At 41.8% G+C, this 288,358-nt stretch overlaps 1 protein-coding gene across 1 annotated transcript; it reads left to right on the top strand.

The window, feature by feature from the left end:
* Window positions 1-77,993: 77,993 nt before the first annotated feature.
* On the top strand, window positions 77,994-259,288 carry LOC117515783 (beta-1,3-galactosyltransferase 1-like). The gene is made up of 2 exons (XM_034176512.1): window positions 77,994-78,055; window positions 256,933-259,288. Exon 2 carries the CDS (start codon window positions 257,188-257,190, stop codon window positions 258,172-258,174), a length of 987 nt encoding a protein of 328 aa, XP_034032403.1. The 5' UTR covers window positions 77,994-78,055; window positions 256,933-257,187; the 3' UTR covers window positions 258,175-259,288.
* The last annotated feature ends 29,070 nt before the right edge of the window (window positions 259,289-288,358 follow it).

Here is a 288,358-nt window from a genome sequence, read left to right as displayed (position 1 = left end):
ACAAATGTTACCCTGCTTAATATTCTAGAATCAGGTTAACCGGTTATAATGTTAGTTTTTTCATTGTCCTGAATTAATCTATTTTTATAATGTGCTGAAATGGTATGGAGAAAGGTTTGTATTCAAGAAAACTGAATACTCTAAACATTGCTTCAGCCTCCTATCTGAATTTTCTTATAAAGGACAAAAAAAAACCTTATTAATGCTACTTCACCAAGAATCTGCTTCAACAAGCAAAAGGTGCACAAAATACAGTTTCTCTAATCAAAGTCACAGAAGCCTATAACTCCTCCAGAGTTGGCATGGGTGGCTTGGTGGCTTCCCTCACTTGTCATTTGAATTTCATTCAGAACTGCCTATTCCGGACAGATTTACCACACTGTTTGTATTTATTAATGACTGGTGGAAAAGAAGTCCAAGACATATTCAGTGACTTGTAAATGTTCATGTATCCATCTCCTAATCAAGCAAACTGGCTGTAAAGGTAGTGATTTGTATTAACCCTCAGAGGTCTAGGGGCATTCTCTAGAATTTACCATACTTTCAGTAATTCCCATTTTAAGTTTTTTTTTTTTTTTTTTTTTTTAGTTTAGTGCATCCAGAAAGTATTCACAGCGCTTCACTTTTTCTATATTTAGCTATGTCATGGGCAGCACGGTGACTTAGTGGTCAGCACTGTTGCCTCACAGCAAGAAGGTCATGGGTTCACCTGTGTTCTTTCTGTGTGGAGTTTGCATGTTGTCCCCGTGTTTGTGTGTGGTTCCTCCGGGTGCTCTGGTTTCCTCCCACACTTAAAGACATGCAGGTTAGGTGAATTGGAAACTTGATAATTGTCCAGGTCTCCCTCACAAAAGAGATCTCAATCTCAATGGGACAAACCTGGTTAAATAAAGCTTAAATTAAATTAAAATGTTACAGCCTTATTCCAAAATAGAGTAAATTAATTTTTCCTTCACAATTCTACCCCATAATGACATGAAAACAATGTATTTCTTTTTTTTGTGCAAATTTATTAAAACTAATAAATAAAAAAAATAAAAAAAGAAATCACATGCATGTAAGTATTCACACCCTTTGCTCAATACTTTGTTGATGCACCTTTGGCAGCAATTACAGCCTCAAGTCTTCTTGAATATGATGCAATAAGCTTGGTGCACCTATTTTTGGGCAGTTCTGCCCATTCCTGCAGCACCTTTCAGGCTCCTTCAGGTTGGATGGGGAGTGTTGGTGCACAGATATTTTCAGATCTCTCCAGAGAATTGGATTCAGAAATGAATGAAGAAAATTGTCTATCAATACACATAAATGTAAAATAAAATCAATCACCATTTTCACATTCCTCATTGAGGCAGACCTCTCATTCACCGGCAAAAACTCTAAAATAACAGCATTTCGCCTGGGACTTCTGAGTATCCCCACATGCCCCCGGCACCTCTCACCTGGGAAGTTTGGTTCCAGAGCCTACGCTCTGCATTTCTAGTTGGTGTCCCTCAACCTCCTGCACAAGTTCAGGCTCCTTCCCCACCAGAGAGGTGGCGTGTCAGTCCGTATCAGCATGCGCCCCTGTCCACTGCCCAACTAATAGTGCATTAGACATGTTGCACTCTTGTGTCACCTCCATGTGGTGAGCCCACATGGAGGTGACACTGCGTTGTTTCTTTTGGCTAAGCTCTGAATATATATACGAGGGCTGTCAATAAAGTATAGGTCCTTTTTATTTTTTTCAAAAACTATATGGATTTCATTCATATGTTTTTATGTCAGACATGCTTGAACCCTCGTGCGCATGCGTGAGTTTTTCCACGCCTGTCGGTGACGTCATTCGCCTGTGAGCACTCCTTGTGGGAGGAGTCGTCCAGCCCCTCGTCAGAATTCCTTTGTCTGAGAAGTTGCTGAGAGACTGGCGCTTTGATCAAAATTTTTTCTAAACCTGTGAGGCACATCGAAGTGGACACGGTTTGAAAAATTAAGCTGGTTTTCGGTGAAAATTTTAACGGCTGATGAGAGATTTTGAGGTGATACTGTCGCTTTAAGGACTTCCCACGGAGCGAGACATCGTGCAGCGGTCCCAGGCGCCGTCGTCAGTCTGTTTCAAGCTGAAAACCTTCACATTTCAGGCTCTATTGATCCAGGACGTCGTGAGAGAACAGAGAAGTTTCAGAAGAAGTCTGTTTCAGCATTTTATCCGGATATTCCACTGTTAAAGGAGAAATATATATATATATATATATATATATATATATACACACACACACACATTTTTAATTAATTAATTAATTTGCTTTTTTGTCCAATGACCCGTGAGCTGTGAAAATTTAGGCACTGTGTAGACAATTAGCTGTAATTCTTGGATGGCTAATGCAGTGATTTTTTTGTTAAACCTCTTGAGTACGATCTGAAAGTCCAAGCTACAGCCACACCTTGATCGATTCATTTCAGCTACACTGTGATAGTGTGCAGATGCAAAATTACAAAAACGTATGTCTGTCCACTTACTTATGGTCCTGACTGCATGTTGGATCAGGATAGCACATCTCTTTATGCAATAGGCAATGGGATTCATAATTCTCATCTCATCATCTGTGGACCGCCTCTATGCTACATTAAACTGTAAAGCGTCAAATAATAATACATTAAAAAGTCTTTAAAAAAGAAGTGTGGCTTGGTTTCACTGTTAAATTGACAGGCAGAAAGCATCTGTCCCCGCATGCAAACAACATATTGGCATCTTTCCTTTGTTTTATTTTTCTGTGTGGAGCTGTGTGAGTTGAGCTCTAACTACATTAAATTAAAAAAATAAAATAAGGGAGTGACTGAAAGCCTGAAACAGTGTAGACTAGCTTGTAATTTACGTGCAGGCTGTAAATGAAAGAAACACCCTTGTTGGACATAATGGGCTGAAAGCAGTTCAAAGTGGTTTTGATGGTAGCTATTGATCAACCATGTGCCCTGAAAGTAGCCAATTTTCAAACCATTTGGAAAAGATGTGGCTTTCTGTCCATGTGGGTTTCAGTGTCTCTCTTAAGGTGGACAGAAAAAAAGAAAGACAGACCAATGTCTTGATTGATTTGGGCTTTGCAAAGAATCAGCAAAATCGACATTTGGTCCATGCGCAGTGAGACAAACAGTTGCTTCAGTGCTTTCATCGAGAGATTACCCGAGACAAGTTTTGTGGCCAAGTGCATCAATGTGGCCGCTAACACACAGTGGACTGATGCCAGCCAATGATATGACTGGTGTTCCAAATCATCACTGACTTTGGAAACTTCACACTGGACTTCAAGCAACATGGATTCTGTCCCTCTACACTCTCCTTCCAGACTCTGGGACTTTGATTACCCAATGAAATGTAAAATTTGATTTCATCTGAAAAGAAGACTTTGGACCACTGAGCCTTGGCCCAAATTGTTTTCTCCTTAGCCCACCTCTGGTATTATAAAACACCTCTGGCAATGTTGTGGGTTCAGGAGTGGTTTGACATGAGGAACACAACACTTGTCCATTTCCTGGACACGTTTGTGAGTGGTGAGTCTTGATACACTGACACCAGCCTTAGTTCACTCCTAGTGAAGCTTCCCTAAAGGCCCCCTGACACTTGCACGACTTTGATGCATGCACTTGCATGCACTGTGTCGTGCAGGAGAGTAAATTCATCGTTAACGGGTGTAGAGTGAACATGAGGGGGTGCCGGCACGTGCAACTGCACAAAGAGAATTTCAAAATGTTCAAAATAATCTTTCACGCATAAATGTCGTGTAACAAACGTGAAGTGATAGTGAACGTTGCACAATCTACTCAACAACACTACGTGCAGCTCATAAAGTCGAGTAAAGAAGTGAACAGTGTGAGTGGTTGCGTCAGTGCACCACATCACAGCGCAGCTCGTCTGAATGATTATAACGAGATGTTAAATCTATCACATACTTTTACAGCTGCACAGAAGGATAGAACATGCAACTGTTTTACTAAGCCATTACAATGTAAATATAACAAATAATTACCTTTTTACACGGCTCCAAATGCTTTCTCCACCTCATTCAGCGCGCATGAGAAAAGCAGAAGCTGGAGTCCTCCTCTGTGATTCCAGAAGTGATTGGAGGCATTTTCAACAGCTAACTCAGACAGAAAATGATTAATCCGCTACAAAATAATTATTTTATATACGCAGAGTCCAGTGAACAACACATGGCAGCCAGTGGAACAAAGCACGGCATCCAGCTGGGAACACAGCGGGTGGTATCATCATGACGATGTGTGTGCAAGTGCGCGGATCAAAGTCATGCAAGTGTCAGGTGACCTCAAATTCTTGAATAGGTTTTGCTTGATAATCCTCTTAACCCGCAAGCAACCGAGCTATTTTAGTGACTAATATGGCTGAGTGAGGTCATTTATGACCCCATTGACTTTATATTGGAATACATCTACACAGTAAATTTTGCTGAGTAAAAGTTACTCTGCTGGGATTATATTTGGTCCCAGTCCAAATAGAGTTAAATCTGCTCTATCACAGTACTAAATCAACGCTATCACAGTGTAAAAGCAGCTCTTATTGGAGTAGAAACATTTGATTTGACAAGACTGTAGAGCTGATTTCATTCTATAATAGAGTGTATTTTACTCTATTTAGACTGGGACCAAATGCTATCCCGGCAGAGTATATTTTACTCAGCAAAATTTTCTGTGTAAATAAATGCTTGTTTTAAGGTTCTTCATTTTAATACACTCCCTAATATAGTTGTCCATCATCTAATGTAGTAAGGTATGGAAATTGATATTTATTTAACCAAAAAGTAGGCCAAAAAACACACTGATCACCTTGTGTTACATCATGTAAAATGCTCATTTTCTTTATTTCTTCCTTGCATGTTATGTCTTTGCATCAAAAATGAAAACAATACATCAAAAAAGTAGTGTTTCATTCAATACAATATGTATTACAATGTGGTAGGATAGTTATTGCATCACAATATTCCATAATGACTCTATATCAGGGTGGTCTGACATCTCAGAGGTACGATCTTCACTGTCTGATGCTGACTTATCTTCATCAATGGAGCTATTTTCATCTTCACTCTGGGCATCAAGAATGAGTGTCAATGCTTGTGTAGCTGTAAATCTTGCTTTTCTAAGTTTGTTGGCCATGCTTCCCTGCTAAACAGTAAAATATAATCATTAGAGTTGGCAAATCTGAAGCTATAATGTTGAAAATCTCATAGATCTTCCTAGGGTCATAAGTGGCCCAGCACAAGTTTGGATTATTGTTGTCACACAGATCCATGCAAAATTCTATAAGCACATGCAGGACAAATAGATGGAAAAATTCATGGTACGAAACCTTTTTCCCATTTGAACTGGCGTAATGGTGCATAAACATATATGCCTGGGGTCTCGTAAATGACCCCACTCAGTCGCTTGAGGTATAGGGCTGCATTCATCCCTGTTGCTTGTGCATCTTTTCCAACCACACTGATATTTATACTGCAGGAATAGTGACTTGAAAATTAAATTTTCTAATATTCAGGATCCTTTGCATGCCCAGAGATTGTGACTTGGCTTGTTGGAGTGTTGGTTTGTGTTTGTGCCATGAGCCATTTGGTTTTTGTTTGCTTCTGAGTACAGATGGTTCCTGACAGACTGACTGTCCTCCTCCTGCTGCATCACAAAGTATTTAAAAGTGCCTACCCTGTTTTCTATGTAGGTTGATTCTTTCATCAGAGAGAGATGCAAACATAATCCCATTGATTCAGAAAACGGATCCCATCCCCTCACTAATCCTGTATCACAAAAGTTGGGCCCATGCAGCCGGCCGGCAGCAACACTTCCTAATCACCATCAGTATTCAACGAGAAAAAAGCTTCAGAGCTGGAGAATGTCCGGGATTGAACAGAAAAGAAAAAGGGAATGTTCTTTTAGAATGTAATATTTGTTTTTTCTGTGGAAGATGGCACATCTTTTGTGATTTGACCAGGAACAGAAAATGAAAGAGCAATTTCAGATGAGCTTCAGGGAACGAGTCGGCCAGATTTCCATCTCTCTGCTGTTTTCTTTTCCATCTTTCTCTGAGGATTCTCATGCTGCCTTTCTGAGGCTTTTCCTCCTGCCTGTCCTGTGACTTATCGTTTATATGGTGTTACGGCATATATTGTCACAGTGCATATACGAGGTCTATTAGACAATAAACCGACCCTTTTATTTTTTTTAACTATATGGATTTGAATGACGTGCGATTACACCAATCATGCTTAAACCGTTGTGCGCATGCGTCGGTGACGTCATTTCCCTGTGGGCAGGCCTTGAGTGAGATGTGGTCCCGCCCTCTCGGCTGAATTCCTTTGTTTCACACGCTTCTCGAGACGGCGCGCGTTGCTTTATCAACATTTATTCTGGACCTGTGAGGAATATCCGAGTGGACACTATTCGAGAAATTAAGCTGGTTTTCGGTGAAAAGTTTAACAGCTGATGAGAGATTAGGGGGTGTTTCTGTCGGTGTAAGGACTTCCCACGGACCGGGACGTCGTGCAGCGCTTCCAGGCGCCGTCTTTGGCCTGTTTCGACCTGAAAACATCCTAATTTAACGCTTAATTCACCCAGGATGTCGTGAGAGAACAGAGAAAATTCAGAAGAGGCCGGCATGAGGACTTTATGCGGACATTCCACTGTTTAAGGACATTTTTTAATGAAAGACGTGCGTGCAAATTCGCCGAGTCGTTTCAGTGACGACTCGGTGAATCTGTGTGCGCCGCGACAGGAAAAACACCTCCATGTTGAAAACCATTTGTAAAATTCAGGCGGCTTTTGAAGTGAGTAAATTGTTTAACAGCTTGGGCATGTTCCAACTTGCCGTTAAGGTTTCCAACGGAGGTGTTTTTCCTTTCGCGACCCCCCGTGGTCAGGTCCGGCCCGACATGCGACTCTGCCCGCACGTTCTTTCATTGCAAAATGTCCGTTAACAATGGAATGTCCGAATAAACTCCTCAGTCCGACTTCTTCTGAAAGTTCTCTGTTCTCTGACGACTTCCCCCGGTCAACAGAGCCTGAAATGTGGAAGTTTTCAACTTGAAACGGCGAGATGCTGCCGCCTCGAAGCGCAGATCGCCATCAGGCGCCATGGGCCGTCCTTACGGCGACACTACCAGACCAAAATCTCTCATCAGCCGTTAAAATTTTTTACCGAAAACCAGCTGAATTTATTGAATGGTGTCCACTCAGTTGTGCCTTACAATTTTTTAAAAAAAAAATTATCAAACAAAGCAGCAGTCTCTGAGCCATTCCTAAACAATGAAAAAACGACGAGAGGGTGGGCGACTCCTCACTCAAAGACTGCCCACAGGCGAATGACGTAACCGACAGGCGTGAAAAAACTCTCGCATGCCCACGAGGGTTCAAGCATGTCTGATGTAATACACGTGATTCAAATCCATATGGTTTTTGAAAAAAATAATAAGGTCGGATACTTTTCTGTCGCCATGATGATATGTCATGTTCAATGGCACCGGCACATATTGTCCTGAGTGACAATATCTACTCACAATCAAGGCACATATTGTCGCTGGTCATCAGAGCAAGAAGTAAAACTTGATGTTTAACTATGAATTGTTTTTTTTTTCTCTCTGTCTCTCTCTGTCTCTCTCTCTCTCACTCACACACACACACACACACACACTCGCTGTCATTATGTCCACCAAGAATGTTCTAAAATCATCGGCATTTATTTATTTATCTAATGTGCTGCTTAAATTCAGGTTGTGGTGTTATCTGATCTGAGGTCGTAGCCCAAAGGTGTTTTTTTTTGTTGTTGTTTTTTGTTTGTTTGTTTGTTTGTTTTTGTTGTTTTGTGAGTGGCTCCGGGGGGTGCTCAGGAGGGCATGTCGGCTTAGCCCACAGGAGGCTACATGCAACCCCATTGCCGGAGACCATCGTGCGTCGACCGCTAACCCGTGACACGGACAGGCTGCGCATGGAGGTCTAAAAAGGAGGCTTCCAGATGTTGGTGAATTATTCAAAGCGCTCAGGTGGTATTGGCTCAGTCATAGTAACAATGCCGACGCTGCTTCTGCATGATAGCGGTGACAGAAAAGGGCGCATGCTGGAGACCCTGAAACGTCACACTGTGCATAAGCACGGTGGCAATTTTGGATGACATATTCATCATGCATGCAGTTGGTGAGTCCTGTCGCGCACCTCCCTTCCTCACCATGGCCAAAACGCGCAGTTGAACAGAAAATGACTGTCGCGTGGTGATGTGATCCCCAAAGTGAGGCTTAAGGACATTTAAACAGGTGCACGATAATACTTTGTCATGTACGTGCAGATGAGGATGATTCAGGCTGCTTCCGGTGGAACAATCACACAGGGATTTACGTTGCACTGACAGTTCTTGCGCTGATCCACATATTGATGCGCAGATCCAACCAGCTTTTATGCACGTGGTGCACCGATCTAATTTAAGCAAGTCTCTCTTTCTCTCTTTGATTGATTGATTGATTTGGGAAAATACATGATATGAAATAACAATGACAATATACATACATATACTTGCCGAGGATGGCACGAAAAAGGAGACTTATTTCCATTGTGGTCCCCATGACAACACAGAAAAACAAACAACATAGACAAACAAAAAACAAATACTTTTTAAAAATGGCTGCAAAGCCATCTATATACACAAATGAATAAAATACAAAATTATTATGACCTGTGTCTCTGTCTCTGTCACACACACACACACAACTGTTGCGGCTTATCATGAGAATATGTACCAATGTGCCGCTGTCGCAGTGGACTGTATGTAGTAACACACCTGGGACATATCGTCACTCCCTCTCTGTCCTCTGTCTCTCTGTGTCGCTCCCTCCTTGTCCTTTGTCTCCCTGTCTCACTCCCTCTCTGTCTCCCTGTCTCACTCCCTCTTTGTCCTCTGTCTCTCTGTCGCTCCCTCCTTGTCCTTTGTCTCCCTCCCTCTTTGCCCTCTGTCTCTCTGTGTCGCTCCCTCCTTGTCCTTTGTCTCCCTGTCTCACTCCCTCTCTGTCTCCCTGTCTCACTCCCTCTTTGTCCTCTGTCTCTCTGTCGCTCCCTCCTTGTCCTTTGTCTCCTTGTCTTACTCCCTCTTTGTCCTCTGTCTCTCTGTGTCGCTCCCTCCTTGTCCTTCGTCTCCATCTCACTCCCTCTCTGTCCTCTGTCTCTCTGTGTCACTCCCTCATTGTCCTTTGTCTCCCTGTCTCACTCCATCTCTATCCTCCGTGTCACTCCATCCCTGTCCTCTGTCTCTCTGTGTCACTCCCCCCTTGTCTTGGACTCCCTGTCTCACTCCCTCTCTGTCTCCATGTGTCATTCCCTCTTTGTCCTCCTTGTTGTCCTCCTCTTTTCCTTGTTTCCCACGGGACAGGGCCATGCCACGGCCAACGATCACCCTTGCCAGTAAATGACACTTAAAGACATCCCACGATGCATCTGACCGTGGTTGCCGGGGTGAGTGCGGGCTGAATCAGCATTAAAATGTCCATGTTGGCGTGGTTCCCGGTGAAAGTTACAGTGGAGGTGACATCAGCGGCTCTGGGTGACACGGTTCTGGCAGCCTCTGCCTCCCACTGTCACTGTCATTGATTTTCACAGCGTTTGGCTGCGTGGTGTCACAGATAGAGAGGATCAGGACGTTTAGGAGATAAACCAGTTATTCTCGTGGCACAGTCACAGTCATTATTCATGTCGGTTTGTTTTTGTTATGTTTTTTAATGCATGGAAGTTACTTTTTTGTCTGGAAATGTCAAATCACAGCAACAGCAGCATGCTTGGCCAAATTTCAATGGTCATCTCGTCATCACTTTTCATAAAATAATTTGTACAAAGAACTTAGTGATTTCAGCATCCTTGGCCTTCGTGATGACCAGGACCCTGTTATTAGGAACAAGTCTTCCAAACAGCTCAGTAGTCCTGTATGAATCTTATGTTGAGATCATTGTACGTGTTAAAAGATGCCAACATGGCTCAAAATAGAAGGTTCACGGGGTCCTCATGTGTATCTATAACAGCCAAAAATGTCAGAACTGAGTACGCAGTCATTTGTCACGGAGTTACTTACCGAATCTTTGTGGATCCATTAACTGATTCCCTTCATCTAAATCTTTGCCATGCACACTGCAGGGTATATTAATCTTACGCTCGTCAATGTTTAATTTATTTCTAAATTACTCTATCAAAGTGCAAAAGAAACTTGTCAAATGCACTAATGCACTTTTATTTAATAAATTTGTTTTGCACTTAAGATTGGTGGAGCAGGAAGCTCAGTGGGATTAGGAGATGAACTAATAATCTGCTGACCGCTGTTCAATTCCTGGTCACACTATCCAGTCTATGTTCTTGGAAAAGACACTTGAACTGCATTGTCCCAGTCCAGCCGGCTGTATGACAGAAACAGACCCACAGAAAGTTGACGCCAACCTGTGATTAACAGCGCAAACCCAGTATGCTTCGATATTGATGAAATGCTTGGACACTATAATAAGCTCAGGTTTATTTTGACTTCTTTTTTTTTACTGGAGTTACTGGAGGTAGCACGGTGGAGTAGTGGTTAGCACTGTTGCCTCGCAGCAAGAAGGTCAAGGGATCGATTCCCTCCTGTCGTCTTTTTGTGTGGCGTTTGCATATTCTCCCTGTATTTGCGTGGGCTCCCACCGGGTGCTCCAGCTTCCTCCCACATCCAACGACATGCGTGTTTGGGGGATTGTAAACTTCAACTTATCTGTCAGTGTGTGTGTGGGTGTGAATGTGTTTGTTTGTCTGTATGTGGCCCTGCGACAGACTGGCGTCCTGTCCAGGGTGTACTCTCCCTCATGCCCTATGACTACTGGGAGTAATGGGACTTAAAGTGTAGGTGACACCAAAAAATAATGTGCACAAATAATCACTAAAAATGATGAAATGTTGATATTTAAAAAAAATCCTGAACAATAAAAGTGAATAAGTGCGCAGGTGAAGGACAGCTGTCTGAAGCCTGCACTCTAATTCACCCCTCAGTCGCAGCCATATTGTTGCTACGTCATAACCGGAACGGGACCTGCTAATTTGAGCCCAGATCAATTGTAAACAAGCTGTTGAGCTGTTTTCGGATGATTTTTTTTTTTTCTAGTGTGGTGCATTTTTTTTTTTTTTTTTTAAGTCCAGTTTGAAGGTTTTTCTGAAGCAGCTGTGGAGGACACAGCCTTATGGGGTTGAGCCTTATTTAGGCCACAATGAGGGAGACAAAACCTTCGAGGAAAACCTTCAGTCTGACAACAGAGATGATATTTATTGGCAGAGTTCAGAACACAGAATGGTGATTATAAAATGAATAAATAATGCAGGCGATTTTGGCTTTTTTCCCAGCTGTGTGTTCATAGTCAACTGATAAAATTTTTTATAAAGTTTGTTTTACTCTCCTTGACATCAGAAAAAGGTGATGAGGAAGTGTGGATTTTTTTATTCAGGTTTTTTTTCTTAGAAAAAGGTACATACATTTCAAATCTGAAAAAATGACACAAGGTACTGAAAATATCAGTTATTTTTAAAATAAATATTGTTTCCTTTTTGAATACAGTTAGCGCACTGTATGTTAGTAGCGTAACACGTTATTATTAAATATTAAAACCATTCACAGAGGGAGTAAATAATATAGTCTTACCTGTCTGTTTCAGTGAGATCATCTTTAAACTTAGCCACCTTTACAAAACGACATCTGAAAATAATTTAATTCCTTCTGTCATGGCTGAAGAAAAGTCCATTTGTCACACGGGAGTTTGGTGCCAGGTTACAGCACCGGCTGTAATCCGTTATTGCGGCTGATGGATAGAGTCTTTGCTCTGAAGGAGCCGCTTTGCACTGCAAGTTAAGACTCCCAGAGTTCCTCATCTGCTCATAACGTCTCACACAACAACATTATGCCATGATCTACAAAAAAATAAAACAAAAAAAAAATCTGAAAATACTCAGTTATGCCTCCGTGTCGAGTGGAGAAGTCACGGACACCATGCAAGTGCACGCTTGTCACTATAAGTGTCTCCACCTGCCAAACAAAAGGTTTCTGCAGGCGAGAACAGCTGTTCTCACACCAAAAACATGGTGCAGGTCCAACCTGAACCACTCGGTGGAAACGGGGCTGTCAGTAGCCCGTAAAAATCCATAAATTAATGGGGCTATGAAGACAATGGTTCTTGTTCTGATGTCACTTCCTCCTTCTTGTCCAATGTTGTGACAAGAACAGAGTTCCTGGTTTTTAGTGGCACGCGGTTCAAAATCCAAATATTTATCTTTTCAGAAAATGCGCACCAGGAAAGGATAAATTTCAAACTGTTGTTTAATTTTGTCTCAAATATTCAATAAAACATGGCATAACATGTCACCTACACTTTAATGGGAGCAAGTGGTTGAACATGTGTGTGTGTGTGTGTGGAGTTACTACCATAGGGAATCAGCACCAAAACGCCCCTACCCTCACTTGCTACCTGAATTGTGTGGTGCCAAACCCTGACCTGCAACCATGTAAGTCGTGCATCCTCATGGAACGCCATGCTTGGCCAGGCCCTTTACAAGAAGGCCAATTCACCATGGGCTCACACACAAACACACCTCCCAGGCCTGCATCCAGGAAAGGGCCCTAGATTACCTTGTCTGGCTCGGGTGACTAAATTACATTTTTGGCTCCTCTCTTCAAACCAGTTTGTCTTGGCAGGATCAAATAGCTGTCATGACATTGTTTATAGGTTCACAGGGGTGTGCAAACCCCTTCACCACCTTAAGTTGCCAATTTTTGGAAGGGTCCTTGATGGGGGGTTCTGGGAAAAAAGGGAAGTTGTTCCCCATTATGGGTCTCTATATAAATTTTGTGAGAGCTGCTTCTGCATCCTCAAAATGAAGGCAAATGTTTAGGTTTAGGTAGAGTTTCATGTGTTTAGTATTGTGTCCTCAAGATTCAATAACTCCTATGATCAGCTAAGTGGGAATCAGACAAGATAAAATTCAGCACAAACAAATTTGAGGCTGTTGTATTTTTTCCAGAAACTAGTGGATTACTCCCTCCAGATTTGGAGTGAGTTTCTGCCCCAAGTAAAGGAGTCTCTTGGGACATTGTTGTAAAATCAGCAGCACTTCTTGTAGCCTTTGTTGATTTTTGCAGAGTTTAACTTGATTGACTGGGACAGCTATGTGGGATCTCCAATAAGTTGTTGGACATCAGAGCTGGCCTATACACACTTATTCTGAGTGTAGATCTCACTTCTACCCACTGAATTCTGGCATTCATCTGGGATGTGTTCTATTGTATTCAGTTCTTGCATGGCCTGTGTGTTCAATATGACCCAACACCTTTGCTTGTGTTTCCACCACAGTGAGCACCCCTGATAGGTGATATTTTGGGGGGGAGGTGGGGGAAGGTGGGAGACAAGTCCCTGCTTTATGGCAAGTACTTCTGAGTGGCCGTGAAAATCTTTGGGCAGGGCTCAACATTGATTTGGTCATTAACTCACTCAGGAGAAGACGACAACAACAAGCACAAAGTGAAACAGGTGAAACGAGAATAAACCAACGAAAGGTACAAGCATTGTTGTTTTTCTTCTCAATGGATGAGGTCCAGTGAGGTTTTGAATCCTCAAGAATGAATGAGAAAGTCTACAATGTGGCCAAAACTGTTGGTCCTCTACAGCTGAGACGGCAAATAATGGGGCAGTTCCTGTAAACGTTCATGACATCTAGGAAGCAGGTCAAGTTCTGGCAGTGGAAGTGGACCTTGTGCTTTGGTTGATGGATGATGCTGTGACCTCTGTAGCATTAGATGATGCCCTGATTGGAGCACTAGAAGTGTCAAGTGAACGGTCAGTGTCTGAGTCTGACTTTCCTGGATCAAGACTAAAATTGAGACATTCAATGACTTCTTGGACTCAACCATCAGAAGGGTACCTGGATGTGGTGAAAGTGTCAGACTTTTAGAGAGACTGCCTTCTCTTGGAAGTGGTATTCACCATCCTGTTTCAGGGTAGATGGACTCTCCTTTAGAGATGGAGTGAGCAGTTCTGACATATGGAGGGAGCTCAAAGTAAAACAGTTTTGTAGAAAAGAGCCAGATTTGGTGGTTTGGGTATCTGAATAGAATGGCTCACATTCGTCCTTTTCCATGAGACCCCTTTCCAGAACTAGAATAGACTGGTGGAATGATTTTCCACTGAAATCACTAAAGCACTGAAAATGGACCATGCACCTTCAAACCTAGTGCCTAGAATCACTGTTTCAATCAGTGGTATTCATCTTCATCCGGTATATAGCAGGAACAGGCTTTTTCATTCATATAAAAATTAATTTGCTTTTTCATGTGGAAAATGCTAATTTTTTCCACAGGAGCTCACATTTTCATCAAATTCTCCATTCAGTCTAAAGGAATATTCTACTTTATCCTTACTGTGGAAATGCTATATTTCAATGCAGACTTCCATTTATTATTAGATCCGCACTTAATTTATCACTAGTCTGGGGAAAAGCAATTTAAGCTCGCTGGCAGGAGTTTATTAGCCACAACTTTTAGCTTTTATACATCAGTTCAGGAGAACTCGTAATGACTTTGCTGGAAATGAATCGATAAGTTTGGTACAGGAGAGAACAAATCCCTTTCAAGTAGAGTGCAGGCTGTTCTCGCTGCTCCGAGTGTTCCTACGGCAACCGTTTGCTGTCTCCTTTTGTTTAGCGAGGTGTGTGTCATGGGCGGTCAGCTATTTCGACATTATTCAGGGAATAAATAAATTATAGTGGGATAGATGGCTTTTCATGAAAAGAATGGTCTTTTTCCTTAATGCTCTTATTTGACATCTCATGACCAAATCTCATTTATTTTGGCTGTACGATTGTTTTTGAGATGTTTCACATGGAATCTGTAATAAAATATGTAGTAGAGCGGTTGGTTACACACTTAATCTGTGGGTATTCGTGGTTTGGTTTTAGACAACAACCACATATGGTGAAGCACTTCAATGACAGGACTTGTGATGGCCTTGTATCTATAAAGCTGTGTGTGTGTGTGTGTGTGTGTGTGTGTGTGTGTGTGTGTGTGTGTGTGTTTCATTCCCTTCAATCCCTGATTGTTCTTTGGTTCTGCAGATTCAGAGGTGACATGATAGAAACATATAAACTATAACTGTACGGCAACACTGGGCAAATTCTTCATCGCTCAACTTTGCCTTCCACCACAGGCCATACTTTTAAATTGGCCAAGCCTCAGGCCAGAATCAACCAGCGATTATACAGCTTCAGCTATAGAGAGATCACCCCATGGAATAGCCTCCTGGACGATGTAGTAATTGCACAAACACTTAATAGTTTCAAGGCTTGACTAGATAAGCATGGGAAAACTCACCCCTCGTAGCATGCATGGACTCCTGACCCCACAAACCTCCAGTCCCATTGCAAACATGAGTATTTGTAAAATCTAGGATTGGCTCATGGAGACTCTTTGTGCTTGCAACCAATATCATCACAGTATATCTACTTAAGTTGCAGTATTCTTAGGTGAGTTATGCTACCTCAACTGCTCAACCCTGGAGCATGTATGCTGTGTCTGTAAACTGATGGTCAGGGTATGAGTTTGTTTGGTGATCTGTTTTTATTTTTCTCTGGTCTATTTGTTATTTTTGTTATTCATTGGTTTTTGTATGTTTATTCTCTTGCTGGGTTTTTCTGCTTGGGTCTGTCTGTCTCTATCTCTCTTGTCTGTCGCTTGGTTCTTGGTGGTGGGTGTTTCCCTCTCCCTGGCCACGCTCTTGTTGTGGTGCTTTCCATGCACACCCGTTGCTGATTTGCTGTTCATCATCTGGGGTTATATAAGCTCATGGGGTGTGTTAGTCCTTTGCCAGATGTCCTTTGTTGCGATTGTGCCACATTCCAGCTCTATACCTGCGTTCCATAGTCCGGCCTGCCTCCTTGTGGGTTCCTGACCTCCAGCCTGTTGCAATGACCACGCCTTTAGACTGATGATTTTTGTACTGCTGCTTTTTCTGGACTGCCTACTTGTGTACCGACCTCTGCTATCCACCTGAGTAAAGCCTTTTTACAACCAGAGTTGTTTGTTTGAACCGTGCATTTGTGTCCAACCATTCCTGACCATCCAGCCTGATACTAATCTGAATGAGGTTGAGGGGTTGAGTGTCAGAGAACAAGACCTCACTCAGCAATCAACCTGTTTGCACTTCGTATGAGAGCCACAAATGAGGAGGGACAGCTAGGCTAAGGTAAGGCCGACTGTATAATTGGCTGTTTAAAAAAAAAAATCATTTAGTGAGGTAAACGTGCACATTTAGCTCCACACTGAAGCAGTCCAGGCATCCAAGTTATTTGTGCCTATGACAGTTACATTAATTAGCCCATTAGCATCTGCTTCCTAATGCAGCATTTGCATTATAAATAATGTGTCAATTAAATTCATTTTTGCCATGAAAGATGAGATGACCTCCAAAACATGACAAAATAGAGCCCAGGTTGCAATAAGATGGAATTCTCCTTTATTAACAGTGCAGTTATCTCTCTATGCCCAGGTCATTGCCAAGGTGATGAACATGAATAATTTTGCTGACAGACACTGTTGCATGAAGCACTCGTACCATAAGTTTCCAAAATAAACGTGGCTTATAGACCAAGAGAACTGATGCTTATTTTCCATTCAAGGTGCACTGTTTGACAGATGCGACAAATACTCCAGTGCGACATAGCCCTGAAAATATGGTACATATTGGGCAAAATTAGAAACTAATCCAAGGATTTAGCTCATTGTGTTCCTGAAATAACTACTTGAAATGTATAAATTGAAATAAAATCCTCCTCTAACCAAAAGATTTTTATCATCAATGTTGACCATTAGAACATCTGAAAGTAAAGGTCGCTAATTTTCATAGTTTGAAAGGTTTTTGGGGGGCAGGTGGTGTCAGTTGGCACAAAGTAAATGACTCCTTTCATTCACAATTGTAATAGTACCGCTGGGCATGACGAGGGCTCTAATTGCTATGGTAATCTGACACTGGACCCCAAATGGCCTTGACCTTCACCCAAATGATTGACCTCTGGCTGACCCTGCCATGTAAACTATGTAATTCACCTAAGTGCGTGCCACATTTGGTTGAAATCATGTTGAAAATAAAACACCTTGAACTTCACTAAAATCAATTCTTTAAGGGTAATTTTGGGGTCAGCCTTCACTGACATACCAAATTTATAGAAATCAGCAAAAGGATGTGGGAGGAGTAAACCAACACACGGACAAGTAGACCTGGCCATAACCCCCAGTGACTGACCTTTGGATAATGTGATATTCCTGGGAAATTCTATAACCCACCTGAGTGTAGCACTTTTGACCTTTGACCTAATGATCTTAATACCAATGACCTTTGACCTTTGGCAAATTTGACCTCATTTGGGAAAGCTTGTTACCCCCCCGCCAATTTGTGTGTCACATTTGGTGCAAATCAAAGTGAAAAAAAATGTAAATTCTGACTTTTGACCCCAATGTTTGACCTTTGGTAAATAAAATCTTGCCTGGGCAACTCCAGAGGCCACCTAAATACAGTATGTGTGCCACGTTTGGCACAAGCTGGGGAGAGAATCAGCATTTTGATTATTGAAACCAATGACCTTGACCTCTGCTGAATCCAACCCTGTGGATGGCACATCTGGGGTTAACCTTCATCTTTTCTGCCAGTCCCTTCAGAAAGTGGTTTCTCATTCTTAATTTTCTGCCCATACTTGGAAACAGTACAATCTTCATGCCTGCCTCCTCCTTTGCTTCGTTTAATCAATCAAAGCATATTTGCTGTGTTGTTTCTTAAATTGGCTGGTGTCTTCTGGTATACGTGTCCAAAGGGACGTTTCTTGGAAAGCATCATTTCTTTGTCTGTACATTGCCTCTTTCATTTGGCGCGGCAATGCACTCAGACAGGTGGACTAAATTACATCTCATTCACAACACTTTGTCCTTGTGTGCAACATTAACCTCCACCAGTCTGCCCTGCAGTGACGAGGATTCCAATCAACTTGGAAGCTTTGTCAAACCCCAACATCTTTTTGTTTAAACTGTGACACACAGAAATTAACGGCCTGCATATTCATCATGATTACACTGAGGAGACCGCAAATTAAATTGAAGATGTAATAGCACCAGGGAATCAAGCGACGCTTGGCTCATTGCGTTGTTGAGGCATTGGCCAATCACTGTGTCTTTTCATGGGAAGATAACAAATGCCAGGCTGGAGAGATGACACACGCAAATCCCACATGGGGAGTTTCCCGTCAAAGTGTTCCGCTGCAGCAAAACATAGCTTTTCGGTCTGTGTAGTGTTGATAATCAAGGAGCTTGGAGCACATAGAGTGCAAATAAAATTAAATCAAAGACTGAACCCGAAGGAAAACACTCTAGTCCAGTAATATTAGGTAATTTTTTTGGCCAAGGTCTGGAAAAAATAGTAGAAAGCTGAAAATTGCTGGATGCAACCTTTAATACCCCCGCCACACTACAGGCCGAATACCGGCCTACGTTCGGGAGGTGTCGAGGTGTATTAGCAGCTGTCAGACAGTATTCTGAGCACAGTCCAAACAGTCACAGTCAGGCGGCCGCCCCGAAGGTTTTGCTCATGTTCAAAACATTCAGGGCGCAATTGGAGTGGAAAAGTATCAAACAGCAGTCGAAGTGTCGTCTGATGATAGTCTCACTGCCAGACATTTGACACAAAGCAGAAATTTTGACCACACTACACCCATTTTGGCATCTCTTCACTGGCTTCCTGTCCCTGTGAGATCAGATTTTAAGGTTCTTCTGCTAGCTAGCCTATAAAATTGTTCACGGACTGGCACCTCCCTACCTAGCTGATCTAATTTAACCCTACGTACCGGCCTGGGCTGTGTGTCCTCTGGGTGCACTACTTTGTGTCTCTAGGGTGAATAAAAAGTCTGTGGGTCATAGAGCTTTCTCTTATTGTGCCCCTGTTCTGTGGAATGATCTCCCTGCGTCAATAAAAGTCAGATTCTGTAGAGACTTTCAAGTCCAGACTTAAGACACAATTTTTCCCTTTCAAATGACTAGCATACTTGGATAGTATGTTTCTATGCTTTTTACTCTTTTAATTAATTTTTATTAGGAAACGGAGCATGCCATTGCCTCAGCTTTATCTAAATTCTTGGTCTTTTAGTGAAGCTTAAGGCTAGTGGCCGGCGATCACCTTAGTATTTCTTTTGGTCTTGTTTTTGCTTAATGCTGACAAATTATACTGTATTTGTTGTCTTTCTGATGCCTGATTGTTTTTATTCTCTCTGTTTGAGGTGAGGCTCCATCCAGAGATGGGTGTGGTGTCTGTTGCTGTAACCCTCCTGTCCTACGCACGGACAAAATTTCCTGTATATTCGTTTTTTGAATCGTTTTGTAATTTGTGTCTGTAGCATAGCCCAAGCAGAGGGTCACCCTTTTGAGTCTGGTCTGCTTGAGGTTTCTTCCTCAGAGGGAGTTTTTCCTTACCACTGTTGCCTGTGTGCTTGCTTTGGGGGTTGGTAAGGTTAGATCTTACTTGTGTGAAGCGCCTTGAGGCAACCTTCTTGTGATTTGGCACGATATAAATGATATAAATAAATTGAAATTGAAATTTCTGCCACGTCAAACCCTGGCTGAATGTCTCGAATGTGCCTGAACACAGCACAAGTGCACCTCGAGTGCTGTTGGATTATATTCTGCAGAACCGCAATTGGACCACAATCGTACAGCTTGTAAGTGCATTCTTATTGTTCTTACTGCATTCTGACAACTGTCCTGGTACTCCTACAGTGTTCCAACCACATTTGTACTGCATTCGGGGGCTCATGCACACGGCATGTGCATGAATCAGTCAGGGCGGGACAGAGCGCAGTTTGAGTCTTCGGACGGCTGTCCTCTGCAATTTTTATTTTATTTTTTACATTCCGCCTGATTCGGCCTGGCTCGTGCTCATTAGTACTAAGTGTCATGGGAACCTTAACCATCCTAAACATGTATCCTCCTTGAGCTTTTTCTGGTATGATGTCATGATGCCATAAGTGTCATGGATGTTGAAAAATAGTGGTACACACATGCTCATCATTTAATTATTTCCAGTGGTATATGTATCTTCATTGTTTGATAGACAAGATTGCTTCAAAAGGAAACAGATACTATATTATGATTGATCCTGCAGTTGCAAAAGTGGTTGTGAATCATTGTGCGGCTGCAAGAAGTTCTGTACAATTGTGGCCATTTCCATGGAAACATTCACAGGAAAACTAGTCGAGCAATCCTGATACTCACACTGTTTGAGCACGTTAGATTGTGTATGAGAGGCTGTCCGTCTACTCCGTCTGCTCACTTTCACTTTCCCTGTGCGTAATGGCACTGGGTACATTGGAGCAGCCAGGGGGCATTTCAAACGGGCCAACTAGTAACACATCACTCCTAAAAACAATCTTTGGTGTGTCACGTGAGGTGAATCTGCCTTACGATTGGATTTTGGAAAACCATGTGACGGTGAACCAATTCCGATTGGACACTCACATTGCTCACGTCATCACACAGCTTCTATGATGAGTACAAAGATGGTGGATGGTGGCTTGAACGTCCGCGGAGTTAACTTTTCAGCAAAAAAAAGTAAGTTTCTATCTCATATCCTTAAAAAGTTATTTATAATTTAGTAAAGCTTCGTCTCGGCATCGGCCCCAGAGGGTTAACTTTACAGCAGACATAGCATGTTTACAACCTGGTCCGAAAACACAGTTTTGTTCTCTGTGGCAAGTTTCCACATTTGTAGCAACTATTTAGAAACCTGATCAGTTTAAATTTTGTCAAGCTATAGAGTTACACATAATTAGGGGTGTGGTTAATTTAAGTGACAACTAGGTGTGTGTGTGCTTTCCTAGCCACCTGTTAGCAGGTCACCACCAGGCCATGAGCAGGCTGCTAAATTGCTGGTGAGCATTTTATGACAAATTACTGAGATAGTTCCAGTTTCTTGAGACCTTGGAATCACACGACCCCGGGACCAGCGATCTCAGAACCACTACAGTCGCACAACCAGTACGATCTCAGTAGCACATTTATTAATCAACAACGACCCTGGAACTGCTACAGTCCTGGTACCACGTACATTTTCGTCCTATAAATAGTCCTGAAATTTTATTTTACTCTCCCTTAATATTTATTCAAGGGATACTCTTAAATTTTATTTAGAGGGTAAATAGTCCTGAAATGTTGTATTAAGTTTTCGTCCATATTTCCCGTAATATTTGTCCTGTCGTGCTAATTTTTTAATGTGTTCCTCACGTAATTCTCTTCAAGAAGAATATATTTAATTTTATTGTCAGCAAACCAAAGGTAACTGAAGAACTCACGATCCACCACATTGGGGAAACGGATAAATGCTCAATTTACGTCAGTGTCGCAGCTCTGTGAGCCTGAGGGAGCTTCATGAGGCGCAGTCACCACGGGAGACCAAAGGTCACCCCCGGTACAGAGTCAGTGCCACAAAACTGGTTGGGCTTCAATTTGTAAAAAATGAATAAAATTAAACAAATAATAATTATAAAAAGCAACCACTTAAAGTCCACTGCAAAAAGCACACAGTGCTTTGCTGGAGGGCACTACGGCAGACACAAAACATGAAAAATTGCCTGGATTTTTTTTTTTTTCTTTTTAATGTCATTTAATGTCATTTTGAATTCATGGAGACTAACACTGAATGGTTTCTACATGAGGAACACGACATTAATAAATACATTTAGCATAATAGGACAAATATTAAGCGTGATGAACGTGTACGAAATGCATATGAAATGACTTAAAGCCCCGGTCACACGGCACTAATGAAGGACACTGAAGCCAAAACGAAACAAGAACTCTAGACTCACGTTGACCTTCAGAGACATCGTTTTACCGTCATCCAGCTTTGTTTCTGTAGCTGGCACTTCATCAGAATTTTTAAACTGTTGAAAAATGTGAACAAATCCTGACCCAAACCTCAATTCTTCTGTATTCTGTTTTGCTTTCTGTCTTGACGGTTCCTCATCATTTGCATAGTTTGTGTACCGACAGCGTTCCAATTGATTGTCATTCAACTTTTTCCAACCTCCCAAATCTGACATCTTGCACGAACATTGACGATATCTGAACAACCATTACTCGTCCATGTGTGGGATGAAAAGCAATGTTTTCATACAGAAACAATAGCGGCAAGAACGTTTGATCAACTACTTTAACTATTTACGCACGTCGCATCCGTCTCTGGCTGCAACGTGCATGTGCGTGCACATGTTGTTATAGTGAGCCAGACCTGTTGTCAAGACAATTAGCTCTTGCAGCTGCAAAGCTTCAAGGTCGCTTTGTTTTTCTTTTTTAGTTTCGGTTTTAGTTTTCGGTCTGTAATGCGCTCTGCACTCGCAGGCTTTTCAATGATGGGAGAAGTGCCAGCTCATTCGTCCACTCTTCCTCGATGATTTGTGACTTTGTGACTTTTTTCCTTCATTCAGCCAACACCGCGTGCCATTTGACCGGGCCATAATGTGTTAGAGACCTCTGAACCACATGACCCCGGGACAGCAGCAGTTCCCAAGATAGTACTGTTTCCGAGATCGTAGTCGTTCCAAGATTGTAGTGGTTCTGACAATGTAGTGGCTCCAAGATTGTATCGGTACTGCTGTTACCGAGGTCGTTTGGTTCCAATGTCTCCAGCTACCATATGTGAGGTTAGTTGTAGTAATGGACCATCTAACAAGTCTGTACTCCAATATTTTTGGTGAGTGAAATTTTAGAATGATTCAATTTGTATGCCAGTACTATTAACAGTAATTAGCAGTTATGGATAGCTAGATAATGAAAACTACACTGATAGTGCCATGGTTATTGAGGCTATAAGCAGTTACAGTTTTCAACATCCCTACCCAAGCCAACTGTTATTACAGTCACCACCTAGTAAGTCCCTTTGACTGCTCCCTTGTTTGCACTCGGGGTCGCCACAGCACATGGAATTAGCCCATTAGCCTGCCATGGTGTCTGTGTTGTAAATCAATAATGTGCTGATTAAATTAATTTTTGTGCAGTGTGAGAAGACCATCCCAAAACATCTAGAAAAAGCACCCAGGTTGAAAAATGAACGCAGGTTATCTCACTTGTTAGCCTTAGCTAGCTTAGCTAATGTTGAGATAGGTGGGCATTTTTGGGCTTTATTCACCCTTCCCAGGTTCTGTCGGTTCTGCCTATGTTCCACCTCTTCATTTATTTAAGGGTTTGCAGGGATTTAGGCAGAATTGTTCACTGACAGGATGGTGATAACCACAGCAACCCCCACCTGAATTTCAAACCTTCTCTTCAGAAAACCAAAATATTCTCACAACTCATTTCATATGATAGAATAAAAAAGTCAAGCACAAAATTTTTTGCATACTCCTCTGAATTTATGCACATATGCTGTATGTGTGTTTGGGATTTAATGCACATAAATGCGCATTTGTGTTTTGGTTAAGGTTAAGTTTAGATTAACAATAATAATAAGCAAAAGATGATTTATTGCTTCTTTTTTTTTTTTATTTGATTGCATGGATGATTTGTCGTCTTGTTGTCAGTGACATCATCACCACCTCCCAGAGGAGAAATATGTGAGAATTCCCCAAAAAAGTCCAAACTTTTGTGCATTAGTTTATTTTTTCCCTGTTTTATAATACATTTTTCTCAAGAATAGGCTGCAGAAAACCTACAGGTGAAGCCATGGATTTTTTTTCAATTATTTTTACACTCTGTGGTTAGAACAGATTGCTCCTCTCAGTGGTGACAGCTTTGTAAATAAGCTTAAAAGGAGATAAATGGCATATTTACCATTGGTAATGCACGTGTGATGTGTTAACGTGATCAATTTGTATGTTCGGGGAAGCTGTAAAAGTGAGCATAGCTCCAACCTGACTGGGATACTCTTATTTTAATTAAGTGTTTGCAACAATTATCTGCAGCAGAGAGAAACAAGCTCTCGGCGCCGACTGGCTTTGAAAGAAAAAGCCAACTCTGATTAAGTAAAGAGCCGAGGGGAGGGGAGGCTTTGTTTTGGCAGGGTCCTTCTTGAATTGGAGCTGCCTTCTCGACGCATTGGGTGTGAAGGTTAAAATTGCACGCCGACGTTGTGAGTCATGGTTGGATGAGGAGCAGAGGGGACGGACCGAGCCTTCAGAACCTTCACAGCTCCCCAGCAGAGAGGAGACAGAGGAAAATGGGAGGGAGATGACAAGCCGAGGCACCTCGTGGAGATCAAACGTACTCATCAAGGGCCGACTCGCCTTCCCTTTGACTGGGGCGCGCCGCACGGGAAAAGGAGCATTTAAATGAAAGCCTGTGACACAGAGGACGTCGTTGAGGCGTAACCTACGGAGCCCCTTGTATGACATTCACAACTTAAAAAATTAGGTTTTGTTACCTTATCTTGTATTCATTTCTGCATTTTAAAGGTCGTACGATATTTTCCCAGTGGGGACAGCTGTTAACAACACTGTTGATAAAACTGACAAAAATCACAAATTCAAGTCACCAGCGGAGCAGCACCGCACATCCTTTAACCTTCATCCTTCAAGATAACATGGGCAGGAAGGAAGGACGTGAGCAGCACAGCGTTTTCAAAATGGTCCTGGATTTGATTCCCTACTAAAACATGAAGCCCCATTAGTCTCTGTCCACACCAGCAGAGGCAGTGCGCGTGTGTGTGTGTGTTTGCGCGCGTATGTGTGTGTGGGGGGGCATCACACTGAGTGAATAAATGGGCAAAATGTTTTCATGTTTTAACTCAAACAGTGGAATAAATAACAAAAATATACTGATGTGAATGCAATGGGAAAGCAAAAGCAAAATGTGCCCAGGTATTAATTGAAGTGTGGGAGTAGGAACTCATTAATACAACAGTGACATCATAAGAACACTTTGCTTTTGTCCTGGCGATCAGCGGTAAATTTGGTCCAATATTTGTGTTGATTTTTAAGAGTTGCAGCTTAGTCCATGGTAAATAAACTGTTAGGTCACAGTGATGAGGGTAAACAAACTGTTAGGTCAGGGTAAACAAACTGTTAGGTCGCAGTGATGAGGGTAAACAAACTGTTAGGTCGCAGTGATGGGGGTAAACAAACTGTTAGGTCGCAGTGATGGGGGTAAACAAACTGTTAGGTCGCAGTGATGAGGGTAAATAAACTGTTAGGTCACAGTGATGGGGGTAAACAAACTGTTAGGTCGCAGTGATGAGGGTAAATAAACTGTTAGGTCACAGTGATGAGGGTAAACAAACTGTTAGGTCACAGTGATGAGGGTAAACAAACTGTTAGGTCACAGTGATGAGGGTAAACAAACTGTTAGGTCACAGTGATGGGGGTAAACAAACTGTTAGGTCACAGTGATGAGGGTAAACAAACTGTTAGGTCACAGTGATGAGGGTAAACAAACTGTTAGGTCACAGTGATGGGGGTAAACAAACTGTTAGGTCACAGTGATGAGGGTAAACAAACTCTTAGGTCACAGTGATGGGGTAAATAAACTGTTAGGTCACAGTGATGACGGTAAATAAACTGTTAGGTCACAGTGATGGGGTAAATAAACTGTTAGGTCACAGTGATGACGGTAAACAAACTGTTAGGTCACAGTGATGAGGGTAAACAAACTGTTAGGTCGCAGTGATGGGGGTAAACAAACTGTTAGGTCGCAGTGATGGGGGTAAACAAACTGTTAGGTCGCAGTAATGACGGTAAACAAACTGTTAGGTCGCAGTGATGGGCGTAAACACACTGTTAGGTCGCAGTAATGACGGTAAACACACTGTTAGGTCGCAGTGATGAGGGTAAACAAACTGTTAGGTCGCAGTGATGACGGTAAACACACTGTTAGGTCGCAGTAATGACGGTAAACAAACTGTTAGGTCGCAGTGATGACGGTAAACACACTGTTAGGTCGCAGTGATGAGGGTAAACAAACTGTTAGGTCGCAGTAATGACGGTAAACAAACTGTTAGGTCGCAGTAATGACGGTAAACAAACTGTTAGGTCGCAGTGATGACGGTAAACACACTGTTAGGTCGCAGTGATGACGGTAAACAAACTGTTAGGTCACAGTGATGACGGTAAACACACTGTTAGGTCGCAGTGATGAGGGTAAACAAACTGTTAGGTCGCAGTGATGACGGTAAACACACTGTTAGGTCGCAGTGATGAGGGTAAACAAACTGTTAGGTCACAGTGATGACGGTAAACAAACTGTTAGGTCACAGTGATGGGCGTAAACAAACTGTTAGGTCACAGTGATGACGGTAAACAAACTGTTAGGTCACAGTGATGAGGGTAAACAAACTGTTAGGTCACAGTGATGAGGGTAAATAAACTGTTAGGTCACAGTGATGACGGTAAACAAACTGTTAGGTCACAGTGATGAGGGTAAACAAACTGTTAGGTCACAGTGATGACGGTAAACAAACTGTTAGGTCACAGTGATGACGGTAAACACACTGTTAGGTCGCAGTGATGAGGGTAAACAAACTGTTAGGTCACAGTGATGAGGGTAAACAAACTGTTAGGTCACAGTGATGGGCGTAAACAAACTGTTAGGTCACAGTGATGACGGTAAACAAACTGTTAGGTCACAGTGATGAGGGTAAACAAACTGTTAGGTCACAGTGATGAGGGTAAATAAACTGTTAGGTCACACTGATGGGGGTCTCTTTTAAAGATGGACAGTGTCACATTTCTGTCTGATTCCTCCCACTCCATCAGTTCCTTAAGCCCCGGTCACATGGCACACGACGATAGCTGAACAAAGGGAAAAAAGTCACAAATCGCAGAGAAAAGGTGCACGACTGATCCTGCACCTTTCCCATCACCAAAAAGCCTGCGAATCAAGAGCACAAAATGGAACATAACATAACCGAAACTAATGAAAAAAAAAGAAAAACGATGTGAATGGCAACCTTGACATTTGAAACAAAATCAAAATGAAACATTCACGATGATGTGACTGACAACGTGTGTGCACATGCAGGCCAGCCACAGAGGGCTGGAACGTGCAAAAACAGTTAAAGGAGTTGATAAAATGTTCTTGCCGCTATTGTTTCTGTATGAAAACATTGCATTTTCGTCCCACACATGGACCAGTCATCAGCGATACAAGATTGTTACGTGCATCTTGTCTGAGCTTTAGTTATTGATCCGTTCAGATATCGTCAATGTTCGTGCAAGACCTCGGACTTGGGAGGTTGGACGAAGTTGGACGACAGTCAAATGCAACACTGACGTTACAGGAACTACGCAAATGACAAGGAACCGTCAAGACAGAAAGCAAAATGAAATACAGATGAATTGAGGTTGTCGTTGGGATTCATTCATATTTTTAACAGTTTAAAAATTCTGATGAAGTGCCAGCTACAGGAATGAAGCTGGACGATGATTAAACGGAACACTGACATTACGGGAACCACGCAAATGACGAGGAACCATCAAGACAGAAAGCAAAGCGAAATACAGAATGAAGCTGGATGATGGTTAAATGATGTCAATGTAAGTCCAGATTTCTTGTTTAATTTTGGCTTCAGTGTCCTTTGTTAGTGCCGTGTGACCGGGGCTTTAGTTGTGATCCTGAGGAAATGATGAAAGATCTACATTCTCCTTGACAGTGGTGAGAAAGTTCAAGTCTTTAGGGTTCTGTGATATTTGGGCAATACTCAAAAACCAAAGTGATGACTGGCTTCTTTGGAACAAGGGGACTCAGCGGATAAGGAGCTAGCCTGCTAATATGTAGACCTGCATTTCAAACCCACTATCTTCATTGTTTCAGTCCACTCAGTTGTAAAATAAGTCCTGGCCTTGGCCGGGACGTAACCTGTGATGGACTGGCATGCTGTCCAAGTGGAGCCTTGGACTCTCATTTCAGGGCCTATAGGGACTTACTGCTCTTTGAATAATCCTTGGGAACTGCTGAAATGACTTTATGTCAAATGCGCGGATACTTAGGGAGACTCATATGAGGAGTATTACCTGCTTATTGGCTGTGGCAGATAGATGGCTACTTTCCAGAGGTGGAGTTGGACCAGTTGTCTGCCTGGGTAGTTGCCTTTCAGGACCTAAATAGCAAAAACTGCACTGCAAGAACACATGCTCCTGTGCATGATCCAGAGGCTCTGGTTACGATTGTAACCAGAGCCATTGTTCTTGTACACCCCCCCCCCCCCCCCAACCAGCAACACACACACACACACACACACACACACACACACACACACACACACACACACACACACACACACACACCACCACCACCACCACCACCAGGAAGAAGGCACTGGTTCTTCTGCTAAATCCTTAAATAAAGGCAAACGTCACACAATTTAACCCACATTATCAATCAATCAATCAATCAATTTTTTTTATATAGCGCCAAATCACAACAAACAGTTGCCCCAAGGCGCTTTATATTGTAAGGCAAGGCCATACAATAATTATGTAAAACCCCAACGGTCAAAACGACCCCCTGTGAGCAAGCACTTGGCTACAGTGGGAAGGAAAAACTCCCTTTTAACAGGAAGAAACCTCCAGCAGAACCAGGCTCAGGGAGGGGCAGTCTTCTGCTGGGACTGGTTGGGGCTGAGGGAGAGAACCAGGAAAAAGACATGCTGTGGAGGGGAGCAGAGATCGATCACTAATGATTAAATGCAGAGTGGTGCATACAGAGCAAAAAGAGAAAGAAACAGTGCATCATGGGAACCCCCCAGCAGTCTACGTCTATAGCAGCATAACTAAGGGATGGTTCAGGGTCACCTGATCCAGCCCTAACTATAAGCTTTAGCAAAAAGGAAAGTTTTAAGCCTAATCTTAAAAGTAGAGAGGGTGTCTGTCTCCCTGATCTGAATTGGGAGCTGGTTCCACAGGAGAGGAGCCTGAAAGCTGAAGGCTCTGCCTCCCATTCTACTCTTACAAACCCTAGGAACTACAAGTAAGCCTGCAGTCTGAGAGCGAAGCGCTCTATTGGGGTGATATGGTACTACGAGGTCCCTAAGATAAGATGGGACCTGATTATTCAAAACCTTATAAGTAAGAAGAAGAATTTTAAATTCTATTCTAGAATTAACAGGAAGCCAATGAAGAGAGGCCAATATAGGTGAGATATGCTCTCTCCTTCTAGTCCCCGTCAGTACTCTAGCTGCAGCATTTTGAATTAACTGAAGGCTTTTTAGGGAACTTTTAGGACAACCTGATAATAATGAATTACAATAGTCCAGCCTAGAGGAAATAAATGCATGAATTAGTTTTTCAGCATCACTCTGAGACAAGACCTTTCTGATTTTAGAGATATTGCGTAAATGCAAAAAAGCAGTCCTACATATTTGTTTAATATGCGCTTTGAATGACATATCCTGATCAAAATGACTCCAAGATTTCTCACAGTATTACTAGAGGTCAGGGTAATGCCATCCAGAGTAAGGATCTGGTTAGACACCATGTTTCTAAGATTTGTGGGGCCAAGTACAATAACTTCAGTTTTATCTGAGTTTAAAAGCAGGAAATTAGAGGTCATCCATGTCTTTATGTCTGTAAGACAATCCTGCAGTTTAGCTAATTGGTGTGTGTCCTCTGGCTTCATGGATAGATAAAGCTGGGTATCATCTGCGTAACAATGAAAATTTAAGCAATACCGTCTAATAATACTGCCTAAGGGAAGCATATATAAAGTGAATAAAATTGGTCCTAGCACAGAACCTTGTGGAACTCCATAATTAACTTTAGTCTGTGAAGAAGATTCCCCATTTACATGAACAAATTGTAATCTATTAGACAAATATGATTCAAACCACCGCAGCGCAGTGCCTTTAATACCTATGGCATGCTCTAATCTCTGTAATAAAATTTTATGGTCAACAGTATCAAAAGCAGCACTGAGGTCTAACAGAACAAGCACAGAGATGAGTCCACTGTCCAAGGCCATAAGAAGATCATTTGTAACCTTCACTAATGCTGTTTCTGTACTATGATGAATTCTAAAACCTGACTGAAACTCTTCAAATAGACCATTCCTCTGCAGATGATCAGTTAGCTGTTTTACAACTACCCTTTCAAGAATTTTTGAGAGAAAAGGAAGGTTGGAGATTGGCCTATAATTAGCTAAGATAGCTGGGTCAAGTGATGGCTTTTTAAGTAATGGTTTAATTACTGCCACCTTAAAAGCCTGTGGTACATAGCCAACTAACAAAGATAGATTGATCATATTTAAGATCGAAGCATTAAATAATGGTAGGGCTTCCTTGAGCAGCCTGGTAGGAATGGGGTCTAATAAACATGTTGATGGTTTGGATGAAGTAACTAATGAAAATAACTCAGACAGAACAATCGGAGAGAAAGAGTCTAACCAAATACCGGCATCACTGAAAGCAGCCAAAGATAACGATACGTCTTTGGGATGGTTATGAGTAATTTTTTCTCTAATAGTTAAAATTTTGTTAGCAAAGAAAGTCATGAAGTCATTACTAGTTAAAGTTAATGGAATACTCAGCTCAATAGAGCTCTGACTCTTTGTCAGCCTGGCTACAGTGCTGAAAAGAAACCTGGGGTTGTTCTTATTTTCTTCAATTAGTGATGAGTAGAAAGATGTCCTAGCTTTACGGAGGGCTTTTTTATAGAGCAACAGACTCTTTTTCCAGGCTAAGTGAAGATCTTCTAAATTAGTGAGACGCCATTTCCTCTCCAACTTACGGGTTATCTGCTTTAAGCTACGAGTTTGTGAGTTATACCACGGAGTCAGACACTTCTGATTTAAAGCTCTCTTTTTCAGAGGAGCTACAGCATCCAAAGTTGTCTTCAATGAGGATGTAAAACTATTGACGAGATACTCTATCTCCCTTACAGAGTTTAGGTAGCTATTATGGCAGTTATCCCTTCAGAAGCTTGCAAAAGCAATTCCATTAATTTATGGAATGTTTTAGAATTTTCCAGGCTGTTTATGGAGCCATTCATCCTGGTCTTTGTAAATTAGTGAATTGCATTTTTCTTGTAATTTCTATGGAAATAAAGTACTCTTCTTCTTCTTTTTGTCTATAAAATGGAATATTGGTAGTCTGGGAAAATGTACGAGGTCTGTCAATAAAGTATAGGTCCTTTTTATTTTTTTCAAAAACTATATGGATTTCATTCATATGTTTTTATGTCAGACATGCTGGAACCCTCGTGCGCATGCGTGAGTTTTTCCAGTTCCAATGCTTTTAACCAAATGTATGTACATTTATTCCCATATCTGTAGCGTGGCCAGCCATCATGTTCACTAAGCTATGCTAAAGCAGTTTATGCCAAGATAATTCAATTAAATCTTACTAAATACATTTATCGTGTCCTTGTGAGTGCAAACTACACCGAGTTTTTAGTCACGTCGAAAGTGATGAAACTGAATGAATGAATGATTGAATGAACGAATGAATTTATTCAGCACACAGAGACCCAAAATAACAAAGTAAACTCACAAAGAAAATAATCCGACAACACACGCATGTGCCCGAAAGGGTGTAGGCAGAAGCAAAAGCTTATAAACGCCCACCTTTTTAACCAAAAAAGTACAAATGTCTACATTTCTATATAAAAATATACATATTCCCATAATTACTAATACAAAATATAAATTAATCACTGAACTAAAATTCCAAAACACAAACATGCAAACAGCAGTGCATCGAAAAACAAAACAAAATAAATAAACCTATTTCATCACGCCATAACAAATAATTAAATTTTTGTAGAGCATTTCCAGGCAAATATTCCAAATATTAACACCTTTAACAGAAACACAATAACCTTTTACAGTAGTTCGAATTTTTTATTTTTGAAATAATAATGTTCCTCGCAAAAAACCTGAATTTTAAGAGAGAACCATATCAGCAAGAGTTTACGTCTGTTGTATCAATCATCAACAGGACCCACATTGTTACTTTGTGTCGATGATAATTTGCATGTTAAAGTGAAAACGCCAACATTTTGGCAAAGCCACAGATCACGGCTGATCACACTAAACTTGAATTCACTTAGAGAGTTTGCAGCTGGATGCAGTTTTTGATGACAGATCCTGTTTCCCTTTCAGGAGAACTTTCATGAATGTAATAAAACCTTATCCTAACCTCGATTTCCACCTGAGGATTAGTACACAGGGGATCCTTCCATCAGCGTGTTCTCAACCAGCCCAATCAGTATCCACTAAAGAGAAACCGAAGGCTGTCCACATGCAGCATTCAGGCTGTGTGCCAGCAACACTGCGTGGAATATTTTAATGTACCACAGTACATTAAAAGATGACCGTGCGATTACATCCATCTATGATCTTATTTTTGACAACACGTTTGTGAATTGAAGCATGTGATAGCTCAATCTGGACTTGTGGTGGGAAATTTAGCTAATTGGTCACAGGTGCCTGCTTCATAATTTGTGTTTTGTTGGAGTTTGCTGAATCCCTGGAGATGGTGTCACCGCTGCATTTCTGTACGTTATTTTTGTAATTTACACTGATTGCACTCTTTTGCGGGTACATAATTTGTTTGCTCATCCAAGCGTAACATGCAATACGTTAGACTCCACTGATTCCATATCAGCAAGATCTGGGGAAATTGAGCATTTCACAGCTGCAACCAACCTTTAAAATTACATTACAGGAAAAAAAAACAATTACGCTCAGAACTCAAATGTAGGTGTTGTTAATTCATATAAATTGGAATACAGGGTGGCAGCTTTATTTTTGCACTTACTGGCTGCAAGTTGAAATGCAGTACGTCAGAGATGAAACACTTCCATGTTGTGGAATGCCTGGTAGTTGGCAGTCATTCTGAATCATGAGGGGCTCTAATCAGGCAGTGAGACCTTCTTCTGTCTCCTGAGTGCAGAGGCTCCCTCTGTGCTGAAAGGCAAGAACAACAGTCCCGACAGCTCTCGATCCCTGAGCCGCACCAAACTGTTATGCGCCATCATGCCCTCCAAATTTAATGATAGTGTCTGGGTTTGCCATGTTCAGTGCCTTTCTAGACTCAGACATCAGAAGTGTTGAACTTGTAGAAACATTCACTTGTCTCTGCAGTGACATTCATGTCTCCTCTGGGTTCCCTGGATTGGGCATTGAGAGATGCCTGGGTAGAACATATGGACTCATGAGATTGCTGGATAGAGGTGTTTGGTGTTTCCAATATCTTATCAGGAGAACATAATTTTGAAGTCCTAAGGGTCCTGGTGCTTCTTGTCTTACAGTATGGTTGTGAGACTGGGACAGTAATCACTGACCGAATGCAAGTACCAAGACTAGATGTCTTTTGTACTAGTTCTCTTTGAAGGATCTTTTAGTATCACTGGAGCATCACTTACATTGTGAGGGAACATCAGTGAGGGATGGGTATTGACAAGATTTTATTGATATTGATACCATTATCAATCTGATTCCTTATCGATTCCCTTATCAATACCTCGTGATTTTTTTTTTGTTGTTGTTGTTGTTGTTCTGTACTAAAAGTAGACTTCACAGGTTTTCTATGTCAACAGCATTTTATTGAGTCTTAAAGCAAATAAATGTGAAATTGGTCACTGGATCCTTAAACTCTGGACATAATAAACTCTACATGGTGGATCCTTGATTTTTTTTGACATAAATAGAAATAAACAAAATCTGTAGTTTTTGTCAAAAGCATTTCCTTTCAGGCATTACTGGCATGAATGTCTTTACATACATCTGAGCTGAGCTCAGCTGGCTGTGGTGCATGTCAGGATGTAATTCATAAAGAATGCAGAACGTCTCATTTTGGGAGGAAAAAACATTTTAGTCAATTGTAATTTATTGTCTGTATTACAGTGTTTGGAAAGAGGTGTAGTTTTAATTTAAAGGGGCAATTCACTTTGAAGTTATTAATTCTGAGCAGACTCTGTCTCGGCAGAGAGCCGCGCAGCATTTGGAGCTGTTCCAACGGAACAGAGGATGATTCTTATTTCTTGACTGCAACAACACAGGAGTCGCAGTTAGTGACTTTAATCCACACAAAAGTGACTCACGGTTGACATATTTTAATGGCTTTAAGAGGGGTTAAGAAGCGAACTTGCCACTTCTGAAGAGCAGCGAATCAAAGAACCAATGAGCCAGTGGATTGAAGCATTGCTTCAATGGTTCAAGCTGCAAAGTGGAGTCGCGCTGCAGAAACAGTTGATTACAGACCTGCTGCAGGGTCTGTAATCAACGTACAGAAATGATCATTTTCCCAACAAACACCCTCAAAAACAACAGCTGCTCTGAAGGACCGATAAGGGAATCATTAAGCAAAAAGTCTATTGATATCGGTGGATCGAATCAATTCTTAACGATACCCGAAAAGAACCGGTTCTCGATACCCAACCCTAGTGATGAGTGATGACATTTTGGCTGTTTGATGTGTTTTTCTCCATTTCTTAGCCAAGTCCAAGCCACATTTCTCTAGGATTGATCTTGAGAATGTTATCCATGCCTTTGGTACAAGTAGACTAAGTTAGTCTAACTCCCTGTATGTTGGCTTGGATCAGACCTCTTTAAACTGCCTTCAGCTTATTCAGAATGCTGCTGCTCATCTTCTTTTGGGAAAGAAAAAGTATGACCACATTACACTTAGCTACTCTTCACTGGCTTCCGGCCCGATACTGTGTTGATTTTAAACTTCTTTTGTTTTTAAAGCCCTCAATGGCCTGGCCCCAGTGTACCTTCCGGAGCTTCTTTTTCGTTACACCCCAACCAGAGCCTTAAGGTCTTCTGACCAACTGTTGCTGGAGGTGCCTAAAACCAGATTAAAGATGAGAGGTGACAGAGCCTTTGCAGTGCCCGCATCCCTTCAATACCAGTTCATCCCTGTCCCTAGGCACTTGTAAATCCTCTTTAAAAACCTACTTCTTTTTTTTCTGGCATTTCCTTAATGAGTGATTGTATCTCTATTTTTTTATGATTTTTTTTTTTTTATTCTTTAGTTTACTTTGTCTTTTACAACCCCAATTCCAATGAAGTTGGGACGTTGTGTGAAATGTAAATAATGAGTCTTCAACCTATATCAATATCCTATATTACGTCCGTTCGTGTCCTCAGTTCCCAACCGCTTATTGAGTGTTGTTAGAAGGAAAGGTGATATGGTAAACATATGTGTTGCAAGCATCCATTTCAAAATGAGCAAATATCTGCACCAAAACAATAAATTTTATCAGTTTGAACATTAAATATCTTGTCTTTGTGTTGTATTCAATTTAATATATAAGTTGAAGAGGATTTGCAAATCATTGTATTCTGTTGTTATCAACTTCATTGGAATTGGGGTTGTATTTGTTTGATTGCCTGTTGCAACTGTATTATTATTTTTAATTTATTTATTTATGATTTGCTGTAACATGGTGCCCATTTTTCTATTATGTACAGCACTTTGGTCGACTGCTGTCATTTTTAACGTGCTTTAGAAATAAAGTTCGAGTTGAGTTTCTCTGCGTGTGATCCAGCACATAGGTGCCTCAGTGTTGAGAATCACAACAACTAAAGAAGGCCCACATTTCACCTGGCTGCTGCAGGTAGGTGGTTACTTTTGAGAAGTGGGGATGGATCGGTTGTCCTCCGGGCTCGTTGCCATCCAGGACCCAGGGCAGTTATGTGGTGCAATGGAATCAGGGAAGTTTGGGTCAGGTCACCTGAGAGCATTTGATTCTTCATTAACAAATGTCAAAGAAAATTCATCTTAGGTGTCCATTCAGATTAACAATTACTTTCTTTTACAAACATTTTCACAAACGTTAGTATTTCAGCTAGCACCTCCACAGTGGAGGCAAAACGACAAATAAAGAATGAGGTGCTTGCCTTGTTTACATGCACAGTCTCCTTTTGAATTACCATGCGCCAACAGCTTGAGAAATTGGCGGAGGCTAAAGAAAACAGTTGTTACACTCCACTGGATAGAGGCGTCAGTGTGAGCGTACAGTGGATCTTTCATGAAAAATGTGTATGAATGTTGAGTAAATTGTATTTTGTTTTTCTGTCTTGTAAATCTGTGTTCCGCATATTTACTCAGTCAAGGATGTACTGTACAAGTACTACTACAGAGCTGTTTTCAACATCTGAATACAGAACTCAGGTGATTCAATATGAGTTTGGTGTTTTTTTATGTTATTTAATATCAGTCATTATTAGATATTTTGTGGATACATTTAGGCAAAGTGTTCATTGTCACTCAAATTCTAAGTCTTAATCTTGTATATCAAACCCGTTATTTTGATGTTTGTGGTGAAATTCTAAAATCAGAATTGTCTGTGTGAAATAAACTGAAAAGGAGAAGTTAAAAATCACTTATGTCTTGGGTGCATTTGGTTTCAGCACAGTGCTGCTGTAAAGCAGATAATTGATTGGTGCCTCCATCCAGTTTGTCTTTTTTTTTTTTTTTTTTTGTCAGCAGGATTACACAAAACCCCTGAGCTGTTATCTAATGGAGGGGTGGGGTATGGGCCAAGAAGAAAACCGAAAAACGTGAGAAGCAGATCCAATTAGGAAGAAGGAACCACGATTCCCCCCCCCCCCCCCCCCCCCCCCATGTGATAGGCCATTTTTCCAACATTTTCATTAATTTCACAAGTGATAATTCACAGATCTTTTGTTTTTTCAGGGGGGAAACCATATGAATTGCAGTGAATTATAGATACTGTATGTAGCATTTAGAGATAAGGTGAGAAGCTTGGTCATCGATGAAGGACTTGGAGTAGACCCGCCGCTCCATCACGTTGAAAGGAGCCAGCTAAGGTGCTTCAGGCATCTGGTAAGGATGCCTCCTGTGTGCATCCTTAGGGAGGTGTTCCAGGCATGTCCATCTGGGAAGAGACCCCATGGAAGGTGGAGAGATTATATCTCCACACTGGCCTGGGAACGCCTCTGGATCCTGCAGTCAGAGGTGGTTAATGTGGCCCAGGAAAGGGAAGTTTGGGGTCCCCTGCTGGAGCTGTTGCCTGGATAATCGGTTGAAGATGAGTGAGATGAAGGTGAGGGAGTATGTAGATTTTGCGGATTTTGGTCTTAACAGTATGGATTGCTATCTAGATCTACACCAAGATCCCAATACTTTCCTTTCGCCATACCACTTGGTCCGTCCCTTCATCTTGGACATGAATGTCCAAGATGAAGGCAAAGGGAAAGTACTGGGATTGGGTCCAAGTCTCACCTGACATCAGTTTTTACTTTCAATAAGCTCTGTAGCTGGCTAGGATGGACCCACTCACTCACTCACTCGTCTGCATTTTTTGTTGTCCAAGCCCCACTGTCACTGTGCTGCCAGTACAGGCAGGGGCGGTCCTGGAGGCGGGCCGACCGGGCGGCATCGCGGGGGGGGGCAAGACCGTGCAGAAAAAAAAACGGGGTGGGGGGTTGTCCTGACGGGGGGTTCGTGGTTACGTTACGACAGAGCGGCGTCTCCACCTTCCTGTCCCATGGCAGCTTTCCTCTCACTCATTCCCGCAGCTTCACAGTGCTATAAACAGTAGCGAAGCAAAGACTGCAGCGAAAAGAGACAAGTCATTGGATAAATGCTGGGCTTTGTCCTGCCCATCGGACGCTCAGCGTGTCTGGGGGTCTATGGGGCAGTGGGCTGGCCTCGGCCGGCCCGGACGCTCAGCTTCTGCATGATGATTGGATGATCTGTCTGAGGCTGAATCCCTTTTTGATTGACAGCAAAATGAGCGAATCAGCGACCTTTTGGTGTAAACATCCGTGGGAGCATTTTTTAATTTTCATTCTGTTCTGAGTTGAACCGGAGACTTTCCTAATCCTCTTAGCAGCATTTTCTTTGTTAAAAACGACTAGCGACAAATCGAGCTTCTATTTCTGGTGGGTTTTTTTTTGTAGCTGCTTGTGTTTGGAGACTGACTTCTATCACTCTTTCTGACTTCTATCGCAGTTTCTGTCCCTACCGAGCAGCGGGTGCTGCTGAGCCCCTCCACCGTCACAAAGCACTCACAGGCGGACAAACTTCACACTAGCCTCGCGTCAGTCCCAGCTAGCGAGCTAGCTAGGTAGCAAGCTGCACATAATGGCAGACAATTTGAATGTTGTAGACCGGATTTTGGCGAAGCCATTTGATAGTCTTCCTTACGAAGAAGCCATGGCTGCTGTCATGGCTTCAGCTCTCAATGGTTTGCAGGCCAAAGTTAAAGCAACAGCCCCCAGTGCAATGTTTGTGCACTGCTATGCACACAGACTGAATCTGCTTCTGTCTCAGGGGGCTAAATGCTTATCTGAGTGCAGAATATTTTTTGCATCACTCTCTGGGTTTGCCACATTTTTCTCAAAATCCACAAAGAGGATGTCTTTTCTTGAGTCTGCAGGCTGCTCAAGGTTGCCCAGAAATGCTCCTACTCGATGGAATTTCACATCACAGATAGTGAGCACTGGGGCAAACAATTATGATGCCCTCCTGCAAACTTTTGAGATGATCATTGCAGATAAGTCCATGGATGATGACACATTACACTGTGCCAATTTCTTTGTGTTTGTTATTGCAGTAGTCATTAAAACTGGAAATTTGTTCTTGAAAATAGCTGTTGTGAGTTAATTTGTGGGATTGTGGGTGTTCTGCACGAAGTTAGTGTTTTCATGGGTGGTGGGGCGGAGGTGGTGGCCACGTTAGTGTGCGCGGGGGGGGGCGCACGCAGGGGGTTTCGCCCGGGGAGTAAATCACTCTAGGACCGCCACTGAGTACAGGGAGCAAAGTTGTACTGACTTGACTTGAACAGTAGCCGTGGCAGAAGCCTGTACAGACAAGCAGACATGGGTAACCCCAGCTTCAGTGAGCAAAAGCCCGACCACGTACTGCTTCTACCTGTGCACCTGAAACAGGTGATTTCACTGATTCACTCATCAGCTTGAAGAGTTGAAGTAATTAGAATCAGCTGGTTTAGTGGGTGGATGGAACAAATACAGTTGTATGCAAAATTTTTTATGCATTTTATTTGTGGTGTGCTTATTAATGGTTGAATGTGGGGAAAGATGTTTAATGAAAGCCTAATTAATACCAGTTATCTGCTTTGTATTTTTTCTATAACATGAATATTAAATGGAATTGCTAAGCCCAGGAATAAAGCATGTATTTATTTCAAGTTGGCAATACATAGTAAGACTCTTTCTTTGCTATGTCAAACCCATGTGATGTGGATTTGTGCTTCAATTTAAATTTTAACTGGAGTGGGGACGGGGGTTGTTATCTGAGGAAAATGTGACCTTGAATTTTCCATCCCACTGATTACTCTGAGGGTCAGTGTAAATGGAGCTCAGAGTGCCTGTAGTGAAAAGCACCTGTGAAAATGCCTGGATTACGCAACAGAATAAAGCAAATGTACTCTCCACACATACTGTGCCGTGCGTCATCTGGGACTTTGCCGACTACACTAACTGCGACTGACAGCGTGTCTTAGGGAGGCCATCAAGCTGAAAGTTAATTATCTCACAAGTCCTGGTGGATTTAGCAAGATTGGATTGTTTCTGTTTCAAAGTGTCAAACTCGCTTTGAATTGTGATCAACCCGCTGGTTACTTTGATCAGTAATCAGGATTTCTGGAGTGTCAAACAGAACACGGAGACAAACGTGTCGAGCTGACAAATGTGTCTGTTTCATCATAACAGAAAGGAAGTGGGTGAAAACATGACATCTCAGAAGTAATAGTTCCTTTTATTCGTATTTTTACTTTATTTGCTTTTGAGTGGCAGCAGTTTATAACTCTGAGTTATTATTATCGCCGTTTCTTCATCGAGATGTATTTGGCATCTCTGAAAAGATTCCAGGGCCCTCATTTATCAAACAGTGCATAGAAAAGGTTAATAATTACCACAAACATTAATAAATGCCACTTTTGGCTTATTCAAATATAGAATGGAAAAAATTTATGTTAAAGAACTGTATCAGAATGCACCAAATCGAACTGTATTAAATGAAATTGTACCATAACAAAAAATATCGATCCTGGATCGTATCGTAGGCTATGTATCTTGATACATATTGTATCTATGGAAGAAATGTAAACGTTAAATCTGAGATAAAAAGGATTGATAAGCTGGTCTTACATCTGGCCAAGTTTGGCACTATTTTGTTGCAGGCAGAGCTTCAACTCAGTGTACCTTGGTTGATGTCTCCAAGGAGTTCTTGCCTGACTGCACTGGCTGCCGAGTCCTCCCAAGTAGACACACCACCCAGCAAATGCTGGAACAAGTTGATTTTCCAGAGGTCTGTGTATTCCCAACCACCTCAGCCCTGCCTACCCTCAGCTCTGGGTTGCCTGGGGAAGGCCCAGCTAAATGACTGCTGCTAGAGTCTTGAGTAAAACCTGGACATTTGATCACGTTATACCTGTTCCAGCTTCCCTTCACTGGCTTCCTGTGACTGGAAGAGCCAATTTTAAAGTTTTTCTGCTGGCATATAAGGCTCTAAGTGGACATGCACCTAACTATCTTGCAGTACTCCTGAAGCCTTATATACCCTGCAGTTGCAGGATGCAGGCATGTGTGTCAATCAGTCCCAAAATAAGTCAGCATACTTCAGAGCCTTTGTCTACTTTGTGAAACAGTTTGCCTACTGACATTAGAAAGTCCACTTCAGTTGAATCTTCTAAGGTAAATCTTAAAACCTACTTATCTGTTTAATTTCTAATTAGTTCCATGGTTTTATCTTATTTAGTTACGTTTGTTTTATTTCCACCTTATGTTCAATTTTAATTGCGTTCTGTATGCAAAATTTAGTTTTATTGTTGTTTTGATGTTTTATTATGTAGAGCACCTTGTAAGCACTTTTCCACTGAGAAGTGCTACCTAACGTTGTTGTTGTTATTATTATTATTATTATTATTAGGGGTGGTGGTTAATGCACTTGGTTTCAGTGCATAAGGTTCCCACTTCAAACTCCACCCCTGCCACATTTCTCCATGTAATGTGGAGTTGCGTCAGGAAGGGCACCCGACATAAAACTTGTGCCAAGTCAACATGCAGATCCACCTTGGATTTGCTGTGGCAACCCCAAGTGAAAACAAGGGAGCAGCTGAAGGGATTTACTTTTCAAAGGATTCAAAGGATTCAAAAGACTTTTGTCGTATGCACAAAAGAACATGTTCCCTGCACAATGAAATGTGTCTACTGCATTTAACCCACCCTAATTGCCAATTAGGAGCAGAAGTCGCCATTAGGCACCCGGGGACCAGCTCCAGATGTACATCCCTGCCTTGGTCAACAGCAGGGCTGAGCAAACCAAGACCAACCCATAACAAACAACACACACATAACACACAACACACATAGGCCGGCCCGGTACATAAACACATATAAAAAAGCACACACGAGGGAAGAAAGAGAAAAAAACCCTCATAGCCGCTGTGTTACACAGCAGCAATGAGGAAAAAAAAACCCCATCAGCACAGAAAAACAATAATCACACAGACAAACAAAGACGCAGGACGACAACCGAGATTTGAAGGTCCAGTTTATCAGAACACTCTGGAGGCAGCCTATTAGGCGCCGTCAACGGCCTTGTCCGACAATCCTGGAAGGGGGAGGGACTCAGCCCTGAGCAGTCCACTGTCCACAGTCAACGTCAGAGCTGGAGAAGCTGAGGGGAGGGGGATGACCAGGGAGCGAGGCTTAAGTGTTGATCTTCTTGAGGAGGTTTTTTATCACAGCGGCCTTGAAGTGCAGCTGTGTTTGGGGAAGCCAAATGAATATCCAGATTAGCAGACGCCTGAAAGATTCCACAGTTCTGAGAACAGAGTGGCTCTCAATACATCTGAATGTAGGATGTGGTCTTTACTGACGGTCAAAGCGAGTTTCCAGAGCTGCAATCCTGCCCGAGATGTTTTCCAGCGTGCGGTTAACACCCGCCGACTGCGCAGCCACTGCCTTCCCAATCGAATCAATCATGTAGGGCACCCTAGACGGCCCAATTAATGCTGCCTCCGCTTTCTTAATTTTCCGGTAAACCAGCGCCATGCCCGCTCCACACAGCAGAAAGCTGGTCACCACCAAGCCAAATATATACACATCTTCGACGTCCTCCACAGAAAGCGTGTAAAGGCACATGACCTGCCATCTCCTCCACGAGTCCATCACGTAACCCATCACATGCGTCCCAGCAGGACAGGTCGGGTCCTCCGCCCCCGAATGTCTTGTGGAAAAAATAGTGTAAATTGCATTCAGAGACCACTTTAACAGATCCATTTTTGTCGTTTTCCAGAAGAGCAAAGCTGCAGCCTCACAGACAACATGCCACAGAAGCAGGAAAGATAAGGAGGGAGGGAGAAGAGAAAAATGCATCCATCTCAGCCAAGTGCAAGCTGGCAAAAAAAAAAGTTATTTTATTTTAATTAATAATTAATTATTTATTTTACTGTTATTATGTAGAATCCAGTGAAATCTTGCAGTTGTTTTCATTCCTTTTAGTTCCTGCACCTTGCACTTTCTGCATTTTCCAATAATCTGTCACATTGTGGAATAAATGTAATAAATGATGGCACGGTGGCGTAGTGGTTAGCACTAGTGCCTCACAGCAAGAAGGTCATGCGATCGCTTCCCATTCTTTCGTGTGGAGTTTGCATATTCTTCCCGTGTCTGCATGGGTTTCCTCTGGACATTTGGGTTTCCTCCCACAATCAAAAACATGCATATTTAGGTTCTGCTCCTTTCTCTACCCCTGACCAAGGCTGCATCTCAGCATCTGGAGTTGGTCCAAGGGCGCCAGACTGTGGCTGCTCACTGCTCCTAGTGGTTGGATTGTGTCTAACTGTAATTAGGATGGGTGGGAAACATACTGGCATAGTATGTTTCTATGCTTTTTACTCTTTTAATTCATTTTATTAGGAAACGGATTGTGCCGCGGCCTCAACTTTATCTAAATTCTGGGTCTGTTAGTGAAGCTAGTGGCAGCGATCACCTTAGTATTTCTTCTGTTTTTCTTGTTCCTTAATGCTGACAAATTACACTGTATTTGTTGTCTTTCTGATGCTTGATTCTGTTTTTTCTCTTTTCTCTCTGTTTAAGGTGCAACTCCATCCAGAGGTGGGCGTGGTATCTGTTCCGGAAACCATCCTGTGCAGCGGCAACATTTCCTGTATGTTCGTTTTGTGAATTGTTTTATAATTTGTGTTGGTAACATGGCCCAAGCAGAGGGTCACCCCTTTGAGTCTGGTCTGCTTGAGGTTTCTTCCTCGGAGGGAGTTTTTCCTTACCACTGTTGCTCTGGGGGTTGGTAAGGTTAGCCCTTACTCGTGTGAAGCACCTTGAGGCAACCTTTTTGTGATTTGACACTGTATAAATGAAAATAAATTTAAATTAAATTGAAATTTGTGCTCTGACATGCTCTGTCAACTGTGAGACCTTATATGTAGACAGGTGTATGCCTTTCCAAATCATGTCCAATCAACTGAATTTAATCTAGGTGGAGTCTAATTAAGCTGTAGAAACATCTCAAGGATGATCAGTGGAAACAGGATGCACCTGAGCTTAATTTTGAGCTTCATGGCAAGACTGTGAATACTTATGTACCTGTGATTTCTCAGTTATATATGTTTGCAAAAAAGTCACATTGTCATTATGGGGTATTGTGTGTAGAATCTTGAGGGAAAAAAATATTTCATTAATTTTGAAATAAAGCTGTAACATATCAAAATGTGGAAAAAATGAAGTGCTGCGAAAACTTGTGTACCTATATAGTCATTCCTTTATGATTACAAGCCAAATCATGACTTGTTTTGTGTTTGTACATCAGTGAATATGCTCAGAATGTGCCCAAATAACATAATCTCCTCACTCTTTTGACACCAGAGTGAAATGTGAAAAGCATATGCATGTCCCTTTTGGACCACTTTATCCACATGGCAGTGCAACATGGTGGCTTCTAATGAAGGGGGGGATTCCCATATGAAGGGCTCATTCTAAGATGATGAAAACACACTGATTCCTTGTTGCAGGTAATTATAAACTAATGAAGAGATTATTCTGAATGCGACATTCTATTTTGGCTAAGAAACCTCTAAATTCTTCACACTGTAGCTTTCATGACGATTCCAGCACATTCACACAAAATTACCATTGCAGAAATATTCAGTAACTAGTATACAACACCCTGATATATTAAGTGGCAAAATAATGCTTTCATTGTGATCGTGTGTCTAAACAAATGTTATAACCTACAATAACATAAAAAATGAATAAAGTGGAACCTCTGTTTAAAAAAAGAGACTTTCAATCTTCACTTTAATGAAAGACTCCTATATTTACACGATTTTGATTGAGAATGTGTCAATAACATTTTATTTGGACACATTTTGATCCAGTCATGAATCCTTTTTTTTCCCAGTGCACATAAGATTGCATAATTTGCTCGCAGATAAATGATACAAAGAGTGAAAAAACAAAGCTCTTCACTCAGTGTAACCTTAAAAATAATTTTCATATCAGAAACAAAGACCTAGATTTCCCCAAAGGAGAGAAAGACACAGACTCTAATGGCTGTTGGCAGCAGAAACTAAAGGTGCATTTTCTTAGCCTTTATTATTCCTCGTTGTTGAATAATTAAGACGTGTTGTTCTTTCACGGCCACCCACTGTAATGGCAGCAATAATTCATATTATGCTGATTAGCATAGTGACAGGCGGTGTGTGTGTGTGTGTGTGGGGGGGGGGGTAATGCATTCCAATCGGACAGAAATGTCTTTTTTCTTTCAGCTTTGGGAGAATATTTAATGGTGTAAAGATCCACGAGGAAAAAAAATGTGAATTAAGTTCTAGAGTAAAGCAGATTTCAGCGTGTGCTGCCACAGAGCGTTTGTAACGCTGTGATCACGGGTGTAGTACAGCCAGCTGATCACTCATCAGCCGCCTCCTGACAGCGTGATGTCAAACATACACATTGGCGTTCGTTGAGACGTACATGACGCCGCTCACAGCCATGTCAGTGCGTGAGCGCTATGCTAATTAAGGTGCTAATTACCGTGGAGCTACGCTGACGACTCTCGTATCTGAGCTCCGACCAGGTAACTGATTTCACTCCAGAGATGAGACGCACCAGTGAAGTCAGAAGGGCAGGACGTTCTTCCTAATTGCCCACATTGCACTGCACTCGCCACCTGTTAGCCGACGTGGTGTTTGGCAGCGTCCCAACTTTGACTCGATGTTTCTACTTCTTCTTTCTCTACATCTTCTTCCTGAAGGAAACATGACCACCACACACTTCATTTTTACATGTTCTTTTCTGACCCATAGAGTGAGACCGTCTGTGCGCCACTCGCACCAGTTCACTGTGTTTTTACATTTAATACAGTGAAGACTTTCAGTCAAAACTAGTGTTGGGACAACTAATGAAAAGCATTAATCAACTAATCAGGTGCCATTAGTCATCAATGACTAATTGCACCCTACTAATAAATATCATTAGCCAACTAGTCGAGTATCATTAGTCATTGACTAGTTGGAGACTAATGGTACCCAGCTAGTCAACTAAGAAATATGATTAGTCAACTAGTTGGGTACCATTCGTCATTGACTAGTTGATAACTAATGGTACCAGGCTAGTCAACTAATAAATATCGTTAGTCAACTAGTCGAGTATCATTGGTCATTGCCTAGTTGGCGACTAATGGTACCCAGCTAGTCAACTAAGAAATATGATTAGTCAACTAGTTGGGTTTCATTCGTCATTGACTAGTTGATAACTAATTGTACCTGGGTAGTCAACTAATATCATTAGTCAACTAGTGTGGTATCATTAGTCATCGACTAGTTGGCGACTAAATTTGACATTAAATAAATTAAGCAAATTTCGACTCTTCATGGTGAAACTTGAATGTGACATTTAAGAAATATGAACACAAAATTATAAAACAGCATTTATTTTTAACCTTTATTTAACCAGGTTAGTCCCACTGAGATCAAGGGAGACCTGGACAATTATAAAGTTTCTAATTCACCTAACCTGCATGTCTTTAAATGTGAGAGGAAACCCACGCAAACACAAGGAGAACATGCAAACTCCACACAGAAAGGCCACAAGTGGGAATCAAACCCATGACCTTCTTGCTGTGAGGCAACAGTGCTAACCGCAAATCCACCGTGCTGCCATTAGCATGAAGACAATACCTGCATTCAATTACTAGGCATAGACTACCCATTTGAGCTGACTAACTCACCTGCCGAGGTTCACACACTTTCTTCACTGAGTGAAGGGAGCGGCAGCAGCCCCAGCAGGTCTGTCCTCTTCAGGGTTAAATGAACTTAATAAATAGCTTTTGACCACTCCACTAATAAAAAATAATTATAATAATAATAATTTCTAATAATAATCTGATTCATGCTTTTATTCTGGCTTATCCTCGTGCTCCTCCATCTGCTCAAGGTGATGCTTCTTACCTTCTTGCCGTGTGTTGATTTCACACATTGGACTCGTTTACAACATGTATGACCAACATGTATGAGTTTTAGGGCTGATGAACATGTTTGATCATGAAGCTTTATTCCAAAAAATGTTAGCTGACTTAATGGGAGCAGCACGGTGGCTCAGTGGGGAGCTTTCTTACCTCACAGCAACAAAGCCTGGGGTTCGATTCCACCTGTGCCCAGTTCCTTTCTGTGTGGAGTTTTCATGATTTCCCCGTGTCTGTGGGGGTTTCCTCTGGGCTTTCCAGTTTCCTCCCACTATCCAAAAACATGCTCATCAGGGTCTGCTCCTTTCTCTGCCATTGAGCAAGGCAGCACCTCCACATCTGGAAGTGGCTGCCCACTGCTCCGAGTGGTTGGTTTGTGTCTAACTGTAATTAGGATGGGTTCAATTTTGCTGCATGAAGCTAATTGGTCCACTCATGGGTTTTAAAGTTATTCTGCTCACAATGAAGACTGCTGTTTATCTGTTGGCTGATTAACTGAACTTTCTTAACTGTTTTATTTAGTTTTGTTGTAGATTTGTTTACCAAAAATAAGACGGTCTTCTATGATGACCATAAATGGATCTGTACCCTTTTGCACTTGTAATTTACTTGGTGCATCATTGTAAATCATCTGTCTAAATGGAAAATCGACTGTATTTATATCGCACTTTCATGGTCAAAGTGCTTTACAGTGATGCCTCACATTCACACACCCGTGTCAGGGTGCTATCATGCAAGGAGTTCCCTACACAACTTGCCCACTTGCCCTGAGTCATTTTCTGATGTGACAAGGATTTGAACAGAGGAACCTCTGGTAACAAGCCCATCGTTTTAACCACTTGACTTTACACTGAAAGAGTGAAGCTGGACAATGCTGGCTTTGACAGGCCTGTGTCGCGGCTCGTCTTTAGTCTTCTCAGGATGTCGTCTTTTAGATAACACAAACTAATTGCAAGTGATATGCTAGAAAATGACACAACACTTTAGAATAATTCAGCCTTAAGCAAGATAAAATGCACAGAGTTTTTAAGTTTATTTAAGCCTTCGACACAAAGCTTAGACAAACTGAGTCCTCTAGAGAGACTGAATATGACAACCGCGCTCGTCTATTTATTGGAGACCCGCGGGCATCGCTCCTCCTTCGACTTTTTTATTTATTTCATTCCCAAGACATGGTTTTCTATTGGAAGCGTCCTCTAGTGAACCCTAAGCAGGTGTTAGGCCATTATTTCAATGTGACAAACGCTCCCATTAAAACATGAAGGATTTACAACTGATTTTTTTAAAAGACCTTCAGCCACAGGTGCAGCTGGCCTGAGGCCCCCTCCGCACGTGGCCTCAGCCACACGTGCAGCTGGCCTGAGGCCCCTGCACGCGGCCTGCGGGAAAGCACCTAAAAGGCCTTGGAAAGCCCCTGACAGACTAAATGACTAATAGAGCCCTTTTTTTGGGTTGAACACCTGCTAGTTCAACCAGAGGACATACAGTTCGGATCAGGACACTTGATAGTTCATCACAGTTCAAATATGGACCTAAAAATTCTTCTACAGTCCCTCCTCTGGGACTCGAAAGAGTCCCATTACATCAACTGTACTCTTGGGTTGTTTACTGACAAGACATCCTCATTTGTGCATTGCAATAAAAAAGAAAAACACATCACTCGACTTACTGATAACTCTGGTGCGGATATGAATATCAGTGATACTTCACACGGTAAATATATTGCAGTGCAGGTGAACCTACATACTAAGGCACAAGGTGAGCAATTAGCTGGATTATATCAACGCAAGGTGACATTCAAACATTGAGTTTTGGTGTAATTCAAGGCACTTAAAATGGCCACATAAAACAAGTTACAGCAACCTCTTAATCATGGCAAAGTAAAGGCTTTACATTGACATCAGTGCAACCAATCATCTTCTGGCATCTATTGTCTCACTCGACCAGAGGCTCCAACCCATTATACTTGGTTCTACATATTATTTTGTTAAAGCATCACTCATTTATTATTTAAATGCATCAAATAACCCCTACGTTACCACTATTTAGTCAACCAATCAAGAAACTATTCTAAGGTTAGCGCAGCTATGTCTAGTTAAATGATAAACACAATAAATGGTTTCCCTTCATGTCCGTCCTTAAGTCATTTGCCTTAGTCAATCATATAATGGTTTTCATTATAGGCCATTTCTCAACATTCTCCACTTTGTTTTTCTTCTTTTTCAGCTTGTTTTCTAATGCCCTTTTTGGCCAGACGCCAAATTTAGGCGATGCATGTCTCTTGAGGCATGCTATAATTTAAGAAAAAGGGGTCCCTATGGTGCATCTTTACTACTAAATCTACAAACACGCCGTGTAAGGGTCCCCTTTTTATAACTTTGCAATGTGATATCTATGTGTATGCATTTAGCTTTATCTGTGTTACGCAGATGATGGTAAGGACAGACATTTACCCAACCTTCGTTACTAACATATATCCTTCTTTGTTTTTATTTACACTCAGATTTCTGAAACCAGTCCGCAATTCAAACTCAAGAACCAAGATCATAGTCCGTGTTCAGTGCCATTACGTCAGTCCGCGCTCCTCAGCATTTACTCAGTATCTGAAGTTTTGGGAGAAGTTGGGGAACATGGGGAGGTTGGCCTTTCAGGGGTAGTGGGGGGAGGATCAGGAATTCTGGCTTTCAGACAGTCGTGCAGTTCTCTGATGGATCTTTCCAGCTCCTTGTGCTGCTTGGCCAGGTTGTACAGGGCCCCCAGAGAATTCTTGCCCACATTCAGGGTGGTGGTGGCCAGCCCTAGCTGTTCCCTTTCCATATGCTCCATCATGCAGGCTAGCATGTCCATACTAGACTGAAGACCACACAGTTGAGTATGGAGGCCCTCCTGAGCACAAGAGATGTTGGCATTGTCACGGTGTATCCTGAACAGGTATGCAGCTGTCTGACTTAGTTGTGGCATGATTTCCTCAAATAGCTCATGGGGAATGTGATTTGTGAGGGGCAGGAGCTGTTCCAAGGTTTTTGGAACAGACTCTTGTGGAAGACGAAGCTCTCGAACCAAGATTGCCATGTCCTGTGGGGTGACCATGACCAGATTAAGGTTGTGCAGTCCAGGGGACAGGAAGTACAAGGGGGAAGGCATTTCGTGTGTGGGGGGAGTATTGTTGATGTCGCACAGGCAAGTGGGTGGGACACTCTGGGCATTTAGCAGCCTGTACAAAGCTCCCCTCTGTCCTGGTGGGTGAGTTTGGCTAAGGTCTACCCCTGCTGATCCTCCTCCAGAGGCACTGGGCTGATCAGAATATCTCTCCTGCCTTGGGGGTGGAAAGCTGGGGACAGGTCCTAGCAGTGAATTGGGTCTAGGATGCACTCGGGCGGTTGCTGCATATGGCCGACCTTGGCTGCCTCCCCTGGAGGGTATCGTTGCCACTGGCACATGTGACTGTCTCCATGGCATCTGCGGAAGGGGTGTGTTCCTGAGTCCAAAGGGTCCTTCAGGTGATGGTGGAGTCCTCGGGCCGACTCTTGCTGCAGGCAGATTCTGTGAAGCCGTCATCGCCAGGTGCTGGAACGATGAAGATCCTTCTGTTGCCAACTGGTGTAGCTGCTGGATGGAAGGCGGCTGTGGCGACCAATCATGTCTCGACCATCCCTCCTGTATATCCTCTCCTCCAAACAGTTCTGAGAGTCCAATCAGACTTGATAGAAGCAGATCAGGCATAGGTCCCTGATCAGGGGAGTCTGGTCTCTCAGCCATACTCCTGTGTCCTAGTAATATACATATACGTTCATTATTACAGCTCCATGTCATTCTTTCAGATATTGTCTATCCTATCCCTCATTTTTGTGGGTGCATGTGTGTGAATGTAAATGTGCGTGCATGTCTTCTTCCTCGTCTACAATATCACCAAGCACGGTCCATCCCAGTCCTCCCTATCTGGGGTATACGCCACAATATTAGGGAGCTGGGGGCTGTCGGGGAGGATAATTGGTATTTCATCCATTTCCATATATTCTGGTTCTCTGTCTGTTTCGTTTGTGCTTTCTTCTAGGGCTCGGATGGCTAACAGTGGGAGCTGTCCTACTGTGGATGAAATCAATTTATTGACCAGAAATTTTATCAAGGGAATACCACAACATATTACCAGCAAGACCGCCACCCCTGTTAGTGCCAAGATTACACCTATCTGGTATAACCAGTCTTTCCATGATATCCACCCTCTCCTTAGAGACCCAAACAGTGAAAACAGTGGGCCAATATTCATTCCATTCCCTACAATGTATCCAGAATCGTCAGTTTCATTTCTCCCTCCTATGGAGTTACTTAATAGTTCCTGTTGCATCTCTTCAAGTGTGATTAAGAGCTCTGTCAAATTTCCGTCTTCCCCTGTACGCATGGGAATAGCTGTGCAACATTCGGTGGCTTTGATCATAATACAAACTCCTTGTTCATCAGCCATCATCATCTCAATAGCTAATCTATTTTGCATTGTCATTAGCGAGGTGGCGTGCAGTTGTTCGGTTAAGGCTCCTACAGCTGCCAATGTCCAATTCAAATATCTTTGTTGATTATACCACAAGTAATTAATCCACTGCACCTCCTGGAACCTAGAACGGATTTTTGGAGTAACCCCAAACAGAGCCAATGCCCATCCCCATTTATCCGCATCTTCATCTGCTTTAACTCTGCTACTGTCTATGGCTTCTAACTGTCGGGGTATCCCTTCTGGTATCCCGTTTCTTACTGTGATGTTGTAGTCTGTTTTAAACGTCATTATTCCTCTTTTCTTACGAAGTTTCTGTGGCATGGGTTGTATTGAATTTGGCATTTCAATTACTGTTATTGCTCCTGTGAGCATCACAGGAGCACAAAGGCCTTTCCAATTCGGGGACAGCGATGACAGGAGTTTCCTTTTTTGTCCGCATATCCAAAAGATGTCAGCTAAGGGTACCGTTCCCTTAGCTAAATTTGGAGTAGATACCCATGAAGCATGGGTGAGATTCAGTCCAATTACAGACCCCCCTGTGGCCGGTACTATTTGTTCACACTGTATGCCTGCTGCTGGCAGGGTGTGACAGACGGTAATGTTCCATGCTGTTTTGGCCGGTTTGTATTCTTGCTGCTTTTGCATACACTGTATGTGGTGTTTTGGCTGGGTCGTCCCTACCTGTCAATCGCTTATGTATTGTGCTACTAAGCCTTTAGCTATACAGAATGGGTGTATCATCCCTTTCTCTATTTTAATCATAGGTGGAACGGTTCCTTCTGTACTTAGGGGCACTGGACAAAGTTTACTGTCGACAGCATATTTTTCATCACCTACTGCCATTTTCATAACACATTGTGTATAGCATTCTGCTTGGTCTGAGTTATGTTGGGGACTCCTATAACAGTTGTTGATATCAGGTAGGGGTTTAGCCTGAGGTATCACACCTTTCCGGTGACAGGCTATGCAAGGCTTTTCACTGATCTGCCTAGCCGAAAATTTCAACCATTGGTAAAATAAATTGGTCTTCAACCCTTGTGTGCGGACTAGGTCTGTACTGGGATCCCATCTCCCTAAGTGACTGCTTGTTTCTAGGCTTCTAATTGTCCTCTTTTTCCTTGGTTTGATTTTTACCCATTTTGTGGCTTCATGTACTGTAACAGTTACGTCTTGCTTGGTTTCCCTGCATCCTCTTTTATCACAAATTACCTCTATGTTGAGTGTTCCCTCCTCTTCACATTTGATGCTAATGGCTTCGCCTAATATGTAATCCCCCAGCTTTCCCTGTATTCCTATGTTCTTGTAGGCTTTTGATTTAATGTATACCAAATTATATGTTTTTCCTGTGTTTAGAATGCCTTGTTTAGCTGCTATTGCGGCCATGGCCACGGCACAGTCCGTTGTATGTTTTGGATGTCTATTTTCTCCCATACTGACCACCAGTAGTATTGTCAATCCCTTGAATAATTCCTTAATCATTGCTCTGATGACTGTTGAGATGTGCTACTAGATGTGCTACTAAGTGAGCCGTCACTAGATGAGCTGTCACTAGGGATGTGTGGTGTATCTGTGCTTTGTCTGGGTTGTACTTCCTGCGGTTCTTCTGTCGGTAAATCTACTGAGTTGCTGTCCGAGTCTGATGTCTCCTGTGGCCTGTCTATCTGTCGGTCTGTATTTCTGTCTGTCTGTTGGCCTGCGTCTCCAGTTGTCTCTGAGTCTGCATCTGAGTCTGTCGCTGCTCTATCTGGCAGGGATCCACTACTCTCTGAAGCTGTGCGTCGTCTTTGTTCAATCAGTCTCTGTGAGCGCCTTGGCCAGTGTTCGCCTGGCTGCAGGGAGGCGTGGCCTTCCCTCGGTGCTTCTTCTGGCTGCAGGGAGGCGTGGCCGTCCCTCGGTGCTGCTGTAGGGTCTCTGGCTTCTCCTGCTTCCCCCCTTGGCCCGGCGGCTCTGCCAAGACGAGCTTGCCGAGGCCGCAGGGGCGCTGGGCCACCAACCCTACAGCAGTGGTTTAAATGAAACCAAGTGTCCTTACCGTCTACTTTGACTGCTGTACGTGAGGCAAGAATAACTTTAAAAGGACCTTCTCGGCGGGGCCTGTCCCACTTCTTTTTGAACACCTTGACGTAAACCAGATCACCAGGCTAGATGCTCTGATTTTCGAGTGGAATCTCTGCTTCTCTGTCTTCTGTAGCACCTTTGACCTGCAAAAAAATAGTTTTGTGTATTTGGGTTAACTGTCTCAGATAATTATGCCATTCGTCTTGTAGCTGCTCCAGCGATGGTCCTTCGTAGGGTCCTCTCAGGTATGGAATAGGCATCGGCCGACCTGTAAGAGCTTCAAATGGGTTAGTCGGTTAGTTTGTGAGCGCATTGACAATAAAGCAAGCGGCAACGCATCCAGCCAGGTTAGTTTGCCATTGCTGTCTGCTATGATTTTTGCTAGTTTGTTCTTTAAAATGCCATTAGCCCGTTCCACTGCCCCATTTGATTGAGGGTGATAAACACACCCAAACTTCTGTTTGATACCCAATTGTTTGAATGTTTCTTGTGTAACCTTGGCTACAAAAGCCCTACCGTTGTCAGATGAGATAGTATCTGGAATGCCAAATCTTGGAAAGACATCTCGGCACAAGAATTTGGCTACCGTTTTATGGTCTTGATTTGCAGAGGCTACTGCCTCAATCCATCGGCTGAATCTGCATATCACTACCAAAACATATCTCATTCGTTTAACTCGATTTTCAGCTCCCATGTCTATGAAATCCATCATAAGATGTCTGAATGGCCCATCAGGGACCGGAATGTGGGCTAAAGGGGCTGTGAATGATTTCCGGACATTGTACTGTGCACATACCTCACACTCATTCAACAAACGGTCCACTGTTGCTGCCATATATGGTGACCACCAGACAGCTTTTAGTTTGTTCATAATTTGGACTCGCGAACAATGATCGGGTCCGTGGGCCCAAATGATTGCATGTCGTAATAAATTGGTGGGTAACACAAAATGTCCATGACTACTGCGCCACAGCTTGTCCGCTGGCCCCTGACTGCGTGTCTCAATAGCGCCTCGTTTAACCCACATTCGTTTTTCTTCTCCACTGGCCCTACTTTGAGCCACTATCAGTGCGTCAAGTGAAACCAGTGGGGCACAATCTTGGATGGTTAGCAGGGGAAACATATTTTCTCCTTGTGCTCCTTTGCGCGCTGCGTCATCTGCTAGATTGTTACCTTGAGCTATGATGTTATTATTCTTTTGATGACCTGCACATTTAATGATGGCTACCTCAGACGGTAATTGGAGAGCTTGTAACAGTTGGGAAATCGCTTCTCCATGAGTGACAGGGGTGCCATCTGCTCTCAGGAATCCCCTTTGTTTCCAAATGTTTGCATGTACATGACATACGCCATAAGCGTAGGCTGAGTCTGTGTAGATATTAACACGTTGATCTTTAGCTATCTGGCAAGCCATAGTTAAGGCTTTGATTTCTGCCAGTTGGGCTGAACAAGGCTGATCAATTCCTTGGGACTCCAGTAATTCAAAGGTCTCGCCATCCGTGTTTAGTTTAACAATCCCCATACCCGCATGCAATCCCGCGGCATCCCGAAAGCATGAGCCATCCACGAACAGGGTTAGATCTGCATCTATGGCGTGATTATACAAATGTTCTCTGGCTCTCAAAAATTTCTCTATCTCTGCCACACAGTTATGTGGAGTACCATCTAACGGTGTGGTCAATTTGGTGGCGGGATTCACCGTGTGACAACGTTGTATTGTTATTTCTGGAGCGGACAACACAACTTCATATCCAGTGCGTCTAGCTTGTGTTAAGACAAAACGTTGACTGGTTAGCAGGGCATGTAACTGATGCGACGTGTACAACGTTACTGCATGTCCCATGATTATGGATGATGCTTTTTGAAATGCAAAAGCAGCTGCTGCTAGACCCTGATAGCATGGTGGCAATCCTGTTTCAATGTTGTCAAGCTTTGTACTATAATAGGCCAATGGTTGTTTTCCTTCATTTGTTTCCTGCATTAGTACAGCACAAGCATATCCAGTTTTTTTCAGTAACATACAAATGGAAAGGTTTCCCATAATCTGGGTTACCTAACGCGGGAGCAGATTGCATGTCTGTTTTTAGGGCCTCAAAAGCTCCCGTTGCCTGATCTGTCCAGACGAGGAGAGCTGCATTGCTTGTTTGCCCCACTGCTCTAATCATGGCACGCAAAGGTGCAGTTTTTATAGCATAATCACAAATCCAAGGCCGACTGTACCCTGCCATCCCAAGGAATGAAAGCATCTGTCCCACTGTTTGGGGTTTGGGAGCCTTGATTATAGCCTCCACTTGGCTTGGGGCTATACATCGCGTGGTCCCACACAACTGTCTTCCCAAGTATTCTACTTGTTGTTTGCAGAACTGCAATTTGTCCTTACTTACTTTATGACCTCCATCTGCCAATGCATGCAATACAATTAATGAATCTTTTTCACACTGTTCTTGAGTCTCTGATGCAATAAGGAGATCATCCATATATTGCACCAATGTAGTGGGTATGTCAAGGTGTTGTAAATCTTCAGCCAGGACTTTGTTAAAGATGGCTGGGGACAGGTTCAGTCCCTGAGGTAGCCGTGTATACGTTAGCTGTTGTCCCAGAAATGTGAATGCAAACAAATGTTGTGAGTCTGGGTGCACAGGCACACTGAAATAGGCTGAACACAGATCAATTACTGTGTACCATTTTGCTCCAGCAGGGATGCTTGATAGTATAGTATGCGGATCAGGTACTATAGGTGCATCCATTTCTATTATTGCATTGATAGGACGCAGATCATGTACCAGCCGATACTCTTTGGTATTGTTTTTAGGGATAGGATAGATAGGAGTATTGCATGGGCTTGCAGTTTTTATTAGAACTCCAGCTGCCATTAGTCCCTTAATTACTGGTTTTATGCCTTCAATAGCCTGAGGTTTTAATGGATACTGCCTTTGGTGAGGCAGTTTTGCTCCCGGTTTTACTTTTATTTTTACTGGTAAGGCTGTTTTTACTAGTCCTACATCCGTTTTGCTTTTGGACCACACCACTGGTGGTATTTGCTCTAACAATTTCTCTTGTTGGGCCGATAACACCATCTGTCCCTCTGGTCTAGGATTGAGCTCCACTTTTTGAGCTATAGCCTCATCATTTACTTTTAAATTAATTCGTACAAACTGCTGGTCTTTTGACAGATGTACTTGTGGACTTTCCATGTTTTGCCATTCTTCAACTTCTGAGGCTGTCTTTACCATTGGACCTAGGTCATGGGATTCGTACTTTTCAGAGACTAAAAGGGTCACATGAGGTGTGGCATTCGGCACTTGATACCATTGTTGTTCAGCTGAAGTTAGCTTGACAGAAGCTGCGGCCCCTTGGGGGCCTAAATAAATTTCTGTGGTGGTTATGTGAAACAGCCGTTGATTCATCAATGCATCCCAGCAGCATGCATAGTCAGTTTGTTCTTGTTTGGCATCGAACATCAGGGTGACATGTAAAGGTAAACTAGGTGTATATACTGCTTCATAGTGTTGTTCGGCCCAGGGCTTCCATTTTTCCCATTGCAGTTGAAGATTTGAATTTTCTGGTTGTAACTTCAGCCAGTATACCATGGGTTGCACAGGTCGGACCTTGTTTTCCATGTCCATAAGCACCATAATGTTGGCGAGTGCTTCGTCGGGAAAGTGTATTTGCAGTCCTTGATGGGTACACACTATCTGGGTTTGTGGCTTACATAAAATGTCTCTTCCCAGCAAATTCACAGGTGTATTTTGTGAGTATAACAGGGGTGCTTCAATTGTTTTTCCTGCAATCGTTACAGGAAGTGGGCGTGTAAACGGTATTATTTGAGTCTTCCCAGAGAAGCCGATGGTCTTAATTACAGACCCAGAGAGGGGGAGATGAGCGCCCATTTTCCCTATGCAAGAGTATGTTGCCCCTGTATCCACCATGAAAGGGAAATCTCTGTTTTGTATATTAACAGTGACGGTTGGCTCTTCCTTAGGTATCATCGAAATAGCCAATGCCACCGTTTCCCCCTCTGTCTTCTCTAGGCCCCCCTATTGCCAATAGGCAGAGGGTCCAACCCAAGGTCGGGCCGGACAATTTCTCATTCGATGTCCAGGTTGTCCACAGCTCCAACACTCATTAGAGGGTTGATCCCCTATTGGGGGTGTTGGTCCCATAGGCGGTCCCGCTTGACTGTTCCTGGGAGCTGAGTTTTGGAATCTGTTTCCAAATGAAGGTTGGCGAGATCCTCTTCGCCACCCTCCTCTTTGACCTTGAAAGTTCCGTGACTCTCCTCTCCACCCATGACTGTAGGTGGGTCCATTTCCGGGTGTGCCAGTGCTATGGTAGTGATAGTGATGCTCCACTGGTGCTGAGACTTCTCCTGCAGCAGTGCTCCCTGCTGCTCCTTGGGGGCTCTGTGTGGCTGTTACCACAGGTGCCTGTATGGTGGCAGCAGTGTTTGCCGTAGGGCCTAGGCTTGCCGACTCAGAAGGAACAGGGGTCATCATTGGTGCCTGGGTCTTTGTTTTTTCTTTCTTGACTTTGGTTAGCTCTCCCAACTGCTTCTGCACCAATTTTTTCATCAGGGATTTTGCTGCATCTTCTTCTTTTTGTTTTTCTTTCTTGTAGATTTCAAGATGGTGACAAATATGCTCAGAGTATAAAGCCCAATTCATTTTTGATAGTCCCACAACTCCATCTAGGGCTTTCTGAACCTCATCTGGTAGAGCCTTTTTTACAGTTATTTTAAACAGGATTTCAGTTGCTGGAGAATGGTTCCATGCATTTCCTGTTTCCTCCGCCCATCTCTTCTGGAATCGGTGCAGGAACTTCTTTGGGCACTCTTGAGGTGTCCACTCCTCATCATCCAATTTAGAGGGATCCAAGACCTCAGGGTACTTTCTTCTCAGTCCTTCCCACATGGAGTTTCTATAGCGATTAAAGGGGACTTCATCATGTTGATTTGTGCCCATCATCTGTGTTAGTCCAACCTTTCCTGCTAATTCTTCAGTGTCATGTTTTCCCATGACATGCATTAGCAAGGCTTTTATGTCACCTAAAGACAAGGTTACCCCTGCAGTGCCTTCTTCTAAGGCAGTTATCTATCTCCCAGCTCCTTGGGTGATGTCTGGCAGCCTGTTGGCCAGCCCCACCATGTCTGTCCAGCTCCATGGGGTATACACATGATGACCATTTCTAACCACCAATGGGCATATTAGGTCTTCGTCCTCCTCTTCTTCTGTGCGGGCTCCATACTGTCTTCCAGATCGAGTGCGACTGACTGGTTCCAGGCAGTCCATCCAGTCGGTTATATTCTGTTCTAAAGCCGCTATGTCTTTGGCTACACATTGTTGTCTTTGCCTGAGTCGGGCCTCTTTTGCAGTCTCAATGATGATCTCACCAGAAATTTTTCGGGTGGGTGGCTCTATAATGTGATTCCCTTGATTGGGCGTCGATTGTTGTAATATTCTTCTTTCCTCGGCGTCCCTATGTCTTTGTATTCTTTCCTTCGCTAGCCGAAGTTGCTCAGCTAGTTCTTCATTATCTCTTCTGGCCAGATCCAGTGTGTCACAGAAGCTCTTGTGCCACTCTTTGGAGCCTCTATAGCCTGTGAAGGTCCAGTCGGCTGACTTATGGTGGGAGGGGACGGTTTTCAGTGGACCTCGATGTGCAGGCGGAGCCTTCAGGTCTCTCTCTTTATCCTCGTCTGCCTCCGTGTCACTGTTATTTGTGGCCCCCCCTGCTGGTCGTGGTGAGTGACCACTTACTTTCGGACTTGGAGACCTTGTATGATCCATTTGACAGACTGAGGACCTGTCTCCTTGTGGCTCTCGAGCTTTTAGTGTCAGTGTGAATTTGCCCTCCACATCCATGCCTTGGTCCTCTTCACGAGTTCCTAATACAAATTGTCCAGCTGTCTTCCCCATATCATGACGTTTATATGGGGGTGGCTCTGCTTCCCAGCTCGGTGCACTGGCTTTAGTCTCTTTGGATCTTTCCTCTGTCATTTTTTCTCTTTTCTGCTGTAGCCTCTGTGCTTCCTGCTTGAACAAGGCCAAAACTTCTTTTTCTTCAGTGCGTTTTTTGTTGTTATTTACGTTCTTCTGCTGATCTTTAATTTCTTTTTTCTGTATTTCTACCGCAACTGCTTCACACATCACCGGATCAAATGATCCCTCCAAAGGCCATTGCCTGCCCCCATGTGACCTTTTGTGCCACTTTCTCATACATTGGTTGGCCTTAGTGCGTTTTCCTGGATATTTTCTTAGTACTAAGTCTAGCGGGGTACTTTCCCGACCTTGACCTTGAGAGTTACCCATGTAACCCTGACAAACGCTATGTGAGGTGTTTCTATGGTGTTCTGGTAGTCCCTCAGGGGCTGTCCTGATCCAGACCAATAACTTGCTGGCTGTAACACCTGTTTTGTACTTTAAACCCTTAAAAGGATTAAATTTCCAACTGCTATGCCCGTCTTCTTTTTCTTTAACTAAATATGAAAATTTACCTGTTTCCCACCGAACCTTCCTTGGGACCACAGTCAGAGTCAACCTAGGAAACAGTTCTTCACCTGGATCGGTTGGTAGTGTTACTAAATGATTTAATGGTATGCTAAGTTCTTTATTAGGGTCAGCACAAAGCAGCTCCAGCCACGGGGTTAAACCCTGATGCCACAGACGTCTTATCAGCAGCTCCCAATTAATTAGAGGGAATTGTTCTTTCTTTTGCTTCAGATTGATTACCTTAGTAATCTGCCATAATTTCTGATTGATCTCTTGTTCGTCCTGCCAATGTTCTGCTCCTACCCTGTCAAAATAGGTCCTTTCCAGCCAAAAATGTGTCCTGATTCCCTGGGTTTCGATGTCTCCGTCAGTCAAGTAATGTTCTGGGAGTATTATTTCATCATCACTTAAGTCTCCCATCAATGACTGTCCCAAGCAGTGATCAGTCTGTCAGCTTTTTCACTATAATCTAAGCTTTATCTCTTTTGATTTATAACCAATTTTATTTATTTAATCCTCTTACAACCCTAACACTTCCTAATGTCTTTGCTCCCGACTTTCTATTTTCCTTCTAATTTTTTTTTTTTTAACTTTCTGCTTCTCGTCTTTTTCTGCTATGTTTGTTTATTAGTTTTCTCTCTTTGAAATAATATATTACATAGCACTCTTCTCCTGTCTTTTTCTTCACTGTCTCTGTTTCACACTTTCCTCTCTGCCTGTCATGCACCTCCCAAGTCCTCCTGTTGGGTCTAAATACCTCCCCCTCGTACTCTTTCACATTAATCTTGTATGTCAGCCAGCCTGCAAATTCTCACAGCTTTACACAGATTACTCTCCACTCTCCCACACACCAATCTTCAAAAGCTTTATACACAAAATTATTAAAAACAACTTTCTATATATCTCTATCTAGACTTCTGCCACTTTTCACTCCGCGGCTTTAAACAACCTTTTTATTCACTTAACACCAATGTGTTCTGTTTAAGCATGTATCTCTTCTTCACGTTAGACAGCTTCTCCGGCGCTGTCAGCAACTTCATATATTACTTTTTTACAAGCCCTCTTTGAGCGTACAATATTTCATTTACTTCTACGCCTTACCGCGCCTCGCGTGCGTATCCTGTGCTTAATATATTATTTTTCACCAGCTCCTTTCTGAGCATACAATATTTCATTTATTTCTACGCCTTACCGCGCCTCGCGTGCGTATCCTGTGCTTACTATATTATTTTCACAAGCTCCTTTCTGAGCATACAATATTTCATTTATTTCTACGCCTTACCGCGCCTCGCGTGCGTATCCTGTGCTTACTATATTATTTTCACAAGCTCCTTTCTGAGCATACAATATTTCATTTATTTCTATGCCTTACCGCGCCTCGCGTGCGTATCCTGTGCCTTTCTGCACTTTCTTCTACCTTTTTTTCTTCACTTACTGAGCTCCTCGTGAGCTTAATGTGCCTTTGCACTGAAAATATTCTCTTTTTCTTTTCTTATAAAAAACTCATATTACTGTGTACTTAATTACTTATTCTTCTCCCACGCCCCACAAGCGTGTATCTGGTGCCTTACTGCACTATTTTCTGCTTCATTAATTCTCATGTATTCTGCACTAACTCTTCATTCATTTTATCTTTTTTTATAGTTTTTCTCTTTTCTTAAAAAATGACTTCCTTTATTGAGCTCTTTTACTTACTGTCAGCTGTGCCACTTTGCACTTTTAAATCTCTTTATCACGTACGGTATTTCTACTGCGCCCCCTCAGGCGCTTATCTTGTGCTTCCTCTGCACGTATTCTCTGTTAAACTCTTTTTTCTCACTTATTTCACTTCAGTCTCTGTTAAATTCTTTAAATAACCTTGTATTACCTTGTATCTATTTGTCAGTATACTCCCCTAAATTAACCCCTACAGCGCATGCTATCAGCCGGCACGTTAGTAACGAATTTCAACACCAATTATTCTCCAAGCATTCAGGTTAGTTCTTCACACACTCTTTTTCCGCACCAGAGTTCATGAACATTCCTGACCTTTCACTCACACAGACATTCTTTTTCCCGGGAACACACACACCTTCTGAGCATTTTATCTACAAGGCCTGATAATTTTCAATCTTATCTTTTTTTAGTCTCTTATCAATTTTCTTAGTCCAGGTTCTTTTGGGTAAGAGGCAATTAAAAAATATCACCTGTCAACTTGGGCGGAAATCCCGACTCACTCCTCCAGATCGTGCAGAAGTTATAAAAGGTTTCTGCTTACCTTTTAGTCGTGATCACTGTTATTTACGGTCTGGAGGGATGAGCTGGACTGCCCCAGGCTGCCGGAATGCCCCTGGACCCTCCTGAAGCTGGCTCGCCAAGTTCTGTCGCGGCTCGTCTTTAGTCTTCTCAGGATGTCGTCTTTTAGATAACACAAACTAATTGCAAGTGATATGCTAGAAAATGACACAACACTTTAGAATAATTCAGCCTTAAGCAAGATAAAATGCACAGAGTTTTTAAGTTTATTTAAGCCTTCGACACAAAGCTTAGACAAACTGAGTCCTCTAGAGAGACTGAATATGACAACCGCGCTCGTCTATTTATTGGAGACCCGCGGGCATCGCTCCTCCTTCGACTTTTTTATTTATTTCATTCCCAAGACATGGTTTTCTATTGGAAGCGTCCTCTAGTGAACCCTAAGCAGGTGTTAGGCCATTATTTCAATGTGACAAACGCTCCCATTAAACATGAAGGATTTACAACTGATTTTTTTAAAAGACCTTCAGCCACAGGTGCAGCTGGCCTGAGGCCCCCTCCGCACGTGGCCTCAGCCACACGTGCAGCTGGCCTGAGGCCCCTGCACGCGGCCTGCGGGAAAGCACCTAAAAGGCCTTGGAAAGCCCCTGACAGACTAAATGACTAATAGAGCCCTTTTTTTTGGGTTGAACACCTGCTAGTTCAACCAGAGGACATACAGTTCGGATCAGGACACTTGATAGTTCATCACAGTTCAAATATGGACCTAAAAATTCTTCTACACCTGGAAGATTGTGTTTCTTTTGCTTTGGCTGTGCACAATGTGAGTATTGCTCTTGCAGGTTAGCCTTACACCAGCATGGGCTGAGACTTTGATATGTAGAATTGTCTGAGCCCACTGTAGTCATGATACGGTTTGCTTGGACATATTTATACTACGGGCGCAATAAAATATGTACGGTTTCAAGTACAGTGGTGCCTCTCTGATATTTTGAGACAGTATTTGTCCAATATTTGGTGAAATGACTAGATACCTAAAAAGAGGAATCTGATGTGATCCAAGTCTTCGGTTGCACAACTGAGTCATGTTGTGCACTAACTATGGTTTCCTTTTGGGAAATAGAAGAGTTGTTAGACAGCTTGAGTTGATATTTTTTAAATGGCTACTTTTGCAAAGTACGTCTGGGGCAAATTTGTTTCTTTGTGGATTAATGTTTTAAGACATGGGCTAAAGACATGAGATTGGTATCATATGGTCAGATACTGAAGGTTCCAGCAGTGGTAATGAAGCGGACAGGAACATGTCATCCCTAGTTTCAAGGTGCAAGAACAAAAGCACTGATAGTCATGACCAGTGATGCCGGTAACGCGTTAGTTAGTAACGCGTTACTCTAATCTGACCACTTTTTTTTAGTAACGAGTAATCTAACGCGTTAATCTTTCCAAATCAGTAATCAGATTAAAGTTACTTCTCCATGTCACTGTGCGTTACTATTATTTTTCATTGTGGGTCGATAGCAGCATTAAACTTGGTCTATGGGCAGGAGGTCGGGGTTCGACTGAACTGCCCACTTTAAGTGAGCTGTGAGCTTTTCATCCGCGGTTTTTTGCAGCTGCTCGACTCGTCGTCTCCTCTTAAAGCGCGGTGATCAGCACACCTGCACTGAGCTTTACAAAGACATTTTTATGCTTTTTTTCCCTCCTTTATTTAGAGCTGAGCTGAGCCGCTCCGTATCTGCACGTTAAAACAGCTGATCCTCCGACGCGTCAACAACTAACACTATTTTCCACTCAAATGCACCTAAACTCTCTTTCTGAGGACCACATGATGTGAAAACACAATAAAACTTTCTTACCTGTAAATCTGGTCACGTTTTCTGCATAAATAAATGTTATCCATTCTTTGTGCTCAAACGCCAAAGTAGGGGCGAATCCAGATGGAATGGGGGCGTGGGGGAGGGATGTGCCCCCCTCACAACACCCCTAGATTAAAGGTCTAGTTTTGAAGCCTTTTTTTTACTACAACTACTAATACTACTTAAAATAATATTAATTTCGACAAGTAAAATATTTAGAGAGAATTTAAATGTTAGAAAAATGCTAGAATGAATTTAATAGTTACATTTATAAACAATGTAGGTGCGAAATTGCAAGTTTTACTGTTACAGTGCTGTCAACAGTTAAATATGAGGTCAAGAAAGAGGTCTTTATTTTACTTTTATAAACAAGTATTTATTTTCATTGAAGTCAAGAAAGGGTGACTATAAAGTGAGTTTTGGCAAAACAGGTATCATTGTCATGTTGAGGAGGGTTGTTGTTGGCAGCTGGGAAAAGTAACTAAAAAATAACTAGTAATCTAACTTAGTTACTTTTACAATTGAGTAATCAGTAAAGTAACTAAGTTACTTTTTCAAGGAGTAATCAGTAATCAGTAATTGGATTACTTTTTCAAAGTAACTGTGGCAACACTGGTCATGACTGATGAGATTTGTTTAACTTTTATTTTCTTGCATTTTGATGTCAACATTATTTTACAATACCAAAACAAATCAGACAAAGTGTCAACGATATATATAAAAAAAAACACTTTAGGTTGATCTTAACCCTTTAATGCCTGAATTTATATAGCTGTATATAAAAAAATGTTTTGTGTGTGTTTTTGCCTTTAAGTAGCTGATAAATAATGTTGAGATTATTCATTTCACTTTTGCACAAAAACTAAATAGTAATTTTGGTATTTTGGTAATGACTTTATGTTATAATGTTATAATAATGGTATGTTGCAAATTTGCGACAACAGGCATACTAGTCAATTTGGTATGTTGCATATTTGAGTCAAATATTGTAGCATATATGCGACGATAGGCATTAAGGGGTTAAATTCATGAATTTAACAGACACTGTGTTGTGCGGTCTTGGTGTGTGCTCTGCTCTGCTCCCCCTCTCCTCCTGTTTCTCCAGTTACCGCACCATGGAGTTGATCACCACATCACCACACCTGCTTCCAATCACCTGTAGCTACTTGTAAACCCTGGGCCCGGTTTCATAAAGCAACCTAATCTTTCAGTCTACTAAACTTTCTTAGAGGACTACAGTTAGTCACCCAACATTATCCGTCTAATCACCGTTTCACATCGATGGCTAAACTTGCAGATTAGCTGTCTTACCTTAGTTGACTGTTTTCATGGGCATAACGGCCTTAACGGCCGTTACTCAGAGACGACTCCATGCACGACAGTTTTGTTTACTTCTGGGTTGATCGTTGTCATGAACTATCCAGCCTTTGTTTCGTTAACTGGCTTTATTAACATTTACAGACCCATACCAACAGCAGAATGACATGCTTAGCACTTAGCCTAGCAGTTTCACTCTTCAGTTTCTTCTTCTACACTTTTGTCAACCTTTTTCTGTGCACACAACACTGCTCAGCGTAACAGTGACACCCGGTGGCTCGTGTGAGAACTGTCACAAACACATTATGAAACATGGTTTCAAACAAACAATAGGGATACCTATGGGAACTGATTGTGCTCCACTTTTAGCTAACCTTTTCTTTTTTTATTATGAATATAAATTTATTAAAGATAAACTTAAACAAATAGCCAGTCAGCAAAAACCTTTTATAATACCTTCAGTTACATTGATGACCTACTTACTTTAAATAACCGTAATTTTGAGAATGAAATTAAAAATATTTATCCATCAGAATTGGTCAAATCTGTGATAATTACCAAAGTTTTTCCACTAGACACCATAAACTGACGAATAGATTAGTTAAACAGGGGTTTCTGTATGACAAATTGGTTCTTCAGTTTAAAATATTTTTAATAGATATCAAGAGATAATATCTAAGTTTGGGGTTCCCATTAAAAAGCATGTAGAAGATGGAATTTTTTTCTGCCTATATAGCTAGCCATAACCTAACAATTAGAATAACTTTAGATTTCTTGTATATGTTGTTTATTACCCTTATTGTGTAAATTATCACATATACATGATGTCCATTTTCTTGAGCCGCTTGGGTGGGTAGGGAGAGTTCCCATGGGATAAAAAAGCTTTTCAACCTACCATCCCTGGTTCTCAAGACCAGGCACCTAAGCGGCTCTACTCTACTCAGTTCTACTCTTCTATTCTACTCTTCTTTTTTTAGATATTTAGATATACCTTAGTATACACTAGTAGAGTTCTACCTTAGAATCGGAATGTATTATAGAAGACATACCTTACTGAATTTTCATGACAGTCATCTGCTGCAACCATGGCCAAAAGCAGAGGAAGCACCTCTTTTGAAGGAATACGAGCGATGTAGGGGTGCTTTTGAGTGTTCCATCACGTGGTGGTACATGGTAGCTGCCATTTTTTGAGGTAAGTCATTGAAGTTTTATGGACTAAAATAAGATTGGCCTCCTCTGTACCAGGTTAAAACGTTTAGTCGGGTAATTTGAAACTTCAGCTGACTAAGTGCTTTGTGCAACAACTAACGTCAAAAACTAGTCAACCAAGTGAGTTTATTCAACTGAACAACATTAGACTGCTTTATGAAACTGGGCCCTGGTTCAGCCTTTCCACCTTCACCAGTAACTCAGTAGTCACTACGTGGTACCTGCCCCCTCTACCTTGTTTTGTAGAGCTCTATCTGTGAATGATCAGTTTCCCGACCTTGTCCATTATCTTCCAGTGATCTTGTCTCCAGTCAGCTCCGTGGGCGGGCACCTGGTTCCATTCTCTCGTCATTGCACTTGTTCTGGTCCAGTCTGTGTCTCCTGTCTCCAGGGTCTCTGGCAGATTCTAAACTCTGTAACAGCATTCAAACCAATAAATTGTACTTTGCTTTTCATCCCAGCTTCCCACATTTTGTGTCCTATTTTGGTTCAGTTGGTTCGATCGTAACACGCTGTTTTCTTTTCAGTGCAACATTTTGTTTCCTTTTACAAATCATTATCGACAGAGTGTGTTTTGTACATTTGTAGTCAGTCTTAATGACTTTTTATGCTGGTGTTTTGGCGTGATCACTGTTGGTATTGATGATGGCGGCTTACTGACTCCATATCTGGACAAATGCCTTGAGGTGACATGATACCCCCAAACCACTTCACCCACAATGTCGGGGCCCACTGGACCTGTATTCTGGAACTTTTTCCAGGAGATTTTGGTATAGATTTAAACTAAACCTAGCAACACTTTTCAAAGTGCACAAAATTGTCAAGACTGACACATTCTTTTGGATGTGTTTATGTGTTTCCACAAGTGTGACGCTCATCAGTCATTTGTATCGGGGTAGTGATTAGAAGGTGCAAAGATCTGCAATGTCTGATTGCTTTGGCTGTTTACATCTGCTTTGCTTTGGTGGATTCTGAGACAAAAAAAAAAAAAACACCATTACATTCATCCATCATTCATACATCCACTTAGCAATGAGGATGTTTTGAGTCTTGGCTGAGGTATACCTTCAAATCTGATTCATTCTACTTTGTGTGTGTGCCTGAAAACTGGAGAGGACTGAAATCCATTTCACATAGGCACGGCATCTACCGCGGAAGCTTATTAATCAAGTGAAATACTCAATTTGATATGAGAATTTCATTTGACCTTTTCTGAGCGTAAGTGGGTCTTGAATGATAAGTTCTCATGAAAGAGCATACATCAATAGATCCCTCTGCCTCCTCCAACTGTTTGTTGCCATAGTTGGGCGGGAGCTGTGGCAACCGTGGAATACTGATGAGGCTCAGGCTGATTACACTTAAATTGTTTCTCATGGCCTGTGTCAAGTCAAATTTGCATTGAGCCGAGGATTATTTGCTACGAGAAAATTGTAGCATCGTGTGCAATGCCGCTTGATGTTGAGGATTCTTCTTTTGGAAAAAACTTTCAGCAGGTAGGATTTATCACACCTTTGTGTTAAAGGCACTTTTATGGGTTACCAGTGAATTCAGCCTCTGTAAAATGTGCTTTTTTGTACACCTTTGCCAGAAATAGTGGTCTTGAAAACTGCGTGGCTACATTTTTCCAACTAACTCTTCTTCTCATCATAGATCAAAGAAGAAAATAATCAACTGGCTGATAGTTTCAGAAAAATGTTGCTCATTGTTTTCCAGAGCACAAGATGCCTTCAGTATCTTATTTCATTCACAGCCTAAAGATATTGAGGTTACTGCCAGAAATAAGTAAACAAGCTAGTAAAATGAACTAGAAAATCTTCAGATTTAAGCATCTGAAACCAGGTGTCATTTAATAGTTGACTAATGTTCGATCAAGAATCACTTAATTGTAGCAGTTCCACAGTACACTGTACAGTCTTGTACATAACTAATTGGACAGCGACAGTTTTTGTAAGTTTGCCTTACAATGGATTTTAAATGAAACAAGATGTTCTTCTTCTGTCAGCAAGGGACACTGGAAATCAGAATTGGGGGTGCTGGGAGAAAATCTAGGCTAAATAATGATGTTATATAATATGTCCACTGTAAAATAAATTCTTTTTGAATTTAGAGTAAATTACTGGGAGCTAAACTTACCAGTATTGTAGTGTCATTCTACAGTGTTACTGTACTGTTATTTTATAGTGTGCCAACTGTAACAGCTTATTACTGGGAAATGATTACAGTACTCTCATACTGTTAAATTACAGTAGGCAGCTGTAATATTAACAAAGAGTTTTGAAAACTCATATGTCTGTTTAGAATAGCGTAGGCTGAGAATACGTAAGATGACGTATATTAGCACAGTGCCTTGCATGGCACATACCGTGGTGGGCACAGTTTCACTAACTGCTAATTAGCAAAGCTAACTTTTTTGTTAGCTGATTAGCTGTTCAGCTAACTTTGAAAACCTTGAGCGGACCAATTAACTTACGCTAAATTCAGTTCCCATTACTTTTAGACCGCTAACATCTTTTTGCGGGCATAGTGAATAAAGCTTAACAGTTAAAAATATTTGTAAAGCCTGAAATCATACATTTTAGATCTTGTCTGTTATGTGTTTTGTAGCAGACAGCTATGAGAGGTGGAGCTCAATCATCTTCCAGCAGGGGAGACCTAGCTACCAAACAGAAATGAAGAGCAAAAGAAAAAAAAAGGATCATTTATTTTCACACCATACAGTTCTGCAGATGTCTTGCAGGAGACATGCACAGCAAGGCAGTTTTAACTTAAGGTTAAATTTTTAAACAAACTAATTCTGGACAAGTTATCAAAATTAACTTCACCTCTGTCATTTTTACAAAGTGAAAATATCAGCTGTATGTTTTAGTTTTAAAGTAATGCATTCATTTTGAAGGTTTGATTGTTTACAGACACACATGCCAAAAGTGGTTGGTCGGTTTATTTACATGTAAAAACCAACACACAAGTTACTGTAACGTGTGTGTGTGTGTGTTTTTACAAATCTGTATTTATAAATGTCTTTTAAATTTCTAAAAAAAAAAACACAATTTGAAAACTGAAAATTCTGTTCGTTAAGTGTGATTTCATTCAGCACGTAGCGAATGTGTGGCAATTGGTAGTCACACTCCCATCCAGTAGATGGCAGTGTTCATGGCAGTATTTTCTCACTGGTCAGCAGGTATCTTTTTCTGAGAGAAGGCTGATCTTGGACAAAAGTGCTGGCTTGTTGTTGTTTGTGATTGCCTTTGAATTTACTCAGAAGTATCAGTAGATGCCAGTGTACTGGAGTCAGTATAAAAGTTACCGGTTTAGCTTTTAGCTGTAACTTCTGATAAATTTTTTAGGGGTTAATCGGTTTAGCTTTGGAAAAGTTAATCTTTCATTTAGCGGATTAATGGTTATTGAAGTTAACTTTTTGATTAGCTGTGCCCATCACTGTGAATAAAGTTAGTGCTCTTGGCTCCAAAACAGAATATCCCAGGTTCAAAGTCAACCACGTCGTATTCTCCATGTGCAGCAGGAGCCGTGTTACATGAGTCAAATCCACATGTGGATCCCAAACCGAACCGCCTGTGGTGACCTTAAGGAAAATGGAAGACCTTCTATATATGCCCAGTAGCCTTGGTACCAGTGCTTATCTTCAAATCGTGTCAAACAGATAAGAATCTATGATTCCACTGGACGGGACACCGGTCCAGGGGAAATCATAGGACGCACAGAGATTTAATTCTTGTTATAGCCATGGTATTTTAGCAAACTGCTGACTATATGCATGTGTTGTGCCGGTGGACCACACAGAGAACTGTACACACAGATGTGTGTGTGTGTTAAACAAGCAGAATGCATTATAATTATTTACCAGTTAGCTAAAACACCAAGGATAATGTCTGAAATAGGAGATTGTTTTCTGTTTCATTTTATTTTTTAATGGACACCACATGAAGAAACTCTATTTTGACAGAGTTCATGCATAACAAAGCACAAGGTGCATGGCGCAAGTGAATGTACTCATGATCAACAGATATCAGAAAACAACACAAGCGGTCATAGCAAGAAATTATTTATGAGGTCCCATCAGGCGAGAGGCCACAAGCACTTTAAAATCTCGTTCTTTGAATGATCTTGTGTGTAATCTTCCAAAAACGTGGCACGTAAACAAGATGGTTCTGTGGATCAATTAAGAATAGGGAGTTTAAGCGGCAATGATTTTAAGCTCCGCTATGGTAGATCATCAGTGGTTGGCTCTCACTGCGGTATTGTATCACTTCCTGTTCCGGAGCACAGCAGTGTTTTGCTGTATCTGTTAGCTGTTTAATCTGCGCAGTTAGACTGATCTAGTTACCTAGATAACGATTTGTTTCACAGTGTAACCTTCACGTGCCTTAAACTAAAGCACTCCCTCTGCTGAATCACCTCTAAATTATTTATTATTTATTTAGTTATTCCTCGGCCTCCTTTAGCAGTAATGGTACTTGTAATAAGTGTAGCTTATTCGTAGCTTTGGAGGCCAGGCTGGGCAAACTGGAGACTCGGCTCCGCACCGTGGAAAATTCTACAGCTAGCCAGGCCCCTGTAGTCGGTGCGGACCAAGGTAGCTTAGCCGCCGTTAGTTTCCCTCTGGCAGATCCCGAGCAGCCGGGAAAGCAGGCCGACTGGGTGACTGTGAGGAGGAAGCATAGCCCTAAACAGAAGCCCCTTGTACACCGCCAACCCGTTCACATTTCTAACCGTTTTTCCCCACTCGACGACACACCCGCCGAGGATCAAACTCTGGTTATTGGCGACTCTGTTTTGAGAAATGTGAAGTTAGCGACACCAGCAACCATAGTCAATTGTCTTCCGGGGGCCAGAGCAGGCGACATTGAAGGAAATTTGAAACTGCTGGCTAAGGCTAAGCGTAAATTTGGCAAGATTGTAATTCACGTCGGCAGTAATGACACCCGGTTACGCCAATCGGAGGTCACTAAAATTAACATTGAATCGGTGTGTAACTTTGCAAAAACAATGTCGGACTCTGTAGTTTTCTCTGGGCCCCTCCCCAATCGAACCGGGAGTGACATGTTTAGCCGCATGTTCTCCTTGAATTGCTGGCTGTCTGAGTGGTGTCCAAAAAATGAGGTGGGCTTCATAGATAATTGGCAAAGCTTCTGGGGAAAACCTGGTCTTGTTAGGAGAGACGGCATCCATCCCACTTTGGATGGAGCAGCTCTCATTTCTAGAAATCTGGCCAATTTTCTTAAATCCTCCAAACCGTGACTATCCAGGGTTGGGACCAGGAAGCAGAGTTGTAGTCTTACACACCTCTCTGCAGCTTCTCTCCCCCTGCCATCCCCTCATTACCCCATCCCCGTAGAGACGGTGCCTGCTCCCAGACCACCGATAACCAGCAAAAATCTATTTAAGCATAAAAATTCAAAAAGAAAAAATAATATAGCACCTTCAACTGCACCACAGACTAAAACAGTTAAATGTGGTCTATTAACATTAGGTCTCTCTCTTCTAAGTCCCTGTTAGTAAATGATATAATAATTGATCAACATATTGATTTATTCTGCCTTACAGAAACCTGGTTACAGCAGGATGAATATGTTAGTTTAAATGAGTCAACACCCCCGAGTCACACTAACTGCCAGAATGCTCGTAGCACGGGCCGAGGCGGAGGATTAGCAGCAATCTTCCATTCCAGCTTATTAATTAATCAAAAACCCAGACAGAGCTTTAATTAATTTTAAAGCTTGACTCTTAGTCTTGCCCATCCAAATTGGAAGTCCCAAAAACCAGTTTTATTTGTTATTATCTATCCTCCACCTGGTCGTTACTGTGAGTTTCTCTGTGAATTTTCAGACCTTTTGTCTGACTTAGTGCTTAGCTCAGATAAGATAATTATAGTGGGCAATTTTAACATCCACACAGATGCTGAGAATAACAGCCTCAACACTGCATTTAATCTATTATTAGACTCAATTGGCTTTGCTCAAAATGTAAATGAGTCCACCCACCACTTTAATCATATCTTAGATCTTGTTCTGACTTATGGTATGGAAATTGAAGACTTAATAGTATTCCCTGAAAACTCCCTTCTGTCTGATCATTTCTTAATAACATTTACATTTACTCTGATGGACTACCCAGCAGTGGGGAATAAGTTTCATTACACTAGAGGTCTTTCAGAAAGTGCTGTAACTAGGTTTAAGGATATGATTCCTTCTTTGTGTTCTCTAATACCATATACCAACACAGTGCAGAGTAGCTACCTAAACTCTGTAAGTGAGATAGAGTATCTCGTCAATAGTTTCACATCCTCATTGAAGACAACTTTGGATGCTGTAGCTCCTCTGAAAAAGAGAGCTTTAAATCAGAAGTGCCTGACTCCGTGGTATAACTCACAAACTCGCAGCTTAAAGCAGATAACCCGTAAGTTGGAGAGGAAATGGCGTCTCACTAATTTAGAAGATCTTCACTTAGCCTGGAAAAAGAGTCTGTTGCTCTATAAAAAGCCCTCCGTAAAGCTAGGACATCTTACTACTCATCACTAATTGAAGAAAATAAGAACAACCCCAGGTTTCTTTTCAGCACTGTAGCCAGGCTGACAAAGAGTCAGAGCTCTATTGAGCCGAGTATTCCTTTAACTTTAACTAGTAATGACTTCATGACTTTCTTTGCTAATAAAATTTTAACTATTAGAGAAAAAATTACTCATAACCATCCCAAAGACGTATCGTTATCTTTGGCTGCTTTCAGTGATGCCGGTATTTGGTTAGCCTCTTTCTCTCAGATTGTTCTGTCTGAGTTATTTTCATTAGTTACTTCATCCAAACCATCAACATGTCTATTAGACCCCATTCCTACCAGGCTGCTCAAGGAAGCCCTACCATTATTTAATGCTTTGATCTTAAATATGATCAATCTATCTTTATTAGTTGGCTATGTACCACAGGCTTTTAAGGTGGCAGTAATTAAACCATTACTTAAAAAGCCATCACTTGACCCAGCTATCTTAGCTAATTATAGACCAATCTCCAACCTTCCTTTTCTCTCAAAAATTCTTGAAAGGGTAGTTGTAAAACAGCTTTTGATACTGTTGATCATACAATTTTATTACAGAGATTAGAGCATGCCATAGGTATTAAAGGCACTGCGCTGCGGTGGTTTGAATCATATTTATCTAATAGATTACAATTTGTTCATGTAAATGGGGAATCTTCTTCACAGACTAAGGTTAATTATGGAGTTCCACAAGGTTCTGTGCTAGGACCAATTTTATTCACTTTTTACATGCTTCCCTTAGGCAGTATTATTAGACGGCATTGCTTAAATTTTCATTGTTATGCAGATGATACCCAGCTTTATCTATCCATGAAGCCAGAGGACACACACCAATTAGCTAAACTGCAGGATTGTCTTACAGACATAAAGACATGGATGACCTCTAATTTCCTGTTTTTAAACTCAGATAAAACTGAAGTTATTGTACTTGGCCCCACAAATCTTAGAAACATGGTGTCTAACCAGATCCTTACTCTGGATGGCATTACCCTGACCTCTAGCAATACTGTGAGAAATCTTGGAGTCATTTTTGATCAGGATATGTCATTCAAAGCGCATATTAAACAAATATGTAAGACTGCTTTTTTGCATTTACGCAATATCTCTAAAATTAGAAAGGTCTTGTCTCAGAGTGATGCTGAAAAACTAATTCATGCATTTATTTCCTCTAGGCTGGACTATTGTAATTCATTATTATCAGGTTGTCCTAAAAGTTCCCTGAAAAGCCTTCAGTTAATTCAAAATGCTGCAGCTAGAGTACTAACGGGGACTAGAAGGAGAGAGCATATCTCACCCATATTGGCCTCTCTTCATTGGCTTCCTGTTAATTCTAGAATAGAATTTAAAATTCTTCTTCTTACTTATAAGGTTTTGAATAATCAGGTCCCATCTTATCTTAGGGTCCTCATAGTACCATATCACCCCAATAGAGCGCTTCGCTCTCAGACTGCAGGCTTACTTGTAGTTCCTAGGGTTTGTAAGAGTAGAATGGGAGGCAGAGCCTTCAGCTTTCAGGCTCCTCTCCTGTGGAACCAGCTCCCAATTCAGATCAGGGAGACAGACACCTTCTCTACTTTTAAGATTAGGCTTAAAACTTTCCTTTTTGCTAAAGCTTATAGTTAGGGCTGGATCAGGTGACCCTGAACCATCCCTTAGTTATGCTGCTATAGACTTAGACTGCTGGGGGGTTCCCATGATGCACTGAGTGTTTCTTTCTCTTTTTGCTCTGTATGCACCACTCTGCATTTAATTATTAGTGACTGATCTCTGCTCCCCTCCACAGCATGTCTTTTTCCTGGTTCTCTCCCTCAGCCCCAACCAGTCCCAGCAGAAGACTGCCCCTCCCTGAGCCTGGTTCTGCTGGAGGTTTCTTCCTGTTAAAAGGGAGTTTTTCCTTCCCACTGTCGCCAAGTGCTTGCTCACAGGGGGTTGTTTTGACCGTTGGGGTTTTTACGTAATTATTGTATGGCCTTGCCTTACAATATAAGGCGCCTTGGGGCAACTGTTTGTTGTGATTTGGCGCTCTATAAATAAAATTGATTGAATGATTGATTGATGGTGACTGGAAGTCGTCTCTATTCTTGGTGCATTAGCGTGACTACTTGCTGTAGCTAGCAACTCTACAATACCAAATGCAGGAGTTTGCCATACTCGCTATTACATGAGGTAAAGGTAGGCAGATTTTCCCATTTAAATAGGAACTTGTGTATTTTCAGTCAGTTTGCTATTTGGAATTATGTTTTTAATCACTAAGTCAGCTATAGTAGAGAAGCTTGAATCTTCGACTGGACTGGGTTGCTTGACGTGAGGACATTTCGCTTCAAATCGCAGAAGCTTCCTCAGCTAAAATTCTTGCTCTGGTGGTCTGATTTCTGTCTTGACTCTTGTAGAGAAGAATAATCAAGAAGTCACAAAAGCTGGAGTTTTAAACCTAACCAGACCCCTCCTACCGAGAGGCAGACTGCTATAGGCTAGTGACTAAACAATAGCTCTAAAAAAATGACATATGTTACAAATGCACATTTATTTGTAAAATCCAACACACGTTACAGTAATTTGTGTGTTGGTTTTTACATACAATAAATCTGCCAATCAGTCATGAGCGGAAGCTCATTTTCCCATAATACCTTTTGGCATCTGTGTGTGTGATGTCCAAACCTTCAGAATTAGTGCATTATTTTAAAATTAAAAGATATGTATTATATTTTCACTTTGTAAGAATGACAGAGTTGACATTAATCTACAACCCCTGGCAAAAATTATGGAATCACCGGCCTCGGAGGATGTTCATCCAGTTGTTTAATTTTGTAGAAAAAAAGCAGATCACAGACATGACACAAAACTAAAGTCATTTCAAATGGCAACTTTCTGGCTTTAAGCAACACTATAAGAAATCAAGAAAAAAAGATTGTGGCAGTCAGTAACGGTTACTTTTTTAGACCAAGCAGAGGAAAAAAATATGGAATCACTCAATTCTCAGGAAAAAATTATGGAATCACCCTGTAAATTTTCATCCCCAAAACTAACACCTGCATCATATCAGCTCTGCTCGTTAGTCTGCATCTAAAAAGGAGTGAACACACCTTGGAGAGCTATTGCACCAAGTGGACTAACATGAATCATGGCTCCAACACGAGAGATGTCAATTGAAACAAAGGAGAGGATTATCAAACTCTTAAAAGAGAGTAAATCATCACGCAATGTTGCAAAAGATGTTGGTTGTTCACAGTCAGCTGTGTCTAAACTCTGGACCAAATACAAACAACATGGGAAGGTTGTTAAAGGCAAACATACTGGTAGACCAAGGAAGACATAAAAGCGTCAAGACAGAAAACGTAAAGCAATATGTCTCAAAAATCGAAAAATGTACAACAAAACAAATGAGGAACGAATGGGAGGAAACTGGAGTCAATGTCTGTGACCGAACTGTAAGAAACCGCCTAAAGGAAATGGGATTTACATACAGATAAGCTAAACGAAAGGCATCATTAACACCTAAACAGAAAAAACAAGGTTACAATGGGCTAAGGAAAAGCAATTGTGGACTGTGGATGACTGGATGAAAGTCATATTCAGTGATGAATCTCGAATCTGCATTGGGCAAGGTGATGATGCTGGAACTTTTGTTTGGTGCCTTTCCAATGAGATTCATAAAGATGACTGCCTGAAGAGAACATGTAAATTTCCACACTCATTGATGATATGGGGCTGCATGTCAGGTAAAGGCACTGGGGAGATGGCTGTCATTACATCATCAATAAATGCACAAGTTTATGTTGATATTTTGGACAATTGAAAGGATGTTTGGGGATGATGAAATCATTTTTCAAGATGATAATGCATCTTGCCATAGAGCAAAAACTGCAAAAACATTCCTTGCAAAAAGACACATAGGGTCAATGTCATGGCATAGGGTCAATGTCAATGAGCAGATCTGATTTGATGCAGGTGTTTATTTGAGGGATGAAAATTTACAGGGTGATTCCATAATTTTTTCCTCAGAATTGACTGATTCCATATTTTTTTCCTCTGCTTGGTCTAAAAAAGTAACCGTTACTGACTGCCACAATCTTTTTTCTTGATTTCTTATAGTGTTTCTTAACGCCAGAAAGTTGCCATTTGAAATGACTTTAGTTTTGTGTCATGTCTGTGATCTGCTTTTTTTCTACAAAATTAAACAACTGAATGAACATCATCCGAGGCCGGTGAGTCCATAATTTTTGCCAGGGGTTGTAGATAAACTATCCAGATAAATGTGGATGATAACCCAAAACCACAAATCAAAATTACTTTGCTTCTCATGACTTCTACCTCACATTTAGACCACTGTATGTTCAATATAAATGACTCTTCACTACAGCAGTGAGTAAGGCGCACAAAGACAGAGACAGTGACAAAGACAGTGTTTAAACTCAAAACTGGCTTGTCAGTAGCTGAGAGTGCACTGGAGACTGGTTAGCAGTTAGCTTTTGCTTCCACTAATTTTTTTTTGTGGTTTATCGGGTTACCATAAAAACGTTAATTTTTCAGTTAGCAGATTAGCGGTTATTGAAGCTAAATTTTTGGTTAGCTGTGCCCACCACTGTTCAGTACTGCAGTAGTTAACACGTTTGAAAGACCAAATACTGGACACTAGGTAGAGTTGTGGAAACCAGCAAGATTATAGCAGTAAACTGCCTTGAAATTTTGAGTTTCACAAACTTTTTTGTTTGTAAAGATGGAATTATTGTTTCTTTAAATTCCACATTAAGTGCAAAGCTGCTGTTGTCCTTCTTTATGCTTCCAACAGAGACACAAACAGTTAGCATACATGTGTCAGATGCTCCTGAAATTCACATTTACAGTGTAGCAGCACCTCCTTTGTGCCACAGGCAGAGACTCTGGAAAGGTCATATCTCACACTGAGTAAATTAATGAATGAAGGATATATATATGTATATATACATATATATATATATATATATATATACATATATATATATATATATATGGGCCTGGTGGCTGGGCCATGAGAGGTCATTAAAAAATAAATGTATATTTTATTTGATTTTCAAAATTGAAAATCAAAAACAAAATTTGTGTGTATGTATATGTGTGTGTGTGTGTGTGTGTGTGTGTGTATATATATATATATATATATATATATATATATATACACACACACACACAAAAGAAATTGATTTTCAATTTTGAAAATCAAATAAAAATTTTCCCCATTTATTTTTAATGACCTCTCATGGCCCAGCCACAGTACTTTCATATCCCACCAGCAGGCCCACACTTTGGGAATCACTGGCCAACACAATGCAAGCACATCTTGAATGTTTCTTTTCAGCTCCACTGAGGTTTTCTTTTTCATTCCATAGAGGCGGTACGAAGATTGGAGACAGAGGCCTTATTGCAGGAGACAAGAGCCAGCTGTGTCAGGTACTGTACGCTGCACTGACCACAGTGTCTTATCTGTTCCTCATATTGCTGCTCAGCCAAGGATGTAGTCTGTTTCTGGATTTAAAAGCCCTTCATACGAGGTAGAGGCAGCAGTTTGGTGCTTGGTTGTAATCGCTGTGCTGGAATCTAGCCAGGTGAGATTGGAAGTACCGAATAAAGGTTATTGTTGCGTCTGAGGTCCACTGTTTCAATCTTGCAGTTTAATGAAACTGAGGTTTTAATACCGTGGCATCTGATTCACCCTGTTTGCCATCAAAATCACTTCCGAAATTAACTGCTGCATAGAACTATAATATCTGGTGCACCAACTTGGGTAAGCCCCTTTCTTTCTCAAGACTATTTAGCCAAGCAATAATGTAAAGTAACCTATTTTACACAGAGTTTAACACACTGTGAAATTTATGGCAGATGATTCAAAATGAAAAGACAGAGAGAGTGAGAGAACACACGTCTGGAACACAAAACATAGAGTATAGAGTAGTCTGTAAAGCTATAGTGTTTATGATTTACTGTCTTCTAGTGGTGAGTTTGCAGATTGCATTATGTCGCCACAGGTCACAGTTTTGTTTCTCTTTTCCGTTTTCTCTTCTTTGGTGAAGGGGATTTACAGTACGCTCCCTTCCTTTCTCTTGTGATAAGTATGATCCCACATTTCACAAAACTGAGGGTTCTCAAACTTGTAAGTCTGAACTATCAACATTGTATTTGGGAGCAACCGCTGATTCCTCTTAATTTTTTCTTAAGTCTTTTTGCCACGTTGCAAAATACGAAAGATGAAGTATTTCTCTTTTTGGGCTGCTGGATCAACATGGTAGTGGGGAATGGTGGTGTCCAAATAGCTATGAAGAGCTCATTTAAACACAATAAAATGTTCTATTTTTAATAAACACCTCTACATCCAACACACTGTAGCTTTAACCCGTTTATGCCCAGATTTTGTTTTTTTTTTATATATGAGTAGAAAAAGTTGCATGAGTACCTTTGAGATTTTTTTTTTATTTATTGTGAGAAGAAAATGACAGTGATACTCTTCGGCAACAATTGTTGCCAGTGGGGCAAAACGGGTTAACGTTGTGCTGTCTTTTGAAATTCTTATCTTTTGTCAACACTTTGTATTACTTCTTAATTTTGGTTATTGTTGTTACCTTATCAGCTGTTTACATTTTTTAATGTACTTTGATTTTGCAAGCAGATCAACACCCCCCCCCCCCCCCCACCCCCATTTAAAACCATATTTGAACTGTGTTGTTGCCTGTTTTTATGATGTGGCTTTGCCAATTTGGTTCTTTTAGAGGTGTTTCTTTGGATGTTTATTGATATTAATTTTTTTTTATCTATTTGCCATTGAAAGCTAGTGGTTAGCACTGTTGCTTCCCATATTGGTCTTTCTGGGTGGAGTTTGCCTGTTCTCCCCATGTTTGCATGGACTCCCTCCAGGTTCTCCGGCTTCCACCAAAGACATTCAGCTTAGATGAATTGGTAACGTTAAACTGAGTGTGTGTGTGTGTGTGTGTGGCAGTATTTCTCTGTCTATATGTGGCCCTGCAACAGACTGACATCCTGTCCAAGGTGTACACCAACTCTTGCCCTATGCCTGCTGGAATACGTAACCCTTGATTAGAGCAAGCAGGTATAGGAAATTAATGAGTACCATTGAAAATGGATGGTCATCCTGTCAAAGATAAAAGATCTTTCAGACGCCATTGTGCAGTGGACAATCCCTCAGTGGTGGGCACAGTTCCATGAATCCGATAACCGCTAATTAGCTGAGCTAACTTTTTTGGTAGCAAATTAGCTTTTCAGCTAACGTCAAAAACCATCAACAGACCAATTAACTTCCGGTAAATTTAGTTATGCTAACTTCGTCTGCTAACTTAGTCTGCTAACTTTGTCTGCTAACATTTTTTGCTGGCATAGCTCATAACCCTAAAATCATACATGTTGGTTCCTGTCTGCTACGTATTTTGCAGTACATGGCAGTGTTCTATGCATTTTGACCCATCTACTGGATGACAGTGTGAATAGCGCCTGCCCAAACATACAGCCATTGAGCTGAATCACACTTAATAAATACTGTAGAATTTTCAGTTTTGCAAATGCCTTTTTTTACAAATGAAAAAAATGACATATGTTACAAATGCACATTTATTTGTAAAAACCAACACACGTTACAGTAATTTGTGTGTTGGTTTTTACATACAATAAATCTGCCAATCAGTCATGAGCGGAAGCTCATTTTCCCATAATACCTTTTGGCATCTGTGTGTGTGATGTCCAAACCTTCAGAATTAGTGCATTATTTTAAAATTAAAAGATGTGTTATATTTTCACTTTGTAAGAATGACAGAGTTGACATTAATCTAGATAAACTATCCAGATAAATGTGGATGATAACCCAAAACCACAAATCAAAATTACTTTGCTTCTCATGACTTCTACCTCACATTTAGACCACTGTATGTTCAATATAAATGACTCTTCACTACAGCAGTGAGTAAGGCGCACAAAGACAGAGACAGTGACAAAGACAGTGTTTAAACTCAAAACTGGCTTGTCAGTAGCTGAGAGTGCACTGGAGACTGGTTAGCAGTTAGCTGTAGCGTCCGCTAATTTTTTTTTGTGGTTTATCGGGTTACCATAAAAACGTTAACTTTTCAGTTAGCGGATTAGCGGTTATCGAAGCTAAATTTTTGGTTAGCTGTGCCCACCACTGTTCAGTACTGCAGTAGTTAACACCTTTGAAAGACCAAATACTGGACACTAGGTAGAGTTGTGGAAACCATCAAGATTATAGCAGTAAACTGCCTTGAAATTTTGAGTTTTACAAACGTTTTTGCTTGTAAAGATGGAATTATTGTTTCTTTAAATTCCACATTAAGTGCAAAGCTGCTGTTGTCCTTCTTTATGCTTCCAACAGAGACACAAACAGTTAGCATACATGTGTCAGATGCTCCTGAAATTCACATTTACAGTGTAGCAGCACCTCCTTCGCGCCACAGGCAGAGACTCTGGAAAGGTCATATCTCACACTGAGTAAATGAAGGAAATTACAGACTTTCATTTCACCTCACCAACCTGTTCAGCGCTGAGCAATAGTGGTTCGCTCCCACTCACCTAATCACCACTCAGCATGCCACATTAATGCATGATTTACGTTTCCAAACTGCATAACTTTTTCCATTTGTTCTCTAAAATATATTTTAACATGATTTAACATAAGAGCAGCAGTTCTGCAGAGGAAGACATCCTTCCAGCTGCACACAGCCGCTTTAGATGTGGCAGAGTTTCATTTATTTCAATTGGTTTAAAAGTTCTGCACACTTTTGTGCAACAAACATCCTGAACACCAGTGGCCTCATTTATAAATAATGTGCACACACACAAAAAAACAACACAAAACATGTATTTCTCACAAATAAACTGGTATTTTTAAATTAAGCATTGGCAAAACTCTTGACTCTTGCAAGTCAAGCCAGGTCTGGTAGCATTTGCTTGTTTCACCACATCCGTGACACAGTGGATATGCTTTGGTTCCTGGATGCCAACTGCCCGTGTAGGCACCCAGACGTCCCCGCTTCTCAAAAGTAACCATAGCCAAGTGATGTGTAGGCACCTCCTTGGTCTTCTCCAGCCATTGGAGTCCTCAACACTGAGGCACCTACAGTAGTGTTCAGAATAATAGTAGTGCTATGTGACTAAAAAAATTAATCCAGGTTTTGAGTATATTTCTTATTGTTACATGGGAAACAAGGTACCAGTAGATTCAGTAGATTCTCACAAATCCAACAAGACAGCATTCATGATATGCACACTCTTAAGGCTATGAAATTGGGCTATTAGTAAAAAAAAGTAGAAAAGGCGGTGTTCACAATAATAGTAGTGTGGCATTCAGTCAGTGAGTTCATCAATTTTGTGAACAAACAGGTGTGAATCAGGTGTCCCTTATTTATATTAAGGATGAAGCCAGCACCTGTTGAACATGCTTTTCTCTTTGAAAGCCTGAGGAAAATGGGACGTTCAAGACATTGTTCAGAAGAACAGCGTAGTTTGATTAAAAAGTTGATTGGAGAGGGGGAAACTTATACGCAGGTGCAAAAAATTATAGGCTGTTCATCTACAATGATCTCCAATGCTTTAAAATTGGCACAAAAAAAAACCAAAAACAAAACAGAGATGCGTGGAAGAAAACGGAAAACAACCATCAAAATGCATAGAAGAATAACCAGAATGGCAAAGGCTCACCCATTGATCAGCTCCAGGATGATCAAAGACAGTCTGGAGTTACCTGTAAGTGCTGTGACAGTTAGAAGACGACTGTGTGAAGCTAATTTATTTGCAAGAATCCCCCGCAAAGTCCCTCTGTTAAATAAAAGACATGTGCAGAAGAGGTTACAATTTGCCAAAGAACACATCAACTGTCCTAAAGAGAAATGGAGGAATATTTTGTGGACTGATGAGAGTAAAATTGTTCTTTTTGGGTCCAAGGGCCGCAGACAGTTTGTGAGACGACCCCCAAACTCTGAATTCAAGCCACAGTTCACAGTGAAGACAATGAAGCATGGTGGTGCAAGCATCATGATATGGGCATGTTTCTCCTACTATGGTGTTTGGCCTATATATCGCATACCAGGTATCATGGATCAGTTTGGATATGTCAAAATACTTGAAGAGGTCATGTTGCCTTATGCTGAAGAGGACATGCCCTTGAAATGGGTGTTTCAACAAGACAATGACCCCAAGCACACTAGTAAATGGGCAAAATCTTGGTTCCAAACCAACAAAATTAATGCCTCACAGATGTGAAGAAATCATGAAAAACTGTGGTTATACAACTAAATACTAGTTTAGTGATTCATAGGATTGCTAAAAAAGCAGTTTGAACATAATAGTTTTGAGCTTGTAGCGTCAACAGCAGATGCTACTATTATTGTGAACACCCCCTTTTCTACTTTTTTTTTACTAATAGCCCAATTTCATAGCCTTAAGAGTGTGCATATCATGAATGCTTGGTCTTGTTGGATTTGTGAGAATCTACTGAATCTACTGGTACCTTGTTTCCCATGTAACAATAAGAAATATACTCAAAACCTGGATTAATCTTTTTAGTCACATAACACTACTATTATTCTAAACACTACTGTAAATGTCACAAATGAGATAAGTGAAAGTTTCTGCAGGTTAAACACTTTTGACACACATGCACTTCTGAGGGCTGAGTCCAGAAAGTCATTGAAAACTTGGATCTTAGTCTTGATCCAGGTCAAGTGCAAACCTAGACATTCAGAGTCTGTGTTCAGCTTCTCAACTGCTGCAGTCAGACTATCTGTTGCATCAACAAAGATCGTAGCATCATCCATGAAGTCTAGGTCAGTAAACCATTCCTCGCTAACAAAGGCACATGAGCCACTGATTTCCACAACCCTGTCCAACAACCAGACCATGCAAGCATTGAGCATCGTGTGAGCACTTGCCAATAGACCATAGCTGCCCAAATCTGTTCCTGGAGGACACCTGCCCTGCATGTTTTTTTCACTCTCCCTGCTCCATCCACAGCTAATTAACTCTGACAGCTGTGTTCATTGAATGAAGAGCTGGGAAACATCAGGGTTAAATCATCAAGTGGAGGCCAGCTGACCTCCAGGAGCACATTTACGCAGCCCTACAACTAGACCTTACACTTGAGCCACAACTGTTACGATCAAACCATCTGAACCAAATTAGGACCCAACAATGCTGGGAGGTGTGGTGAAAAACAGGATAACAATTAATTGTCCAAATGGGTTTACAGGGTTTGGAAATGTGCAATGGGACACCGGATGCAGGAGACACTGACTGGACCAAAATGACGGAGGTGGCAGGGAATCGGGACCAGGGAGCCATACACGGAGCTGACAGAGGCAGGAGTGCTGAGGAATACAGAAAAACAAGATGAGTCAGAACTGAGTACAAAAGACAGGAGTGCAAATAACAAAGCTATCACTGCAGATAGGGAGGCCAGGTACCACGGAATGAACACTGATTTTGCGGCGAAGGCAGAGTGACTGAACCAGAGCTTATAAGAAGGCGGGTTGATTGATGACAGGTGATCAGCTCTGTGATGCAGCACCTGGAGGAAACAGAAAGGGAGGGGAAGGAGGGTAGAGCAAAACCCCAAGGCAGCAGCAACAACAACAACAACAATTGTTTGATAGATTAATTGATTGCTATGCAGATGATACTCAGTTATATATGCCGATAACTGCTGGTAATCTCGTTCACATAAAATCCTTAGAAGGTTGCCTTGCAGCAGGGTTAAGTTGGATGTATAGAAACTTCCTACTTTTAAACTCTGATAAGACTGAAATGATGGTTTTTGGTCCAGTGAGATATCGGCATCAATTTGAACAGTTAACGCTCAGCCTCGGCTCGTGTGTCATACATCACACTGACAAAGTGAGGAACCTTGGGGTAATTTTTGATCCTTCATTGTCCTTTGGCCTCCACATTAGAAATATTACTAGGACTGCTTTCTTCCACCTGTGAAATCTAGCGAAGATTTGTCCCATCCTGTCTATGGCTGATGCTGAGACCCTGATCCATGTGTTTATCTCTTCTAGATTGGACTACTGCAATGTTCTATTTTCTGGTTTACCGCAGTCAAGCATTAGGGGTCTCCAATTGGTTCAAAATGCTGCTGCCAGACTTTTGACACGAAGCAGAAAGTTCAACCACATTACACCTATTTTGGCATCCCTTCACTGGCTTCCTGTCCCAGTGAGATCAGATTTTAAGGTTTTGCTACTAACCTATAAAATTATTCATGGACTGGCACCTCCCTACCTAGCTGACCTAATTAAACCTTACGTACCAGCCCGGGCTTTACGTTCTCAGGGTGCAGGACTACTTTGTGTCCCTAGGGTGAATAAGAAGTCTGCGGGTCACAGAGCTTTCTCTTATCGTGCCCCTGTTCTGTGGAATGATCTCCCTGCATCAATAAAACAGTCAGATTCTGTAGAGACTTTCAAGTCCAGACTTAAGACGCACTTATTGTACAAAACTGGTACCGTTTTGTTTTACGCTTTTTACTCTTTTAATTAATTTATTAGTAATTGGAGCAGGCTGCAGCCTCAACTTTACCTAAATTCTGGTTTTTTTAGTGAAGTTTAGGACTAGTGGTTGGTGATCAACTTAGTATTTCTCTGTTTTTCTTGTTGTTTAATGCTGACAAATTATACAGTATTTTTTGTCTTTCTGATGCCTGATTCTGTTTTTTCTCTCTGTTTAAGGTGCAGCTCCATCCAGAGATGGGAGTTGTGTTCGTGTTGGCGACCCTCCTGTCCTGTGTGCCAACAGCATTTCTTGTATATTCGTCCGTGAATTGTTCTGTGACTTGTTCTGTAATTTATGTTGGTAGCATGGCCCAAGCAGAGGGTCACCCCTTTGTCTGGTCTGCTTGAGGTTTCTTCCTCAGAGGGAGTTTTTCCTTACCACTGTTGCTCTGGGGGTTGGTAAGGTTTGACCTTACCTGTGTGAAGCGCTTTTTAGGCAACTCTGTTGTGATTTGGTGCTATATAAGAAAAAAAGAAGAAAAAGAAAATTGCTCAACCAATCACGCACTAACAGACACCTGAATGAGCTAATCAGCATGTCATCCCTGAGGACCAGGACTGAGAATAGTTGACTGATCTAATTCAAAGGGCATATGGCTAGACTTTTCTAAATCTTAGAGGAAAAAAGAAATTTTCTTTTGAGGATTATTCAGAAATTGGTGAAACATTTGCATCTTAAAAGTTTTTTTTTTTCCTTTTTTCACTCCTATCTGTAAGTAAACTGACTTTCTTTGGGTTGTGCACAAAGCAGACACTTGAAGGCATCATTATAGTCTCTAGAAAATGTTTATTGCCATTTTTCACCTTTTTTTTGACATTTTGTGAACATTAGCTCATTGATTAATTGGGAAAATTAATCGATTAATTGACTGATCAAATCTGTTGTTGCAGCCTGAATTTGAACTTGTGCAAAGTCAGAAAACATGAACTCTGCACTCTGCTGAAGCATCTTTAACATTTAATCTATGCATTTTTACTGTAGAACACTTCCATACAAATTATACAACCCCTGGCAATAATTATGGAATCACCGGCTTCGGAGGATGTTCATTCAGTTGTTTAATTTTGTAGAAAATAAGCAGATCACAGACATGACACAAAAATAGTCATTTCAAATGGCAACCTTCTGGCTTTAAGAAACACTATAAGAAATCAGGAAAAATAATTGTGGCAGTCAGTAACGGTTACTTTTTTAGACCAAGCAGAGGGAAAAAAATATGGACTCACTCAATTCTGAGGAATAAATTATGGAATCACCCTGTAAATTTTCATCCCCAAAACTAACACCTGCATCAAATCAGATCTGCTCATTAGTCTGCATCTAAAAAGGAGTGAACACACCTTGGAGAGCTGTTGCACCAAGTGGACTGACATGCACAAGTTTTTTGCCGGATGCCCTTCCTGACGCAACTCCACATCACATGGAGAAATGTGGCAGGGGTGGGATTTTAAGTAATTTAGAGGCATTTAAACACGTCTGACGTGATTACAAGAGCAGCTTGAAATCAGTTTGTCTTTGGTGTACAGTTGTTGCAAACCTTTACTGCTAAATAATCAGATATTCCGTAGATAACTGAAAACCCATCTGGATCCAGTGTATAATCAGAATATTTTAGCTTCGATTTATCTCACTTGAAAACTAAATTGCATCAAAGCTCCATCTAATCACACAGTCTAAAAGCACCACACACATAGCAATGGGAATGTAAAATTACATTTCTGACTAAAAAAAACAAAAAAACATAAAAGGACAGAATCAGTTGAAGACCCTTGGGGAGGAATTGTCTGTATCTTAGAGGCAATCTAGCCTTCTTTGAACTGCTTCTCTTCCATCCCACATCAGGATTTTGGTTTTTTTTGTGAATTTGCTCTAAATATGTACCAACGCTAAAAAGGAAGTCCATTCTCCATACTGATTCTGGCACTTTCATTTAGAATTCCCACTTCGAGCCAGACCGTCCCTCTGAATATTTAATCAACCCTTGAGATAATTTTTCTGACAAGCCAAGGGGTTTGGTCAGTGAAAGTGAAGCAACACAAAGGTGCTATGATGAAATAATACACTTTAATATATCGCTGACGAAGCCTTCGGCGCTGACTAAGATATAATGTCTTAACACAACTGAACTTTTCTTATGAGTCACTCATAACAACAAGCCTGTTGACTTATGAGTCACTGGGACAGTCTTATGACTTACTCACTGGGTGAAAAAGACAAGTGCCTTGTTAATTTGACACTTAACTGGATTCTTGTGCATAAATCATACAATTTGCACAAAGAGTGCTGGTTTTTAAGACAAGCAGATGATTTTAGCATAAAAACAAACACTTCTCGTTAAAACCAAACTATAAAAAAAAATAAGGCAGCATTTTATTTCAGCCCGGTGCTGAATATCATTAATTAATGGATTCATTCCTCACGCCGTTCAAGAATTAGTCTACCACGATGGTGATGGGCTAACTGAACCGTACACATCAGAGATACAGCTGCAGGGCATATTTGCATAGCTTCATCATAATTTAACAAAGACACCTCAGCAGGCTCTTTATCATGGCTCAATACCAATTTCTCCATCTTTTTTTTCCCCATGAATACATTACACAACCGGCTCATACATCTTCCCCCGGCTGTCTTATTGCTGAGCGTTCACTCTGAACTGTAAGCGCCAACCACAGTTTGTCACAGACGGTTTCCCCGTGCTGTGTGTTCAGCATAAATGACGGCCAGCCGCAGTTAGGTACTGGCTGCTTTGATGACACAGTGAGATATCACGCTGTACAATGCTAAATACAGAAGCCTCTGTAATTAATGTCTTTGTACTGGGACTGAAACTGATGAATTGATTTTGCTGATCAACCAGAGCTGGATTGTTGCAGGTCATTAGGAACAAAACTTTGAAGGTGTAGTAGGATGGTTTTGATGTTCGGATGTCCCTGACAAAGTTACTTGTCAGTTAAGAAACACTGTTCAGTCAATGTCTAGATGGTCTACAGTAGGTTTGGGGTAGGGCTGTGGAAAACAGCAACTTACGTGCCGTTGTTGGGGAGGAAAACCTTGACTTTGTGAAATGGATGGATTCCCTGATTGTAACACTGGAGAGGATGAATGAAGAATTGGAGTGTTATGGTTTGGAATTGTCTTGGATCAAGACTAAGAGCTTATTGAGTCGTGAGGTTGCTGAACAGAAGTATTTGCTGATCTCTTTGTGTCATTAGTTGGAGTAAGCGGGTGTAGAAAATGGATGGATGATATCTTTGCAGGAGAATGAAAGTCCAACTCTTTAGGGTCCTGGTGCTTCCTGCCTGACTGTGTGGTTGTGAGACTTCAATGCCAAACAGTGATCTGAAGCAACGAATAAATGTCTGGGTCTAGGTCTCTTCTGGGCATCCTTGAGTACCTCTGGATTGGAACTAGGGAGATTACGATGAGGCGTTTCACTTGTTGCATCAGGGAACGTCAACTACAACATTGTGGCCATGTTTCACAGGATTGGATTGTGATTGGATCTGGTGTCGCAGACCGAACGATCCAACCTAAAAATCGGTCCACACTGCCTTCGCTGCGCATGCATAATTTCTGTGCGTCAGGCGCGGTTCACCAATTATCACCTCGTTTCTGCTTAAAACTGCACTTCAGTCATCATCTGTCTCAGCAACAGATATCTGAAGCTTTTGTACAACAATCATTTCCACATAAATTCAGCATTATTTCATCATAAAAGACAGAGGACACGATCAGAGTGCACAGCAGCTGCTGCGTTCACTGCGCCTCCGTCATTTCAAAGTGTCAGTAGCGGCTCACTGATAATCGCCACATTTCTGTTCAAAACTGCCTCATTTCTGCTTAAAACTGACTTTAGAATGATTTAAGAGGTTTTACCTTGTCATCTGATGGTTAATAATCATCCTTTGATCGCTTTGGGTGTAGAGACTCAGTCTCAGACGTGCTGCTGTGGTCCCAAATGACGCATGTGCAGTGGAGGCAGGGCGGACCAATTTGTAATGGTGACCGTTCGGTCTGCGACACCGGCATTCATTTACAACAGAATGCCATTTCCTCGTTGTCCATTTAATACACTTCATACAGCACATATTCCAGCAAGCACATGGTTACCCATAATTCTGAATTTTATGTATATACTTCTCCCCACAACACACACACACACACACACACACACTGCTCTGACTGCTCTCCTTCCGTGTTTGTAGCACTTTGCTGAGATAGAGTTAGACAGCCAGCCATGACACATCGTCACCGTTACCGTTGGTAATAAAAGTGAAAGCTAGCCAAGAAAATAAGTCACAGAACCATTTAGTATCAAAGCCTAGACTTCCAGGACTTAATAATGCTGCCTTCAAGATTACTTGGAAGTTGCATTCACTTCATGAAGTCTGAAAACAGCATGGATGCACGCAGTAACATATTGAAGGTCTTTTGTCTTTACAAGGAACAAATAAACAAGTTAATAACTTTTGGTTTTTTTTATTATTATTATTTTTGTGCTACCTACAGTTGTGGTCAGACTTACTGCCATCCTTGTTTTTTAAGTACCGTAATTTCCGGACTGTAGAGAGCACCTGAATATGAGCCACACCCACCAATTTTAAAAATAAAAATGAAACTGTACATAAATAGTCCGCACTTGTCTGTAAGCCGCAGGTCTCGATGTTGTAACAGGAGATATTTACACAGAAAGTTGTTAGACAGAAAGATTTTTTAACTTTTACGTAAATACGTAACATAATGTTTTTTTTCCCCCTGATGAGCACATCATCCAGCGCATGCACGGTGTCACGGTTCCGCTCCACACGTAGAACTGAGTAATTTTAACTTTTTTTTTCTTTGTGGGAGATAATTCCATCACGTGCAGTCAGGATCGCCTGGTGTCTGTGGTAAATGAGACGTTAATGAAACACTGTGACTTTTTCAACTTGTGGCTCAAAGACGGACATCCAGTGGGGGGGGGAGAAGGCTCTGCTGGCTGATCTGACGGAGGCACAACTGTGGCGCAAAGTGCACGGGACTTTTTTTTCAGACACGAGAAGGATTTAAAGTAATTTCAGACATCGTTTTCTTCAGGACGTGTTGATGAATCCACTAAAACTAACAGGTAAGACTTTATATTTATTGTGTGTGAATTTACACCACATGAGGACCGCAGCTTTCAGCCAATAAATGGACAGCATCAGTTGACATATTTCGACTCTAAAAATCCATAAATTAGCTGCATCATTGTTTAAAGGCCCTGTCACATCTTGACGATTTAGCCTGTATATGCCAGCCGTATTAAAAATTAATGCAGCTGTCACACCTTGACAATTAACCGGCATATGCTGACAGCCCCGTTTCCACCCAGTGCAACAGTGTTCAAAGCGTGTGAAAAAGTAGCACCTTACAGTCCGCAAATTACGGTACACATTTGAAAAGTATGTTCAGAAATAAATGCAAAACCAATTTTGTGCCATGAAAATATATTTTTTTTTAATTCCAAACATTACATTAACATTTCCAGATTACTCTGTGTGTGTGTGTGTGTGTGTGTGTGTGTGTGTGTGTGTGTGTGTGTGTGTGTGTGTGTGTGTGTGTGTGTGTGTGTGTGTGTGTGTGTGTGTGTGTGTGTGTGTGGAGGACATTCTTAAAAATAAAACATGAAATTTCAGTTGGTGATTGTTTTGGATTTTGTTTCTGATTTGGGGTTATACTCATATGGATGCATATTTTGATTTATACAATATCATGATTTTTTTAATTTGTTTTAATATAAAAGAAAAATGATCATATATAAAAGCCCAAGTATTCCCAAAAAATGTCATACCATTGTATGACTTTCATCTCTTAATGATCCTGAATTTACTTTTAGAAAGGAAATGCTCACTACTTCTCCTCCTCCTGCTTATAGGCAACTGACATTCAAATGAAATGTGCACTAATGCTTCCTAGAAGGAAATCTCAAGGAGGCACCAAATGCCATTAGTCGAAAGTTGTGTGGGCTGGACTCTGTTGCCTTAGTAACAGGCAACGAATTGATAACTTGAGTTATTGTTGCACACATTTGTTACAGTGAAATCAGCACCAAAAAGTACAAATCAATTAATTTGGATGTCAGAGAAACAAATAACTCCACATTAATGACTGCACAATAATGTGAGACAAATTTAAAGTCTACACCATGTGGTGATGTCTGTCTTAGTGGTTGCCATCCATGATCCAGGGCAGGTCTGTTGTGTGGCGTATGCAGTGACTCCAAACCAGATCCCTTCTACACTGAATGCTAGGTTTGTCCAAGAGGACAGCTCTCGGTAGTTTTGTGTTTGGTCCAAGCTGCTTCTGTCCAGCAGTGATGGAGGGCTGTGCTCTTGGGACTCGTCTTTGCTAAAAGGAACAAAATGACATAATACATTTGGATCCTTTCTCAGGTTTCTGCCTCGACACCAACTTGTATCTAAATTCTGAAATCTTTGGTCTCCAAGTTAAGTTCTGATAAACTGTAGCATTTTTCAAACCTGAATGTAATAAACACATTCATGATTTTCCAGCCTGGATTCACTTTCATGGTTCGACCCTCTAATCCCCAGTTTCAACAATATGCGCCTCAGGTTTTTTTTTTCCTCTTTTGTTATAGCCAGTGGCGCGAGACTTCTTTTCAACATCTTACAGTGAGGAAAATAAGTATTTAAAGACCCTGCAGTTTTGCAAGTTCTCCCACTTAGAAATCATGGAGGGGTCTGAAATTTTCATCTTCGGTGCATGTCCACTGTAAGAGACATAATCTAAAAAATAAATTCGGAAATCACAATGTATGAGTTTTTAAATAATTTATTTGTATGTTACTGCTGCAAATAAGTATTTGAACACCTGTGAAAATCAATGTTAATATTTTGTACAGTAGCCTTTGTTTGCAATTAGAGAAGTCAAACATTTCCTGTAGTTTTTCACCAGGTTATCACACACTGCAGCAGGAACTTTGGTTCACTCCTCCATATAGAGCTTCTCCAAATCTTTCAGGTTTGGAGTTTCACCTCCCTCCAAAGATTTTCTATTGAGTTCAGGTCTGGAGACTGGCCAGGCCACTCCAGGACCTTGAAATGCTTCTCACGGAGCCCCTCCTTAGTTGCCCTGGCTGTGTGTTTGGGGTCATTGTCATGCTGGAAGACCCAGCCATGACCCATCTTCAATGTTCTTACTGAGGGAAGGAGGTTGTTTGCTAAAATCTCACAATACATGACCCCATCCATCCTCCCTTCAATACGGTGCAGTCGCCCTGTTTCCTTTGCAGAAGAGCACCCCCAGAGTACGATGTTTCCACCCCCATGCTTCACGGTTGGGGTGGTTTTCTTGGGGTTGTTCTCATCCTCTAAACATGGTACGTGGAGTTGATTCCAAAAAGCTCTGTTCTGGTCTCATCTGACCACATGACCTTCTCCCATGCCTCCTCTGGATCATCCAGATGGTCACTGGTGAACTTCAAACGGGCCTGGACAGGCCTGGGCCCGTCTGGCCTGGACAGACCAGACAGGCCTGGCTTGAGCAGGGGGACCTTGCTGCCCTGCAAGATTTTAAACCATGACAGCATCATGTGTTACTAATGTAATCTTTGTGACTGTGGTCCCAGCTCTCTTCAGGTCATTGACCAGGTCCTCCTGTGTAGTTCTGAGCTTTCTCAGAATCATCCTTACCACACAAAGTGAGATCTTGCATGGAATCCCAGACCGAGGGAGATTGACAGTCAGCTTGTGTTTCTTCCACTTTCTAATAAATAATCATAACAGTTGTTGTCTTCTACAAGCTGCTTGCCTGTTGTCCTGTAGTCCATCCCAGCCTTGTGCAAGTCTACAGTTTTGTCCCTGGAGTCCTTAGACAGCTCTTTGGTTTTAGCTATGTGGACAGGTTGGAATGTGATTGATTGAGTGTGTGAACAGGTGTCTTTTATACAGATAACAAGTTCAAACAGGTGCAATTAATACAGGGAAAGACAGCAGAATAAGAGGGCTTCTTAAAGAAAAATTAACAGGTCTGTGTGAACCAGAATTCTTGCTGGTTGGAAGGGGATCAAATACTTATTTGCATCAGTAACATACAAATAAATTATTAAAAAATCATACATTGTGATTTCCGGATTTTTTCAAATACTTATTTTCCTCACTGTATATATATATATATATATATATATTTTTTTTTTTTATTTTTTTTTTTTTTTTCAAAATGAGCAAATATTTGCACAAAAACAATAAAGTTTATCAGTTTGAACATTAATATCTTGTCTTTGTGGTGTATTCAATTGAATATAGGTTGAAGAGGATTTGTAAATCATTGTATTCTGTTTTTATTTACATTTTACTCAACGTCCCAACTTCATTGGAATTGGGGTTGTATGTTACATTATTAGAAACAAAATTATTTGACAAAAAAAGCTGCATCATAACGAAACAGAACAGCGACAGAGTCTTATTTGTCTGTATTTCCATTTTGCAAAGGCTTTTTGTTGTGGTCTCTTTGACTAAATGAACTGGGCATGCTTCACAACCTAAACACTCTCAGTAATGCTTTTGACTGTCCATGAATCATTATTGCATTTTCCAAATAAAACATTTTGTATTTCATTAAACAATCTGCACTGCTCTGTAGTAGTTTTATTGGTTACATTAAACAAGCTGGAACTACTGCAGGCTGAGAGGACAGCAACACAGACACAGATGGACTGCTCAATTTCCAAACATGATGAAACTATTAAGTCTTTATTGCATGGGTGACTCGCTTGCTGACTGGCATTGTTTGGCATTACTCCATTTGAAAGAGCCTATTTGTGATTGTGGCACAGAAACAACAATAGAGCTCCCACGGTGTCTGCAGATCAATGAAGGGAGTCTGTTATAAGCTTTCCAAACATCACAGCAGGAAAGGGCAATCTCAGAAGATTATACATGTCAGATTAAATTAAACTCGTGTTGCGTGGTGTCAGTTGGCGACCAGCAATTGGCTCCCCATTTGAAAATGAACATCTCAGTGTTTTCGTAGCCACAGTGATGATTGTAGAAAGAAAAATCCCATATTTTTATTGGTAACATTTGGTATTAGGCATACAGCACAAGATGGCTCTATGGTTTTAGGACTGAAATATAGTAACCTCCGGACGTTCTGGAGCAATGTGAAATTGTTGTTTTTGCTACACACTGAAAATCTTTGAGTCTGAGATCTAGACTACATATATATATATATATATATATATATATATATATATATATATATATATATAATATTTGCTGGTAGTTGCATCTAAATAGATAGAGCTCTTTATTGGCCTTATGCTTACACAAAACGAAATTTCTTTCAGAAGCTCTCAGCAGTCACTGTCAAAAAAAAAAAGAAAAGCAGATAAACTAATATGTACAGAAGATGGAAATATAAAAATATATATAAAATTAGCATTGGGTGCTGGCAAAAAAGTAGTGTAAAGTGTAGCACCACGCTTCTGCGGGCAGGGGTGGGGGGTGTGTGAGCGACTGTAGGAAAACGTGTGTGTGCATGTGTGTAGAGGGGCAGGGAGCTTAACTGACTACAGAAAATGACATGTGTGGGTGTATGCAGGAGTATAGGGGTGCTTTGGTGACTGCAGGAGAATGATGTGTGGAAATGCATGTGACTGTGCACAGAGGGGAAATGGATTTTACAGAAAAAGCTGTCTCTGTCTTGTGGTCCGTGTTCTTGCGTTCCTGTACCATTTCCCCGATTGACGCGGTACAAACAGTCTATTGCCTGGATGAGTGGGATCCGTTGCAATACGCCTGGCCCTCCTCTGGATCCGGCCAGCGTATTTTGAATCCACATCCGGGAGAGGACCTCCCACAATCCCCTGAGCTGTCCTCACCACCACCACAAGGATGTTCTCTATTATAGCCTGATAAACGTTTGTGAGCAGCAGAGAGGAAAGTCCAGCCCATTTTAGTTTCCTGAGGAAAAAAGTCTTTGCTGGGCTTTCTTCACCAGGCAGGATATGTGCAGAGACCAGGTCAGGTCAGACGTGATGTGGATGCCCAGGAATCTAATGCTGTCCACCTGCTCTACTGCCTTCCCATGGCTAAAGAGAGGAGGATGTTCTGTCTTTCTGGACCTCCTGTAGTCCACAGTGACCTCCTTGGTCTTACAGATGTTCAGATTCAGGTTATTGGCTGCACATTATCCTGATCCTGATGCTGGATCTCCTTTCAGCAGTGATCCTCATCATTGTTCGATATGAAGCCCACCACTGTGGTATCATCCGCAAACTTGAGGACCAAGTTAGAGGAATGGATGGATGAGCAGTCATGGGTAAAGAGGGTGAAACGAGCTGGGCTGAGTACAAAGCCCTGTGGTGTGCCAGTGTTCAGAACCAGTGTGGATGAGAGACAATCCCCTGTTCTCACCACCTGAGGCCTGTTGGCGTGAAAGTCCCTGATCCAGTTAGCACAGCGACTCAGACAGACCCGGGTCGTGAAGCTTCAGCACCAGCTTTTCTGGACTAACTGTATTAAATGCTAAGCTGAAATCCACAAATAGCATCCTAACATAAGTATTCGGATGCTCAAGGTGAGTCAGGGCTGTGTGAAGTTCAAGTTCAAGTTTATTATTATAGCCATTTCAACAATATAATAAAATGCAGTTGATAGGAATGTGCTTTGGTATGCTCACATATCTCACACCACAATGACAACACAACATGTACAAGACAAGAAGCCAAAAAAGGCACATAAATAACAAAAAATACAACATTAATACACATAGAAAAGTACATGGTTACAGAGAATAGCAGCAGTAAGGTTCAGTGGTGCAAAAAGTGCAGAGAAAGGTAGACCATGGTTGTGACAGAGGAAGTGTAGTCTCTGATGAGCTTTGGAAATAATAAGACTGGTGTTCAGATTCCATGATAAAGACTGATGGCTGGTGGTACCTCAGAAACAGAAGGAGGGGACCCACTCCACTTCTTGGTCATTAATGGAGATGGGTATGTACTGGCCTGGCTTTTTCCTATAGTCATGAGTTCTTTGGTTTTGGTTGCATTAAGGATTAGGTTATTGTTTTCACACCACTGCACTATCTGATCGACCTTACTCCGATAGGTAGATTTGTCCCCAACGGATATGAGGCCTATAACTGTGGTGTCATCTGCAAACTTCAGTAGTTTGACACATGTGTAATTTGATGTAAAGTTGTTGGTATAAAGGGAAGTGCTAATGAGACTACATCCTCCGTCGAACGATTCCCCCTATAAGCATATTGGTGACAGTCCAGGCCAGCAGGGATTGCGTGCCCTCTGCTTTTAAATTCTCTCTTAAAACACATTTCTTCTCTTTGGCTTTTAACTCAGCTTGAAATGTTGGTTCTTATTATTTATGTTTTAACCCTCTGGGGCCGACGCCGTCCTATACGATGGCTGGGACCAAGCTTTACTAAATTATAAATAACTTTTTAATGATATGAAATAGAAACCTACTTTTTTTTGCTGAAAGTTAACTCCACGGACTTTCAATCCACCATCGGCCATCTTTGTACTCCTCATAGAAGCTGTGTGATGACGTGCGCAATGTGAGTGTCCAGTCGGAATTGGTTCACCATCACAAGGTTTTCCAAAATCCAATCGTAGGGCGGATTTACCTCACGTGATAAACCAAAGATTGTTTTCAGGCGTGATATCTTACTAGTTTGCCTGTTTGAATAGCCCTCTAACTCCTCCAATGCACCCTGCGCTATTACGCACAGCGAAAGGGAAAGCAGATGGAGAGCCTCGCATGACAATCTCACGTGGTCAAACAAAGAGTGTGTAACTATCAGGATTGCTTCACTAGTTTGCATTTGAATGTTACTGGATTACTCTGTGGCTCTCTCCCTCTGGCGTAAAGCACTGTTTAACATATCAATGGGGTGAGGGAGGGGGCCACTCCTCAGACTGGAGCATAAACGCATAGATCATTTTGTATATATTGTACAAAATGTGCATTTGTGTTTATTGTTTAAACTTTTTTGTTGTATAGTCTTTCACACAAGACCTCAAATTACCTTTATAAAGTGTCAAATCAGTTGTTTATTATAGTTTGCTGTGTGTTTTGAATAAATGTGTGTGGAAAATTATTTTTCGCTTTATTTTTTCCTTGCCTATTTTTGATTGTAAACCTTTATTACACTTATAAAACACAACAAAAACATATATTATGAAAGAACAGGTTGTCCTGAAAAAAAGAGACATAAAACGTGATTGTGGGATGCAGGGAGAGCTGTTAACAGTAATAATAAAACATTTATGCTAGGCGAGAGAACTGTCCAAAAAATGCCCTCGGACCCCAGAGGGTTAACTGTGTATATATGTGCATATATATACACATATATATATGTGTCTGTGTGTGTATTTTAACTTCCTTGTTCTTATGCCGCATTCACACCGGGCGCGACGCGAGCGACTGCAGCCACAGGTTGCCATGTAATCACTATGTAAGGACGTGTTTTGGTGCCAAACTGCGCAGCGCGACGTGATGGAGGCGAGTGAAGCGACGTGAGTGAAGCGATTTTGAGCATTTTGCGCGTTTGTGGTGCGATATTGCGTCGCCTCACGTCGTGCTGCCCTCCTCCCCAAGTTCAAAAACCTGAACTTTTTCGTCTCATCGCGCCGCAATGACAAATCAGGGACTGAATATGTAGTGACGTGGAGATGTCTGGAGTTTGAAGATGTGAACATGTCCTGTATCTGGTAGCAGCCTGTGAGCAGGACTTATGTCTCTTTTGTCCTTTATTTCACAATCATGACAGAGTTTTTGGAGTGAACAGCAGCACCACAGCAGCGGGGAGCAGAGTTTCTTTTTATTTTTATTTTACGTGCGCGCGCGAATCGTCCTGGAGATTATTTTACTTATTAACTACACACCTGTATAAAGCAAATGGTGACTGGTTTCTAAACACAATTATGACAGAGTTTTTGGAGCGAGCAGCAGCCATACTTGCAGCAGCGGGGAGCGGAGCTTTTTCCTTTTCTTCTTTCTTACGTGCGCGCGCGAGCGAATCGTCTGTAGAGAATATTTTATTAATTAACTACACAGATGTATAATAAAACAAATGGTGACTGGTTTCTAAACACAATTATGACCGAGTTTTCTGGGGGGAAGAGCCAGCTGCAGCAAGCAGCGGAGTTTTTTTTTTTTTTAATTGTTTACATGTGCGCGCGCGAACGGGACAGTTGATCCTCAAACTGGGTCCCGCAGAGGTGGAAGGACCGCTGAAAGCGGCCGTCACCCAGACACAACTCCTGCAGCAAATAATGATACTCTCTGTATTGGGAGCTTTTCACAACAACTCGCTCCATGTGATCAAGGTCCGTCATGTTAACTTGACTGACAACCGGAGCCGGCGAGCGGAATGGAAGCTCAGCCTATTTGATGACGTACCGGGGCGAATTTTCGCAGCGAAAGTCCACCCAAGCAGAGCGACACACCGGGCGAAGGAGGCGCGTCCGTCGCCTGGCGACCCACGCGAATTTGTAGTGTCTGATCGCGCCCGGTGTGAACGCGGCATTAGGGTTAGGGCTGGGGCACTTTGGTCATTGGCATTGCTTTTTAAAGCGCTTTATAAATAAACTGAGATTGAGAGATTGAGATTGAGATGTACTTTAGGATCCTCTCAAAACACTTCATAACTACCGGAGTCAGGGCGACAGGATGGTAGTCATTAAGGCAGGTGTGTTAAATGTGTTAAATATTAAATATTAAACCCCATAGAACATAGATTTTGAATCAGAATCCCCAATTTTGGGGCAAGTAAATATACTGGAACTGGTGATGATGCATGTTTGTCCTGTCAGATTGATTTAAACCAAAGGAAGAATAACTAAATATTTCTAAAAGTCCACTGTTGCTCTTAGTCTTGAATTTCTGCCATGATGATGAGATTGCCGGTGTTGTATAAAATGATAAAAATTCTGGTGTGACCTTTAACCAGTCTGTCCTTTGATGTACATACCAGAGACGTAAGTAGAAGTACCCTTTTTACGCTTGCATACCTTTGCTATGATTGTAACTATTCTGATGCTGAGGCTTTGATTCATGCCTTTGTTTCTTCTTGACTTAATTACTGCAATGAATTATTTTCTGATTTTCATTCAAATAGTTTAAGAACTGTTGAAAATATTCAGAATTTAGCTGCTAGAATATTGACCAGATGTCAAGTCAAGTAGTTTTATTTGTCATTTCAACCATTCACAGCGGTGTACAGTACACAGTGAAGACCAACAATGTTTCTCCAGGACCAAGGTGCTACATAGAACAATAAACTAAGCAGTTCAAGAAAGTCCACATTTGCAGTAGCATGTGCAATGACACAAACTGACTTACAATAAGTACGATAAGTACACTCAACAAAAATATAAACGCAACACTTTTGGTTTTGCTCCCATTTTGTATGAGATGAACTCAAAGATCTAAAACTTTTTCCACATACACAATATCACCATTTCCCTCAAATATTGTTCACATTTATTGTGGACAGTCTAAGGCACACCTGTGCACTAATCATGGTGTCTAATCAGCATCTTGATATGGCACACCTGTGAGGTGGGATGGATTATCTCAGCAAAGGAGAAGTGCTCACTATCACAGATTTAGACTGGTTTGTGAACAATATTTGAGGGAAATAGTGATATTGTGTATTTGGAAAAAGTTTTAGATCTTTGAGTTCATCTCATACAAAATGGGAGCAAAACCAAAAGTGTTGCATTTATATTTTTGTTGAGTGTACTTGTACAATGCGCTAAATACACAAGGACAACATGAACGATAAATACATGACAGCTGCAAACAATAAATTGCAGGGTGGGAGTAATTGCTTTGCAGATGCAACGTGTAGTGTAAATGTCTGTGATGGTGGGGAGAGAGACACTGATGATCTTCTCAGACGTCCTCACTACTCGCTGTAGGGACTTTCAATTCAATACGGTGCAGTTCCCAAACCAGGCAGTGATGCAGCTTCTCAGGATGCTGTCGATAGTTCCTCTGTAGAATGTGGTAAGGATGGGAGGTGGGAGATGTGCCTTCCTCAGCCATCGTAGGAAGTAGAGACGCTGGGCTTTCTTGGTTATGGTGCTGGTGTTGAGGGACCAGGTGAGATCCTCTGCCGGGTGAACTCCGAGGAACTTGGTGCTCTTGACGATCTCCACAGTGGAGCCATCAGTGTGCAGTGGAGAGTGATCATTCACTTCATGATGATAGGTGTGAGTGCAACAGGATGGTAGTCGTTGAGGCAAGACACTGAAGACTTGGTATGATGGTACTATGATGGACAGTGGCACTGCTCAGGGAGATGAAGATGATGTGAGTGAAGACATCTGTCAGCTTGTCTGCACATTCCCTGAGCACTCTACCAGGAATGTTGTCTTGCTTTCCGTGGGTCAACCCTGCATAGATTTTTCCTCACATCATCTGCTTTAAGGCGCAAGCTGTGGTCTTCCTCACTGCCACACTGTTCTGTGTCTCGAACCGAGTGTAGAAGTGTAGAAGGGAAGCATGACTGTCACAGGCAGGTGATGTTGGCCTGTAGTTGGTGATAGCCTGGATGCTCTGTCATATGCATTTCGTGTCACCACTGTCCCTCAAGTGACCGTGGATGCTCTGACCATGTAGAAAATTCAGTCAGGTTACTCTGGTGTTGGACTACATCATATTAAGACATTGTCTCTCTGTTACCGTGAGAACACTGTAGATTTCAAGGTTTTGTTGTTGACTGAATGGTTGTGCACTGCTTTAAAGGGGGGGGGGGGGGGGGGGGGGGTAAATTCATTAACATATTTGAACATTTAAAAAAGTAAGTTGTCCCACAGCAACATTAAAATAGCGTGATTAGTGTACAGTGTGTTTGGTTAATAAATAATTCTATTAAGTGCCCATTTAATTCATTAGACATAATTCGTATTCAGATTTATTTTAAATAATTGAACATGTAGTTAAATTTAAAGTTCCATTAAAGGGGGGGGGGGGGGGGAGATCCAAATTCATTGACATATTTCAACATTTAAATAAAGTAAGTTGTCCCACAGCAACATTAAAATCCCATAGATTACTGTACAATGTGTTTGGTTAATATTTTTTTCTGTCAAGTGTCCATTTAAAAGAACTGCTTAAAGAACAAGAAAAAAACGGGATGAAAGAAACAGGAAGCTGTGGATTCTATAAAGCAGAGTGAACAGGAGAAAAAGCGGTTTGTAGAACAACAAAGGCAAACCCTTTTGAAAGAAAGAGAAGATCAACTGTCCATGAAAAAGAAAATAAGAGAAGGAAGAGAAGAGAGGAAAGACAGAAGCTGGAGGACAGTAAAATCAAAATTGTTCAGAAAGCGTATGCAGAGAAAGATGCCCAACATAAATCTGAACCAGCTGAGAAGTTTGCAAAACTCCACGTCCCGAAGCACATGGCCAGGGAGAAACTGGCAGACATGAAGAAGAAGCAGAGCACTGACAAGGCCCTGAAAGAGGAGAGGCATCTGAAAGCCGTGGCAGACAAAACTGCCAAATACCAACAAGAGATCAAAATGAAGGAGAAGAAGAAGGCAGCAGAGCTTCAGTCCATCGCCATTCACAGAGAAACTGTAATAAAAGAACAGCAGCTGAAGAAAATGGTGGCCAAAGAGGAAAGCCTAGTGCATCTGAAAGAACTGAAGGGACCTAAACAGGTTGTTTCAGGAGAAGGAACAGCTGGAGGATCAGAGGACCAGAGAAAAGTGCATCAAGGTCAAAGAGGAAAATAAACTTCTCATAGATGAGAAACGTGCCCAAAAGCAGAACTTGGAGCAGGAGGACAAGGCATTTGAGAAGAAGCAGACAGAAACCTTCGCTGAGAAGGAGCAAGATTTCCAATGATACGTCAAGGAGGAATTAGCCAAAGCTTTAGGGGGAGGACAGACTTCTGGTCCTCTTCTTTTAGGTTTGTGGGCAAGTCATGTGAAGAAAAGCTTTGTTTCAGTTCAAGGCAATGTGTTGCCCATATATTCCACAGCTGAAACCCAGAAGATGAGGGAACAGCAGTATCACAAGAAGCTACAGCTCGGCACTGAAGGTCTACTGCAGGTGACCAACAAGTTTAATCAGCAGGAGACCGGGAGGCTGATGACAAAGAGAGCCGGCCTGCCTGCCACCATGCTGAAGACCTCAAAGACAAGCGGCACTGAGGTTGTACCACAGGTGACCAACGAGGTCAATCAGCAGGAGACCGGGAGGCTGATGACAAAGAGAGCCGGCCTGCCTCCCACTATGCTGAAGACCCCAAAGACAAGCGGCACTGAGGTTCTACCATAGGTGACCAACGAGGTCAATCAGCAGGAGACCAGGCAGCTGCTGACAAAGAGAGTCTGACTATCTCCCACCATGCTGAAGACCTCAAAGACAAGCGGCACTGAGGTTCTACCGCAGGTGACCAATGAGGTCAATCAGCAGGAGACCGGGAGGCTAATGACAAAGAGACCGCCTGCCTCCCACTATGCTGAAGACCTCAAAGATAAGCGGCACTGAGGTTGTACCACAGGTGACCAACGAGGTCAATCAGCAGGAGACTGGGAGACTGCTGACAAAGAGAGTCCACGTGCCTCCCACTATGCTGAAGACCCCAAAGACAAGCGGCACTGAGGTTCTACCGCAGGTGACCAATGAGGTCAATCAGCAGGAGACCAGGCGGCTGCTGACAAAGACAGTCTGCGTGTCTCCCACCATGCTGAAGACCTCAAAGGCGACTCGGCAAACCCCAAAAGACACAGGGTTAAGCTTCCACCTCCCACCAATCATGTCTCGTGCTATGAGGTGCTGACCTGATAAATATTAAAGTAGTGAAACAAATGCATCAAAAATAAATAAATAATATTGCCTTTTGAGCTGCTGACATACCGTGTCCACAGTGGAACTTCATGTCTTCTTACCGCCGCTTGTGTGCGTTGTCCTGTGAACTGGAAATGTAAGCTAGCTCTCTGCGTTCATAAACAGGAACTAATATGTATGATTTTAGGGTTTACAAATGTTTTTTGACCCCAAACTCACTTTACCAGCAAAAAAAATTGTTAGCGGACTGAAACTTAGCGGAATTAAATTTACAGGATGCTAACTAGTCCGCTGATGGTTTTCAAAGTTAGCTGAAAAGATCATCCATGAATGAAAACGTTAGCTTTGCTAATTAGTGGTTAGTGGATTAGTAGAACTGTGCCCATCACTGATATAAAAGATTTCTTGTGAGGTCACTATTCATAGCTGAGGTACCTAAATGTAACTTTGTGGTGTATTTAGGTGCACAAACAAGCCAGAAAAAATCCAGTTATCTTTTCAGTAATTAAGAATCAAGGGATTAGACTAAGGAATTGACCAAGAAAAGGAGAAATGGCTAGCTAACATCTCTCATGCTAACCCCCCCCCCCCCCTTCAAAAAAGCATGGTATTCATTTCATAGACTGTTACGTTTATTGTAATATTTATAAACTCTACAACTATATCATAAAAAAATGTTCAGTCTGGAGTGCTATGAAGTAAAATGTGTAAATCATGTCCTTTGTCATTCAACAGATCACCAAAAATCAAAACTCAATTGAAATAAAGGCTTAAAACAGTTTAAAAATGTTTGATGCATGACGGTTTTCATGCAGGTTGTAATGATCAATGGACAGATATAAAAATGAAATGGTCTTGGATCCAGTAAGATGGTCATGGTGTGCCAAATTGTCACATTTTGTTTTTGATATTTAATGTCCAACATCTCCAAAGTCCCACAATTTTATGAGTTTTCACAGATATTCTCCTGATTTAAGCTCAGATTGTCACATCCTAACATCTGTATGTAACAGAAATAGCCCAGATCCTCTAATTTGACTGGATTATTAAATGCCCCCCACCCCAAACACACACACACACACACACACACACACACACATGCGCACATTCAGCCTAGGATTCCAGCTGTATTCCAAAAACCACAAAAAAGGTAAGATCACTAAGGTGAGGTATGTGTGAGATGTAAGTGGTGCAGTAAATCATGCTCTTTATTGTTCACGATACACCAGCTTTGCAAAGCTGATAGACCAGTTAATTTTTAGATATTTCTGTAATTGTTTTAAGTGTGATTTTGTTTTCTTCATTGTTTTTGTGTTTCTGAGAACCAGTGTATTTTGGGATATGAAGGGTGATATTTTCCAAAAAACAAATTATACATGCAGTTCATTTAGATTAATCTCAAACCTTGTAAAGAGATTTTTTTAATCGCCTGACAGCACTAATAGATGGATAGATAGAGATAGAGATAAATTGCTACACTGCCACTCATATTGTGTGTGTGTGTGTGTGTGTGTGTGTGTGTGTGTGTGTGTGTGTGTGTGTGTGTGTGTGTGTGTGTGTGTGTGTGTGTGTGTGTGTGTTACAGTCACACCAAAGGCTCAGTATATTAACTTGTGCTGTTTCCTCATAGTCTTATGGTATTGTGTTCATTTTGATTTTTACCCGAAGCCAAAATATGGCCATCGGGTATTGTGAAGGCTGTCTGTCCATCCGTCCGTCCGTCCGTCTGTCTGTCTGTGCTCAGCATAAGTCCGGTCCTATTAGTGGCAGAGTGTTGAAATTCACAGGGAATATTCTTGGGACACAGACCTTGGATGAGTTCAAAGATGGCTAACCTTGATGTATTTTAAGAGGATTAAAAAGTAGCATTCTGTTATAATCTGATCCATTTTGTGTGTGTGTGATGCGTGTGACAGCCAATCAGAATACAGCTGCACCATGACTTCAGTCGCTGGTCTCTTCAAAACCACTTCGTTTATTCTCAAGGTAGGCCATCTGGGCATTTAACCACAAGGTGCAGGTTTTGTGAGTGAAAACATCGCCGAACTCAATACAAATACATCCAATTTGGTCAATTTTCTTAGGGGTCAGACTCGTCAACCAAGTCAATTTAATGTACAATGGTTCGTGTCTGGTCAGCTTGGTGTATAAATCTTATTGTTCCAGACAATGATAGCTGTCAGCTGGCCGTTGGAAGCAAGTTATAGACAATAAAAAAACGGCTGATTTCAATAGAACAGCATACAGACTGAGCGTGTTTTCACTGAGTGGCCAGTCACGTAAGTACAAATTCTCACCTTCGGATCAGCCACTTTGCCAAAGTGACATAGCGCTGACCTTGAGAATATACGTTTCTCATATATTGTGTAAAATCTAGTGAGAAATAAGCGCTTCTAAAACTGAAAATGTTGTTTTTGGAACCTATTAACACCGCGGAACCTATTTATACATAAACATATTTTTATACATATATATTTATACATTTTAGGGAGGTTAGCATGGTGACATCACTTACTGGTTCAGCAGCTTGCTAACCGCTTCATTTCTGGTATATTATGTAAAAGCTAGGGAGAAATAAATACTTAAAAAACTGAAAATGCTGTTCTTGTAACCTAATAACACCTCTTGTGTCATTTGCAAGACATTTTGTGGACGTTAGCTTGTATGCTAATTTTCGCTAACTCAAAGCTAACTTCTTGTGGACTTAAATCTGTCTCACTAATAACTGCAAATGCACAGAGGGTGATCTAGAAATATTCCTTGATTTGCACACCATGAACAATGATTATTTGATTTGAACATGTACAAATATTATGTAAAACAATAGGATCTTAATAATTAATTAAACAACATCAAATTGTAAAGAACACAATGTTCATATGGCCAAGGGTATTTGAGCATTACATTATTTTTTATTTTATTGTATCACTTTCTGTATTGTATCAACTTGGAATCATTATTTCCAAGATTCCACACAGTCCAATACAGTATGTATCAATGTACGTCTGTAAAGGCCAATTCACACATAGTGCGATGTTTGGTTGAATACCGCGAAAAAGCGCAAAATAGTTCAAATTAGCACACCATGAAACATCTCACCAACAGGCAGGCATGCACAATCCCAGTGCAAGGGTTTCCTGAAATCAACAAAGAGATGGACATATTTAAAAAAAAATAAAACCATACACCATAAAAAACACAGCATTTTATATTGAATCCCATTTATCAAGCGGGCAATTCAAATATGATCTGTCTGTTCCTGTGTAGATGACCCATGGTCACAGACATACAGTCATGAAATGACATGAATGAGAAGCAGTTCGCTCTTCTCATGTCCACATCTGCTGGGGCATGTCCAGCCGGCCTGCGGCGTGTCCTACCCGACGCTCATGTGGGTCCTGTGAAAGTCAGATCACCCACTGCCTGTTCTGATCTGATGGTCCATTTCAACCTGCAGGCAGCCTTTCAATGGGCTGCAGCGAGGGAGCACACACCCTACAGCATATATCGCCACAGCGATAAATGTTTTTATTTATGTCCACGTGATGACAGCAAACAGACACATGTGCATCACAGTGGGCAGTTGTTAGTCCATGTTTGTCCAAACACAATACGTGTTATCCAGCTGGGATGTCCAGAATGACAGATCTCCACAGGCGCTTCAGTGCACAGACACACCTCCTGTCAGTTCAGCGCATACACCAATGCCACACTCATGGGGAACTTAGACAAATTTCACTGCCGGCACAACAGTGATCGTCTGCTGACTGTTGTCGTGCCAAGAATGCAAATGGCCACACATTTACTAAGTGCCAAATGAGCGGTGTTAGATGTTCGTGCGTGTCAGCTAGAATTTGGCCGACACCTGCCGCGAGAGGGATCGATGGGTTCCAACAGCACACTCTGTCTTTCAGCCGCTGGTGTGCACAAATAGTTTTATATGTTTTGCACACGATTCCTGCTTCGTGCACACTTAATGCGCATTTCAACCAAACTTCATACTATGTGTGAAGGGGCCCTAAAGCTGGTTTCTTCAGAGGATTCTTGGATAGCACTGGAATAACTTAAACTCAAATGAGCTGTTACATAGAGAAAGTCACATGCAGAATATCACTTGCATTTTGACGGAACATCAGGGACAATATTTTGGCCAGGTTGCACTTTTCTGTGTGCCTGATCCGGCACACAGGTGCCTCAGTGTTGAAGACACTAATGGTTAAAGCATGCCAAGGTACACCCACATTTTACCTGACTCTAGCAGACTGATGGTCACCTTTGAGATGTGGGGGTGGATCGATTGTCTTGGAATAGTTCTGTGATGTGGAGGATACAGTGATGCATGGCACCAAAATATGCTGCCAGACTAGGCTTGACGTGGAGTTGTAAAATGCAGATGAAGTGTCTTGTGCAAGGACACAGATAGGTAACATAATAGGGAACATGTGACAGGGTATGGAATGCAGCAGTGAATGGAATTTACTCAATCAGTAATTAATAGAGCTTTTTCCTTTGCACAGAAATCACAAAGTGCTGTGAACATCTTTCAAGGCCATCAAGCCTCTGTGTCCTTCACTTAACCATAATTCACATCTCTGCATCAGTCCTACGCGCACATGCACAGAGGCATAAAACACCCTTTAGGTGATGTATATTTTATATGGATTGGAATAAGTGCTCTGTAGGATGAAAGTGATTAATTCAACCTGCAGTTATTTGTCCTGGCTGGCATGTGAATCACTGCAGCTTCCCCACTGGACTTCACCTGCCGCCCTCCCTCTGCTGATGTACAACATCTCAAATCATATCTGTAATCGACCAAGCTGAGGATCACTCCGGGGTCAAGCCGTAAATGTAAATGAGGCCATTCAAGTTGTTTCAGCGGGTGAGATCTGAGTGTTAGCTCAAGTGCTAGACATGCAGTGAAGAATGTAACAAACACAACGCAAACAGCTGTGCAAATTCACATACTTATCTCAGATGTTGTCAACAGTGTAAAGCTGCTATACTCTATGCTATACTGCTATAGTGTGATGCCATTTCGGGCTGTAACAGGCCAAGCCACAACTTGGAACATCTCATGTCATTGTCCCAGAGCACCTGCATTTGGTGCAGAGTCCTCCTAAAGCCGTGGTCACAACCCGCCGTACTTGCACGTGCTTGCAGTCTACTTGCAAAACATGGACTAAATTTGGAGATCCGTATGTCGTAAGTACTGCCTCAGTACGAATTTAGGAGCACACAGACACACGCAGACACGCCGTAGAGGTTTTAGTGCATGCAGAACTTTCGTTGCAGTCAGGCTGCAGATTCACCAGCAGTACAGATGACGCACATTGTGAGTACTGCCTCAGTACAGATTCAAAGCAGCACATTTTCTTTCAATTACTATTGAATTAACCAAATCCGTACGTAGGCAGCACGGATTACGGCACTCACCACATACTATGGAGGCCAACAGACTTGCATGCACAACGCAGCTTCTTACTTGAACTTGGACTTTAGTTTCAAACGTTAGCAACACAGACTCTCCACAGCTTCAGTCTGATAACTAGCTGTAACTTTTCGAGGCAAGTAAATACTTGTACAACTGACCGCTGCATGCTGGACATGCTCATGCATCGCCGACGCCGAAAAACACCTGCCGCTCCGTTCCGCTCATAAAAAAGAAAAGCGACCACAAACACACACACACACTGCTTTATTGTCAACTCTCTTTATCGTTACACTCCTAGAAACGTGCGTTGAACGTACTCCCTCCCTCCTCTTGCTACTGCCTCCGTACATTTTCACAAAAACGTAGTGGCCGTGGCATCCGCAGAAAACATACGGCGAAAAAAAAAGCATGGTGGGTTGTGACCAGGGCTTAAGTGGGCACACCACTAGGACAAAGTCAAGAAAAGTCTTTTTTTCCCACATCTTAGTGGACTCCCTTTCACCTCGCTAATGCGCTGAGTGATTTTTTTTTGTTTGTTTTTTTTGTGCTCTGCTTGAAAATTGGATACCAACATTTGTCAAGCCTGTATAGAGGCAATGCAGATGCAGCCGGGAGTCCAAATGAGCTCAAGAAATTTTCTCTTCAGGTTGTTAACCAAATCACTATATCTGGCAACCAATGATGGAAGGTGGATTATAACTTTTAAACTTTTCTCAGAGGTTCATGAATGAATTATGGCTGCATCACCTAAACTGATCCTACTATAGTCCTTTGGTGCTCTGGTGCCCGTGCTCATCCCAGGAATCCGTAGTATGAAGCGAATAAAAGTTTATGACTCCCCTTGGACAGGACACCAGTCCAATGTAGGTTACCCCCCAGCCAAGTATCACCATGGGGGGTACAGCAGCAGTCACCACTTTCCTTTGCACACTATTCCAAGCAGCTTTTGTCATTCACCAACAGAGTAAAGTGTAAAAAACTGAAAGTTAAACAAGGTAAAAACTAAATGTTTGACCATGGATTTCTTGACTTGTTGTGAACACCTTAATAATACAGTCAACCCTCAACAACACAATGTTTGTTCAGATGCTCAATATGTATCAATGAACTCAAATATATGAAGAAAAAACATTATTCACATCATTTCTGTTCATAATGTCTTATCATGAAAACTCAGTTGAACTCAATTTGGTTGAAAAATTCTAAATAATATATTCTTATAATTTCTGCAACTTTCCACCTGCTCCTTTCTGTGTGGTGTTTGTATGTTCTCCCCATATTTGCACGGGTCCCCTCCGGGTGCGCCGGCTTTGTCCCCCTTCCAAAGATATGCAGATTAGGTGAACTGGTGACTTTGAATTGATTGGAGGTGTGAGTGCACGTGTGAATGAGTTTGTCTTTCAAAATGTTCAATAGACTGGCGTCCTGTCCAGGGTGTCCCCGTCTCACACTCTATGACTGCTAGGATAGGCTCTAGCCCCACCCCCACCGTGACCCTTGCTTGGAGTAAGCAGGTATACAAAATGAATGAATGAATACTGTCCGCAACTAAAGTAGGAAAGAATTATTTGTTACTGACATATTTTTTAATATGGACCTTTGCCATAAAACATTGTATTTCTAATGACTGTAAAATTATATGTTTTGATATATAAGAAGTATTTCACTTTTTTATTTATGTATTTCCTCCGAGCTGGCTTGGGAACACTCTGGAATTCCCCAGGAAGTGTTAGAGGACTTGGCTGTGGATAGGGAAGCATGGGATGAGCTGCTTGGTCTACTGCCACATTGACCCGCACCTGAAAAATTAGTAGAAAATTAATAAATTTCGATTATTAATATTGTTGTTGTTGTTATTGGACCTACGATAGATTTCAATCACATTATTTAGAGATTTTCCTTGGGCCAGCGAGAGGAGGGATTTTTCAAATAAAATGTATGAGTTGTTTTCTCTCTCTCTCTCTCTCTCTCTCTCTCTCTCTCTCTCTCTCTCTCTCTCCCTCTCTCACACACAGAGCATGAATGAATGGATCCACTTTATGACATCACAGAGTCACAGACACCTTGCTGACAAGGAAACATATTGTTGACATACACAACTGTACCCCGAACGTTATTTTCCCAGCTCAGAATTAGTTGTTTCTGGATTATCATGCAGACACTGAAAATGTACCACGGTCGAGGCCTGCAAAATGCAATCATTGATCATTGAACCCTTTTGAGGTCAAACCATGTTTGCTCCTTATTTGAAAGGTTAATACCTCTGAGAGAAGGACTATAAAGCCTTCACAGTGGCCTTTGAAGCTCCTACAGGGCACTGATGTGGAGAACAGTCAAGCGTTGGATCGTTTTCTTTTTTGGTCTAGTGGTGGTACACATCCACTTGAGGAGAACGCTTCGTCAGCCACAGTATCTCTTGACAAATGAAGGCTTCACTTAAAGTGAAGGTCACAGGCTGCTTTTGTTTTGAAATCAGCCAAGTGAATCCCTCTTTCCAGACTCTATTTAACATTGTAGCTAATTTAAAGTTTTTGGCCTTGTGAAGAGTTCATAAACAATCAATCAGAAACAACCCTTCTACAATTTCAACTGCTTATGATTTGCTGATGTGTGATCCACTTGAAGGACTTCTCTTTGCACTCTGAATGAAATTCAGAAAATGTTTGAAACTACTAGGGAGCAGCTGAAGGAACGTACTTGTTTTTCTAAAATTGTTAAAGTATGGGGAACAAACTGTGATGGAAGATTTCTGACCAGAGATTTCTGACGTCCACCAATCTGGATCCAGAGCACCTCCAAAATTTAATGGTGTCTTCCATGCCATAATATCTATCTGTGGTGCAAATTTGGTGAGAATCTGTGAAGTAGTTTTGAAGAAATCCTTCAAAGCGTATATAAATTGAAATCTTGATCCAGAATCTGGATCTGGATCACCTCCAACATTTAATGGATTCTTCCATGGCCTAATATCTCTCTGTTGTGCAAATTTGGTGAGAATCTGTGAAGTAGTTTTGAAGAAATCCTTCAAAGCCTATACAAAGGGAAATCTTGATCCAGAATCCGGATATGGCTCTGGATCCCCTCCAGAATTCAGTGGAGTCTTCCATGCCTTATAATATCAATCTGTAGTGCAAATTTGGTGAGAATCCGTGAAGTAGTTTTGATGTAATCCTTCAACGCATATATAAATTGAAATCTTAATCCAGAATCTGGCTCTGGATCCCCTCCAGAATTCAGTGGAGTCTTCCATGCCCTATAATATCAATCCGTAGTGCAAATTTGGTGGGAATCTGTGAAGTAGTTTTGACGTAATCCTTCAAAGCGTATATAAATTTAAATCTTGATCCAGAATCTGAATCTGGATCACCTCCAGAATTCAGTAGAGTTGTCCATGCCCTATAATATCAATCTGTAGTGCAAATTTGGTGAGAATCTGTGAAGTAGTTTTGACGTAATCCTTCAAAGCATATAGAAATTGAAATCTTAATCCAGAATCTGGATCCGGATCCAGAACACCTCCAACATTTAATGGATTCTTCCATGACCTAATATGTATCAGTGATGAATATATGGTCAAAATCTGTGCAGTTGTTTTGGCATAATCCTGCTAATAGTAATCCTTCAAAGCCTACATAAAGTGAATCTTGTTCCAGAATCTGGATCCAGATCATCTCCAAAATGGAATGGGTTCTTCTATGGCCTAATATCTATCTGTGGTGAAACGTTCGTCAAAATCTGTGCAGTAGTTTTGATGTAATCCTGTTAACAGACAAATAAAAAAACAATGATTTAATGACATCCTTGGCGGACGTAACAAGCTTTAAGAAGAGCAGATAGATCAGTGGAATATCGAGTTGGGCTACTAATACATGGACTTGGGTTTCAATCGAGAAAAAGCAGGATGGCAACCTACTTGTGACTCGGAAAATGCTGGTCGCTTGGTGGTTGCAGTGAGTCGTGCTGCTGCTGCTGCCAACCGATTGGAGGCAGTTGCAGTGGCCAATTGCTCGTGCAGTGGCTGAGTGTGCATTAACATTAAACTCCATGCAGCCATGTGTGATTGCAGTGTGATTGCACTGGCTGCTTCTGCACCCTATCCCCAAACAGATGTGGTCCGACTCTGACTGAACGCGCTCCCTCTCAGACAGACTGGAGAAGGTTGCAAACAACCGGTGTCTAATCACGCATCGTCCACATGTTGCAATTAACTGGAGTCATCTTGTGGCTGCTACAAACTGTACATATATGATCAATGTGCAGATCAGCTCTAATGTCATCTGATCCTGCAACTACGTATAAAACATCCTCCTGCCACCCACCGATTAGTATTACAATCATTCTAATTGTCAGTGAGTGATTATTGGACAGCATGTCTGTCCATGGTGCAAAAACCTGGCAACAAAAGAAAAAAAAAAAATTCTCCACACCTCCTCATACAAATGTGAAATGTTTTTAAATGTAAATTGGTGTTTTTGGCTCAAGAGCTGTTTTTCCTGACTGTAGGTTATTGCTGTACCTACACGTCACACTTAGTAAATTAGTATTGACACATTATTGATTAGGACAGGATGGATGCAGCCTGAATGTGATAATTCATTAGGTGTAATTTAGAACTGGATGTGATACGTGTGTGATCATATGTGTATTAACACAAATATATATATATATATATATATATATAAAATAATATAATAATAAAATATTTTGCTTCTCCATGATTTATTTCATCCACCTGTGCCCACCCTTAATTAATCATGATATATATGTTGTTGTTTTTTTTTTTGCTTGTTTGTTTGTTGGTTTTAATCTACATGGCCTGCCTGACACACATTATTCTCATTCTGGAGAGCAATGATGTGATATGATGTGATATGATGTGATGCTGTCACCTCCACAGCTGCAAGGGGACTGGCATCGGGATTCAGAATTGGCCACAATAAGTACCCTCAACAGATGGCAACAGATTTGCATGATTCTCCTATTTGTCACAGTCATTTCCTGTATTATTGGACGCAGATTGCATGTAATTACTAACTTAGTCCCATTCACTTGCAGGCCCACAGCAGGCAACTCACCATCGTACTCCATCTTATGGCTGCGTCCTCACGGTCTGACTGCGGGTGGTCACAGACCTGGTCACCGTCTTTGACACGGGCATTTCAAGGATTCATGGTTGCAACATGATAGCATGGCCACTGACTGCAAACGACTGTGCTAATTTGGGTCACACTGTAAATGGACTGCATTTATATAGCACTTTTCTATCTGCATGAAACGCTTAAAGTGCTTTACAATAATGCCTCACATTCACCCCCGATGTCAGGGTGCAATCTGTAAACTCACCACTAAGTGACACGCCGTGATCTCCAACCACTCTTTGTTCCTGCTGTGACTGAGGCATGAGTCAACTGCTTGTGTCCTTGGGTGTCTTGGTTCACGCCACACTAAATGGCATCCCGTCCCATCTAGGGGGAGTCATAGATTCATCCACTTCACACTACAGAATTTGGGGACCAACACCAGCACCAATACCTCACACCCCGTCACACATAGCTGAAATCATGCAGAATGGCGTCAAATTATGATTTGGTGCATATCCAAAAAGTGTCGGATTTCAGTTCCAGAATGTTCTGACAGCCATCTGCAGAAGTCGACACAATTGGTCAAAATTGGCCAGCTGCCCCAAGTGTGATGGACATGTTCAAAACCCTCCGGGTCCATGGGTAAACTGAGGACCATCTGACTGCAATTTACATATTCTGATGGCAACAAAACGGGATCCGAAAACAAATTGAGTGCACACAAGGGATCTGGCACGGCAAAGCTTGCCGATATGACCTGCATGTGCCACGTATAATAATGTGCGCCACACACACATGCATGCTGCACACTTGCACACATGTGTGTGTGAGGAACACAGTGCTCCAGTCCCGTGTTTGCCATCCAGATGTTTGGACATAGGATAGTCTGCAGCACCTTTTATGGCCGTCTGACAGCAGTCTGGATCATCCACCTGTTGTCTACATGTGCTTTGGATGCCATCGTGCAGGTCTGGACAAGGTACTCCGGATACATTCTGACAGGGCTGACCACGCCTGTTTTCCTCCCGACTGTGTCGGATTATGGCAATATTTGCCATGTGGGGCATACTTCCTGCACATTCCTGCTATGTGTGATGGGGGCTTCAAGGTCTGGGGGACTTAAAGAATTTTCAGTTAAATTCAGTTCAAATTATTTTCATTTATATAGCCACAAATCACAACAAGGTTGCCTCAAGGTGCTTCACACAAGTATGGTCTAGCCTTACCAACCCCCAGAGCAACAGTGGTAAGGAAAAAAACTCAATTTGAGGAAGAAACCTCAAGCAGACCAGACTCAAAGGGGTGACCCTCTGTTTGGCTCATGCTACAGACACAAATTACAAAACAATTCACAAAACAAACATATAGAAAATGTTGCACAGGACGGTTTCCAGTTTGACAGAAGAATGGATAAAGGTTTTATGTGAGAAGGGTGCTGCACCAAAGAGATTGAGGTCATTTTTCAAACTACCAAAATCGAACCAGACCTGAGCATTTAGTTTGGTACCTGCAATGCTGGATTCTTGGAGGAGTCACAGAGGTTGTATAAATGGGGTTCCACGGATACTGGACTGAACAGGTTTGACTTACTTTTTCTTCTGCAGTTTTGGATCACAGTGCCACAGAATGTTCTGGCACTGAATTGCCTTTTTCATCAAAGATTGGGTGGTTGCCATCCAGGACCTGGGGCAGTTCCGTGGTGAGGTGGATGCGGTGACACGTGGCACCAGCACATGCTCCCAGAGTCCTTGACTGACTTATATGGTCGTCATGAAAGACCGCATGAAGTTGCCAGAGTAGACAAATCTGCTTGTGTATAAAGTAAAAATCAGCACTAAGCTGGTTCTTTCTGATGACTTATTCATAGGAAAGCGGCGCCAATAAGCAACTTATACTATAGAGTGTAGCTGTCTTAGCTGTATCAAGGCCCTCACTACTTGTTCTTTTTGCAGTCTTCAGTGAAGAAAATCTTCACAGTGTTGATCATTTGGTTCATCGCTGTTGTACTGTGGGTTTAAATGAACCCCCCCGAGACCAATGGAAGACCTTTAGAATGGTTGTGTTGTTGAGTTCTAAAACGCTGGCCTTTACTTAATGCACTTTCAAGGATAAACTGATACTTGAGGTTAAATGTTGATGGCAATGTATGAAGGTGAAAGCGTTTCAACATGAAAATGTTTTTCCAAAGAGAGACGGGGGCATAGCAGCGCACGGTGAATACCTGATGCATTTTTCATTCTCGGCCCATCCTGTGTGGTGAATCTCCTTTGACCGCTTTTGCTTGATGTCCTGTTTCTCACTTACTACAACACTTTCAATTTGCTTGTGGAGATTTCACACACACAAACACCCACTGGACCTCACTGAAAAGTAGCGTTTGATGTTGAGAAGTGTGGACTGTGGTTTTCTTTTTGCCCAGAATCCTCCAGTCTTTTGTGTATTCAGTGACTGATTGCATACTGTTAAGCACGCGTGGCTTTGATAAAGCTAAAGCATGTAGATGAATAGACCCTCCCTCTTCATACTGGCAGCTCACTTCATAAGGGGCTTTTACACACTGCAGTGCTTTTTGTTCAGTGTCAGGGGCTCAGAATTTGGCACAATAGTGTTTTGATGCTGCATAAAATTAGAACTAAGTTCAAAAGGCAGATTTTTCATGACCATTTCTCACTTCTCACATCTGCCTTTATCAATGAGGTCATTTTTCAATTTTTAGCTACTTTTTTTATCGAGTGAAACAGATTGTAAAAAAATGTCAAAGCAAGAGAATGCAGCAGAGAGAATGCAAGAAATACTGGATGCAAAGTGTGCAAGCTTCTGAACTTTTTCATGATTTTCTTCTTTTCTTCAAAAAGACAACTTAAACTCTGCAAGTTGTACTGAAAACTATTCCTGTGGACATTTGCTCTACTACACCACAGCTACGCCACTCCTACCTGTGGGAGTGAAGGCTTTGTAGCTGTCTCTAGTGGCTCAAAGTGGGCTGGATAGCACACTATTTTTTGTGTTGGTGTGATGTTATGTAAAAGTAATTCAAAGACTAATTTAATTTTAAAGGGCCAATGCTGTGGGCTGCACTTGGCTTGAATGCTTTTAGTTGAAGTGACAGGTTTTACTGGTGGTAATGCAAATTCAAATTGGTCCAAAATGAACACGAGGAAGGAAGGTAAAACAGAAATCGTCCTGTTTCACACATGTAGATTATGTTAATTGTTGGATCTAAACTGTTAGAGCCAACAATGTTATTGTTAATGGTTGTGATTTTGTGAGCAAATGGTCTCTCTGTGTATTTTATAATTGACTGCAGAGCCACCGTGCACCCCTGCTGGGATTTAGGTTTCAGCATCCCTACAACCTGAGAAAAGGCATAAAATGGGTGTATATAAAGAATACATTTTGTAAATTACCAATAAGACTTAGCGGTCCAATATGTGTTGCGGATATCTTGCTAAGCTGTCCCTATTTAAATTTTTGTTCTCCACAATGGAAAACCAACGAATCAACCCCTCTTACATAACTCTTGTGTATATCCTCTACAGTGGTGCTATACCTACTCTGAAAGTCCACAAGATCAAGCTGGAGAGAGAGAAGCAAATCAAGGAGAAGCTATTCATCCTTAAAGACTCGTGACTTTTCCTCAAATGAGAACCAGGTCCACCTGCATGACACCAAAAACTTTTCATAGCATTCCTCCAAGATACCATCATCAGCAAAATCAAGTGGGAGAAAGGAATCAACATAGACAGCAAACTCTGTTTGTTGTTGATAGAATCTTGAAACCGCAGTCACTACATGAGGTTTAATTATGTTAATACATCCTTATTTAATTAATTCTTACTGTATCCTGATTCGACCACGTCCTCACTGTGTGTTTTTTGAACATATCCAAAGTTCAACTACATCCTCCACATCCATGGTTGTGGAGGATGTGGTTCTACTGGTTCTTGCTGTGTCCTCACTAGGGACTGGTATTGATAAGATTTTATCGATATCAATGCCATTATCGATTCTGCTTATCGATCCGATCCCTTATCGATTCCCTTATCGATAGCTCGTGAATTTTGTACTAAAAGTAGCCTTTACAGGTTTTCTATGTATTTCATTGAGTCTTAAAGTAAATAAATATGAAATTGGTCACTGTATCCTTGATCTCTGGACATAAATAAAAATAAACAAAACAGTGTTTCGCTTTGAAGTTATTAATTCAGACTGGATTCTATCGTTCTAACTTGACTTGTCAGAGAGCCGCGCAACGTTTGGAGCTGTGTGAACAGATCGGAGGACGATTCTTGTTTCTTTCTCGCAACAAGACAGGAGTCCCAGTTAGTAACTTTAATCCGCACAAAAGTGACTCACGATTGACATATTCAGGGATGAAAGTGGTGAAAAACAAAAAAAGCTGAAAGCCAAAATTACCCCCCAACACCACCTGCACGAAAATGTTTGAATTCTAGAAGCTCTGAAATGCAATATGGGACTATTCCAGACGATAAACTGGAGTGAGTGCAGCATCCATTTAGGTGAGAAAAAAAAACAACTTTCCTTATTCAAATTCATTCCAGTAGTATTCTGCTCTTACTAGGATGCAGCAGTTTTCTAGTTTGGCAGAAAGTTCTGGAAGAAATCACTGAAGAAATTAACACATTGAAAATATGGTTTGACCTAAACAAACTGTCATTAAACGTAAATAAGACAGGGATGAAATGGAGGTGTAAGAGTCACTAGGTGTTCACAGGAAACATTTATTTATGTATGTATGTATTTATTTATTTATGTATGTTCGTTGTTAGTTGGTTTTATATTTTCTGTTGTGTTTTTATTCAGGTTCTTTTTGTCTCTTTCTCTAAAATTGTATATAATCATTAGATTAGTTATTATTACTATTATTGTTGTGCTTGCTATTATTATTAATATAGCAACAAAAATAAATTTAAAAATTTTTTATAATTTGTAATACATTTGACTCTTTTACGACAACAAACGCTTGACAGCTGCAACTGCTTAATGCTAACATTAACATTGAAAATGCCATAGACATGCTAACGTGTTAGCATCTGTCCCATTTTTAAGTTATAAAATACATCTATCAACTGTTTCAGAAGACCATAACAGGTCGGTTTAACATAAAAAGGTAAATAATACTCACAGCCATATGCTCTTTAGGGTTTTAGCGGGGGAAAGCGAAAGAAAAAAATTAATCAGCCAAGCAATGATCGAAGCACTGCTTCGATTGGTTCAAAGTTCAAAGCAAAGCCGCGCTGCAGAAAAGTCGATTACAGACCCGCTGCAGGGTCTGTAATCAATGTAGAGAAATGATAATTTTCCTGACAAACACCCCCAAAAACAACGGCCACTCTGAAGGGCCGATAAGGGAATCATTAAGTAAAAAGGTTATTGATGTCGGTGGATCAAATCATTTTTTAACGATACCCGAAAGGAACCGGTTCTCGATACCCATCCCTAGGTAACTGACATTATCAAAGTCCTTGAAATCAAAATATCAATGGGCGACTACATTGCCCATTGATATTTTTGAGCAAAAGCCCATTGAGCAAAAGCCCCACCGTGTTGAAGCCTCACAGGACATGTTGTGACATGTCCAGCTCTTTCACCATTTCTCGGATAGTCACATGACTGAAAAGCCACCGAAAGCCTTCTGAATCTTCCGAATGGTGGAAGGGCTGGGCATGTCACAACATGTCCTGTGAAACTTCAACACAGTGGGGCTTTTGCTCCGTCAGCTTCGTGCTGAAGCCATCGGCATGAATTTCGCTGCAACTCTTTTCATGGCCAAATCTTCTGTCACAGTGGAATGTGCTGAAAAAGTGCTGATGTCCACCTCTTCCACAATTTCTCGGCTAGACACACGATGGTCCCACATCACCACAGCGTTCACTTTGGAAATGATCTGGTAATTTCAGCATGTTGATGGCCGACCGGAGCGTGGCGCGCTCTCAGTTGTACCGCTCCTTAATGTGTGTGATGCCCATAGCATCGTCACCGAAAGCCATCTGAATAATCCGAATGGTTTCCCCCTGGCTGTCGCCCAGTTTCTGGCAAAATTTGCTGCTCCAGTTGTTCCGCCATTTTCCTTGCAAAGAAAAAACGATGAGAGACTCCACCCATCCTCACACAAAGGCTGCTTACCAGCAAATGACGCAATCGACAGGCGTAAAAAAATTCACGCATGCGCACGAAGGTTCAAGGTTGGCTCATGCAAGCACATGATTCAAATCCAAAGGTCAGATACTTTTCTAACAGACCTCGTGTATATTCAGCATAGACACTCTAAAACATTGCAGCATGTTTACTTATGTCCACTTGCTACCTCTCTTTAACATAAAGAGCTCTTACAAGTTTTGGATGTTGAACTCAACTTTACAAGTTGAGCTGAGTTGTAAAGTTGAGTTCAACATCCAAAACTTGTAAGAGCTCTTTATGTTAAAGAGAGGTAGCAAGTGGACATAACAAAATGTGCTGCAGTAGTTCAGAGTGCATGATATCAATTAAAAGAAAACTCCACATTCTCCTGTCGTGGTAATAATGAAAAATAATAAAGCACAACAACTTTTCCAACACTTTATCCTCAAAATAAGTAGGCCATGAGATATTACCAAATTCACCTGTTGAAAGGCCCAGGGCCGAGGATCAGCCCACCCCCTTTTTTGAAGGAAGTTGGTTAAATGCCCACCTGAAATGAAAATAAATTACAAGGAACACATTTATCAAATGAGAAAAGGACAAAAAAACATAAACAAGTGAGTTATTTGTGATTTATTTTTTATTTGTGATGAAATCAGATATTTTATTGAAGTGAGCATTCTGGTGAACATGAGATTGGTCATGTTTGTGCATCGGCCCTCCCCCCTCTTCAGGTAGAATTTCACATAAAAGCCCTGGACGCTCTGACGCGTGAAAACAATGCATAACATTCACAGAATCATGCGCATATGGGTAGACAGGCAGTGTGGCATATAGTAGTAATTTTTGGGATGGTAAAGTGCCCAGATTTTAGCACTCAAGTGGAATAAGCCACCAGAAATTTGGCCCTGTATCAACACCTACTAAGCCAAAGTTCTGATGTTTATGGGCTTGATTGTCATACAGAGATTGTATTACGTTGTAGAACAGCAGTTGGGATCACTTGCATTGTGAGGGCGTGTCGGCGATGTGCACATTTCTGTGTGAATAACCAATAGGAGGTGCTTCAGTGTTCAGATAGAGGGACACTTTTGACAGGTGTGGATGGACTGGTGTTCTGACGGGTGGTTGCTATCTAGCACTCGGGGCGGTTATGATGATTAGGTAGTACAACCACCATGACAGCTCATTCAGATAGCTGTGTAGATACATGAACCATAATAAAATGTTGTGTGGGCCGCCCGAAGAGGAGGTACTGCTGGCCAACGCCAGAGGGTGCCCTGCCTGTAGTCGGGTTTCAGGCACCAGAGGGCACAGTCACTACCCAGGAGCCAGGACTGACAGCTGTCAGCAATCACCATCATCACCACTATAAAAGCTTGGAGGAGACACCACATGTCTGCCGAGATATCAGTTTACCACTCAGGTAATTCTCTCAGCCATTGTTTCTGTGCCGAACGCACATACCTTGTTTGTTCTGAACTTTTTGCAGGAGTACCTGGAACTCTACTTGCAGCTGGAGCTGGGTTTGTGGATGGTGGGGGAGTGACGATCTTCACTCCTCATTCCACTTACGATAAGTAGTAGTTCAGGCTCTGCCGTTAACTGGTTCCAGAGTTGGAGGTGGAGGTGTTCCCTCCAAGTGGATAAACATTGTGAGTTGCTGACTGCTTACTGGGTGTCCACACACCCACCATTAACCTGTTTTTGTTCCTGCCAGTAGTACCGGATCTGACAGCTGAAGCAGAGTCCACCTGGGGACTCAGGACTTGGCGGCTTCAGTGTACTGTAGGTCTTCGTTGGCGCCAGAACCTTGTGGGCCCCGGCTCTTCTCTGGATAGGCATCTCCTACCCTCGGGCCTGCCCACACGTCACCTGTTGTATTTTGTAATTGACTGTCTAAAAGCAGTATTCGACCTGTTGTGCACATTTGCCACAATAAATTGTATTTATTGGACTATCTATTGACCGTTCATTTGCGCCCCCTGTTGTGGGTCCGTGCATCACACTTTCCCCAACAGGATATCTCGGCCAACGTCATGGATCCCGAGGGGCACAACCCACCCGTTGAACGGTCAATGGAGACGCAAGGTGCACAGGCTTCTGCAGGAGGAATAATGGGTGAGTTGCAGCAATTTTTGGCCGCCTTCACTGCTCGGTTGGATTTGGTAACCGAGCAGAATGTACTACTCAATCGTAGGATGGACGCTCTCACCGCACAGGTGGAAGTGCGTGCACAGGACGCGGCTGCCGCTCCTCCTCCTGCCGACCTGTTGCAGAACAGGGACCCTCCAGTGGTTGTTCAACGGACACCCCCCCCCCCCATCCCCTGAAGCATACTTAAGTCCCCCGGAGCTGTACGGAGGCTGTGTTGAGACATGCGAGGAATTCTTAATGCAGTGCTCGCTCGTCTTCACTCAGCATCCAGTAATGTACGCGTTAGACTCCAGCAAGGTGGCTTATGTTGTCAGTTTGCTTCGAGGTGAGGCACACACCTGGGGTACGGCGCTTTGGGAGCAGAATTCGCGGCTCCTAACAACTTACACTGGGTTCGTACGGGAATTCAGACAAGTGTTTGATCACCCTAATCGAGGCGAATCTGCTTCCACGCTGCTGCTGTCCATTCGACAGGGGCGACGGAGCGCTGCAGAGTATGCAGTCGACTTTTGTGTCACGGCCGCGAGGGCCGGCTGGAATACGGTAGCGTTCCGCGTCGCCTTCGTAAATAGACTGTCTTCGGTCCTGAAGGAGCACCTGGTGGGTAGAGATGAGCTGCGGGATTTAGATGGGCTTATTGATTTAGTCATACGTTTAGACAACCGATTGGAAGAACGTCGACGGGAGCGAGATGAAGGACGTGGCCGGGCACGCACCGCCCCTCTCCCTTCCCGGTCCGAAGCAGCCCCGCTTTCCCCACGCTCCAGAGCCAGAGTGCTCTGTGTGACGACAGCTCCCCCTGCTGACGAAGCTATGGACTCGAGCAGGGCCAAAATAAAATTAGAAAACAGACAGAGGATGCTGGCCCGCGGAGAGTGCTTTTTCTGCGGCTCTGACGAGCATCTGCAGAAACAATGCCCCAAGCGGTTAAACACCAATGCTCGCCCTTAGAGATTGGGCTCTGGGTGGGCCATAACACACACGCGGGTAATGCACGAAAATCTGCACGAATCCCAGTTGTGATCCACTGTGGGGATTTAACCCTTCAAGCCCCAGCACTAATCGACACGGGGTCAGAAGGGAATCTGCTAGATAGCAGATGGGCTAAAGAAGTAGGGCTCCCTCTAGTGGCTCTTCCTTCACCAGTGAGGGTATGGGCACTAGATGTCACCCTTCTTCCATTAATCACACACCAGACACAGCCCTTAACACTGGTTGTGTCTGGGAATCAATTGTGTTTTTTGTGACACCTTCTACCTCCAGAGTTATTTTGGGCTATCCATGGATTAGTAAGAACAATCCCCGGATCGATTGGCCGTCTGGGGTTGTGGCTCAATGGAGCAAAACCTGCCACCGGGAGTGTTTACGATCCTCGGTTCCACCCGGTGTGACTGCTAAAGATGAGGTTCGAGTCCCCCCCAATCTCACGGCGGTGCCAGTTGAGTACCACAATCTTGCTGACATTTTCAGCAAAGATCTGGCACTCACGCTTCCCCCGCATCGACCATACAATTGTGCCATTGATTTAATCCCGGGCGCTGAGTATCCGTCCAGTAAACTGTACAACCTCTCATGCCCCGAGCGAGAATCGATGGAGACCTACATCCGGGACTCTTTAGCTGCCGGGTTGATCCGGAACTCGTCCTCCCCGTTAGGTGCTGGTTTCTTTTTTGTGGGCAAGAAGGACGGCGGACTCCGTCCATGCATTGATTTTAGAGGGCTGAACGAGATCACGGTTCGCAACCGATACCCGTTGCCCCTATTGGATTCAGTGTGAACGCCCCTGCATGGAGCCAAAATATTCACTAAATTGGATCTTAGGAACGCATATCACCTGGTTCGGATCCGGAAGGGAGACGAATGGAAGACGGCATTTAACACCCCGTTAGGTCACTTTGAGTACCTGGTCATGCCGTTCGGCCTCACTAACGCCCCCGCGACGTTCCAAGCATTAGTAAATGACATCTTGCGGGACTTCCTGCATCGGTTCGTCTTTGTATACCTAGAAAATATCCTCATCTTCTCCCGGATCCTGAGACCCATGTTAAGCATGTACGTCAGGTCCTGTAGCAGTTGTTGGAGAACCGGCTGTTTGTGAAGGGCAAGAAGTGCAAGTTCCACCGTACTTCTTTGTCCTTCCTGGGGTTCATAATCTCCTCCAACTCCATCGCCCCTGATCCGGCCAAGGTAGCAGCGGTGAGAGATTGGCCCCAACCGGCAAGCCGTAGGAAGCTGCAACAGTTCCTCAGCTTCGCTAATTTCTATCGGAGGTTTATCAAGGGCTATAGTCAGGTTGTTGGTCCCCTTACAGCCCTGACCTCCCCAAAAGTTCCCCTTTTTTTTTTTTTTTTTTTTTTTTTAATATTTATTTCATTCATTTAAAAGAAAAACAGAAAAGCAAAAAAACAAAAGCACCACAATACCAGAATGAAAAGGAGCAGAAAGAAGAACAAGTCTTATGATTTCTGCCCCTTTTAACAATACAATCTTTCAATATACAGCATCATAGTCAACATTATTTAACAGATTGCATTTCTTTAACTTGTCACATACCACTGACCCATTTCATAATTATGACCATTAATTAATAGATTACATCACTGATAGGTTACATTTAAACTTAAGACACTCCAAACATTATTAAGTTTACTTTTTTTTTTTACTTTCTTGCAGCCCACTGACTTACTTCATAGTTTCATACTTACTTAATACATCTAATTTAATATGTTTTTTAAATAATTTAAGCGACCTTAATTCTTTAATTTCTTTATTAAGATTGTTCCATAATTTGACACCATTTACTGCAATACTCCTTTCCTTTACTTTGGTTCTAAATCTTGGTTTTTTAAAGACTTCTATTCCTTTCAATTTATAACTACTTACTCTTTTTTCAAACATATTTTGAATGTTTGTTGGTAAAGTATTTTTATTAACTTGGTACATCGTTTGTAATATTTTCAAATCGACTAAATCATGAAATTTAAGTACCCTATACTTAATAAACAATGGATTAGATGGATCTCTAAAACCACTGTTACTAATCACTTTTAAAGCTCTTTTCTGCAAAATAAATAAAGGTTGTATATAGGTTGTATATGTTGATCCCCAGATTTCTACACAGTAAGTTAAATATGGGACAATCAATGAATTGTACAATGTTAATAAACCATAACTATTTAATGAATATTTTACTTTATGCAAAACAGCAATGGCTTTCGCTATTTTTCCTTTTATGTAATTTATGTGTGACTTCCATGTAAGATCTTCATCAATCATGACTCCTAAAAATTTCATTTCTTTTACCCTTTGTATATCCATTCCATCTATTTGTAATGACACATTATTTTTTTTTTGCTCTATCATTAAACAATATGAAATTTGTCTTATTAATATTTAGTGACAATCTGTTTATATCAAACCAATGTTTAACTTTTTCCAACTCTGTATTTATCACTTGTGCTACTTCCTGTATATCTGATCCAGAGTAAAACAGCGTTGTATCATCAGCAAATAAAATGCTGCCAGGCACATTGGATACATTCACAAAATCATTGATATACAAAATAAACAGTTTGGGTCCAAGTACCGATCCTTGTGGTACTCCATAAATAATGTTACACAATTCTGATTTGGTATTATTTATCTGAACAAACTGTTTTCTATTTTCTAAGTAGCTTTTTACCCACTGATGTGCAACACCTCTTATTCCATATTGTTGTAACTTGTGGAGCAATCTTGAGTGGTCTATAACATCAAAAGCCTTTTTCAGGTCAATAAAAATACTTACAAAATAATCCTTATTATCTATTGTTGTTGATATTTTCTCTATTAGTTCCATAATTGAATGAATGAATGAATGAAAAACTGTTTATTTCGAACATTTGATACAACAACAATTACAAGATAGATCAGTAAAGACAACAACAAAAAAGTTCCTACTGTGTACCCAACATGTCCGAAAAGGGGTAGGGTGAAGCATCAGCTTATTTATCCCTACCCCTTCTTCCCCACAACCAGTAATACCCTTTGCCACATATACACATAGATTCCTACACACCTAAACCGATATCAATATATATATATATACATATATATACACACATACATATATACATACACACATCAACATACATATACATACACATATATACACATATACATATATACACATATATATACACAAACATAAATATACACCTACACATACCTACTTACATACAAAATACTATATATTTACAAGCCGAAGCAAAAAACAAAAACACCCTAACCCTCACCATTGCCATAGCTGTCGAATGTTTTGTTCTGAATCCATACTGAGCATTATTTAAAATATGATGTTTCTCAATAAATTTATCCAATCTTGTTACAAAACCTTTTTCCATAATTTTAGAAAACTGTGGAAGCAATGATACTGGCCTGTAATTAGAAAAATTATGTTTGTCTCCATTTTTATATAATGGGACTACCTTAGCAATTTTCATTTCATCTGGAAAAACCCCAGTTGACAGAGACAGATTACAAATATAAGTAAATGGTTCAATAACAATTTATATTATACTTTTTACAGTCACCATGTCTAAATCTTCATGGTCAGTTGATCTTTTGCTTACACAGTTTTTTACAATATTTCTTATTTCATCTTTTTCCACATTGTCCAGGAAAATACTATTGACTGTATTTACCAATGTACATAATTTATCTTCTATTATTGGTTTATTTCCCACCAGACTTGACCCTACATTTGAAAAATAATCATTAAACCCATTTGCAACTTCTTTTATATCATATATCTCTTTATTTTCCTTAACAAAGTAATTTGGAATAGTTTCTTTCGTTCCATCACTATCAATCACACTTTTTATAATTCCCCATGTTACCCTCATATTATCTTTACTCTTATTTAGTTTTTCACTGTAATAATCTTTTTTTTGTTTCCTAATTATTGTTAATAGTTTATTTTTATATTTTTTGTATTTATGTTCTGATTCCTTTGTTTGCAATTTTAAAAAGCACCTGTATAAACAGTTTTTCTTTGCACAAGCATTTTTTATTCCCTTTGTCAGCCATGGTTTATTTACTCTTTTCTTACTAATTTCAATTAATTTACAATTTTTATTGTATGATTTCATCAATATTTTCATAAATGAGTTATATGCTACATTAACATCACTGACATAAACTTCTTCCCAGTTTTGATTTTTAAGGTCATATTTTAATGCCTCTAAGGCTTTTACTGACTTATCTCTTTTAAAGTTTATATCAGTTTTTTTGTTGTACCTATTTTTAGATTTAAATATTGAAAAAAATTGGTAAATGGTCGCTAATATCTGTCATGAAGATCCCATTCTTGATAATTTCATCTGTTCTGTTTGTAAATATATTATCAATTACCGTTGCACTTTGCGATGTAATTCTGGTTGGTTTTGTTATCAAGGGGAATAACCCCAAACTATACATTGAAGTCACAAAATCACTTAATCTTTGGCAGCTGGAGCTTTCTATGTTAATATTAAAGTCCCCACACATAAAAAGCGTTTTGTTTTTAATTTGATGGAATAATTCAATTATTTTATCTGTAAATTTCACAACACAAGAATCTGGTGCTCTGTATACACAACTGATTAAAATATTCTTAGATGTTTCATGTACAAGTTCCACTGTTACAATTTCTATGACATCATTCATAATTGTCATTTCTTCAACAATTGTACACATCAGATCTGTTTTTGTATACAGAGCAATACCACCGCCTTTTTTATATCTTCTGTTTACAAAATACAGCTCATATCCCTCCATTTGAACTTCATCCATGAGATCATCTTTAAGCCAAGATTCAGTGATTGCAACAATACTAAATCTATTTTTAAACTGATTTAAATCATCTTTTATTTGTGACATTTTACAATACAAGCCTCGACTGTTTATATGTATGAGTGACAGGGTATCTTCTGCAATTTTTTCACTATTCAGCTGTTCTACTGTATAATACTCACAACCAATCGTTTTTAAGTCAAATATACTTTCATCAATATTAGTGTCTATGTCATATATTTTATCCTCTGTTTCCATGTTTGATCACCTGGTCGGATCGGTGCGAAGCCGCGTTTAGGGAGTTGAAACGCCGGTTCTCTACTGCGCCAGTTCTGGTGCAGCCTGATCCTAGCCGCCAGTTTGTGTGGAAGTAGATGCCTCTGACTCAGGGATAGGAGCCGTGCTGTCCCAGAGCGGGGAGTCCGATAAGGTTCTCCACCCCGTTGACCCCAGCAGAGCGGAATTATGACGTCGGCAATCGGGAGCTCCTGGCGGTGAAGGAGGCCCTGGAGGAGTGGAGACACTTGTTGGAGGGAGTTGTGGTTCCATTCACGGTTTTCACCGACCATCGGAACCTGGAGTATATCCGGACCGCTAAGCTTCTGAACCCCAGGCAAGCCCGTTGGTCTCTTTTTTTTGGCCGTTTTGACTTCAGGATCACCTATCGCCCCGGGACTAAGAACCAGCGGTCAGACGCACTGTCCTGGGTGCATGAAGAAGAAGTCAAAGCGGAGTTGTCGGATCCACCAGAAAACATCATCCCAGAGTCCACTATCGTCGCCACACTGACGTGGAGAACATCGTCAGGGAGGCCCTGACACGTCACCCGGACCCCGGCGGTGGACCACCTAACCGTTTGTACATCCCACCAGACGCTAGGACTGCAGTTTTGGACTTCTGTCACGGTTCTAAGCTCAACTGCCATCCAGGGGTGTGAAGGACCGTGGCAGTCGTTTGGCAGCGGTTCTGGTGGGCGTCTTTGGAAGCTGACGTCCGGGAGTATGTCCGGGCCTGTACCACCTGTGCCAGGGGCAAGGCAGTCCACCAACCGGAGAAGGGACTCCTCCAGCCACTGCCAGTGCCTCATCGCCCCTGGTCCCACATCGGCCTGGACTTCGTCATGGGTCTCCCTGCGTCCCAGGGAATGACAACCATCCTGACGATAGTGGACCAATTCTCCAAGGCGGCCCACTTCGTGGCCCTCCCAAAGCTCCCAACGGCCCAGGAGACTGCAGACCTCCTGGTCCACCACGTCATACATCTGCATGGTATCCCTGCGAACATTGTCTCAGATCGTGGTCCCCAGTTCTCCTCACAAGTCTGGAGGAGTTTGTGTAGGGAGCTGGGGGCCACCGTGAGCCTTTCATTTGGGTACCACCCCCAGACCAACGGACAAGCAGAGCGGGCTAATCAAGAGCTAGAACAGGCCCTACGGTGTTTGACCTCCGCGCACCCGACGGCCTGGAGTTAACATCTGGTCTGGATCGAGTACGCTCATAACAGTCAGGTTTCGTCAGCAACCGGCCTCTCCCCATTTGAAGCATGTTTTGGGTACCAGCCCCCACTGTTTCCGGCTGTGGAGGGAGAGGTCGGGGTTCCCTCGGTCCAGGCCCACCTCAGGAGGTGCCGTCTGGTGTGGCGTACAGCCCGCGCTGCCCTGCTGAAAGCCCGGACGAGGGCGAAGAGCCATGCAGACCGCCGACGCGCCCCGGCCCCAGACTATCAGCCCGGGCAGGAGGTCTGGCTTTCAACCAAGAACATTCCTCTCAACACGGAGTCACCAAAACTCACGGACAGATACATCAGACCCTTCAAGATCACTAAAGTCATCAGTCCAGCTGCAGTGAAGCTGAAACTCCCAGCTTCACTGCGGATTCACCCCGTGTTTCATGTCTCAAAATTGAAGCCGTACCACACCTCGGACCTCTGCACCCACGGACCGGCGCCGCCTCCTGCCTGCATCATCGACGGGGAGCCTGCGTGGACAGTCCGCAGGCTCTTGGATGTTCGCCGGAGGGGTCGGGGTCTCCAGTATCTGGTGGACTGGGAAGGTTACGGACCTGAGGAACGCTCCTGGGTGAAATGGAGCTTCATCCTGGATCCGGCCCTCTTGGCCGAGTTCTACCGGCGGCACCCCGACAAGCCTGGTCGGGCGCCAGGAGGCGCCCGTTGAGGGGGGGGTCCTGTTGTGTGGGTCGCCCGAAGAGGAGGTACTGCTGGCCAGTGCCAGAGGGCGCTCTGCCTGTAGTCGGGTTTCAGGCATCAGAGGGCGCAGTCACTACCCAGGAGCCAGGACTGACAGCTGTCAGCAATCACCATCATCACCACTATAAAAGCCTGGAGGAGACACCACATCTCTGCCGAGATATCAGTTTACCACTCAGGTAATTCTCTCAGCCATTGTTTCTATGCCAAACGCACATACCTTGTTTGTTCTGAACTTTTTGCAGGAGTACCTGGAACTCTACTTGCAGCTGGAGCTGGGTTTGTTGACGGTGGGGGAGTGACGATCTTCACTCCTCATTCCACTTACGATAAGTAGTAGTTCAGGCTCTGCCGTTAACTGGTTCCAGAGTTGGAGGTGGAGGTGTTCCCTCCAAGTGGATAAACATTGTGAGTTGCTGACTGCTTACTGGGTGTCCACACACCCACCATTAACCTGTTTTTGTTCCTGCCAGCAGTACTGGATCTGACAGCTGAAGCAGAGCCCACCTGGGGACTCGGGAGTTGGCGGCTTCAGTGTACTGCAGGTCTTCGTTGGCGGCAGAACCTTGTGGGCCCCGGCTCTTCTCTGGATAGGCGTCTCCTACCCTCGGGCCTGCCCACACGTCACCTGTTGTATTTTGTAATTGACTGTCTAAAAGCAGTATTCGACCTGTTGTGCACATTTGCCACAATAAATTGTATTTATTGGACTATCTATTGACCGTTCATTTGCGCCCCCTGTTGTGGGTCCGTGCATCACACTTTCCCCAACAAAAAATGCCTATATGGATCACAGTAAAGCCATCAAGAAACCAAATCTGGTGTAAGTAGGATTAAAACTGCAGATTTGTGTGAGCAACACACACACACACATATATATATATATATATATAGAGAGAGAGAGAGAGAGAGAGAGAGAGAGAGAGAGATGCTCATTCTTCCTGCTTCCCACTCAACCTCTGTACATCAATAAATCTGTGTTGTGCTTCTCATGAATACCACATTGAGTTTGTTGGTGTTTGGATATGAAATAAATAAATAAACAGGTGTTCAAGGGCTCAGCAAGGGCTGAGCTCCTTTGCAGCCCCCCACAGAGATGATAATGACGCCTGCTCTCATCTCTTTCCTGTCCTCAATTTTGACAGTTAGCAGTTGTGCCCATTGTGACCTTGCTACAACTCTTCAACACACAACTTACCTCATATTTTCACAGCTAGAAGGGGGGAGTGCCCGCAGGCTGGCGGGCAAACATGCACGGCTCGCATGCATTCAAGTGCATCTGCAGTTTCTAAGCACCTTGTTTCCTTGCACCAGCTTCCTGCCATCACGAGGTGCAGCAGTGGAAGTAACTGGTAGACGGAGCTGGCTTTTTGGGCTCCCTCGCTCTCCTCCTCACCTGTTCCATCTTCAGCATAATAGGTTTGTGCAACAGTCCCTCCGTTGCTGAGTGACCCTCTCAATCACAGGAGGCGTGACCCCACCCCTGGGGCAAGACCAATTTACAATCTGCCCGCCTTCACGTTTCCTTCCAGCCATCAACGCTGCCATTTGGTGCACTGTTTATTTACGACCCCTGGCCCTCCATTGAAGGGCATTATGAAAAGGATTACACAGCCAACCGATTTGGCTCAGAACCTCGCGCTCATTACTCACAGCGTGTCAAGACAGATAGGGGACAGACGGAGGGCTATCGAGGTGTTTAGCAGTTTGATCACCAGAGCATGCGTCTGTAGGCTGGATATGTTCGTGTGTCCAGCTGGGTGAGGACACTTGAGTTTCAAGGGACAAGTAAAAATGCGCAGTGCGGACGGGCTCCCTGCTGCGGTGTCAGCTGTAATTGAAGTGAAAATGACAAAAGGGACTCTGGAACCCCCAGCTGCCAGGAGAAGTTTGAGGAGCGCTTTCTTACCTGGTGAGAAAAGGAGAGCCAGCTTCTCTGATGCAACCGTTTACCTTGGCATCTGCCTCGGCATTTTACACCGAAAGCGAATGAAAGGCAGCAAAGCTGATTCTCAGAGAGACGTGAGAGTAAATATATCCTTCTGTTGAGGAGCATCAAACAAAACAAAAAAAGCAACATTCCTGCTTGTACCGTTGCCTGTCACTCAGATTTTGTCTGTAACCTCAGCTCACTGGTTACATGATGTTCTTGGTGGAGAAACGTATGCAGTCCTTGGTCTTTTGAAACTATTTCAAAACCCACTTGCTCATTTGAAAAGAGTACAAGTGTACTTCTCTGCAAAGAATTTCTGCAGCTACACACGAAGTTTCCATCTGGCAGCGTTCACAGAAAACACCTTCCCATGCGCACGTCAGCAAGAGTGACTCCAGTTCAGCTGATTTCCACGCACATACTTGCCATCTAAATCTTTAATCCTCAAGCGACTGATTTTAGCGACTAATATTACCGATTGGGGTCATTTATGATCCCTTTGATCCCGTCTGGGGTTCTTCATTTTAATACACTCCCTAATATAGCTGTCATCATCTAATGTAGTAAGATATGGAATTTAATATTTATTTTGCCAAAAAGTAGGCAAAAAACACACACCGGTTACCTTGTGTGTTACATCATGCAAAATGCACATTATCTTTATTTCTTTGCATTTTATTTCATTCAAAAATGAAAACGATACATCATAAAAACTAAAGCTTCATTAAGTATAATATATATTACAATGTGGTAAAATAGTTATTGCACCACAATAGTCCATAATGGTTCTATATCAGGGTGGTCTGACATCTCAGAGGTGCGATATTCACTGTCTGATGATGACTCATCTCTATCAATGGAGCTATTTTCATCTTCACTCTGGGCATCAACAATCAGTTTCAATGCTTGTGCAGCTGTAAGGTCATGCTTCTCTACAAAATAGCAACATATAATGATTAGAGTTGGCAAATAACAATGCCATCTGAAGTTATAATGTCAAAGATCGCATAGATCTTCCCCGGGGTCATAAGTGACCCCACACAAGTTTGGATTATACGAGTAGTTGCCACATGGAACGCCAATCCATGCAAAATTCTCTGAGCACATGCAGGACAAATAGATTGACAAATTCATGGTAGAAAACCTTTTTCCCATTTGATATGGAGGAATGGAGCATAAGCACATAAGCCTGTGGTCATAAATGACCCCACTCAGTTGCTTGCGGGTTAATGGACGTTGTTCAAATCTGAGCAATTTGTTTGAAGAGAAACCTTCACACGTTTCAAGAAATGGTTGGATTTGACTTGCAGGCAGCATGTTGATACTTTGTGTAGAGGACAGTGAGTCAAAATCTGTTAAAATGATTTTTGAGCTGCATTCAGAAAGCACGGACACAAAATAGAATTGTTGGATTTGAATATTTAACGCTGACGTGAGATCCTTTTGTGTATTTTACGATTTTTCAGGAATTTGCTGCCTTGGCTAAAGAGATGTTTTTGTTTGTTTTGGCATTGAGCCTTGTATACCTGTGTGTTTGTTTGGTAGCTGGATTTTTATTATTATTATTATTTAAATGTTTTTTAATGAATTTTTGCAGATATCTGATGATTGTCCTTGGACAAGGACATCTGCATTGTCTCAGTCAAACCTGTGTAAATGTAAATGGGTACCAGCCTTGGCTGGGAAAATAACCTGGGTAGGACTGGTGTCTCATCGACAGGGAGTTGTAGGTCCTCATCTTTTTCACTCTACAGAACTTGGAGATTAGCACCAGCACCAAAGGGCGTCGGGGCCTATATAGGACTTGCTTCTTGTTCCTTGTGATTGAAAATAAATCATAAGATTTTGGGAGAGATAAGAACCTCATCCTAATGGGGGAACACCGTTGAGAGAAAAGTCAAACATGATATTAGTGGAGCAGATAACTGAAACAATCATGCAAATGGTGATAAAAGCATCAAATTTGGTCAGAAATACTCCTTAGACACTCCTCTTTTGGAAAAAAACGATTGGCCACTTGACTTTTCAATCGGTGGTCAGGTCGGGGTCAATTGAAGAATTACACAGAGGTCAAAATTAAAAGATGCTCCAATCATATTGAAAAATATTCCACATTATTTGACTGATCATAAAGATTCCAAAAAGGTATCGTTTGGACTATCTGTGACTGAATTCTATGGAGTTATGGAATTAAACACAGCAAGAATGGTGACAAAGGTCAGTTTCATTTTGTACAGGGGTCAAAAGTTAAAGTTGCTCCAATTTTGGTAAAAAGTGATGTGAATTATTGGTTGAACTAATAGGATTAATAAATGGAATAGTGTTGACAGTGTTGAATGCTTGGTCTCCAAAGTAAAAGGTCAAACAAGGTCTACATCTATTGGATTCTACGTATGACATGTGACATATGTTACCCCATAACGTGATAAGTAAGGATGATACATGGTCCAAACTATTCCTTTTTAAAACCGTAAACTAGTAATTTGCATCACTTTTTACCAAAATTGGAGCAACTTTAACTTTTGACTCCTGTACAAACCGACACTGACCTTTGTCACCATTCTTGCTGTTTTTATCCCATAACTCCATAGAATTCAGTTACAGATTGTCCAAACCATACCTTTTTGGAATCTTTATGATCAGGCAAGTAATGTGGCATAGGTTTCAATATGATTGGAGCATCTTTTAATTTTGACTCCTGTGTAATTCTTCAGTTGACCTCTTTACCTGGATGCCAACTGAAAATTCAAGTGGTCAATCAGTTTTTTCAAAAGAGGATTGTCTGAGGAGTATTTCTGCTGAATTTGATGCTTTTATCGCCATTTGCAGGATTCCCCTATAAATATTCTCTTATCTGCTGCACTATATTGCACAACCTGAATAGACTGTCCTGTATAACATCACAGGCAGAGTGTGGCCATCTTGGATTACATTAATCAAGAGAGCACATTCAAAGCCATCAACTGTTGTTTTATTTCATGTTTGCACAATTTCAAATTGTTGAGCATCACCATAGCAACTGTTATTGGGTTCTGTGGCTGTGATTGGGGAAAGTGTGCACTGTAGCTGCTACTAGGGATTACATTTATTATTTTTAGCTCTATTGTGCAAAGTGCAGGTTTTGTCTGTTGCATCCCGAGTTATACAGCTTGACTACCCAGAATTACAGTATTTTCTCTGAACTGAACATAAGTGATGCAGTTGTGCAGCCATGCCTAATGAAATGGCCCATGCCCACGCAGTAACCACTGATGTTACACAGCAGATTTTAGTCTGAGACCCCAAGTTTCAGTTTGAACCAGTTGAATATATTTCCCCCGAGGTATCTGTAAGCACTGACATTACAGACCAGATTTTAATCTTGCATCACTTTGAGAAATTTCTGAAAATGCCCTGAAACACTTGATTTTTAACCTCAGTGACAATCACTCCCCACTGTGTTTCATGAAGCGGGGTTCATACCACAAATGTTTTGACATGCCATTGTTTTCTCTGTCACAGTTTGTGTCATTCAGAAAACTCGCCTCAGTGGCAACAGACAAACACACATAAGATAGGTCATCTTTTCTTCTTTCATCTGCTCCTGTCAGGGGTCGCCAGGGCAGATTATCCATCTGGAGTTCACCCTGCTCTCTGCATCCTCCTCTGCCATCCTCTCCCTGTATACCCTGGGTCCCTCCTCTGTACATGTCCAAACCATCTCAACCTCTCCTCTGAGTTTGTCTCTAAACCATTCTACCTGTGCCATCGCTCTGATGTGTTCTGATATGTATTACTTATCCTGTCCATCCTCGTCATTCCAAAAGGAAATTGCAGAATCTTCAGCTCTGCCTCCTGTTGTTTTGTTAGGCCACCATCTCAAAGCCGTACAACACACTACAGTCTTGTAAATTTTCCCTTTGGCTCATGAAGATATCCTTCTGTCACAATCAGTCCTGCCACCTTTCTCCACCTACTCCACCCTGCCTGCACTCTTTTCTTCACCTCTCTACTAAACTCTCCATTACTTTGGATAATGACCTCAAGTATTTAAACTAGTCTCCGTTCACCACTTCTACTCATTGTACCCTGACTATTCCACTGGGCTCCCTCTTATTCAAACAGATGTACTCTGTCTTGCTCTTATTGACTTTCATTCCCCATCTCTCTAGAGTGTATGTCCACCTTTTCAGACTAGTCAAAGCCAAGGTTAGGGTTAGGTTTGGGTTAGCCATGGGCCCACTTTGCACTGCACAGAGATCTCTTGTATCCATCTGAACCTGCTCTCTTCTCTCACTACAGATCAGCATGTTATCTGTAAACATCCTAGTCCATGGAGACTCCCATCTGATCTCTTCTATCAGCCTGTCCATCACCACTGCAAACAATAAAAAGCAGACAGCCAATCCTTGATGTAATCCCACCTACACCATGAATGCATGTCATTGCTAACGCATACATCACTGCTGCCACCCTCATATACTTCTCTGCCACTCCAGACTTCCTCATACAATACCGCAACTCTTCTCTTTGGTTTTCTCTAAATCCACAAAAAGAATACAGCTCCTTCTGGCCTTCTCTGTACTTCTACTTCAGCATTCTAAGAGCAAAAATTGCATCTGTAGTGCTTTTTTTCTGCATGAAAATGAACATGATGGCCTAACAGTAATTGGCCTTATTACAGGGTGATTTGGATCACTGCAGCGCCTTTTGTTCAAACACATTACTTTCCAATGACACACTATTTATGTTCTAACAGACTGTAAAACTTTCTTACTTTAGAATTCTATTGAAAAATAAAAATGCTGCATCAGATAGAAAAGTGCTATAGAAAAGCTTTAGATTATACTTTTGAAAATACCAAGCTGTATGTCTTCCAAGTTGTACAGTTTCAACAAAGTCATTATTTTATATGATTAGAGTGAGTTTCAGAAATGTGCTGCGAATACAACCCCTGGCAAAAATTATGGAATCACCGGCCTCAGAGGATGTTCATTCAGTTGTTTAATTTTGTAGAAAAAAAGCAGATCACAGACATGACACAAAACTAAAGTCATTTCAAATGCTCTATGGCAAGATGCATTATCATCTTGAAAAATGATTTCATCATCCCCAAACATCCTTTCAATTGTCCAAAATATCAACATAAACTTGTGCATTTATTGATGATGTAATGACAGCCATCTCCCCAGTGCCTTTACCTGACATGCAGCCCCATATCATCAATGACTGTGGAAATTTACATGTTCTCTTCAGGCAGTCATCTTTATAAATCTCATTGGAAAGGCACCAAACAAAAGTTCCAGCATTATCACCTTGCCCAATGCAGATTCGAGATTCATCACTGAATATGACTTTCATCCAGTCATCCACAGTCCACAATTGCTTTTCCTTAGCCCATTGTAACCTTGTTTTTTCTGTTTAGGTGTTAATGATGCCTTTCGTTTAGCTTTTCTGTATGTAAATCCCATTTCCTTTAGGCGGTTTCTTACAGTTCGGTCACAGACGTTGACTCCAGTTTCCTCCCATTCGTTCCTCATTTGTTTTGTTGTACATTTTACGATTTTTGAGACATATTGCTTTAAGTTTTCTGTCTTGACGCTTTGTCTTCCTAGGTCTACCAGTATGTTTGCCTTTAACAACCTTCCCATGTTGTTGGTATTTGGTCCAGAGTTTAGACACAGCTGACTGTGAACAACCAACATCTTTTGCAACATTGCGTGATGATTTACCCTCTTTTAAGAGTTTGATAATCCTCTCCTTTGTTTCAATTGACATCTCTCGTGTTGGAGCCATGATTCATGTCAGTCCACTTGGTCCGTTGTATATGACGGCTGAGACCAAGCTTTACTACATTATAAATAACTTTTTAATGATATGAGATAGAAACTTACTCTTTTTTTTCTGAAAAGTTAACACCACAGACTTTCAAGCCACCATCCACCATCTTTGTACTCCTCATAGAAGCTGTGTGATGATGTGAGCAATGTGAGTGTCCAGTCGGAATGGGTTCACCATCACACGGTTTTCCAAAATCCAATCGTAGGGCAGATTCACCTCACGTGACACACAAAAGATTGTTTTTAGGAGTGATGTGTTACTAGTTTATTATAGTTTGCTGTGTGTGTGCTGTTTTGAATAAATTTATGAAACATTTTTAAAACATTTATGCCAGGCGAGTGAACTGTCCAAAAAATGCCCTCGGACCACAGAGGGTTAACCACTGAACTTGAAACATGATGGTAGATGCATGAAACGATGTGGAATAAGCCTTTTTGCCAAAGGGTATTCCATGTGACGTCAGTGACACTATGGCCTTGGCGGAGGTTTGCGCTCTCCGAGTGCTTCTAGTTTTTAATAACTTTATATTTGGGGTGTGCATCCCTCCCTCATAAAACAACACATATCTATACTCAACAAAAATATAATCGCAACACTTTTGGTTTTGCTCCCATTTTGTATGAGATGAACTCAAAGATCTAAAACTTTTTCCACATACACAATATCACCATTTCCCTCAAATATTGTTCACAAACCAGTCTAAATCTGTGATAGTGAGCACTTCCCCTTTGGTGAGATAATCCATCCCACCTCACAGGTGTGCCATATCAAGATGCTGATTAGACACCATGATTAGTGCACAGGTGTGCCTTAGACTGCCAATTGCACGCTCCCTCAAATCTTGCGACATCTGTGGCATTGTGCTGTGTGATAAAACTGCACCTTTCAGAGTGGCCTTTTATTGTGGGCAGTCTAAGGCACACCTGTGCACTAATTATTGTGTCTAATCAGCATCTTGGTATGGCACACCTGTGAGGTGGGATGGATTATCTCAGCAAAGGAGAAGTGCTCACTATCACAGATTTAGACTGGTTTGTGAGCAATATTTGAGGGAAATGGTGATATTGTGTATGTGGAAAAAGTTTTAGATCTTTGAGTCCATCTCATACAAAATGGGAGCAAAACCAAAAGTGTTGCGTTTATATTTTTGCTGAGTGTAGATACATGGGCTGTGATATGATTCAAGAATGACACTTTTTTATTGGAACAATTCAACTTAATGCAGTCCAATGCAATTATAGTCACCGGCCACTTTATTACGTACACCTTGCTAGTACCGAGTTGAACTCCATATGCCTTTAAACCTTCATTAATTCTTCGTGGCATAGATTCAACAAGGTGTCGAAAACAGTCCTCAGAGATGCTGGTCCATATTGACATGATTGCATCACACAATCGCCCATTCAACCAATCTGTCCATTCTCTTCGGACCTCTGACATCAACCTGGCATTGCCATCCACACAGTTGCCGCTCACTGGATATCTTCTCTTTTTTGGAACATTCTCTGTAAACCCTAGAGGTGGTTGTGCTTGAAAATCCCAGTAAACCAGCAATTTCTGAAATACTTAGACCAGCTCATCTGGCACCACATTCAAAGTCAATTAAATTCAATTTCTTCCCCATTGTGATGCTCAGTTTGAACTTCAGCAAGTCGTCTTCACCACATCCAGATGCCTAAATGCGCTGAGTTGTTTCCATGTGCTGAAATTCTTCTCTTTTTTATGTTTGAACCCTTCTATTTTGGCTTTCATTTAGTTAAAATTCATCCATCTTGTGCAGCACAGATGACTCAGTTATGAGGCAGCGGGCATCAGCCAGAAGCGACAGTAGTGCGGGCATCTACTGCACTCTTGTGCAGTAGACGCTGTCTCATGAGACCCTTGTAATGATGTCGAAAATTGACCATAGTTTAAAGATGCAAAAGTAGCAGCATAAAGGCCTAGTACATCCGAAAGAAGATGACATTATGTTGCACTGTGCTCAGCGTGCAGCTCTCATTGGAGTTACAACACACATACACAGTTACACTTCCCAGATAGATCTCTAGCTTCTTGTTCTGACTTTAACACAAAGTTAACACCCAAGTCTTTCATCGCCAACTGTAAATGGTCATCAAACCATTCCAATCATATCTTTCTGAACTTATCTGCATCAAACTCCATCGTGTCAATGTTTACAATGTGCTTGAGCAGGTGAAGCTGCTCATAAACTTTAAATTTCTTAAATATTTATTATGGCCACTCTTTATAATTTTATTACTGGTAGATTTTAGAATTGATTTAGATGAGATATACTCATTATCTCACAGGAATATGTCACAATTATCTGGAAACTACTTTTTGTGCAGGAAATCATCAAGCATGTTGGCCGCGGGTGCGTACTAACCTAGAATACCAAGAAACTGGCTAGAAGTTTGGCAAAAATTAAAGCGTCCACTTTTAGCTTGCCATAAGATAAGCTAGTGAGATTATGTTGTTCAAGGGCCATTTCAAGCAATCCAGTGGTCTGCACATCAATATCGTGAAATTGATTTCCAGTTCATATTATTGAACTGTTTCATTCCTACATTGTATTGTAAAGACACATACACACACACACACACACACACACACACACACACACACACACATATATATATATATATATATATATATATATATATATATATATATATAATAGTAGTGCAATGTGACTAAAAAGATTAATCCAGGTTTTGAGTATATTTCTTATTGTAACATGGGAAACAAGGTACCAGTAGATTCAGTAGATTCTCACAAATCCAACAAAACCAAGCATTCATGATATGCACACTCTTAAGGCTATGAAATTGGGCTATTAGTAAAAAAAAAAAGTAGAAAAGGGGGTGTTCACAATAATAGTAGCATGTGCTATTGACGCTACAAACTCAAAACTACTCGTATTATGTTCAAACTGCTTTTTTTAGCAATCCTGTGAATCACTAAACTAGTATTTAGTTGTATAACCACAGTTTTTCATGATTTCTTCACATCTACGAGGCATTAATTTTGTTGGTTTGGAACCAATATTTTGCTGGTTTACTAGTGTGCTTGGGGTCAATGTCTTGTTGAAACACCCATTTCAAGGGCATGTCCTCTTCAGCATAAGGCAACATGACCTCTTCAAGTATTTTGACATATCCAAACTGATCCATAATACCTGGAATGCGATATATAGGCCCAACACCATAGTAGGAGAAACATGCCCATATCATGATGCTTGCACCACCATGCTTCACTGCCTTCACTGTGAACTGTGGCTTGAATTCAGAGTTTGGGGGTCATCTTACAAACTGCGGCCCTTGGACCCAAAAAGAACAATTTTACTCTCATCAGTCCACAAAATATTCCTCCGTTTCTCTTTAGGCCAGTTGATATGTTCTTTGGCAAATTGTAACCTCTTCTGCACGTCTTTTATTTAACAGAGGGACTTTGTGGGGGATTCTTGCAAATAAATTAGCTTGACACAGGTGTCTTCTAACTGTCACAGCACTTACAGGTAACTCCAGACTGTCTTTGATCATCCTGGAGCTGATCAATGGGTGAGCCTTTGCCATTCTGGTTATTCTTCTATCCATTTTGATGGTTGTTTTCCGTTTTTTGTTTTTTGTTTTCTGTTTTTTTTTTTTTTGTCCATTTTAAAGCATTGGAGATCATTGTAGATGAACAGCCTATAATGTTTTGCACCTGCATATAAGTTTCCCCCTCTCCAATCAACTTTTCAAACTGCGCTGTTCTTCTGAACAATGTCTTGAACATCCTATTTTCTTCAGGCTTTCAAAGAGAAAAGCATGTTCAACAGGTGCTGGCTTCATCCTTAAATAGGGCACACCTGATTCACACCTGTTTGTTCCACAAAATTGACGAACTCACTGACTGAATGCCACACTACTATTATTGTGAACACCCCCTTTTCTACTTTTTTTTACTAATAGCCCAATTTCATAGCCTTAAGAGTGTGCATATCATGAATGCTTGGTCTTGTTGGATTTGTGAGAATCTACTGAATCTACTGGTACCTTGTTTCCCATGTAACAATAAGAAATATACTCAAAACCTGGATTAATCTTTTTAGTCACATAGCACTACTATTATTCTGAATACTACTGTAGATATGTGTGTGTGTGTGTGTGTGTGTGTGTGTGTGTGTGTGTGTGTGTGTGTGTGTGTGTGTGTGTGTGTGTGTGTGTGTGTGTGTGTGTGTGTGTGTGTGTGTGTATATATAAACAAGTTGAAAAATCTGACAGGTTATGACATAGTAAATGGTCTGCACTTCTATAGCACTCTTCCATGAAGCAGATGCTACAATGATGCCACACATTCACCATTGTCAGCTTGTCAACTGCACACCGATAGCAACTTGGAGATTAAGCCCCTCGTGATTTTCCAGTCTGACATGCATTCAACAAGGATCCTCAGGTTTCAAGTCCACTGTATTGACTTTTGGATGATCACCTCCTCGACAAACAGTGGCTAAATTTGTCTGGTTTGCCATAACATAACTGCCATAACATACATATGGTTTGATTAAATGGAATATTTGCAATAGGAAAACACTGAGCTTGAGGGATTTTATCCAAGGTGCATGTAAACATCTGTCCACAACTGTATTCTGGTTTGTCCTCACTATCAAATATACTTTTTAAAAGAGTATTAAGTCAATCAATCTTTGGCAAAATACCAAAAAAAAGATTTTTGACCTTGGCTTTGCTTCCACATAATGATCGCGTCCAATAATGTTTTCTGTAAATAAGTTTGATCTTTCCCCCTTTTCCCCCTGATATGAAGCAGCTCTTTTTTTAAAGAGCATCTCTATGTGAGCTGTCCATGGTGCTGAACACTCACTGGACTTTTCTTCGGCGGTCAATTGTGTTACATAAACTGCGTGAAATGCTTCAAATGCAATGCATTCAGAAGTAATTTGTCTCTAATTAAAAACTATAACTGTATCTCTGATCAGTCTTAATTAAAGGCTCGAGCCCAGCAGTGGTGCAGTTAGACTTTAAAGTAAGGTAGAGGTCTGCACTCTGTGATGCCTTCTCATATTATTTTTATGATTCTGTCTTTGATTTAAATCCACCAGGAGAAAGAGTGATGTTATACATGTAGAGATTAGAGAGATCATAGTGGTGGTGCATGTGTGTGGGAGGCTGTGATGTGCGCTGGCAGCATGACTTGCAGCAGGTGGGTGTGTGCAGTACAGTAACAGCACATTTAAGGATGTGACGAGCACTGTTTCTACCTTCAGTTCAGGGTTATTCTCCTACTGTGTGGCTGGCCGCTGCTTTCTTTGCGCCAGTAGGTTTCCACTGGACCCACTGCTGGCGGCAAGCTCAAGGACATATATCAGTATCAAAGCACAGAGGAAGGCTGCAGGATCCCCAACCATTGTCCCATCTGTCTTCTCTTCAAGTTTTTTTCTTGCCGTCTCCCTCTGTTCTTCTCTCTGCTCAGTTCAATTCAAAGTGTATTACCGGCGCGGTTCAGCATAAGCTGACACAGCCAGTAAATCAAGACGAGTCTCTCTCTCTCTCTGTCACAGCATCGCTCGCTCTCACTGTGTGATCAATACATGTGTGCGTGACCTTCAACTCTGAGCCATTACTCAGCCGCCTCCATATCATGCACCGCTGTATATCTCAATAAAACAAAGCGGTGCCTTTCCGCATCTCTTCTGCCTCTCACTTGTTTTTCTTACATCGTAACCCTAATTGGATGAACTTGATGGTAAAGATGCACTATTTCATGAGAAAATAAATGGCCTCCAAACAAATGGCTGCATCATTCCAGAGCAAATTACTGCCAAGCCCAACCTGATAAAGTTTATGAAATGCGCACGGCGGGCGAGGGAGAAGAATTGATTCCCTAGTGGAAGTAAACTGTGGTACAGCGTGCACAATGTGTATCTGGAGAGCGTGCATCTGGGAGAGATGCTGATATTGCCAGCAGTGGTCTGGAGATGTAATATTTGTAGAGATGTGTGCGGAAGTGTGATAACAATCAGAAGGCATGGGCAGGTCTGTGAGCACAGTGTGATACACAGGTGTGATAAAAAAAAAATAGATCAGCTTTCTTGGATGAGGAAATTACATTTGTTTTTTTTCTTAAACGTTCTTGGAGCTCAAAATGAAAATTAGAGCCAGAGAAAATCACAGACTGCACATATTGCAAACAACAGTAATCAATTCTTCATTCAGTTTTGTCAGGTTTTATTTAATTAGTTGGATTTCATTTTAATTTTGGGGCAATTTACGCTCATCTTACATATTACAGGTAAGTTAAACACTGCTGTTGCTCTTCTGGTTCCGTCATCAAAAGCTCTCATGCTAAGCTTGTTTTTAAGGGGTTGTCCCCGTCGTATATGACGGCTGAATACAAGTTTTATTTAATTATACATAACTTTTAATGATATTAGATAGAAACATACTTTTTTGCAGAAAAGTACACTCCGTGGACTTTCGAACGAGCCCCCCGCCATGCTTGTAGTCCTCATAGAAGCTGTGTAATGACATGCACAATGTGAGTGTCCAGTCAGGAATTGGTTCACCGTCACATGGTTTTCCATGTAGGGCAGAGCAATCTCACATGGTGCACCAAAAGAGTGTCAGTAGAAGAGATGCTTTACTACTTGGCCCATGAATGGTGTTAAATAGGCCTCTCTCGCTTCAACATGTAAAGCACCGTTTACGCATATGAATGGAAGTGATCAGAGTAGGAGGGCCTCATAGTGTGAGGAGAGGTTGTTTTCAGTGCAGGAACACACTCCAAAAAGAACAGTCAACTCCATGGAAGTGCAAAGTTTGTGATGTGGTGCTTTGTGTAATAGCAGACAGAAATTGCTTTGAGATGTGGCATGAAGACCAACACATAGACCATTCTGTATATATTGTTCAAAATGTGCATTTGTGTTTATTGGTAAGATCCCAAACTACCTTTATAAAGTGTCAAAATAGTTGTTTATTATCATTTGCTGTGTTTTCAATAAATGTGTGTGAACATTATTTACCGCTTTATTTTTCCTTTCTTATTTCTGATTGTAAACCTTTATTACACTTATAAAACACCACTATAGCATATATATTCTGAAAGTATAGGTTGTCCTAAAAAAAAGAGACATACTACTTGATTGTGGGATGCAGAGTGAGCTTTTAACAACAATAATAAAACATTTATACCAGGTGAGAGGATACCCAAGAAAATGCCCTCGGACCCCAGGGTGTTAAATCATCTACAGTCCAAATACATCTCGTCTCTAATTTTGTAAAATCACACTGTGGAACAGTCAAAAAGGTTGATGGCCTGATTGTAAAATGAATCGTTTTAAGTTGAGCTGTAATGCTACAACTTCAGCGTTTTCAAATTCTCATAAAGGTTCAAATGTCAGTGTGGGGCTCTTGCGAGACTGGTCACACTAACAATAGTGTTGCCTGCCAATTTTTTTCATGCTTTCATACAAGTTCAGAAAGGGAAAGTTCTGTTAAGTGCTTATTAAATACCCATTTTTTACTTCAGCGTTAATGCACATTTATGTCACTTGTGGTTCAGGCACCACTACTTCATAACAGGGCATCACCTCTCTGCTTCAATACTAACAAAATAAAGTTTATAGATATTTTCCAGAATGGAAATTAGGCCACACTAACAGGCTAAAACAGGCTCTTCTTGGCTTCCTTTAGGCTGAACTTTCTGCAGTGGTGGGCCCAGCTAACCAAAAAGTTAGCTTTGATAACCATTAATCCGGTAACTGAAAAGTTATCATTTAAGATGATAAACCGACAAACTGCTAAAAAAAATTATCGTAAGTCACAGATAACCGATAACTTTTAGTATTGATTCGCATGTCACCACATCAGATTACACTGTCAGCTTCTGATAAACCAGTTTCACTTTAAGCGCCGCAGGGGCTGTTGTGTAAATTCAAGGATCACAAACACAAAAAGAATGCAAGAAAAATAAATGAATAAAAAATAAAACTCCAAACACTGCCATCATCTTTCAAAAGCAGTAAAACACAGTATTAGAAGTCACAGTTTATCTCGGTATTAGATACACCGTCATTTACGAACTAAAAGCTGCTGCTTTTTTCACGCTTTGAATTCTGCGGCTTAAACAACTGTAAAAGTCCACTAATGCATTGATTGTCAGAGTAAAAGACACTTAGTTAATATAAATTTGTACCTCTTAGTTTCAGTGGGATTCATTAAATTCTGAACAAATAATAAACCACATAAAGTATCCTGATTATCCAAAATGGTGTCTAAACAGTGAAGAAAAGTCCCTCTGTAACACAGCTGCGTTGTGAGCTCTCCACTCTCCCACTGAGTCTTGGCAATTAAATTATTCTATCAGCCACAAAGAAATAAAATAAAATCATGTTAAAATTAGTCCATTTTGTTTCTGTGTCGAGTGTACGGTAACACTGTCACGTCCAAAGTGAACCTGAACTACACTACCCACAATGCTCCCTGCGTCGACCGGCCAATTACGTTTTGCGCTTAATGATGACACCATCAGCAAGCGACAGCCAGTCTGCCACAAACACATGACAGGGACTACTAAAATGTTTGATTTTAGGGTTTACAAATGTTTTTGACCGTTAAACTTTGCTCACTTTACCAACAAAACAAAACAAAAAAATGTTAGTAGACTGAAAGTTATCTGAACTAAATTTATCAGAAGATAATTGGTCTACTGATGGTTTTAAAAGTTAAATGAAAAGCTAATCCGCCAACAAAAAACATTAGCTTCGATAATTATTGGTTAGCAGACAAACAAAAGGCATGCAGAGGCAGTGTGAATGTGCTGCAGCACAGTTGTAAAAACCTGAAGAATGTCCTTCGTCTTTTATGAAATATGTATTTGAAGGTAATAATTGCACTTTTGCCCTGTTCTAATTCATGCTGTAAAATGGATGTCTACATTAAACAAGGAATTGCACCAAATGGCATCATATGATACTGAATGAAATAACAAAAATTATCTTGTCTCTCATTCATATGTTCGACATGTATCAGATTACGTATAAGGGGGTGATGTGCACCTGTAATAATAATAATAATAAAACCTGAAGTGCATGATTGCACTGTTTTTGAATTGCATGTATAAAGGCTGCAGTTAGCATGTCTTGCATCGGAAGCAAGACATGGAAAGGAAAGATAAAACATCAAACATACAATTTCTTGTTGCCACAGTGTGAAGCTAATAAAATATGCTGTTATTGAAGTTTAGTTGTAATCATTCTTGTGTCATCCTTATGTGATTTAGATGTCACACTGTACAAGCCAGACAAACAAATCAGCAAAGTAACACAAATCCTTGGTGAGCTTCATCCACATGTGTACAAAATAACAAAAATCCTGTGAAATACAAGTACATCAATACAATATCAGCTTTTTAGAATCGTGGAAGTGATATTTTTAACATTGAAGCTCAGATTGTAACAGAGAAAACACGTCGGGCACCTGTTTTATGCATTATTTCTCCACACCACTGAAAATCCACAAGCACATTGCACCGTGCAGGAAGATGCGAGCTGTGTAAATTCATTTTTAATTCTGCCGCATCAAAAACCTGCAGAAAGCCTTTGAATAAATATATCTGCACAAAAATAACTTGAGTAAATTAAATATGCTGGTCATATTAGAACCTTATGTAAACGGTTTAAAGGAATCTGGAAATATCAACCAATTTAAAATGTAATTAAAAATTTAATATGGCAATGCTATGAAAAATTCAGTAATAGTTGGTGCATTCCATCGTTCTGGCCATAAGCCCCCCTCAAATAAGAAGGTTATTGTGTATGAAATGAGGGGAAGGAGTAAAACAAGCCTTGGTGAGTAAAACTGAGGATTATCTGCCATGCCCGGTAATGACCTGCTCCACCCAAAGCCGTGTCATTTAATGCTGCCGCTGCAGGACACACTTCAAACTCATGTAACGTGCAGTCCTGCACATGCAGGGTGATATAAGTCTTTAATTAGATGACTGATGAAGACTGTTGAAGGAACTAATTATCTTCTTTCATTGGCCACCGTCAGTGTCACAGCTTTGTGACACAAACACATTTTAAAGGACGTGTTCGCAGGTGTTTGCTCTGACTTTGACTTCCTCTGCATGCCGAGTCTGCACACAGCAACTGATTAATGCCAACTTCACTCATCCACTAATGCTGTGTTTGTTTGCACAGTTTGCCCACCTTCAAAGTCAAAATTGGTCTGGACTAGCATCATCGCCATTTGTACTGAATGTGTCTTTTTAATGTCCAGTCAGGTCCAAAAGTATTGCACAGGGACCCAATTTTTGTAATTTTTCCTTAATTCAACAACATGATAGATTTAAAATTAAACCATCAGGATGTTCTTGTGGTGTAGACTGACAGCTTTAACTTACAGATTTAATAAAGAAATACTGTAGTATTGCATTGCAGCTCTTTCATTTTCCGAAACCATAAGTAATTGGGCAGGCTAAATATAGGGGATAGTGTTCATATAAATCATCACTTTTATAGCCAGTTTTCCTCTGCAATCCAGGATGTGGATAAATGAACATTTCCAAGCCACTGATCATTTCTTGGCCTTCATTTAAATTAAACATTAAGAAATACAAACACTATGATACTGTATGGTAAATCTGAAAAAAAAACTGAGCAATTGTGCACGAAGAGGACTAGACAGGAAAACCACTGGATTTCATTTATGTATTGTGTTTCGATCTGATCCCTGATTTACCTGGTCTCTCTCTCTCTCTCTCTCTCTCTCTCTCTCTCTCTCTCTCTCTCTCTCTCTCTCTCTCTCGCATGCACGCACACACACACACACACATTGATATTAATATTATGATGCCATGATGTGCCACAGCTCACCTGCAAGTGATTTTTCCCGTATGATGGATATTCACCTTCCCACTCACGAGGGAAGCCACCAAGGCACCTGTGACAACTCTGGAGGCATCATAGACTTCTGTGGCTCTGTTTGGAGAATTTATGCATGGTGCAACTTTTGTCTGTTGCATCACCAGTTCTACAGCTTCGGATGAGCGGAAAAAAGGATTTCCGTAAAAGAAAGATGGGAAATTTTAGCTGCAGTTTCCCACAAGGCACATGGGAGATTCAAGCCTAGATTTGATGTTTTCTTTTCTTGTGTGAAAGTATGTGACTGCTGAGAGGTGAAAATTGCATATCCTGTAGTTTCTGCAGTCACAGCCACAGAAGCCCATAACTCCTTCAGCATTGTCGTGAATATCTGTGAGGCTTCCCTCATGAATGTTTCGCATGTAGCCATGATGACTAACACAGAAATCCTTAGAGACAACTGAAAACATGTTAAATGACAGCTGAAGAATTTCACTGAGAACCGCAGACTGGAGAATAATGTTACAGGAGCTGACATATTGTCACAAGGGTGAAAAGAAATTAAGGGCTGAAAATATGACCCAGGACGGCAACAGCAGTTTAAAGTTTACACTTTCTGTTGATCACGTGTGAATTTTAAATATGCGTAAATATTTTTTCCTACTTACAAGATGCTTTTTGGTTGGATTGATTCAGGTGTATTTTGTATTGTGGCCTCTCTTGGCCACCATAATTATGCTACAAATACACTTAAAAAATTAACAATAATAACCAAGTGGGAAATCTGTCTTTGTTTGCACATATAAAGACGTGCTTAAGTCCATTTTCAAATGAGTGTGGACGCAAATAGAGGTTTTGTTTTGGTTACGTTATCACATAGGAGGCCAAAAGGTCCATACTTACTCTGCCTTTCACTTTACAGCATAGTCAGAAGATTGAAGAACAAAATAGATGGTTCAGTTGTTGCTTCTCTATACACTGTCTACTGGTGTCGAGTACATGCTAACAAGTTTGAGAACCCTCATTTTTGTGACATGAGACTTATCACAAGATCTCCAAATACCCATCGCCAAAAAAAAAACAAAAATGCGAACATGTGAAGGTAAACCAGATTGTGACAGGCGACGCATAATGTAGTCTGCAAACTCACCACTAGAGGACATTAAATCACACACACTGTAGCGTTAAAATTTTGTTCAATTAATTCCACAAAGTGATCTAAAGTTTCTAATTGCAAGAAAACCTAGTTATTATTACACTTTAGAAAAGGAAAGGATTTTCTATTTGAAACTGCAAACAAAATAACAGATTGAACAAAAGGTCATCACTCAGGTAAGGGTTTTTTTTTTTTTTCAAACTATGAGTATGATAGTCCAGCACTCGCTGGGTCAGTTCACAGCTGAGTGTGAAGTGGCTGGGATGAGGATCAGCAACTCTAAATCTGAGGCTATGGTTCTCAGCAGAAAACCGATGGATTGCCTGGGTAGGGAATGAGGTCTTGCACCAAGTGAAGCAGCTGAAGTACCTCGGGGTCCATGAGAGACGTGACGGATTCGGAGAATCGGCGCAGCAGGGACGGTGTTGCATTCGCTCTATCGTGCTGTTTGATGAAAAGGGACCTGAGCCAAAAGGTGATCCACTGGTCAGTCTATGTTCGTATTCTCACCTATGGTCATGAGGGTTGGGTCATGACTGAAAGAACTAGATCATGGGCATAAGCAGCCGAAATGGCCTTCCTTAGGAGGGTGGCTGGTGTCTCCCTTAGAGATGGGATGAGAAGGTCAGTCATCAATGAGGGACTCAGAGTAGAGCCGCTGCTCCTTCACGTTGAAAGGAGCCAGCTGAGGTGGTTTGGGCATCTGGTAAGGATGCAACCTGGGTGCCTCCTTAGGGAGGTGTTCCAGGCACGTCCATCTAGGAGGAGACCCTGGGGAAGACCCAGGACTAGGTGGAGAGATTATAATTCCACACTGGCCTGGGACAACCCAGTCTCACTGATCGTCGTGATTCAGCAGCATGAAATATACATTAATCTATTGCTTGATCATATTGTCACAAAAAGTGCAAAATTTCATCATGGCAGCAGGAATTCATTCTAATTCATTCCGTGATGGCTGTATGTAATTAAAAGTGCAGCGGGGGGTCAGGGTGGTTATGGTTAGGGTTAGGGGAAGGAGTATGGTTAGGTTATGGTTAAGATTAGGGGTGGGGGTAGGAGTAGGGTTAGTAATAGTGAGTTAAAAAAAAAAACATCATGGAAATGGTGGTCAATGTGGCCCAGGAAAGGGAAGTCTGGGGTCCCCTGCTGGAGCTGCTGGTTGAAGATAAGTGAGTGAGTGCATATGATAGTATATGTTCAGGTGGCTTTTCGACGTAAGAAGATGTCGAAATAGCTTGTGGCATATAATTACAGCGGCACAACGTGCATATTTAGAAATAACACAAAAAAAAGACCTGCTTGATTTACTGGAAACTGATGTTTGTGCTGCTGGAACATCATGTGGGAGTCTACATATTATCTGGACTCTGTCTTTAACATTTACCTGGAAAATGTGGAGATGAAATTAGATTTTCAAAGCCCTATTGTCACTGAGGGTGTAGGTAGGTAGATATTTTAAGGGCACTTAGCATAGATGGTGAGTCTCAAAGATAATTAAGCCTTTTTCTTGTGCAAGCACTTTTCAGTTTAAATTTAATGTTACCCCTTTATTTAAAAAAGATAGAAAGAATGAAAGAAACTGGAGAGAAGCCAGTCTGCAAGGCAGCCATTTTATGTGGGTAAAAACATGTTCGGCTGCAGCTAAATAGCAACCGACGCTCCATCTTGACCTTGTGAATGTGAGACATTATAAAGTGCTTTGCGCATCTGAGTCGGATGGAAGAGTGCTATAGCAACACAGGCCTTGGACCATTTAGTACACAAGTTTATTTGAAGGGTAAGTGTTGAATCTGACACGATGCTTCTTTGTTCTAAGCCAGTTTTGGAGTTTGGCTTAATTGGTGAGACATTTTCTCGCACATGCTGACACACTGTTGCTGCAACAGTTGGAAGCACAGAGTGTGCCGACACTCACACGCCCACACCACCGCGCTACCTGTTTGAATTTTCATACTTGTGATTTGCAGCCTGCTGTCAGTCAGAGGATGAACCAGCCGCACCCGTGTGCATTCTTTACATGCATCCACCCACTTCCTGACATTACATCGACATGCGTCTGTGATGCATTTTGTCTGAGTGAAACTCCAGAGTGCAGGCATTGCTAACCTGGAGTTAGATCTTATTGTATTGTGTTTCTTTTCCTCTTCAAACTCAGCGGTGACATTCAGGAGGTGTGAGTCCCACTGCAGTGCAACAGGAGATCAAAAAACCCGACCGCGAGTGTCACCAGGGATTGTTTTTCTGGCAAAGAAAGTTTTATAGGCCGAGGTTGCAAACTTGTTTACTCCCCATCCCTCTGCTGCCAGTCCCCCATCGCAGCTGCAGAAAGAAATCTGGAATTGTTTTCTTCTGAACTCACCACACTTAACTCCACCCGCATAAGGTGTCTTCTTCCTAACGCCCACTCATCTTGCTCTCTGGCTTCTTTTTCAATTCTCTCATGCTGTTTTTATTCTCTCTGTAATTTTCATCACATATTTTGTTTGTCTTCATTCTCATCTGACATTTTCTGTTCAGTGTTGTCTTTGTGCTTTACCTCACCATTGGACTTCCATATTTTTGCTAAAGGTCAAACATTCGTGATTTGGGTCATGATCGTCTGGAACATCATGACTGGATGTTGTGGAAACCAGCAGCTTAGGTTTCTTTGTTGATGAAGAAAGGTATACTGACCTTACCTGTGCAGATGATGCCATGATCTTTGCAGAATCAATGGAAACCCTGATTGCAGCACTTGAAAAGCTTTGCAAGGATTTGTACAACCCCTGGCAAAAATTATGGAATCACCGGCCTCGGAGGATGTTCATTCAGTTGTTTAATTTTGTAGAAAAAAAGCAGATCACACATGGCACAAAACTAAAGTCATTTCAAATGGCAACTTTCTGGCTTTAAGAAACACTATAAGAAATCAAGAAAAAAAGATTGTGGCAGTCAGTAACGGTTACTTTTTTAGACCAAGCAGAGGAAAAAAATATGGAATCACTCAATTCTGAGGAAAAAATTATGGAATCACCCTGTAAATTTTCATTCCCAAAACTAACACCTGCATCATATCAGATCTGCTCATTAGTCTGCATCTAAAAAGGAGTGATCACACCTTGGAGAGCTGTTGCACCAAGTGGACTGACATGAATCATGGCTCCAACACGAGAGATGTCAGTTGAAACAAAGGAGAGGATTATCAAACTCTTAAAAGAGAGTAAATCATCATGCAATGTTGCAAAAGATGTTGGTTGATCACAGTCAGCTGTGTCTAAACTCAGGACCAAATACAAAAAACATGGGAAGGTTGTTAAAGGCAAACATACTGGTAGACCAAGGAAGACATCAAAGTGTCAAGACAGAAAACTTAAAGCAATATGTCTCAAAAATCCAAAAATGCACAACAAAACAAATGAGGAACGAATGGGAGGAAACTGGAGTCAACGTCTATGACTGAACTGTAAGAAACCGCCTAAAGGAAATGGGATTTACATACAGAAAAGCTAAACGAAAGCCATCATTAACACCTAAACAGAATAAACAAGGTTACAATGGGCTAAGGAAAAGCAATCGTGGACTGTGGATGACTGGATGAAAGTCATATTCAGTGATGAATCTCAAATCTGCATTGGGCAAGGTGATGATGCTGGAACTTTTGTTTGGTGCCTTTCCAATGAGATTTATAAAGATGATTGCCTGAAGAGAACATCTAAATTTCCACAGTCATTGATGATATGGGGCTGCATGTCAGGTAAAGGCACTGGGGAGATGGCTGTCATTACATCATCAATAAATGCACAAGTTTATGTTGATATTTTGGACAATTGAAAGGATGTTTGGGGATGATGAAATCATTTTTCAAGATGATAATGCATCTTGCCATAGAGCAAAAACTGTGAAAACGTTCCTTGCAAAAAGACACATAAGATCAATGTCATGGCATAGGGTCAATGTCAACGAGCAGATCTGATTTGATGCAGGTTTTATTTTGGGGGATGGAAATTTACAGGGTGATTCCATAATTTATTCCTCAGAATTGAGTGATTCCATATTTTTTTCCTCTGCTTGGTCTAAAAAAGTAACCGTTAGTGACTGTCACAATCTTTTTTTCTTGATTTCTTATAGTGTTTCTTAAAGCCAGAAAGTTGCCATTTGAAATGACTTTAGTTTTGTGTCATGTCTGTGATCTGCTTTTTTTTCCACAAAATTAAACAACTGAATGAACATCCTCTGAGGCCGGTGATTCCATAATTTTTGCCAGGGGTTGTAGTGCCTGGTTTTGTGACTGTCTTGGAACAAGACCAAATCTACAAATCTGTGCTAGTCTGATACTATAAGGAACAGGTTCGGTGTTGTGTCCCACAGCAGCCTGTACTCAAGGTTCTTGAAATGGAGCAATATCTCCACCTGGTGGACATTTACTATTAATGCACGTACAACAGAATTTTGCCAAGCACTCGAGTACACTATATATTTTGAGGGTGTCCAAATACTTATTTATTAGCAATCAAACATAACCTGGTGGATCCACTACCTCCACAGTGTGCAAATGGACCACGATGCAGCTGCTACTGGTAGTATGCTACTGGAAGTATTCACAGAGGAAGAACTTCCAAAGAAAATTAAAAGATAACAATGGTAGTAGCATCCAAGGGCCAGTAGAATTGCAGAAATATATGTCAGGAACCATGTAAAAATTTGGCCACTGCAAAACAGAATTTTTTACTGCGTACATGGGTATGCAACTATGCTTCATCTGTACGAGGTCTATTAGAAAAGTATCCGACCTTATTATTTTTTTCAAAAACCATATGGATTTGAATCATGTGTGATTGCGTCAGACAAGCTTGAACCCTCGTGCGCATGCGTGAGTTTTTCCACGCCTGTCAGTTGCGTCATTCGCCTGTGAGCAGGCTTTGAGTGAGGAGTGGTCCAGCCCCCTTGGCGGATTTTCATTGTCAGGAAATGGTGGAATGATTTGGGCTTTTTTTCCATCAGAATTTTTTCAGAAACTGTTAGAGACTGGCAGCTGGAAACCATTCAAAAAATTTATCTGGCTTTCGGTGAAAATTTTACAGGCTTCACAGAGAATAAGGACTGTTACTACAGCTTTAAGGACGGCTTTAAGGACGGCTTTAAGGACGCTCGGCGCACCGTGCTCCGTGCCGCCATCGACTTCACAAACCACCGGATCATTTCTAAACGGATGGCTCTGTGGAGCCGGGACCGTCGTGTGCACTTTCTCTGGTTACCACAACAGCTGGACATCAACCATTTTCCAGCAGATTTCACTTTTAACAAGAGATTTTGTCATGGAAAGCCGAGCAGAGGCTTCGCGTGTCACGACCGATTTGCTGATGGAGCGAGACAAAGGAACACCTCTGTTTTGGTCTCACAGGACGGCTTTGAGATGGTGTTCAGACAGCTGTCGGTGGTTTTTCTATCGAGTGATTATCCGAGAAATTGTGGATGTGCCTGGACATGCCAGAACATGTCCCGTGAGGCTTCATCACAGCGTTGCTGTGCGCCATGCGGCACCGCCGCGGCGCGCCGAGCGTCCTTAAAGCCGTCCTTAAAGCTGTAGTAACAGTCCTTATTCTCTGTGAAGCCCGTAAAATTTTCACCGAAAGCCAGATAAATTTTTCGAATGGTTTCCAGCTGCCAGTCTCTAACAGTTTCTGAAAAAATTCTGATGGAAAAAAAGCCCAACTCATTCCGCCATTTCCTGACAATGAAAATCCGCCGAGGGGGTGGACCACTCCTCACTCAAAGCCTGCTCACAGACAAATGACGCAACTGACAGGCGTGGAAAAACTCACGCATGCGCACGAGGGTTCAAGCTTGTCTGACGCAATCACACGTGATTCAAATCCATATGGTTTTTGAAAAAAATAATAAGGTCGGATACTTTTCTAATAGACCTCGTAAACATCCAAGTCAATGGACAGGTTAGATGACACTATTTAAAAAAAATATATATTAATAATAATTTCACGTAGTACACCTGAATTAGTTCATTATGTTGCAGGGAAAGATTCAGGTTTTTACTGACTTCATGGATAAAAGTGTTGAACTTGTAGACAGTCGTTTATCTCAGCAGTGACATTCATGTCTCTGGATCCTCTGCCTTTTTTGTTATGAGGTGGACAGAGGTGGGCATGAGCCAGATAAAGGTGCTTGATGTTGACGATAACTTAGCAGGAGAATGACGGTCTAAGTCTTTTGGGTCCTGATGCATATTGTCTTACTGTACGGTTGTTAGATTTGGACATCAGCCAGTCCAAAAGCTTATGAATAGATGTTAGTAGTTTCATCCTTGTCCCATAACCTCAACCTTCCACCGAATTTCAAGAAAATTGGTTTTGTAGATTTGTCTGATGCTGTGAGTAACAATCAGTGTAGATATACGCACATCACCAGGTGCAAGGCTACTGCAGTGAACATGAAACAATAAAAAAAAAAACCTGCACACTTACTCCTTTGTTGTCATCATGACCAGAGGAAGATCCAGTGGGATCGAAACGTTGTCACATTAAAGATCCAGTGGGATCGAAACGTTGTCACATTAAAGGCAGTAACAAAGGAGTAAGTGTGCAGGCTTTTTGTTGTTTTATGCTGTGAGTAACAATCAAACAAACAGACACAGACAAGGGTGAAAACGCAACCTCTTTGGCAAATATAAATTAAAATACAACCCCAATTCCAATGAAGTTGGGACGTTGTGTAAAATGTAAATAAAAACAGAATACAATGATTTGCAAATCCTCTTCAACCTATATTCAATTGAATACACCAACACTCACTAAGCATTTGGGAACTGAGGACACTAATTGTGAGTGCCATGATTGGGTATAAAAGGAGGATCCCCAAAAGTCTCAGCTGTTCACAAGCAAAGATGGGGTGAGGATCACCACTTTGTGAACAACTGTGTGAAAAAAATAGTCCAACAGTTTAAGAACAATGTTTCTCAACATTCAATTGCAAGGAATTTAGGGATTCCATCATCTACAGTCCATAATATAATCAGAAGATTCAGAAAATCTGGAGAACTTTCTACACATAAGTGGCAAGGCTGAAAACCAACACTGAATGCCCGTGACCGTCGATCCTTCAAGCGTCACTGCATTAACAACCGACATCATTGTGTAAAGGATCTTACTGCGTGGGCTCAGGAGCACTTCAGAAATCCATTGTCAGCTAACACAGCTTGTCACTACATCTACAAGTGCAAGTTAAAACTCTACCATGCAATGCGAAAGCCACACATCAACAACATCCAACTTCATTGGAATTGGGGTTGTACAAAAAACAGGAAAATAGGTATATGTAGAGAGCTATAAGAACAGGTGAAAGCTGGTTTGTTGGCAGAGGTAAATTACCGGGGTGTGAGTGTCTGAGGAGGGGGGCACAGTGGCTTAGCTAGCACTGATTTCTCACAGCAAGAAGGTCCTGGGGTCACTTCCCTCCTGGGCCTTTCTGTGTGGAGTTTGAATGGGTTCCCTCTGGCTGCTCTCCCTTCCTCCCATTTCCAACGACAGGAAGGTTGGGTGAAATGGTGACTTTAAATTGGCTGTAGATGTGAGTGAATAAGTTTGTCTACCTATATGTGTCAGCCCTGTGATGCGGTGGCCTCTCCTGTGCCCTTGACTGGAATAAGCAGGTTTAAAAGAAGGATGGAGTCTCTGACAACAGATGGAACTCTGTTTTGCATACTATTGATTATTATTTATAATTACTAAATGATAAATGCACTTAATCTGCTTCAGAAGAGCTACACAAACCAAAAGTATTGAATGTAGTGGTGCATTTTAATGCTGTGTATTAGTTCAGTCTGTCTACTGCTCAAACAAATATCTGGGGGGAAACAGTTCTATGGACAATGTGAAAAGTCAGAGCAAAGTTTTATAGTTTTGTATCTTATTAGGACCAACAAATTTGAGCTCTGCTGAGAAGCATCGACTGTTTTAGACAAACCAACAATTCTTAGTCGCATACACAAAGTCTTCATGAAGCAAAAGAGTTCACATGACATGATCTCCTGGGCATTTGTTCCTAAAAATCTGCTGTAAAATATCAGAAATAATTGGCCATTAGTGTATTTTGGGGCAAAAAGCATAAAAATACCATAATAGAACCTGTTTTTTAAGGTTGTGTCTTTGCACATGTGTGTGCATCTGTCCACATCTATAACTGTAAGCAGTATTATAGAGAGTGATGTGCATAGTCATTATTACACAGCAGGTTACTGACAGGGCATTAGGCACTCCTGCAGCGGTGCCTGCAAAATCGTGCTCATTACCGTGTCTCAGTTCAGATCCAGGTCTGACTTTTCCTCATCTTTGCTTCTGGTTATCGCTGTCTGTAGCAGGCGAGGAATCAACCGAACAAATCTCATTAAGGGAATAGACAGACTTGCTGCAGGAGTTAAGATCAAAGTGCGTTGGCTAATGCAGAAATGTGAAATTAAACCCAGCAACACTGCAGGGATGTCCATTTATGCATAGGAGTTTGTTTTAAATTTATTCGTATTTGAATTGGAGAACCGCACCAAATAGTAAACCCACATACGCCCAGAGAATGCCCTGAAGTCAACAACCATCTTCACTGTCTTGAGGGTGTTGAGCTCCACATTGTTTTGTTTGCACCAGGACACCAGGTGATCGATCTCTGTAGGCAGACTCATTCCCATCAGAGATGAGTCTGATGAGGGTTGTATCATCTGTGAACTTCAGGAGCTTTACAGACTGGTGACTGGAGGTGCAGCTGTTGGTGTGCAGGGAGAAGAGTAGAGGGGGAAGAACACCGTCTTTGGGGGAGCCGGTGTCACAGACCAAACGGCCCCCGCCTAAAAATCGGTCCACCCTGCCTTCACTGCTCATGCGTCATTAGCCGCGGTTCACTGATTATCACCTAGTTTCTGCTTCATCATCTATCTCAGCGACAGATATCTGAAGCTTTTGTACAACAATCATTTCCACATCCATTCAGAATGATTTCATCATAAAAGATGGGAGGGAATAATCAGAGCGCCACAGCAACACTGCTAGCTGTTGCAATCACTGCGTGCCCATCATTTCAAAGCGTCACCGAATATCGCCTTGTTCCTGCTTAAAGCTGACTTTAGCATGATTTAAGAGGTTTTACCTTCATCATCTGATGGTTAATCATCCCATTAATCCATTTGATCGCTTTGGGTGAAGAGAGTCAGTCTCAGACAAGCTGTTGAGCTCAGAAATGACGCATACGCAGTGGAGTCAGGGCGGACCAATTTTTAGGGGCAACTGTTACACCGGTACTGATAGACCGTGTGTTCGAGATGGGCTCCCCAGCTTCACATGCTGCCTTCTGTTGTACAGGAAGACAGTGATCCACCTGCAGGTGGAGTTGGGCACACCAAGCTGAGAGAGCTTGTCCTGCAGCAGGGCCGGGATGATCGTATTGAAAGCACAGCTGAAGTTCATAAACAAAATCCTGGCCTAGGTTCCTGAGGAGTCCAGATGCTGGAGGATGAGGTGGAGGGCCGTGCTGACAGCGCTGGCTACTGATCTCTTTGCTCTGTAGGCGAACTGCAGGGGATTTATCTTGGGGTCAAAGATGGCCTTGAGGTGTGTGAGGACAAGGCGCTTGAAGGTCTTCATCACCACAGAGTTTAGGGCGACATGTCTGTTCAGAAATTCAGAAACTAGAGCATCGCGCTCGCAGACCACAAACCTCTACCAACACTCGTTTCCAATTCCACACATTTTTACCTTGAAAAAATTTTTCAAGGTCAAAGTCCTGTTAGAAGTGACTTTTCATAAGCTAAAATATAACACAAAATATAGATCAAAAGGGCTTTTCAATATTAAAATCAAATATCCGCTAAATCCACAATATGGATTAGATGCGGATCAAACTTGGTCTACATTGAGAGTGTCAGTTTGCACCTCATTGTTACAAATGAGAGTGATTGAGGCACGTTTGATTGAGATATAATGTAAAATAAACACCAAATGGGCTTTTCAATATTAAATTCAAACATCCACAAAATCCACAGTCCGGCTCAGATCCTGATCAAACTTTGTCAGGTGATAAAGGATACCATCCTACATAACACTTTCAAATGGGTGATTCTTAGACTACGGGCACTTATTATGTCCTTTGATCATATTGTATGAAAAACAAGGGGAAAAAAGGGGAAATTTCACACTTTTATAGTTATCTTTACAATGAAAGTGTGTTAAGAAATTTGTTCTAGTAGTCTATGATGACTTTTTCACCTTTTTTCAGCATCATTATATGCAAATATTGCCATTTTGTGCTTGTCCCACACCCAGACTTTTGATCTTCAATGATAAAAATGAATGGTAAAGAAACGTTTTTTCTAATGTTTTAAAATATCTCTGAATAAAATATCAGTAAAATAATCAAAACATAATTGGGGTATTCAATGTCATACAACTGTTGTGGTTTTTTTAAACAAAATGTAGTTGTCCCTCACTATTGCCGTAATTTTCACCACAACACTGTAATGTCCCTTTAAACAGTTTGTATGAAAGATTGTTTGGGTAATTTCTATGGAGATAAACAGTGACATCAGAGCACATGTATATAGCGCCAAATCACAACAAACAGTTGCCCCAAGGCGCTTTATATTGTAAGGCAATGGTGTGGTGGAAATTACATTTACAAGGCCAATAGTGCCCGTAGTTAAAGAATCACCCATAAATGAAAGGAATTTGATCTTTTTTGATGGAGTTATAAATTTTTGAAAATTCATTCAATGTTAAAGATAGGGATTTTTTCCAAATTTCCAAGATTTTTCCTGACCTTGACCTCTAACCTTAAAAATAGAAACAGTTATTGCCTATCAGGACATGAATCTTCAGTGAAATTTCATAATATATGAAAAATTGTGGGCTCCAGGCTGTTCAAAAACAGACAAACAAAGAAACAAACAGGAGTGAAAACAGAACCTCTTCCAACTTCATTGACGGAGGTAACTAACTTGTGATATTTTATACTTTACACCTTGATGTGAATCCACCCCAAAATATAACCCTTTCTGTTCCAGTTTAGTTCACTTCAGTTCAGCCAACAAGCAGACATAGAAGAAAACGTCACTATGAACATGTGAGCCAGCAGCAGCTGTTTGAAAGACAAAAAACAAAAAGCCAGCAGAAGGAGCAAAGTGATAGTGGTTGAGTGGTGGCAGCTCACCTGTTTCATTTCCTTCTGTATTACCGTGGGCTGTCACAGCAATAAAGCGCCGCTGACAGCTCTCACTAACTGAGTAGTCAAAGGAGAGCTGAGCTCTGACCTCGGGGCTGTGTCTCGCACAGATCGGCAGCAGTTTCCAGCAGAACAGCTGACTTTGTGAAGATGACTTTCCTTCAACTGTGGTACATTTTCCAGCAGCGTAGACCAGAAACATAACTAGAACTGCACTGGGATGGCAGATACTTTCACCAGGGTTGAACACTGCCAGAGGTTGGCAACAAAATCATGAGCATCATGATTGATACGATGATGTGGATCCTTTCTTGAAATGACCACCTGACTGACATACATATTTCTTTTTCTTTCAACTGCTGTTGTCCAGAGTTTCAGTGAGGGAAACATCCATCTCCAACACTCACAAATTCATTCCAGAAGTCTGATAGCCTCTTTATGTTGTGCATATTGTGGAGGGTGGACCTATAACATGACAACAACTGGGTGTGTCACTAATACAGGTCTGTTATCAAATGCTAATGTATAATGTGCATGGGTTTTCTGACCTATGTGTGTGCACCTACCCCTCCCATGTGCACCTTTATGGCCATATCTAACATATATAACCATGCAATTTGCATCACAATGAAATATGGCATGGAAAACATCACAGAAATGTCAAGCATGGTGGAACTACTGCACTGCAGCCTATCTTGCCAAAAACACGTTTAACCTATGTCAGTTAACATACACACTGCAATATGGTATGCATTACTGTACGATCTCTGCTGTAACATGGATTTTTATCATATCATCGTCTCGTACACAGCCAGCTTTCAACAAAGGATTTCTCACAATAGACGCAATCGTCAGGGTTGAGTACAAACTGAAATACTTAGAAATGTCAATTGTATGTATGTATGTCTGCCCGCCTATGGGTGGCATTGTTTAGCAGCAGTAATTCCCCCCCCCACACACACACACAACTCCCACTTCTTCTGTGGAAGTCACCCGTCCTTTCTTCCTTCCTCGCTTCCTTCATTCTTTATCTGCTAGCTCCAAATATGAAGTCCATAAAAGTATTGATGAGTCAAGATCAAAGTTCATTGAGAAATGTTAAAGTGTAGGTGACACGTAATGCCATGGTTTCATGAATATTTAAAACTAAAATTAAACAACACTTTGAAATTTATCCTTTCCTGGTGCACAGTTCTTGAAGAGATAAATATTCGGATTTTGAAATGCGTGCCACTAAAAACCAGGAACTTCCCGGCGTGCCAGCACTGGACGAAGAAGGAAGTGGCGTCAGCTCCAGAACCATTATCTTAATTGTCCCATTAATTTATGGATTAATTTTACAGGCTACTGACATCCTCGTGGTTCAGGTCAGAGCTGCACTGTGTTTTCGGTGTCAGAACGGTTATTCTCGCCGGCAGAATCTTTTTCGATTGCCAGGTGGAAACACTTATATTGATGAATGCGCACACAAACTGTAATGCGGATGTTCCTCTCTTGACTTGACCAGAACTTGCTATTTTCACTTTATTTTATTGTTTTTGGATCATGGGAATTTCGTCACATGTAGACTGAAATGTCAGGAGCAGAAGAGGAACTGTGAGGCTTTTAACTTGAAGTGTAAAGCGGCCCGCTGTGGAACAAGAGGATCCATTTACAGGAGAGACTTGAACAATCACACGCAGACACAATGACCAGATTACACCTGCTGCAGCGACTGCGCCGGTCACGGATCAGAACAACAGGGTGAGATGTGGAGATGTCCATATATTTATGGGCCCATGTGTATATCAAAGCAGAGTGTTGGGGAGAATGGGATGGGCACTGTCCACATACTTATAAACCAGAGTGTATATGGGTGATTCTTTAACTACGGGTACTATTGGCCTTGTAAATGTAATTTCCACCACACCATTGCCTTACAATATAAAGCGCCTTGGGGTAACTGTTTGTTGTGATTTGGCGCTATATACATGTGCTCTGATGTCACTGTTTATCTCCATAGAAAGTACCCAAACAATCTTTCATACAAACTGTTTTTAAGGGACATTACAGTGTTGTGGTGGAAATTATGGCAATAGTGTGGGACAACTACATTTTGTTTAAAAAAAATCACAACAGTTGTATGACATTGAATACCCCAATTATGTTTTGATTATTTTACTGATATTTTATTCAGAGATATTTTAAAACATTAGAAAAAACGTTTCTTTACCATTCATTTTTATCATTGAAGATCAAAAGTCTGGGTGTGGGACAAGCACAAAACGGCAATATTTGCATATAATGATGCTGAAAAAAGGTGAAAAAGTCATCATAGACTACTAGAACAAATTTCTTAACACACTTTCATTGTAAAGATAACTATAAAAGTGTGAAATTTCCCCTTTTTTCCCCTTGTTTTTCATACAGTATGATCAAAGGACATAATAAGTGCCCATAGTCTAAGAATCACCCATATCAGAGCAGAGTGAGATGCCTAGAACCAGACTGTCAAAGACGAAACAGTCCAAGCGGGCATCACCCAGATACCCGGGTAGTGTTTTAATAAACAGGGGTTTATAAAATATATGAATTCCTACATGCAGAGTTTTGGCACTTTCGGGAAGTTCATGTTTAAACCATCTGGATCCTGATCAACACCAGAACTGAAAGGCTGTTCTTACGATTACTGATCATTCTAGAGCTTTTCATGGAGACCAGATGAAACCTTTCTGATTAATCGTGTTAACAACCAGTCAAACTCCAGCGATTGCTGAACCTTGGCAGAGGTAAAATGCTAAAGTGTACGTGTGCCTTAAATGTTTTCCCTCTGTGCACTTACTAACATTGTTGAGTTGGTTTTAAAGTTTGTGCTCATTTGTTCAATTTGTAATTTACTGCAATAACAAAAAACGCAGTGCTGCCGTGTGCAATAAAACACATTCCAGACACTGTGACTGTCAGTAAAATACAAATTAATTCAAATCTGAAACATTCTCAAAAGCTTTTTGAACTGCTGTTGAATAAAAGCTGCATGTAAATAACAATTAGACTTGCCAGCCGGAGCTGCAGCGCTCACAGCCAAATGAGACTTTCCATTTTAGTCTTAAATCTCTGCTCTTCCTGCGCAAACATGCCAAATTTGGCTGCATTTGAAGTGTGCTGGCTTCAAGTGCTTTTGCTAATTTTAAGCAACTCATTGATTTTTAGAGGTTCCCTCAGAGAACGTTATGACAAAGGAAGAGATGGTGCCTGGCTTTTTTTTTAAAGATAAATATGTTGTTTTGTTCCATCATCTTTTATCATTTCCTCTGTCGCATAATCAAATGTAGCTCCACATTAAAAAAGAGGAAAACAGCTTTCACACTCTTCCAAATTGGTCTCAGATTAGAAATCATAATTACCTCTATAGCTTCAGGGTAACCTGGTTAACGTTACCTTACCTTACCTAACGTTACTTTTAGCACAAACAGACATCTCAGATCAACACATTTTACATTCTGATAAGATACTTTACTGATTATAAAGTCAGATAATAAGTTTGTGTAAATTAAAACAACACAGTGTATTTACAATTCCATCACCTAATTGCTTACGTATAGTATTTTTTTTACAAAAAAAGATTTTTTTGTCACTTATATTTTATTAAGCTTTGTAGAAATTTTGTACAGAACAAACAGAAACACAAGTACTGTGTGGAGCAAATGTGTTATGAACGTGTGTCTTTCTGAGATGAAACCAAACTGACTGAGCAATGTTAATGATGCAATTCTGTGGGACAGTATGAAGGCGGTAATCCGTGGCCACATCATATCCTTTACTTCAGCTAGTCGTAGATCTCAGGAATTGGCTTTGAAGGAACTGGAACTGAATTTACAGCGGTTAGAACAAAACTATCAATCATCCCCCACAATTGAATTACTGGGCAAAATCACAAAAACAAAATGTGAATATAATTCTCTTCTGGGCAAACAAGTCAGCCTTCAAACTGCTAAATGTAAACAAATTTTTTTTGAATTGGGTGATAAGCCTCATAAATTACTTGCAAGATTACTCAGAAAATCTCAAGCATCAAAAACAATACTTTCAATTAGAGACAAAAGTGGGCAGATAGTTAGGGATCCTAAACGAATAAATGAATGCTTTGAAGAGTTTTATTATAAACTTTATAGCTGTAAAAGCACAGCCAGTCAGTCAGAAATCGAGGATTTCCTAGAAAACTGTAATCTTCCCAAACTAGATGATGATGCAGTTGCAGACTTGGAAGCAGAATTTATCTTAGAAGAGGTCAAAGCTGCTATACAACAGCTTCCAAACAATAAGACTCCAGAACCAGATGGCTTTGGTGCGGAGTTTTATAAAACTTACACCTCACTGCAAGGGCGTAGGTTTGGTCTCAGCTTTGGTAGGGACAATACCCCCCCCCCGGCCCCCCTGCCCACCACCACCACCTCCTAACCCACTCATACCATTAGACGCACAAGTACAGCATAATACATAACATATGACGACATAATGCTGAATAATTTAACACTTTATTTGCATTATTAAGTGTGTAGGCAAACAAACAAATAGCTTAAATAACAAAATTGCACCCAAAATCACTAATCTATTCTATAGGCCTACACCTGAGAGAACAAGACAACAAAAAAATACTTGTGGAGCTAACAAAAAAAAAAAAAAAAGTTTTTGCAACCAAGATGTATAATCTATTCTCTTCATCAATAATGCAGTTGTAGGTATCTGGCAACCTAATTTGCCAAAAAAAAAAAAAAAAAAAAAAAAGATTTCCAATGATATATATGGTGTATTACGGTAAACGTAAGCCTGTGATGTCATAACGCAAAGGAAAAACACAGAAGTTTCACACTAGTGTGCTGCTGAAAAAAAAACAAACAAAAAAAAAAACTAGTGCGCCGCTGATTCTCATTACCGTAAGTTCTCATATAAGCCCTCACTCTGAAAAATTTGACAGCAAGCCAAGAACCCGTTCTTTCCAACAGTGCGTTCGGTGACTTTTGAAACAAGGGAAAGTATGAAAAAGAGCGCAAAAGTGACAGACAGCAAACATAAATGTAGTAATTTTTGAGGAAAAGGCAGGATGTTAGTGTAATTTGTGAAGGTGTGCGTGCGTGTTTGTGTGGGTGTGTAGTTTATTGTAAGTGTGGCGCACAGCATTGTTCGCAAGCCCTCCACCCCGCCCTTCTTGTTTTTCTGCACCGGAGCAGTGTTGCCAGATATGAAATATGAAACTATCGTACCAAAACCTCAAAATGATCGTATTTTGGAGAAATTATCGTACACAAACAAAACGCATACAACGTAGCTATTTTAGCGTTTTTTTTTTTTAATTTACAAAGAATTTTATGTCACATTTTTAAACAGTAATTATAGTAATGGGGAAACTATGGCACAAAAACAATGCAAATGCACTACCAGACTAGAAACATTTTTTTTCTGTGAAGGGACACAAACGTGTTAATTACCAGACTAGAAAGAGTCAAATTCAACCTCGAGGTCGCTGTCGTCATCCGATGCCATGGACACTTGTGCAGATTTTGTTGAACACAGAAAAAATGTTGACACCTCCATAAGGAACTTGGAACTTTTTTTTATTTTTCTTGTATATCTCTTTGCTCTTGTGTTTTGTTCGTTTGTTATTGCATTTGTTGAAATAAAGTTTCGAAAAAAAAGATGGTTGGGGAATCTTCCTGTCACGGCAGAGATTGGATGGAACTCATTACTCTGTATGAGAGGGGGCGGGCTTTCAAATGACGGTCGCCGAAAGCCAGCAGCAGCCCTGTGTGTGGTGTGTCTTTGATGCCGACTGAGTGCAACGCCTGCAAAATGATTCTTGGGTGTCAGAGAGAGATGCGTGTTTGGCCAACTGAAATTATCGTACATATTGGATTTTTTCCCATTATTGATCGTACATTGTACAGAGGGCACAACTATCGTACAAATATGATAATTATCGTACATTTGGCAACACTGCACCGGAGCCACCCATCCTCTCTGCTCCGGGACCTCCCACTTTACAAATGAAGCACTGCCTGCCACGAGATGCACTTTGTTTACATCCATGTGAGAAGAACGTGAGCTAATGAAATTGCAACATGGGTAACCCTGTCACTCTGGCACGTCGAAAACACAAAATAGTGAATGATTTTGTTATATAAACAAAAATGCTAAATATTGGTAGGGACTATTTTGCCATCCCAAAATATTGGTTGTGACTTGTCCCTATGGTCCATATGCAAACCTACGCCCCTGCCTCACTGTTAGCCCCCTTGATTCTACGTATGCTGAATTACTCGAAATTGTCTGGCTCTCTGCTAAAAACATTATATTATGGTGTAATATCATTGATCCTCAAAAAAGATCGCGACCCCTTATCTGTCTCATCTTATCCTATTTCTCTTCTTTCTGTAGAGACCAAGATATTGACAAAGATTTTATCAAATCGTCTTAAAGAGCACATCTCTAAAATTGTACACCCTGACCAAACAGGGTTTATCCCCACTCGCCACATCTATTTTAATTACGTAGATTGTTTAATCTCATATATAGTCCGGCTAGGTGCTCAGATGACTCCATAGTGGTGGCGTTGGATGCTGAGAAGGCCTTCGACCAGGTTGAGTGGCCATATATGTTTACTGTATTATCTAAATTTGGATTTGGTGATTCTTTTATTAATTGGATAAAAATCTTATATAAAGAAACAACTGCCTCAGTAATAACTAATAATATATCAAAATCGTTTAGATTACATAGAGGCACACGACAAGGAGATCCCATCTCTCCTTTTCTGTTCGCATTGGTTTTGGAACCTCTAGCAGCTCGTGTCCGCTTAAATCAAGACATATTACTGATTATACATCAAGGTTTACCTCACAAATTCTCTGCCTACGCTGATGATGTGGTTCTATTCATATCTAAACCTGAGTCCTTTATTGGCCCTTTACTACAGCTTATTGATGAATTTGGTTCCTTCTCAGGATATAAAATAAACTGGACAAAAAGTAAACTTATGCCTTTGTCCGGAGGGGTAAATATGGCTTATTTGCGAAGTACCCCGTTTGACTAGCTCTAGATAAGTTTGAGTGCCTTGGTGTTGTAGTTACACGCAATATATCACAACTATTGAAGCTGAACTGGGATAGCAAGGTTAATCAATTAGAGAAAAATATTGAGTTTGGTCTACACCGCCTATCTCATTAGTGGGGCGAATTAATGCCATTAAAATGGTGTCACTACCTAGATTCTTATATATCTTTCAGTCCATCCCAATATGCATTCCTCTGGTGTACTTTAAAAAGCTTGATTCTATTATATCATCTTTTATTTGGGCAGGAAAGGTCCCTAGGATTTCTAGCAAACATCTGATTAAACATAAGACTTGTGGAGGCTTCGGTCTCCCAAACTTTAGATTATATTATTTGGCTGCACACCTAAACATTTTTTCTTTTTGGTGCAAATGCGTACCAGGAGCTGATTTAGAAGAGCAGCCTTCAGGGTTGATTATGGAACACACATCTTGTCGGCAAACTTGTCTCCCTGCCCTACTTAACAGCCCGACAAAGGTAAAAGATACACGTTATAGTAGAAATCCTATAATTTCAAATTCTAGGAAGGTTTGGAATCAGGTTTTGAGCACAGTGAAGGGTCCTAAAATGTATCTAGATGCCCCAATATGTGATAATCATGCGTTTAAGCCAGGGATGGAAGATGTTGCATTTGCGACATGGAGACAAAAGGGGATATGCTCCCTAAAAGATGTGTATAGTGACGGACATTTAGCATCTTTTCAACAATTAAGTCTGAAATTTAATCTCCCCAAATCGCATTTTTTCAGATTCTTACAGTTGCGACATTTCATCAAAGCCTCTACTCTACAATATGAGACTGTCCCACAGCATTCTGCCTGTTATGTGTCGGACGCAGCCCGGAGAACCGACCAGCGTTTGAAGGACCCAGTATAAAATAAGCAGAGCACGGTACAAAGGATAACTGAATTTAATTACATAACAGTGAGGTGGAAAATACAACAAATGAGTGCACGGTCTGGCGTGGTGGAATTGCGGTGTGCTCCCAGCAGCACTAACGGTCCGGAGCCAGAAACTGTTCGGACCCAAGGACCCCGCCGACACCCCCCAGGTGGCCGCGACAAACCGAGTCTGTGAAAGAAGAAACCATCATGTGAGTCCACACTCCACACACAGAGAGACCACTCAAAGGTGTACATAAACAGCAAACACTTCCTGGCTTAATTACTAATCAGCTTCCCACCCTGCAGGCATGGAACACCCTGTTCACAAACTTAACTGCAGTGGAAGCTGATTAAACGACTAACATAACAGCTCAATATAATAAGGTGTGAGGGACACCACATTTACTGACTGTACAAATGTTAGTCACAAAAACCTAACGTACCTCAGGAAGTGTGCTGACGAGCGTGAGACCTCACCCCCTCCTCTTTCACAGACCATGCATCAAACCTGGACGTTCTCTGCATCCACTGATGATGAGATGGCTCTCGAGACGACGATCTCACCCGTCTGGTCACAAGGTCGAGTCTCTGGCAAATACACACTGTGTACTCCAGACTTACATTCCACCATGCTCCAATCCGTGTAGATGCACCACAGTTGACGAGCTGCACTTGATCAGCCTCAGGTGATCAGGGTGAGGTCCTGAAAACTCAGCCACACAGCCACTCAGTCCTAAACGCGTACCACCTGGAAGGAAAAACAAAAGACAGCACAGAAGACAGAAACAAAAGGCAGCCAGGCCCCCCCAGCCACAACAGCACCCCACCCTCACGGGAAGCCTCCCGGCGACCACACAAACCTGGCCCAGGAGAAACACCCCCCTCCAGGGACCATGGCTGGAAACCGTATCTGCATTCATCTTCCAACAGAATCTTCATCTAACAGAACGGTTGATGTCTTCTCCTCTGGCTGCATCTTTGCCTTTGTTTCTGTCAGTCAATTAGCACAGGTGTGGCCAGGAGTTCTTAAACCTGTGCGGTCAGCCTTTGTCCAACCATGTGTAAAGTCTGATTAGTCATACACAAACAACCAAACCACCACCCCCCCTCCCCAGAGGACCGTTCCATCAAACCCCGGGAAGGGGAGAAAAGAAAACAACCCAAACTTAAGCTTGCAAATAAAAACGCTAACACCCCCCCCCCTCCCTCCCCAGAGGACCGTTCCATCAAACCCCGGGAAGGGGAGAAAAGAAAAACAACCCAAACTTAAGCTTGCAAATAAAAACGCTAACACCCCCCCTCCCTCCCCAGAGGACCGTTCCATCAAACCCCGGGAAGGGGAGAAAAGAAAAACAACCCAAACTCAAGCTTGCAAATAAAAACGCTAACACCCCCCCCCCCCCCCCAGAGGACCGTCCCATCAAACCCCGGGAAGAGGAGAAAAGAAAAATAACCCAAACTTAAGCTAGCAAATAAAAACGCTAACACCCCCCCCCCCCCCCGACGACATGTAGGGACCAACACCCCCCAGAGGACATCCTGCCAGCTCCAGGAGCAATAACCACAGCCGAGGTCCCTCTGGGATCCAAAGTCACCCACGGGGACTCCCAGCGCCTCCCAGAGGACCGTTCCATCAACCCCAGGAGACGCCCCCCCTCATGACCAATGGACCCAGCCCCGGCCGTCTATGGCTAGATGGACCCACAGCCCTTTCCCCCCCAGAGGACACCACAGTCACACCCTGAGGGCGAAAACTGGGGGGAAAAACAAAAGGAGAGTTAAAAACAAACAAACAAACAAAACAACCCCAGTCCCACCCCCTCGGCGCAGTGGAAACTGGAAGCACGTCCAGCGTCACCAACCATGACTATACCCCAGAAGTCCACCGGGAGGAGTGGAACAGCGGTTATGGCAGACGGCACAAAATGGCGCCACCCCTCCGACTCCCAAACCAGCCACCAGCTGCGGGTATATTCCACTGCCCCAAACCTCAGCCACGCCGATGGCAGACGGCTCAAAGGCGCGCTGAAGCCGGAGGTGGAACAGGGAATCAACAAAAAAAAACAACACCCCGAACCCCCCCCCCTCCCAGGTGCAGAGGTTACCTGGGAAACGCCCAGCATAACCAAACTGCACCACTCCAGCAACGCCGACAACCTACGGCTCACACGGCTGGAGCCAGAGGAGAAGAGAGGGAATAAAAAAAAATACCCCAAACCCCCCCCCCCCCCCCCCCCCCCGGGTGCAGAGGTTACCTGGGAAACGCTTAGCATAACCAAATTGCACCACTCCAGCAACGCCAACACGTACGGCTCACACGGCTGGAGCCAGAGGAGAAGAGAGGGCATAACAGAAACAAAAAAAAAGAAAAAACAACCCAATTACCCCCCCCATCACCCCCAGAGGACCGTCCCATCAAACCCTGGGAGGTGAAACCAAAAGAAATAAAAAGAAAGACTAACAGACTAACATAAAGGTACTTGGGTCTTTTTTTTTGTATGCTCCAGACAGACTGCAGGGTCGCGACCCCAGACACTAATAGTGTAAAAAATCCCACACAAAAACCAACTCAAAAAACACCCACAAAAAACGAACCAACACAAAACTAATCAGTGACTCATACCGTTAAGCTCAAACAAATGGAACACACCTGTTCCATCTTAAGAGCATTAACGGTACTGTGACTCAGTCACCAACAGAGGGAGCCAGAGTGCTGAAAATGAAAAACCCCCTTTGGTAACAGAGAAACCAAACTCGTGCTGCTTTTCTGTGCATAGCTGTGTGCAAACACACAACCAAAAATGTGATTCAACTAAATTACGCCGGAGCTGAACAACAGACGCAGTAGCTATCTTTACCCGGGGAAACGGGGCTACAACTGTAACACAGGAAGCACAGCGACCCGTGCCACAGAGCTCCGCCGTGCGGGTTCACCCATTACAGACCCACTCATGCAGCTCCCGTTTAAACCTCTTATCCGGTCGAAGTGTGACGCGAAGCCGTCGCCAGTCACACTCCACCAGGACCCACGGATAAGGCACAACACAGGAACACGGCTGCAAGAGCGCTCAAATCAGTATTCAGTAATGGGTTCTCAAACACGCACCATCCAGGCGGAGAGCACCCGCAACTGATCCGGATAACTTCTGAACGTCTGCTGCCGCCTTCCCGGCGCGTTACCGCCTCTGCTACCGCTGGGTCCGTGATGTTTGGCCAGAGACTACTGTTATGTGTCGGATGCAGCCCGGAGAACCGACCAGCGTTTGAAGGACCCAGTATAAAATAAGCAGAGCACGGTACAAAGGATAACTGAATTTAATTACATAACAGTGAGGTGGAAAATACAACAAATGAGTGCGCGGTCTGGCGTGGTGGAATTGCGGTGTGCTCCCAGCAGCACTAACGGTCCGGAGCCAGAAACTGTTCGGACCCAAGGACCCCGCCGACACCCCCCAGGTGGCCGCGACAAACCGAGTCTGTGAAAGAAGAAACCATCATGTGAGTCCACACTCCACACACAGAGAGACCACTCAAAGGTGTACATAAACAGCAAACACTTCCTGGCTTAATTACTAATCAGCTTCCCACCCTGCAGGCATGGAACACCCTGTTCACAAACTTAAAGGTGTGAGGGACACCACATTTACTGACTGTATAAATGTTAGTTACAAAATCTAATGTACCTCAGGAAGTGTGCTGACGAGCGTGAGACCTCACCCCCTCCTCTTTCACAGACCATGCATCAAACCTGGACGTTCTCTGCATCCACTGATGATGAGATGGCTCTCGAGATGACGATCTCACCCGTCTGGTCACAAGGTCGAGTCTCTGGCAAATACACACTGTGTACTCCAGACTTAAATGCCACCATGCTCCAATCCGTGTAGATGCACCACAGCTGTGAGTCCTGACGAGCTGCACTTGATCAGCCTCAGGTGATCAGGGTGAGGTCCTGAAAACTCAGCCACACAGCCACTCAGTCCTAAACGCGTACCACCTGGAAGGAAAAACAAAAGACAGCACAGAAGACAGAAACAAAAGGCAGCCAGGCCCCCCCAGCCACAACACTGCCCTTGATAACATTATGTCTGTTAAATCATACTCTAGAGGTGCTGTGTCTCGCCTTTATAATATTTTAGTAAATACGAGGTGTATTAGATAAGAAACCGACACTTTTTTTTTTTAACTATATGGATTTGATATCCGAGTGGACACTATTCGAGTGGACACTATTCGAGAAATTAAGCTGGTTTACGGTGAAAAGTTTAACGGCTGATGAGAGATTCTGGGGTGTTTCTGTCGCTGTAAGGACTTCCCACGGAGCGGGACATCGCGCAGCGCTTCCAGGCGCTGTCGTCGGCCTGTTTCGAGCTGAAAACATCCTAATTTAAGGCTTAATTCACCCAGGACGTCGTGAGAGAACAGAGAAGATTCAGAAGAGGCCGGCATGAGGACGTGCGGACATTCCACTGTTTAAGGACATTTTGTAATGAAAGACGTGCGGGCAAGTTCGCCGAGTCATTTCCGTGACGACTCAACGAATCTGTGTGCGCCGTGACAGGAAAAACACCTCCATGTTGAAAACCATTTGTAAAATTCAGGCGGCTTTTGATGGCTTTCAACAAGTGAGTAACTGAGAAATTGTTTAACAGCTTTGGCATGTTCCAACTTGCCCGTTAAGGTTTCCAACGGAGGTGTTTTTCCTGTCGCGACCCCCCGTGGTCGGGTCCGGCCCGACATGCGACTCTGCCCGCACGTTCTTTCATTACAAAATGTCCGTTAACAATGGAATGTCCGAATAAACTCCTCATGCCAACTTCTTCTGAAAGTTCTCTGTTCTCTGACGACTTCCTGGGTCAACAGAGCCTGAAATGTGGAAGTTTTCAACTTGAAACGGCGAGACGCTGCCGCCTCGAAGCACAGATCGCCGTCAGGCGCCGTGGGCCGTCCTTAAAGCGACACTACCAGACCAAAATCTCTCATCAGCCGTTAAAATTTTTACCGAAAACCAGCTGAATTTATCGAATGGTGTCCACTCAGTTGTGCCTTACAGCTTTTGAAAAAATTTTTTTCAAAGAAAGCAGCAGTGTCTGAGCCATTCCTAAACAATGAAAAAATCAACGAGAGGGTGGGCGACTCCTCACTCAAAGACTGCCCACAGGCGAATGACGTAACCGACAGGCGTGAAAAAACTCTTGCATGCCCACGAGGGTTCAAGCATGTCTGATGTAATCACACGTGATTCAAATCCATAGGGTTTTTGAAAAAAATAATAAGGTTGGATACTTTTCTAACAGACCTCATATTCCCACATCCGACTCTTTTAGGACACAATGGCAAAATGACATAGGGATAGAAATTACTGAAGAAATATGGCAGAAGTGTATTAAGAATATATACTGTAGTTCTATAAATACCAGACATACTCTGATTCAATTCAAGGTTTTGCATAGGCTGCACTTCTGTCCCACTAAACTTGGAAAAATATACAAGGATATTTCACCTCTCTGTGCTAAGTGCTTAAAGGACCAGGGTACGTTGACTTATCTCTTTTTTCAATGCCAAAAGCTACAGCCCCTATGGAATAAACTGTCTGATCTTCTAACTAAAGCGGTTGGCAGAGTGGTCCTCTATACACCCCTCACAGCATTGTTTGGGGTGACTGACCCGGGCTGGGTGAGGGATAAAAATGAGGCACAGATTATTTCTCTTATTACGCTTTTGGCCAGAAAGGTGATACTTCTTTGTTGGAAATCTGATAAACCTCCTGCTTTTGAGATGTTGCTGAGGGAATTGGGAAATGTTCTCCACCTGGAGAAAATTAGATATACATTGTCTGGTTGGGAAGGAGTTTTTGATAAGCTATGGCAGCCAATAATCAGTTTGATAGGTAAACTTAAATGATATGCACTTGTTTTGTTTTTTTTGTTTTTTTTTATGCATTCCCTATTGTTTAACTTTCCTTTTTCAGTACAATTGCTTGTAAAGTGTCACCACCTTTCGTTGTTCTGATGTGTCCACCTTCCACTGTTTGTTTGTGTTCTGGAGGTATGTTTTTGTTTGATTTTTTTGTATGTGTGTGCTTATTATATGTGAAAATAAATAAAAATAATAATAAAAAAAAAACTGACTGAGCAGAGCAGGGCTTTGAAATTATGCTGGTGGGCAGCATGATTTCCACCTATTGTGGCCATGTGCACTGGCTACTTTCAGATTGTTAAAAAATAAAAATAAAAAGTATGGTCACCACAATGCACACTCTTTAGCAAAGGGGTGTCTAAAAACAAGATAAAAACAGTAAACCTGAGGGAAACGATCTTGCTGCATGGACAGATAATTTCACTTGACAAGATGTCTTGAATTAAGATTGTTAAATCTGGAAATCAGCATGTTGAACACTTAAAATAAGACATTAACCCATAAAACAAGATAAATCAACTAACACTTCTAAATCTAAAGTTTTTTTTTTTTTGGCTTGGTAAGAATCAAAGTGTACCAAGATAAAACTAGAGCACCACGCTCATAGAGCACAAAAACTCCACCAACACTAACGACACTACAGCACTTCGTAGATTCCAATTCCACAAATGTTTACCTCTGAAAAAAATTTTCAAGGTCAAAGTCCTGTTAGAAGTGGCTTTTCATTAGTTAAAATATAATAAAAAAAAAATATATATATATATATAGATCAAAAGGGCTTTTCAATGTTAACTATCAAATATCTGCTAAATCCACAATGTGGATCAAACTTAGTCTGTTCATTGAGAGTGTCAGTTTGCGCCATATTGTAACAAATGAGAGTGAATGAGGCCCTTTTGATTGAAATATAATGCAAAATGTGTGCCAAATGGGCTTTTTGGTGTTAAATTCAAATGTCAGCAAACTCCACAATCCAGATCAGATCCGGATCAAACTTTGTCAGGTGATAGTGAGTGTCAGTCTGCACTTCACTTTAAAATATGAGTGATTGGGGCATGTTTGATTAAGATATAATGTAAAATATACATTAAATGGGGTTTTCAATGTTCAATTTAAATGACCACAAAATCTATAATCTGGATCAGATCTGGATCAAACTTTGTCGGGCGATAAAGTTTACCATCCTAGATAACGCTTTCATATATGAAAAAAAAATTGTTTGACAGAGTTATGAATTTTTGAAAACTCATTCAATGTTAAAGATAGAGATTTTTTGGACTTTTCCAAAAAAAAAATTTCTTGACTTTGCCCTTTGACCTATGACCTTGAAGATTTAATCACTTCTTGTCTATCATGATATGAATTTTCAGTAATAATTTCATAATGATATGTGACAAATGATGAGCTCCAGGCTGTTCACATAAAAACAGACAAACAAACAAACAGGGGCTATAAACAAAACGTCCTCCAACTTCGTTGGTGGAGGTAAAAAAATAAACTTTAGATTAAGAAGTGTTATATAATTTATCTTGTTTTCAGGGTTAATTTCTTATTTTAAGTGTTCGACATGCTTATTTCTAGATTTAACAATCTTAATTCAGACATGCTGTCAATTGAAATGATCTGTTCAGATTAAGTGCTTTTTAGACACCCCTTTTTTGCAGTGCACTCAGTGCATGAACACATCCTATGATCATGCAGGGGTCCAACATGTGGCTACATCTTTGAGTCATTGCTGTGTTTGTGTTACTCGTGCGACAAGCAAATTCGCCCGAGTGAAGCTGCCAGAAAGGGTGGAGGGATTTGAAGACAGGAAAAAAAAACATCTATCGCTTCATATTGTTCTGCATTTACTCTATGCTCTTTATTTTGTATTACAGATATTGTACATATATTGAAAAGGGTCTCACTTTGTTGTGCTATATTTTTTCTCTTATATTTGCATTATATTTTTATCTTCCAGAATCTTTGTCTCTTGTCCACTCTGTGCAGATCAAACTTCAGTGTTCTGCTAAGATCAAAGAAGTTTTAGAAGCAAAGCCCGTTCCAGCGTTCAACAATAATGGTTTTAAAAAAAGAAAAAGAAAAATGCTTCCCACTTGGGTTGCAATCGCAACCGCTGGGAAACAGTAAGAGCCAACAGTTTATTTCACTTAAAAGTGGTTCTTCTCCCTGTCTTCTGGTACACACTCGTGTCTCGTCCTCCTGGCTTCTGCGTGAGGTGTGGCTTTCATTTATATTACATACTCAAGTTATATTTATGAAAACAGTTAAAATGCTTAAAAAACTTCAGTAAAAGTAGTATGTTGCATACTAGTAGTAGTGTATGTAACATACTTTGATTCATCCAAAGTAGAAAATCAATCAAATATGAGTGAAGCCCTATTTATTTTGTCACTGCCAGGATAAGTGAATGTCTCTACAAGCTCAACTCTTTTATTATTTCTGATGGTTGAATGCAGGAAGTCAGTAAAAGCCTGAATCTTAGTCCTAATCCAGGACAATCTCAAACAGACATACTCCGGGGACAAGCTTATGGAGTCATGAGGTCAGTGGACAGAGGTGTTTGGCGATGCAGATATTTTTGCTAATCGAAGTCTTTAGGGTCCTGGTGCTGCCTGTCTTGCTGCATGGTTGTGAGATTTGGATGCTAAGCAGTGACCTAAGGCGACGACTGGATGTCTTTGATACTAAGTGTTTTCGAAGTATCCTTGGGTACTGCTGAAATTACTCTGTATCAAACAAGCGGTTACTGAGAGAGACAAAGATGAGCGACATGTGGCCTGTTTCTCTGTGCATGATCCAGTAGTGTCTGAGTTTTGAGGACCCCAGTAGCTGGAGAAGGCTAAGGGGACACGCATACTTCACTTGGCTGCAACAGATAAATGGTTATTGTAGAGATGTGGGAATAGACTGGTTGTCTGCCTCAAAGGCACAATTTAGAACTAGAAATTTGGGGGGACAAAGTGCGAGGCTGAAGCCCATAGGCCGGAGGTCTGGGGGCCGCTTTAGGCCTCCAGAAGCCAATGGTTTCTAGATAAGCTCAGATGCATTCTGAGCATCCAGAACAGTAATTTTAATGTTTTGAGAAAACCATAAAGTGGACACCATTTGACTCATACAATTTGAAACTGTGGATAAGTACTTTATTCTGAGAATAGCCAGCACTGATTTTATTAACATCCTGGTGTAAATAAGGTATCACCACATGTGTAGAACTCAAAAAGAATGATAGGTTGAGTTTTCATTAAAAAACTGCAATGTGGTAAAATGTATTCATAAATATGAAAGAACAGGCTCTTAATAATTATTAACTATCGCATACTGTATTTTTTTTTTCTCAAGATTTGTTTTTGCATAAGTTTGAAAAAACAACAGATCATAAGTTTAGGATAAATTACTTATCATGAATTTAATTTTCAAAGTGGCACTAATGACAACACTCATACTGAACATAATTTCGCTTGCATAGACTGAATTTGGAGATCAAGCAATAATTGCAGATGGGCTTTCTGAGGTCCCAGATAGCTTTTCTGATTTCCTTTTCTAACTTTCAGAATTTAGTAAATTAGCATATGGTCCATTGATACTTATGTGTAGACACTAGTCCCTAGAGGCAAGTATTTTTGGTTTCAAATCTGGGCAAATGCAGTCCCAGAAAATTCCAAATGTGACAAACAAGAAACATGTGTTGTAAACAAGTCAATGCTGCTAACAATACAAACTTGCAGAAACAAAGATACTATTCTGACATGGTTTTGCACATAAGACTGACATGGTTTGCACATAAGACTGGCATAGCATGTTTCAAGTCAGAAATATGTCAGAAGGTGGGGGGGGCATATTCTGTCCCCCCTGGTTGAAAAGGTGGGGGGGGGGGATGTCCCCCCTATCCCCCACCAAATTGCACCCATGGTCTGCCTAGGTGGTTGCCATCCAGGGTTCCATGATGTTGTGGATGCAGCAAAGTTCAGCACATGCTCCCAGACTTGACTTGACCTTTTTATTTTGCATGAATAATTTAAAATGTAATAATAAATATGTCGTTCCATGTGACAATTATGGAGTTTATAGACGAAAATGCAAGCTGCAGTACACATTCAGCTGGTGCACACAGTCAGATTATGACAATATGGGATTACTTCAGCGAATGTCCTGGTTGGTTTTCAGGTGCCCTGTTACTTTAGCTTGAACCCCACCAATTCAAAAACAATCTGAAAGCTGCAGTCACTTCACTGAGAACCAGCTGGTGGTTTAAGGAGGAGGCCTCATTTAGTACAGCAGTTAAAGTCTTCTTTTGGATACGGACTCCGGAACAATGTCTCGAAACATGGGTGCTGCAAAGGTTTCAAAGCATGAAGGATTTGGAGTTTGCCATTGCGATGCACTCATTTAATTTGGTGAATTGCTAAGACTATATCATTTATTGCTTTAGAGTTATTCATTACCACCACAGGAAATCTAATTCTGTTCATTTAATTCTTTCAGTATACTCAGGAATGTGTACATCTCTCACTTTGCTTTTGTGCGTAGATGTACAAGCTGACCTTGGCAGTGTTGTAATCTTTATTTGACACCGTTACACAAAACACCCACGTCCATTATATGATATGTGGCTGTGTACTCGAACAGTGTGTTTTTCCCGTTCCCAGTAGAGGTAACTATTGACGATGAAGGTCACAGATGAAACTTGTCATGTGAAATGGTAATTAACTCTGCTAATACTGGCAAGTTTAACAAGCTTTTATCAATAACAGCAGGTGATATGTTATAGAAGAAGGTAATTTTAAGGGATTTGGTTATATAATGCATAACAATTAGTTATTCCATAAAATGTACTTAGAATGAAAATGCAATAATTAAATTAAAGCTACAGTGTGTAGGAATTAAGCGCGTCTACTTGCATGAATAGAATATAGCATTTATAACCAGCTGTGCATCAATGTAGAATTAGCTACAACAATGAATTGATGTATTTTCGTAAACTTAGAATGAGCCCTTCGTGTCTACGTGGGAGCGTGCCCCCTCATGGAAGCCGCCATAAATCCTACACATTGGAGCTTTAAAACTGCATGTTCATCATTCATATGTATTTTGTTAAATTAATTGTATGCTTTAAAAATCACTTAAAGAGTCACTGCTTTAAAAATAATCTTTATTATTATTAGCTTTTTCCTGGTCTTAAACACAAGAATGAACTGCTTCTTCAATTGGGTCCTTAAATACAGCTAAAGCTTCCCCAAATGAGTGGCTCTATGGTAGACGAAGGCACAAACCGGAAATGGCACAAAAAAATCTCTGCAGTGGGGAAAAAGCCACAAACCAAAGTCGCAAAAGCCGTAAAAAGCCACAAACCAATGGTAAATGAACATAGACATTATAAAAAGAGTAGACGGAGCATTGGTTGTTGAGGTGCAAAAATGCGGCCACCATCTTGGACAAGTCATCATAGTGATTTCATCACAAAGTGAAGGTTTGATTTTATAATCTTGTTTATTTTTCTTTTTTAAAATCCTTCTATAATGCAGGTGCTTTGTTATTTGTTATTTTTGTTCTTTGTTCTTTTGTTCTTCGTTATCTTTGTTATTTTATTTTATTATTTCATCACAAAGTGAAGGTTTTGTTGTGTGTTGGGGGGGCGTGGCTGGTTGTGTTGGTGTTCTTTTATTTTCTTTGCTCTCCAGGTGGCATGAGGGCTGATTTGTCTGTGGAGAAAGTGCTGGCTGAAGAGTCCTCACCCTTATTAGCGTCATGTGGAACACCTGTGGCAGGGGCTCACGTGCGGCCTTGAAGACTTGCAGCTGAAACAGATAATTGGATGGCGTTCTGCATATAAGTCATGTGTGATTTGAGCAGAACTGCCGGGAACTCGACCTTGTGATGTTCGTTTGTGAGACGCTGAGGACCGCGCCTGGGTTTGACATATCAAGCCCGTGAAGCAGGGAAGGGTGAGGACACATGCTGTCAGCACACGCTAAAGGTAATTAAGTGATTAAGTAAGTGTTGATAGTAGCTTGGTGTTTTGTTACACAGTAAACTGAGATTGTGAAGAGAATTGTGCAGCTTGCTTCTCACTGCGGTGGCGTGCAGGATAAGTGATCCTCCACCTGTTGTGAGAGGCTGCTCATTTGCATAAAGTTAAAAAGAAACATTGACCTGAGTGTGTTGCTGATAGCGTGTGTTATGCGAAAGATAGAGTTGTATCTGCTGACTCACCTCACCTTCTCTTTACTCCACAGAGAATCGGTTCGTCGTGTCCACCTGGGGGGTGTTTGGCGGTGGTAGTGAGTCCAGGAGCGCCGGGCTTTAATCTTTGCGGGCGCTGGTGAACGTGCCACTTATCACTCCACCAGAGGGATGCTTTTATATTTTACATTTGTAAGCACAGGTGAAAAATAAATTGTTTCTGTTGGGAACCGCCTTCTGGTTATTTTTACCGCTGGGTTCTGTCAGACGCAGGTCCGCTCCTCAACCCGCGTCGACGCATAACAGGTTTGATTTTATGATCTTGTTTATTTCTCTTTTTTTAATCCTTCTATAATGCAGTTGCTTTGTACTTTGTTATTTTTGTTCTTGGTTCTTTTGTTCTTCGTTATCTTTATTTTATTTTTGTTATTTCATCACAAAGTGAAGGTTTGATTTTATGATCTTGTTTATTTTTCTTTTTTTAATCCTTCTATAATGCAGTTGCTTTGTTCTTTATTTTTGTTTTGTTTTGTTTGTTCTTTATTATATTTTGTTATTTCATCACAAAGTGAAGGTTTGATTTTATGATCTTGTTTTTCTTTTTTTAATCCTTCTATAATGCAGTTGCTTTGTTCTTTGTTATTTTCTCTGTTCTGTAAAGTGTCTTTTAGAACTGTGTAAAGTGCTATATAAATATAATGCATTATTAATAGTAGTATTATAATAAAGTGCTGATGCTCATGCTCCACCGAAGCATTTACACAAAAAAGTATGAAAGACCTAAATGACATGGTGAGAAGCTGAAAAGCTTCGCTCATCATGTCCGCGACATATACATATTAGATAAAAAACAGTATAGCATATAGAATAGTAAATATAATAGCAAATAGATTATTTTCTATTTATTATTTTTAAATAATATCATAAGAAAATAAAGTATACATTTCAAGTGAGATAATAAACATCTCGTTTTTAGCTAAGCTTTATGTAAACGCATGTCCACAGTTGTATGTAGGTGCGCATGTAACGATAAGCTAATTCCCCATTGTTAACGGTAGCGCTAGTTTACCATACACATGAAGCAGCAGGACTTTTGTGTTTCATCCCGCTACACACATTAGCAAACTATCTGCTAAAAATAGCAGTTCAGCAGGAGTGAAGATCGTAATCATTCAAATTAGCATTCAGTCATTCAACAGGTTATCCAAGTAGTTTGGTTGAGAATCACCAATCCTTGGCATGCTAGCTTAGCCTCATTGACCAGGAGCTAACGATTTTTTTGTTTTACATCAGATAATCATAAGTCTGTTTGAGTTGCCTAAAATAACCAGCCATCTCAATAACTTTCTGAGTAGGAGGCTAATGGTGGTGATAGAAGGCTGAGCTCCACAGGTGGCCCTGGAACAACGTGATAAAGTGACTCATCCAGTACCTTTTCCACATCTCTTTAATCACTAAGTGCAAGTTACACCACTATTCCAGTGTGTGTTTTCAGCTTTAATTTTTGTACTTGTTTGACTTGCTGTCACAGTGGAGGCTCAGTTGACTTATATACCAATGTTCTGGCTTCAGCTTTGTAATACGTCCAACTTCATTTACAAATGACAATCAGCAGCCACTTCAACGATGTTCTCACCAGAGACACACTGGGAGGAAAAAACCTGACATTTGGAAGTCATCCAAGTGTCTCAAATAAGACTGAGTCAGGTTTGTTACGGATATATTGTCGCCGTGCATTTATTCTTGCCAATGACAATATAAGCCGGGTGTGTCACTGTGCACAATCGACTGCACCGGTGACAATATGTGGTGTGAACATTGATACATACTGAGGCCGATATGCTTCAACAGTTCCGTGTGTTTGAGAGAGAGAGACACAGAGAGACAGGCAGGCAGACAGGGCAGATTTTCAATAATTGTACTTTTAATGAAACAATAAGGCTTTCTTCAACAATATGTTTGCATACTGCAGCCATGTTGTACTTCATGGGATACAAGTGATCATCATAAAACTGGACTGAGCAGGGCTTCTTTGCCTGAATGAAGCTGCACCCCCCCCCCCCCTTTCAAAATATTAAAATAGCAATGTTGTTGGTTTCTGCTGGTTTGCACTGGTAAAATTATTCACTTAACTAGGGTCCAGCATACTTTTTAGACTTCTGTGCACCGCCTGCCTGTGTCGTGGTTTAAGTGGTTGATGCACAACGGTCTCCAGCAGTGCTCCCCTGAGAGCACCGCAACCTCCCCCAGTAGCCACGCACAAAAAAAAAACAACACTGTAATGAGTAATGAAAAAGAGTGAGTGTGTGGGTGTGTGTGAGACAGAGAAAAAAAAACAATTCATATTTAAACATCACAACAAATCAAGCAAGCATCTATGTAGTGTTTTGTTTTGATTATGCATCTTTTCTATGTTTTCTTTTTCGGGCAAGGGGATCATACAAATATTTATTTGTCCGAACGAACAATTAAAATTTTTAGTCCTTCATTATTTATTGGGGGAATACAAGTGTTAAATAGTCAGAGTGATGATTACTGTTTTATTTTCTTACATTTACCTTTACAAATCTAGTTGGCCTGAATAATGATAATTAAGTAACAGTAACACAAATTCATCGTGTTGACCCAACAAATGTACATATAGGTCACTCAGCAAAATTGTTTCTGGCTATGTTAATGCATTTTACTTGCGTGGAAATACTTTCCATAATTTTATTATGTTTACTGAGCAAGTTAGATTTTACGTTGTTGCATGTTATGTTAAAGCCACATGATTCGAATGTGTTCACCCATAAAACTTGATTTTATATCGTGGAAGCTACATGTGAAACTTAGGTTCATGCAACATAAAAACCAACAACACCTATGTTGTTGTTGTTTTTTTGTTTGTTTTTTGAGTGTGGTATTAAATTTTCTGCTCTTTAGGTCTGTTTTTCTGGGTTACAAGAAACAAGAGAAAGGTAAATTTGTATCATAACTTAACATTTATTCATTCATATTCAGCCGGGGACGAGGGCCACAATATCAGTTAGCCAAGACCTCAAACATTTCCTGGGGATTCCGAGGTGTTTTCTAGCCAGCTGGAACATATGCTCCGTCCAGCGTGTCTTGAGTCTTCCCCAGGGCCTCCTCCCAGTTGGATGTGCTTGGAAGACCTCCACAGGGAGATGACCAGAGGGCATCCTCACCAGATGCCCGAACCACCTCAGCTGGCTCCTTCTGATGTGAAGCAGCAGCACTACTCTGGGTCCCTCCTAGAAAAGTTAGCAGTAACTGATTACTGATAGCTTCCAATAAATGCTTTAGCAGTTTATTGGTTTAGGGTTAATATTACAGTTAAGATTTTGCAGCCGATCTGCTGTGTGTAAGCCTGATCCTGTCAGATCTCAGAAGCTAAGCAGTGCGGGACCTGGTTAGTACTTGGATGGGAGACCTCTTTGGAACATCAGGGGCTGTGTGTGTTTCTCCATGTAAAACTGGAGTTGTGTCAGGAAAGGCATCCGGTGTGAAACTTTTGCCAAGTACCAGTATGGATCTGGCTATATCCACTGTGGTGACCCTGAACACAAAATGGGAGCAGCGGAATGGACAACAGCAACATTACAGTTAAGATTTCAGTTAGCGGATTAAGGGTAATCAAACATAACTTGGTTAGCTGTGCCCACCACTGGTATTGAAGATATTGAGTGCTCCAGGTGTTTAAAAATATAATATTGTAAAGCACTTTGGAAAATTCATGGAAAGTGCAATATAAATAAATTATTATTATTATTATTATAATAACAACCTTGTTTAGAATTCTTTCCACCGGCCGCCATTAATTTGAATATTTCCGTACTTTGAGTGGAAAAGCTCCACAGACCTGCTAACGTTTCTAATCTGATTTAATTGTGTTTTTGTGTGTACTTGTGATTACAAATGCCAATGATCCCAGTCTTTCCTCTGCTTCTCAGTGCTTAATGTCAAAGTAATCGCAGCTTACAGACGGGTAGATTTACACCCACAGCACTTTGCTCCCTTATGAGAGCTGATCCTGTCTGTACAAGAAGTTATTGGATTACATATGTGCTGGGAGATATCGAGTGTCTGCTTGTTTAATACTTACTGCATTGAGAAAAAAATAAGCTCTGTGATTTCGTTTTACACTTTATACAGCATTACACGAGAGGAATACTATTTGCTAATTCACAGGGTTAGCAGGGGGATTTTTTCTTTTTTTTTAGATCTTATCTTTATAATAGTTTCTTGTTGTATCAGCTAATGCATTGTGTGACTTCCCATCTCTTATTCCGCTGTGTCTCCGTGTCATTTTCTCCCTCTGAAGATGGATTCCTCCAAACAGCTCTCTCAGACGTATCACCTGATACAGCTGATGTACGGCCCATAAACTTCTTCGCTGGCACTAAAACACTACAGGGGGAGTGTGATACCAGTTTTCATTGTAGCAGGATCAACATTAAACTGATAGCATGGCTTTAACTCTCAGCTGCAAAAGCTGACAGTCACCACATATCCTTCCCAACATCTCAGTGGCAGCTGCGTGAATCATGAAAGGATGCAATAAAAACCTTACAGCCACATGCAGACAGCAAAGAGTTCACTTTGCAAGTATTGTTACTTTAATGAAGTACAGTACTGTGTAAGCGTTGTATGCTCTTGGGGAACATGTGCAGTAAAGTAAAGCTGGTTTTGAAAACTAACGGCATGATCAGCTTTTATTTACCGTTATCAGTGAACAACATATATTAAAGTGACAAAGTGACAAAGTTTTTTATTCGGCACACAAAATATTCAAATAGAAAAAAATGAACAATTCCACAAACAAACACAGACAAAACTAGTGAGTCCGAAAGGGTGTGGGCTGAAGCAAATCTTCAAATCTTTATCTTTAGCCTTCTCGTTTTTGCTCTGGGTCATGTGTATGGATCCGTATGTTGATTTGGCACAAACTTCAGGCCCTTCCTGACGCAACTCAAGGGGCCTCATTTTTAAAATCCCAAACCTGTGTGTTCACACAAAAGTAGAAATGTGCATATGCATTATTTTGTATATAAAGCCGTGTTTACACATTTTTCCTTTATAAATGTAGATCATCGTGGAAGTGGCCCAAGTAGAGGATGGCCCCTTTGGGTCTGGTCTGCTTGAGGTTTCTTCCTCAAATCATCAGAGGGAGTTTTTCCTTACCACTGTCACCTGTGTGCTTGCTCTAGTGGTTGATAAGGTTAGACCTTACTTTTGTGAAGCACCTTGAGGCAACTTTGTTGTGATTTGGCGCTATATAAATGAAAGAAATTGAAACTGAGGTTTGCATACATGCACGAGCCTGCTTTCGTCACCCATATTCTCTCATAAATGGACATGCGCACACCCTCACAAAACCTCTGTTTGTTAAGACAAAATCATTCTGTCACACAGCAGAGAACACAAAAATGAAAACAGTGGAAAAAAGTCCAGAAGAAGCACAATTATGAACAAAATAAAACCAATCAACTTTAGAGCAGTGCACTGCTTCGACTACCTACACGATCAATAAATAAATAAATAAATTGTAAAAGGGCTGTTAAAATTGTGTCCATTACTTGCAATGCTATTTGTGAATGGTAAATTCTAAATTTTAATATCAGTGGGTGCAGGAACAAAAATAATATTTGAATCAGGGATAAAGATTTTCTAGATATTCCTGAATTTCCATTCCATTGGTCATATAGAGACCAGATTGCACATTGCAGCTGTTCAGGTACCCCATACTTCTATTGCACCCCCCACAGGACACCTCGAGCAACCCGGTCATACTCCTTTTCCAAGTCCACAGAACTCATGTAGACTGGTTGGTTAATCTACCAAACACAAAATACATATTCTATTTGCTATCTAATGGAAACCCCAAACTTAGATACTATATGATGATATCTAGTAAAGAACCCATAAACTGAAGAATCATAAAAAAACTACACCATGTAAAATAAAAATGTAAATCACGAAAATAAGCTAACTATAGCTAGATGAGCTACCATTAAATTAGCCGTTAATAAGCCAACCGTACCTTGCTAGCCAACAAGGTTAAACAAAGCCGGTAACTAGCGTATAAAGTACAATAGCATAGTTTAACCCTACAATAACGGTATTAACAAATACAGATAATAAAAAATGTAAACAAAAGTGTGTATTAACTTTAGCTTCCCAAACAGAACAGAACCGACTTATTGTTAGCTATGACAAATGGTGCTGCAGCTGGCTAGATAAGCTAACGTTAGCTGTTAGATTTAAATAATTGTACCCCACTCCTCCATTTTTATCACTAATATAATAATATTAAAAAAAGAACAAGAAAACATTAAAGCGTGCTGAAATGTATATGGAGACATGATATAAGTACCTTAGTGAAAGGATATAAAAGTGGAACCGCTCCCGCCTAAAGAGAGCTCGGGGCTCGTGGTCTACTTTCATTTCCATTCACATGTCCACTTTCCAGTGCATCATCACTTTTTCTTTGCATTTTCACTTTGTGTGTCATTTGTCCAAAAACTCAGAGAAAGTCCCTGGAAGTCGAAAAGTTGCATCATATTTTTCCCTTCAGCGCCCGCCCTCAAACAAGACTGCGCCTCCCATTTGCACTATATCTTCAGGTATCATTACGGCATCGTTCACTACAGTGTGTTCAGTGACATTTTTCATTTCTTTTTCATCCTCTTATTTTTTAATTCCAAGTCACGTATAAGAAAAGTGGTATACATTTTCTTGTGGGCACGCAGCGTTTATAAGTGAGGCCCCAGATGCACTGGTTCTAGGAGAATGGGGCACAGGAGGTCTTGAACTGCAACCTTCTCATCAGGAGACAACAATACTCAACCTTTGCACCACCATGCAAAATCTCAGAAATATACTGAGCATATAAAACATGCTTGACATATTCAGGGCATACCTTTTTATTTCAGTCACATATAATTAATACTGCAATTACGCCTCAATGCCATTTTCACATTCAGAAATGAAATAGTGCACTCATCACTTTCTGATCTCTGTTTGATCAGGAATCCATCAAGCTCGAGCTCTGAATGAATGAATGAATGGATTTATTCGGCACACACACAAATCCGAAAGAACAGAAACATACCAATAATATGAATGTTATATAAACAAGCCTGTGAGTCCGAAAGGGTTTGGGCAGAAGCAAAGCTTATAAACGCCCACCCCTGCTAGAATGAGTCCAACAATTATAACAGTCATAACAACATATACACAAATTCACAACACACTACATATCAACACAGACATACACTATTCATACAATATTCAATTACATTTCAATTCATGTATAAGTATGTTATGTATAAAGCGCCAAATCACAGCAAACTTGGCCCAAGTCACTCCATATTAACCCTGCCGACCCGCAGAGCAAGCACTAGGCAACTGTGGTGAGGAAAAACTCCCTCTTAGGAAGAAACCTCAAGCAGACCAGGCTCTTGGGGGTGACCCTCTGCTTGGGCCGTGCATATATACCTGTATACGTACATACATACACACACATTATATACATATATACACTTATACACACACATATACACACTCACATATATACCTATATACGTACCCACTAACACATAAATAAATATACACTACATATATATACACATACATACATTTATACCTACACATACATATACATACCCCTACACATATACACATATATATACACGTACACATATACATACATACACACACACACATGTATACATATATACACATATATACTACATATATGCATATACATATATACACACACATATACACGTACATATACATACATATTGACTGATTGATCATTTATTTTGAGTTTTACAAAATAAGCATTTCTTTGACATCTGCATTTACCCACATTGGGTTGAAAAGAACAGGAGATACAAACATACACGCATACATACCCGCGCACTTAACCCGAAAAGGGGTGGGATGAAGACGAACTTATTTAATCCCACCCCCAAATACCCATATGTTATTACGACTACCGAGTGTGACCAATATTCCTTTTTTATTACTATGTAATTTCTATCATATATTAGTGATGAGTATCTATAATAATAATAATAATAATAATAATAATAATAATGATAAAAACAATTCCCACCATAATAGACAGTAATAATGACAATAATTATTGTCAATCAAAAAAAAAATTTTTTTTTTAATTTCTATTATTATTATTACTACCATTTTTTTTTAATTGCTATTAATATTGCTGGTGTCATTCCTTAAGCCATTTTCATATGTCAATAAATTCCCCACATTTACTCAGAAAATTACTATTTAAAAGGACTATTCTTGTGTGTGTCGATGGAAATTCTGTCTCAATATATACATATATATATATATATATATATATATATATATATATATATATATATATATATATATATATATATATATATATATATATCATACATGCAAACATACATACACAAAATACACACATACATCACCTATACAAACAAGTATACACATAATACATATACATATATACAATTATGCTACATTAATTTTATTTTATTAATTTAATTACCTTAACCTTTTTATTAATTTATCATTTTCATTATTATTATTATCATTTTCTCTTTTTTTTCCCCCTTCCCCTCCTTCCCCATTTGTCATGTGTGTGGTGCATTAAAAGATGCAAAGTATTTTGTAAACCTGCTGCCAGAGAGGGGTCGCCCCCTGACACAGGTCCACCCTTTGCTGAATGTCCTAGGCTCTGCATTAAAAGACAAGGTTTTGGAGTCTGCTGGCAGAAGGGGGAGACCTTTGAGCAACAGACCCCCACTTGCCGACCCTGATCTGGTGATGATGTAAATGATGTAAGAGGGGGAAACAAGGAGGAAAGAAAAGGAAAGGTCTTTTTATGTATCAATAAACTTACATATGTACATATTTATATAAATGTAGACATAAATATACATATACATACATATTATACATACACATATATACATACACATATATATATATACGTACATACATACATACACACACATACATACATACATACACACACGCATACACATATATATACGCATACATATATACATACATACATATACATGTTTCCCCCTCTCTCTAAGTTATTACCATCATCACCATACTTCTATTTGACTAGCATTTCAACTACAGGATCATGATGTATAAAAATAATACTTTTGACCATGGTTACGACACCGGCAATAACAGGTATTATGCAAATATGTTAACGTCTATTATATTAACAAACATATAGTAAGATTGTATTATCATTATTATCATTTTTTTATATAATATAGTTTACAATTATGGCTATGATATATATAATTAAATTGATGTACAGGATAATTCCAAGTATTTTATGAAAGTTTGTGTGTCCTAGCGAGACCCCTCCTATTGCTGACAAGGCAAAAAAGCAAAGGTAAATTAACTAGAAATAAATTAAAAAGACGTGACGATCACGCACCTCTCTCCTCATTCATGTATTTCAACAGAACCATTTCTTTGTATCTTTTTTTGAATTGATGGATGTTAGGACATCGCTTGAGCTGAGGTGCCAAACTATTCCACAGCTTAATGCCACACATGGACACACAGAAACTTTTCCTGGTAGTTCTCACTGCCTTGACTTTAAAGTTACCACATCCCCTCAAGTTATAGCTTCCTTCTCTCTGGGTGAAGAGACTCAGAATATTACTGGGTAATGAGTTTTTACTGGCTTTATATAATAATTGTGCAGTGTGAAAATTAACCAGATCTGGCATTTTCAACAATTTGGATTGCAAAAATAGACTATTTGTGTGACCAAGATATCCTACCTTATAGATGATTCTTATTGCCCGCTTTTGGATTACACAGAGTGGATGTACCAAACTTTTGTAATTGTTACCCCAGATAATGCATTATGATCCAGAAAATATTTTGCTTTGTACATAATAGAGACATTCTTGGAAACTTTTTTATGTATGTGGCTGATATGAGACTTCCAGCTTAATTTACTATCGATGGTTATCCCTAAAAATTTGACTTCTGACACTTTATCTATTTCGACACCGTCTATATTTATTGGTAAATTAGAATTGACATTATGATTTCCAAAAAACATGACTTTAGTCTTTTTTATATTTAGGGATAATTTATTAATATTCAACCAAGTTTTCAGCTTAATTAATTCACTATTTACCACATTAATAAGTTTGCTATAGTTATCACTGGAATAGAATATATTGGTATCATCTGCAAATAATAATAATTTTAATAATTGTGACACATTAAATATGTCATTTATATAAAGATTAAAAAAATGTGGACCCAGTATGGATCCCTGTGGGACCCCACAAGGGATGCCCAAACACCCAGATTTAAATGCACCCATCTGCACAAACTAATGTCTCTCCGTTAAATAGCTTTGAATCCAGTTCCAAGCCACTCCCCTGATACCATATCTTTCCAATTTATTGAGTAGAATTGAGTGATTAAGTGTGTCAAACGCTTTCTTTAAATCAATGAATATTCCAACTATATAGTTTTTACTGTCTAAGGTGTTTGTAATCTCTTCTATTGCTTCAATTATTGCAAGTGAAGTTGACCTACCAGACCTAAACCCATATTGACATTCGTTAATTATGTTATATTTTTCTATAAAGGATCCTAACCTGTTGTTAAAAAGCTTTTCTAAAATTTTGGAAAATTGTGGAAGTAGAGAGACCGGTCTGTAGTTTGTGAAGATATGTTTATTTCCATTTTTGTATAGTGGAATAACTTTTGCCATCTTCATTTTGATCGGGAATGTCCCAGTTTGAAATGACAAGTTACATATATGAGTCAGGGGTTTTGATATGCTTTTGATTATTGTTTTTACTAGCTTCATATCTATGTCATAACAGTCAGTTGATTTTTTATTTTTACATTTATTAACAATATCTATTATTTCGGCTTCACTAACACTGGAGAGAAACATTGTGTTTGGATTGATTTTTATGAGTGATTCCTGCTCCTTGTTACAACCATCGGGAATTTTTGCTGCCAAGTCAGGTCCAATATTAACAAAGAAGTTATTAAAACCATTAACTATGTTATACATATTATAGATGTTCTTGTTCTTATCAATAAAATAATTTGGATAAGAATTACCTCTTACCTTATTTTTGATTATAGTGTTAAGAATTTCCCAGATTCTCTTGGTGTCATTTTTATTATTATTTAATAGATTGGTATAATATAATTTCTTGCTGGATCTGATTATATTAGTTAGTTTGTTTTTACGAGGTCTGTCCGTAAAGTATAGGTCCTTTTTATTTTTTTCAAAAACTATATGGATTTCATTCATATGTTTTTACGTCAGACATGCTTGAACCCTCGTGCGCATGCGTGAGTTTTTCCACGCCTGTCGGTGACGTCATTCGCCTGTGAGCACTCCTTGTGGGAGGAGTCGTCTAGCCCCTCGTCGGAATTCCTTTGTCTGAGAAGTTGCTGAGAGACTGGCGCTTTGTTTGATCAAAATTTTTTCTAAACCTGTGAGACACATCGAAGTGGACATGGTTCGAAAAATTAAGCTGGTTTTCAGTGAAAATTTTAACAGCTGATGAGAGATTTTGAGTTGATTCTGTCGCTTTAAGGACTTCCCACGGTGCAAGACGTCGTGCAGCGCTCTCAGGCAGCGTCATCAGCCTGTTTCAAGCTTAAAACCTCCACATTTCAGGCTCTGTTGATCCAGGACGTCGTGAGAGAACAGAGAAGTTTCAGAAGAAGTCGGTTTCAGCATTTTATCCGGATATTCCACTGTTAAAGGAGATTTTTTTAATGAAAGACGTGTGGGCGGATTGCAGCGTCGGCTCGCAGCCGCCGCGACGCTCCGTCACAGGAAAAACACCTCCTTTGGAAGCCTTAAGGACAAGTTGGAACATCTCCAGCTGATAAACAATTTCTCATATACTCACTCCACTGAAAGCCATCAAAAGCCAACTGGATTTTAACAAATGGTTATCAACACGGAGGTGTTTTTCCTGTGCCGCCGCGCCGCGTCGGCTGCATCCCGACGCGCGGACCCGTCCGCACGTCTTTATTAAAAAAATCTCCTTTAACAGTGGAATATCTGGATAAAATGCTGAAACCGACTTCTTCTGAAACGTCTCTGTTCTCTCACGACGTCCTGGATCAATAGAGCCTGAAATGTGGAGGTTTTAAGCTTGAAACAGGCTGATGACGCTGCCTGAGAGCGCTGCACGACGTCTCGCACCGTGAAAAGTCCTTAAAGCGACAGAATCACCTCAAAATCTCTCATCAGCTGTTAAAATTTTCACTGAAAACCAGCTTAATTTTTCGAACCATGTCCACTTCGATGTGTCTCACAGGTTTAGAAAAAATTTTGATCAAACAAAGCGCCAGTCTCTCAGCAACTTCTCAGACAAAGGAATTCCGACGAGGGGCTGGACGACTCCTCCCACAAGGAGTGCTCACAGGCGAATGACGTCACCGACAGGCATGGAAAAACTCACGCATGCGCACGAGGGTTCAAGCATGTCTGACGTAAAAACATATGAATGAAATCCATATAGTTTTTGAAAAAAATAAAAAGGACCTATACTTTATGGACAGCCCTCGTATATAATTTATATCTATGTTCAGATTATTTTGTCCTTAGTCTACCAAATTGTCTGTATAATGTATTCTTCTTTTTACAAGCATTTTGTAGACCTTTTGTTAACCATGGACTTTTGGCAACAGTACTGTTTTTGTTGACTTGGCGTATTGGACAGTTTATCTCATATAATGATTTGAAAATGTCTAGAAATTTATTGAAGGCACAATCCACATCATTCTCCCTATACACAGTGCGCCAGTCCTGTTTTGTTAAGTCATTATTGAGGTGATCTATTGCTTTTTGGGTTCTTACTCGTTTAAATGCAAAGTATTGGAGTTTTACCTGAAAATTACAATTGGAGTCATACACAGTGAACACAGGAAGATAGTCAGTTATGTCACAAATCAATAAACCACTTATATTTTTAGTTTCTATGTTGTTTGTGAAGATGTTATCTATTAGAGTTGCACTATTCAATGTAATTCTGCTTGGCCTGGTGATAACTGGGTATAAGCTCATGCTGTACATTGTGTTTATAAATTCGTCAGTTGATGTGTGCCTATTGGGGTTTATTAAATCAATGTTATAATCTCCACATATAAATATTTTTTTGTTATTTATTGATGAAAACATTCTGTCCACCCAGTTTGTAAATGTAGCCATATTTGAGCCTGGCGCCCTATATAAACAACTTATAATGTTTTTCTTGTTTCCATTATAAATTTCTATTGATATACATTCTAACACATCTTTTATTGTTAACGTCATACTTTCTATTACCTTAAATTTAATATTTTTCTGCACATATATAGCAACACCTCCACCTCCTTTATTCACTCTGTTGATGTAGTTTAGATCATAACCATCCAACTCAAATTGTATTCCTTTTTGCGCATTGAACCATGTTTCTGAAATTGTTATTATACTAAAGGGTTTTGTAAACTGCTGAAGAAATTCTTTGATACTGTTAAAGTTTGTGTACATACTTCTGCTGTTAAAGTGGATAATTGATCATTTACCTTCTGTTTTAACTGTATTATTGTAATCCTGTTCCGTATAGTAGTTGCAATGAAGGGTATCACTCAAAAAAAACATATTATCCGGGTCTATTTCGTTTTCCAAATCCATTATCTTATGTTCGGTGTACTCAGTTGCTTTTAATTCCAATAATTCCTGGTTTATTATCCTCTGTTGTATTATTTCATCTCCTGAAGAGGAGATTATGGGTTTTGATTCAATGGTTTGTGAAGTAGAACTAGTTTGTTTTTTTTTTTTTTACTTTTTTATTTCTCCATACATTATTGACTCATATTTCATATTTTTCCAGCTCTTTTATGTCCTTAATAACCAGCACCTTAGCTACTTCAGGAGACCCATTCAGTTTAATGAAGACTTTACAATTCCTGACCCATGTATTCTGAATTGTGTTTGTTTTCCTTAAGTATCTGGCTTTTTTTTTTAGCAATGTCTACATTTGTTTTTGTGAAGTGATCATTCAAATAAACATTCGTACCTTTCAATTTTCTTCCTTGTCTCAACAATGTGACCTTATCCTTTCTGTTGACAAACTTCATGATAAGCACAGGAGGAGCGCCTTTCTTCGTAGGGAGAGGGTGACAAGCTTCAAGACAATTTACGTCCAAATCAATGTCCCTGGACGCCAGGAACGCGGCGACCTGTTGTTCCGCAGAGCTCTCCTCCATCTCGCCAGGTTCGAGATCACTGCCCGCGGCCACTGCGTGGGCATATGAGCGGGGTTTAATCTTTAAACCAGTCACAACCACATCGTTAATCCTTGAGTACTGCTCCAAGTCCTCAACTCTCTTCTCGAGAGCCTCGATCCTCTTGTCCTTGTCCTCTAATAAGGCTCGTAGTCGCGCGACTTCCTCCACTAGCTTGAGTATCTTGTCCTGCTTATTCTTTATGTCAGCTACGTCCAGTGACACTAACTCAAGCGCCTTTTTAACCTCCTCCGACTCCTCCACCACCAAGCTTTTCTTTGGTCCCATTTTGTAGTGATTTCGTCTTCGGCTGTTTACTCTGCTCGGTACCTCACCTGGTAGCAGCGTGGCTAACCGCTAGCCCCGGTCCCAAACTGCGCTGAAAGTTACTGTTTTACATAAGTCCGAGGTCCAATATCCTTTTTTTTACGTTGTATTTTTATCCATAGCCATTGTCCGTTTAGTCCGATTCCGAAGAAAAAAATTATATAAATAAGTTCAAAGTTTCTTTTGCCTCTTCTCATGCTGCTCACACTCGGATAACCCAGAACTCGGGCTCTCAGAGTTTATGACTCAAACTACGTAATTCTTCCCTTAATTAATCCAAATGACAATGAGCACTGCAGCAAATAGCAATTAGCCTAATTACACTGATAGAAAGATGATCTTTAAACTCTGAACAATGTCTGTGGGTGATTTTAATTAGTTATTTAATGAAAAGTGCAAGCCTGCTTACTGAATAGTTACAAATAAAGCCCTGCTAATTTAAGTATTAGTTACTGGTGCTTTTATGTTTGCAGTGAAAGGCTCAGAACACAACTTAAAGATTGTCCTTAGATATTTCCTGTTTTATTTCAGAATATGAAGAAACCAGGCTTGTTTATCTTATTTTTATGCTTGCAGCTTATGTCTATATCTATCTATCTATCTATCTATCTATCTATCTATCTATCTATCTATCTATCTATCTATCTATCTATCTATCTATCTATCTATCTATCTATCTATCTATCTATCTATCTATCTATCTATCTATCTATCTATCTATCTATATATATATATATATATATATATATATATATGTTTTGTTTTTTTTTGTTTTTTTCTACTGCATCAGAAAACTGGGTAAAATCAATCAGGCAAAGTGCTTTGTCAAGGCCAGAACCTCTGAGTCCAACTGCAGGACTTGTGAATAGCTGCTGTTATTGAAGTGAGAGCGTCTGATCCCGATGGCCTTCAGAATTGCTCCTTCCAAGGACGGAGACAAAAAATGAAAATGCACAGAGGCCAGGGTCAGTGAAGAGCTGTTTTCATGTCGAGAGGAAGCTACAACACTCTACCGACAGAGTTTTCCTCTTCCTGACCAGAGCAAACACAAAGTCGAGCTGAAGTGCAAGAAGGTGTTTCATTGAGAATGGAGAAGTGTTTTTGTTTTTTTTTTTTGTTTTTTTCTTAATGCAGTCAAAAGAAAATTAGTATTTGCTCTCTTTCATTTTGGGCTTTGAAAATCTATCAAACAATGAATAAAAGCTCAAAATTCAATCCAGTGGCAACCACCAAATGCGGCACCTTAAAAATTACAGATACTTTTCATTAAGAAACTTTCAAAACAAATAGTTTAGTTTAGAAGGTCTCATCAGTTATATCATTTTTAGCCGAGGCCAAAATATGGCCAGCGGGTATTGCGAAGGCTTTGCATCCGTCCGTCTGGCTGTCTGTGTTCAGCATAAGTCCAGTCCTATTACTGTCAGGGTCTTAAAATTCACCTGGAACATTCTTATGACACAGACCTTGGACAAGTTCAAAGATGGTTAACTTTGACCTATTTTAAGAGGTCAGTTCTGTTTCCTATTTTTATGCCCATATGGACAACTGTATTTTAGCATTGCGTTGGAGTTAGAGGATTGCGTTTTAGCATTGTGTTAGACCATTGAGGTGGAGTATTATTGATTTCTTTCCTATTTTTCTGCCACTGGGGTCTTCATTGTTACCTGTCACTGTCTTTAAGAGAGGAGCGACACCACAAACTGGTGCATTGCCATGTAGATGGCAAACTGAGAAGTGAGAGGTTTTCTGGCAAAGGAAGGTTTCAGTTTCAGGAACTGCACCTCCATGTGGTGACGCATTACAACGCTGCCTTGTTCTGCTTCAAATACTCAATCTCACCCATATCCAAAGAGGTACAAACAGACGCCCTCCCCCCACCCCACATCAGAATTTACATACAGAACAAAGCAGACTTATTAAAGCTGTATATTTTTATGTTCATGTCTACATTTGTCATTTCACATTTCTGTTTAAAGTTTGTCATGTGATGCATCAATGCGTGACCCTGTCTGCATAAGCAGAGTGTACACGCATCATGACCAAGATTTGATTTGGCAAGAGTTTATTCCCATTTGCTTGAAGTCTGGTTTGCGACGTCAGATGCTGCAGGTGAAAGCAGGCGTTTGTGTTTTGGATAAGATACTCCAGAGCGTCTCTGTGAGGAATAAGCCTGAGTCACAGAAGATAAAGACACTGCAGGGGTCGCAGATCGTCTCATTCAAAGTAAATTATCTCTCACACAGTGCATATTACACTCCCCCGTTGCTAACATATCACAAGACATTAACTGTCCCCAGTAGGCGTTGTTCTAATCTCCAAGAAGCTTTGGCTTCATTTGTTCTTGGGCCCCTCCAGTGAAGCAAAGTCACAAGGGTTGGTGAAAAAGTGAAAAACCAAAATAACGTGCTGCTTTAATCTATGGCAGATTGGTCCATGGGATTATCACCCACGTCACAGTTGTGGTTCAGATAAAGTAAGTTTTCTGTCAGCAATCAAAGCATTTGAGACAGCCTGAAATATTGAAGAGCCCCTGGGTTGCAACGATGTTAACTGTGATATTAAGTTCCTCCTGTTCCTCAGTGTTGAGGACCCCAGCAATTGTAAAAGATGAAGGAGATGCCCATGTTTCAGGTGGCTCCAGCAGATAGATGACTACTTTCCTGGGGTAGAAATGGACTGGTGGTCCTCCTGGGTGGTTCCCCATCAGGACCAACTGTGGTTAAGTAGTGTGGTTAACATAGCAACGTGCTGTACCAACATATGCTCCCAAACCTGATCATCTGGTTTTTCTTCTCTATCTTCCTTTTCTTAGTTTGTTAGTACCATTCATGTCTCTCTGGGTCCTCAATCTTGGTCAGCTATGGCATATTGGTCATGTGGCAGATTTCTCTGTGCATGATCCACCACACGGCCTCAGTGTTGACGACCCAGTGGCTGGAATAGGCCTAGGGGATGCCCGTGTTTCAGGTGGCTGTGGCAGATAGACTGGTACTGTACATTTCAGAGGTGGGAATGTATCAGTTGTCTACCTGGGGCCATGTCCAACACACCACAGAACCACCCTGGATTCAGGATGGTAACCACCAAGGCAACCAACTGCTCTATCCCACCCTCTCAAAAGTAAAAATGTACCTACTGTAGCCAGAATTTTACATGTGCCTCCTAATCATGGCATTTATTTTGACTACGGATGGTCCTCCATCATATAGATAATCCTTTGGGGGTGGGGGGGGTGGGGTGATAGTGGGATTGGCCCCTCACCCACAATACATTTTGCAAACCTCAAAACTGAAAAAAAAGAAATCTTGTTTCCACACGCTGTGGTAAAAACTGCAGTTGCCTTAAATCGGAGTGCAGCACATTGAGACAGGGATGGGGGGGAGGAAGCTTTTGAGAGCCTCTTTTTGTTAAAGAGGACCAACACTAAGTATCTTGTATTTAGAAGGTGGTGAAGGGTGCAGCGCTGAGGGATTATTACCTCCACTAATGGGATTATTACCTCCACTTAACCTCCTTCAACTAAGTTGAAGGAGGTTAAGTTTTCGCCCCATTTGTTTGTGTTTCCTTGAAATTTTTACTGAAGATTCATATCCTGATAGGCAAGAACTGATTAAATTTTTCAAGGTTATATGTCAAAGAGAAATAAAGTCAGGAAAAAACTTGTGAAATTGGAAAAAATCCCTATCTTTAATGTTGAACGAATTTTCAAAAATTCATAACTTTGTCAAAAAAGATAAAATTTCTTTCATATTTGCGAGTGCTATGTAGGATGGTATCCTTTATCGACTGACAAGGTTCGATCCAGATCTGATCCAGATTACAAATTTTGTGGCCATTTAAATTTAACACTGGATTTTATGGACATTTGAATTAATATTGAAAAGCCCATTTGGTGTACATTTTGCATTATATCTCAATCAAAAGTGCCTCAGTCACTCTCATTTGTGTTAATGATCTGTATTACACGGATTTAGCGGATATTTGATTTTAACATTGAAAAGACATTTTGATCTATATTTTGTATTTTAGCTAATGAAAAGCCACTTCTAACAGGACTTCAAAGATTCAAGATTCAAAGAAATGTATTGTCATATGCACAGTACAGAAGAACATCTTCCCTGCACAATGAAATGTGGCTACTGCATTTAACCCAATCCTATTTGCCAGTAGGAGCAGAAGTCGCCATTAGGCGCCCGGGGACCAGCTCCAGATGTACATCCCTGCCTTGGTCAACAGCAGGGCTGAGCAAACCAACACCGACCCATAACAAACAACACACACACAACACACAACACATAGGCCGGCCCGGTACATAAAACATATATATGAAAGCAAAACACGAGGGAAAAGGAGAAGAAAAAAAACTCTCATAGCTGCTGTGTTACACAGCGGCAATGAGGAAAAAAAAATCCCCATCAGCACAGAAAAACAATAATCACAGAGACAAAAACAAGGACACAGGACGACAACCGAGATTTGAAAGGACCAGTTTATCAGAACACTCCGGAGGCAGCCTGTTCGGCGCCGTCAACGGCCTTGTCCGACAATCCTGGAGGGGGGAGGGAACAGCCCTGCGCAGTCTGAGCAGTCCTGGACAGTTCTAACACAGTTAACGTCAGAGCTGGAGAAGCTGAGGGGAGGGGGGAAGACCAGGGAGCGAGGCTTAAGTGTTGATCTTCTGAGGAGGTTTTTATCACAGCGACCTTGAAGTGCAGCTGTGTTTGGGGAAGCCAAATGAATAGCCAGATTAGCAGATGCCTGAAAGATTCCACAGTTCTGAGAACAGAGTGGCTCTCAATGCATCTGAATGTAGAATGTGGTCTTCACAGACGGTCATAGCAGGTTTCCAGGGCCGCAATCTTGCTCGAGATGTTTTCCAACGCGCGGTTAACCCCCGCCGACTGCGCAGCCACTGCCTTCCCAATCGAATCAATCATATAGGGCAGCCTGGAAGGACCAATCAAAGCTGCTTCCACTTTCTTGATTTTTCGGTAAACCAGCAGAGTGCCCACACCACACATCAGAAAGCCGGTCACCACCAAGCCGAATATGTACACATCTTCGACGTCCTCCACAGAAAGCATGTAAAGGCACATGACTTGCCATCTCCTCCACGAGTCCATCACGTAACCCATCACATGCGTCCCGGCAGGACAGGTCAGGTCCTCCACTCCCGAATGTCTTGTAGAAAAAATAGTGTCAATTGCGTTCAGAGACCACTTTAACAGATCCATTTTTGTCGTTTCCAGAAGAGCAAAGCTGCAGCCTCACAGACAACATGCCACAGAAGCAGGAAAGATAAGGAGGGAGGGAGAAGAGAAAAGTGCGTCCGTCTCGGTCGAGTGCAAGCTGGCAAAAACTTTGACCTTGAAAAATTTTCCAAGGTAAAAATTTGTGGAATTGGAAACTAGTGTTGGCAGAGGTTTGCACTCTATGAGTGAGGTGCTCTAGTTCACTGCATGGAATCACCCAGGTCCAAACCTGAGGCTCCTCACATGGGTGGGCAGCTGGAACCAGCAAGAATCGCCATCTTGCATTGTTTGAGTCAGGATAAACAACTTGAAAAGTGCAGGGTGGAAATGAGCCCATATAGATGTTGTGGTTAGGGGCCCAGATGGGACTGGACCGGTTCAGGCTATGGACCCAAATGCTGGGAGCAAGGAAACAGCTGGTTGTGAATGAAAAGATATTTATTACCAAGGAGGAAATAATAATGCTGCACTGGGGGTGCCTGCAGAGTGGAGAGTCAGCCCGCTCATGGCGGTGGAAAATAGGGAGCTGCAGGTTCCCGAGCCAGTCTTGAAAATGAACTGAGATCTTGAAATGTTCAGAACTGGGACCAGGTCGTACACACAGGGCCGAGACCAGGAACTAGGAGAACAGAGGAGAGAAATGGTGAATGACTGCACTCGTAACCTTGGAAGCCTTTAATCATTCACAGTTCACTGAAGGTTTAACACAGAAATGATCACAGTTCTGCAAATAATGTTCTCCATTTAGGAAATAAGGTTTGCTGTTCAGGAATCGGTCATAGTTCATGAATTTTCTTCAGAGGTAAAGTGCTGTGCCTCTGTGTTGCAGTTCCAATGAAGCAGGACTTGACGACTTGGAAAGTTCTTAGTTATTCAATGTCAGAGTTCATACAGTTCTTGGAACAGTTCTTAGTCACGCACAGTCACAGGCAGGAATGTGTGAGAACGGAATCCCACAGAGACATGAAGGAACTTAACTGGAGCGGAGCAGAGCTGCGCACCCTGAGCTGAGAGCCAAAGTGTTCCAAAGTGACGTAGTTGTACAGGTAGATGTGGAGCCAGGAATCAGTGCAGCATGGGATAGCGTCTGGAATACCAGGAAAGATAATGCGCTCTAATACGGGAATTAGAGAGCTGGCCAGGTTATCTTGAATATAGCTGCGAAAAGCTCCGATGTCAGAGCACATGGAAGTGTCAGAGTGGACAAGGTCATGGATTTCTCATGGAGAGTGAACATGTAGAATCCAACAATGAATGAGCTGAAAGCCTGGGTTTTAGTAGACGGTCGATGATGAACCCCTCGTGCACAGCAGGTGTGTGGCGATGGTGAACGGTGATACGCAGCAGGTGTGACTCGGCTCTGAGTGCGCCATGTGAGGGAAAACTCACAAGCTACAGACAAGGTTAAAAACACGACGGGGAGGCAGACCATGACAACAGATGTGAAAAAAGGCAGAACAGGCATCGATAGTTAAGTTTGAGTTGTTAGGTGAAGATAAAATAGTCCCTTTTTTCAAAGCCGTTTGGACATTGGAGAACTTCTCACAAATTATTCTCTGCTAATCTATGAAGCTATAACTGGCGAGACAATCTATTTCTGTGGTTACTGGAATTAAATGAATGAATTTGAGCCTGCAGCTGATTGCTTGTTGACATAAATTTGTACTCCCCTAAAGGAAAAAACATTGATAGCCCACAACACCATGTCTCAGATGTGCAGTAGAAGACTTCTATTAGAAAAGGATTTTTTTTTTCCCCATTTCTGATACTGTATATATAGGTGTCAGACCAAAACCAGAAGACAGACTTCATGAAACTGTGACAGTCCTGTGCATCTACAAATCATAATAAAAACAAGTAGACTGAAGAAGCATAATGCAATATGCAAATGAAAACAGAAACTGTGCTTTGAATGATGTGAGCTGAAGGTGGTCTCACTCAGACTGGCGTATTTATAGTACAACATTATTTCTAATTTGATGTATTTTGGGGTGTTTATGAACTCTATATTCATAAGTCCACATTATTTGTGTTTTTTCTTCTTGAGGTGGGGGTGGTTATTTTTTTTTATTTTTTTTTATTTTTTTTTTTGAAGAAAGTAGAATTTAGATACAACAGAGTAGACGTTGTGGGCCTTACAGTACATTCTACACTGTCCAGCATCACGCAACAACTCACTGCTGTATTGACGCATTCATCCCTACCCGTCTGTTTTTCTCAAGAAATATGCACTGGTTACACTTGTGTGTGCGCCTGTATGCACACACACACATTTTTGACAGGGGCCGTCATCTCAGTAGCCAGCAGGGATCGATCTGTCCCAGAGGAAAACTCAGCCGGTCCAACGGCCAATCACACAGATGGATCCCTGGTCTGACAGCCGTCACAACCAGTGAGCCTGCCGCTGCATCACTTCCCGTCATCTCTAACACATCACCGCAGATTTCTTTTAGCATGCTGGCGATGATCCTCTGCATCTGCACTCACTTTGCAATACCTTAACCTCTGTCCGCCGGACATTTCCTTAATCCTAATGAGAGAATCACTTCATAAAGGGGCGTTAAGACGTCTAATGTGTGTTTTATTTACAAGGTCTGAAAACTTAAAGTCTCAGCACTTGGCAAATGGCTCGTTGTGTCACTGGCATTGATTTAAAAACCCTATTAAACTCACTGCAGATATATTGTGGTCATTCGGTGCTATGGGATAGTAAAATTTGTAATTACCAAGTTTGGATTTCTTGGTTTCTCCATCTCCCAACTTATTGCTGTCTCCTTTTCTGCACTACTTCTTCACACCCATCACTCTAAGTGGCTCCTCTGACAGCCCAGAAATAAAAATCTTTCAACAACTCAGAGATCTAGAGGTACAGTCTGGATGGACAGTGGACCAGTACTGGGAACTCTGTCTCTTTTTCTGCAGAAGAGTTGAAATATTTATCGGGACACACTCAAACATTTTCAGATGTTCAGCTCGTTCAAGAAGTACAAACACATTGTTAATGCAAGCCAAATAGTGATAACTACAGAAAGTGTCCTTAGGAACCCTTGGCGAAAACAGCTTTCTGTGCAGAGTCTGAAGTAGTGGTGTTCTTTTACGACCAATATGAAAACAGATAACAGGTGGCAGCACACTTTAACAGTTTGAAAGCTTTCTGAAAACGTGACAAGCTTTGTTTTATTCACTACATAATACTAATGGCCCCTTCACACATAGTGCAAAGTTTGGACGGCATTTGAACGAAAACGAAACAGTTCGAAATTAGCACACGAAACATCATGCTGACGGGCAGGCTTGCCAGTGCGAGAGTTCGTGCATGCGCCGGTGTCTTTCGACAGGAACAGTGCAAGGTGCAGCACTTGGTGCCGCTTATGTGGTTTAAACAATAAAATAAAAACAAGCCAGTACCTGTGGAACCACATCACACCGCTTATGAATGAAGCAGTTCGCTTGTCTCATTCATGTCCACATCTGCTGGCGCGTCTCCAACTGGCCGCGCACGCATATCTTATGGACGACGCGCCGCAGGACACCGCGTCATGTGGAACAGCGCTCACATGGGTGACGTGACAGTGAGATCGCCTGCTGCGTGTTCTCATCTGACAGTACGTTTCAACCTGGGAGCAGCCTGTCCATGTGCGCGCTTCGCTTACCTGCCAGCACGTCGCCACAATGACATATGTTTTTATTTACAACCCCAATTCCAATGGAGTTGGGATGTTGTGTAAAATGTAAATAAAAACAAACTACAATGATTTGCAAATCCTCTTCAACCTGTATTCAATTGAATACACCACAAAGACAATATATTTAATGTTCAAACTGATAAACTTTATTGTTTTTGTGCAAATATCTGCTAATTTTGAAATGGATGCCTCCAACACATTTAAAAAAAAGTTGGCATGGGGCAACAAAAGACTGGGGAAGTTGATGAATGCTCAAAGAACACCTAACTGGAAACAGGTGAGTGTCATGACTGGGTATAAAAGGAGCATCCCCAAAAGGCTCAGCCATTCACAAGCAAAGATGGGGCCACTTTGTGAACAACTGCATGAAAAAATAGTCCAACAGTTTAAGAGCAATGTTTCTCAACGTTCAATTGCAAGGAATTTAGGGATTCCAGCATCTACAGTCCATAATATAATCAGAAGATTCAGAGAATCTGGAAAACTTTCTACACATAAGCGGCAAGGCTGAAAGCCAACATTGATGCCCGTGACATTTGATCCCTCAGGCGGCACAGCATTAAAAACCAACATCACTGTGTAAAGGATCTTACCACGTGGGCTCAGGAACACTTCAGAAAACCACTGTCAGATAACACAGTTCGTCGCTACAAGTGCGAGTTAAAACTCTACCATGCAAAGCAAAAGCCATACATCAACAAACATCCAGAAATGCTGCCGCCTTCTCTGGCTTGAGCTCATTTGAAATGGACAGACACAAAGTGGAAAAGTGTGCTGTGTCCTGATGAGTCCACATTTTCAAATTGTTTTTGGAATCATGGACGTTGTGTCCTCCAAACAAAGAGGAAAAAGGACCCACCCAGATTGTTACCAGCGCAAAGTTCAAAAGCCAGCATCTGTGATGGTATGGGGGTGTGTTAGTTGCCCGTGGCATGGGCAGTTTACACATCTGTGATGGCACCATCAATGCTGAAAGGTACATCCAGGTATTGGAGCAACAACATGCTGCCATCCAAGCAACGACTTTTTCAGGGACGTCCCTGCTTATTTCAACAAGACAACGCCAAGCCACATTCTGCATGTGTTACAACAGCGTGGCTACATAGTAAAAGAGTGCGGGTACTAGACTGGCCTGCCCTGCAGTCCAGACCTGTTGCCCATTGAAAATATGTGCACATTATGAAGAGCAAAATACGACAACAGAGACCCCGGACTGTTTGAACAACTGAAGTCCGTACATCAAGAAAGAATGGGAAAGAATTCCACCTACAAAGCTTCAAACAATTAGTGCTTCAGTTCCCAAATGCTTATTGAGTGTTGGTTAGAAAGGAAAGGTGATTTAACACAGTGGTAAACATACCACTGTCCCCAGTTTTTTGAAACGTGTTACAGGCATCCATTTCAAAATGAGCAATATTTGCACAAAAACAATAAAGTTTATCAATTGAACAATTAAATATCTTTCTATGGGTGTATTTAATTGAATATAGGTTGAAGAGGATTTGCAAATCATTGTATTCGTTTTTATTTACATTTTACACAATGTCCCAACTTCATTGGAATTGGATTGTATGTCCACTTGATAAACTGAAAAACAGACACATGCACGTCACAGTGGGCAGTTGTTTGTCATGTCTGTCCAAACAACAGTCCAGCTGGACACCATGTACTGTGTTTGGTGTCCAGCTGGACTGTCCAGATCACAGATTTCCACAGGCCAGCTTCAGTGGGAGGACACACTTCCTGTCAGTTTTCAGCACACACTCCAAAGCCACACTCATGTGGGACTTAGACAAATTTCTCTGAGTACAAAAGTGATTGTCTGCAGTCTGTTATCGTGCCAAGAGTGCGACTGGCCACACATTTTCTCAGTGACATGCGAGTGGTGTTAGATGTTCGTGCGTGTCACCTGGAATTTGGCCGGCACCTGCTGCGAGAGGGTTCGCACAGCGCACACTTAGTCTTTCAGGCGCTTGTGTGTGCAAATAGTTGTAGCAACAGGTGTATGAGACGTTGGAGGCAGGGACGACATTACATGGTTTGCCCATGATTCCTGTGTCATGCGCACTAAGTGTGCACTTTGTCCAAACTTTGCACTATGTGTGAAGGGCCCCTAACCATGGGCATAAGGCCACAAAGGGCTACAGTAATCTGACGCTTGATCCCAGTGCCATTGACCCAAATGATTAAGAGGTCTTCTATTCAGGTACTAACCAGGAGCCCACTGGTTGGTGCGTTTAAAATGCTAAATGATAAATGGACTGCATTTATATAGGGCTTTTCCATCTGCATAAGATGCTCAAAGCACTTTACAAATAGTGCCTCACATTCACCCCAATGTGAGAGTGCTGCCATACAAGGTACTCACTACACAGCAGGAGCATCTAGGGGATTAAGAACCTTGCCCAAGGGCCCTTAGTGATTTTCCAGTCAGGTTGGAATTTGAACCGAGGATCCTCTGGTCTCAAGCCCAACACTTAACCACTAGACCATCACCTCCCCCTGGGCATACATGACAAGGGCACAATTACTTTTCCACCACTACATTTACATGGAAAGCAACAATCTGTCTATTGGCCATATAGTAAATAAGGCAGTATTTTGATTGTCGTGTTTATACAAGTTGTTTATAGAATATTCCATTCATATTCCCATTTACACCTTACAGAGCATAGTCTGATTAATGGCTCATGAACACATTACTTCCCATATGCCTTATATGTTGGAAAATACCATTAAAACAGGTCTTCGTAGTCTGGTTAAGGTGTATGTATGCTTTCAATGCACACCAGGAATCAGAAGAACATCAGAATGCATCAACAAGTCTTAATTATGTGGGTTAAGGTAATCAGAGCATGTTGTTTACATTGCAGTGTCTTATTAAAAGTCTTGTCTTCAGGTTATTATGAAAATATTGTTGTCTATGTAAACATAGTACTAAACCAATATTTCTTCAGAAAGTGTGAAATTTTGACTCACTGCATGCAATGTTGAAGAATGTTGCTTTCTCAGAATGCAAAAGATGGAGAACCATCTCCTACTTTTTCTGGGTGAGGCTCAAAACTTCTCATTCATCTCTCTTAGACCTACATATTGATGGCCCAAGTCTTACTTACATATACATAAATACTATTTCATTTATTATCAACACTCAATTGATCCACAGAAACCTTTTTGTAGTGCTGGAGCTGGCCTGCCAATGTGCATACCTAGGTTTGATTCCCCGCTACCTATATTTGTCCTTGGACAAGACATTTAACCTTCATTGTCCCAGTCCACCCAGTTGTAAATGGGCATTGGCTTTGGCTAGGAATCTAACCTGCGTCACACTGATGTCCTATCCAGGGGAAGTTGTAGTCATAGATTCTCAATCGCTTCACATTATGAAATCGGCTAGCCTTTACATCTTTTTCACAACATTAAGACCAATGCAGATTGATTTAAAGTCACAAATTACAGGACACAGTGTTTGTGATATTCATGGACAGGATATCGAGGCGTAGTCGGAGGGAGGAGGGTTTCCAGTTTGGTGGGCTCAGGGTCTCATCACTGCTTTTTGCAGATGATGTGGTTCTGATGGCTTCATTGGCCTGTGACCTCCAACACTCACTGGATCGGTTCACAGTCTAGTGTGAAGCGGCTGGGATGAGGACCAGCATCTCTAAATCTGAGGCCATGGTTCTCAGCAGGAAACCGATGGGTTGTCTACTCCGGATAGGGAATGCGGTCTTGCCCCAAGTGAAGGAGTTCAAGTACCTCGGGGTCTTGTTCACAAGTGAGGGGACAATGGAGCATGAGATTGGCCGGAGAATCGGCGCAGCAGGGGCGGTATTGCATTCGCTCTACGGTACTGTTGTGACGAAAAGGGAGCTGAGCCAAAAGGCGAAGCTCTTGATCTACTGATCAATCTTTGTTCCTACTCTCACCTATGGTCATGAGGGTTGGGTCATGACCAAAAGAACTAGATAGCGGGTATAAGCGGCTGGAATGGGCTTCCTTAGGAGGGTGGCTGGTGTCTCCCTTTGAGATAGGGTGAAAGGTTTGGTCATCCGTGGGGAGCTCGGAGTAGAGTCGCTGCTCCTTCGCATTAAAATGTGCCAGCAGAGGTGGTTTGGGCATCTGGTAAGGATTCCAATTCACCTAAAGATTCCAATTCACCTAACTTGCATGTCTTTCAAATGTGGGAGGAAACCAGAGCACCTGGACGAAATCTACGCAAACACGGGGAGAACATGTAAACTCCACACAGAAAGGCCACAGGTGGGAATGGATTCCATGACCTCCTTGCTGTGAGGCCACAGTGCTAATAAAGATAGTGGAAATTAGTTTTTTACTTATTGTTGTGCTCAACTTAAAATTAACCTTAACCAAAATGCAAACCCATTTCTGACCATTAAACACAAAACACGTGTTGTGCATGCATGCAAAAATTCACTGGAATATGCCTGAAATATCATGAGATTACATTGCAGATCAATACAACACACTGATAGATCAACATTTTACACTTCGTATTAGAAAACACAAATTCTTAATGTTCGCATTTTTAAAGATACACTAAAGTTTCTGCTGTAAGCTTCATTTTCATTATTTACTGTGACATAAGCACAATTTGAAGCTTGTCTTGTGTTTTTCTGTATCTCCGTTTGCTGAGTCGCAAGCTGAACCAGCGAATCACGGGGCAGATGGTCTCGAGGACTTGTTCATTCCCTCTTGTACATTTCAATGAGGAAGCAAGAGACAATGCCCCTAATAGGCTGTTTTAATCAATTAGCTTTTATTTACATTGAAATCACGCTGGAGAACATCTTAAAGTATCACTCCATAATTATTCTCACACCTCCCATCCTACCTTTGCAGGATGCAGTCACCATAGTAACACCATCACGGCATTGCAACAACATACTCACTTATACATAGTGTCGAAATATACAGTCCCAGCTCTCCGTAACTCTCTTTTTCCACCACACTCACATTTATTCACACAAACGCATCTTGTACAACACACACAATTCCTCTAATGTCATAGTCGCTATTCAGGGCAACTCAAACACACACAAAAAATGCACAATTTAAGCTTAATGCCACTTCCATGTATCCTCCAGCTAGTGCCAACGTGTTGGCAAGGGGTTGAAAGTTCAGTGACGCTGGATTTGTATTTGTGTGTGTGCATGTGTCGAGCACCGACAGAAAATGGTCTCAAAGACACAGATTTGAAGCTTAGTGTGTCTGACAGGTGGATGATTTTATTTATGGGGGGCATGCAGATGAACACAGCCCCTGACCAGACATCATGCTGGGTGAAGATAGCAGCTACACCCGGCGAGAGCCCGAGGCAGCTAGAAGCAGCCAAACCACAGGTTATCATACCACTAACACGCGGAACGGCGAATGGACTGCTGATTCTGCAGGACAGTAATGCACGAAGGGAAGGATGTGCTCATAAAACTCTGCAAATGTTTATCGAGCACACTTTTCTGCTCCCCGAGCCCTGACAATCTTGGAGACAGATGAATTTTCAAACAAGCATTTATTGATGCATCTCAGCATCAAACATTATTGCAACCATATCATAACCTACTCTGACACTCTGGTAGACGCTGGAATATGACGCTCCCACCACTGATATAAATTTCTCTCTGTAATGGCCCTGTCACACATTGATGGTTTAGCCTACATATGTCAACATCTGAAAAATACACCAAATACACTGGCATACGTCTAATAACTTATGGGTATGTTTTGTATAAGTTAAGAGCATGGTGAGGTATGCTGGTATACGGCATAGTATGGACAGTTTGTTGAAAAATATTTTTGACACATGCCAGCATATGTCTCATACATCCCACATACGCCAGCCAGGTAAGTTATGCGATTGTTGACACACGTTTCTTGTAAGTTACTTGTAAGTAAAAATCCATCCATTGATGCTGTCCATTGGTTGGCTCAACAACTGAAAGCTGCAGTCATGCGAACAGTTCAGACTGTTTCAAATATTAAAACTATTCACACACTGAGTAAATATAAAGTCTTAATCTTACCTGTTATGTCATTTCAGTCAGATTCATCATCACAGCCTGATAAAAACTTATCCACATAAAACAACCTAATTTTGGAAAACGACATCTGAAAATACTTTAGTTCCTTGTCGTGGCTGAAGAAACGTGTTTTAAAACAAGTCCCTCTGGGTTTGTCTGCTCAGGCTGCATCTCAGCCTGGACCAGAGAATGCCAGTGCTTTTTGCCTCAACAAGTAAATTAACATTTTAAAAGTTGAAAGAATCACAGTGCCGCATTCAGTCAGGTCAGCATTTACCACAGCCATGAGTCAATGCTTCAGCATTCTGAATACAGCGCAGCTTACGAAGGAGCCAGAACTGGAAATAAGTTGGTCGGCCAACCTCAAAAAATTCAGGCAAAAACAAATAGTGAGCATCATATGGCAGGAGTACCTACAGTAGTGTTCAGAATAATAGTAGTGCTATGTGACTAAAAAGATGAATCCAGGTTTTGAGTATATGTCTTATTGTTACATGGGAAACAAGGTACCAGTAGATTCAGTAGATTCTCACAAATCCAACAAGACCAAGCATTCATGATATGCACACTTTTAAGGCTATGAAATTGGGCTATTAGTAAAAAAAGTAGAAATGGGGTGTTCACAATAATAGTAGCATCTGCTATTGACGCTACAAACTCAAAACTATTGTGTTCAAACTGCTTTTTTAGCAATCCTGTGAATCACTAAACTAGTATTTAGTTGTATAACCACAGTTTTTCATGATTTCTTCACATCTGCGAGGCATTAATTTTGTTGGTCTGGAACCAAGATTTTGCTCATTTACTAGTGTGCTTGGGGTCATTGTCTTGTTGAAACATCCATTTCAACGGCATGTCCTCTTCAGCATAAGGCAACATGACCTCTTCAAGGATTTTGACATATCCAAACTAATCCATGATACCTGGTATGCGATATATAAGCCCAACACCATAGTAGGAGAAACATGCCCATATCATGATGCTTGCACCACCATGCTTCACTGTCTTCACTGTGAACTGTGGCTTGAATTCAGAGTTTGGGGGTCGTCTCACAAACTGTCTGCGGCCCTTGGACCCAAAAAGAACAATTTTACTCTCATCAGTCCACAAAATATTCCTCCATTTCTCTTTAGGCCAGCTGATGTGTTTTTTGGCAAATTGTAACCTCTTCTGCACATGTTGTTTATTTAAAAGAGGGACTTTGCGGGGGATTCTTGCAAATAAATTAGCTTCACACAAGCGTCAACTAACTGTCACAGCACTTACAGGTAACTCCAGACTGTCTTTGATCATCCTGGAGCTGATCAATGGGTGAGCCTTTGCCATTCTGGTTATTGTTCTATCCATTTTGATGGTTGTTTTCTGTTTTCTTCCACGCATCTCTTTTTTTTTTTTTTTTTTTTTTTGTCCATTTTAAAGCATTGGAGATCATTGTAGATGAACAGCCTATAATTTTTTGCACCTGCATATAAGTTTTCCCCTCTCCAATCAACGTTTTAATCAAACTACGCTGTTCTTCTGAACAATGTCTTGATTGTCCCATTTTCCTCAGGCTTTCAAAGAGAAAAGCATGTTCAACAGGTGCTGGCTTCATCCTTAAATAGGGGACACCTGATTCACACCTGTTTGTTCCACAAAATTGACAAACTCTGAATGAATGCCACACTGCTATTATTGTGAACACCCCCTTTTCTACTTTTTTTTTACTAATAGCCCAATTTCATAGCCTTAAGAGTGTGCATATCATGATGCTTGGTCTTGTTGGATTGTGAGAATCTACTGAATCTACTGGTACCTTGTTTCCCATGTAACAATAAGAAATATACTCAAAACCTGGGTTAATCTTTATAGTCACATAGCACTACTATTATTCTGAACACTACTGTATATGCTGTAGGAAGAATTCCCATACACCCACATGTTAAAGTTGCTAATTTTACAGTAACACCAAACATGTTTACAGCCTACTACAAAAAAAAAAAAACCCAGACCTCTTTGGAAGACCAGAGGCTGTGTGTTTTTCTGTAGGTAAAATTGGAGTTGCATCAGCAAGGGCATCCAGCGTAAAACTTGTGCTAAATCTCAATGCGGATCTGTCCTGGATCCGCTGTGGTGACCCAGAACAAATGGGAGCAGCCGCAAGTCAAACAACAACAGCCTACCACAAAAAATGGGGTGTGGTCTCTATAACTAGTTTCCCCCATTCATAACTGTAAGAGGGTAAAAAAAAAAAACAGAACTCATTGGTTTAAGCTATTTTAAGCCATAAATGTGCGAGTCTTTAGAGGTGTGGTTGCTTTGAGTGACAGTTTGTCTGCCGGTGAGCCAATTGAGGGCCCCACTAGCAGTAACTGCTTACTACTATCGACTCAACCATGTTGTCTTTTATGAGGAATTTTATTAAAAATACCTGAGATAATATGGCTTACTGAGCGGTTAATTGTACTAACAGACTATCTATGAAGTATGCGCTCCAGCATTTTATTTGGTTTGAGTGTTACCACCATTAGCAACAGGTTAGCACTAATTAACAGGCATCTTCATGACATTATCTCCATTGCTGGTGCAACGGTTACCAAGCCAATGTTCTGGTTATAGTCTTTAATACCTACACCTAACCCACCCATTGTGAAAACCACCACCCAGTCCACGAAAATCTCAAATAACCCAACCAAAGCAGGCCAGTTAGCCTTAGCTTCACTCATTTTCATATAAAACTGTAAAATGGGGCCATGTTATGGCTTTTTGTCGCATCCATGTCACTTCTTGTTGATGCTCCACTTCTTTACCCATTTATGGTTTAGCCATAAGGTCAGTGGAGTCCAGCATGGCCAGGATGGCAACATTTGGAGCTGTCCCATTGGAACTACAAACTCGCTATAGTAGAGAAGCTTGAATCTTCGACTGGACTGGGTTGCTTGACGCGAGGACGTTTCACTTCTAATCGCAGAAGCTTCCTCAGCTAAATTTTTTGCTCTGGTAGTCTGACTTCTGGCTTCACTCTTGTAGAGAAGAACAAACGATTTGTTTGTTCGAGGTTTGTTCCACCTGGACAACTGAGAGCCTTCACAGATACAAGCTCGCTGTTTAAAAAATCTGGGCCACCTCACGAGGGTTTGTGCAGTCTATATATATAATCTACGCCTAAAACATGTTTATGTTTTTGCTCTTATATTTTAAAAATACGCTGCAAAGGATATTTGACTGGTTTCAGCTTTATCTCTGAGATAGAATCTGCAGCTGTGTATGATTTGTGTTTTGTTTCCTGGATATGAGTATTACCAGAGACGGAGTGTTTGGTTTTCCAAATGCCCCTCAGTAGCAGCAACGTTATTTACTGGAAAGGTTGCTGAAGCTACAGGTCCTCAGCAATGACAAGGATTTTTGTATTTTGTACGTGTGGTGGACAAGCTAGGAGACAAGCTAATTACTGCAGGACCCTTCATCTGCTTGGCTTTCAGGATCAATGTCAGCTCTGTCAGCTCACACTGATGTGTCTGTGGAAACATTAGTCACAGAAAGACAGTGGAGAATGTCTACATGTGAGCAAAATAAAATCAAAGTATGTGTATCATGCGTAGCGCTGCTCCGTGTGAGTTTTGTCTGTATTACTGCTACCTAGAATGTGTTATCTAGACAGGTGTGCCTTAGTAAAAATGGGATGTGTCTAGCTTGTTCCATTCAGCACCCGTTTGTCCGCACTGAGATAGTGTTCTAGATAAGTTCTCATTCTCCTGATAGAGGTTGGAGCTCCGCACCGGTGAACGCTGACTGGAGGAACACTGCCACTGGGCAGTAACACTGCACATATGTTTGGCCGAATGCTAGTCCTCTGTCTCCATCAGCACCCTGCTGTGTTTCTTTTGTTTTCTTGGGAAAATTAGTTACTGTGAATAATTTGACTTGGTGTACAAACACATATGCCTGATTGGGAATTCAAGGTAATTAATTGGGTTATATGTTAGATGAAATTAGAGGTTTTTCCACTGCAGAGTTGAGTTTGTTTGTGTTTTGTTGCTGCTAAGTGATGGGTCGCTCTGGTGAACATATGGCCTTCTCACTGATTTGGATCAACACCATGATCGGTCATCCCCTGAGTACCAGAACCACATAAGGAGGTCAAGGGAGATATCGTATGTCTAGTAGATGCTTTGGTCCCAAATCTTGTATTTGAAGTTGCTTCATAAACATGTTCGCTGTCTTTTATAATAGGAAAATAGTCAAATTATTGTTGTATGGCTGGGGGGGCCTGGCTGCTGGTTTGTTTGCCTTTTGTGTTTCCTCCCAGGTGGCATGCATTTGGGACTGAGTGGCTGTGTTGCTGAGGCTGTTAGGACTTCACCCTGATCACCTGCGACTCGTCAGGACTCACAGCTGAGGTGCATCTGGAGGGATTGGAGTATGTTGGCATTTAAGACTGAAGTGCACACTGTGCATTTGCCAGAGACTCGACCTTGTGACCAGACGGGTGAGATCGTCGTCTTGGGAGCCATCTCATCAGCAGCGGACGCTGAGAATGTCCAGGTTTGATGCACGGTCTGTGAAAGAGGAGAGGGTGAGGTCTCACGCTCGCAGCACACTTCCTGAGGTACGTTGGATTTTGTGACTAACAGTTATACAGTCAGTAAATGTGGTGTCCCTCACACCTTATTGTATTGAGCTGTATGTTAGTCATGTATCAGCTTCCACTGCGGTGGTGATTTGTGAACGGGATGTTCCATGCCTGCAGGTTGGAAGCTGATCAGTAATCAAGCCAGGAAGTGTTTGCTGTTTGTACACCTTTAAGTGTTCTGTGTGTAGAGTGTGGACTCACAATAATGGTTCCTTCTTTCACAGACTCGGTTGTTGCGGCCACCTGGGGGGTGTCGGCGGGGTCCTTGGGTCCGAAACAGCTTCTGGCTCCGGAACATTAGCGCTGCTGGGAGCGCACCACGCCAGACCGCACCTGTTATTATATTATGATCACTGTTATGTATTAAATTCAGTTAGCCTTTGTACCGGGCTCTGCTTATTTCATACTGGGTCCTTCAAACGCTGGTCGGTTCTCCGAGCTGCGTCCGACACATAACAGTAGTCTCTGGCCAAACATCACGGACCCAGCGGTAGCAGAGACGGTAACGCGCCGGGAAGGCGGCAGCAGACGTTCAGTGGTTATCCGGATCAGTTGCGGGGCTCTCCGCCCGGAAGGTGCGTGTTTGAGAACCCATTACTGGATACTAATTCGTGCTCTCTTGCAGCCGTGTCCTGTGTTTGTGCCTTATCCGTGGGTCGTGGTGGAGTGTGACTGGCGACAGCTTCGCGTCACACTCCGACCAGATAAGAGGCTTAAACGGGAGCTGCAAGAGTGCATTTGTAATGGGTCACGCGCACGGCGGAGCTCTGTTAGCACGGGTCGCTGGGCTTCCTGTGCTACAGTCGTAGCCCCGTTTCCCCCGGATAAAAGGTAACTACTGCGTCTGTTGTTTCAGCTCCGGCGTTATTTAGTTGAGCACATTTTGGTTGTGTTGCACACAGCTGCGCACGAGGATGCAGCTCGTTTGTTTTTTGTCACCAAAGGGGGTTTTTCATTTTTTAGCACTCTGGTTCCCCCTTGTGGTGACTGAATCACGGTACCGTCAAGCTCTTGAGTAGGAACAGGTGTGTTCCATGTGGTTGAGCTTGACGGTATAACTCACTGATTTGTTTTGTGTTGGTTCATTTTGTGTGGGTGTTTTTTGAGTGGGTTTTTGTGTGGGCTTTTGTTTTTTTTTGTTGTCCACTGTTTGTCTGGGGGTGTGATCCTGCGGCCTTTGTTACACAAAAAAAAACAAAAAAAAAAAGAAAGACGGGGACCCAAACAACTGTGTGTTGGTCTGTTTTTTTTTCTTTTGTTTCTTTTTGTTTCCCCCCTCCCCGGGGTTAGATGGAACGGTCCCCTGGGGGGTGATGGGGTGGTATTTGGGTTGTTTTTTTTCTTTTTGTTTTTTATGCCCTCTCTTCTCCTCTGACTCCAGCCGGGGGTGCCGTAGTGTCGGCATTGCTGGAGGGGTGCAGTTAGGTTGTACTGGGCGTTTCCCAGGTGGCCTCTGCACCCGGGAGGGGGGGGGGGGGGTTTGGGGTTTTTGTTTTGTTTTTTCCTCCCCCAGTTTCCACCCTCAGGGTTTGACTGTGGTGTCCTCTGGGGGGGAAGGGCGTTGGGTCCATCTAGCCGTGGGCGGCCGGGGCTGGGTCCATTGGTCGTGTGGGGAGGCGTCTCCTGGGGTTGACGAGTGGTCCTCTGGGGGGCGCTGGTAGTCCCCGTGGGTGACGGTGGATCCCAGAGGGACCTCGGCCGTGGTTTATTACTCCTGGAGCTGGCGGGTGGCCCTCTGGGGGGTGTTGGTCCCTGCGTGTCGTTTGGGGGGAGGAGGGGGGGGGTCTTTTGGCATTTTGTTTGTGTGTTTACATGTGGGTTGTTTTTCTTTCTCCCCTTCCCTGGGGTTTGATGGAACGGTCCCTCTGGGGGGGGGGGGGGGGTGTTTAGTATTTTTGTTTGTAGGTTTGGGTTGTTTTTCCTTTCTCCCCTTCCCTGGGGTTTGATGGGACGGTCCCCTGGGGAGGGGGGGGGGGGGGATGTTTTGGTTGTTTTGTTTTTGACTAATCACACGTTTGGTTAAAGGCTGACCGCACAGGTGTAGGAACTCCTGGCCACACCTGTGCTAAGACTGTCAGAAACAAAGGCAAAGATGCAGCCAGTCTGTTGGAGGACTAACGCGGACGTGGTTTCCAGCCATGGTCCCTGGAGGGGGGTGTTTCTCCTGGGCCAGGTGTGTGTGGTCGCCGGGAGGCTTCCCGTGAGGGTGGGGTACTGTTGTATGGCTGGGGGGGCCCTGGCTGCTGGTTTGTTTGCCTTTTGTGTTTCCTCCAGGTGGCATGCATTTGGGACTGAGTGGCTGTGTGCTGAGGCTGTTAGGACCTCACCCTGATCACCTGCGACTCGTCAGGACTCACAGCTGAGGTGCATCTGGAGGGATTGGAGTATGTTGCATTTAAGACTGAAGTGCACAGTGTGCATTTGCCAGAGACTCGACCTTGTGACCAGACGGGTGAGATCGTCGTCTTGGGAGCCATCTCATCAGCAGCGGACGCTGAGCATGTCCAGGTTTGATGAACCGGTCTGTGAAAGAGGAGAGGGTGAGGTCTCACGCTCGTCAGCACACTTCCTGAGGTACGTTGGATTTTGTGACTAACAGTTATACAGTCAGTAAATGTGGTGTCCCTCACACCTTATTGTATTGAGCTGTATGTTAGTCATGTATCAGCTTCCACTGCGGTGGTGATTTGTGAACGGGATGTTCCATGCCTGCAGGTTGGAAGCTGATCAGTAATCAAGCCAGGAAGTGGTGTTGCTGTTTGTACACCTTTAAGTGTTCTGTGTGTAGAGTGTGGACTCACATAATGGTTCCTTCTTCACAAGCTCGGTTGTTGCGGCCACCTGGGGGGTGTCGGCGGGGTCCTTGGGTCCGAAACAGCTTCTGGCTCCGGACCATTAGCGCTGCTGGGAGCGCACCACGCCAGACCGCACCTGTTATTATTATTATGATCACTGTTATGTATTAAATTCAGTTAGCCTTTGTACCGTGCTCTGCTTATTTCATACTGGGTCCTTCAAACGCTGGTCGGTTCTCCGAGCTGCGTCCGACACATAACAATTATGATGGAGTACTGAGGCCACTGTTGGGGCAAATTGGATGGGAATGGACCAGTTGTCTGCCTGGGTGGTGGCCATCCAGGACACGGGGTGGTTCTGTGGTGTGGTAGATGTGAAAAAGAGGTTCATTATTTAATGTGGGTAGCCAACAAAAGCACTTTAGTAGCTTATTTCCAAAAGGGCCTACAGTACATGTCTCTCATCCCCCCCAGGACATCTGTTCAAGGTGCCGGTTGGGAGCTTGGCTGCAATTGGGAAGCGAAAACGGATTGCTGGCATTCCAGTCCAATGTGCAAATCATTACGCCACCACCTCCCTATGCAAGCAAGCACTGGTGCCGAGGGTTGCTACAGTGGCAAGTCTAACATGCGTAGACATGTTGATTTTGGCACAGATTCTGCTTAGTCATGTAGCTCCTGGGAAGGTTTAGTCTTAAATCAGGGACTTTCTATTTTGAAAGCAAGTGCACTAACCACTTGTGCCACTGTATTGCCCTTCCAAGAAAAAAAACAAAGTCATTGGCAGTGGGATTACTTTTGGAAACATAAACAATAGGATCAATCATGTATGTGACTAATATGGTTGTACAACAATATAGTGTAGCAGGTGACAGAATATTTGGGTGGGGGGGGGTCTGCTACAAACCCCAAATTAGGCAAAACTACTCCTCAAACTTTATGCTTTTGAAAATGCCCATAGGCCACTCAAATTTCAAAAGAGCAGCAATTTTCCAAGATGGCCACCATGCATGGTGCAAAAAGTCTTATTTTGCCGATAAATGTGCACAGACTTATGCAATATTGATGATTGTATGAATCATACAAATCCAAATTTGGAACTCCAGAAGTCATTTCTGAACTTAAGTATCATTAGTTCAATATGCCAAGCATGCTGCCTACCAGGCTACTATGTACGAGGTCTGTGAGAAAAGTAACGGACCTTTTTATTTTTTTCAAAAACTATATGGATTTGATTCATATGTTTTTACATCAGCCAAGCTTGAAACTTCATGCGCATGCGTGAGTTTTTCCACGCCTGTCGGTTGCGTCAATCGCCTGTGAGCACGCCTTGTGGGAGGAGTGGTCCAGCCCCCTCATCAGATTTTCATTGTCCAGGAAATGGCGGATGATTTGGGCTTTTTTTTCCATCAGAATTTTTCAGAAACTGTTAGAGACAAGCAGCTGGAAACCATTCGAAAAATTTATTTGGCTTTCGGTGAAAATTTTACGGGCTTCACAGAGAATAAGGACTGTTACTACAGCTTTAAGGACGCCCCACAATGGCGTACGGCGCGCCGCGCTCCGAGCCGCCATCGAGAGGCAGAAAACACCACATAATTTCTAAACGGATCGCTGTGTGGAGCTGGGACCGTCGTGAGCAATTTCTCTGGTTATCACAAGAAGCTGGACATCAGCCATTTTCCTCAGTTTCACTTTAACAAGAGATTTTGTCATGGAAAGCCACGCAGAGGCTTCGCGCATCAGGACCGATTCGCTGATCGAGCAAGACAAATGAACACCTCCGTTTCGGAGTGCCAGGGGACAAGTTGGGACATGCCTATCTCGGCTTTCAATGCTTACCAGCCCAGTGAGTATAAGAGAAATTGTGGAGAGCTGGGCATGTCCCAACTTGCACACGATGGTCCCGGATCCACACAGCGATCCATTTAGAAATGATGTGGTGTTTTCTGCCTCTCAATGGCGGCTCGGAGCGCGGCGCGCCGTGCGCCATTGTGGGGCATCCTTAAAGCTGTAGTAACACTCCTTATTCTCTGTGAAGCCCGTAAAATTTTCATCGAAAGCCAGATAAATTTTTCAACTGGTTTCCAGCTGCCTGTCTCTAACAGTTTCTGAAAAAATTCTGATGGAAAAAAAGCCCAAATCATTCCGCCATTTCCTCGCAATGAAACAACGACGAGAGGGATGGACCAGTGCTCACTCAAAGCCTGCCCACAGGTGAATGACGCAACCGACAGGCGTGGAAAAACTCGCGCATGCGCACGAAGGTTCAAGCTTGGCTGACGTAAAACATATGAATCAAATCCATATAGTTTTTGAAAAAATAAAAAGGTATGATACTTTTCTCACAGACCTCGTATACTGCATATGGAGCCATTTTGCAGTCGAACAAATGGGTCTGTGGATAGGGGTTCGACTACCAGCGCGCACAACTTGGTTTGATTTCTGGTCAGGTTACCAGTCCCCTTGGATTTTCTAATACTGTACCTCATTTTCACCATCATTTATCTTCAAAGCAGAGCAGACGTGTACATAAAAGTGTGTATCATTTTATCTAAGTACTGAATTGCCCATTTGTGCCCAGAATGTAACATCATTTATTTATTTATTTTTGTCTTGTGCCATCAACAGCTGGAGGGATTTTTTTTTTCTTAAGATGATGGCTGGTTACCTCACTTTTGGGATGAAACGTTCCTCAGAATAACAATTTTAATGCAGTTCAAATCGTTAATTGCTTGGTAGATTGAAGCTTTTTCATCCTGAAAGAAACTGTTGGCATGCAGTCAAAGGAAGGTTAGAAAGGCGAAGACTCAGAATGGTAATTTTTTTATGATTTGAATATTTCACTTTACCAAATCTGGCCTGTTATTCCTTGAGCTCCACCGAGTCTCATTTTATTACATCCTGTGATGGTCATTCATGCATTTATGTTAAATTTGCAGCTCTAGGGAGGTCCTCACACAACACTGTGGAAGTGTGATTTGTTTTTTTTGTTGATGGACAATGAAAGGAAAACACGATTACAGGGAAACATGCTGAGAGACTTTCCAGAGCCGGATCGATAGCCGAGAATTTACAAGCCCATTAGAGACTTATGGCTGCTGCTGCTTTATAGTGTTGAAGATGCTTGCAGACACTTTCACAGGTTTAAGGTCAATGTTCGAGAGAAAGCGAGAGCACAAACAGGGCAAGTACTTAAATGAGAACAAGATGAGGAGACGTGTGTTCCAACTTTGACTGCAGGCTGCTACTGCATGCATTGTATTGTTTTGTTTTGCTTGTTAGTGTGTCTTTTCGTCAGAAATGTTCTTCTGCTGCTTCATGTGTGTATAGATACATTGTCAAAAGGCAATGTGGTCGTCTCTAAATACCATTCTTTTTCTGACAAATTGATGGCTTTGCTACTAGATTTGACCAGTAAGACCATTGACTGTGCTCTTTGTTGTATGTTTTGATCTGATTTGGACCAAATGTGGTGAAATAATTGGCAAGAACAAAATCGAACTTCAGAAAACAAGGTTAAAAGTCAAGATTACTGGACACGGTCAAGGTCACAGGCAGGTTAGGTGAATTGGCAGCTTGTCCAGGGTGTACCTTGATTCTCACCCAAAGACTGCTGACACCCCCCCCCCCCCCCATCCCCATCCCCACCTGAAACTGGGTAGTTTGGTTCTCAGGATCTAGTTTCTGTGATAGAAGACCAATATTGACATTCTGTGAAGGGGTGGAAGAGTTGATTAAATTTTGACATAGATACGGAGTCAAGTTTCTAATTATAAAAAAAAAATTTGGGTGGTATATAGGAACCACCTTGTCTGTCCATCTGTCTGAGTATTTCTGCACCTCTGATTTCAGATCTGTTGTTGTTGTTTATATTAGTGTGGATTACATTCAAAATCTATTTAAACACCAACATTTTTGAATACATGCTGTACTTTTAGTTGTTTTAGGTTCATCTTTAACCCCTTAACACCCAAATTTATATAGCTGTATATATAAAAAATGTTTTGTGTGTGTTTTTGCCTTTACGTAGATGGTAAATAGTGTTGAGATTATTAATTTCACTTTTGCACAAAAACTAGATAGTAATATTGGGTATTCTGGTAATGACTTTATGTTCTAATGTTATAATGATAATGATGGTATATCGCAAATTTGCGACAACGGGCATACAGGTCAATTTGGTAAGTTGCATATTTGAGTCAGAGATTGTAGCATATATGCGACGATGGGCGTTAAGGGGTTAATTAGGTGCAGTATTAATTTGCATGTTATTGGACAGGGAAAGCTAAAAACACTTTTTTTTCTCAGTAAACTGCTTCTTATCACCACTGATCAGGTGAAAATGGTAAGACAGAGAGGATCCCTATGGAGGTAAACATTCATGTTTGCCTCACTAAATGTAAAGAAATGCTTTAAGATAAGCGATTATGTAGTTAGCCGCTTACCTTAGCCTCCTGGCCATTTGCGGGTGCCCTACACTGAGTCATTACAAGATGATTTACGATTCTGTAAAATCATTAAAGATCATTAAATTTCTTTTTGTCTCCAGTGAAAAGTTGATACCCAGATGATCTGAAAACAGAGCCTTTCTCTTTTAATTCCTCCACACACTTATTTTAAATCTTTTTATTTTAATTTCAGTCTTTTTGATATATGCTACCAACAAACAAGAGATTTTGAAAAAAGCACAACTGCCTTGGACAAAATAACTAGTTTTATAGAATACCAGCTTCATACATCTCTCTGGTGTAATTGTCCACCCATTTACATAATTCTGACACTGCCCATGAAGCATGGGCAGTGTTAGAATTACATAAATGTCAGAAATATATATATATATATATATATATATATATATATATATATATATATATATATATATATACAGAGTAGTGTTCAGAATAATAGTAGTGTTATGTGACTAAAAAGATTAATCCAGGTTTTGAGTATATTTCTTATTGTTACATGGGAAACAAGGTACCAGTAGATTCAGTAGATTCGCACAAATCCAACAAGACCAAGTATTCTTGATATGCACACTCTTAAGGATATGAAATTGGGCTATTAGTAAAAAAAGTAGAAAAGGGGGTGTTCACAATAATAGTAGTGTGGCAATCAGTCAGTGAGTTCGTCAATTTTGTGGAACAAACAGGTGTGAATCAGGTGTCCCCTATTTAAGGATGAAGCCAGCACCTGTTGAACATGCTTTTCTCTTTGAAAGCCTGAGAAAAATGGAACGTTCAGGACACTGTTTAGAAGAACAGCGTAGTTTGATTAAAAAGTTGATTGGAGAGGGGAAAACTTATACACAGGTGCAAAAAATTATAGGCTGTTCATCTACAATGCTTTAAAATGGACAAAAAACCAGAGACGCGTGGAAGAAAACAGAAAACAACCATCAAAATGGATAGAAGAATAACCAGAATGACAAAGGCTCACCCATTGATCAGCTCCAGGATGATCAAAGACAGTCTGGAGTGCTATTATTTATTTATTTATATATATATATATAATTATTATATTATATATTTATTTGCAAGAATCCCCTGCAAAGTCCCTCTGTTATATAAAAGACATGTGCAGAAGATGTTACAATTTGCCAAAGAACACATCAACTGGCCTAAAGAGAAATGGAGGAATACAACCCCTGGCAGAAATTATGGAATCACCGGCCTCGGATGATGTTCATTCAGTTGTTTAATTTTGTAGAAAAAAAGCAGATCACAGACATGACACAAAACTAAAGTCATTTCAAATGGTAACTTTCTGGCTTTAAGAAACACTATAAGAAATCAAGAAAAACAGATTGTGACAGTCAGTAACGGTTACTTTTTTAGACCAAGCAGAGGAAAAAAATATGGAATCACTCAATTCTGAGGAATAAATTATGGAATCACCCTGTAAATTTTCATCCCCCAAACTAACACCTGCATCAAATCAGATCTGCTCGTTGACATTGACCCTATGCCATGACATTGACCCTATGTGTCTTTTTGCAAGGAATGTTTTCACAGTTTTTGCTCTATGGCAAGATGCATTATCATCTTGAAAAATGATTTCATCATCCTCAAACATCCTTTCAATTGTCCAAAATATCAACATAAACTTGTGCATTTATTGATGATATAATGACAGCCATCTCCCCAGTGCCTTTACCTGACATGCAGCCCCATATCATCAATGACTGTGGAAATTTACATGTTCTCTTCAGGCAGTCATCTTTATAAATCTCATTGGAACGGCACCAAACAAAAGTTCCAGCATCATCACCTTGCCCAATGCAGATTCGAGATTCATCACTGAATATGACTTTCATCCAGTCATCCACAGTCCACGATTGCTTTTCCTTAGCCCATTGTAACCTTGTTTTTTTTCTGTTTAGGTGTTAATAATGGCTTTTGTTTAGCTTTTCTGTATGTAAATCCCATTTCCTTTAGGTGGTTTCTTACAGTTCGGTCACAGACATTGACTCCAGTTTCCTCCCATTCGTTCCTCATTTGTTTTGTTGTGCATTTTTCGATTTTTGAGACATATTGCTTTAAGTTTTCTGTCTTGACGCTTTGATGTCTTCCTTGGTCTACCAGTATGTTTGCCTTTAACAACCTTCCCATGTTGTTTGTATTTGGTCCCAAGTTTAGACACAGCTGACTGTGAACAACCAACATCTTTTGCAACATTGTGTGATGATTTACCCTCTTTTAAGAGTTTGATAATCCTCTCCTTTGTTTCAATTGACATCTCTCGTGTTGGAGCCATGATTCATGTCAGTCCACTTGGTGCAACAGCTCTCCAAGGTGTGTTCACTCCTTTTTAGATGCAGACTAACGAGCAGATCAGGTGTTAGTTTTGGGGATGAAAATTTACAGGGTGATTCCATAATTTTTTCCTCAGAATTGAGTGATTCCATATTTTTTTCCTCTGCTTGGTCTAAAAAAGTAACCGTTACTGACTGCCACAATCTTTTTTTCTTGATTTCTTATAGTGTTTCTTAAAGCCAGAAAGTTGCCATTTGAAATGACTTTAGTTTTGTGTCATGTCTGTGATCTGCTTTTTTTCTACAAAATTAAACAACTGAATGAACATCCTCCGAGGCCGGTGATTCCATAATTTTTGCCAGGGGTTGTATATATATATATATATATATATATATATATATATATATATATATATATATATATATATATATATATATATATATATCAACTAGACGGTGTTACCACTAGTTGGAATTTCATTGATAGCACTTACTACACTTATTAATGTGTGTCACTGGATTTGCAAACACTAAATGCAGTCTTTGAAATTAAATCATCCCACTAATGTTATAATTGAGCCTCTCTCACCTGTTTGTGTCGAGAGTCTGATCCACCTAAAAATGCGGGATCACTTGTGTCTCCCACCATGAAAGATGGGTGTTGAAATTCATGGTTATCAAAATCCTACAAGAAATTCTCTCCCATTTTGAGTGAAAAAGCTTGTAAAAGTGCTCATAGAGCTTTAAATGCATATAATTTGGGTGTTATATTATGTGGTTTTTCAGATTATTTGCACCAGTGAACGGTCTGCGAGGCAAATGGAAGCACTTTACTGCATGTGGAAAATTACTTTCTATCAGCAGCTTCCCCAAGAGGGGGCGTCTGTAATGAGTGTATAGAAACATTTAGATTACTTTTTTCCTTTACTACCTGACAAGAGATTCACTTCTGATGCCTTCTGATTACTTACATAAAATAAAGGTTGCAAACCTTTTCAAAGCCAAGGTCAGTATTTATGTCTGATTAAAAGCAAAGATCTACAATGTAGCCATTTGAACTTGTTCAGAATAGTGTATCAGAAACTACAACTTCACAGTTATTGTTCAAAAAATATGTATGTATGGTTTGGTTAAGGTTCTAGGTTGTGGCAAACGCCTCGACGTGTACACAGTACAATATGCTGAGAGAATGAATACTTGCTTGTACCTGCACTTTACTGATTGCCAGCCCGAAACTTTACCACTGAGCTACCGTCACTGGACTGTAAACAGTGCGGGGAAAATGACTGAAATCAACAAAGAGATGGATATATTTTTAAAAAAGACCATACACCATTAAAAAATGTAGCATTTTAGATTGCATTTTATTTATCAAGCGGGCAATACAATTATGATCCATCTGTTCCTCTGTAGATGACCCTTGGTCACAGACATACAGTCATGAAATGGCATGAATGAGAAGCAGTTCGCTCTTCTCATGTCCACATCTGCTGGCGTGTGTCCTGCCTGACATGCATGTTTTGTGGATGGCGCACCAGAACTGACACCACATCATTTGGAACAAAGCTCATGTGGGTCACATGAAAGTCACATCACCCGCTGCGTGTTCAAATCTGACAGTCCGTTTCAGCCTGAGGACAGCCTGTCACTGGGCTGCAGCAAGTGAGTGCACACACGCTCGCTGCAGCCCACAGCATTTATCGCCACAACGATATATGTTTTTATTTATGTCCATGTGATGACAGCAAACAGAAACACGTGTATCACAGTGGGTAGTTGTTAGTTCATGTCTGTCCAAACACAGTATGTGTTGTCCAGCTGGGGTGTCCAGATTGACAGATCTCCACAGCCACTTCAGTGGGCGGACACACCTCCTGTCAGTTCAGTGCACACACCAAAGTGAAATTTGTCAGGCACTTAGACAAATTTCACTGCCAGTACGACAGTGATTGTCTGCAGACTGTTGTCATGCCAAGAGTGCGAATGACCACACATTTACTAAGTGCCAAACAAGTGGTGTTAGATGTTTGTGTGTCAGCTGGAATTTGGCCGACACCTGCCGCGAGAGGGATCGATGAGTTTGCACAGCACACACTGTGTCTTTTAACCGCTGGTGTGTGCAAATAGTTGTAGCAACAGGTGTACGAAGCATTCGAGGCATAGACGATTTTACACGTTTTGCACACAATTCCTGCTTCATGCACAGTTTGTGCACACTTCAACCAAACTTCACACTATGTGTGAAGGGGCCCTAACCAATGTTCTGTGAAAATTATCTGAAAAAGAATTTAGAAACTGAAAAAAAAAAAAAAAAAAACCCTGACAACACCACAAAAACTTTGATTCAAGTGTATGAACTAAATACATACTCCTGACATTTGATCACATCTAACTTATGGCCTAGTTCAAAAATAATGAAGCCTAACTGCTGATATGCATTGCATTTGTCATGAACAAGCCATTATTTTATTTAGCACAATCCAGATTTATCTGTGAGTCACCTATAGTCTCTTTGACAGGTACTGAAAATTTCATGGAAAAATTCTGCACGGTTCCAGAGATATGCAGGAAATTTACCACAAAAATAGCACTTTTTTCATCAATTTTGTGTGACATTGATATTTAGCATTATCATTTAACGGTGAATGTTAAAGAAATAACCTTGTATTTTGTCAGTTTGTTTGTTTGTGCTTCATAGTAACACAGTATTGTTGGCAGTTTCCTCGCTTGCAAGGATAGTGGGAAGGCCTTTTTTTTTTTAGTTTATTTTCTACAAGCCCTCTAGTGGCTGAAAAGTCCGATGCGGGATGCACAAGACCTGTTACACTTGGGGCAAATGAACACTTGAGTAGGCTGGGCTTGTGCTGCTGCCCGCTCTTTCTGTCTTTGACGCTTCTGGCGTGAGGCCTCACTTCTTTCTGCCTCAAACTTCAGGCTGGCGGATTTGATGCTGGAACGCCAGCTGAGTCTATCTGTAGCTAGATGCTGCCATGACTGATGCTGAATGCCTGCAAGGGAGAGCTGTTTCTTCAGCTGGTCCTTATAGCACTTTTTGGGGGCCCTTGGTTTCGTCTCCCTTCCTTGAGCTCGCCAAAGAGAATTAATTTCGGCATGTAGCATGTATTAATTTGTGCGTGTATCATCCATCCTGGCTACGTGACCTGCCAAACGAAGCTGTTGTTTGAGTATAATAGACTCCATGCTGGGTAATTTGGCTCTGGTAAGGATGTCCTCATTTGAGACGTAGTCCTGCCACTTGATCCCGAAGATGTTTCGGAGACAACACTGATGAAAGCGTTCCAGTAATCTGATCTGCTGGCAATGCAGAACCCAGGTTTCAGCTCCATACAGGAGGGTAGGGACCACAATGGCTCTGTAGACCTGCACTTTTGTGGAAAGGTGTAGTGCATGATTCTGCCAGACGTTCTTTGAGAGTCGACCAAAAGAACTGCTGGCCTTGGCAAGGTGACTGTTTAGGTCCTTGGCAACAGATGCGACGTTTGAGATAACACTACCGAGATACGTGAAGTGCTCTACTGCATTCAGGCTGGTACCCTCAATGTTGATTTGGGGTGGGGTATATGCTGTATGGGGGACCGGTTGATATAGCACTTCTGTCTTTCTCAGGCTGATGGTGAGGCCGAAGGCTCTTGCTGCTTCAACAAAACAGTTGACAATGTGCTGCAAGGCTTGCTCCGTATGGGCGACGAGGGCGCAGTCATCTGTGAAGAGCAGCTCCATGATTAGCTGTTCTGTGATCTTAGTGTGGGACAGAAGGCGCCGCAAGTTAAACAGACTTCCGTCGGTTCTGAAGCGGATATAGATGCCGTCTGTCAAGTCTTCTTTGGCCTCACGAAGCATCATGCTGAAGAAGATGGAGAACAGAGTGGGCGCGAGGATGCAACCTTGTTTGACGCCATTTGAGATGGGGAAGCTGCCGGACAGAGTCCCGTTGTACTTCACTTGTCCCATCTGGCCTTCATGCAGCTGGCAGATGATGGTGAGGAGCTTTGGAGGGCAGCCAAGGCGTGCAAGAATCTTCCACAAACCCTCACGACTGACCGTGTCAAAAGCCTTGGTTAGGTCTATGAAGGCTGCATAAAGAGCCATGTTCTGTTCTCTGCACTTCTCCTGGATCTGTCTCAGGACGAAGATCATGTCGGTGGTTCCGCTGTTGGCCCAAAATCCGCACTGACTCTCGGGAGTATTTTCATGCGCTATGGTAGGGGTAAGCCTGTTGAGCAGCACTCGAGCCAAAATCTTACCTGCTATTGAGAGGAGAGTGATGCCCCAGTAATTAGAACAGTCAGACTTGTCACCCTTGTTCTTGTACAGGGAGGCAATGACCGCATCCCGAAGGTCATGTGGAACGATTTCCTTTTCCCAGCAACTGCAGAAGAGAATATGAAGCTTGTCAAGGACTGCCTCACCTCCATTTTGGTACACCTCTGCTGGGATGCCATCTATGCCAGGAGACTTCCCTGGAACACACAGTATTACATTTTTTGTAAAGGTAGAAATGTCATTTCCTAGAAGAAACTTCATGTGTCTAAAGAAAGGTAAAACTGTTCCAAGCGTAACGCTGAGAATAAGTCCTTGATTTATTTGTGTCAAAACCTTAGCTATATTTCCTACTCTGCTTCAATAGAATAATTATATTATTTGTTCAATAATACCAGGAACTAATGGACAGAATTTCTTCATTTCAGGCTTCTGCAAACTAAAGAAGATACCTCCAACTGTTGTCACAAGCGTTACGCTCTAGCACATTATAGTATACGAGGTCTGTCAATAAAGTATAGGTCCTTTTTATTTTTTTCAAAAACTATATGGATTTCATTCATATGTTTTTACGTCAGACATGCTTGAACCCTCATGCGCATGCGTGAGTTTTTCCACGCCTGTCGGTGACGTCATTCGCCTGTGAGCACTCCTTGTGGGAGGAGTCGTCCAGCCCCTCTTCGGAATTCCTTTGTCTGAGAAGTTGCTGAGAGACTGGCGCTTTGTTTGATCAAAATTTTTTTCTAAACCTGTGAGACACATCGAAGTGGACACGGTTCGAAAAATTAAGCTGGTTTTCAGTGAAAATTTTAATGGCTGATGAGAGATTTTGAGGTGATACTGTCGCTTTAAGGACTTCCCACGGTGCGAGACGTCACCCAGCGCTCTCAGGCGCTGTCGTCAGCCTGTTTCAAGCTGAAAACCTCCACATTTCAGGCTCTGTTGATCCAGGACGTCGTGAGAGAACAGAGAAGTTTCAGAAGAAGTCGGTTTCAGCATTTTATCCGGATATTCCACTGTTAAAGGAGATTTTGTTTTAATGAAAGATGTGCGGACGGATTGCAGCGTCGGCTCGCAGCTGCTCCGACGCTCCACCACAGGAAAAACACCTCCGTTGGAAGCCTTAAGGACAAGTTGGAACATGTCCAGCTGTTAAACAATTTCTCATATACTCACTCCACTGAAAGCCATCAAAAGCCGCCTGGATTTACAAATGGTTATCAACACGGAGGTGTTTTTCCTGTGCCGCCGCACCACGTCGGCTGCGTCCCGACGCGCGGACCCGTCTGCACGTCTTTCATTAAAAAAATCTCCTTTAACAGTGGAATATCCGGATAAAATGCTGAAACCGACTTCTTCTGAAACTTCTCTGTTCTCTCACGATGTCCTGGATCAATAGAGCCTGAAATGTGGAGGTTTTCAGCTTGAAACAGGCTGACGACGGCGCCTGAGAGCGCTGCGCGATGTCTCACACCGTGGGAAGTCCTTAAAGCGACAGTATCACCTCAAAATCTCTCATCAGCCGTTAAAATTTTCACTGAAAACCAGCTTAATTTTTCGAACCGTGTCCACTTTGATGTGTCTCACAGGTTTAGAAAAAATTTTGATCAAACAAAGCGCCAGTCTCACAGCAACTTCTCAGACAAAGGAATTCCGACGAGGGGCTGGACGACTCCTCCCACAAGGAGTGCTCACAGGCGAATGACGTCACCGACAGGCGTGGAAAAACTCACGCATGCGCACGATGGTTCAAGCATGTCTGACGTAAAAACATATGAATGAAATCCATATAGTTTTTGAAAAAATAAAAAGGATCTATACTTTGACACCCCTCGTATATGCATTATGCACTGATAATTTCTAGCAATGACTCAACCAAGACCAATAGAAATATTGAAACTCTGATATATAACCATACCTAAAATGATAACATTTCACAAAAAAAGACCACTTTTCAATTTTGATGGTTATGTCACACTTTGGCTTCATTATTTTGAACTAGGCCTTATCTTATGAAAAGCCACTTCTAACAGGACTTTGATCTTGAAAATTTTTTCCAAAGTAAATTTTTGTGGTATTGGAAAATCATGTTGGTGAAGGTTTGTGGTCTATGAGCACGATGTTCTAGTTATCCTCGATCCTGGCCACTGATCTTTGATGTTGATCACTGACATTTATTCCCATTTGGTGAGGATTGTGTGATAAACAAGGCACAATCCAGGATCCCATCGCAGAGAGCGTCTCAGGTAAATGGTTTAAAAGATGTTTAATACAGTTCAGTTCTCCAGACGCAGTTCTAAGCTGTGCAACACATGGCAGCTAGTTCGGTTGAGGCACAGGCAATTTCTCATGTCCATAAGGGAAGCTACGGGTTGGAACCAGAATAGCAATCAGCAGAGGTACCACAGTCCAAAGGGGCAAATGAATACTCAGACCCAGAGACACGCAGCAGAGGTTGAACATCAGGAAATCAAACACAGGAAATGCAGGAAAGTTCTGAATGACGCATTAAGACAGTCTGGCAAAGTGTACCGGAGGAGAGACAGGTTAAATAGACTGAAACATAATTACACTGATGAGACACAACAATGCACAACAGATGAGAGATTTCAAAATAACATGGGAAGTAGGACAGACACCTGACACTTTGATATTATTTCCTAAGATTTGATCCTGATTTCTTACCTTTGATCCAAATCAAATACGTACTTGTGATCTCCACTTGTTGGATTACCTTTCATATTCATGGTTGCTGATCTTTGATCCTAATTACTGATCTTTGATCTTCAGCATGAATCTTTGATCCCGAATACAGGAGCAAAATCTGCACCAAAATTTTTATAGGGTTTTTCTTGGATCCCAGCCCAGTCTCACATTTTTTTTTTCGTTAGTCAAATTTTCATGACAGGGTTTTTTTTTTTAGCTCACTGTTACTAACCCTACTCCTGCCCCCAACCCTAACCGTACCCATAACCTAATCCTACTCCTTCCCCCCACCCTAACCATAACCACCCTGCCCCTCCCCCCCGCTTCAATTTTAATTTTGTGCAGCGATCACAGAATGAATTAGAATGAATTCATGCTGCCGTGACACGATATTGTGCCGTCACAATATCACAAACCCGTAGATTAATGTATATTTCGTGCCGCTGAATCACAACTTGCCATGAGACTGGGTTGTGGATCCCGCCCACCCCCTTTACCTCTGATCCTGTGAACAAATTAACCACCAGAGTAACAAACACAAACAGAAGTGTAAAGGTAAATATTAATTTAAAAAACTGATCCTGAATCTGTGTCTGCCTCAACACTAGATCAACTCTTCCGTGATCCAAGACCCACATCACCAAATTGAATCAAAATCTGTGACTCCTTGAGACATCCTGCTGAGGAACAGAATTGACCTCTCTGGCACCAGTAGTTTTGCACTCTCTCTCTCTCTGTAATTTCCAACCCTGTGCTTTTGAGCAAGGTGTTTCAGACTGATTGGCTCAGCTGCAAATGCACGGGAGTGAAAGATGCTTGGATTCAGCAGCTCTCAGGTGCGAATGCAACAACCAGAAATGCTGAGAGTCTGTGTGCTCAGCAAAAATCTGTCCATTAAGTAAGCATTTAAAAAAGTGAAAGCTGCCTTACCCCGGGCATCTGGGCCCTCAAGAGACAACCGATGATACATTTCATCAATACCATTAAAGTCTGTCTCAGCAGCCAGATATTAGCAGCCCCCCCCCCCATCACTCCCAGACTGCTTTTGGGCTTTTTATTGATTTGACAGCTCCTTGACTGAAATATCCTACATTGTTTCTGTGCTGTTGTTCTCACATTTATAACATTTAATCTAAAAAGCCTCAGTGGTATTTCCACCATCCCAGTGCTCACTTTTGCTGATGCACCGCAGACTTTAAATACTCTGCAACAGCAATGTTACCCAGTCGAACAGTAAAGCGTATTACGTGTATGAATCACGTTGTCATTTCCAAACTATGAGGGACTTTTTGTATTCAGGCTGCAGGAGAACCTGATGAAGCTGTTTTCGCCGGACGTCTCCCTCCCTGAGCACCCCTTCGGCAAAGCTACACGCCATTTCTCATCTGGTCCCGTGATGTCACTGAACAAACTGACATGGCTGAGCCTGCGTTTGCGCTCGTTTTTCTTTGCAGAGCGATGCATACCAAAACATTTTGTGCAGTGATAAAATGCACCCACCTGTGCTGAGAGGTTTGCAGTAGAGTTTGCACAAACTTCTTCCCCGGCACAAATGAGACGTCGTGACAAGCTTACCAGCGAAGTAAAGCTTACTAAACTGGCTTTAAAGCACCTTAAAACTTTCAGCGCTCATTAAATTGTCCTTGGAGACATGCATCAGCACTGTGGATGAGTTTAAACAAACACTGACAGCTTTTCTTGTCTCCCTAAGCATTGCTCGACTACAGGCTGATATGCTCCAGTTTGGGCTTAAGTCAGCATGGATGTGGGAATGCTGGGACTGCATCGGGCTTCTGTACTGCAGCCAAATCTGTTGGGCGCTATTGATATCCCATTTCCTCTGTCATTGCTAAGCTGCTTTGCATTCACAGGCTTTGCACTAAGCTCGCAGTGTCCAGCCCGCAGCCTGTAATACTGACTATACAGCTAGCTGTGTTACTCCTCACTAGTCACCAAGTCCTTTATTATGAAGGAAAGGGAGGGGAAAAAAGCAGAGCCGGTGCCACAGTGGGAGCCTTCCAGATCTGACATTTTAATTGTGCTTCTCCCAAATTAGGTGGGATGTGAACCAATTTGTGAATTCCATGTGCGTTAATTCCTCTTTTGAATGTTTAGAAGCAGACATAATGGGTTTTAGACTTGGCAGATGATGGCAGGAAAAGAGGATCAAACACTGAACAGAAGACAGACGATTGTAAACCTCCTGTTGAGTTTATCTCGTATTTAACACCGCAAGAATTCAGATAGTGTTTAGAGCTACAGTCTGCTTATGCTTCAGAAATTGACTTGAAAGATGTATTTGCCAAAGGGTGACGTCTAGTAGTGTGTGTGTGTGTGTGTGTGTGTGTGTGTGTGGCTAATTTGAAGCCAACAATGTATCTAATCAGGATCAAATCGCATGAGCGGCTCGTCAGTCATGTAGCAAAAATGTTCTCCAATTTCTAAAGACCGTGTTTAAAGTGTAAAATATCAAGCCTTCTTGGTCATAAGGCTTTGATAAAATATTAGGAATCATTGCCATTTTTATGTGTATATCAGGATCGTAAATTTTCTCACGCCGTATCATATCAGGGGTGCCAAAATCCAACCCCTCGTCCATGTCATGACACCTGGGTAGTCACACAAGTAGAAGGTTGCCTGTTGGGGTGAAATATGGTTGGGACCTTGTGTGTCCCGTGGCCACTACGGTAACCACGAAAGCCCAACAGGAACCCTGAAAACAAGACGGCTAAAGGGGGTCTGGTGAAAAAAACAAGCACTCAATGGCAAATCAGGTGGAGAAGGTGATGGCTTGTAACCCAACAAGCTGTGAAGGCAGATGAAGGCTGCACCAGGTGCTCAGATCCCGATTGTCTGGGATTTCCCAGCCATCAAACCAGGCTGAGGATCTGTCAAGGACCATGTGTTTGTCAGCGTCCAACTATATTCTCACGTTTCTTGAACCCATGCACAGGCGCCTCTAGATTGACCCGGGATGTACAGTAGTGTTCAGAATAATAGTAGTGTTATGTGACTAAAAAGATTAAACCAGGTTTTGAGTATATTTCTTATTGTTACATGGGAAACAAGGTACCAGTAGATTCAGTTGATTCTCACAAATCCAACAAGACCCAGCATTCATGATATGCACACTCTTAAGGCTATGAAATTGGGCTCTTAGTAAAAAAGTAGAAAAGGGGGTGTTCACAATAATAGTAGCATCTGCTGTTGACGCAACAAACTCAAAACTATTATGTTCAAACTGCTTTTTTAGCAATCCTGTAAATCACTAAACTAGTATTTAGTTGTATAACCACAGTTTTTCATGATTTCTTCACATCTGCGAGGCATTAATTTTGTTGGTTTGGAACCAAGATTTTGCTCATTTACTAGTGTGCTTGGGGTCATTGTCTTGTTGAAACACCCATTTCAAGGGCATGTCCTCTTCAGCATAAGTAACATGACCTCTTCAAGTATTTTGACATATCCAAACTGATCCATGATACCTGGTATGCAATATATAGGCCCAACACCATAGTAGGAGAAACATGCCCATATCATGATGCTTGCACCACCATGCTTCACTGTCTTCACTGTGAACTGTGGCTTGAATTCAGAGTTTGGGGGTCGTCTCACAAACTGTCTGTGGCCTTTGGACATAAAAAGAACAATTTTACTCTCATCAGTCCACAAAATATTCCTCCATTTCTCTTTAGGCCAGTTGATGTGTTCTTTGGCAAATTGTAACCTCTTCTGCACATCTTTTATTTAACAGAGGGACTTTGCGGGGGATTCTTGCAAATAAATTAGCTTCACACAGGCGTCTTCTAACTGTCACAGCACTTACAGGTAAATCCAGACTGTCTTTGATCATCCTGGAGCTGATCAATGGGTGAGCCTTTGCCATTCTGGTTATTCTTCTATCTATTTTGATGGTTGCTTTCTGTTTTCTTCCACACATCTGGTTTTTTGTCCATTTTAATGCATTGGAGATCATTGTAGATGAACAGCCTATAATTTTTTGCACCTGCGTATAAGTTTTCCCATCTCCAATCAATTTTTTAATCAAACTACACTGTTCTTCTGAACAATGTCTTGAACGTCCCATTTTCCTCAGGCTTTCAAAGAGAAAAGCATGTTCAACGGGTGCTGGCTTCATCCTTAAATAGGGGACACCTGATTCACACCTGTTTGTTCCACAAAATTGACAAACTCACTGACTGAATGCCACACTACTTTTATTGTGAACACCCCCTTTTCTACGATTCACAGGATTGCTAAAAAAGCAGTTTGAACATAATAGTTTTGAGTTTGTAGCGTCAACAGCAGATGCTATTATTGTGAACACCCCCTTTTCTACTTTTTTTTTACTAATAGCCCAATTTCATAGCCTTAAGAGTGTGCATGTCATGAATGCTTGGTCTTGTTGGATTTGTGAGAATCTACTGAATCTACTGGTACCTTGTTTCCCATGTAACAATAAGAACCTGGATTAATCTTTTTAGTCACATAGCACTACTATTATTCTGAACACTACTGTACATTTTCGCCGCATCCACCATCCCGTCCGGGAATCGATGAAAAGACGATCTTCCTTAGCGCCAAGGGATTGCCACGACAATCATATCAGCACCCCAAAAATCCATATCGTCTGACTGTAATGGCAAACACCAGCTTGTGATCTGGGGCATTGTCCTGATGAAACAAGACACATTTGTATGGTTTCCTGAGCTTTTGGTCTTCACAGCCTTACAGCACTGCTTCAGCAAGCTATGGACTTGGCCTTTTAAAACATGATCTACACAATGCACTGCATCACAGAAAAGGGGCATCATCAGTTTTCCTGCAGACAACACAACACTGGTCTTCTTTCCTGGGGAGATGTTTGTTACGTCCGCCAAGGGTGTAAGAAACTCATTGGTGTTCATTTATTTGTCTGTCTGTCTTTCTGTAGAATTATGTCAAAACTAACGCACAGATTTTGATGAAATTTTCACCACAGATAGATATTAGGGCATGGAAGAACCCATGAAATTTTGGATGTCATCCAGATCTGGATCCAGATTCTGCATCAAGTTTCACTTTATATAGGCTCTGAAGGATTACTGTTAGCAGGATTACATCAAAACTACTGCATGGATTTTGATGCAATTTTCACCACAGATAGATATTAGGCCATGGAAAACTCCACTGAATTTTTAAGATAATCCAGATCTTGATGCAGAATCTGGATCAAGACGACTTTATATAGGCTTTGAACGATTAATTCAAAACTACCACAAAGATTCTCACCAAATTTGCCCCACAGATACTGTAGATACTAGGGCATGGAAGACTCCACTGAATTTTTGAGGTTATCTGGATCCAAATCTGGATTCTGGATCAAGATTTCCCTTTATATTGGCTTTTAAAGGATTTCTTCAAAACTACTTCACAGATTCTCACCAAATTTGCACCTCATATAGATATTAGGGCATGGAAGACTCCATTACATTTTGGAGGTGATCCTGATCTGGATTCTGGATCAATATTTCCCTTTCTATAGGCTTTGAAGGATTACTTCAAAAGTACTTCACCACTTCTCACCAAATTTGCACCACAGATAGATATTAGGACATGAATGAATCCACTGAATTTTGGAGGTGATCCGGATCTGGATTGGCTCATGTCAGATATCTCTGATTGCTCTTGTTTGTTTTGTTTTCTGCATGTGCTTCAAAATGCTAAAGACTTTACCTTGAGACGATGAATCTGGTGCAGTTCTAATGAGGGGTCGGAGGATACAGGACCTTTGAGATTCCAGGTTCTGGATGCAAACTGTTCTCGAGTCTCTCATGGGAGTGTCAAAGAGCATTAGGTCTCTGATTGATTGTCAGTCTTCTACAGTGTCATCCATCACCGTGAACACGATCAATGTTTTCCTCTGTGCTGGCACTTGCAGACCTGGGGTCATCTTTGGTGCTCCCATTACTCCTCTTAACTTTGGCCACCCATTTCTGAACTATAGATAAATCTGGCATGTCATCCCCCCATAAAACAACCCCTCTGGCATGTAGTCAGTAACTGACTGTCAAATAAAACAACATACAATTTAATAGGTTTCAACAATGTTTATTTTTTATTTTGACACTGAGCTGGAAGGGGGCAGCACGGTGGCTTAGTGGTTAGCACTGTTACCTCATAGCAAGGTCCTTACACCCCATGACTGCTGGGACAGTCCCCCTCGGTTGGTGTATGCAGGTGTATAAAATGCATGAATGAATGAACTGGAGGTGACTCTAATAACAAAGTAAGTAACAGAAGGTTTTCATTTAAAAAATAAAATAAACTTTTGAGAAAGGCATCTTAAAATGCTTAATTTTATAAAAAATAAAGTGAAGTTAGAGTTTTCATCAGGCATAATTTGTGGTTATTTTTACTCTTCTGAGAGTATACGGCCTAGTTGCATGTAATATTTCCACATCATAGCTCTCGAATATAAAGAATTTCTGAACACACCGTGTTTTGATAACTTTGCTTGAGTCGGTAGTTGTGTGAAATGTTGCTAATGGAGGCGCTTTACTGTTTTGCTCTGCCGATCATTAAACGTGTAACATTGCGCGAGGCACCAGGGATGGAAGGATGGAAAGACATCTCTGTGCTCACAATATCATTTATTTACCATCACATATGCCCACCCTCTAAAAACTCCTCATTCTTCTTACAATTAAGAGGACAATACGTTAAAGCGCATCACAGAAACATATCTGTGTTTGCCTCCTGACTCACTGACTCAACACCCCCCCCCCCCAGCAAGGTCACTCTACGTGGCACTAATGACTGCAATCAATTACCCGGTGCAGCACAAAATGACAATGAAACTCCCACATCTCTGCAGCCTTCAAGCTTTTTCGCTCTGCCTCATAAAGGTCATTTGATTGTAATGAAAACCGAACAGGTGATTTACTTCTTAGCAACGCTGAAACGTCAGTTCTTCCAGAAATGAATCATATCCAAAAATTGCAAGGGCACTCATTAGAACACATAGACCTCCTTCTGGGGCCAAAATGCCTGAACTCGCCTATATAATTGCAATTAAGGCTCCAACTAATGATGGATTTATGGATTACATGATTAATCATCAATAAAACATCACACACAAAAAAAACTGTCCATCACTGTTTCGGTGACAGAAAAAGATAACTTTGTTTTAAATCAAAGCGACGGTCTAGCCCACAGAGTGTTTTGCCTATTGCACCATGAGCTTGTATGTATGTGCCCCTACCTACAGTTGCCTAGCAACTTTGACAACTGCAAACCATAATCTAGCATAGTGGGCATAACCTATATTTAGTAATCATTTTCAGTACTTTTTACACTTTTGTGTACCACCAAGCAGTCTGCAAGACACATTGTTGCAGACTGGTTAGGTATTTTCATAATGGGTGGCTTGGTGACTGGCATATCGCCTATATAACAATAGCACTGTCACTGTAGCTAACATCATGAAGTTATTGATACCTGCTGATTAGCACTTCTTCTTCTTTCATCTGCTCCCGTTAGGGGTTGCCACAGCAGATCAGTCGTCTCCATCTCATCGTGTCCTCTGTGTCTTCCTCTGTCACACAAACCACCTGCATGTCCTCCCTCAGCACATCCATAAACCTCCTCCTGCTTCGTGGCTCGATCGTCAGCATCCTTCTCCCTATATACCCTGGGTCCCTCCTCTGCACATATCCAAACCATCTCAATGCCGCCTCTCTGACTTTGTCTCCAAACCGTCCCACCTGAGCTGTCCCTCTGATATGTTAATTCCTAATCCTGTCCATTCTCATCACTACCAAAGACAATCATAACATCTTCAGGTCTGCCACCTCCAACTTTGCCTCCTGTCTTTTTCTTAGTACCACTGTCTCTAAGCCGTACATCACAGCTGGTCTCGCTACTGTCTTGTAAACTTTCCCTTCACTCTTGCTGATATTCTTTGGTCACAAATCACTCCTGGCACCTTTCCTCCACCCACTCCACCCTGCCTGCACTCTCTTCTTTGCCTCTCTACCACACTCTCCATTACTTTAAACAGTTGAACCCAAGTATTTAAAGTCTTCTAGTTTCGCCACCTATCCTCCTTCCTTGTAACTGCACTATTCCACTGGGCTCCCTCTCATTCACACACATACTCAGTCTTGCTCCTGCTGACTTTCATTCCCCTTCTCTCCAGAGAATATCTCCACATCTCAAGGCTAGACTCAGCCTGGTCTCTATCACTACAGATCACAAAGTCATCTGCAAATATCATAGTCCATGGAGACTCCTGTCTGATCTGAACCGTGAACCTGTCCATCACCATTGTGAAGAAGAAAGGGCTCAGAACTGATCCTTGATGTAATCCCACCTCCACCTTGTGTTGGGAAAGTGTAGGTACACGGACCCACAACAGGGGGCGCAAATGAACGGACAATGGAGTAGGTCAAATAACAACACTTTACTGTTGTGAATGTGCACAACAAATACAACAGATTACAACAATAGACCAGAGTCAATTCACAAAGATGTCGTGTGGGCAGGCTCGAAGATAGGAGACGCCTGTCCAAAGCAGAACCGGAACCACACGATTTCCTCCGCCACCAGACCCCGGGAATACTGGAGCCGCCAAGTCCCGAACTCCCAGGTGGCCACTGCCTCCGCGTGTCGGACCTGGTACTGCTGGCGAGGAACAAAAAGCAATTAAATGAGGGCGCGTTTGCACCCAAGAATCCGTATAGCAGGAAAGCTACCTCCACCTCTCGTTGGAAAAATAGTCCACAATAACAACGCACAAAGTCACAAAGAATACTGTCAAACAGTCAGCTGAGGTACGTTACCTTCCAGGTAGAACGATATCTCGGCAAAGAGGTGGAGACGTCGTCCTGCTGATATACTCCTGCCGATCAGATGATTGGTAACAGCTGTTGCAGGTGATGCGTGACAGCTGTCACCCTGGCTGCTCCTGTGAGGCGGCTGCGCCCTCTGGTGCCTGGAGCCCGCACTCCAGACAGGGCGCCCTCTGGTGGTGGGCCAGCAGTACCTCCTCTTCTGGCGGCCCACACAACACCTTGAACGAGTCTGTCATTCAACTGTACATCTCACCGCTGTCACACTATCCTTGTACATGTCCTTCACTAACCTCACATACTTCTCTGCCACTCCAGACTTAAACAATACCACAACTCTTCTCTGGGCACCATAAGCATTCTCTAAATCCACAAACACACAATATAACTCCTTCTGGCCTTCTCTAAACTTCTCCATCAGTATTCTCAGAGCAAACATTGCACCTGTTGTGTTCTTTCTAGGCATGAACAAAAAATAAATAAAGATCCGCACAGCCAGTTAGCTCCCAAACAAATCTTTAAGAACACCAAGGGTGATGTTTCGGGCCTAGCCCTTCATCAGACATCATGACTGTGCCTGGACGCACCTGTATATAAACTGACGTTAATTGATAACATGTGACCAAGTGCAAAAAAAAAAAAAAAAAACCCACACATTTGTACTCTTTTACAATCATAAACATCAGGTAGGGTTCATGCTGTATATGATAGTCAACTTCTAGTCCACTTCGATCCTTAAAGTATCAATTTCATTGGAAAGCCCCAAATTTGCAGCCAAATGGGCTTGAACTTCCGATTACAGATTTGTACCACTCTTCACAAATCAAAAATTAAGTAAACCAATGAATTCATGTACACAATTAAAAACAGCTATGCATGTAATCCAATAAATTTGATTACAGTCAAAAAAATGAAATCATTATTGATTAGATAAAATCATACACTGCATGAGAGTTCATGCTGCGTATGATAGTCAGCTTTGTTTCTCAAAATGTCATTTTCATTAAGGAACCCCAAATTTGCAGATTACAGATCTGTGCCACTCTTCACAGTTCCAAAAGAATCAAGCAAACAAATTAATTCATATACAAACCCGAAAACAACCATGCATGCTGTCAAGTGGATTAGACCTCGGTCAAAAAAAAAAAAAAACGCACACACATTTATACTCTTTATACAGTCATAAACATCAGGTATATACCATCATAAAATACTGTAAAAAATTATTGGTCAGTGGACCAAAAAGGCCAAAAAAAGGAGAAAAAGACGGTGCATCCATCTGGTGCAAATGCAATCGACACAAGATGCTCGAATAGAACATTAAATCTATGTAGAAACATTGAACAACACAACAGGGGCATGCTCGCAAAGGACAACAAAATTGGCACTAGTAATGATGACAAAACTGCATAAAAAATCACAAAAAAGGTCTGATATCAAAATCCTCGTTGAGTCCTTTAGGATTGAGAGTGTCCAGAGTGTAGATCCAATAACTTTCTCTTTTAAGTAAATTTTGATTAATATCACCACCACGGTTCGTGAGTTTTACTTGTTCTATCCCAATATACTCAACAAAAATGGGAGCAACACTTTTGGTTTTGCTCCCATTTTGTATGAGATGAACTCAAAGATCTAAAACTTTTTCCACATACACAATATCACCATTTCCCTCAAATATTGTTCACAAACCAGTCTAAATCTGTGATAGTGAGCACTTCTCCTTTGCTGAGATAATCCATCCCACCTCACAGGTGTGCCATATCAAGATGCTGATTAGACACCATGATTAGTGCACAGGTGTGCCTTAGACTGTCCACAACAAAAGGCCACTCTAAAAGGTGCAGTTTTGTTTTATTGGGGGGGGATACCAGTCAGTATCTGGTGTGACCACCATTTGCCTCATGCAGTGCAACACATCTCTTTCGCATAGAGTTGATCAGGTTGTCAATTGTGGCCTGTGGAATGTTGGTCCACTCCTCTTCAATGGCTGTGCGAAGTTGCTGGATATTGGCAGGAACTGGTACACGCTGTCGTATACGCCGGTCCAGAGCATCCCAAACATGCTCAATGGGTGACATGTCCGGTGAGTATGCCGGCCATGCAAGAACTGGGACATTTTCAGCTTCCAAGAATTGTGTACAGATCCTTGCAACATGGGGCCGTGCATTATCCTGCTGCAACATGAGGTGATGTTCTTGGATGTATGGCACAACAATGGGCCTCAGGATCTCGTCACGGTATCTCTGTGCATTCAAAATGCCATCAATAAAATGCACCTGTGTTCTTCATCCATAACAGACGCCTGCCCATACCATAACCCCACCGCCACCATGGGCCACTCGATCCACAACATTGACATCAGAAAACCGCTCACCCACACGACGCCACACACGCTGTCTGCCATCTGCCCTGGACAGTGTGAACCGGGATTCATCCGTGAAGAGAACACCTCTCCAACGTGCCAAACGCCAGCGAATGTGAGCATTTGCCCACTCAAGTCGGTTACGACGACGAACTGGAGTCAGGTCGAGACCCCGATGAGGACGACGAGCATGCAGATGAGCTTCCCTGAGACGGTTTCTGACAGTTTGTGCAGAAATTCTTGGTTATGCAAACCGATTGTTTCAGCAGCTGTCCGAGTGGCTGGTCTCAGACGATCTTGGAGGTGAACATGCTGGATGTGGAGGTCCTGGGCTGGTGTGGTTACACGTGGTCTGCGGTTGTGAGGCTGGTTGGATGTACTGCCAAATTCTCTGAAACGCCTTTGGAGACGGCGTATGGTAGAGAAATGAACATTCAATACACGAGCAACAGCTCTGGTTGACATTCCTGCTGTCAGCATGCCAATTGCACGCTCCCTCAAATCTTGCGACATCTGTGGCATTGTGCTGTGTGATAAAACTGCATCTTTCAGAGTGCCTTTTATTGTGGACAGTCCTAAGGCACACCTGTGCACTAATCATGGTGTCTAATCAGCATCTTGATATGGCACCACCTGTGAGGTGGGATGGATTATCTCAGCAAAGGAGAAGTGCTCACTATCACAGATTTAGACTGGTTTGTGAACAATATTTGAGGGAATGGTGATATTGTGTATGTGGAAAAAGTTTTAGATCTTGAGTTCATCTCATACAAAATGGGAGCAAAACCAAAAGTGTTGCGTTTATATTTTTGTTGAGTGTATCTTAAGTTTGGGATCAGTTTTTTATGATGTGCCAGTGCCTTTCTAGGCATGAAACCATATTGTTGCTCACAGATCTTCACCTGTTTTCTAAGCCCATCTTTTACTACTCTTTCCCATAATTTCATGCTGTGGCTGATCAACGTTATGCATCTGTAATTACTGCAGCTCTGCACATCACCCCTGTTCTTAAAAATACAACCAGCACCTCCTTCTACCTCCTCAGGCATCCTCTCACTATCCAAGATTTTATGAAACAATCTAGTTCAGGGGTGGACAACTTGTTCCAGAAAGGGCCAAGAGGGTGCAGGTTTTCTTTGCAGCCAGTTACTCCACCTGGTGATTTCACTGATTAACTGATTCCATCTGCTCAAAGTGATATTAATCAGTGAAAGCACCTGGTGGAGTCAGTGGCTGCAAAGAAATCCTGCACCCTCTTGGCCCTTTCTGGAACATGTTGCCCACCCCTGATCTAGTTAGAAACTCCACTGCCATCTCTCCTAGACATTTCCATGCCTCCAGTGGAATGTCATCTGGTCCAACTGCCTTTCCATTCTTCATCCTCTTCATAGCTGCCCTCACATCATCCTTACTAATCTCTTGTACTTGTTGATTTAATCTTTCCACATCATCCAGCCTTATCTCTCTGATTTTCTTCATTCATTAGCTCCTCAAAATATTCCCTCCACCTTCTTAACACACTCTCCTCACTTGTCAGCACATTATCATGTGTATCTTTTACCACCCTAACCTGCTGCAGACGCTCTCCAGCTCTGTCCCTTTGTCTGGCCAGTCGGTCAATTTCAATTTATTTTCATTTATATTGCGCCAAATCACAACAAGGGTGCCTCAAGGCGCTTCACACAAGTAAGGTTTAACCTTACCAAACCCCAGAACAACAGTGGTAAGGAAAAACTCCCTCTGAGGAAGAAACCTCAAGCAGACCAGACTCAAAGGGGTGACCCTCTGCTTGGGCCATGCTACAGACACAAATTACAATCATGCAAGTCCTTTTCTACATCCTTAATATTCAACTACTTGTATAGCTCACTATAAGCCTTTTCCTTGTCTTTGCACCTTACACTGCATCTCCTTGTACTCCTGTCTACTTTCTTTATCGCTATAACTTCTTTCTTCTTATGCCTCCCTGGGACATCTTTGTTCACCACCAAGTCTCCTTGTCTTCCTTCCCACTGTCAAATGCCACACCAGTACCTTCCTCGCTGTCTCCCTCACCACAATCTACAATACTTTTCCAGTTGTCCAAAACGGCTTCCCCTCCATCCAGTGCCTATCACCTGCTCACTACATTTCAGACAACAGTCTTCCTCCTTCAGCTTCACCATCTGATCCTTGTGAGCTCTCACTCTCATCTTCTTCTTTACCTCTAAAGTCATTCTACAAACTGTCTAGCGACACTCTCTCCTGCCACCACCTTACAGTCTCTAATTTCTTTTAGCTTGCATCTCCTACAAAAATGTAGTCCTCCTGTGTGCATCCTTCCTCCACTCTATGTTACCTGCGCGCCTCACTTTTCCTTAAAGTAGGTGTTCAACACAGCCATTTCACTTCCTTTTCGAAAATCAACTACCACCACCCTTCCACATCTTTCCCTTGGCAAATCATCTACCTATTACTTCCTCATCACCTCTGTTCTTTCACCAACATGCCCATTGAAGTCCGCCTCTATCACACTCTTTCATGCTTGGGCACACTCTCCACCACCTCATCTAACTCACTCCAAAATCTTCTTTCTCCTTCATCTCACAACCCTACCTGTGGGGCATATGCACTGATAATATTCATCATCACCCTTCAATTTCCAACTTCACACTCATCACCCTGTCAGACACTTGCTTAACCTCCAATACAATCTTAACATACTCTTCCTTTTAAATGGCCCCAACACCATTTGTCTTCCTATCTACACCATGATACAACAACTTGAACCCACTGCCTATGCTCCTGTTCTTACTTCCTTTCCACTTGGTCTCTTGCACAAACAATATGTCTACCTTTCTCCTCTCCATCATGTCAACCAGCTCTCTCCCTTTACCAGTTATAATGTCATCACTGATAGTCCCAACTCTCACTTCCACCCTTGTAGTTTTCCTCTTCTCCCACTGCCTGTGGACACATTCTCCGGGCTGGCGACAGGCACACAGAGTGTACTGGCTGCACACCTCATGTGGCTGAGATTTGACAAACTTTAAGGTTAACGCCCTGCCTCCTTCTACCCTCCTCATTTATCCAGGCTTGGGACCGATACTCAGAATGCACTGGCTGCGCACCCCATGTGGCTGAGTTTGCTGATTAACACTAATATACAAACTAAATAAGTGTAAAATGTCACTCAATGGAAACACAGGAGCACAGACTTCTTAGATGTTATTGCAGTTAACCTCACAGAAACTAATATTATTGCAGTTGTGTGTAATAAAATGCTCTTAAAGAACAAATACGGTCATGGGACCCTCAAACCCACAGCCCGTCCACTTTATTTGGTGATACCATCATTAAATGCATCCATTTCATCAGGCGGTTGTTTCAGTCAGTATTTTTAATCCTGACCCTAACTGTATCCCCCTTCTGGCTGTTTGCCGTATTCTTTCTTTTCCAAAGTGTGGAGGTGACCAAGTTTGCAGCTGGTTGTTTCTTAGAGACCTGAAAATAGGATGAATCACTCCTATGCCCAGGGGGTATTCTAGCTACAGCTATTAGCTGTTAGCTTACTAAAAGGGCATATATTTTGATCCTTATTGATTTCCATTACTGGCCAGGCTCAGCTGTTTTGATCACTGTGTGTAAGTATTTTCATGTTTCCCTCCACACACAGAAGTAATCGTACTGTGAAGTCGTGGTGTGTGGTGTAATGGAGCGGCATGGTGGTGACGCTCGGTGTGGGCTTGCTAAATTGACTTCCCAGCGGGGTTTACATTCAAAGCAGTTTTTGCACTTAAGGCTGGTGTTGAGCACACTGTGTGTCTTTCTTTCTCTCTCTGTGGCCTGTCAATACGCTGCCATGACAACTAATACAGATTAGCAGGTCATTAGCGCTGCTGAGTGGGCCTGTAATTATTTTGCTCTGATCTTTTTCACTTGTTAATACCTGTTGTTACTGTAACATGTTATTTCTCACTCATTTTTTCTTTGGTTTATTTTTTATTTGGCTTATCTTTGCCACGTTTTACAACCCAGTTACAATGAAGTTGGGACGTTGTGTAAAATGTAAATAAAAACAGAATACAATGATTTGCAAATCCTGTTCAACCTATATTCAATTGAATACACCACAAAGACAAGATATTTAATGTTCAAACTGATAAACTTTGTTTTTATGCAAATATTCGCTCATTTTGAAATGGATGCCTGCAACATGTTTCAAAAAAGCTGGGACAGTGGTATGTTTACCACTGTGTTACATCACATTCTCACTGCCTTTACGGCTCGGTTGGATCAAATGACTGAGCAAAATATCCTCCTGAACCGCAGGGTGGAGGCTCTCTCCGCACAGATGGCGGCGAGCGCTCAGGGCGCTGCTGCAGCTCGTCCTCCTGCCGACCCTGTGCAGGATATAAATGTTCCAGTGGTGGTTCAACAACCCCTCCCACCATCCCCTGAAGCATACATAAGCCCTCCTGAGCCGTACGGAGGTTGTGTGGAGACGTGCGCGGACTTTCTTATGCAGTGTTCGCTCGTCTTCGCACAACGTCCCGTCATGTACGCGTCAGATGCTAGTAAAATAGCTTATGTGATTGCTCTGCTTCGGGGTAAAGCACGCGCCTGGGCTACGGCGCTCTGGGAACAGAACTCACGGTTGTTATCAGCATACACTGGGTTTGGGGGGAGTTCAGAACAGTGTTTGATCACCCTAACAGAGGAGAGACCGCTTCAACAGTGCTGCTGTCAATGAGACAGGGACGCGAGAGCGCAGCCGCTTATGCAGTCAACTTCCGCATCGCGGCTGCGAGGTCCGGCTGGAATAACGTTGCGCTCCACGCCGCCTTCATAAACGGACTGTCGTTGGTTCTGAAGGAGCAGCTGGTAGCTAAGGAGGAACCGCGGGATTTAGATGGGCTTATCGATCTCGTTATACGGTTAGACAATCGGTTGGAGGAACGCCGTCGGGAGCGAGGCGAAGGACGTGACCGGATACGTGCCGCCCCTCTCCCTTCCGGGTTCGAAAAGGGGCCGCCCTCCCCACGCTCCACAGCCGCAGCGCTTTGTGGGGCAACAGCTCCCCCTGCTGACATTGTTAGGGAAATGCACAGGGCCAAAATGGGGAGGCTGATCCGTGGAGAGTGTTTTCTCTGCAGCTCAACTGAGCACACACAGAGAAACTGCCCCAAACGGCCAAACGACAACACTCGCCCTTAGAGACTGGGCTAAGGGGGGGTCAAAACATTCAAGTAAGACACACACAAATTGCCACACGACTCCCAGTCACAATCCTGAGCGGGGATTTAACCCTTCAAGCCCGAGCACTGGTGGACACGGGGTCAGAAGGGAATCTGCTAGACAGCAGATGGGCAAGGGAGGTAGGGCTCCCTCTGGTGGCGCTTCCTTCGCCATTGCAGGTGCGGGCACTAGATGGCACCCTCCTCCCTTTACTCACACACAAGACACAACCAGTAACTCTGGTGGTGTCTGGAAACCATCGGGAGGAGATTGAGTTTTTTGTAACTCCTTCTACCTCCCACGTGATTTTGGGCATCCCATGGATGTTGAAGCACAATCCCCGGATTGATTGGCCGTCTGGGGTGGTGGTTCAGTGGAGCGAAACCTGCCATCGGGGGTGTTTAGGATCCTTGGTTCCTCCCGGTTCACAGGCTAAGGAGGAGGTCCCTCCCGATCTGACGGCAGTGCCGGTTGAGTACCACGATCTTGCTGACGTCTTCAGCAAGGATCTGGCACTCACCCTTCCCCCGCACCGTCTGTACGATTGTGCCATTGATTTGGTTCCAGGCGCTGAGTTCCCGTCCAGCAGGTTGTACAACCTCTCACGACCTGAGCGCGAATCAATGGAGATCTACATCCGGGACTCATTAGCTGCCGGGCTGATCCGGAACTCCACCTCCCTGATGGGGGCAGGTTTCTTTTTTGTGGGCAAGAAAGATGGCGGACTCCGTCCATGCATTGATTACAGGGGGCTGAATGAGATTACGGTTCGCAACCGATACCCGTTGCCATTGTTAGATTCCGTGTTCACCCCCCTGCATGGAGCCAAAATCTTTACTAAGCTGGATCGTAGAAATGCGTATCACCTGGTTCGGATCCGGAAGGGAGACGAATGGAAGACGGCATTTAACATCCCGTTAGGTCACTTTGAGTACCTGGTCATGCCGTTCGGCCTCACCAACGCCCCCGCGACGTTCCAAGGCTTGGTTAACGACGTCTTGCGGGACTTCCTGCACCGATTCGTCTTCGTATATCTGGACGATATTCTCATCTTTTCTCCGGATCCTGAGACCCATGTCCAGCATGTATGTCAGGTCCTGCAGCGGTTGTTAGAGAACCGACTGTTTGTGAAGGGCGAGAAGTGCGAGTTTCACCGCACGTCTTTGTCCTTCCTGGGGTTTATAATCTCCTCCAACTCCGTCGCCCCTGATCCGGCCAAGGTTGCGGCGGTGAGAGATTGGCCCCAACCAACAAGCCGTAGGAAGCTGCAACAGTTCCTCGGTTTCGCTAATTTCTATAGGAGGTTCATTAAGGGCTACAGTCAGGTAGTTAGCCCCCTGACAGCCCTGACCTCTCCAAAAGTCCCCTTCACCTGGTCGGATCGGTGCGAAGCCGCGTTCAAGGAGTTGAAATGATGGTTCTCTACTGCGCCAGTTTTGGTGCAGCCCGACCCTAAACGCCAGTTCATGGTTGAAGTGGACGCCTCTGACTCAGGGATAGGAGCCGTGCTGTCCCAGAGCGGAGAGACCGATAAGGTTCTTCACCCGTGTGCCTACTTTTCACGCAGGCTGACCCCGGCTGAACGGAACTATGACGTCGGCAATCGAGAACTCCTTGTGGTGAAAGAGGCTCTTGAGGAGTGGAGACACCTGTTGGAGGGAGCGTCTGTGCCATTCACGGTTTTCACTGACCATCGGAACCTGGAGTATATCAGGACCGCCAAGCGGCTGAACCCCAGGCAAGCCCGCTGGTCACTGTTCTTCGGGCGTTTTGACTTCCGGATCACCTATCGCCCCGGGACCAAGAACCAGAGGTCGGATGCCTTGTCCCGGGTACACGAAGAGGAGGTCAAAACTGCACTGTCGGATCCACCGGAGCCCATCCTGCCTGAGTCCACTATCGTGGCCACCCTCACCTGGGACGTGGAGAAGACCGTCCGGGAGGCCCTGGCACGGAGCCCGGACCCAAGAACAGGTCCGAAGAACCGTCTGTACGTCCCACCAGAGGCCAGAGCTGCAGTCTTGGACTTCTGTCACGGTTCCAAGCTCTCCTGTCATCCAGGGGTGCGAAGGACTGTGGCAGTTGTCCGGCAGCACTTCTGGTGGGCGTCTATGGAGGCAGACATCCGGGAATATATCCAGGCCTGCACCACCTGTGCCAGGGGCAAGGCAGTACACACGAAGGCCCAAGGACTCCTCCAGCCGCTGCCGGTGCCTCATCGCCCCTGGTCCCACATCGGCCTGGATTTCGTCACGGGCCTCCCGCCGTCCCAGGGCAACACCACCATCTTCACGATAGTGGACCGTTTCTCCAAGGCGGCCCACTTCGTGGCCCTCCCGAAGCTCCCAACAGCCCAGGAGACAGCAGACCTCCTGGTCCACCACGTTGTCCGTCTGCATGGGATACCCTCCGACATCATCTCAGATCGTGGTCCCCAGTTCTCCTCACACGTCTGGAGGAGCTTCTGCAGGGAACTGGGGGCCACCGTGAGCCTCTCGTCCGGGTACCATCCACAGACGAACGGACAGGCAGAGCGGGTCAACCAGGAACTGGAACAGACCCTCCGCTGCGTCACATCCGCGCACCCGACGGCCTGGAGTAACCATCTGGCCTGGATCGAGTATGCGCATAACAGCCAGGTGTCTTCGGCCACCGGCCTCTCCCCATTTGAGGTGTGTTTGGGGTATCAGCCCCCGTTGTTTCCCGTGGTGGAGGGAGAGGTCGGTGTGCCCTCGGTCCAGGCCCACCTGCGGAAGTGCCGTCGGGTGTGGCGCTCCGCCCGCTCTGCCTTGTTGAAGGCCTGGACGAGGGCGAAGACCCATGCAGACCGCCGGCGATCCCCGGCCCCTGCTTACCAGCCCGGGCAGGAGGTGTGGCTTTCCACAAAGGACATGCCCCTCCAGGTGGACCCCCCGAAACTTCAGGACAGGTACATTGGCCCCTTCAAGATCCTCAAAGTCCTCAGTCCTGCCGCAGTGAAGCTCCAACTCCCGGCTTCACTGTGGATCCATCCGGTTTTCCACGTGTCACATATCAAACCTCATCACACCTCACCTCTCTGTGCTCCCGGACCGGCGCCCCCTCCTGCTCGGATCGTCGACGGGGGGCCGGCTTGGACGGTGCGCCGGCTCCTGGACGTCCGTCAGATGGGTCGGGGGTTCCAGTACTTGGTGGACTGGGAGGGGTATGGACCCAAAGAACGCTCCTGGGTGAAGAGGAGCTTCATCCTGGATCCGGCCCTCCTGGCCGACTTCTACCGTCGACACCCCAATAAGCCGGGTCGGGCGCCAGGAGGCGCCCGTTGGGGGGGGGGTCCTGTTGTGTGTGGGCCGCCAGAAGAGGAGGTACTGCTGGCCCACCACCAGTGGGCGCTCTGCCTGAAGTGCGGGCTTCAGGCACGAGAGGGCGCTGCCGCCATGGACACAGCCGGGGGTGACAGCTGTCGCTCATTACCTCTTGACAGCTGTCACCCATCTACTCAACATCATCTCACTCCATAAAGACCAGACGTCATCTCCACCTCGTTGCCGAGATATCATACTTCATTGGAGGTAATATCCTCAGCCTTTTGTAAATCTGTTTATTGTGAGTGTTTGCAGGAGAACCGGTTGTTTTTGAGGAGGCTGTGCAAGACGGCGCTCCTTTTCAGCTGAGTGTGAGGTGGAGGTGGCATTCCCACCGTTATTGTTACTGGGTGTACACACACCCACACTTGACTGTCTTTGTTCTTCGCCAGCAGTACCAGGTCCGGCAGTCGGGGACGGTGATCACCTGGGAATTCGGGACTTGGCGGCTCCAGTATTCACCAGGTTCTGGGGCGGCGGAAATCGTGTGGTTCCGGCTCTCCTCAGGACAGACGTCTTCTATCCTCGAGCCTGCCCACACGTCACCTTTGTGTATTGACTGTTGTGATATTCTGAGATTGTCTGTATGTTCGTTGTGCACATTCACAACATTAAATTGTTATATTTTGGCTCATCTATTGACCGTTCATTTGCGCCCCCTGTTGTGGGTCCGTGTCACTACACTTTCCCAACATGGGCGACAGGTCTGGACTGCAGGCAGGCCAGTCTAGTACCCGCACTCTTTTACTATGAAGCCACGCTGTTGTAACACATGCAGAATGTGACTTGGCATTGTCTTGCTGAAATAAGCAGGGACGTCCATGAAAAAGACATCGCTTGGATGGCAGCATGTGTTGCTCCAAAACCTGGATGTACCTTTCAGCATTGATGGTGTCATCACAGATGTGTACGTTGCCCATACCATGGGCACTAACACACCCCCATACCATCACAGATGCTGGCTTTTGAACTTTGCACTGGTAACAATCTGGATGGTGTTTTTCCTCTTTTGTCCAGAGGACACGACGTCTACGATTTCCAAAAACAATTTGAAATGTGGACTCATCAGACCACAGCACACTTTTCCACTTTGCGTCTGTCCATTTCAAATGAGCTCGGGCCCAGAGAAGGCGGCAGCGTTTCTGGATGTTGTTGATGTACGGCTTTCACTTTGTACAGTAGAGTTTTAACTTGCACTTGTAGATGTAGCGACGAACTGTGTTAACTGACAATGGCTTTCTGAAGTGTTCCTGAGCCCACGCGGTCAGATCCTTTACACAATGATGTTGGTTTTTAATGCAGTGCCACCTGAGGGATCAAACGTCACTGGCATTCAGTGTTGGTTTTTTTCAGCCTTGCCACTTATGTGTAGAAAGTTCTCCAGATTCTCTGAATCGTCTGATTATATTATGGACTGTTGATGATGGAATCCCTAAATTCCTTGCATTTAACATTGAGAAACATTGTTCTTAAACTGTTGGACTATTTTTTTTCATGCAGTTGTTCACAAAGTGGTGATCCTTGCCCCATCTTTGCTTGTGAACGGCTGAGACTTTTGGGGATGCTCCTTTTATACCCAATCATGAGGGTCCTCAGTTCCCAAACACTTATTGAGTGTTGTTAGAAGGAAAGGTGATGTAACACAGAGGTAAACATACCACTGTCCCAGCTTTTTTGAAAAGCGTTGCAGGCATCCATTTCAAAATGAAAATATTTGCACAAAAACAATAACGTTTATCAGTTTGAACATTAAATATCTTGTCTTTGTGGTGTATTCAATTGAATATAAGTTGAAGAGGATTTGCAAATCATTGTCTTGTGTTTTTATTTACAATATATATATATGAAATATATATATATATATATTTCATTTATTCTATATACCCGCTTACTCCAATGAAGGGGGGGGGGGGGGTTACAGGGGTGCTGGAGCCCATCACAGCAGTCACAGGGTATAAGGCAGGGTACATCTTGGATCGGACGCCAGTCTGTCGCAGTGCCACATATAGACAGACAAACACATTAACAGACACACACCTACGGCCAATTTAAAGTCACCAGTTCACCTAACCTGTATGTCTTTGGAATTGGGAGGAAGGCGGAGCACCCAAAGGGAACCTACATGAACACAAGGAAAACATACGAACTCCACACAGAAAGTCCCAGGCGGGAATCAATCCCATGACCTTCTGGCTGTGTGGTAACAGTGCTAAGCCACTGTTCCACGACATCATCTTGTCATATCATATCCTATGGCATTTTTCACTTCGGCGTTCACTTCAGTTTGGTGGCTTCAGGCCTTCAGCCTTTGCATATGGCCACTTTGCCACTCTCCCTCTATTCCTGCCAAATCACCATTAAAAAAGTTCAGGTTTTTGGCTGAAGCTGTCAATAAGGTGAGGGATATTGGATTTGATTCGAGGAATGCAACATTTCGAACATAACAAACATGAAAAACGAACAAGGGAAACTCGAAATGAGATCTCATGAATGATTATTCAGAATTCTCGAGAATGGTTGAAAAAGGAAGAGGAAGGTAGTGAGACATATAAAGATGGATCAAGCAGCTCGTGAAGGAGAGAGGGAGAGTGATTGAGAGGATGAGAGGGAGGAGGTGTGGAAAAGCAGCCACTAAGAGACGATTCTACTGGACCGTGAGATTGATTACTCTGCTTCAGAAAGAAGGGAGATGGTGTGAAAGAGAGGGACCAGATAGAAATGAGGGAGGAATAAGAGAAACTCCTGATGAAAGGAATCATTGTGCATGCCACCAGACATGAGAAATGTGCCAGCTGATAAAGGGAATGATGCAGTTTTATCACACTCCTTCCATCTTAAAATGCCAACAGTGGAGGCATCTTTGCACATTTCAGCTTGCGCAGTATCTGTAAAAGCATCTATGTGATTTTTAGCCCCCACCACCCATCCATCATCACTTGTGTATTGTTAAAAAATGTGTTTTTCCTTTGTGCATGTGCCAGAATAAGTGCCAGGTTACCGCTGCATCAAAAGAGTTCATAACTGTAATGTATTAATCCACTTCTAAACTAGGATTATTGTAGATAGGTTGACTTTCAGACACCAAAAATCCACAGACACCGCAAACACCAAAAGTAAATGGACTGCATTTATATAGCACTTTTCCATCTGCATCAGATGCTCAAAGCACTTTACAAATAATACCTCACATTCAGGGTGCTGCCATGCAAGGTGCCCACTACACACCGGGAGCAACTAGGGGATTAAGGACCTTGCTCAAAGGTGCCCTTAGTGATTTTCCGGTCAGGCTGGGATTTGAACCGAGGATCCTCTGGTCTTAAGCCCAATGTTTTAACCACTAGACAATCACCTCCCCTCCTTGTACAAACTGTAGTATAACCATAGCACACCAGTAGCATAACATCAGCACAACCATAGCTCCTACGGAAAAACTTCTGATGATGTGGCATCATGTATGACAACAATTTGGGCTTCATGGAAATGCAAGGAATTAGCAAAGTATGTCAGAGGTCACGAAGATTAAAAAAAATTTACAAATATCTTGAAATATCCTAGTTCACAAAGAACACCCTCCTGGAACCTCTAAGATGTTTCAAGCTAATGACAAGGTTTCAAAAAAATGACCTTCCGGGATGCATATCCATGAACATGGCAATGGGGCTTTTAAGCTAGTGCGTTCATAAATGTAATATAGCATTCATAATCCATTTGATCAATAGTGCAAATTTCCCAGCAACAGCGAACTGATGCATTTTCATAAGCCTATATTGACATTTGGAATGGATCGCCTCATGGCGGCTGTCATGTTGCCCCACTATGTTGATACAGGAGCCTAAAATGGAAATAATTCCTCCACCTTTTGCACTTTGCACCACTGCTGGAAGACTAAAGAAAAAAGCACAATCATTGGTTGCTCTTCTATACACTATTATACAAATAATGAATGTTGGAGTTCAATGGAACGAATATTTCATGAGGTAAAAGATGGAACATACCATTCAACGAGGCGAGCCAAATTTAAGAATTTGTTCCATTGAAAGAATGAATAAAAACATTCATTATTTATTTCATATAACAGCAAAAATAGATCCTTGTCATTTGATATTTTATTAATTTATAAATAACAGAAAAGTTACTTACATTTTGGTGTGCATCACTGGTGCTTAACAGTCCAATATGAACTTTAAATAGGAGTCCAAAATTGTTCTCATTCAACTTGCAAAAAACAATCCTGACGATGTAGTCTGTGATGCCGTTGGTGCCGAATTCAATACAGTCTGCCATCTGCTTTCCTCACTCCAGTGAAAAATCGCATCAGAAATTTGTCCAGCTGTTCATCCTAACTTCATCTCCTTCATCTTAACAGCTCTTCATGCCTCAGACGGCTTACGGTGTGGTGGATTTGATTTTTTGTGTTTGAAGAATTAGCACCGTCAATTAGCTCCTTCAAATCGTTGTCTGGCAGCAAAACAAGCTCCACCACATTTAGCTAAATACCACACCCAGCAGTGTGAACATGTATGGTGGTCAGGGCATGCAATAGCACGTTTCATATAGCACCAAAATTGCACACAAATGAAACACAATGGTAAATTGTACAAATAACCCACCAATCAAATGGCAAGGATCTACTTAGCCTTTACATAATAGTTGCTAGTTGCTAGTACAGGCTAACAAGTTTAAGAACCCTATCTTTTGCAAAATAGAGCACTGTCCATGTTGCCTATAAGACATGACAAGTGAGCATGAATCTTTTTCAAAATCCTGACCAGCGAACACATAACACACCCTGCAACCTCACACCAAGATGACGCTAACTCCCACACGCTGTAGTTTTACATTCAGCCATGTTGACCTTAAATCTGTCTGCTTATGATCTGTCACTGTGTGCAATTATAGCAGCAATTGCGAATGTCGCTTAAAATACCAGTGACGCTTTAGGCCTGCCGCAGCACCTGTATTGCTAACCAAGTAGAGGAGCTCATTATGGAGTAAAATGTATAAAACCTCCATGTTCAGCTCACTTTGACATTGTGGTATCAGACGGATGGGACAGGTATGTGGAGTCTGGCTGAGAAAATGATACCAAAAATGACTGAAAGTGGAAATTAATCTTTTCCTGTGAGAATGTTTGACTTTCACCTTCACTTTCTCAGCTGGAGTGTGGCTTATTTCCCAGCTTGTGTTGAGTCTAAGGGGGAAAAGAGGGAAGTAACCAGCAATGGTAAACAGAAAGTGGTCCGAGTCGAGGCAAAGATGGTTCTATCAAGAGAGTTTCCTGGGATATCTGCTTCCCCCAGACCACAGAGTTCTTATCACAGGCAGTGATTGAATGATAGGGTAAGCGGCTGTGGCACAGTGCTGCCTGTTTGCTATCGGGCTGATGTTATGGGCTGTAATGAATGGCAAGTCTAAAATATTGCAAACACGTTTTGCTGCTTCTCAAATAATACAATATGCTGGGACATCAGTCCACCTGTTTATCTCATTAATGTGATTTCATTGTGTTTTGATTTATGTTGCCACTAACTCTTCTTTTTTTCCCTCATTTTGTTCTAGATGCTGTCAGAGAGCTTTGAGAGATCCTACAGGCTACGATGGGACAAACTGAGGTCCTAACTATGGCAGGCCAACCTCCTTTTCAGTCACAACACCAACACTAGACTGCAGAACTCACCATTACTTCAAATTAATATCTTTCATATTGCGGAGGCAGCCTCAGGCTGTGCCGCCACAAGTACGACAACCCATGAAGGCATGGCCTCGACGTTTCCAATGCTGCTGCCACTGGTAACACCAGCCAAGTGAACAGTGATGCCTTCAAAGGTCTCCTGCTTGTACGTGCTGACAGTCGTTTGCTGGGCCAGTGCTCTGTGGTACCTGAGTGTGTCACGCCCTTCCACGTCCTATGTGGGTCAGATTAATATCCCCATTCGTAAGACAGCCAAGCTGCACAAGAATGCCACCTTCAGCAACATCCGTACACGCTCCCTCAACCCGCATGATTTTGGCTATCTCATCAATGAGGCTAAGAAGTGCGAGGCAGAACCCCCCTTCCTGGTTATCCTGATCAGCACCACCCACAAGGAATTTGATGCCCGCCAGTCAATCCGAGAAACATGGGGTGATGAAAGCACGTTTCCAGATGTGCACGTGGTCACACTCTTCTTGTTGGGCCGCAGCACAGATGCAGTCCTCAACCAAATGTTGGAGCAAGAGAGTCAGATATTCCATGACATTGTCGTGGAAGACTTCATTGACTCTTACCATAACCTGACGCTTAAGACGCTGATGGGAATGCGATGGGTGGCCACTTTTTGTACAAAGGCCCAATATGTCCTCAAGACGGACAGTGACATCTTTGTCAACATGGAGAACCTTATCTTTAATCTACTAAAGCCCACCACCAAGCCTCGGAGGAGATACTTCACTGGCTATGTCATTAACGGTGGGCCAATCAGAGACATGCGCAGCAAGTGGTACATGCCCAGAGATCTGTATCCAGAAAGCAAGTACCCACCATTCTGCTCTGGTACCGGGTACGTCTTCTCGGCAGATGTCGCCGAGTTGATCTACAAAACCTCTTTACACACTCGGCTGCTGCACCTGGAAGATGTATACGTGGGCGTGTGTCTCCGTAAACTGGGCATCCACCCGTTCCAGAACAGTGGCTTCAACCATTGGAAGATGGCTTATAGCCTTTGTCGCTATCGCCGAGTCGTTACTGTCCACCAGATCTCCCCAGAGGAGATGCACCGCATCTGGAACGACATGACCAGCAAGAAACACCTGAAATGTTAGCAGAGCAGAGAAGTTGTTGAGGTCTTCTTTTCAGATGGTTTTCTTTTGTTGGCTAAGCAATATATTGTAAGACTGAGTTGATGGAACAATTTTGACAAACCAACCAGGGATTTGCTTCTGTGCAGATTGCTTTGCCAACGTCAATCAACCAAAGCGACCTCCTCAGTGTTACTTTTATTTACATTTGAAGGTGTCTGCAAACCCAGCAAACATAAATTAGGTGCAAAGTTGAGATTCCAAAAACTAAGTTGTTCCACTTGCCAATTATCACCAGGGGCACTGGGATGACTTTTCTTGAAAGTTACACAAGTGCAACCAAATAAGTTTCTGCTGAACATTTATTTTCGACAAAACATTCACTGTTCTGACTAAACTGCAAAGGTGACTGACCCTTATCTTAAGTCATTAGCATTTTGGGTTTTTTCAGAGTTGGAATTCTGAATGTTCATCATGCCCTTTCAGTTCTTGTGCTTTCTTGGTCAAGTATGGCTATTGGTTTATCTGCCAGTGTGGTAGTTGTTGCTATGGTAAAGACCAGTGGTGGGCACAGTAAAAACTCAAATTTAGCTTCGATAATTGTATCCACTGCTGAAAAGTTCACTGTGATAAAGCCAATAAACCGCTACATCGTTTAGCTGAAACTTCCATTAACCATTAACATTAATTGAATGAAGTTAGGGTTAACAGCCAAGCCAGCTGAAGTGGTTTGGGCATCTGATGAGGACACCCTCTGGTCATCTCCCTAGGGAGGTCTTCCAGGCATGTCCAATTGGGAGGAGTCCCTGGGGAAGACAAAGAACACATTGGAGGGATTATATTTCCCAGCTGGTTTGGGAAGGCCTGGGGATCCCCTGGGGAAGAGTTACAGAACTTGGCTGAGGAATGGGAAGCGTGGGATGAGCAGCTTGGTCTGCTGCCATGGCGACTTGCAACCCAGATAAGCAGCAGAAAATAATTGAATGAATATATGAAGTTGGTGTTGTCTTTCATTTTTTGGCTCTAAAACCCTGAGAAACAGACTTACACAAACATTAGCATACTGAGGACAAAACATGGAGGTTCCCAAAAAGGTTCAACATGCCAAGATTAGATGATGATTAAAATGTACACAAATTAAATGAGCAAACAAAATTAAACACTAGTTTCCATTCGGCATAGTTTATAAATAATTAATTAATGGATTTATTTTTGTTTTTCCTCCTACTGCTCACGATGCTTGTTGCCTTTGCTTTATGTCAGTCTCATTCATTGGTTTAGCGTATGGAACAAACATGATTTTAAGCTGTGTAAACCTTTTTGACCATTAAACATTTAATAAAAATGTAAACAGACTTAAAGTTAGTGCAGCTAAATTTATTGGACGCTACGTGTTCCACGAATGGCTTTCAATGTTAGCTGAAAATGGGTGGATGAACGCTTCAGACACAGATGTTCCGGACACCAGCCATCAACCTGGGATGTTTCAAACATGGGAGCATCCCAGATTTTAAAATACTTTATATTTTTATAATTGTTATATATATTACCTATATATTATATTATAATTCACACCTTTACTAGCTGGGTCACACTGTAGATGTGCTCTATGCGACTCGAAATGTGCTCAACAACTGCTCAAGCATTCAACACCTTTGGGAGTTCATTATATAAGCCTTGCATACCAGGTGATGTTATATCAGTTTCCCTGAATTACTCAACAATGTCAGGCAAGCTAGAGATCATTACAACAAAGAGAGGTGGTCAGAAGATCTGTCTCAGTGGCTTCATGCACACCAAGAAGCATGTTGCAGTCAGTGGATGAGATCACCTGGCGCTGTACCCAGCAGGAAGGCACCAACCTGTGCACTGCCCACTTGAAGACCACCAACAGCCTTACCAACCCAAAACTGCTTGGTAAACACAACCACCTTGCTGACAATACATTCACCAGTTCATGAAGAGGAAGGCTTCTCGCACCACTGACCATCCCAACCAGATCCTCACCTTCACAGTTGCAGATCTAACTGAGGAGGTCAAGCCTAGCATGCCTAGGCCTGACACCAGCAAGCACCTGGGGCACCTCATCATCCTAAGAATCCATACTCTCTTCAAGAGCTGGAGATCACAGGTGACCGGGCTTCCAACCTCATCTTTGACAACGGACTTGAAGCCGATAAGTATATAAATAAAAATATATATATTTTTAAATATTAAGCTAAAATATGAAAAACAAAAACCCAAGAAAATCATCAAAACAGAATTTGCAGTTCATGTATGAAACGACCCAGGTTGGTGGCTGGTGTCCGAAACGTCCTACAATCCTGAAAAAGCTAACCCGCCAACAGTGTTGCCACAGTTATTTTGAAAAAGTAATCCAATTACTGATTACTGATTAATCCTTGAAAAAGTAACTTAGTTACTTTACTGATTACTCAATTGTAAAAGTAACTGTTAGATTACTAGTTACTTTTTAGTTACTTTCCCCAGCTGCCGACAACAACCCTCTGCCACCTCAACATGACAATGATACTTGTTTTGCCAAAACTCACTTTATAGTCACCCTTTCTTGACTTCAATGAAAATAAATGCTTGTTTTATAAAAAATAAAATAGACCTCTTTCTTGACCTCATATTTAACTGTTGACAGCACTGTAACAGTAAAACGTGCAATTTCTAACCTACATTGTTTATAAATGCAGCTATTAAATTATTTCTAACATTTTTCTAACATTTAAATTCTCTCTAAACATTTTACTTGTCGAAATTATTATTATTATAAGTAGTATTAGTATTTGCAGTTAAAAAAAAAAGGCTTCAAAACTGGACCTATAATCTAGGGATGTTGTGGGGGGGGGGCACATCCCTGCCCCACTCCCCCATTCCATCTGGATTCGCCCCTGCTTTGGCGTTTGAGCACAAAGAATGGACAACATTTATTTATGCAGAAAACATGACCAGATTTACAGGTAAGAAAGTTTCATTGCGTTTTCACATCATGTGCTCCTCAGAAACAGAGTTTAGGTGCATTTTGTGGAAAATAGTGTTAGTTGTTGACGCGTCGTGGAGGATCAGCTGTTTTTAGCGAGCAGATACGGAGCGGCTGAGCTCAGAATTCTAAATAAAGGAGAAAAAAGCGTAAAAATGTCTTTGTAAAGCTCAGTGCAGGTGTGCTGTTGTCACCGCGCTTTAAGAGGTGAGGACGAGTCGTAGCTGCTGCAGAAAACCGTGGATGAAAAGCTCACAGCTCGCTTAAAGTGGGCAGTTCAGTCGAACCCCGACCTCCTGCCCACGGACCAAGTTTAATCGACCCACAATGCAAAAATAATAGTAACACACAGTGACTTAGAGAAGTAACTTTAATCTGATTACTGATTTGGAAAGATTAACGCGTTAGATTACTCGTTACTAAAAAAAGTGGTCAGATTAGAGTAATGCGTTACTGAGTAACGCGTTACTAGCATCACTGCCTGCCAGCTGTTAGCCGATGAGCTGTATTGCGCCTGCCACTGGTGAAGACCATCGTGATTTTACATTAACTCAGTGTGCTCGTCTTAACTAAAACATGTGCATCGTGTTACAACAAGAAAGTGACAAACTGAATATTAATGACCACATCTGTTTAACTCTGCAAACTGTATTATATATATATATATAATTTTTGTTTTTTTTGTTTGTTTTGTTTTGTTGGCAGAATCATATTTTCTTACAACAGAAACAGATGTCTTTTTACTGTGCATAGAGGAAAAAACTGTCCTTCAGAAGTAGCTTTTGTTGCAATGAGCTATCCGGACTGGGCCGCTTGCATTCCCGAGTGAATGTCGAGTGAACGTGTAACGTGCCGTCGTTTGTCTGTGAGCAGGCTGCAGACGATTCTGTTTTACTTTTACTTGAACAAGAAGAATCACAGATGTATTGTAAGATCACTGGTAATGTGTGTACAGGGGGCAAATACGTGCTGGAGGGCTTCTTCTATTCAAATACTTGAGATTAAACAAAGCACTTTTCTAAGACGAATATTTGTGTTTATTGCAGAAAACAATACGAGCTGTTTTTTTTTATCATCATTATTATTTGCTACTTACGCTGGGGCTACTTACGCCGAAGCCAATACGTTGACTTGTAAGGGCCAAAGAATTGCATTCTTCCATGTTGTGATGTGACTGTTGTGATAACACGAGCTGCAGAAATGAAAGCGTCTCATTAGGGCTGATGATTATTGCAGCAGCAGCAGCTGTGCTCAGCTTGCAGCCGGTCCCAGCAAATACTGAGTGCCTCGGAAATGGCAGCGCCGCTCAGAAAGTGTGGCTGTGTGTGTGTTCTCGGTGGCTAATTCAAATGTGCCATTAGGAACCAGGAGATCATTTCTTTTCACAATTCAAAAAGGGTACAAAAGGGGTAAACCAAAACTTGAGCTGCAGAAATGATGAACATCTTCTGTACCAACAAAGGTAAACACAAAAAATATGGGCAGCATTTGTGACAAAGCTCATTTTCTCAAACAGTCTTGATATAAAATCTCATGGGATTTTGTCAGCAGAAAATGTGTCGCTGCTTTTCTGATGTCGTCAAAATATAGTACATTCTACTGCTCCTTTTCTAAAAAGTAAATAAATCATACAGCATCTGCCTTTCAGTCAATGGAAACACAGTCTTCAGCTCACTCATATTTTGGGAATCTGAATTTCAAGGTCACGCTTTGGTTTTTGCTGTCACATGAGGTTAAATGTCACAGGACATTACTGCACTTTCTTCACATGCACATACAGTAGTGTTCAGAATAATAATAGTGCTATGTGACTAAAAAGATTAATCCAGGTTTTGAGTATATTTCTTATTGTTACATGGGAAACAAGGTACCAGTAGATTCAGTAGATTCTCACAAATCCAACAAGACCAACATTCATGATATGCACACTCTTAAGGCTATGAAATTGGAAAAAAAAGTAGAAAATGGGGTGTTCACAATAATAGTAGCATCTGCTGTTGACGCTACAAACTCAAAACTATTATGTTCAAACTGCTTTTTTTTAGCAGTCATGTGAATCACTAAACTAGTATTTAGTTGTATAACCACAGTTTTTCATGATTTATTCACATCTGCAAGGCATTAATTTTTTTGGTTTGGAACCAAGATTTTGCTCATTTTCTTTGTCAACTTTGTCATTTTCTTGTTGAAATACCCATTTCAAGGGCATGTCCTCTTCAGCATAAGGCAACATGTCCAAACTGATCCATGATACCTGGTATGTGATATATAGGCCCAACACCATAGTAGGAGAAACATGCCCATATCATGATGCTTGCACCACCATGCTTCACTGTCTTCACTGTGAACTGTGGCTTGAATTCAGAGTTTGGGGGTCGTCTCACAAACTGTCTGCAGCCCTTGGACCCAAAAAGAACAATTTTACTCTCATCAGTCCACAAAATATTCCTCCATTTCTCTTTAGGCCAGTTGATGTGTTCTTTGGCAAATTGTAACCTCTTCTGCACGTCTTTTATTTAACAGAGGGACTTTGTGGGGGATTCTTGCAAATAAATTAGCTTCACACAGTCGTCTTCTAACTGTCACAGCACTTACAGGTAACTCCAGACTGTCTTTGATCATCCTGGAGCTGATCAATGGGTGAGCCTTTGTCATTCTGGTTATTATTCTATCCATTTTGATGGTTGTTTTCCGTTTTCTTCCACGCGTCTGTTTTTTTTTTTTTGGTCCATTTTAAAGCATTTAAAGGTCCATTTTAAAGCATTTAAAGCATCAAATTTTTAATCACACTACGCTGTTCTTCTGAACAATGTCTTGAACGTCCCATTTTCCTCAGGCTTTCAAAGAGAAAAGCATGTTCAACAGGTGCTGGCTTCATCCTTAAATAGGGCACACCTGATTCACACCTGTTTGTTCCACAAAATTGACAAACTCACTGACTGAATGCCACACTGCTATTATTGTGAACACCCCCTTTTCTACTTTTTTTACTAATAGCCCAATTTCATAGCCTTAAGAGTGTGCATATCATGAATGCTTGGTCTTGTTGGATTTGTGAGATTCTATTGAATCTACTGGTACCTTGTTTCCCATGTAACAATATGAAATATACTCAAAACCTGGATTAATCTTTTTAGTCACATAGCACTACTATTATTCTGAACACCGCTGTAAGTATTCACACCTTTTGCTCAATATTTTGTTGATGCACCTTTGACAGCAATTACAGTCTCAGTCTTCTTGAATGCCACAAGTTTGGTGCACCTTCCTTTTTGGTTTGGTTTGGCCCATTCCTCTTTGTAGCACCTCTCAAGCTCCATCAGGGTGGATGGGGAGTGTCAGATCTCTCCAAATATGGAAAAAGGCACATGGCAGCCCACCTGGAGTTTGCCAAAAGGCACCCGAAGGACTCTGAGACCATGAGAAACAAAATTATCTGGTCTGATGCGACAAAGATTGAACTCTTTGGCGTGAATGCCAGGTGTCGTGTTTGGAAGAAACCAGGCGCTATCCCTACAGTGAAGCATGGTGGTGGCAGCATCATGCTGTGGAGATGTTTTTAGCAACAGGAACTGGGAGACTAGTTGGGATCGAGGGAAAGATGAATGCAGCAATATACAGAGACATCCTGGATGAAAACCTGCTCCAGATCACTCTTGACCTTAGACTGGGGCAACGGTTCATCTTTGAGCAGGACAATGACCCTCAGCACAGAGACAAGATATCAAAGGAGTAGCTTCAGGACAACTCTTTGAATGTCCTTGAGTGGCCCAGCCAGAGCCCAGACCTGAATCCAATTGAACATCTCTGGAGAGATCTGAAAATGGCTGTGCACCGACGCTCCTCATCCAACCTGATGGAGCTTGAGAGGGGCTGCAAAGAAGAATGGGCAAAACAGCCCAAAGATAGGAGCACCAAGCTTGTGGCATCATATTCGAGAAGACTTATGAAATTTGTAACAAAAAAAAAAAAAAAAAGGATGTTGTAATTATGGGGTGTTATGAGTAGACTTTTGAGGAAAAAATTAATTCACTCCATTTAGGAATAAAGCTGTAGCATACTAAAATGCGGAAAAATACTTTCCAGATGCACTGTACGTGGAGAATGGACACAGGTGGCCGTGAACCGAGATCCTTCCGCACTGAAAACAAATGACATGTTTCAGGAAACTCTCTGAATGTCCTCGAGTTTCTCATAATATCCATTTGGCATGAATTTGTTCTTTCCTCACACTATTTGGCAAAGAAAAGAGCTCGACAAACATCCGTAGCCACAGTAAATGGCTTTAAAAAAATGTTATTGCACACTCCACCCGTCTTACTGTCATAACCATGCAGTTGTATCTATGCAAAATAATTGTTATTGCCAGCTTTTTATCCTCAGTGCTGTGTTTAGCATTCCTCTGATCGCCCCCTATGGCATATGCAATTTGAAACAATATGCTGAGTAATAGAAAGTCTGCGCTGTAATTGGCCAAACAACCTGGTAGTAGAGCATTTTAAAGGCAAAAGCTTGAGGAAAATGAAATGAGAGTGATTATTGTGGGCCTTGTGGTAAACGAAGCTCATAACGAGTAAAGGCGGAGTGGGAGACAACTGGGAAAATGTAGATTTCAAAACAAAGCATCGGAAGGCGAACCTCTGGAGCCCGGAGTAGAAATGAAACCATCTTCAGGTGCAGAATGGCCCGAGCATCGGAATTGTAGTCCAGTTAAATGGCGGAAAAAGGCTGCGGGCATTTTTATTATTATTATTATTAAGCCACTGCAGAGAACAGTTTAGAAAAACAGCATTTCTTTTATTCTCGCATGCAAATCGTTATTGTCATGCAAATTCTTGCACTAGAAACTTTCTCTCTCACCTGCCTTCAGCTAGACCTTTCCATGACCCACGCTTTGGGGAAGGAGTGTGCACGTTTGTGAGAAAGTAGCAGCGGGATAAATTGGCGGTGTGTAAATCTGCCATCTGTGCACGTGCAGTTCTAACAAGGTGAAGGAGGAAAAGAAACAAACCACCGTGCTCACTGGAAGCAGCTGGAGAGCTGCTTCTCCAGGAAAAGTGCCATCAGGGTGCTGCTGGGACACATGGAATCGCTGAGCTTTCCTTCAGTGTTGGTGAAGAGCTGATGTAGCCGAGTGGCTCTGCTGTCAGCGTTACCACTGATACGGGACCTGCTGGATAGCCAGTGAGTGCTGGCTGTGATTAAAGGGGCAGGTGGGCACCGTGTGAATGTGTTTGTAAAGCAGACTTGGAATATATTCACTGGAAACTAACACACAAAGGAGAAAATGTGGAACAGCTCGGTGTTATTAATCTTCGTTGTGTCTGCCAAGTTCTAACAGTTGATAACAATACATCAAACTAAAGTCGATTTTGGACGGGGGCTGCCTCTGAGACGGAACATTGGAATTTATTCTGAAATGACTTCTCTGCAAAACAAATCAATGCCACCAGGGCAACATAAACTGCAGATTTCAGCTCACTATCATTTCTGACTTTGAAGCACTCTATAAATGACAGTGGGGTTTTATAGGACTGTGCTCACAGCCACAGCCTGAAATTTATTTTGGTGCTGCCCCCAGTCCTCTACTTTGCTCACTGGTTCATCCAAAGACAAAAAAATTAGGGAATAACCTTGTTGTGTCTGATGATTTGCGGACGTTAATGCTGGATTTTACGGTTGCAAATTGAGTTTTCCGGATATTTGCGACCGTAAATCATCAGACACAGGAGACGATGAGTTCAAATAATGACCAGAGCCGCTGCTTCAGCTGCGGAGCTCATACAGCAATTAGCTTGATACATTTACACAATTGTAGTTAGAAGAACAGTTGTATGTCTCTCTTTGCAGATAGCAGGCAGTAGCCAGACCCTAGGTTGGGAACCAGGGCACTCGATGTTGTGTTCTCATAAAGCCTTTTGTATGATATCATACAAAAGGTTAAACACAATATTTCATGCATATTCTGGTGGATTTCCACATGCATGCACAAAATGCATTAGGGTTAGGGTTAAAATAACAGTAATACCTAGAGCACCTCGCTCACCTTTCTAATTCCACAAAATTTTACTTTGGAAAAAATTTTGAAGGTCAAAGTCCTGGTAGAAGTGACTTTTCATAAGATAAATTAGATGTGATCACATGTCAGGAGTATGTATTTAGTTCATGCACTTGAGGTTTTTTGTGGTGCTGTCAGTTTTTTTCCAACTTTGGTTTCTCAATTCTTTTTCAGATAATTTTCACAGAACATTGGTTATCTCTGCTGTGCACATTTGCTGTGCTATTTCTCATTGCTTTTTGGCACTTGGTTTCCGACTGATAACTGGAAGACAAACAGGCATAAAACTGGAACCTCCATCCAAGTGGTGTAATCCATAGCAGAAAAATGAGAGTGACTGAGGCACCTTTGACTGAGATATAATGCAAAATGTACACCAAATGAGACTTTCAATATTAAATTCAAATGTCCAGAAAATCCACAGTCCGGATTAGATCTGTATCAAACTTTATCAGGAGATAGTGAGTGCCAGTCTGCACCTCCCTTTCAAATATGAGAGTGATTGGGGCACTTTTGATTCAAATGTAATGTAAAATATACATTAAATGGGGTTTCAATGTTACATTTAAATGGCCACAAAATCTGTAATCTAGATCAGATCTGGATCAAACATCCAGATCATTTTAAATTCCGTCAGTGTTAAAGAGGGATTTTTCCAAGACTTTTCATGACTTTGACCGATGACCTTGAAAATTTAATCCAACTGAGCCCAACTTCAGTGGTGGATGTAATGATAATCAGTTTTATTGTCACAAGATCTGTCTTTTGTGCCCTGGAGGGTCACATGATGACAGCCTGCAGTCTAACAAATATGTGGGGTAAGTATGAATTTTAGTGTTTTATTTTTCATGGGGTTTAGTACAAATTTTAATCTGCATAATTAAAAAAAAATTGAAAAGTTAAAAAACAACAAAAAAAATTCTAATCAGTTCTTTTTTTCAAACTTTGAAATGTTTTCTGGCATAACTGCCTCTGCATTTTACGATAACGTTTTAATATAACATTTTATGTTTTATAATTATTTCATTTAGTTTTTCAACCATTTCAAACGTGAAGGACTCATGTTCTTGTGTTACAAAACATTTCATTTCCATCTGAATTTTTTTTTTCATTTGTGTTCTGAATGTTTTGAAACAGTGAATCATTTTCTGAATTAGATGTCTATGTTTTCAGCATTTCGCATCTGTGAAAGACTTTCTGGGGGGAAAAAAATCCTTTTTGGTGTGCGTGTGTGGAACGTTTAAATACTAAATTATTTTCTGAAGTAATTCTTTCATTTTGTATATCAAGGCGCTGGAAAAAATATACTGTAATCACTTTCAAAAATGAATTGTCCAATTTAATGTTTGAAAATATTCTTTTTTCTTTGAAGCAGATCTTCCCTTTCTTGTTTTGAGTGTTTCTAAAAAGTAAGTGATTCGTTTAGCATTTCACTTCTTCAAAGTGGAATCATTGCCTTGCTGAGTTTAGAGCACTTTGATACAGTGAATCATTTTCTGAATGAAGTGTTTCATTTTTTGGTCATGGAACTATGTTGTAAATTAATAGCTTAATTTATTCATTTAATCATTCTTTTTTTAAGCAGCTGTATCATCATTTAGTGGTTTGAGTATTATATTACTCTAAATAATTGAAGCAATCAGCAATAATTGAAGCAATCCCCTGCCTTTTAAAGCATTTTTCTTTATTTGCTTCTTACATGCCTGGAAAAGCTCTTCGCCATCTAACCATGTCCTTTTGGTCCTTCAGACTTTTTTCAGTAAAATGGTTCTTGGGAGCATGAGCATGACTAAAACCTTTCAGCATCTGGGGGGGCTCCCCCCCCCCCCCAGACCCCCCACCTTTTTAAACATTTTCCTTATTTTGTCTTTTAGCTTCTGGGGGGGCTCTGCCCCCATACTCCCACCTTTTTAAGCATTTTTCTTTTTTTGCTTTTCAGCTGACCCCCCTCATTACAGCCCTTTTAACCCCCTGCCACTTTAAGCATTTTTTTTAATGTAGATGTAAATTAATATTCAAAGTTTTCAGCTAGTTGACAGTAGGGCTGTACAATATGGCCAAATTATCGTACACTGAAAAAAGTGAAACATCAGTGCACTTCATTCAAAGTACTTATTTACATTGGTCTAATGGAAAATTGTGGGGTCCAGTTTAAATGTGGAATCACTTTACAAAATCATAAATATACATTGTGAGAAACTAAAAAAATTAGCTGTAACAAATTACATCATTTTTTTTAAGTTGATCCAAAGTAGTATTTTGTTCAGTGTATCTCAATATTGTCATATAAATTGTCATGTAAATGTCACTTATACAAGGTCTGTTAGAAAAGTATCCGACCTTTTTATTTTTTGCAAAAACATTATGGATTTGAATCACGTGTGCTTGCATGAGCAAACCTTGAACCTTCGTGCGCATGTGTGAATTTTTTGCGTCATTTGCTTGTAAGCAGCCTTTGTGTGAGGATGGGTGGAGTCTCTCGTCGGATTTTCTTTGCAAGGAAAATGGCGGAACAACTGGAGCAGCGCGACTGCATCAAATTTTGCCAGAAACTGGGCGACAGCCAGATGGAAACCATTCGGATTATTCAGACAGCTTTCTGTGACGATCCTATGGGCATCAAACAGATTAAGGAGTGGTACAACCGTTTTAAAGACGTCCGCACAATGGTGGTGGCCACACTCTGGTCGGCCATCAACATGCAGAAATGACCAGATCATTTCCAAAGTGAACGCTGTGGTGAAGCAGGACCATCGTGTGACTGTCCGAAAAATACGGAAGAGGTGGACATCAGCACTGTTTCGGCACATTCCACTGTGACAGAAGATTTGGCCATGAAAAGAGTTGAAGCGAAATTCATGCCGAAGGCTTCGGCACGAAGCTGCTGACGGAGCAAAAGCACATTCGTGTTGAAGTCTCACAGGACATGCTGGACTCCGAAAAATGATGCCCACCTCTTCCGCCATTCGGAAGATTCAGACGGCTTTCGGTGGCTTTTCAGTCGTGTGAATATCCGAGAAATTGTGGAAGAGGTGGGCATGTCACAGCATGCAAATCCATCAGGTTTTTGCAAAAAATAAAAAGGTTGGATACTTTTCTAACAGACCTCGTATACATGCTGTCCATATTCTTGAGCCGCTTAGGTTGGTAGGGAGAGTTCCCATGGGATAAAAAAGCTTTTCAACCTACCATCCCTGTAGTAGAGAAGCTTGAATCCTAGACCGGACTGGGTTGCTTGACGCGAGGACGTTTCGCTTCAAATCGCAGAAGCTTCCTCAGCTAAAATTCTTGCTCTGGTAGTCTGACTTCTGTCTTGGCTCTTGTAGAGAAGAATAAACAGAAGCCACAAAAGCTGGAGTTTTAAACCTAACCAGACCCCTCCTACCGAGAGGCAGACTGCTATAGGCTAGTGACTAAACAATAGCTCTAATTAGCACCTACTGTGCTCTAGTTAGCACCCTCCTATTGACAGGGCAGCTGTCCCTCCTAATGATGGGACGGAAGCCTCTCCTGATGGCTCCCTTGACGACTCTCCTGATGATGTGAATGACTCATTACCATGAACAAAAGACTGAAACTGCTTTGACCTGAGTACCCCATCGTAAACCAGGGACAAAGCGTGTCTCAGACCCCCTCCCTGGTTAAGGCTGGGTTTCAACTGTTTCACATAGAATGCCTCCTTGACCCCTCTCTCAAACCATTTCTTCTCTCTGGCTAAGATTTTAACTTCCTTGTCCTCAAACGTGTGGTTAGTGTCTTTCAGGTGGAGATGAACTGCAGACTGAGGTCCACGTGCGCCCTATCTGCGGTGCTGGTATAGCCTTTTGTGTAAAGGTTGCGTCGTCTCACCTATGTAGTGTTCGTTACAGTTTTCCTGACATCTGATAGAATACACTACATTGCTCTGTTTGTAACTAAGGATCCTGTCCTTAGGGTGAACTAATTTGTGTCTCAAGGTGTTAACCGGTTTAAAGTAAACTGGGATTTTGTGCTGTCTGAAGATCCTCTGTAGTTTTTCCCCTACTCCTGCTAAATAAGGGAGAGACACTCCTCTTCTTCTTGTCTCCGTCTCCTGTCTATTTGGTCTCTTTGTTTTCTGGTATTTCTGCACTTTGTCCAGGGACCATCGTAGGTACCCACATACTGTGAGGGCTTTCCATACAAGTTGTTGTTCTTTAGCCCTTCCCTCTGCAGTTGTGGGCACCTGTAGGGCTCTGTGTTGAAGAGTCCTGATCACTCCGAGCTTGTGTTCAAGGGGGTGGTTTGAGCCAAAGAGCAGATATTGGTCAGTGTGCATGGGTTTTCTGTAAACCTCTGTCTGGAGCTGCATCTTCTCTCCAATCGTAACATCACAGTCCAAGAAGGCTAAATGGTTGTTTCTGGCATCCTCACATGTGAACTTGATATTGGAGTCCACCGAGTTGATGTGTTCTGTAAAGTCCTCAACCTCCTGTTGCTTGATTTTAACCCATGTGTCATCGACATATCTGAACCAGTGACTGGGAGGGATACCCGTGAAAGACGTCAAGGCTGTCTTCTCAAGCTTCTCAAGATTCAAGCTTCTCTACTATGGAAACCACCTGGACAACTGAGAGCCTACACAGAAACTACCATCCCTGGTTTTCAAGACCAGGTACCTAAGTGGCTCTACTCTCTCTCTTATATTTCGGTGTAGTAAACACTAGTGGAGTTCCACCTTAAATTTGGAATGTATAATAGAAGATATACCTTATTGAATTTTCATATCAATATGATATACGATATGACTATGACTTGACACAAAGTGCAGCAACAGTGAAAATTAAACATTCTTAAACAAAACAGTAATAATAACACACTCATTTTGCACTCATCATAAGGTTAGGATACTGTGCCCCCCAGAAGTATTGGAACACTTGGAATGTCACACATTTTAATTTGTTTGTGCCATTTTAAATACAAGAAAAACAAAAAATAAAGAATAAAAAATTCTAAAATTATCTTCCTCAAACTCAAACTGAAAGCAAATCTCTAAAACTTGATAAAACCTGTAAATAATAATCAGTTTTATTGCCAGTTGTCTTTAGACAAGCCAGGGGATGGAAACATGATAAGTGATAAGAATGGTGACAAAGGTCAGTTTCAGTTTGTACTGGGGTCAAAAGTTAAAGTTGCTCCATTAATTTTGCTCCAGTTGTATTTGTGCTGAATTTGATGCTTGTATCACCATTTGAAGGATTGTTTCAGTTATCTGCTGCACTAATAAGCCAACATGAACCAGCTGTTGTCTGTTACCTTAAACATATGTATATAAGGCCACCTGAATTAAAGGAGAAATGCTGCTTTTAACAACCTGGACCTCATTTCTGACATAAAATTTGCTCACCAGTATAAGTTTGGTGTGATTACAAGTCCATAGTTCAAACAACGTGTTCAGTTCAAATCTGAAGCAAACATTTTTCTTCTTCTACTAAGGTGGATTAGAACTTTTTGTGGTACAGCACAAACTACTGGACAAGGGGAACCTAGCAGTCAATGTGACTCACTGATTTCAAAATGCAGCTCTTTCAACCAGATGTGTGGTGCCATGACATGTCAATCATCTGTGTCCAATCAGATTTCAGGGGAGTCCAGTGAAACCCCGGCCTCCACTCTAGCTCCACCCATGCCAGGAAGTGTTCAACATTTCCTGTTTTACTGTGACTGAGAATTCAGCACTTCCTGTTTGAGTGTGAGTTTGCCACTGAGTTCCTGCGAGATTCCATGGGATCTCGTCTGTCAATCCAGGAAGTGTCTGACATTTGAACATTTCCTGTTTTACTGTGGAGTTGAATTTTGGCACTTCCTGTTTAGGACGCCCTGTACCATGACTGAGCTTTGCGCCACTGCGCGACGCTTCGCTCATATTATTATTATATTGTGTTTGACACATTTCACCACAGTGAATCATTTTCTGAAGTGTGTGTTTCATTTATATGTTCATTCATACTTTCCTTCATGTTCTGCCACTTATCTCGGTTGTGGTGGCAGTAGCAGCTCATCCCACATTTCCCTATCCTCCGCCATGTCCTTTAATTCTTCCTGGGAGATCCCGAGGCATCCACAAATCATCTGGGAAATATAATCCCTCCAGCCTGTTCTGGGTCTTCCCTGGGGCCTCCCTAGAGAGATGACCAGGGGACATCCTCACTAGATGCCCGAACCATGTCAGCTGCCTCCTTTCCATACAAAGAGGAATTTACACACTGAGACAGTAAATTACTTTCTAAATCACATCGATTCTTTTGTTTCCAACAACTGTTGATGAAGTGCTTTTTGCTGAGTTTCAAGCATTTTAATTCAGAGAATTATTTTCCATATGATTTGTTTAATTTGGTGTTTCTAGCATTTCAATGCAGTGAATTATTTTCTGAATGAATTGCTTCATTTAGTGTTTTGACCTTTTGAAAACACTGAATCATTTTCTCCCTGCGTTAGACTGGCATCCTGTCCAGGATGTACCCCACCTCTTGCCCTATGACTGCTGGGATAGGTTCCAACCCCCCCTTAGACCCTTAGAATTAAATATACTCTACAACAGAATTAAATCAACTCAACATAATGTAAAATCAACACTATAAGCCTTTTCACACTCTGGGAATGTGCATGCATGACCAGGTTGGCTCAAAGGTCAAGAGGTGTAAAAACGTAACGTAAAAACGTTTTACAGATGCTTATAAGAAGGAGTGAAAATGCAACTGTTTTACCAAGCCATATTGTCCTTTGAGATTATCCCAAACGCTTTCTCCACCCCAAGAAGTGCACAAGACGAGCTGCTGGAGAAAATTCCTCTGTGCTTCCGGAGCGATTAGAGATGGTTTTATCAGCCAAGAGCAAATGATTAATCCGCTATGAAATAATTATTTTATATAACGCAGCGTCCAGCAGCACACAGTGCGGCATCCAGTGGGTCACATTGACCCGGCGAATTGTGCAGCAGTGCACGGGTTAAATGCACAGCAGTGCCATCGAGTCATAACGCTCTTAGTATCCAGCCAGCTGGACTCGAGTTTGGATATCGGCTCAGGGAATGAGTTGCCGTCGTCATCTTTTAAAAGGGCTGCGTAATCTGTCACTTTGCTCTGTGGTGATATAAATCAGTGTTTTATCCCACCTGTATTCATTGAAATACACAAATCACAGGCACATGTGATTATAAGCCTAATAAATGACACAGAACATGCAGGGATACGAACCAGGCCGTTACTTCATGAGTATTTATTAGAGACACCATTCAACTGTCGTTCACCAACCACATCCACGATTAATTGTATTTTATTCTTCACAAATATATTTCACACTCGGAAATATGAACGTAGTGCACAAGATTTATTGAGGTCCACAGAGCGGAACAGTCATCAGCTGATTCTATGTTTACGAATAGACACTGCCCGGGTTGGCAGTGGGTCGAGTGTGAAAAGGCTTATACGTAGGAGTAAAACCATAGACATCCCATAATAGACAGGTATGTTGGTCACGTGACCTGGAGCACTGAGCCCCCCCATCTTGGAAGGTTGAAGCGCTGCAGCTGTCAGTGGAAAATGCATGCTCTGCACTTGTAATCACTGTCGATTCTTTGGCCGACTTCTCTGCAGTTATTTACACTTAAGACGTGAAAACCTGTGCTTATGTCAATTCAGATACATGGATTCGATTTCTGAAGTCAGATTTATCATAACTGATGATCCTTTCTCCCTATAAGGCTGCGAATGGAGCGTAAAGTGGGGCTACTGTCAATAGAAAACTCATGTCAGTCGGCTCTCTGGCTGATTCCTCATTTTTTTTTCTCTCTGTGCTTTGACAGTGAAGGATTACAACAAATCATGTGTGGAAGAGGAAAAACAGGCGGTAAAGCCAGAGCCAAGGTGACGACTTGCTCCTCCCGTGCTGGACTGCAGTTTCCAGTCAGCCGTGTCCACTGTCTGCTGGGGGAGCGGCTGTGCGGGGTGTGTGGGTGCCCGAGCCCCTGTTTACCTGGCGGCTGTGCTCGAGTGTCTGGCCGCTGGGATCCTGGAGCTGGCCAGCGGTGCTGCTTGGGACAGTGGGAAGACTCGTATCATTTCCCGTCACCTCATGAGCTCACGAGTGGCGCTCAAGCACCCAACCGCCGGGTGGGCGGGGACTGCGGCACCCACACGCTCCGCGTGGTTGCTCTTCCTCGGCGGGCGGTGGGCACGGTCGGTTGGAGGCTGCGGTCCGACACGGGATGAATTCACTCTAATCCTTCGCTGTCAAAGCACAGAGAGAAAAAAAAGATGACTGATGACATGAGTTTTCTATTGACAGTAGCCCCACTTTACGCTCCATTCGCAGCCTTATAGGGAGAAAGGATCAACAGTTATAATGAATCTGATTTCAGAAATCGAATCTACATATCTGAATTGACCTAAGCACAAGTTTTCACATCTTAACTGTTAATAACGGTGGGAAGTCGGGCAGAGAATCAACAGTGATTACAAGCACAGAGCATGCATTTTCCACTGACAGCGACAGACCGCTGCAGCACTTCAACCTTCCAAGATGGCGGGGCAGCGATCCGCTCGGCGCAGGCCTTTTATACAGCTCGACCCTATCTAGTAAATCTGTGAGTAAAACCACTTGCATTGACTAGATGTCACTGACTGAAACTCGGTCCCCCCAAAAACTTGGTCCGCCCTGCCTTCACTGCGCATGCGTCATTAGCCGCGGTTCACTGATTAACACCTCGTTTCTGCTTAAAACTGCACTCCAGCCATCATCTGTCTCAGCGACAGATATCTGAAGCATTTGTACAACAATCATTTCCGCATAAATTCAGGATTATTTCATCAGAAAAGGCAGAGGAAGCGATCAGAGCGCCACAGCTACACGATCTGCTAGCTGTTGTGTTCACTGACCGTCCGTCATTTCAAAGAATCACAGATTAACGCCTCGTTCCTGCTTAAAACTGACTTCAGAATGATTTAAGACCTTCATCATCAGATGACGGTTAATAATCAGATAGTTAATAATCCCATGCTCAGTGGAGGCAGGGCGGCGGAGGGAGCTGTTTGGTCACTGACACTGGTAGAGATGATTTCACGCTACAGAAGAGTGTTTTTTTTGCTCTATTTAGACTTGGATTAAATGTTATCCCAGCAGAGTAAATTTTACACAGCAAAATTTACTGTGTGGTTAATTTAGATTTTTTTTTTCGTCAAGCTTTTCAAAATAGTGAATTATTATCTCCGTTAATCTTTCATTTTGTATGTTGTGCTCTTGAAACAGTGAATGACTTTCTGTAGCATTTATTGATTTGAGCAATGTTTGTTTGAAGCAATTGTGTTAGCATTTCAAAACTTGTATCCATATTATAATTAATTAATTTTTTTATTATTAGTCATTCATTCATTATCTATACCTGCTTATTCTAATCAAGTGTCAATCAATATCATTACTATTATTATTAGAATATAAATTATTTATAAAAAATATTCTTATAAATAAAAACAAATGTTTAAAGTGGTTTTATAAGAGGTGCATCTGACATTCACAACCGTGAAAATCAGTTAAGGTGGTGAAAGTTTGTAAAAGCTTCCTCTCTGCCTTCACTGTAAGTGGGTGTCCGGCAGCACAAATTTAATTCAGAATGCAGAAGGTAAAATATGTCAAACCTCACCTAAATATTGATATCTTGCATTAATATTGATGCGTGCCAGGAGATTCTGCCCTGGTCAATGATGCCGCTTCAGCAGCATGAATTATTTTATGTCTTCCAGAACAGATAGATGGGATTTAAATAGGAAGCATATATCAGACACCGCAAGGAATTGACAGAGACGAGTGTGACAACCAGCCAGAATTTGAATTGCGTGAGCAATAAATTAACTGTCGATGCTCTGGAACCGGAGACGACGTGACGGAGCCTCGGAGCTCCTCCAGTGCCAGCGAATGCAGAGGCCTCATATTTATGACCACCTACGTGCTTACTGTACACATATTTACATGCGTCTCATCAGCGTCTGATCAGCTTGTGAATATCAAGTATGTTGAGGTCAGACGGAGGGAAATGAAGGATTGAAATCCCCCCCTCATATCCAACGGTGATATTTTTTGCAGCATATTTAATCTAAAGTTGCAGGTAAGAAGGTTTGATTTCAACGTGCTGGGTGTCTGTTTGCATTTGTTTCTCCAGCAGTGCTTACTCAGCTCATCCAAACACGCCCAGGCCACTCTGAGGGTTATATACAGTTGCTCCCTGGACTGTGTCGCAGCGTGGTTATGAATCATGCACGCTAACAGATGGGCGCGCTGTGGCCCCACGCTCATTAGGTTGCAGCTTGGAAACTCTTTTAACTCCACCAAGGAGGTTATCTTTTCACTGGGGTCTGTTTGTTGCCTCGTTAGCCCGAATAATCAAAGACGAATTAGTCAAGTGGAAGCTGACATTTTAAAACTTTTTCTTAAAACATTATGGCCAGTGGTGGGCACAGCAAACCAAAACATTAGCTTTGATCGCCGCTAATCCTTTAAATGAAAAGGTGAGTTACAGTGTGCAGAATTTAGGGGTGTTTATGATCAGAAATGGAAAATAGCTTTTACAACCATCTCTTCATTAGTTTGTAATGACCTAAAACAAAATATCAGTGTGTCCTTATATGTTTAGAATGACACTTTCATGTCTACGTGGTAGGGCATCCCCTCATGGAGGATGCCATGTTGCAGCACCTAGATACTGTAGCCCATCTAATTCCATTTTGTATGCATTGTAGTGCAACTGGAAGACTGAAGGAAAAAATTGAGGAATCAGTGGTGGCTCCTCTATACACCGTCTACTTGTTGCTAGTGTGGGCTAACTGGTTTGTCAACCTTCATTTTTGGGAAATGAAGGATCAAATTGCTTATTACAAGAGAAGGCAATGGAACATGAATTCCGTCGTCCAAGAAGCAAAAATGTGAAGGAAAAACAAAATCATAAGCGGCAACTACATAATGCAATCAGCCACCTCACCACTAGATGATGTTAAATTCTACACACTGTGTGGCAATACTAAACTGAGTAACGTATGTTGGAAAATTTGGCGTAAGTAACTTCTCACCAAGCTTTTATTATATGAATTCATCTTAGAGGAGCAAGTCTGGGAGCCTTCACTGGTGCTGCGCTTTGCCACATCCACAACACCACGGAAACACCTTGGGTCCTGGATGCCAGCCACCCAGGCAGACACCCTGTCCATTCCCACATCTCTGAAATAGCCATCTATCTGCTGCAGCCACTTGAAATGAGGGCATACCCATGACCTTTTCCAGTCACTGGGGCAATTCTATGATAAATGGGACATGACCAGGCAAAAGTTACTTTCAGTTATAGATTCTGAAAAAAGGGTGCAACTTATTTATAAATCCCCCAACTTCACAATATACAACCCCAATTCCAATGAAGTTGGAACATTGTGTGAAATGGAAATAAAAACAGAATACAATGATTTGCAAATCCTCCTCAACCTATATTCAATTGAATCAAGCAATTGAAGTCAAGCAACCCAGTCCAGTCGAAGATTCAAGCTTCTCTACTATTGAAACCACACGGACAACTGAGAGCCTACATAGAAATATATTCAATTGAATACACCAACACTCACTAAGCATTTGGAAACTGAGGACACTAATTGTGAGTGCCATGATCAGGTATAAAAGGAGCATCCCCAAGTCTCAGCTGTTCATAAGCAAAGATGGGGCGAGGATCACCACTTTGTGAACAAGTGCATGAAAATAGTCCAACAGTTTAAGAATAATGTTTCTCAACATTCAATTGCAAGGAATTTGTGGATTCCATCATCTACAGTCCATAATATAATCAGAAGATTCAGAGAATCTGGAGAACTTTCTACACATAAGTGGCAAGGCTGTAAATCAACATTGAATGCCCGTGATCTTTGATCCCTCAGGTAGCACTGCATTAAAAACCAACATCATTGTGTAAAGGATCTTACCGCGTGGGCTCAGGAACACTTCAGAAAACCATTGTCAGTTAACACAGTATGTCGCTACATCTACAAGTGCAAGTTAAAACTCTACCATGCAAAGTGAAAGCCATACATCAACAACATCCAGAAACGCCGTCTTCTCTGGGCCCAAGCTCATTTGAATTGGACAGATGCAAAGCGGAAAAGTGTGCTGTGGTCTGATGAGTCCACCTTTCAAATTGTTTTTGGAAATTATGGATGTCATGTCCTCTGGACAAAAGTGGAAAAAGACCATCCAGATTGTTACCAGCACCAAGTTCAAAAGCCAGTATCTGTGATGGTATGGGGGTGGGTTAGCACCCATGGCATGGACAACTTACACATCTGTGATGGCACCATCAATGCTGAAAGGTACATCCAGGTTTTGGAGCAACACATGCTGCCATCCAAGCAACGTCTTTTTCAGGGACGTCCCTGCTTATTTCAGAAAGACAATGCCAAGCAACATTTTGCATGTGTTACAACAGCGTGGCTTCATAGTAAAAGAGTGCAGGTACTAGACTGGCCTGCCTGCAGTCCAGACCCGTCGCCCATTGAAAATGTGTGGCGCAAAATACAACGGTGACCACAGACTGTTGAACAACTGAAGTCGTACATCAAGCAAGAATGGGAAAGAATTCCACCTACAAAGCTTCAACAATTAGAGTCCTCAGTTCCCAAACACTTATTGTTGTTAGAAGGAAAGGTGATGTAACACAGTGGTAAACATACCACTGTCCCAGCTTTTTTGAAATGTGTTGCAGGCATCTATTTCAAAATGAGCAAATATTTGCACAAAAACAATAAAGTTTATCAGTTTGAACATTAAATATCTTGTCTTTCTGGTGTATTCAATTGAATATAGGTTGAAGAGGATTTGCAGATCATTGTATTCTGTTTTTATTTACATTTTACACAACGTCCCAACTTCATTGGAAGTGGGGTTGTAAGTTGAATTCATTAGGATATATCCCTTTCCCACATGAATTTTGACTGTCAAATGATTAGGTAAACTGGTTGGTTATCATTTTTTGCAAGATTTTTACATTTGTTTTATTATTATTATTATTATTATTATTATTATTATTATTATTATTATTATTGACATATGTTCTTATTAAATGTATCTGTAGAAAGTAAACTAACTAAAAAGATCAAATTTCTTTCATATTTGAAAGTGTTATGTAGAATGGTATCCTTTATCAACTGACACAGTTTGATCTGGATTGGATCCAGATTACAGATTTTGTGGCCATTTAAATTTAACATTGAAAACCTCATTTAATATATATTTTACATTACATCTTAATCAAACATGCCCCAATCACTCATATTTGAAAGTGAAGTGCAGACTGGCACAAAGTTTGATTCGGATCTGATCCTGATTGTGAATTTTGTGGACATTTGATTTTAATCTTGAAAAGCCCATTTCATGTACATTTTGAATTATATCTCAATCAAAAGTGCCTTAATCACTCTCATTTTCCTGTTATGGATTTACGTACACCACCAAAATGGTCAGAAACCAAGAGCCAAAAAGCAATGACAAATTGTGCAGAGCAGAGATAACAAATGTTCTGTGAAAATTATCTGAAACAGAATTTAGAAACTGAAAAAGTTGGAAAAAACCTAACACCACAGAAAAAAACTTCAGTTCAAGTGCATGAACCAAATACATACTCCTGACATTTGATCACATCTAATTTAGCTTATGAAAAGCCACTTCTAGCAGGATTTTGATTTTGAAAATTTTTTCCAAGGTAAATATTTGTGGAATTGGAAACTAGTGTTGGCGCAGGTTTGCGCTTTATGAGTGCATTGCTGTAGTTTATATTAAAATGCCTTAAATCAGTCATTGGAATGTCTTAAAAATGCTGACATATGTTTCTTCTAACATTGCAATTTAGAAAATATCAAAATAAATGGCAACATCTGTTTTTTTTTTCTCTTTATAATTAAGTGAAAGCCAGTTGTAGCGTGACACAAATCGATACAGGGGAACAGAGCAGACACACGTTCAGGGAGCTTAGCTTAACATGTGAAGACATGGGGCAGTGTGAATTTAATGAATATTGGCTTTTTAAGAAGATTTTTGCAGCATGTCCTAAACAAGCGCGAGGCACGGTCCAATTTATGCATCGTGCCAAGTCCTTCAAACTCGGCATGATGGGAATCAAGGCTGTGGAATCCCACATGTAAAATGAGGAAAAACAAGACAAACATCAGGACGCCAACAGAAGACAGGTGGTCTCAGTTCCGCTCTGGTTCTCGCGTGCCTAAATTTAGTCAAAGCTAATTGGTCCATTCATTGTTTTCAAAGTTTGCTGAAAAGATAATTAGCAGTTAGCAGATTCGTGGAACTGTCACAGCGCTAACTGCCACTACTGGCACTAACTCATTTATAGCACCTTTAACAGTGCAGCCAATCACATGCTAATTGTTCAGGAAATGTTTTGTCTGATCACTTTTTTCTTAATGTGAAATAAAATAATTCACTATATTTCTGAAAAACTTTACTTTAGGTTTTTTGTTTTTGATTAAATTCAACGTGCCAAGATTTTGTTAGATTTTTTTTTTATAATAATAATAATAATAATTATATTCCACTTCCTATCAGAGAATTTCAGTGCTCTTCATAGTAAAAATAGTTATAAATAGTATGAGATAAAATCATGCCCTAATTGCAAACAACAGAAAATAATTATGTTGAACCTTAAAAAGACTCAACAGTAGTGGACTTTCTAATGTCTGCCAGCAGAATATGAGTGAAGGCCAGGAAGCCAGCTGGCTTCTTTTTTCACCCTGGGCATACAAAGCAAGACCACATGCTTAGACCACAGGGCACGGGAAGGCACATAGGGCTTATCACACTCTGTGAGAAAGGTAGCTACAAGACCATTTAGGGTTGTATAAGTCAACAATAGAACATAGTAGAGAAGCTTGAATCTTCGACTGGACTGGGTTGCTTGACGTGAGGACGTTTCGCTTCAAATCACAGAAGCTTCCTCAGCTAAAATTCTTGCTCTGGTAGTCTGACTTCTGTCTTGACTCTTGTAGAGAAGAATAAACCAGAAGCCAACAAAAGCTGGAGTTTTTAACCTAACCAGACCCCTCCTACCGAGAGGCCGACTGCTATAGGCTAGTGACTAAACAATAGCTCTAATTAGCACCTATTGTGCTCTAGTTAGCACTCTCCTAATGATGGGATGGAAGCCTCCCCTGATGGCTCCCTTGACGACTCTCCTGATGACGTGAATGACTCATTACCATGAACAAAAGACTGAAACTGCTTTGACCTGAGTACCACATTGTAAACAGGGGACAAAGCGTGTCTGAGACCCGCCCCCCGGTTAAGGCTGGGTTTCAACTGTTTTACAAAGAATGCTTCCTTGACCCCTCTCTCAAACCATTTCTTCTCTCTGGCTAAGATTTTGACTTCCTTGTCCTCACACGTGTGGTTAGTGTCTTTCAGGTGGAGATGAACTGCAGACTGAGGTCCACTGGCGACCTCTCTGCGGTGCTGGTATAGCCTTTTGTGTAAAGGTTGCTTAGTCTCACCTATGTAGTGTTTATTACAGTTTTCCTGACATCTGATAGAATACACTACATTGCTCTGTTTGTAACTAGGGATCCTGTCCTTAGGGTGAACTAATTTCTGTCTCAAGGTGTTAACCGGTTTAAAGTAAACTGGGATTTTGTGCTGTCTGAAGATCCTCTGTAGGTTTTCCCCTACTCCTGCTAAATAAAGCCTGGTTCACACGACAGGATTTTAAAATTATCTTTAGGTTTCCAAAATCTGAGAGACCACACACGTGAAGATAAAAAATCATGGATCTAACAGGTTTGGTCGTACAGTGTGTGGTGTTCAGCCACACAGTAATAACAACAACACCACACACGAACAGATTTAACACACGAACATTTACAGTTCAGACAGGAAATCTCGCCAAAATCTCTCGAGATTAAACGTGACTTCAGAGTAAACAAACGGAGGTACTTTGTGGACTATTTAAAACAGAGGGAATAAACGATACAAAAAGAAAAAGCAAAGGCGTTCTTAAAAGAAGTGGAGACAGCGCGACCACCGGACTTTCTGGTAAGTCAGAACAGCTGTTTTGATTTTATTTTCCGCTCCGTACGTCCGTCACCTCGCTTTCTGATTGGCTGCATGTCACATTCAGCAAGCTGTGAGCTCGTTTGTGGTCGGAGGACACAACACACGCTGCGATATCGGGCCAAAAAAAAAACATGTTGAATATCCCCGATTTGTGATCTGAGCACTCCTGACGCCCTTCCGAGCAGATCAGAGTGCTCTTAACACACCACACGACAGGAATATCTGATAAGATTATCTTTGACGTCATCACGATTGTTGGGGCTTCCTTAAGATTGTCGGAAGGGGGAGATCGGGTCCGATATCGGCCTAATTATCCTGCTGTGTGAACCTGGCTTAAGGGAGAGACACTCCTCTTCTTCTTGTCTCCATCTCCTGTCTATCTGGTCTCTTTGTTTTCTGGGACTTCTGCACTTTGTCCAGGGACCATCGTGGGTACCCACATACTGTGAGGGCTTTCCGTACAAGTTGTTGTTCTTTAGCCCTTCCCTCTGCAGTTGTGGTCACATCAAATGTCATCAAACTATGGTGTCATTTGATGTGACTTCGTTGTTCACCTGCATCCCCACTGCTGAGGCCATCTCAGCTGTGAGGCAGAGACTGCTGGAGGATGTGTTTCTACCTGAAAGGACCAAACTCACACCAGACCACATCTGCCAACTCTTGGAGATCTGTCTTAACACCACGTATTTCCTGTTTAGGGGGAATTACTACAGGCAGATCCATGGTTGTGCGATGGGGTCTCTGGTATCCCCCATTGTGGCCAGTCTGTACATGGAGCGAGTGGAGAAGACAGCCTTGACGTCGTTCACGGGCATCTCTCCCAGTCACTGGTTCAGATATGTCGATGACACATGGGTTAAAATCAAGCAACAGGAGGTCGAGGACTTTACAGAACACATCAATTCGGTGGATTCCAATATCAAGTTCACATGTGAGAATGCCAGAAACAACCATTTAGCGTTCTTGGACTGTGATGTTACGATTGGAGAGAACAGGCAGCTCCAGACAGAGGTTTACAGAAAACCCACTCACACTGACCAATATCTGCTCTTTGGCTCAAACCACCGCCTTGAACACAAGCTCGGGGTGATCAGGACTCGTCAACACAGAGCCCTACAGGTGCCCACAACTGCAGAGGGAAGGGCTAAAGAACAACAACTTGTATGGAAAGCCCTCACAGTATGTGGGTACCCACGATGGTCCCTGGACAAAGTGCAGAAGTCCCAGAAAACAAAGAGACCAGATAGACAGGAGACGGAGACAAGAAGAAGAGGAGTGTCTCTCCCTTATTTAGCAGGAGTAGGTGAAAACCTACAGAGGATCTTCAGACAGCACAAAATCCCAGTTTACTTTAAACCGGTTAACACCTTGAGACAGAAATTAGTTCACCCTAAGGACAGGATCCCTAGTTACAAACAGAGCAATGTAGTGTATTCTATCAGATGTCAGGAAAACTGTAATGAACACTACATAGGTGAGACTAAGCAACCTTTAAACAAGAGGCTATACCAGCACCGCAGAGAGGTCGCCAGTGGACCTCAGTCTGCAGTTCATCTCCACCTGAAAGACACTAACCACACGTTTGAGGACAAGGAAGTCAAAATCTTAGCCAGAGAGAAGAAATGGTTTGAGAGAGGGGTCAAGGAAGCATTCTTTGTAAAACAGTTGAAACCCAGCCTTAACCAGGGGGCGGGTCTCAGACACGCTTTGTCCCCTGTTTACAATGTGGTACTCAGGTCAAAGCAGTTTCAGTCTTTTGTTCATGGTAATGAGTCATTCACGTCATCAGGAGAGTTGTCAAGGGAGCCATCAGGGGAGGCTTCCATCCCATCATTAGGAGAGTGCTAACTAGAGCACAATAGGTGCTAATTAGAGCTATTGTTTAGTCACTAGCCTATAGCAGTCGGCCTCTCGGTAGGAGGGGTCTGGTTAGGTTAAAAACTCCAGCTTTTGTTGGCTTCTGGTTTATTCTTCTCTACAAGAGTCAAGACAGAAGTCAGACTACCAGAGCAAGAATTTTAGCTGAGGAAGCTTCTGTGATTTGAAGCGAAATGTCCTCACGTCAAGCAACCCAGTCCAGTCGAAGATTCAAGCTTCTCTACTATGGAAACCACCTGGACAACTGAGAGCCTACACAGAAACAACAATAGAACCTAAAGGTCTGCTCTTAAACTTATAGGAAGCCAAAATATGTAATATGGACGTAGTCAAATATCTAGCAGCCACATTCTGAATCATCTGAAGATATCTTAAACACATTTTGAACACAGTTTAGACTCAGAAGCACAAAAGTGGGGGTGCTACCAGCAGCGTCGGACTGGGGGGGTAAAAGGTACTATGTACCCAGGGCCCAGAGCATGGGGGGGGGACAAAAAACTGGCATTAAATACATTTTTGTGTTGCATGGTATTAATGTCCATACAATTCATGTTGTAAAAGAATACAATTAGAATGAATGTATAAATGTTGCAAAACAAAATTCTGCTCTAACAATAATATTGAAAGATCTCTGAAGGCCCTTCCACCTCTGCACAGTTGTACAATGGTTTAGTCCTGGCGCACAGGCGACACTCCACCCCCCCCCCACAAACACACACACATCCCAAACGGAATCTGACAGAAAGAGGAGGTGTTTAGTAGTGCTGAAACAACTAATCAATTTAATCGATTATTAAAATAGTTGTCAACTAATTTAGTCATCAATTAGTTGTTAAATAATTGTTTTACTGCAAATGTTTCGTTTCGTCCATATATGAGGTCTTTTAAACTATATGGATTTGATTCATATGTTTTTGCGTCAGACAAGCTTGAACCCTCATGCACATGCGTGAGTTTTTCCACGCCTGTCGGTGACGTCAGAGGGCAAGTTAGGACAAGCCCAGCTCTCCACAATTTCTCTGATACTTACTGGACTGGTAAGCATTGAAAGCCGAGATAGACATGTCCCAACTTCTCCCATGACACGCCGAAACGGAGGTGTTCCTTTGTCTCGCTCAAACAGCGAATCGGTCGTTACGTACAAAGCCTCCGTGCGGCTTTTCATGACAAAATCTCTTGTTAAATGTGAAATCTGCTGGAAAATGGCTGATGTCCAGCTCTTGTGATAACCAGAGAAAGTGCACACGACGGTCTCGTATCCACAGAGCCATCAGCTCAGAAATGATCTGGCGTTTTCTGCCTCATCGTCGCAGCTCGGAGCGCGGCGCGCCGAGTGTCCTTAAAGCCGTCCTTAAAGCTGTAGTAACACTCCTTATTCTCTGTGAAGCCCGTAAAATTTTCACCGAAAGCCAGATAAATTTTTCAAATGGTTTCAAGGTGCCAGTCTCTAACAACTTCTGAAAAAATTCTGATGGAAAAAAAGTCCAAATCATTCCACCATTTCCAGACAATGAAAATCCGATGAGGGGGTGGGACCACTCCTTCCACAAGGCGTGCTCACAGGTGAATGACGTCACCGACAGGCGTGGAAAAACTCACGCATGCGCACGAGGGTTCAAGCTTGTCTGACGTAAAAACATATGAATCAAATCCATATAGTTTTTGAAAAAAATAAGATGGACCGTTACTTTATTGACAGACCTCATAAATCAACCGTTTCTGCAGCGCGACTTTGCTTTGACCCTTGAACCAATCGAAGCAGTGATTCGCAGATCGAAGCAGTGCTTGTAGTCTTACACACCTCTCTGCAGCTTCTCTCCCCCTGCCATCCCCTCATTACCCCATCCCCGTAGAGACGGTGCCTGCTCCCAGACTACCAATAACCAGCAAAAATCTATTTAAGCATAAAAATTCAAAAAGAAAAAATAATATAGCACCTTCAACTGCACCACAGACTAAAACAGTTAAATGTGGTCTATTAAACATTAGGTCTCTCTCTTCTAAGTCCCTGTTGGTAAATGATATAATAATTGATCAACATATTGATTTATTCTGCCTTACAGAAACCTGGTTACAGCAGGATGAATATGTTAGTTTAAATGAGTCAACACCCCCGAGTCACACTAACTGTCAGAATGCTCGTAGCACGGGCCGGGGCGGAGGATTAGCAGCAATCTTCCATTCCAGCTTATTAATTAATCAAAAACCCAGACAGAGCTTTAATTCATTTGAAAGCTTGACTCTTAGTCTTGTCCATCCAAATTGGAAGTCCCAAAAACCAGTCTTATTTGTTATTATCTATCGTCCACCTGGTCGTTACTGTGAGTTTCTCTGTGAATTTTCAGACCTTTTGTCTGACTTAGTGCTTAGCTCAGATAAGATAATTATAGTGGGCGATTTTAACATCCACACAGATGCTGAGAATGACAGCCTCAACACTGCATTTAATCTATTATTAGACTCTATTGGCTTTGCTCAAAAAGTAAATGAGTCCACCCACCACTTTAATCATATCTTAGATCTTGTTCTGACTTATGGTATGGAAATAGAAGACTTAACAATATTCCCTGAAAACTCCCTTCTGTCTGATCATTTCTTAATAACATTTACATTTACTCTGATGGACTACCCAGCAGTGGGAAATAAGTTTCATTACACTAGAAGTCTTTCAGAAAGCGCTGTAACTAGGTTTAAGGATATGATTCCTTCTTTATGTTCTCTAATGCCATATACCAACACAGTGCAGAGTAGCTACCTAAACTCTGTAAGTGAGATAGAGTATCTCGTCAACAGTTTTACATCCTCATTGAAGACAACTTTGGATGCTGTAGCTCCTCTAAAAAAGAGAGCTTTAAATCAGAAGTGCCTGACTCCGTGGTATAACTCACAAACTCGTAGCTTAAAGCAGATAACCCGTAAGTTGGAGAGGAAATGGCGGCTCACTAATTTAGAAGATCTTCACTTAGCCTGGAAAAAGAGTCTGTTGCTCTATAAAAAAGCCCTCCGTAAAGCTAGGACATCTTTCTACTCATCACTAATTGAAGAAAATAAGAACAACCCCAGGTTTCTTTTCAGCACTGTAGCCAGGCTGACAAAGAGTCAGAGCTCTATTGAGCTGAGTATTCCATTAACTTTAACTAGTAATGACTTCATGACTTTCTTTGCTAACAAAATTTTAACTATTA

This window comes from Thalassophryne amazonica, chromosome 1 (genome assembly GCF_902500255.1).
Source record: "Thalassophryne amazonica chromosome 1, fThaAma1.1, whole genome shotgun sequence".
NCBI lineage: Eukaryota > Metazoa > Chordata > Actinopteri > Batrachoidiformes > Batrachoididae > Thalassophryne > Thalassophryne amazonica.
Note: the sequence above shows the minus strand (reverse complement) of the source record. Positions and strands in the feature narration are given on the sequence as shown.

What these genes read in the sequence shown, in the direction of transcription:
- LOC117515783 (XM_034176512.1), top strand. Translation starts at nt 257,188, where the DNA reads ATGCCTTCAAAGGTCTCCTGCTTGTACGTGCTGACAGTCGTTTGCTGG.